The sequence below is a fragment of the Mustelus asterias genome, chromosome 25, assembly GCF_964213995.1.
Source record: "Mustelus asterias chromosome 25, sMusAst1.hap1.1, whole genome shotgun sequence".
NCBI lineage: Eukaryota > Metazoa > Chordata > Chondrichthyes > Carcharhiniformes > Triakidae > Mustelus > Mustelus asterias.
This window is the reverse complement of record NC_135825.1, coordinates 17,795,523-18,081,445: the sequence shown is the minus strand read 5'-3', so window position 1 is coordinate 18,081,445 and position 285,923 is coordinate 17,795,523. Positions and strand designations below refer to the sequence as shown.

Here is a 285,923-nt window from a genome sequence, read left to right as displayed (position 1 = left end):
GGCAACCTTTAGAGATCTGTGGATATGGACCCCAAGATCTCTCTGTTCCTCCACAGTCTTCAGAACCCTACCTTTGACCCTGTAATCCACATTTAAATTAGTCCTACCAAAATGAATCACCTCACATTTATCAGGGTTAAACTCCATTTGCCATTTTTCAGCCCAGCTTTGCATCCTATCTATGTCTCTTTGCAGCCTACAACAGCCCTCCACCTCATCCAATCTTGGTGTCATCAGCAAATTTACTGATCCACCCTTCAGCCCCCTCCTCTAAGTCATTAATAAAAATCACAAAGAGCAGAGGACCAAGCACTGATCCCTGTGGCACTCCGCTAGCAACCTGCCTCCAGTCCGAAAATTTTCCATCCATACACCACCCTCTGTCTTCGATCAGATAGCCAGTTACCTATCCAATCGGCCAACTTTCCCTCTATCCCACACCTCCTTACTTTCATCATAAGCTGACCATGGGGGACCTTATCAAACGCCTTCCTAAAATCCATGTATATGACATCAACTGCCCTACCTTCATCAACACACTTAGTTACCTCCTCAAAAAATTCAATCAAATTTGTGAGGCACGACTTGCCCTTCACGAATCCGTGCTGACTATCCTGGATTTATCCGCATCTTTCTAAATGGTCGTAAACCCCATCCCTAAGGACCTTTTCCATCAATTTACCAACCACCGAAGAAAGACTAACCAGTCTATAATTACCAGGGTCATTTCTATTCCCTTTCTTAAACAGAGGAACAACATTCGCCACTCTCCAGTCCTCTGGCACCATCCCCGTGGACAGTGAGGACCCAAAGATCAAAGCCAAAGGCTCTGCAATCTCATCCCTTGCCTCCCAAAGATTCCTAGGATATATTTCATCAGGCCCAAGGGACTTATCGACCTTCAGTTTATTTAAAACTGCCAGTACATCCTCCCTCCGAACATCTATTTCCTCCAGCCTATTAGCCTGTAACACCTTCTCTTCCTCAAAAACATGGCCCCTCTCCTTGGTGAACACTGAAGAAAAGTATTCATTCATCACCTCGCCTATCACTACTGACTCCATACACAAGTTCCCACTACTGTCCTTGACCGGCCCTAACCTCACCCTGGTCATTCTTTTATTCCTCACATAAGAGTAAAAAGCCTTGGGGTTTTCCTTGATCCGACCCGCCAAGGACTTCTCATGTCCCCTCGTAGCTCTCCTAAGCCCCTAGTCCATGATGTGGACTACCAAATAAACCTGTTGGACTTTAATCTGGTGTTGTTAAAACTCTTACTGTGACCTCCCCTATAGCCAGTGAGGATACAAAGATTTCTCTCAAGGCCCCAGCAATTTTCTCCCTTGCCTCTCTCAGTATTCTGGGGTATATCCTATCAGGCTCTGGGGACTTGTCTACCTTAATGTTTCCTCCTTTTTGATCTCAACATGACTCAAACTATCCACACATCCTTTCCCAGACTCATCATCCACCAAGTCCTTTTCTTGGTGAATACTGACGCAAAGTACTCATTTAATACCTCGCCCATTTCCTCTGGCTCCACGCATAGATTCCCTCCCTTGTCCTCGAGTGGGCCAACCCTCTCCCTGGCTACCATCTTGCTCTTTATATATGTATAAAAAGCCTTGGGATTTTCCTTAATCCTGCTGGTCAATGCTTTTTCGTGACCCCTTTTAGCCCTTCTTACTCCTTGCTTAAGTTTCTTTCTACTTTCCTTATATTCCACACTTACTTCATGTGTTCCCAGCCTCCTAGCATTGACAAATGCTTCCTTTTTCTCTTTGACTAGGCTCACAATATCTCTCGTTATCCAAGGTTCCCAAAACTTGCCATACTTATCCTTCATCCTTACAGGAATGTGCCAGTCCTGAATCCCTGTCAACTTATACTTGAAAGCCTCCCACTTGCCAGATGTTGATTTGCCCTCAAACATCTGCCCCAAATCTACATTCTTCAGTTCCTACCTAATATTGTTGTAACTAGCCTTCCCTCAATTTAGCAACTTAACTTGAGGACTACACTTACCTTTATCCATCAGTACCTTAAAGCTTACTGAATTGTGGTCACTGTTCCCGAACTGCTCCCCTACTGAAACATCGACCACCTGGCTGGGCTCATTCCCCAATACCAGGTCCAGTATGGCCCCTTCCCTAGTTGGACCATTTATATACTGTTTCAAGAGGCCCTCCTGGATACTCCTTACAAACTCTGCCCCGTCCACAACCCTAGCACTAAGAGAGTCTCAGTCAATATAGGGGAAGTTAAAATTTCCCACCACAACAACCCTGTTACACCTTGCCAAAATCTGCCTACATATCTGTTCCTCTATTTCCCACTGGCAGTTGGATGGTCTATAGTGAACCCCCAACATTGTGACTACACCCTTCCTGAACTCTACCCATATTGCCTCGCTGTATGAGCTCTCTGAGGGGTTCTCCCAGAGTACAGCTCTGATACTCTCTTTAACCAGTAGTGCAACTCTCCCATCCCTTTTACATCCTCCACTATCCCACCTGAAACATATGTATCCTGGAATGTTAAGCTGCCAATCCTGTCCTTCCCTTAACCAAGTCTCTGTAATGGAAACAACATCATAGTTCCTAGTACTAATCCAAGCTCTAAATTCATCTGCCTTACCTGTTACACTTCTCTCATTGAAACAAATGCACTTCAGTCCACCAGACCCTCTTTGATTAGCAACCCCACCCTGCCTGCTGTTTCTCTGAGTCTTACTGGCCCTACTCTCTGGTTCCCCTTCAGCTAATTCACCTTTGCTTTGGATCCCATCCCCTCCCAAACTAGTTTAAATCCTCCCGTGTGACACTAGCAAACGTCCCGGCCAGAATATTTATGCCCTTCCAGTTTAGATGCAACCCGTCCTTCTTGTACAGGTCCCATCTGTCCCGGAAGAGATCCCAATAGTCCAGATATCTGAAACCCTCCCTCCTACACCAGCTGTTTAACCACGTGTTGAGCTGCACCATTTTCCTATTCCTAGCCTCACTAGCACATGGCACAGGGAGTAATCCTGAGATTACAATCCTAGAGGTCCTGCTTTTTAACTTTCTACCTAACTCCCTAAACTACTGCTGCAGGACCTCATCACTCTTCCTACCTATGTCGTTAGCACCAATATGTACCACAACCTCTGGCTGTTCACCCTTCAGAATGCTTTCTGTCCATTCAGAGACATCCTGAACCCTGGCACCAGGGAGGCAACATACCATCCTGGAGTCTCTTTCACGTCTACAGAAATGCCTATCTGCACCCCTAACTATAGAGTCCCCTATAACTATTGCTCTAGTACTGTTTGTCCCCCCCTGCTTGACAACAGAGCCAGCCATGTTTCCACTGCTTTGGCTGCTGCTGCTGTTATCCCCTAATAGGCCATCTCCCCCAACAGTATCCAAAATGGTATACTTGTTAGAGAGGGGGATGACCAAAGGGGATTCCTACACTGACTGCCTACGAGGCAAGGTATCCCTTTGGGTGGTTCCAAAATCGTGCTGAGGGAAAAATCACCCTGCGTTGTAAGAGTATGGAAAAGAGAAATTAGATGTCATAAAACATTCAGATCTACTGCTCATTACAGGTTCAGTGATACAGACATGGACAATTCATAGACTAAATATTTAGAACTGTTTGATAACATACATATGGCCTATCATCTGAGGTGCAAATTAATAAATTAAGTGACAACTGTGCAATTGTCATTTAAATTGAAATGAGGTGCCTGAATATAAATATTTGCATGAGCAGTACAGGAAGTTGAGTAACCAAGCATGTAATTTCATGGGACCAACATCTGTTAATGTGATGAAATAAATATGTCCTAATCTGTGGAGGCAGCAGGATTGTGCCCTGCCCTGGTTACCATTACAACAGCGTCCCTATGTTGGGGCTACTCAGAATAAGATTACTCTGTTAACAGTTTGGCTTGACAATCGCAATAGGGAATTGCACAGTTCCTACGCAACAATAGCAGAATCGCACAGTATTTCAGCAACCACTAATAGAATTAAAATTGGAAGATAAAAGAAAATTACTGCTGGAATCTGAAACAAAAACAGAAAATGCTGGAACATCTCAGCAGGTCTGAGAGCAACTATGGAGAGAGAAGAGAGCCAATATTTTGAGTCTGGATGACCCTTCTGACGAAGCTGATGATCCAGCTCTGATGAAGGGTCATCCTGACTCAAAACGTTGGCTCTGCTCTCTCTACACAGTTGCTGTCAGACCTGCTGAGAATTACCAGATTTTCAGAGTAAAGTTGGTATTACCGGTTTTACAGGTAAATCTGCTGTGTTTCATGTCATTGATTTATGTCCCTTTTCCTTATGGCTGCACTGTGCATGCATGACCATGCATCAGCCAGAAGTCATTGGATCCAATCTGGTATGTCTGAACACATCTAAATTCCACTAAGCAATCAGCAGAGCTCCCTGTCATCGACTGGTAATTAAAGCATCCAGCTATGTTAAAAAACAAAATACTTCAGATTCTGGTGATGTTACGACACAGAGGTTAATCTGTGTCATAATCTGCTACAATTATTTGGGAAGGTGTTAGCTGTTCTTAATTAACATTAGAAGTTCATGAACATAAAGGCCTGATACTTGCTTTAAGTGAATAATTGACAAGGTATTTTATTTAGATAACCAGGAACTTTAACTAAACAAGTAATATTTGAATTAAAGGAAGTTTTCGACTGAAATGCTGTTCGAATAAAACAAGGACGGTTCAGTACCAAAACAGTAATAATCGAATCTTGGTCACTCTCAAAAAAGAACCAGGTCTGATAGTCTGACACAGCAGATTTATCTGGTGAACCTTCTCTGTACTCCCTCTATGTGCCACTTGAGAGTTCTGTTGATGACTCCTTTCATCACTTCATTGATGATTGAGAGTAGGCTGATGGGGCAGTAATTGGCCAGTTTAGATTTTTCCTGCTTCTTGTGCATAGGACTTACCTAGGCCATTTTTCACATTGCCAGTAGATGCCAGTGTTTTAGGTGTAAGAGAACAGCTTTGTTAGGCATGTGATCATTTCTGCGGCACAAGTCTTCAGTACCAATGCTGGAATATTGTCAGGGCCCCATAGCCTTTGCAATATTCAGTACCTTCAGTTATTTCTTGGTATTATGTGGCGTGAATTGAATTGGCTGAAGACTGGGGCCCTCTGGAGGAGGCTAAGATGAATATTGTGGACCCTCCTCCTTCACTCGGTTGTTTACCTGTCCACTTCCATCTTGACTGGTATGGCAGGTGCGCAGAGCTCAGAACTGATCAGTTGGTTATGGAGTCACTTATATCTGACTCTTGTTGCTTATGCATGTTGGTGATTGGAGATTTAAGGTTGAAGGTGGTAGTTGGGGTGTCAAGCAAGCGGGGCTGCATTTTCCTGGATGGTATACAGTTTCTGGAGTGTAGTTGGAGTTGAACTCTTCCAGACAGATGGAGAGTATTCCATCACATTTCTGATTTGTGCCTTATTGATGGTGGATGGGCTCGGCATGCAAGTTATCCAATGTTGTAGCTTCAACAGATGGACACCTAATTTTTAGGTATGCCTGGTATTGCTCCAGTACTTTTCATTGAACCATTATGAGTGCCAAGATCAATGGTCCATCTGACTTCATTCAGTATTGACTTGTTTTTAGTGGTTTGATGTAACTGGCTTGCTAGGCCATTTCAGAGGGCACTTAAAGCTCTGTAGGGTCTAATTTCTTCTTTATTAAGTGACCTTTATAATTAGCATTTTACAGAAAGCGAAATAAGGATTACTTGAGAGAGAGAAAGAGAGAAAGCAGCAAAAGCCAGCCAGCATTGTGCTGGTCAAAAAACTCAAAACATAGTCTGGATCGAACTAACTAAACACCATTCTGTGTCTACAATATAAATGAATACTTATCTTGTGTTATTAAAGAGCTGGGTACAAGCAGTCTTCAACTACACAAAAACACTTGGCAGCTGTGGCCATGAAAGCTTCTGTTTACCTTATGAGAAAGCCTGTTTACCTTACATTGTACTTTCAGAGAATGTAGCCAAGTTTCTAGGCTGGACTCAGAATTCCAAGCTGAGTTTGAAATGTGGCCAAATTAGCTTAAAGCAGAATAAAATTAGTTATATTAGGCAAAAATACCTTAAGATGAAGCCTTTTAACCATAGTTGAATGCAACAGACTCGATCACATCACTATGGTCTGGAGTCACATGTAGACCAAGTAAAGGATGGCAGATTTCCTTCCCTAAAGGGTGGCACGGTGGCACAGTGGTTAACACTGCTGCCTCACAGCGCTAGGGACCCAAGTTCGATTCCCGGCATGGGTCACTGTCTGTGTGGAGTTTGCACATTTTCCCTGTATCTGCAAGAGTTTCCTCCGGATGCTCCGGTTTCCTCCCACAGTCCAAAGATGTGCGGGTTAGGTGGATTGGCCATGCTAAATTGCTCCTTAGTGTCAGGGGGACTAGCTAGGGTAAATGCATGGGATTATGGGGATAGGGCCTGGGTGGGATTGTGGTCAGTGTCGGCTCGATGGGCCAAATGGTCTCCTTCTGCACTGTAGGATTCCATTGTTCTAAGGGCATTAGTGAACCAGATGGGTTTTTATGACAATCGATGATTGTTTCATGGTCATTATTTAAATTTCAGATGTTTATTAAATTCAAATTTGACCATCTGCCATGGCAAGTTTCGAACCTGAGTCCCTGGATCACTGGTCCAGTGACAAACGTGCCACTACCTGTGGACTTGCTGTAAACATTTTTCATCACTATAGAAACATAGAAAACTACAGCACAAAACAGGCCCTTCGGCCCCACAAGTTGTGCCGAACATATCCCTACCTTTTAGGCCTACCTATAACCCTCCATCCTATTAAGTCCCATGTACTCATCCAGGAGTCTCTTAAAAGACCCTATTGAGTTTGCCTCCACCACCACTGATGGCAGCCGATTCCACTCGCCCACCACCCTCTGTGTGAAAAACTTCCCCCTAACATTTCCCCTGTATATACCCCCCAGCACCTTAAACCTGTGTCCTCTCATAGCAGCCATTTCCACCCTGGGAAAAAGCCTCTGAGAGTCCACCCGATCTATGCCTCGCAACATCTTATATACCTCTATTAGGTCTCCTCTCATCCTACGTCTCTCCAAGGAGAAAAGACCGAGCTCCCTCAGCCTATCCTCATAAGGCATGCCACTCAATCCAGGCAGCATCCTTGTAAATCGCGTCTGCACCCTTTCAATCTTTTCCACAATCTTCGTGTAATGAGGCAACCAGAACTGAGCACAGTACTCCAGGTGGAGTCTGACGAGGGTCTTATATAGCTGCATCATTTTCCCCGGACTCCTAAACTCAATCCCTCGATTGATAAAGGCCAGCACACCATACGCCTTCTTAACCACCTCCTCCACCTGCAGGGCCGATTTTAGAGTCCTATGGAGCCGGACCCCAAGGTCCTTCTGATCCTCCAGAGTACTAAGAGTCTTTCCCTTTATATTGTACTCCTTCATCCCATTTGACCTGCCAAAATGGACCACTACGCATTTATCTGGGTTGAAGTCCATCTGCCATGTCTCCACCCAGTCTTGCATCCTATCTATGTCCCTCTGTAACTTCTGACATCCCTCCAGACTATCCACAACCCCACTAACCTTCATGTCGTTGGCAAACTTACCAACCCATCCCTCCACTTCCTCATCCAGATCATTTATGAAAATGACATACAGCAAGGGTCCCAGAACAGATCCCTGGGGCACACCACTGGTGACCAACCTCCATTTAGAAAAAGACCCATCTATACCCACTCTCTGGCTCCTTTGGGCAAGCCAGTTCCGGATCCACAGGGCAGTAGCCCCTTGGATCCCATGCCCTCTCACTTTTTCCAGAAGCCTTGCATGGGGGACCTTATCAAACGCCTTGCTAAAATCCATATAAACCACATCTACCACTTTCCCTTCGTCAATGTGTTTAGTCACATTTTCGAAGAACTCCACCAGGCTCGTAAGGCACGATCTGCATTTGACAAAGCCATGCTGAGTATTCTTGAGCATACTAAACCTCTCCAAATGCTCATAAATCTTGTCCCTCAGGTTCTTCTCCATCAGCTTACCAACCACTGAGATTAGACTCACCGGTTGGTTCCTATTTTTACCTGTTTCTGATAAAAACTGCAATGTTAACTGTTTCTTTCTCCAGGGATGTTGCTTGACCTGTTGAGTTTTTCCAGCATTCTCTGGGCCCTATTTTACCATTTTAATTCTAAGTGCTGGTCGAACTTGAAACTGGGAATGTTTCAGATCTGACTTTTAAGACCCGTTCTCAGGCGCCCTAATATGCACTCTGCCTGAAAAAATGTCAGTGATTCCGAATCGCGCTGCAGAAACCTGTGGGCGGTGCTTATCACACCCGAAACACTGCAACTCTGATCGGAGCCTTCAACTGTGCATGCACAGTAAAAAAAATAGAAAAACACTTCCCTGCCACATCGCTCCCGGGCCAGATAATGCCTCCCCCCGGCCCTCACAGACATTGCCCCACCCCCACAACATTACTGTGCCCCTTATCACCCCACTCCCCCGCTACCCAGACCAATCACAGCCCCCCACCCCCTTCCACCCCACCGATCACACGCAGATTGGCAGTGGAACCCCCTCCCCCCACCCCACCGATCAGACACAGCATGGCAGCGGATCTCCCCATCCCCCCCACTGATTGAACACAGAGTGGCAACGGATCCCCCCCATCTCCCCCATCGAGCACACGCAGAGTGGCAGCAGACTGTGCCACCCTGCCGCCCGCACTGTGCAAACACCTGACCTGATAAAATAGTGATTCAGGCCCAGATTTTAACCTCCGGGCGTGCAGAGACAGGAGAATTCCAGGCCAAGTCAGAGAGATCTGACCTCCAGAGGAGGTTAGAAAGTCCTGATGATGGCTCCAGTAGGTAGGAACTGGGAGCCTCAGAAGTCACCTTCTGGGATACAGTATTAATTCAATCAGGAGCAGCTGTGTGAGCATGTGGAGCAATTCCCTGTAGCAGTGGGAGATTTTGCACTGCCAATGGAGGGGGCCAACAGCATCATCAGTCCCACATTGATGCAGGGGCTCAACCACCTGAACTCTGACCGTGAGAGATTAGCCAAGCTCATGGAGAGACACATGCAACAACACTCGGAGTTGATGCAAGAGCAGTGTCTTGACCGGGAAAGTCTCCCTCAGTAGCCTGGATCAGTCTGCTCAGAGTATGAGTGCCGCCATCCACAGAACAACCTTAATGGTGATGCCCTTAATGGGAGGGGTGCACTGTTGGCACAGTGGTTAGTGAATAGAATGACTGCTGTGCACCAAAGGTCAGCTCACCTGATGGCCAATCCTGCTGTGTAGATCTCTAAGGAGGGATAAGTTTCTGAGAGTTCCTCAGGAACCTCATCTTCTGCCACAATCCACCCCTCATCTGGTCCACATGTACTAGTGACATTGGCTGCTCATGTAGAGATGTAGTGGTTACAGTCTGAGGGAAGTCACCAGTGAGAGCTTGCATGATGAGGGCATCATGCACCTCATTGCCAGGTAGGTGATCAGGCTGCTTCCATCAACTCGGGGGCAACAAAGGAGGGGTGCACTTTGTAGGAGTGTGCATGAGTTCAGGAAGCCATATCACTTAGAGCGCTAATGGGTTCAATGTAGTTAGTGTTTTCATATTGTTTCAGTATATATATATATCACATTTGATCACTTGTTGGATATACTTCCATTTCTGTATGACTCGGTATGTTTGTATACAATGGAGAACTCAAAAGGGATGATAAAAATGTGAGGTCGCTTTTTAGCAGTAATATTGAGGGCAGCATGTTGAGTCACATCTCGATGTAGCTTCACCAGGAGCACTTATGTGGCTTGTTTGATGAACTAAATGAGAGCTTCTTCGTCTCCGTTGTATCACATAAGCCTCCAGAGGCCAAAGGCTCAGGCACTAAGATGCTCCTTGGATCTTTCAGTTTCCATCTACATGTGCATGCCTTTAAGGGAGACTCAGAAGGAGGTCTGAAGTTCAGGAGAAAGTGGCTGCAGCACACGCAGCTAGGAGAGGGAGGAGAAGAAGAGGGAGGATGACCAGTTTTTATCTTGTGGGGAGGACATACAGACCGAAGACACCGCTACATTACAGAAAACCGGAAAAGGCTCAGGTTGAGCAATGATGTTGTGATGGACATTTGTTACATAGTGGAGCAGCAATTGGAGCCATGATCCATCGACCCCCATGTCTTGCCAGTGACTGTGAAGATAATGGTCACACTGAAGGTCTATGCCTCAGGCTCTTTCCAGGGCTCCATTGGAGACCTGGCTGGTATTTCCCAGTCAGCAGCACACAGATACATTAAGGAATGGACTGATGCCCTATTTGCTCAGGTGGCGGATTATATTAGTTTTCCTGTGGATTTTGCATCTCGGGCCTAAAGATCAATAGATCTCACTACATGACCAGACGCTGATCACCAAGTGCATCTCAAGCATGAATGCTGGGTGCTGGACATTCATCTGGACTTTGGCCGTGGTGTGGGAAGTGTAGCTCGGTCAGCTGTGTAAGGTCCATCGGCCATGTGCTGTTACCGTTAGAGTAGCTGCATTGCCATTTCCATTGTCACAGGATGTGGTTTGTGTGGTTTGGAGAAGCCAGGACTGACACATTTGATGCCCCGTAATTAACACAGAATAGATATAGCAACATTTATTTCAACACGCAATTGTGGCACTGTTATCTAAACGCCATAAGCAAGATCTGCACAGATGATGCAAAATGCAGTTATGTTACTTTTTCATTCGTATCATTATCTGATTTGTGGGCATAGCTTTTTAATCATTGTGGAGGAAAGGCCATTCAGACCATCGAGTCTGAACTGATTCTCTGATAGAGCACCTTACTCAGGCCCTCTCCCCCAACCTATCCCTGTAACTCCACAGATTTCCCATGGCTAATCCATCTAACCTACGCATCTTGGGACATGAATGGGCAATTTAGCATGGCCAATCCACCTAATCCACCTAATGGCCCACACCAGAGAGCAATCTGACCTGCCTCACTACTCACCCCACACCAGCGAGCCATCTGACCCGCGTCTTTCCCTCACAACAGCGAGCCATCTGATCTACCTCCCTTCCCCCAACACAGAGAGCAACCTGACCCACCTCCCTCACCACCCCAACAGCAAGCCATCTGACCTGCCTCCCCCCCCCACACCAGAGGGCAACCTGACCCACCTCCCTCACCACCCCAACAGCAAGCCATCTGACCTGCCTCCCCCCCCCACACCAGAGGGCAATCTGACCCACCTCCCCCCCCTCCAACAGCGAGCCATCTGATCTACCTCCCTTCCCCCGACACAGAGAGCAACCTGACCCACCTCCCTCACCACCCCAACAGCAAGCCATCTGACCTGCCTCCCCCCCCCCCACACCAGAGGGCAATCTGACCCACCCCCCTCCCCTCCAACAGCGAGCCATCTGACCCACCTCCCTCCCCCCACATCAGAGAGCTGTCTGACCTGCCTCCCTCCCCTCCACCAGAGAGCGATCTGACCCACTTCCCTTCCCCCCACGCCAGAGCTGTCTGACCTGCCTCCCTCCCCCCCTGACGAAGGAGCAGCGCTCCGAAAGCTAATGGCATTTGCTACCAAATAAACCTGTTGGACTTTAACCTGGTGTTAAAACTCTTACTGTGTTTACCCCAGTCCAACGCCGGCATCTCCACATCATCCCTCCCCCCCCCACCAGAGAGCGATCTGACCTGCCTCCCTCCCCGCCACCAGAGAGCCATCTGACCCGCCTCTCCCCGCCCCCACCACCGATCTGGATCAGAGAGCCGCCGGAAGCTCTGAACCTACTTCCTCAGAAGCTGGAACCTGAATCGGACCTTTGCAGACCATGTCTGTTTCGCGCCGAATCTGGACGGCGAACGCGGAGACAAAGAGGGAAGTGTTGGTAAAGTTGGGTGTCCAGCCCATTAATTCAATTTAAATGCATTCAAATGCATTTAAATTGCTGTTTCGGGTGCGGTCCCGATCGTGGCCGTTTTCAGCCATTGGTAAAGGGGGAACGAGCGTGGAGGCGGTCGCGGATTGCACTACTCGCCTAATTCCCGACTTTAACAGGTTTTTGCCCCCAAAAACGGGCGCAACTTGATGGTAAAATCGGGCTCTCTGTTTATATTTCAGATTGCTAACATGTTTTAATTTTGTATTATTTACCGTTGCTGCTTTGCCCTGTGTAGGCTGTGATGAACCAGAGCCATTTGAAAACATCAGTAATGTTCGTCAAACGAAACATATACATGGGTCACAAAAGTTTCACTTCCTTCAGCTTTCAAATTCAAAGCTTTTCTGAGCTGAATCATCCCAGTGATTGCAAAATGCCCAGTCTTGTCTCTGATTCTTTTATTCTTTCTAGGGTACATGACATAGTTACATAAACAGGACAACTGACAGAAAAATGATTTGTTGTCTTTTAGAAAATTGTGGGTTTGGCTTTAAATAATAGTTCATTGATCTTGCACAACAATCAATTTAAATCCCAACATATGTCCAAGTCAGTTCAAAATGGCATGTCGCCCCTGCACTGCAAGAGTTTAAAAAGTTAAAGTTAAAGTTTATTTATTAGTCACAAATAAGGCTTACATTAACACTGCAATGAAGTTACTGTGAAATTTCCCCAGTTACCACACTCTGGCTCCTGTTCGGGTCAGTGCACATAACCAGCACGTCTTTCAGACTGTGGGGGGAAAGCGAGCACCTGGAGGAAACCCACGCAGACATGGGTAGAACATGAAAACTCCACACAGACAGTGACCCAGAGATGAAATAGAGATTCAGGCCCAGATTTTAACCCCTGGCTCGGGTTTGCAGAGACAGGAGAATTCCAGGCCGAGTCAGAGATATCTGTGCACCGTCCCCCTCAGAGGAGGTTGGAAAGTCCTGATGATGGCTCCAGTAGGTAGGAACCAGGAGCTCAGAAGTCACCTTCTGGGATACAGTATTAATTCAATCAGGAACAGCTGTGTGAGCATCTGGAGCAATTCCCTGTAGCAGTGGGAGATTTTGCACTGCCAATGGAGGAGTCCAACACCATCATCAGTCCCATGTTGTCGCAGGGGCTCAACCACCTGAACTCTGACCATGAGAGATTGGCCAAACTCATGGAGAGAAACATGCAACAACATTCGGAGTTGATGCAAGAGCAGTGTCTTGACCGGGGAAGTCTCCCTCAATAGCCTGGATCAGTCTGCTCAGAGTATGAGTGCTGACATCCACAGAATAACCTTACTGGTGATGCCCTTAATGGGAGGGGTGCACTGTTGGCGCAGTGGTTACTGGATAAAATGACTGCTGTGCACCAACAGCCAGCTCACCTGATGGCCACTCCTGGGCTGTGCTAGATCTCTAAGGAGGGATAAGTTTCTGAGAGTTCCTCAGGACCCTCATCTTCTGCCACCATCCACCCCTCATCTGGTCCACATGTATTAGTGACATCGGCTGCTCATGTAGACATGCAGTGGTCACAGTCTGAGGGAGGTCCCCAATGAGTGTTTGCATGATGAGGGTATCATGCTCCTCATTGCCAGGTAGGTGATAAGGTGCTTTCATCACCTCGGGGGCAACAAAGGAGGGGGTGTACTTTGTAGGAGTGTGCATGAGTTCAGGAAGCCATATCACTTAGAGCGCTAATGGGTTCAATATAGTTAGTGTTTTCATATTGTATTTCTTATAATGTATATATATGTATATACATATATACACACACATCACATTTGATCACTTGTTGGATGTACTTTCATTTCTGTATGACTCGGTAGGTTTGTATATGATGGAGATCTCAAAAGGGATGATAAAAATGTGAGGTTGCTTTTTAGCAGTAATATTGAGGGCAGCATGCTGAGTCACATCTCAATGTAGCTTCACCTGGAGCAGTGGTGTGGCTTGTTTGATGAAGCAGATGAGAGCTTCTTCCTCTCCGTTGTATCACATAAGCCTCCAGAGACCAAAGGCTCAGGCACTAAGATGCTCCTTGGATCTTTCGGTTTCCATCTACATGTGCATGCCTTTAAGGGAGTCTCAGAAGGAGGTCTGAAGTTCAGGAGAAAGTGGCTGCAGCACACGCAGCTAGGAGAGGGAGGAGAAGAAGAGGGAGGATGACCAGTTTTTATCTTGTGGGGAGGACGTACAGACCGAGGACACCGCTACATTATAGAAAACCAGAAAAGGCTCAGGTTGAGCAATGATGTTGTGATGGACATTTGTTACGTAGTGGAGCAGCAATTGGAGCCATGATCCATCGACCCCCATGCCTTGCCAGTGACTGTGAAGATAATGGTCACACTGAAGGTCTATGCCTCAGGCTCTTTCCAGGGCTCCACAGGAGACCTGACTGTTATTTCCCAGTCAGCAGCACACAGATACATTAAGAAATGGACTGATGCCCTATTTACTCAGTTGGGGGATTATATCAGTTCCCCTGTGGATTTTGCGTCTCAGGCCTAAAGATCCACAGATCTCACTACATGACCAGATGCTGATCACCAAGTGCATCTCAAGCATGAATGCTGGGTGCTGGACATTCATCTGGAGTTTGGCCGTGGTGTGGGAAGTGGAGCTTGGTCGGCTGTGTAAGGTCCATCGGCCATGTGCTGTCACCGTTACAGTAGCTGCATTGCCATTTCCATTGTCACAGGATGTCATTTGTATGGTTTGCAGAAGCCAGGACTGATAAATTTGATGCCCTGTAATTAACACAGAATAGATTTAACAACATTTATTTTACACGCTGTCGTGGCATTGTTATCTAAACACCATAAGCGAGATCTGCACGGATGATGCAAAATGCAGTCAATGTGATCGTGCATAGTATTTTACTTCTTCATTCGTATCATTATCTGCAAAGTGGGCATAGCTTTTTAATCATTGAATCCCTACAGTGCAAGAGAGGCCATATGGCCCATCGAGTCTGCACCAACTCTGTGATAGAGTACCTTACCCATGCCCTCTCCCCCAGCATATCCCTGTAACTTCGCACCTTTTCCATGGCTAATCCATCTAACCTACACAACTTGGGACACTAATGGGCAATTTAGCATGGCCAATCCACCTAATTTGCCTAATGGACAAGTTGGCAGCGTGGGTGCCTCACTCACTCACACGGCCAATGGACCTTACACAGTGTTAATGGCGTTCACCATTCATTCTGCGCAGAGTGGCTTTGGACTCCCCCTTCCCCTCCCCCAACCGACCACACGCAGAGTGGCAACAGACCCCCCCTGCCTCTTGCCGGCCCCCATACCCCTGATCACTGCTCCCACCGGAGAGCTTTCTGACCCGCCTCACTCCCCACCCAACCGGAAAGCCATCTGACTCGCCTACCTCCCGCCCCCCCCCCCCCCCCCCCCCCCACCAGAGAGCCATCTGACCCGCCTCTTCCCCCCCCCGCCGCCCCCACCACTGATCTGAGTCAGAGTGCCGCCGGAAGCTCGGAACTTACCTCCTCAGAAGCTGGAGCACCCGAATCGGACCTTTGCGGACCATGCCTGTTTAGCTCCGAATCTGGATGGGCAAATGCGGTGGTAAAGGGGGAAGTGCTGGTAAAGTTGGGCGTCCAGCCCATTAATTCAATTTAAATGCATTCAAATGCATTTAAATTGCCGTCGGCCCGTTTCGGGCGCGGTCCGATCGTGATCATTTTCAGCCAGTGGTAAAGGGGAACGAGCGCGGAGGCGGTCGTGGATTGCACTACTCCCTTCATGCCCAACTTTACCAAGTTTTCGCCCCCAAAAATGGACGCAACTTGATGTAAAATTGGGCCCTCTGTTTATATTTCAGATTGCTCGCATTGTTTTAATTTTGTATTATTTACCGTTGCTGCTTTGCCCTGTGTAGGCTGAGATGAACCAGAGCCATTTGAAAACATCAGTGATGTTCGTCAAGTGAAACATATACATGGGTCACAAAAGTTTCACTTCCTTCAGCTTTCAAATGATGAGCTTTTCTGAGCTGAATCATCCCAGTGATTGCAAAATGCCCGGGTTTGTCTTGTGATTCCTTTATTCTTTCTAAGGTACATGACTTAGTTACATAAACAAGACATCTGACAGAAAAATAATTTGTTGTTTTTTGGAGAATTGTGGGTTTGGCTAAAAATGATTGATCATTGGTCTGTTGCACAACAATCAATTTAAATCCCAACATTTGTCCAGGTCAGTTCAAAACAGTATGTCGTCCCTGCACTGCAAGAGTTTAAAAAGTTAAAGTTAAAGTTTATTTACTAGTCACAAATAAGGTTTACATTAACACTGCAATGAAGTTACTGTGAAATGTCCCCAGTCGCTACACTCTGGCGCCTGTTCGGGTCAATGCACCAAATCAGCACGTCTTTCAGACTGTGGGGGGAAAGCGGAGCACCTGGAGGAAACCCACGCAGACTTGGGCATAACATGAAAACTCCACACAGACAGTGACCCAAGCCAGGAATTGAACCGGGTCCCTGGCGCTGTGAGGCAGCAGTGCTGACACTGTGCCACTGTGCCACCCATGCCGTGCAAACACCTGACATGATGAATTAGAGATTCAGGCCCAGATTCTAACCCCCGGCTCGGGTGTGCAAAGACAGGAGAATTCCAGGCCGAGTCAGAGGTATCTATGTACAGTCCTCCTTAGAGGAGGTTGGAAAGTCCTGATCATGGCTCCAGTAGGTAGGAACTGGGAGCCTCAGAAGTCACCTTCTGGGACACAGTATTAATTCAATCAGGAGCAGCTGTGTGAGCATGTGGAGCAACTCCCTGTAGCAGTGGGAGATTTTACACTGCCAATGGAGGGGGCCAACACCATCATGAGTCCCACATTGTCGCAGGGGCTCAACCACCTGAACTCTGACCATGAGAGATTAGCCAAGCTCATGGAGAGACGCATGCAACAACACTCGGAGTTGATGCAAGAGCAGTGTCTTGACCGGGGAAGTCTCCCTCAATAGCCTGGATCAGTCTGCTCAGAGTACGAATGCCGACATCCACAGAACAACCTTAATGGTGATGCCCTTAATGGGAGGGGTGCACTGTTGGCACAGTGGTGACTGGATAGAATGACTGCTGTGCACCAACAGCCAGCTCACCTGATGGCCAATCCTGGGCTGTGCTAGATATCTAAGGAGGGATAGGTTTCTCAGAGTTCCTCAGGACCCTCATCTTCTGCCACCATCCACCCCTCATCTGGTCCACATGTATTAGTGACATCGGCTGCTCATGTAGACATACAGTGGTCACAGCCTGAGGGAGGTCCCCAGTGAGTGTTTGCATGATGAGGGTATCATGCTCCTCATTGCCAGGTAGGTGATCAGGCTGCTTTCATCACCTCGGAGGCAACAAAGGAGGGAATGCACTTTGTAGGAGTGTGCATGAGTACAGGAAGCCATATCACTTAGAGCGCCAATGGGTTCAATGTAGTTCGTGTTTTCATATTGTATTTCTATTTTTATTATATATATATATATTTAATATATATAGGTATATATATTTATACACACGCACACACACGTCACATTTGATCACTTGTTGGATATACTTGCATTTCTGTATGACTTGGTAGGTTTGTATACAATGGAGAACTCAAAGGGGATGATAAAAATGTGAGGTTGCTTTTTAGCAGTAATATTGAGGGCAGCATGCTGAGTCACATCTCGATGTAGCTTCACCAGGAGCAGTGATGTGTCTTGTTTGATGAAGCAGATGAGAGCTTCTTCCTCTCCGTTGTATCACATAAACCTCCAGAGGCCAAAGGCTCAGGCACTAAGATGCTCCTTGGATCTTTCAGTTTCCATCTACGTGTGCATGCCTTCAAGGGAGTCTCAGAAGGAGGTCTGAAGTTCAGGAGAAAATGGCTGCAGCACACGCAGCTAGGAGAGGGAGGAGAAGAAGAGGGAGGATGACCAGTTTTTATCCTGTGGGGAGGACGTACAGACCGAGGACACCACCACATTACAGAAAACTGGAAAAAACTCAGGTTGAGCTATGATGTTGTGATGGACATTTGTTACACAGTCCAGCAGCAATTGGAGCCATGATTCCTTGACCCCCCCATGCCTTGCCAGTGACTGTGAAGATAATGATCACACTGATGGTCTATGCCTCCGCCTCTTTCCAGGGCTCCACAGGAGAGCTGGCTGTTATTTCCCAGTCAGCAGCACACAGATACATTAAAAATGGACTGATGCCTTATTTGCTCAGGTGGGGGATTATATTAGTTTCCCTGTGGATTTTGCATCTCAGGCCTAAAGATCCATAGATCTCACTACATGACCAGATGCTGGTCACCAAGTACATCTCAAGCATGAATGCTGGGTGCTGGACTTTCATTTGGCCGTGGTGTGGGAAGTGGAGCTCGGTTGGCTGTTTAAAGTCCATCGGCCGTGGGCTGTCACCGTTATAGTAGCTGCATTGTCATTTCCATTGTCAGAGATGTGGTTTGTGTGGTTTGCAGAAGCCAGGACTGATACATTTGATGCCCCGTAATTAACACAGAATAGATTTAGCAACATTTATTTGACACGCTGTTGTGGCACTGTTATCTAAACACCATAAGTGAGATCTGCACAGATGATGCAAAATGCAGTTGTATGATTGTGCATCGGGTTTTACTTCTTCATTCGTATCACAATCTGCTTTGTGGGCATGGCTTTTTAACCATTAAATCCCTACAGTGCAGGAGAGGCCATTTGGCCCATCGAGTCTGCACCGACTCTCTGATGGCGTACCTTACCCAGGCCCTTTACCTCACTCTATCCCTGTAACTCCGCACATTTCTCATGGCTAATCCATCTAACCCACACATCTTGGGACACTAATGGGCAATTTAGCATGGTCAATCCATCTAATCCACATAATGGGCAAGTTGGCAGCATGGGTGCCTCACTTACACACACAGCCAATGGACCTTACACAGTGTTAGTGGAATTCACCATTCACTCTGCAATCGCACGCAGAGTGGCAGCGGATCCCCCATTCCCTCCCACCAACAAAACGCAGAGTTGCAGCAGACACCCCCTTCCTCTCGCCTGCCCTCCCCCCATCCCCTCCACCCTCACTGGAGAGCCATCTGACCCGCCTCCCTCCCCGCAACCAGAAAGCCATCTGACTCGCCTCCCTCCCCCCCACCAGAGAGCTATCTGACCCGCCTATCCCCTTTGACCTCCCACCGATCTGAGTCAGAGAGCCGCTGGAAACTTGGAACTTGCCTCCTCAGAAGTTGGAACGCCCGAATCGGACCTTTGCGGACTATGTCTGTTCAGCGCCGAATCTGGATGGACGAATGCAGTGATAATGGGGGGAAGTGTGGTAAAGTTGGGCGTCCAGCCATTAATACAATTGCTCCAGGTGCTCCGCTTTCCCCCCACAGCCTGAAAGACATGCTGGTTATGTGCAGCGACCCGAACAGGCTCCAGAGACTGGCGTCTAGGGAAATTTCACAGTAGCGCGGTCCCAATTGCGGCCATTTTCAGCCATTGGTAAAGGGGGAACGAGCGCGGAGGCGGTCGCAGATTGCACTACTCACCTCATGCCTGATTTTACCAAGTTTTTCCGCCCAAAAACGGACGCAAATTGATGGTAAAATCGGGCCCTATGTTTATATTTCAGATTGCTCGCATGTTTTAATTTTGTATTATTTACCGTTGCTGCTTTGCCCTGTGTAGGCTGTGATTAACCATAGCAATTTGAAAACATCAGTGATGTTAGTCAAATGAAACATATGCATGAGTCACAAAAGTTTCACTTCCTTCAGCTTTCAAATGATGGGCTTTCAAATCTGAGCAGAATCATCCCAGTGATTGCAAAATGCCCAGGCTTGTCTTGTGATTCTTTTTTTTTAGGGTACATGACTTAGTTACATAAACAGGACAACTGACAGAAAAATGATTAGTCATTTTTTAGAGAATTGTGGGTTTGGCTAAAAATGATAGATCATTGGTCTGTTGCACAACAATCAATTTAAATCCCAACATATGCCCAGGTCAGTTCAAAACAGTATGTCGCCCCTGCACTGCAAGAGTTTAAAAAGTTAAAGTTTATTTATTAGTCACAAATAAGGCTTACATTAACACTACAAAGAAGTTACTGTGAAATTTCCCTAGACGCCAGACTCTGGCGCCTGTTCGGGTCGCTGCACATAACCAGCATGTCTTTCAGGCTGTGGGGGGAAAGCGGAGCACCCGGAGCAAACTCATGCACACATGGGTAGAACGTGAAAACTCCACACAGACAGTAACCCAAGCTGGGAATCGAACCTGGGTCCCTGGCGCTGTGAAGCAGCAGTGCCCTCACTGTGCCACTGTGCCGCCCATGCCGTGCAAACACCTGACATGATGAAATAGAGATTCAAGCCCAGATTCTAACCCCCGACTTGGGTGTGCAAAGACAGGAGAATTCCAGGCCGAGTCAGAGATATCTATGCACAATCCCCCTCAGAGGAGGTTGGAAAGTCCTGATGATGGCTCCAGTAGGTAGGAACCGGGAGCCTCAGAAGTCACCTTCTGGGACACAGTATTAATTCAATCAGGAGCAGCTGTGTGAGCATGTGGAGCAACTCCCTGTAGCAGTGGGAGATTTTACACTGCCAATGGAGGAGGCCAACAGCATCATGAGTCCCACATTGTCACAGGGGCTCAACCACCTGAACTCTGACTATGAGAGATTGGCCAAGCTCATGGAGAGACACATGCAACAACACTCGGAGTTGATGCAAGAGCAGTGTCTTGACCGGGAAAGTCTCCCTCAATAGCCAGGATTAGTCTGCTCAGAGTATGAGTGCCTACATCCACAGAATAACCTTAATGCTGATGCCCTTAATGGGAGGGTTGCATTATTGGCACAGTGGTTCCTGGACAGAATGACTGCTGAGCACCAGCAGCCAGCTCACCTGATGGCCAATCCTGGGCTGTGCAGATCTCTAAGGAGGGATATGTTTGTGAGAGTTCCTGAGGACCCTCATCTTCTGCCACCATCCACTAGCAGAACCCTCATCTTGTCCACATGTACTAGTGACATCGGCTGCTCATGTAGAGATGCAGTGGTCACAGTCTGAGGGAGGTCCCCAGTGAGTGCTTTCAGGTAGATGATCAGGCTGCTTTCATCACCTCGGAGGCAACAAAGGTGGGGGTGTACTTTGTAGGAGTGTGCATGAGTACAGGAAGCCATATCACTTAGAGCGCTAATGGGTTCAATATAGTTAGTGTTTTCATATTGTATTTCTGTATATATATCTCGAAATTGGTGAAGGGGAACGGCCACAGAGGTGGTCGTGGATTGCACTACTCATCTCATGTCCGACTTTACCAGGTTTTCCCACCCATAGGTATGTATATACGCACACACATCACATTTGATAACTTGTTGGATATACTTTCATTTCTGTATGTGGTTTGTGTGGTTTGCAGGAGCGAGGACTGATACATTTGATGCCCCATAATTAACACAGAATAGATTTAGCAACATTTATTTGACAGGCTGTTGTGGCACTGTTATCTAAACACCATAAGCGAGATATGCACGGACGATGCAAAATGCAGGTGTATGATTGTGCATCGGGTTTTACTTCTTCATTCGTATCATTATCTGCTTTGTGGGCATGGAATCATTGAATCTCTACAGTGCAAGAGAGGCCATTTGGCCCATCGAGTCTGCACCGACTCTGTGATAGAGGACCTTACCCAGACCCTCTCTCCCGCCCTATCCCTGTAACCTCACACATTTCCCATGGCTAATCCATCTGATCTACACATCTTGGGACACTAACGGGCAATTTAGCATGGCCAATCCACCTAATCCATCTAGTGGTGAAGCTGGCAGCATGGATGCCTCACTCACAGTTAATGGCATTCATGTAAGGGGAGCTAGATGAATGGAGCTTATTGCCGTGTGTGATTGAAAGATGCTGATGACCATGTTTATGAAGGCAAGGGAAGCTGCAGTTTGAATGTATTCGGATCAAACTCATTGATGGTCAGAGATGTCTCTGATCGCGTGCACAGCATTCTAAAGTGGGAAGATGATCAGCCAGATGTTGTGGTACACATCGGTACAAATGACGTGGGAAGGAAGAGTGGGGAGGTCCTAAAGAGTGAGTACAAAGAGCTTGGAAGGAAGTTAAAAAGCAGGACCCCGAGGGTAGTAATCTCAGGATTGCTACCTGAGCCACATGCCAGTGAGAGCAGGAGTAGGATGCTTGGGCGGATGAACACGTGGCTGAGGAACTGGTGCAAGGGGCAGGGTTTCCAATTCTTGGATCATTGGGACCTCTTCTGGGGCAGGTGGGACCTGTACAAGAGAGACGGGTTACACCTAAACTACAAGGGGACCAATATACTTGCAAGGAGATTTGCTAGTGTTATTGGGGAGCATTTAAACTAGATTTGCAGGGGGATGGGAACCAGAGTGCCAGAGCAGATAGTGGAGCAGGGGTAAAAAGACAGGTTAGTTGAAGCAAAATCACAAATGGAAGGGTAGAGTGTGGTGGAAATAATCTTTTGAGGTGTGTCTATTTCAATGTCAGGAGTATTGTGAGGAAGGCAGATGAGCTGAAGGCGTGGATAGACACATGGAAATATGACATTATAGCCATTAGTGAAACTTGGCTACAGGAGGGGCAGGACTGGCAGCTCAATGTTCCAGGGTTCCAATGTTTCAGGCGGGATAGAGGCAGAGGGATAAAAGGTGGGGGGGTGGCATTGTTGGTCAGGGAAAATGTTACAGCGGTACTCAGGCAGGATAGATTAGGGAGCTTGTCTACTAGAGGCCCTATGGGTGGAGCTGAGGAACAGGAAAGGTATGACCACGTTAATGGGGTTGTATTATAGACCACCCAATAGTCAGCGAGAATTGGAGGAGCAAATCAGCGGAGAGATAGCTGACAACTGCAAGAAACACAAAGTTGTGATAGTAGGGGATTTTCCACATATAGATTGGGACTCGCATACTGTTGAAGGTTTAGATGGGGTAGAGTTTGTAAAATGTGTTCAGGAGAATTTCCTACATCAGTATATAGAGGTGCCAATTAGAGAGGATGTGATATTGGATCTCCTATTGGGAAATGAGTTAGGGCAGGTGATGGATGTGAGTGTGAGGGAACACTTTGGATCCAGTGATCATAATGCCATTAGTTTCAACTTGATCATGGATAAGGATAGATCTGGTCCTCGGGTTGAAGTTCTGAACTGGAAAAAGGCCAAATTTGATGAAATGAGAAGGGATCTGGGAAGTGTGGATTGGCACAGGCTGTTCTCTGGTAAGGATGTAAATGGAAAGTGGGAGGCCTTCAAAGGAGAAATTTTGAGAGTGCAGAGTTTGTATGTTCCTGTCAGGATTAAAGGCAAAGTAAATAGGAATAAGGAACCTTGGTTCTCGAGGGAGATTGTAACACTGATTAAGAGGAAGAGAGAGTTGTATGAAATGTACAGGCAGCAAGGAACAGATCAGATGCTCGAGGAGTATAAAAAGTGTAAGAAGCTACTTAAGAGGGAAATCAGGAGGGCTAAAAGAAGACATGAGGTTGCTTTGGCAGACAGAGTGAAGGAAAATCCAAAGAGCTTCTATAGGTATGTTAGGAGCAAAAGGATAGTGAGGGATAAAATTGGTCCTCTTGAAGACCAGAGTGGTAGACTGTGTATGGAACTAAAAGAGATGGGGGAGATACTAAATGGTTTTTTTGCATCCATATTTACTGAGGAAACGGGCATGGAGTCTACGGAAATAGGGCAAACAGGTAGGGAGGTCATGGAACCTTTACAGATTAAAGGGGAGGAGGTGCTCACTGTCTTGAGGCAAATCAGAGTGGATAAATCCCCAGGACCGGACAGGGTATTCCCATGGACCTTGAGGGAAGCTAGTGTTGAACTTGCAGGGGCCCTGGCAGACATATTTAAAATGTCAGTATTCACGGGGGAGGTGCCGGATGATTGGAGGGTGGTTCATGTTGTTCCGTTGTTTAAAAAAGGTTCCAAAAGAAATCCGGGAAATTATAGGCCAGTAAGTTTGACATCGGTGGTGGGCAAGTTATTGGAAGGTGTGATAAGGGATAGGATCTACAAATATTTGGATAGACAGGGACTTATTAGGGAGAGTCAACATGGCTTTGTGCATGGTAGGTCATGTTTGACCAACCTATTAGAGTTTTTCGAGGAGGTTACCAGGAAAGTGGATGAAGGGAAGGCGGTGGATGTTGTCTACCTAGATTTCAGCAAGGCCTTTGACAAGGTCCCTCATGGGAGGTTAGTGCGGAAGGTTCAGTCGCTAGGTATACATGGGGAGGTAGTAAATTGGATTAGACACTGGCTCAATGGAAGAAGCCAGAGAATGGTTGTGGAGGATTGCTTCTCTGAGTGGAGGCCTGTGACTAGTGGTGTGCCGCAGGGATCGGTGCTGGGTCCATTGTTGTTTGTCATCTATATCAATGATCTGGATGATAATGTGGTAAATTGCATCAGCAAGTTTGCTGATGGTACAAAGATTGGAGGTGTAGTGACAGTGAGGAAGGTTTTCAAAACTTGCAGAGGGATTTGCACCAACTAGAAAAATGGGCTGAAAAATGGCAAATGGAATTTAACGCAGACAAGTGTGAGATATTGCACATTGGAAGGACAAACCAAAGTAGAACGTACAGGGTAAATGGTAGGACTCTGAAGAGTGCAGTTGAACAGAGGGATCTGGGAATACAGGTACAGAATTCCCTAAAAGTGGCATCACAGGTAAAGAGTGCCTTTGGTACATTGGCCTTTATAAATCGGAGTATCAAGTATAAAAGTTGGAGTGTTATGGTAAGGTTATATAAGGCATTGGTGAAGCCGAATGTGGAGTATTGTGTACAGTTTTGGTCACCTAGTTACAGGAAGGATGTAAATAAGGTTGAAAGAGTGCAGAGAAGGTTCACAAGGATGTTGCCGGGACTTGAGAAGCTGAGTTACAGAGAGAGATTGAATTGGTTGGGACTTTATTCCCTGGAGCGTAGAAGATTGAGGGGAGATTTGATAGAGGTGTATAAGATTTTGATGGGTATAGATAGAGTGAATGCAAGCAGGCTTTTTCCGCTGAGGCTAGGGGAGAAAAAAACCAGAGGGCATTGGTTAAGGGTGAAAGGAGAAAAGTTTAAAGGGAATATTAGGGGGTCTTCTTCATGCAGAGAGTGGTGGGAGTGTGGAATGAGCTGCTGGATAAAGTGGGAAATGCGGGTCACTTTTAACATTTAAGAAAAACTTGGACAGGTTCATGGATGAGAGGGGTGTGGAGGGATATGGTCCAAGTGCAGGTCAGTGGACTGGGCAAAAAATGGTTTGGCACAGACAAGAAGGGCCAAAAGGCCTGTTTCTGAGCTGTAACTTTCTATGCTTCTATGATTCTATGATGTTGATTCATCCCCCTATGGGGGATGGGCAGTGCCCTGAGAGACTTTGAGTCTGCTCAAGGATCTTTCTGTGGAGGTGTGTCACAGAGACTGCCTGATCTTATGAAAATCTATTCTGAACAAAGACCAATCGGGGGAGGAAGACTTCCTCCATGGTACCAACTCCTGGATCTTGTCCATTCCTTCTTGCTGCTCTGTCATTGGCAGGCTCATCATCCGCATCTGTTTTGGATGGCCTAAATGTATATAGCTTCCTACATAGTTTCTATTTATGGGGGAAAGGGGGGAATCAGGATATTGAATTCGATGATCATCTATGATCAAAATGAATGGTGGAGCAGGCTCGAGGGGCTGGATGGCCTACTCCTCCTTCTAATTTCTATGTTTCCTCCTCCTCCTCCTCTACCACATTTCCTTCATCTCCAGAGGTTGAAGTTCTGCCCATGGCCTCACTGTCCACTTGTTATAGACCCCTCTGCTGTACAAAGTTTTGCAATATGCAGCACACAACAATTATTCTCAAAATCCTTGCTCGGGCAAGTTGGAAAGCTCGGCTTGGTCAATTGAGGCATCTGAATCCCACCTTTAAAATGCCAGTGACCTGCTTGATGGTGCTTTTAGTGACAAAATGGTTGCTTTTGCTGTTTTGCTCTGCCCCAAATTGTCGGTTCCTAAAGGCAGTCATTACCCAAATTCTTGTCCCTTGGAGCCATCTCTGAAACAGCGAGGCCGGCTGAGATAGATTGGGGAGCTGTGAATTCTTTAGTGTGAAGAAACTGTGGCAGCATGTTTCCTTTCCAGGGACACCTGGCCACGAATATAGCCATGGTAGAGGGGCAGACTGTCGGGTTGGATGACCCCCTCGATCACCCACTGCCTGGACCTGTGGATGGGATGCCTTGCTAGGTCCAGGAGCAGGTTCACAAGAAGGTCCTCCTGCTTCCCCGCCCCCCTCTGCACTGGGTGCCCGTAGATCAGGAGTGTGGGACTGAAGTGCAAGCAGAATAGTCTTAGATCATGCTGCATGATAGGAGACAAATGTTTGCCATTTTGGTTGGACTGCAATTAAATCACAGTGTGGTGACTGTGCAGCAAATCTATGAAGACACAATGCCAAGATAATGTTCAAGTAAAGAGATTGTAGCCCATAGCATGTCAATTTAGTGAGTGGGACAGAATGTCAAGATGATGAGCACCATGTTTGCTCAGCTGGAAAAGTCTAGTGAGCAAGGTATAGCCCAATTCGATCGTGACAGAGGAAGAGTTAAACAAAAAGAAAACAAAAACAAATTAATTAGGCCAGAGAAGACTGTGAACAATAGGCAAAAATAACGCTCATCCCAGACACAATGGGTGGCACGGTGGCACAGTGGTTAGAACTGCTACCTGGGACCTGGGTTCAATTCCCGGCTTGGGTCACTGTCCGTGTGGAGTTTGTACATTCTCCCTGTGTCTGTGTGGGTTTCCTCCCACAGTCTGAAAGACGTGCGAGTTAGATGCATTGGCCATGCTAAATTCTCCCTCAGTGTACCCAAATAGGTGCCGGAGCGTGGCAACAAGGGGATTTTCATAGTAACTCGTTGCAGTGTTAATGTAAGCCTACTTGTGACACTAATAAATAAACGATTAAAAAAGGAAGGTCAAAAGGATATTGTCAAATGTCCACAAAATGTATCAGTTTTAATTGGGATGCAGCTGATCTACAATCTAAATTCAAAATGTTTGAACAATATATAGAGCTATAGTTTCTTGATGTAACTGTATCTGAACCAGAAAAGCAAGCCATAAAAATCAGCTAATGATTGGGAACAAAGGTTTACACAGGATGAACACATCAGCATGAACAATAAAGTGAAAGAATCCAAAAAGATATGAACTACATTATTATCCCATGAGATGCAAAAGGTTGGATCTCATGGGATAAAGGGGAAGGTGGCTAGATGGGTGGAGAACTGGCTTGGTCACAGAAGACAGAGGGTGGTAGTGGAAGGGTCTTTTTCCGGCTGGATGCCTGTGACTAGTGGTGTTCCGCAGGGCTCTGTATTGGGACATCTGCTGTTTGTGATTTATATAAACGATCTGGAAGAAGGTGTAACTGGGGTGATCAGTAAGTTTGCGGACGACACGAAAATGGCTGGACTCGCAGATAGTGAGGAACATTGTCAGAGGCTGCAGAAGGATATAGATAGGCTGGAAATTTGGGCAAAGAAATGGCAGATGGAGTTCAATCCAGATAAATGCATTTTGGTAGAACTAACGTTGGGGGGAGCTATACGATAAATGGCAGAACCATAAAGGGTGTAGATACGCAGAGGGACCTGGGTGCGCAAGTCCACAGATCCTTGAAGGTGACGTCATATGGGATATGGCATGCTTGCCTTTATAGGACGGGGCACAGAGTATAAAAGTTGGGGTCTGATGTTGCAGTTGTATAGAACGTTGGTTCGGCTGCATTCGGAATACTGCGCTCAGTTCTGGTCGCCACACTACCAGAAGGACGTGGAGGCTTTAGAGAGAGTGCAGAGGAGGTTTACCAGGATGTTGCCTGGTATGGAAGGGCTTAGTTATGAGGAGAGATTGGGTAAACTGGGGTTGTTCTCACTGGAAAGACGGAGGATGAGGGGTGACCTAACAGAGGTGTATAAAATTATGAAAGGCATAGATAGGCTGAACGGTGGGGAGCTTTTTCCCAGGTCGGTGGTGATGTTCACGAGGGGTCATAGGTTCAAGGTGAGTTGGGGGGAGGTTTAACACGGATATCAGAAGGATGTTTTTTACACAGAGGGTGGTGGGGGCCTGGAATGCGCTGCCAGGCAAGGTGGTGGAGGCGGACACTCTGGAAACGTTTAAGACTTATCTAGATAGCCACATGAACGGAGTGGGAATGGAGGGATACAAAAGAATGGTCTAGTTTGGACCAGGGAGCGGCGTGGGCTTGGAGGGCCGAAGGGCCTGTTCCTGTGCTGTATTTTTCTTTGTTCTTTGTTCTTTGTACATTGGAAGACCAGTTCATTATTTTGTTAAATATCCATATTCATTGCACTACCAAGCAAGGTGGTTGAGGCAGACACGCTAGGATCATTTAAGACTTATCCAGATAGCCACATGAACAGACTGGGAATAGAGGGATACAATCGGATGGTCTCGTTAGGAACACATGATCAGTGCAGGCTTGGAGGGCCGAAGGGCCTGTTCCTGTGCTGTATTGTTCTTTGTTCTTTGACTAAAGTTCATGTTATTTCACCAACAGCTCACAGAAACCGTGGACCATTTTGTCAGCAGATGCAGACAGAAGTGTATGTACTGTGAGTTTTCAAACACAGAGTTAGCAGACAGAATTGTAGAGTTGGGAATCACATCCACTCCCAAGAAAGATCTGTTAGACAAACCAAAATTTCGAAGAGCTACTCAAGGATGGAAGAAAGTATGAAATGATCCTCGCAGGTTGGCAGAGCTTACAGGTTCTAAGTACAACCCCAATTGTTGACACACTTACTAGAACACCCAAGCCTAGCAAGACATGTGGAAGATGTGGCCTTTTGTGTGTATCAAGGAAATATGCATCTGTCCATCAATCCTGGAGCCATGTGATAGAAAGGGCCATTGGATGTGGCAGTGTGCCAGAGCAAAGGCTGATGTAGCTACAAAGGGGCGTGCATTAATCCAAACAGACCATACACAACATGTCAGCCAATGTAAATGACCATCCATTGTCCCATCAGAAACATATACATGAGATGATTGACAAAGAAGAAAGTGAGGATAATGTGCACAATGAGCGGTGAATACAAGGTTCACACTGTCAATCTCAAGAAAAACATTGATGCTATCATGACATCTGAAGATCCTTTGCCAAGGATCAACTTATCTGCCCTATGAAAGCTGATACGTACAGATTATTGGTCAAGATTGAGAGAGGAGTAAGTGCCAACATACTATCTCTGCGAATTCTAAAAGGTTGTGGCCGGAATCTTATCACTGTTCATGCCAGTGGGATTTTCCCTTCTCACTGCAGTGAACAGAGATTTGGCTGGCTGTCAAATTCTCCAACACCACTGCAGCGAATGCATGGTGTGACCGGCCAGTAAGATCATGCCCCAAAAGTACCCACAGACACAGAGGGTCTGGCAAAACCTACTGCTATGTAACACTGAGCATACAATGCTTGACCAATTCCATGCGAAGTTCCAAAGTCCTGGGGTGCAAGTACAATCAATCCTCCTAGGTGTCATATGTTCTACATTGTAGAGACTAAAGGCTCAGCAATGACATAACCTCTCATCAATGACAATACATGGAACGCAGCAGATAAACCTCATAAATAGTCATATCATCTGAGTCCATTGCCTAACATCAAAATATCCATCATGTTTCAATAAAATTAGCAGTTTCAAGAGAGCTGTAACAGTACACTTTCAGTTGAATGAACCTAAATGTAATGCTGTCCCAAAGACCTAATACTGGCCTTACTTCCTGGTTAACAATAGTTAGCATTGAACTGTCCTGTGTGCAGTGGAGAGTGGCTACACTTTCGGTACGGATGGTTTATCTGCCAGAAGCCACAAGGTCCACCTGGGTGTTGGGGTCTGGTGTTGCAGATGGGTCTGTCTAGTTCCCATAAAAAAGAGAGCAAAGAACAATTGCCCTTCAGCCCTCCAAGCCTGCACCGACCATTCTGCCCGACTTAACTAAAACCCTCTACCTTCCGGGGACCATATCCCTCTATTCCCGTCCTATTCTTGTATTTGTCAAGATGCCCCTTAAAAGTCACTACCGTATCCGCTTCCACTACCTCCCCCGGCAACAAGTTCCAGGCAAACATTCAGGTGGATAATACATTACACTTTGCTCCAGTGTTAATCTTTACTTTCAGTCCTGCGATGCTGCAAATCATGTTGAAGGTGCTGAAGATCTCACCCTTTTCGACAACAATGTTGAAACCCTCACAATAAAGTGTTGTTGGAGACTCTGTGGTTTCGCTGATTTAACTGAACTCCTGTTCATTCACCTTGCTGACGCTCCTACCCCTGGAGGACTGACCAGCTGCCATGTTACTGATGGCAGAGGAAGGTTGCTGTGGTTTTGATCCACAGAATTTAGTGACATGATTCCACTTCCCACATTTGTTGTATTGTTTACCAAAACAAAATAAGCTATCCTGTTCTGACGGTGATTATCACTGGAGTTGGACTCGGATGAGCTCTGAACTGTGAATACTTTTCTTTCCCACCTAAACTCTCTGCTGCTATTTTCTGATTGTTCATCTTTTTCTCATAGCAGCTGCTTATGGAGTAGATTGCTGTGCGCCCCATAGACTTTTCAATCCCTGACTAGCTCACCAGTGAGGGTTCCTATAATAACTCCAGGAGTCAGCTGTGAAGGAACTGTGCTTTTATTGCACAAATTAAAATAAACAATAACCACAAGTCTTTGGTGAACAAAACAGATCCCAACTGAGACTAAAAGATTAACGGACCCTCTCAGGGTCCTGCTTTATACAGGGCTCGATATGCGAGCTCCATCTGGTTGGTTAATTCCCAATCACTAGGAAGCTCGTATTCAATGAGCCCAATAGGAAGGTCAATTAATGATTCCCCATGCAACTCATAGGGGTTATCACAGTTCCAAATGTACACTTCTTTGCTAAGATTTTCAAAGTCACCGCATCAGATTGCATTGATTCATCTGCTCTTTGGCTTGTTGAATTAAATGCATGCCTGTTGGGAGTTACAATTTTTACCAGAAGACAAACACTCTCAAGCTTTTTTAGAATTATTTCAGGGTCCTCTTTCTCCTCCTCCATCTGGAAAACAAACAACTCAAATGTCTTGATGGTCACGGGGCCCTTTAAAGTTACTAAGGTGAAAAATTGTAACTTTTTAAACTTGTCAGATAATGCAGCATGTAGTAAATGTGTCACTCATTCTCGAACTTTTCCCAATTGTCTAAATGTTTTCATCAAAGATGTTCAAGTCAATGTGGCAAAGTCCTTGTGCCTTACTGACAATTCCTAACGCCACATGTAGATGTGTTGGGTTCCCAAAACACTAACAACAAAGACTTGTAACAAACACTAGTTTATTAATTAGCTGAGCAGCTACTTCATGTTTGTAGTCCACCTGCGCTTCCAGGGAGATCTTTCCGTGCTCTCGATGCATGACCCTTCCTATAGTCATGTCATCATGTCATCATTTGACCACTCTGTCTACTATAACATCTCTTAAATTTTCAAAAGTCTTATCTAATCCCAATGCACCAAACCTTTGATCCAGATACTTTTTTTTCCTTGCAAACTCGACATAAGTTTGATTAGATCTCTTTCTGATAGTCATATATTTCAACTGATATGCTTCAGGGCCAAGCTCAAAAGCACTTAAAATTGCTTTCTATCTGCTCTTAGTCTGCAGATTGTTCCTCTGATAAGTTTGCATGTACATTCATGGCTGTGTCTGACAAAACACTGTAATATTATAGTCCAAGCCTCTCTTGGCCAATTCAATTACATAGCCCTCTTTTCAACTAAGATGAAATATCTTTCAACCCCATTCGCTGTAAATTTAGACACTAGCCGTGGACTCTTAGTTAACTAAATTCCTCAAAGGAATCAACATCACCTTCTGCTGGTGGGGTTTTCGAGGTGGCCGGGTACTGTCAGAAATTTCAGACAATGAGGACTTATGAGGCCAATGTCTCAGTTTAAAGATGTAACCTTTATTTTGACCAGCGGCCTCTGGGAGAAATCATCAAAGGGTTGGGGCAGCTCCCAAGATGGGGCAGCTAGATCTCTCCAATGAACTCTAAAGTATACAATTCAAAATAGATCAATTATATATTTTCTTATCAATTATTCCTGCCTTTCATTAGCTTTACCTCAATCATTTTCAATATACATAAATCAACAATAATACCTGTCATATACTTTAGCCAATCACATCTTACCCTTTGTCATAATAGCATTTCATTAGTCCTTAGAATCCGGATGCTCTCCCCCCCCCCCCCCTCCCCCCCCTTTTGGCTAACTCAGCTTCTTCTACTGCCTAATAACCTCAGACACCAGCCACATTTAACTCAATGCTGGTAATTCTGTCAGTGTCTTAATGTCTAATGGTTTAAAAATCTTTACTAACCTAGTAGGATTTCTTCCCCTTACACCTTCTGAATTACTATCCCCAAGTACTTCCTTTATTTTAAGTTTAAGTTTAGACAGTACTTGCCATTTGGCTTCTTTTTCTCTCTGAAGCTCTCTGTCGCTTTTCCTATCCCATTCCTCAACAGCTAACTTCTCGCTCTGAAGTTCAAGTTCAAGCTTTACAATTTCTATCCTTTGTAATGTCTTATTTTTCTTTTCCTGCTCCACTTTTTCCTGTGCAATCTTTTTCATTTCTATTTTGTTCAATTATCCTTTGCCTTTTCTTTCTGCTTTTTATCTAATTCCAGTTCTTTCATTTCTCCCTCTTCTCCTTCCAATACAAGGATTTGCCTTTCTCCAACTCTTTCTATATCAAGATGCTTCATTTTCAGCTGAAGTCAATCTCCAACTCTGAGATATTAATTTTACGTGTCCTTTCCTCCAACTTTGAATATTTTTATCAAATCAGCCTTATGGAAGTGCTTGTTTATTTCCACCTGCACTTTCTCCGCTAACTCCCTCAACTTAATTTTAGTCAGAGATTGCAAATACTTCACAGTGACATTTTCCAGTCCCAGAAAAGTATTAGCCAATATCATTTTGTAGTCCAACCACTTTAAAATAGTGTCGGGGGACTAGTTAGGGTAAATGCATGGGGTTATTGGGATAGGGCCTGGGTGGGATTGTGGTCAGTGCAGACTCGATGGGTTGAATGGCCTCCTTCTGCACTGTAGGATTCTATGATTCTATGAAAATCCCCCAACACCAAACACCTGAATTCAGTGTTCATCTCATATTTGTATCCCTTATATTCACAAACTCCAAACCAATTTTAATGGAATTTTAATGATCCTAAAAGGAGTTCCCACAGCGGGTGTTAATTGCCGAGCAAACCAAATCCCAGAGGGAATCTGAGCTTACCTTTATTCTTTCTATTCTGAAAAACAAGTAGAAAACATACTAATCTCAGCAGCAAGGAGTCCAGTAACACTTTGGGGACATTAAACATTAAAAGGTTTATTAACAAGAAGAAAAGAAAACTTAAGCACACAAAATTACAGTTACTAATTAAAATTCAAACTGCACCTTCTCGAAGCCTAGAGCAGTTTCTTCCTCACACAGCCTATCTCTGAGCCCTCCTCACTAACATAAAAATATCTTTATCTCTCCTTTCATCTCAGATTCCATTGTTTTCACGTCTTTGAAACTAAAATCTTTCCAAATATGACATTTTCATGTTTCTATTCTGTCTCTGTTTTTGGGTTAATAAAAGGTAATATACCCTTGCCTGTTTACACATGGAATTTCTGTAAGATTCAAAGTGTTTCTAGTCACCTCTGACTTCCCTTTGATATTTAAACAAACTACAACGTATCTAAAAATGTAACTGTTAGATCCGATCTATTTACTTGCAGAGTATCTCAAAACCAACATAATATCTCACTGAAAATGCACAAACCTACCTTGTGTATAGTTCAAGTCTTAAACCTCCCAGACAATCTGTTTGTAGTGACCTTTCCCCAGCTTAATTAAATCATTTACATACACACAGACACAAAGGGGGCAATTTCACCAAAAGATTTCTAAGTGATGAACCGGGAGAGAATCGCATTGTTTTGGATGATCAAAAAATCGAATCTTACCTCACCCTGTGAAAAAAAATGCAATATCTGTTTCCTGCCAGCAGGGGGAGGGGCAGGGCCTAAGCTTGCTGAAAGCCGGTAGAATGTAGCAGAGGGTACCATTGCACATTCTCAGATCTCTGTTGTGTGCAATAGCACAGAACACAGAGATGTGTCTGTCACTGCCTCCCCCAGCTGCCATTGGCCTTCATGGCTACCATGGCTAATCACTTGCCCCGCTATTGCGGGGCTGCATGGCCAATCCCCTCCCCCCCACCACATGGACAAATCATCCACCCCCCCCACCCCACATGGACAGATCACCCACCTCTTGTAAGTTTTTTGGGCAACACCAATGCATATAAGGACTGTAAAATGCACATTGGCCATTTAAATGTAGAAGTGGCCATGTTTGGCTGCAGAAACTGGCTGTTTTTTTTCCCAGCAGGCTTAGCCCTGCCTGCCTCCAGTCGAATTCACAAACAGTCAGGGTCCAGACGGGCTGCTGATTAGATTAACTGAATCACAAAGGGAGCAGATGACGTCGCCAGACCAGACCTGCATCGAGATTGGAAGATCAATACCAGCCACAATGTGCCTGGATAAGATACAATAGATATGATAATGGGGCTATCCAGCAGTAAGGAGAAACCCATCTCCATGATGGGAAAGCAATCTGTAAGCCCCGGTAAAGTGATTAGGAACATCGATGGGCCATTCATACTGGACAAGGCAGTCTCAGCCATTTGTGATTTCAATAGACTGTGCTATCACTGAGGCTGATAGCGATCTAGGACCATTGTTCTTGCAATTGCCGGTGGGGGCGGAGCTCACAGGACTTTTGAAATCTGAACTTTAAAAAGTGTGGCTTCGCAGCCATTCTTTCTCTTTTTCTCTTCGGACCAGCGTGGCAACTCTCTCACCCTCCTGAACCACGTTGCAGACAGCAGTTTTCCAGCACACAGCCAGACCAGAAGGTCAAGGTCAGCTCAACTGAGTATTTCCTAGTAATTTGTGAAGTTCCCGAGGGTAACATAGCAGTGGAGGCTTTTGTGGGAATGGTGGGTGCATGAACCTTTCATAGTATAAGATATTGCTAACACTGTTTAAAGTTAGAATTTACGTTGTGCCCGTTTAGCTTTTGTCCCCATAGTCATAGTTAGAGTATAAGATACCTATATGTTGTTTTCTGGTGTTGATGAGGTTTAATTTTGGTGTTTAATAAAAGATATATGATTTGAACTCGATTGGAGCCCATCTTGCTCTTTCATTTTCTCATCAGCTATCTCTGGTCAGGTCACATTTTAATATCCCTCACCATAATTCCGGAGTCGAGAACCGAGGGTACTCTGGGCGATTCGAACCTGCCCACTCAGGAAAGGCTGCCAGGTAGTGGATAGGTAGCAGTTTCCTTTTCTCTCTTTCTTGGGAGCACTACTCTAGTGAAGTAAGCGCAAGGTGGCCGTTGTTCCATCGGCGAGAGAGAGAATCACTTGGGCATTGGTGGGGTTTGGGTAACGGAGAACCAAACCTAAAATAAGCCCACGAGTGGAGTTAAAAAGAGGCAGCCCGCTACACTCTCTTCCCAACCCCCCCCCCCCCGCGCCATCTGCATGGACCAATCGATCATCTATCCATACACTCCCCACCTGGCCAATCACCGGTTGCAGAGTGTGCAGCATTCCACCTCCCGCCGGATCATGGTTGCAGAGCGCGCAGTAATCCCCACTCCCGCCCCTGTATACGTGATTCTCACTGGTGAGGGCCTTCAACGGCAAGGCCACAGAGTCAGGTGAGCACGGACCATACCGTCCCAGGCTCACTTGTAATATTTAAATTCTATTTTAAATTGAATTTAAATATTACAATCAACCTTGTCAGACGCAAGGCTGATCTTGGCAGATATGCGGTGCCAATAAGATCACAAGTGGTGAGAATTCGGGCACAAACCCGATTTTCTGGCTCTCTTTTGATCTTACTGGCTCACTCCACCCGTCAGCTGGTGGGGCACAATGATAAAATTGCCCCCGTAACTTTCTTCACAGAATAACACAATATTCCCCAAAAATATTTTTTAGAATTTTCACAAGATGCATGTTACATTAACAGGCAGTATGCAACATCATAAATGGCAAATACTTTGAATACTTGAAGAACAACATACAATATAAATGGCAGTATTTCACCCTATAAGTAAACAAGCGGCACCTGTTGAAATAAAAGCAAAGTACTGCAGATTCTGGAAACCTGAAATAAAAACAGAAAATGCTGGATAAACGCAGCCAACCTAGCAGCATCTGTGGAGAGAGAAAGAGTTAATTTTTGAGTCCATTAACCCTTCTGCAGAAGTGGAAATATTAGATGAGACTCACAAACCAGCAATTGCCCTCCTCAGCGATGGTGAGCTAACAATGTAGAAATGGTTGGAATCTCAGGCAGCAGTAGACTCTGGCACTTTCCAATCTCTGATCTCTTCTTCAGTCACCGAGTCTCTCATTTGTGCTAATGCATGTCATCAACAAGGTGTCGGAATGGATCAAACAGCCAAGCATCATGGAATTTTTCAATTCATTTGCTTTTTATTGCTTTTATATATGATTGAGGAAATTTTGCACTTGGAACAATCACAGTTAATCACAACTTAATGATACACCATGCAATGCCCTGCCAAAGCCATATCGTAGCAAAGATTAACTTTCACAGCCAGACATTATTTATTCTTATCAAACTTCTAAGCATTTGTGCAGCCCAATCAAATCAAATTCCTATCCTCAAGAGAATACAAACCAAGATGATGCAACCTGTCTTCATAATTTAACTTGCAAAGACTTGGGGCCGGATTCTCCGACCTCACCCGCAGCTGGGATTCTCCGGTCTTGCTGTAGTGAATGGAGATTTGGATGAGCGCCAAATTCTCCGTCCTAGCTGGCATCAGCTGCAGGGTATGAACAGCTGAAGAACTCCAGCCTTGGTATCTCAATTATCAGGAAAGAACTGAATGCTGTCACCGACACCACTTTCAAGCAGCACTTACAGAACAATAGACTGCTTACTGACACTCAACTGAGTTCTGCCAGGGCCACTCAGCTCCTGACCTCATTACAGCCTTGGTCTAAGCATGGACAAAAGGACTGAATTCAAGACATGTGTTACACATGACTGCCCTGGACATAAATGCAGCATTTGACCACGTTTGGCATCAAGGACACCTGGCAATATTGAAGTAATTGGGAATTGGGGATAACTCTCGACTGGGTGGAGTCATGCCTAGTGCAAAGGAAGATGATTTTGGCTATTGGAGAGACAATCACCTCAGGAGCAGGGCAGTGTCCCCGGCCCAACCATCTTCAGCTGCTTCATCAATAATCTTTCCTGCATCATAAGGTCAGAGTGAGGATTTTTGCTGATGATTAGTCTTCGGTGCTATTTGTGACTCCTCCGATACTGAAGCAGTCCATGTCCAAATGCAACAAGACCTGGATAACATTTTATCTTGCACTGATAGTGGCAAGTAGGAATCACACTGCACAAGTACCAGACACTACCCATCTCCAAGAAAAGAGAATCTAATCTTTATCCCTTGACAATCAAAGGCATTCAATAGTTGAATCCTCCATCATCAATATCCTGGGGGTTCCTATTGACCAGAAACTTAACTGGGAAAGCCCTATAAATACTGTGGCCACAAGAGCAGTCAAAGGCTAAGAATCTTGAGGTGAGTAACTCACCTCCTGACTCCTCAAAGCTTATCCACCATCTACAAGGCAGAAGTCAGGAGTGTTGTGGAATATTTCCTACTAGCCTGGATGAGCACCATTCCAACAACACTCGAGACATTTGACATCCAGGAAAAAGCAGCCCACCTGATCAACACCCCACCCATACACTAAATGTTCACTCCCTCCAGCACTGGTGCACATTGACAGCAGTGTGTACCATCTACAAGATGAATTTCAGCAACTTAGCAAAGCTGCATCGATAGCACCTTCCAAACTCATGACCTCTATCACCTAGAAGGGCAAAGGCATCAGTAGCACAACCATCACAAGTTCCCTACAAGACACAAACCACCCTGTATAAAACTATCATTTTTCCTTCACCAGATCAAAATCGAAAAACACCTTTGTAACAGAACTGTCGTACCGACACCACATGTGGACTGTTACGGCTCTAGAAGGCGGCTCACCACTATTTTCTCAGGGCAATTAGGAACAGGCAATAAATGCTAGCCCAATCAATGGTGCTCAAATTCCATGAATGAGGTAAACAAAATGTTCTGGTGAAACTACGCCAGACTTCCTCTGGTACCTACCTGCTTGATTTACTTGAGTATTACCAATATTTTCATTTCAGATTGTCATCATTCACTGTCTCAGGTGGATTATCGTATTGTACATGATTTTTGTCATTTCTTTTTACAATCACACAGCAGCATGGTGACAGGTGGTTAGCACTGCTGCTTCACAGTGCCAGGGACCCAGGTTCGATTCCTGGCTTGGGTCACTGTCTGTACTGAGTCTGCACATTCTCCCCGTGTCTGCGTGGGTTTCCTCTGGGTGCTCCGGTTTCCTCTCACAGTCCAAAAGATATGTTGGTTCAGTGCACTGGCCATGCTAAATTCTTCCTCAATGTACCCGAACAGGCGCCAGAGTGTGGCACATAGGGAACTTTCACAGTAACTTCTTGCAGTGTTAATGCAAGTCTGCTTGTGACACTAATAAATGAACTAAACCTTAAAAAATATATAATACAAAAGAAGGTTTAAAATTTTTAAAAAGTCTTGCAATTTAGAAAGGAAGTAAACCTTGCCTTTGCACAGTTGCTCTCACAACCTCTGGACATCTACATGACGATACCACCAATGAAGTACTTTTGTGATGCAGTCATTGTTGCATAGTAGCAAACATGCTGATCCTGTTGATGGTTCTTATTCTGTTTGTCCCTACTCTGAAGACCAGGCTACTCTACATAAGTTGTTCACCTTTTGAATTGAAATAGCAAGGACTTTGAGATGCATCCCAGCTGGTGCTCCACTCCAGAGATCTAACCCCTCCATCCACTGGCTGTGGCAGTCACCAATGAGGGAATCTCTCCTCGCAGGATACCATCATCGTTATCATCTGCCTCCTCAACCTCACTGAGGGTCTATCTATGCAGCAGGGCCCAGTGATAAAGGCTGCTCCTGCATTGACACTGATGCAGCAGCCCCTGGAGGTTCCCCCAGTGGCACCTCTATGACGAGAATAACTCGTCATCTGCCTCTCAGTTCACAAACAGGCACAAATGAACAGGCTGCCTGCACCCCCATTCATGAGATTTCAAGAAGTATAAATGGGAGTAGGCCATTCAGTCCCTCACCATTTAACAAGATCATGGTTTGCCTGATTTTGGCCTTAGCTCCACTTTCCTGCCCACGCCTCTCCTTCCAGACATCCCCGAAGTTTGTAAATGACAATGAGGATGGCATGGGTGCCTTTTAAATGTGGCACCTGGATATGTGGGTCTCACCCTGCCCGCCCAACCCTGCAACATGTCAGGAAACCCCCAGCTGCATTATTAATGGTGCCAGGGCCATGAGATTTCCTGTCAGTCTCCACAGCAGGAAACACTTCCACCCCTGTCCCAACCATGTCTCGATGTGGAGATGCCGGCGTTGGACTGGGGTGAACACAGTAAGAAGTCTCACAACACCAGGTTAAAGTCCAACAGGTTTATTTGGTAGCAAATACCATAAGCTTTCGGAGCACTGCTCCTTCGTCAGATGGAGTGGAAATGTGCTCTCCGAAAGCTTATGGTATTTGCTACCAAATAAACCTGTTGGACTTTAACCTGGTGTTGTGAGACTTCTTACTGTGTCCAACCATGTCTCAGACAGGAGAACGCCATCCATTGGACAGAATTCTCCGGCCATCCATGCCTGCGGGATTCTCTGTCCTGCGATAGTGAACAGAGGTTTGGCTGAGTGCCAAATTCTCCATCCTCACTTGCAGAGGTGGCAGAGTGTGAACGGCCAGAGAATTCCAGCCACTGTACTTTGGAAAAGCACACCTTTGTAGCACATTGACAAGTGAATTAAATACGGGCAACAGACAACAAAGTAATGTTAAGGTTGCAATCAGATCAACCATGATCTTATTGAATTGTGGAGCAGGATTGATGGGCTGAATGGTTTGCTTCTGCTCCTATTCCTTATGGTCTTACAAACACCAGTCTCAGTTAACACTGATTCTCCCATAAATCTAGATAGCTTCTTCTTCAATGATGCTTACAATTGCGTGGATATGACCTCTGTTGTCTTCCTGCCTTTTGCTCCTCTCCTCTGCCTTCTTCATATCTGGTGCACTTCCTTCACTGCTGAGGAATTTGATCCTCATCATTACCACTTCAGCAATGATTGAATTGAATGGCGGAGCAGGCTCAATGGGCCAAATATCCTACCCTTGCTTCTATGTTCCCATATACTTCATCCCAAGTGTTCCTACTCATTTCTATCTCCGAGTAACTTAACCTCTTGACCAGCTGTTGTGTTCTTTGCCGTCAGCTTCTCTTTCAATAACTTGTGGACCCTGACCCCATTTTGGCCTCTCAATTCCTGGAGGGTCCCTCCATTGCACAAGCCTGCACAGACCGCTCTCCCATAACCTTTTGTTAAGACACAGGGCAAAAACTCCAAGGTGTTTTATGAAGTTAGCCTAGACCCTAAATTTTTACATTTGATGTCGGCATTGGTGAGCATAAGGTGTTTTACTCCAGGTATAATTCAAGTGACCCACTAGGAAGCTTTTATCAAACAATGTTTATTTAAGATCACAGTTAAAATATAACAAAAAGATTTAGTATAACTTTTACCAATTACAAGAATCAAATATAATATGGTATAAATCTTATCAGCCAGCTATCTATGATGTTCCAAGCCAAACAATCCCCACAAACATATGCCCCTTTCTAGGGTTGGCACAAAAAACAAGTATGCTCACATGATGCTGGATTTTGCAGCTTTTTAACACCTGCTGTGAATTGGTCCTTTGGCTGTTGAATTAAATCTCCAAGGCTTCCCAGTCCTGGAACTTTTTAAAACGCCTCTAGAGAGAGAGAGAGAGACCGAGACACTGCCTGCCTCCACCAGCTTCTTCCAGCAACTCACAAACAGCACAATTTCCAGCTCCAGAGTGAGAGGGAAACAAGAGACACTGCTTTCTGTCTCACATCCAAACAGTATCTGAAAAAAAAAAATTAAAAGTTTGGACTTTATTGTGAAAAATAACTGTTTCCAGGCAAATCCTGACCTGTCAAAGATCCTAAATCAACCTCCACTCAGCAATCCCCAAAAGATCATAAAACCCCAGGACATTGCATTAGGCCAAAATAAAATTAAACTTGATGTCGATTATATTGCTTCAGTAATAATTAGTGGGCACCAGTCACAGACAAAACGGTGCCAATAAAATGCTTGGACCTGTTTGAAAAACCTTCAGAGAAACATGATTAAAATACATTTCTTGAAGGCATAGCATCATCACACTTTCCACACCTGTGTACCAATGGTTGCATGTCCTTCTCAGCCCTGCACACTTTGATAGGCCCAATTAATGTTATGATGCAGCCAAGATTGGCTCCCTGCTGGCTTACAATCTCCTTGCGCCTGGACTGTTCAGGGTCCATCCACTCCCACCAAAATTTGTAACTAATTCCTGGTTGAACTGACAATAATTTACAAGATTACTTGGCCATGTAAACAAATCGGGAATTGATATGTCTGGTCCCACCTAGCCCCATCCTAATCAAAATCGCTGGCAGCATGAGCAGTAACGTCAAACCAGCGCACTGGCTGGCAGCATTCGTTTTCCAGCCTGCCCTCCTCCACACTCGCATCTTTCAGGGCCTCAAAATCCCACCCATTATCCCCAATTGCATGAGATCTAATTCTGTGCAGGAGCAGAGGCCCTAACAGCAGGGATAGGCCACTTGGCCTTTTCATAAGGTCATAAGATATTGGAGCCGAATTAGGCCATTCGGCCCATCGAGTCTGCTCCACCATTCGATCATGGCCGATATGTTCCTCATCCTTATTTCCTGCCTTCTCCCCATGAACCTTCAACCCATTACCAATTAAAAACCTGTCTAACTCCTCCTTACATTTACTCACTGTCCCAGCATCCACCACACTTTAGGGTAGCGAATTCCACAGATTCACAACCATTTGGGAGAAGTAGGTCACGATTCCTCCATCTGCCATTTTTCTGGTGGGTCCGGCCGGGAGACGTGCGTCTGCAACCTTGAATGTTGATTTGCTCATGCGCTGAGAACGTATGCGCATCTCCCAGAGCCGGTGAACAGTCACCGGCCAGATCACACTGGAAACCGGCAAGAAGGCAGGTAAGTCATTTAAATCTGTTTTTAATCTATTTTAAATATGTATATTTGTTAATTATTGGGACCTTTCAGGTCCCGATCGAATCTCCCACCCCTCCTGGAGTACTTCATTCCGGCGGGATTCAGACTCGTTCCCCATGTTCAGGGAGTTAGCGGGAGCCGCCGTCGGAATGAAGCATGCGCAGAGTTCCAGAACTGTTAAACTCGGGCAGGAATAGGCCTCCCTGAGTTTTTAATGAGATTCATGATTCGGACCTCTTCAGTGCACAGAGTGCGGAGATTCAGGTGAGAGGCTGAATTGTCAGAACTGGGGCAATCTAGAACAGTTTTTCCATCAATTTAGCACTTTTGGGAGAATCGCCCCGTAGTTTCTCCTTAACTCTATTTTAATTTTGCTACCCCTTATTCTAAGACTATGACCTCTCATCCTAGAATGCCCCATCTTGTACACCTAGAATCCCATAGAATCCCTGCAGTGCAGAAGGAGGCCATTCAGCCCACTGAGCCTGCACCGACCACAATCCCACCCAGGCCCTATTCCTATAACCCCACATATTTACCCTGCTAATCCCCCTGATACTAGGGACAATTTAGCCTGGCCAATCAACCGAACCCGCACGTCTTTGGACTGTGGGAGGAAACCGGAGCACCCGGAGGAAACCCATGCAGACACGAGGAGAATTTTCAAACTCCACACAGACAGTGACCCAAGGCCAGAATTGAACCCCGGTCCCTGGCGCTGTGAGGCAGCAATACTAACCAGTGTGCCACCATGCCGCCCCTAATTTGATCTCCACTCATTCTTCTAAATTCCAGAGAGTATAGGCCTAAACTGTTCAATCTCTCTTCATACGACAAACCCTCAATTCTGGAATCAATCTAGTGAACCTCCTCTGAACTGCCTCCAGTGCCACTATATCTTTCCTCAAATAAGGGGACCCAAAACTATGCCGGAAGGGCAGCGATGCAGGTTCATGGAGCTGGCCAGCAATCGGGAGGCCAGCAGTGCAGGGCTGCTGCAAATGCGCCGATCTCCACTCAGACAGATTGGCATATGAGCAGGCCTGCTCAGCGCTACGCTGCCGGCCTCTCAGGCGGGAATAGACCTTGATATATGTCACGTGAATCACGCTAGTACACTCTACATAGAGTGTGGGAGATCTGAAACTCCCGCTGGGAAAAAACTGTTTTTATGCAAATTCGACACTTCGAATTTTTTTGGGAGAATCCCAACCAATTAATTTGCTCATTTAAATCACATTTAATTTTTAAAAATCTTGTTATATGGACTTGGATATCCATAATTGCATTAACTATTAAACATTTTATTGACAATATTCAGTGGCAGTTGATCAGAGGACAACTTGATTTTGCACGAATGAAGGTTGTGTTTGATATAATGAATAGTGGAAGCTAGACACTGTGGAGCCACAATTAGCATGTGTGTGAGGCCTTATTAACTGAAGGTTAGCTGGACTTGGATGACATTTTAACCTCAAAACTATGCACAATACTCCAAGTGCGATGCCTGTTGGGCCTCCACTTCCATTCAACAACATCATGGATAATCTGATTGTGGTTTCAACTTCACGTTGCTGTCAGCCCCGCTCCCCTTGCCCCACCCATAACTCTCGGCACCCCTGTTTATCAAAAAACCTGTCCAACTCTGCCTTGAATAAAAATCAATTTCCCAGCGCCCGTTGCTTTCTGAGGAACAGAATTCTCCAAACTGACAACCTCCGAGAGAAATAACAATTCTGATTGAGGAGAATTTTTTTTTCTCTCAGAGGGTTGTTAGCCGATGTAATTTTCTGGTGTAACAACCTCTCGTGCAAAATCTTTACCGATACTTCCTGAAAATACACAGAACACTGCCTGTCGGCCCAAAACTGCATGGTACATCCCTCCAATCAACAGTCAGAGCATGTAATCAATGAACTGTTAATAGTTACTGAGGTTAAAATGTCATCCAAGTCCAGCTAACCTTCAGTTAATAAGGCCTCACACACATGCTAATTGTGGCTCCACAGTGTCTAGCTTCCACTATTCATTATATCAAACACAACCTTCATTCGTGCAAAATCAAGTTGTCCTCTGATCAACTGCCATTGAATATTGTCAATAAAATGTTTAATAGTTAATGCAATTATGGATATCCAAGTCCATATAACAAGATTTTTAAAAATTAAATGTGATTTAAAAGAGCAAATTAATTGGTTGGGATTCTCCCAAAATAATTCGAAGTGTCGAATTTGCATAAAAACAGTTTTTTTCCAGCGGGAGTTTCAAATCTCCCACACTCTATGTAGAGTGCACTAGCGTGATTCACGTGACATATATCAAGGTCTATTCCCGCCTGAGAGGCCGGCAGCGTAGCGCTGAGCAGGCCTGCTCATATGCCAATCTGTCTGAGTGGAGATCGGCGCATTTGCAGCAGCCCTGCACTGCTGGCCTCCCGTTTGCTGGCCAGCTCCATGAGCCTGCATCGCTGCCCTTCCGACATTCCACCCCCCCCCCCCCCCCCCCAGATTGCTAGCTCCCCTGGACATGTTTATGTTTAAGTTTATTTATTAGTGTCACAAGTAGGTTTACTTTAACACTGCAATGAAGTTACTGTGAAAATCCCACATTCCGGTGCCTGTTCGGGTACACTGAGGGAGAATTTAGCATGGCCAATGCACCTAACCAGCAAGTCTTTCGGACTGTGAGAGGAAACCGGAGCATCCGGAGTAAACCCACACGGACATGGGGAGAACATACAAACTCCGCACAGACAGTGACCCAAGCCGGGAATCGAACCCGGGTCCCTGGAGCTATGAGGCAGCAGTGCTAACCACTGTGTCACCAACCTGCCCTGTCCGGGCCAGCCCTAACACCCATCCCCCAGCAGTCTTGATCTCCCGATTCTTCCCCCCCTTCCCCGCCTGTCAGTCCAGATCTCCCGATCCCCCCCACCCCTCAATCCCTCCCCCTCTCTATTGCATCCCCGATCCCCCGGCATGCCGACGCCTCCCCCCTCCTCCCCCCCATCACCCCGATGGCTAGCTTTGATTGCTGGCCTCCCCGCCCTCTGTCACTGCCAAGCGCAGAGAGGCAGCCGTAGGCGGAGATGCGAGCGGGCCCAGAGGTTTCAGTCCCGGGCCTGCTAATAGGATTCAAATTATATTTAAATAGGCATTAGAATAATTTATACAGCTCTGCATTGGAAATCAGCGCGGAGCTGACCGGCGTTGGAAATCTAGCAGCCGGAGATGCACAGAGGCCAGTCGGGGAGCCCGCTATACGGCCTCCGCTTGTGTCTAGCTGCGCAGCGGGCTGGGAGAATCGCCCCCATCATATTTCAATGGAATAAGAGATGTTGTTTCATCAGTTTTATTTTTTTTAAAACTAGTGTGCAGGCCCAAGATATCCATCTCCAAGGCCACGTATATTCAACACGTTGCCACGTGGCAGCAAATCCTTCATTTTAATTTGCTTTGTCGGAGTTGGTCACACTGGGTGCATTCTTTGTATCACATGGAGGGACAAATCACTAATGAAGTAGTTCATTCCAGGTCAAAACATGCCAAGCAAAGAAGACTTTGCTGTCACGCACATATTCGCAGAATAGAAAGTGGTCGCATCCCCGAGGACATGTTATATGGGCAGCAAGGTAATCTGCTCTGGGGAGATCAGCATGGTGATCAAAATAGTACCATGGGAACTTTTGCATCAACTTAAGGGGTCAAACAGGGCCTCAGTTTAGTGTTTCAGCCAGAAACTGGCACCTCTGACAGTGCAGGATACTATCAGCACTGCACTGGAGTGACAGCATAGATGTTGTACCCAACTCTCTAGAGTTAGACTATGAAGCACGAACTGAACATCAGTTTAATCAATGAAAATGTCACCATTGTCAGAGCAAATGTGCAATAACCATCAAAGTACTGGCTCAAAAAATGTTGTAATTTGTGAAGGTCATGATTGAAATAGAAAACTAAAATAATTTATAGATCTGATTACCTTGTAAATTATAATACCTGCATTTCTGTAACCTCCCCAACAAGCCCCATCCCCCCAACACATAAGAGGAACCCCCCAATGGGGTGCCCCAGAGGGCCCACTGTGGCACAGCCCTCTGGCACTGCCACTCTGACATTGCTGGGGGCAGTGCAAAGGTGAAGTGCCAGGGCACTGCCCATCTTTTGGGGATATACTCAGCTTTATGTCCCTGGTGGGTTTCCCTCGACAAATTTCCATTTTGCAGTGGCTGTTGTAAACCTTGCCAATGTGACATCATGTTGGTGAGGGGGGATTTCCCTACCTGGGAGGAACATATGGCAGGGGAACCCTTTAAATTCATTTAAAGGGAATCTTGTTGCATGACCACGAGGGGTGGGTAAATTCCCAAAATGGAATGCCAACGCCAAGATCCTCCTTCCAGCAATCTCGCAGGGTTTTCCTCCGACCTCGTCGCCATTTTCACCCAGTGAAAGCCAGCTGAAGATCCTCCCCAGTTGTTAGGCGACTAACATCACCATCTGATTAAAACAATGCCAAATGGTATAATATCCAAAACCTCTTCTCATTCTCCTGGTATTTTTATATTCTGTTTATCAATTACACCTTTAATTTGCTTAAGTATACAACAATTTGATAAATATACAACTATCCTGATCTTAGGAATGAAGGGCTTGTCATATGAGGAGTGGTTGAGGAATCTGGGTCTATACTCAATGGAGTTTAGAAGGATGAGGGGGGATCTAATTGAAACTTACAGAATACTGAGAGGCCTAGATAGAGTGGACGTGGAGAGGATGTTTCCACTGGTGGGAGAGACTGGAACTAGAGGGCACAGACTCAGAGTGAAGGGACTGTGAAAATTAAAAAGTTCAGATTGAAGTTTCATAGTTTGGAAGTTAAATTGGGCGGAAGTTAAAGTGTTCAAATTAAAAACTCTTGCTTTCTCTGTATAGTAGTGGAACATTTTTATGAACTTACTGACTTTCAAAAGGAGTCAGTCTCTGCTATTTCTTCACAAGCCCCATAACGTTTCCCTTTTTCAGCCTTCACCAGAGGGTGAACAAGACCAGATTTTTTTCATAACAAATACGAAAGGCAAGACATGGGGTTATGCTATGCAAATGAAGGATTAGCAGAAGTCAATCTTTTATCGAAAGAGAAAGAGCGAAAGACTGGGATTTAATTGGCAAATATGTATGTCAATGAAAGATGTGAAAAATCTCTTGTTCCTGATTTGCTGTAATTGACTATAACTGCTGAGCTGTTTCTCTGTAACCTCAGAACTGCTCCGGTCATTCAATGTTGGCCATTTGAGGGTTCTCCTTGTGCACAAGTAACTAAAGACCTTGCATTGGATGCATGGTGTCCAGTGCTGTTTGTGTTAAGAGTTGACTGAGTGTGCCTTTGGATTGCTGTTACTCAAGAGAATGCTAACAGGATGTTCCTTTAGAACTGAGATGAGGAGGAATTTCTTCAGCCCAAGAGTGGTGGATCTGTGGAACTCATTGCCACAGAGGGCTGTGGAAGCCAGGTCATTAAGTGTCTTTAAGACAGAGATAGATAGGTTCTTGATCAATAAAGGGGATCAGGGGTTACAGGGAGAAGGCAAGAGATTGGGGATGAGAATCATGTCAGCCATGATTGAATGGCAGGGCAGACCCGATGGGCCGAATGGCCTAATTCTGCTCCTATATCTTATGGTCTTATGGTCTAATTCTGCATAAAAATCAACTGCAAAGCATTCAGGGATATGGAATGATAAGCTGGGGAAGGACATAAAGAGCAGCGAGTGAAGACTTAGGGGAAGATATGAGTTTTGGAAGAGTATCTTCAAATGAAAGAAAGAAAATGCAAATGAACTGTTTTCGATCGAAGCAACCATATATAAATGAACAGAAGGAAAGACCAAAAAATATCATGTTGCACTGGTGGCCCCGAGACTCAGACCCACCAACATTGACCTTGATTCTGTTAACTGTCCGATTTTGTTGTAACCTTTAAAGGGCGGACATTGGGAGGGTTGTGTGACCTAATCAGACAATGGGGAACGAGCATGGGTACCTTGGTGCAGAGTGCAGGCTTTTGCAGCCAGAACTGAGCATAGAGCTAGAAGTGTTAGTATCATGAAAGCACTCTGCATATTTGCTTGTAAATAAAGCACTGACTGGTGGTCGCCAATCCTTGTAATTACTACAAATTTAATCTGCTGATTAAAGCCTTTGTTCTCAATTGGGATTAACCTCCCAAATCACGGACAGCATAAAGGAGATCCGAATGGCTCCCAAGTTTTAACAGAGGTAACGGTCAAATAAATGGAGGGGGACATCTTACCAAACAAATTCTAAATGCCGAATGAGCATGTAAACAGGAGAATTTCAGATTCGTTTTTCATCGAGAGTAAAATTCAAATCTTATGATGGGAAAAAGTGAGGCAGAGTATGGTACTCGCTAGTACGGGGAGTGGACGGCGTCTATTCATGCCAGGAAGCCAGCTACTGACTGCTAGAGGGGGATATTCCACATGAAGCCTAATCTCCCAATGAACTGCATCAAGAGTACACAGTGCACTGGTAGATTGTCACTCGCTCACTCCCCTGGACATCGTACCCCCAACCACCCAATTGTAGCCCCCCTGATCACCGCCCTTGAGCGTGGCCCCCCTCTGGCTGATCACCATTCCCATTCAAGCCCCGGCCGATTGCCATCCCTGTCTAACCCCTCGGCCAATTGGCACCCCTGTTTACACCTCCTTCCCCACTCCCCCCCCGCCCCGCCCCCCCAACAGTCAATCACTGCCCCCGCGATTTCTGGTGCAGAGTGCACAGTCCACACACGCTACCTTCTCTTCAGCCCTACTCCTTCCCTTAGGCACCACCCCCTCCCCTTCGGTCCCACCCCTTTGCACTGCCCAGTGCCAGGGTGTCAGTGGGGACTGCCAGGCTGTCAGTCTGGCACTGCCAGGGTCCCAGGCTGGCTGGCACTGGCTGGCACTATCCCCAACCACCTGGGAGATTTCAATGGTCTCTGGTCACACTGACGAGGCCATCACATCAAGTCTCTGTTGGTGGGGGACCATCTGTGATCCTTGCTGGTGAGAACCTCTACTGACAAGGCTGTTAAGACAAGTTAGCCTGGACAATAGTGTCCTGCGCTCACCAATAATATTAAAATTAACTTAAAAATATTTCAATCAGCCTTGCACCCTTACGCCGATTAACAGAGCTGGTAATATTGCGAGAGGCGAGAAATCGTGTGCGAACTTGGTTTTTTGGTCTATCTCGCGATATTACTGGTTCGCCACGCCGATCGCTCGGTGTGATGAGCTGGTAAGATGGCCCCCATAATGCATGAATCCCTTCAAGCCTGTGCCAGAGAACATAGTAAATTAATAAAGAGCAGAATCTTCTGTGGCGTGCAACTTTTCTTTCCTGACACATGGGAGAACAACTTGCTCTCAATTTGCAAATGCAGTCCCAGAAAGTGAATGTACTAAAAATGGGCACAAGTATCCAGCTACTGAGCAACAACTTTAATAAAACTCGCCTGCCCCCCAACACCCACACTGCCTCACCACCTCCCTCTACCCCCAATGACCTCACTCCAGACAGATGATTCAACAGTGGATCGGATTATGACACAATACAAACTGTTACATGGTAATTGGAATCTAAACTGACAATATACCCAAAATCTTTTTGCCAGTATAGGAGGAAAGGGAAACCGTAAGTACCAGAAAGCTTGATGGAAAAGTCCAATGTTAAAAGCACAAAATTGCCAATATTGTTCTAATGCGTAGATAGACCAACTCCCCACAAAAGTTTGAATTTTTACTAACTGCTGTACTTTATGGTCAGTTTTAGCCACCTGAACACATTGCGCTGACCTATATGGCAATGCAGCTAAGCTGGCAAACAACTTCGCTCGAGAATAGAATCTGCAGTGCAGAAGGAGGTGATTTGGCCTGTCGAGTCTGCATCAACCCTCCGACAGAGTATCTTACCCAGGCCCTATCCCTGTAACTTATGTATTTACCCTGCTAATCCCCCGAAACTGCACATCTTTGGACACTAGGGGCAATTTAGCATGGCCAATCTACCTAACCCGCACATCTTTGGAGTATGGGAAGAAACCAGAGCATCCGAGGAAACCCATGCAGACACAGGGAGAACATGCAGACTCCACACAGGCAATTACCCAAGCCTGTGTGGCCACGTTGTTGCTGGGGGGATAAATAATGACCAAAACATAGGTGGGAGAACTTTGCCACTATTATTCAAAATAGTGTCATTGGATCTCATCTTCCAACTGAAAGGTCACTTGGGGCCTCAGTTTAATGTCTTAACTGAAAGTTGGCATTTTCAACAATGCAGTACTCCCTCAGTACTTTCCTGAGACATCATTCTGTCTAGTATGTGTTCAATTGTCTAGGGTTAGACTTGAACCCACAACATTCTGACAAAGAGGCAAATCTGACCCTTAGAGTTTGTTACCATTGGTCACACTACAACAGATCCAATGTTAACATTGGTTACATTTCATTTACCATAAGACCATAAGACATAGGAGCAGAATTAGGCCATTCGGCCCATTGAATCTGCTCCACCATTCAATCATGGCTGATATTTTTCTCATCCTCATTCTCTTGCCTTTTCCCCATAACACCTGATCCCCTTATTAATCAAGAACCTTTCTATCTCTTTAAGACAGAGATAGAAATGTCTCAATGACCTGGCCTCCACAGTCTTCTGCAGCAAAGAGTTCCAAAGATTCACCACTCTTGGCTGAAGAAATTCCTCCTCATCTCTGTTTTAAAGGATTGTCCCTTTAGCCTGAGGTTGTGCCCTCTGGTTCTAGTTTTTCCAACTAGTTGAAACATCCTCTCCACATCCACTCTATCCAGGCCTCGCAGTATCCCGTAAGTTTCAATAAGATACCCCCTCATCCTTCTAAACTCCAACAAGTACAGACCCAGAGTCCTCAACCGTTCCTCATACAACAAGCTCTTCATTCCAGGGATCATTCTTGTGAATCTCCTCTGGACCCTTTCCAAGGCTAGCACACCCTTCCTTGGATATGGGGCCCAAAACTGTTCACAATACTCCAAATGGGGTCTGACCAGATCCTTATACAGCCTCAGAAGTACATCCCTGCTTTTGTATTCCAGCCCTCGCGACATGAATGCTAACATTGCATTTGTCTTCCTAATTGCCAACTGAACCTGCAAGTTAACTCTAGGAGAATCTTGAACAGTGACTCCCAAATCCCTTTGTGTTTCTGATTTCCTAAGTATTTTCCCATTCAGAAAATAGTCTATGCCTCCATTCCTCCTTCCAAAGTGCATAACCTCACACTTTTCCACATTGTATTCTATCTGCCACTTCTTTGCCCACTCTCCTAGCCTGTCCAATACTACCTGTCTGTCTACATATCTGTGTATCATCTGAAAACTTAGCAACAGTACCTTCAGTTCCTTCGTCCAAATCATTAATGTATATTGTGAAAAGTTGTGGTCCCAGCACTGACCCCTGAGACACACCACTAGTCACCGGCTGCCATCCTGAAAAAGATCCTTTTATCCCCACTCTCTGCCTTCTGCCAGTCAGCCAATCCTCTATCCATGCCAGGATCTTACCCTTAATGCCATGGGCACTTAACTTTTTTAGCAGTCTCCTATTTACCTCAACTTAATCCAGGAACAGTGGGTTGGATTTTATCAAGCCATTATAAGGAGGGGCTGGGAGGCAGGGGATGGGGGTGCCATATAATGCTAGAGGAAGGTGGGAGCTTTCCTCATGGCATTCGGCCTGTGGCAGGGAAGGTGGAGGTTGATCCTTCTGCCCAGAGGCCTCATGTGTCACTTAAGTTGTCACATCATGCCACCACTGGCATTCTCCTCTAGGTCCAAGGAGGGGACTTCGGTGCAAGGTTATCTTTGTTGTAATCTATCTTTAAGGAATAGCAGCATGACATGACTAGGGGGCAAGTGTGTCATACAATGTTGTTTTGGTTTCATTTTTGCCTGCGAGCAGAGCAGAGCACAGCTCTGATGTCTTCAAATTTCCTAACAATGTACATTTGTTCCCATATGCCTAGTCTTAATAAATGAACCCAAAATGTATTTATGCCAGTAATTATGTGATTGGTGCCTTTATATCATTATAACAATACATGGGCGAATTCTCTGGCCATACACGCTGGCAGGATTTTCCAGTTCCGCCGGTAGCATACCCTTGCCCTTGGGTTTCCTGCCGATGTGTGGTGATGTCAATGAGAATTCCCATTGACAGCGGTGGGACCAGAGAATCGAGCCACTAGCAAACAATGCACCACCTCCCACTGGCAGGAAACACATGGCTGGGAAGACAGAGAATCTTGCCTACTGTGTTCACTGGTGGTCACATGAGATGAGCTGAGGAGCAGTGAACACAGGTTTCACACTGTCAATATTCTGGAAAACATAGATGCCAGCTCATTGTACATAGTATTTGCAAAGATTTGAATTATCTGCTCCAAGAATGCCTGTAATTACTCATCATTGGCCAAGACTGATGAAGGGGCAAGTGCCGACATGCTACTCCTGCGAATCCTAAAGAACACCTATCCACAGACATGGAAGGCCATGGAGAAACCTACTGCTGTATAACTCTCAGGGTATAACGGTTCACTCAGTCCCATGTGAAGTTCCAATGTCTTGGAGTGGAAGTTCAGTCAATCCTCCTGGATGTCAAAGATGTTCTGCATCATGGAGACTGAAGGCCTTACAGTTGCTGATCCATTGGCATGCTGTAGGCTCACATGCATAACAATCCATTCAATTAGTCAGACATCACAAGGCAGATCAACTCAGAATATATTCCTATTATCTGAATTCAGGACATAAGTATTGCAATGTTCAGAATGTAGCCAAATTGGCAGTTTCAAAGTGGTTGCAAGTTTGTGCTCGCAGGAGAATGCAAGCCTGTCAATTGATCTGGTACATTTTGTACCATGCAAATATTATAGTTACAAGTAGAAATGGCGAAATATTCTACCCTAAAGAAACTGTGAAAAACATTCACTGAAGGATGGCCTGATTCAATTCAGCATGTTCATGAATACATGAGGTCATTTTGGCCTTATCAGGGTGAGTGAGCTTGGCAGCTCCTGGGGAGCCATTTTTAAAGATAGACAGGGCATCATACCGGAGTCTTCTGCACATTATATTCTTGAACAACTTCATCACTCACACATGGGCAAAATTAAGATGAGAAAACTTGCAAGAGAAACAACCTACTGGCCGGACCTGACTAATGGCATTGAGGTTATTATCAAAAAGTGTGCAGCATGTTAGGAGCATTTGACATGTCAGCACAAAGCACAGTTGTTTCCATATGATGTTCCTCCCCATCCTTGATCCAAAATCACATCCGGCCCCTTTCATGTCCATGGCACTGATTATTGTCATTGACTACTTTTTCCTACTATTTGGAGTCTACTATTTGCCTGGTATGGAGAGTCTTAGCTATGAGGAGAGATTGGGTAGACTGGGGTTGTTCTCCTTGGAAAGACGGAGAATGAGGGGAGATCTAATAGAGGTATACAAGATTATGAAGGGTATAGATAGGGTGAACAGTGGGAAGCTTTTTCCCAGGTCGGAGGTGACGATCACGAGGGGTCACGGGCTCAAGCTGAGAGGGGCGAAGTATAACTCAGACATCAGAGGGACGTTTTTTACACAGAGGGTGGTGGGGGCCTGGAATGCGCTGCCAAGTAGGGTGGTGGAGGCAGGCACGCTGACATCGTTTAAGACTTACCTGGATAGTCACATGAGCAGCCTGGGAATGGAGGGATACAAACGATTGGTCTAGTTGGACCAAGGAGCGGCACAGGCTTGGAGGGCCGAAGGGCCTGTTTCCTGTGCTGTACTGTTCTTTGTTCTTGTTCTTCAAATAATGACTTATTTGACAATTGCACAATATGTCGACACAACTTCCACAAACACTCTGAGTCATATTTTCAGTTTATTTGTTGCGCCTAGAGAAAACATTCTAGAGAGATAATCGTCTGCAATTTATTGGCGAGCTATTTCAGGATATATGTGAGAAGTGGGATTCTTGCTGCCCCAACAAATCCAGCCCAATGTGTACAGGGAGTGCTCAGTGAAATTTGCCACCTCTTTCAGGCAGGCTGAAACCTGGGAGCAGAACAATGGTAACACGACTACTGGCTGGGAAGTTGACCATAGTTGTGAATTTTTAGCATTAGGACCCTTCCAGGCTGGAGTGGGCAACATATCTAACATCTTCCAGTTGTTGTCCATTGCTGTGTAAGGGAGGTGATGACTCAATTTAAGCAGGAGAGGGAAGTGCATAGTGTGCTCTCTGACGAGAGTAAAGTAGGTGGGGTGTGCATGCAGCGTTGCTCGAATAATGAGCTCCCCCATTGTGACGGATGCTATTGACTGCAGAATGCGACTTTGCAGATGATCCATCTAAAGGCACAGATGTACCACAAATGTAAAGATTCCACTCTCTAAATATACAGTTGGTGTGTGATTATGCTCAGTACACCATGCAGGCGAACACCTGGTATCCTGATAGAAGTTAGGATGCCTTTATTCTGCATCACTGCTCAAGCTACCAGACTAAACCAGAGGGTTGGTGCTGAGCAATAAGATCTATCTGCTGCCAACCTCGCCAATGACTCTGGTGTGGAGCAAAACCACAGCTGACCAGCACATGTAAAATCAGTGCTTTTGGGCAGACCACTGGGATCCTCAACAAACATGTACTGCAGGGATTCTATGATTCTGTCAAAGCACTTGGACATTGACTGGCTCCAGCTTAGGTTGCAATGACCTGAAGCCATGAGATCCTGGATCATGAGCTTCATGAGCTGCCGGGGGAGGTAGTGGAAGCGGATACGATAGTGACTTTTAAGGGGCATCTTGACAAGTACATGAATGAGATGGGAATAGAGGGATATGGTCCCCGGAAGGGTAGGGGGTTTTAGTTAAGTTGGGCAGCATGGTCGGTGCAGGCTTGGAGGGCTGAAGGGCCTGTTCCTGTGCTGTAATTTTCTTTGTTCTTTGTTCATGACTGTCACGGCAAGTCTACCTTTGGAGTTAGTCACAATTCCCGCCAGGAAAGAATGAGCACCCAGCTCTGTGCCAAGCTGATGCTAGACTCTCCCATGTTCCTCAATATCGATTGCAGTCCCTGACTGACCAATGCACCAAACATTCCATTGTGCATTCCCAATTATCTGTTACTGGGCACTGTAGTCCAAAACTGAGTCTTCTACAGTGAACTCATGGGTGACCTTGCCCACTAGGCACCTGTATGCCCCCTTTTACCATGCCCCGGTTGCAGACCACCCGTGCCTCGTCACTCAGCAAATGCAGATTCTGCTCAGCATCGAGCAAAACTCAGCACAGGGGTGACACGGTGGCATAGTGCATAGTATTGCTGCCGCACAGCACCAGGAACCAGGGTTCGATTTCCGGCTTGGGTCACTGTCTGTGTGGAGTTTGCACATTCTCCCCGCATCTGCATGGGATTCCTATGGGTGCTCCAATTTCTTCCCACAGTACGAAAGACCTGATGGTTAGGTGCATTGGCCATGCTAAATTCTCCCTCAGAGTACCTGAACAGGTGCCGCAGTGTGGCGGCTAGGGGATTTTCACAGTAACTTCATTGCAGTGTTAACGTAAGCCTACTTGTGACACTAATAGAAAATAAACTACTGCATATTTAAAGTTGCTTTGCATTTAGACTTACGTATGACACAGAATAATTCTAAAAACAAGCTATTTCAGTGACATTGATTTAAGAGTTTCGTTGCAAGTGACTTACTAACCTGTGGTATATTCAACAGGATTGTAACAGTTGGACTACAAAGACAAAACTGAATGGAAAACCAGTGATTGAACGGCTTCAAAGCTCGAGGATGGGGAAGACATTTCTCTTGACTGGTTAGTATTGGATATTTGTGTTCTTTATTTCATTTCAGACTAACTAACTAGAAACATAGGCCAGAATTTTACCACCTTGCCCGCCCCAGAGTCGGGGCGGGTGAGGCTCACAGAACGACATTCTCCATTGGCCTTGGGCGGGCGAGGCAGTAAAATTCCGGCAATAGAAACTAGAAGCAAGAGTAGGCCATTCGGCCCTTCGAGCCTGCTTCGTCATTCATCTTGATCATGGCTGATCATCGAATTCAATATCCTGATCCACCCTTTCTCCCATATCCCTTGATTCCTTTAGCCCCAAGAGTTTTATCTAACTTTTTCCTGAAATTAGACAACGTTTTGGCCTCAAATACATTCTGTCACTGTAATTTCCACACATTCACCACCTTCTGGGCGAAGACATTTCTCCTCACCTCAGTTCTAAAAGGTTTACCACTTATCCTCAAACTATGGCAAAGGTAACCAAATGACTGGGTAGTAGTTTTCATTAGATGGCTACCCATTCCTCCTCACCTCTGTCTGTTCATTTGGGTGTTGTTCACACAGTGCCCTGCGATTGTTTACACCCACAGTAACAGGCAGACGATAAGAACAGTTCAACATCTCATTGAAAGTATGTATCCATTGTGTGGGATTTTCTGGCCTTTCATGCTGGTCGCACTGAAGTGACCCACCCAGATGTGTTTCTCAGCGAGGGGTGGGCAATTCATATTGAACGTCACACACTTGGGCGGAAGCGGAAGATCCTGATGGTGCTTAATGGTGATCCCCCTGGATCACATCATAGGAGGTGGAGGAGGGTTGGAGGTGAAATCCCAGCCATTGTCTGTGTGAACATTATCCCTGTGACTGCCCCATTTGTGCTGGGAGTGGGTGGACTTTCTCAATGCCAGCACACACCTCATGATTCAAATTGATCACAGATTATTACCATCTATGCAACGTCCTCAAGAACTGGAGTCAATTTACCTTAAAAAACATCAACATCAAAGATTTGGTCTTTGGGTGGGGCGTCATGGTGGCGCTGTGAGGCACTGCTGCTTGTGCGGAGTTTACACATTCTCCCCATGTCTGTGTGGGTTTCCTCTGGGTGCTCTGGTTTCCTCCCACACTCCAAAGATGTGTGGGTTAGGTAGATTGGCCATGCTAAAAATTGTCCCTTAATGTCAGGGGTACTAGCTTGGGTAAATGCATGGGGATATGTGGATCGGGCCTGGGTGGGATTGTGGTCAGAGCAGACTTGATGGGTCATATGTAAGTCTAAATGCAAAGCAACTTTAAACATGCAGTAACTTCTTCTGCACTGTACGGATTCTATGATTCTATGATTTAGAAAGTAGATTTAACAGCATAGCGATTAATTTACAACACTGATGTCAGAATACACCTTTTCACCACTAAATTATAATACTAGTTTAGTTTGCAATGGATTCTTTACCACAAATGTTCTGCAGATATGTAATACAATTCTTTCTAATTTGATGCGAAGAAAAAATGTGTATTTATTTTTATTTCAGTGAGTTTGGTCATCTTACTGCACATTTCATTGGGTAAGTCATTGTATGTTTATAATTTATATGTGGTGGGACATTTCATTGTCCCAGGGAATGGTAATGGTTAGATGCCTTGATTATCAATCCAATTGAATGTGAGTTCAAATCCTACCCTGGCAGTTTCAGAAGCTGAGTTTGCTTTAAATATTCAAGTTCATGAAAGTCAGGAGAGAGAGAGAGACTGTGGCTAGCTGAATCAATGGGTGGAATTTTCCCTGAATTGCATGAATTCTGCCAGCAGGGGTGAAAATCACTGTGGGAAGCACGGTGGCACAATGGTTAGTACCGTGCCCTCATTGCCAGGGACCCGGGTTCAATTCCAGCCACGGGTCACTTTCTGTGTGGAGTTTGTATGTTCTCCCGTGTCAGCGTGGATTTCATCCAGGTGTTCTGGTTTCCTCCCACACTCCAAAGATGTGCAGGATAGATAGATTAGCTAAGCTAAATTGCCCCTGAGGGTCAGAGGGATGAGCAGAGTAAATACGTGGGGTTATGGGGATAGGGCCTGGGTGGGATTTCTGTTGCTGCAGACTCAATGGGCTGAATGGCCTCCTTCTGCACTGTAGGGATTCGATGCTTCCCACCAGCCATGAAAGTGGTTTTTCGCGTCATATCATCCGCTTCCCATGTCATTAATTATGCAGACATGGGAAACATGCTAGCAAGCAGCCTCTGACTGCCCGGAGTGCCATTATCTCAGTGTTTCCTTACTCTAGGCACCACATGGAACGTGCAGCTGCGTGTTCACCTTTCACTGTTTGCAGCCCAGGACTGCGCCTTTGAGGAAATAGCCCCAAAAGGGAAGAAGAGTGCTGCCCCAAGAGTACCACTCCCAAATTTAATGAGGCCTCACTTGACCACCTGCTGGACCCCATGGTGATCCGCTGCAATGAACGCTGCTTAGAAGAATTCAACCACCCAGCTCAGAAAGAGGATAAATGGTCTCATCCATTCCGCCAGGGCAAGTCAATCATCTCATTACTCTCAACTCACAAGGCCATTACGCAACCACAAGGACCTCACTCACTGCCATCTCGATGGACGCCACTACTCACTCTCTCACACACATCCTTGCATCTCCATTTGACCTCATCTCCTCAGCTCATCTCATCCTCATTCTGTCTATGACTCCCTTAACTCCCCATACATGCCAGGTATCTGTGGTGCCATGCGCATTTCTTACACCTTCTCCATTGGTCTTTACGCAGGACAAGATCGTCCACAATAAAATGGGGAGGTCCCAGGCAAAGGATGGTGTGCTGGGCATCCAGGGGCTGAGTGAGTTTGAAAGCAGAGCCATTGTACCGGCCGGAGGTGTTGCTGATAGCTTCTGCTGTGATGGTGAAGTCGGCGGCAAGCAGATCCTGCATCAGATCCTGCATTCGATCATCTGAAGTTAATGAAAGATACCCTGGGCCAACACCCAGGTGACTCCGGGATTGTTCAGCCAACGCAACCTAACCCACCTCCCATCACCTCCAGCTCTGCAGGCTGAATGGGGTGTACCTGGCCCACAGCATGACACCCAAGGCAGGCTTGGGCCATCCAGATGTCAGCAATCCAGTGGATATCCACCAAGGTAATCACAACCAACAGGCTGCCTCCACCTCCACTGTGGATGTTGAGACGCACAAAGACATAATGGCAGGATTAGGAAAAGTAAGAAACATTAGGTGCACTACTGTGCACAAGTGTCCACAAGATGTATAGAATGTACATAACTGTAAATATAATTTGGCCCGTTCCACATCTCCTCTTGTGTTTATCTCTTTTTTATCACGAGCTGTGTTGCAGTCAGTCAGGTGACACATCATTGTCCCTGCCCCACATATTGTGATCATGGACATTTGTTTGTCTAGCCTGCTTACATGTCACCACAGTGTCTGGCTGTTTTTATATAATTTCCAAGATCAGTGCTGTTGCGCATGTCATGTTACCTGTGCCTATGGAAGGCGCATCAATCATACACTTTTCACAGCTGTTTCCATTCAATGTTGGTTGCGTGACATAGAAGCAGAGGTGTTCTCCCAGGATGCATGATTGATGGGCAAAGGTGTTGTACAGAAGGACAGAAATGATAGTGCTTGGAGAAAGGTGATATATCATGGAATCCACATACCCTGCCATCTATCAGGGCTTCCATGCTGTGACCCCATACAGTAAGGGACTGTGCGCTCCTCTCAGACAGTCGCACTTGTTGCTTTATGACTGTGCATCTAATAACCTGAACATTAAGTGCGGGCATTTTGCCATCTTATGTCTCATTAGTCTAACTGGTGTTCGTGCACTTTAACCTACTGAGTGTCTCCAACCATGCAGTTGCCTGGATTGTGGCCACACAGCTCTTGTTTCAATGTACTGATGCAATGCTGTGCATCCCCTCACCCCACCATTGTCTGCACTCACAATTGCTAGCTCTAAATGTATAATACAGATTATCATCATGACTGAAATGATGCAGAGAAACATGAAGGATCAATGGTCAAGAGCTTCAAGTTTCTAGGTGTCCAGATCACCAACAAACTGTCCTGGTCCCTTCATGCTGACACGATAGTTAAGAAAACCCACCAATGCTTCTACTTTCTCCGGAGGCTAAGAAAATTTGGCATGTCCACTACGACTCTCACCAACATTTACAGATGCACCATAGAAAGCATTCTTTCTGGTTGTATCACAGCTTGGTATGGCTCCTGCTCTGCCCAAGACTGCAAAAAGCTACAAAGAGTCATGAACAAAGCCCAGTCCATCATTCAAAACAGTTCCCATCCATTGACTCTGTCAACACTTCCTACTGTCTTAGAAAAGCATCCAGCATAATCAAGGACCCCACACACCCCGGACTTCCTCCCTTCCACCTTCTTCCATTGGGAAAAAGATATAAAAATCTGAGGACATGTACCAACTGACCCAAGAACAGCTTCTTCCCTGCTGCCAGCAGATTTTTGAATGGACCTACCTTATGTTAAGTTGATCTTTCTCTGAGCCCTAGCTATGATTGTCACACCTCATTCTGCACCCTCTCCTTCCCTTCTCTATGCATGATACGCTTTGTCTGTATAGCGCTCAAGAAACAATACTTTTCATTGTATACTAATACATGTGACAATAATAAATCAAATCAAATCACTAAACTTTGAGATTGGACTCTGTCTTCCTTGTTACATTGTCCTGTTGATAGACTCAAGGTACTGATAGCATCAGTCCCGCCAGGCCTTGGATGACAACATGCCCTCCATGTTGCCCTCTGTCATCCCAGTGATAAAGCATGCTCCCAAGGCTTCATCAATGTTCAAAGGATAACATCAAGGAGGGCCTGATGTAGAACTACAGACTCTCATTTTGAAGTGCGCATTTGAAAAGATAGGAGTTGCAAAGCTCCTGCTCATGTTGGTCCTTCATGTAGGTCATTTGTTCAAGAGGAAGCTCACTCTATCTCACCCTCCTCCTTCTGAAATCTGGTGGCGATGAGGCACTCCCATGCACCTTTCTCACCTGACCTGCGTTATGGCCTTTTCATTTACCGCATCGAATTCCGCAAACTCATTGCTGTCATGCACTTTGATGTCCTCCTCATCGAGGAGATGAGCAGCTCCTCCATCTCATCTTTTGGCAAGATAGCTCCTCTTTGCACCGCCAGGTGATGTAATGCACAGCAAGCCATGATGATCTGGATGATCTGTGGTTTGTGGTGCACTACATCAGACTACATCTAGGCATCAGAATTTCATCTTCAGTATCCTTATGTTGTGCTCCACCAATGTCTGGTTAGTGCCATAAGTCTCATTGTATCTTCTCTATACAGGAGTCTACGGTTGCCATTTGGGCATCATTAACCACGTGCTTTGCAGGGACCCTATGCCCCCAAGGACCAAGCCCTGGACACTTTGTAGTCCCTCAAAGATCTCTGGGATCTACGATCTTCTCAAGATACATGAGCGGGGGACACTTCCTTGAAATCTGGTGTAAACCTGCAGGATTTGCTTGTTATGGTTGCAGACCAGCTGTACATTGCATGATTGGAAGCCTTTATGTTTTATATATTTTAGTGCCTGCTACCAGGGACCTCTCATAGCCATGTGAGTGCAGTCGATGGCACCCTGCACCTGTGGAAACTCAGAAATCTCTGTGAGAGCCAGTGCCCGGGTGTCCTGGCATGCTTGATCTTTATTGAAGATTGAAATTATTGAGATTATTGTTTCTCCACTTTCATTGTCTAAGGAATCATGGTTTACTTTAGCTACTCTCTTCCTTTTTATTTACTTGTAGCATCACTAACTGTTTGTTTTTATTTTTTTTTGGTTTACCCTCATAATCTATCTTCTCCCTCTTCACTAATTTAATTTTCTCACTTTACAATTTTTTTAGTCATCCTTCGCTAGTTTCTAAAAGCTTCTCGATTTTCTGGCTAACCATTAATATTCAGAACAACTTTTCTTCCAATTTGATACCATTGTTATCTTCCTTTGATCGCCATGGATGGTTGATCTTTCTCACAGAGTCTTTTTTTTCCCACCAGAATATATCTTTGTTGAGAATAATGAAATATCTTCTTAAGTGTCTGCCACTACTTTTCTACCATTGTAATTTCTAATCAATTTTCCCAGTCCAAATTAGCCAATTCTGTCCTCATGCCTTAGTAATTGATTTTATTTAAGTTTAAGACACTAGCATCAGATTTGAAACTCCTACCCTCAAACTGAAAGTGAAATTCTATATATGATCATTCTTCCATTGGCGATCCTTCATTATGAAATTGTTAATTAATCATGTGTCAATACACATTATGCATTTAGGCGGCACGGTGGCACAATGGTTAGCACTGCTGCCTCACAGCGTCAGGGACCCAGGTTCAATTCCAGCCTCGGGTCACTGTTTGGGTGGGGTTTATTTATTCTTCCTGTGTCTGTGTGCGTTTCCTCCGGGTGCTCCAGTTTCCTCCTACTGTCCAAAGATGTGCAGGTTAAGTAGATTGACCATGCTAAATTGCCCCTAGAGTAAGGGGGATTAGCAGAGGGTAAATGAGGGTGATGGGGAATAGGACCTGGGTGGGATTGTGATCGGTACAGACTCAATGAGCCAAATGGCCTCCTTCTGTACTATAGGGATTCTATGATTCTATGATTTCCAAATCTATAATAACCTGTTTGCATGTTGGCTCCGGAACATATTGTTCTAACAAACTGTTCCAAATCGACTCAATGATCTCATCCTCAAGGCTATTTTTTCCAAACCGATTAATCAAATCTATATGATGATTATACTCGCTCATAATTTTTGCTTGATTTTTCTTACAACCTCCCAACATTTCTTAATTTCTCTGATTCAAACATTGTTCTGCACTGGACTTAATGGTAGTGTGCGAATAGACCATTCCTATTGGTGACTGTTCCCTTGATATTACTACAGGACAGCACAGTGACATAGTGTTAGCACTGCAACCTCACAATGCCAGGGACCAGGGTTCAATTCCTGGCTTGTATTACTACTTGTGTGGATTCTGCATATTCTTCCCATGTCTGCGTGGGTTTCCTCCAGTTGCTCTGGTTTCCTCCCACTGTCTGAAAGACATTCTGGTTAGGTGCATTGGCCACGCTAAATTCTCCCTCAGAGTACCCGAACAGACGATGGAATGTGGCGACAAGGGGATTTTCACAGTAACTTCATTGCAACGTTAATGTAGCCTACTTGTGACACTGATAAATAAGCTTTAAACTTTAGCTCCACCCAAATGAATTCTTTGGGCCCGATTTTACCATTTTGATTCTGAGTGCTGGGCGGACTTGAATCTGGGAGTGTTTCAGATTCGACTTTTAGACCCGTTCTTAGGTGCCCCCAGATGCAGACCCGTTCTCAGGTGCCCCCAGATTCAGAATCAGTGATTCTGAATTGTGCTGTGGAAGCCTGTAGGCGGGGTTTATCGCGCCCAAAACCCTGCGGCTCCGATCGGCACCTCCAAATGTGCATGCTCACCAAAAAAAATGATTGAATGCTGATCCCCTATCACATCAAGCCCAGGCCGGATAATGCCTTCCCCAGCCCCCACAGATATTGCCCCATCCCCCACAAAATTACTGACCTCCTTACTCCCCAGCCCCCGCCGCCACCCAGACCGATCGCGGCCCCCTCTCCCCCTTCCCCGCAACAATCTCAGGCAGAGTGGCAGTGGACCCCCCTTCCCCCTCACTCATCTCAGGCAGAGAGACCCATCCTTCCCCTCCACCCCTCAGATATCAGGCAGGATGATCCGCCTCACCCCCACCTTGGACCCTCCTGCACAAGTACCTCCGGACTCTGATGGCTGTGTGATACCTCCCTCTCTCTCCCCTGTCCCCAATCATTGAAGCACTGATCCACCACCCGCCCTCCCTCCCCATCAGCACATCTGCAAGTGCTCACTTGCCTTCTCCTCAATGTTAACAAGCAAACTGCTTGTAACTTGCTGGAATGTTCTGCCAAACTGCCTGCAGTTGATCTGCCCTAACGAGGGGCAGCTCCATTAAAAACTCGAGAATCGACTGGCAGGCAGGCATTCCTGCACAAAATGTGTGCACAACCACCCCCCCCAATTCTCTGAGGGTGACCTGGGAGGTTGCTGGATGCAGCAGAGGTGAGGCAGGACACCCTCTTCCCCCCAGGAGGACGTAGATCAAGGCGGGGTGCTGATGGAAATGTGGCCTGGGAGGAAGTCGTCCCCTCGGTCAGTGCCAGGGCACTGGCCCTCCGAACCACAAAGCAGTGCCGGAGAAAAACTCAATGACCTCATCCGTGCAGCAGAGGTGAGTGCTGAGCCCCATTTTACATCTTCCCCCATATCCCCCCCCAGATCCTCCCATCCCCAGCACCCTGCATTTCCAGCTCCTGACCCTGAAGCACCTCCTTCCTTTCCCCCTAATGAGCCCCACTGTGCTTGCCCTCAAAGGGCCACCACCTGATACTCTACAGGAGTCACGCCACCATTTCATTCATGGCTCCTTCTGTCTCCACAGGAGAAGACCGAGCACAGCACCCATGAGAGGGCGAAGACAGGGGGTGGTGAACCAGACCTCCAGGTCCTCACCCACACTGAGGAACGGGCCTTGGAGCTCTCCAGAGAAGGGGAGATTCGGGCTGTCAGCAACCAGCATGGTAGCGCTGCCATCAAGACGTGAACACCTGTCATTCCTCCACTCACTTTGAGGCAACTTCTCGGAGGCATGAGTTTCGGGTGCGAGGGGCAAAGTTTAAAGGAGATGGACGAGGCAAAGAGTGTGCCTGGAACTTGCTGCCAGGAGAGGTTATGGATGCAGATACAATAGCGACCTTTAAGGGGCATCTCTACAGCTATGTGCATGAGATGGGAATAGAGGCATATGGTCCCCGGAAGGGTAGGGGGTGACAAATCAGATGGGCAGCCTGGTTGCTACAGGCTTGAAGGGCCTAAGGGTGTGTTCCTATGGTGTAATTTTCTTGGTTCTTTGTTCTATGTTCAATGGAGAAATGTGAATCATGTGTTTGACATCCCAGTTTTCTCTCCCTCCCTTGCATTTAACCTTGTGTCCTGTGTTGCTGGGGCAGATCTGAAAGCCCAGGTCCCAGCTACAGCTCCCGCCCATCCTGGTCCAGACAGCTCGGATGAGTCCTTGGAGGGTGCGGGTGAAGGGACCTCTGAGGGTGGCACCGTTTTGGCGTCAGCTGCCACCTCACAACTCACCATCCCAGATACTGACACATCGGTGGGTCCAGTTAGTGGTGAGACTTCTGGGTCACTCTCGAGTGAGCACGACACATCTGATAATGTACATCAGGTGGAGGAGGGACCATCCGACGCCTCTGGCATGCAGGGGCCTGCCAGAGGCGAGGACTCAGTTGGCCCCAGGCTACATGCTGGTCTTCTGAGATCACTTCTCCCTCAACTGCTAGAGATGCAGCAACAGAGCCAGGGAATGCAGGATGGTCTGACGGCCACATTGGAGTCTGAAAGCTATCAGGTGGGCCAGCTATTGTCTGTCTTGTGTGCTTCCCATGCCAACACTGCAAGGTTGGCGTCTGCAATGGAAAGCCCGGGGCAGAGATCCTCACCATCAGCGGCAGACTCCAAGCCTGAGTCACAGCAGGCGACAGCAGAGTCCCAGAGATCCATGGCCGATTCACAGCGGGCCACAGCTGAGGGACTGAACAGGCTTCTCGAGATTCTGCGACCCATGGCTGAGAGGCTTGAGAGCTTGCAGGAGACCCAGCGGGACAGCGCTGTGACACACCAGGCTATGGCAGCAACTCTTGAGAACGTGGCCCAGTCGCAGAGAGTCATGGCTCAGGGTTTGCAGAGCATGGCCAAGTCTCAGAGGGCACTTGCTGCGGCTATTGAGAAGTGGCCCCCAATTCAAGTGGCCATCGCAGAGGGCTCAGCCACCATGGGTAGGACGCTGGTGATCTTCCAGGACTGGCAGTGCCAGGTAACGCTGGAGCTTCTGGAGGTCACTGCAGAAGCACTACTGTCCCATGGAGTGATCCAAGGGCCCACAGGAACCCCAAGGGAGGAGAAATGGCTCGAGCCCATGCTAGGGCCTTCCAGCCAGGAGACTTTAGCTGTGGCTACACCTTCGGACTCCCCCCATTCCTGATACCGGGGCATCTCAGGGGCAGCAGGATGAAGAAGGTGTCATTGAAACATCCCAGATACTGGGAAGCGGGCCAGGGCCCTCAAGGTCCAGGGCCTCCAGAGGAAGCCCGCCATGCGCAAGACAGGAACCAGGCGAGGTAGGCAGCTGGCCCCCTCCAGCTCCAATGTATGTTCTGGGGAGTCACTGAGATGTAGTGGTAGGCCACGTAAGGTTAGGAAGTTGTAGTTGCACTGAGATGGCACGGGTGATGCACTAGTTAGAAAGATATTTAAGCACCTTCACATTTCCTATTCACACATTTTTATGCTAGAATGTCTTATTTAGGCACCTTTATTGAAAATATATGTTTTTTCGCCACCCACCTGTGACTAATTTGTCTTGATTATGAATCTTATTCCACTGATGATCGCCGGAGGGATGCTTCATGTTGATGTCGGTTGAGGAGGCCCCTCAATGCTGTGTTACTGAGAAAAGGAAACCATTAGTTCCCAGATCCCACGAGCGATTCCCTCCTGTCCCCCACCCCACCCGCCCCAGGGCCCTGTATGGGTGTCTCAGATCCCTTATCCACTATACAGATGTGGGCCCAGGTGCCAGCATGCATGCGAAGCTCAGGTAGGAGTCAGACTAGTTTTTACCAGGGCATCATCATAATGGTACTTAGCGAGTTGTCATCACCCTCCTACCTGCCTAAAAACTCACTAACACAGAGTACCCAGGCCACACTGGTGTGACAATGTGCAGGACATAGAAGGCATTTGGTGGGGGGGAGAGGGGATGGGGGATGGAACCTACAGACATAAACCCCTAGCGAGTGAACCATCTGGTTATCAGGGCCTCCCTTGCCGCCCACACATGCCTCATTTGGGCTGCCAGCCCTCGAACGCCTGGTTGGTGTTCCTCAGCATGCTCTTCCTCCTCCTCCTCTTCCTCCTCCTCCTGCTAGTCATCCTCCCCAGCAACGGCCGGCTAATCAGCCTCCACGTCCTCCTCCTCTCCGTGGAGCCAGATTGTGCAAGACACAGCACATGACCACTATGCGGGAACAGATCACTGGGTCGTATTGGAGGGCCCCGCCAGATCGGTCCAGGCACCGCAATTGCATCTTGAGGAGTCTAATGCACCTCTCCACTATCACGCAGGTGGCTACATGAACCTCATTATTGCGGGTCTCTGCCTCAGACACAGGCCACCGCACAAGCATCATCAGCCATGTCCGAAGCGGGTAGCCCATATCACCCAGAAGCCAACCTCACTGCCTGGGTTCCTCCTGGAATGCCTCCGGGATGTCTGAGCTCCTGACAACGAAGCTGTCATGCACGCTGCCTGGATGTCAGGCACAGACATGCACGATGGTCATATTATGGTCGCACACTAACTGAACATTAAGGGAGTGGAACCCTTCCTACTAACAAATCTTGGTGGATTCTGTAAGGGGGCCTTGAGGCCGAAGTGTGTGTAGTCAATCTGCCCTCTGCACATTAGGCATTCCCGCAATGGCTGCGAACCCTGCTGCGCCTGGTCCAGGTTGAATTTAATAACTGGCCAGCCCGGGCATACAGGGCTTCAGTGACCTGCCTCACACAGATGTGCACAGCAGATTGGGAGATGCCACAGGCAGCTTCGCTCAGGGTCTGGAAAGAACCTGTCGTGTAGATGATTAGAGCGGCCATTATTTGACAACCACCGAGAGTGGGTGCTCCCCACTCCTGAAGGCGCCAGGTCCTGGAACAAGTTGCACAGGTGTTGCACGGTCTCCTTTCCAAGTTGGAGACCTCAGCGGCACACGGTGTCCGATATCTCCTTGAAGGACACTCGTGCATGGAACTACCAGTGTCTCTGCTCCGTCCTTCTCCTACGCCCTCCCCTCTGGGTAAATGGCAGCCAATTCTTGCCTCTGGTAGTCATCTCCCTCTGGTCCTGGAAGTGGTAAGGCCCGGGCCTCCTGTGCCCACAATTCTTCCTCCTGATCCTCTTTCTCAGTTCCAGCAGCAACCAAAAGGACAGCTAGATCTCGGTTGCATAGCAAAAGCCATGTTGTCACTTTGAAGGGGAGGAAGTGGGGGGGAGGGCGGGATGCAGGGGAGATGGAGAGGAACACATGTAGAGGTTATGGAACATTGCTTGTCCCTAGCACATCAACAGTGACTGTCCATACTCCCCAAATTCCCCCAGCCACATGCTCCCCACAATCACAGCCGCCCCAATTCCCCCAGCCACATACTCTCCACAATCACAGCCGCCCCTCCCAATTCCCCCAGCCACATGTTCCCCACAATCACAGCTCCTTGCAAAGTTGAGAGGTTGCAGCAGTGCAATTTACAAGAGCTTTGTGCACATCCTTCAGCTGGAAGTGCGCTGAGTGCACTATGACCCAGCAGCACCGCAAGACCTGAGGTCAGTGCTAAGACCCGGGTCCGTGCTGCAAGTTGGACATTGGAGACCCTGCAGAGCAACAGCCCCCATACACTCACAGAGCCCCCACTGAGACAGAAAATGGCCACAACAACAGGATACCTGTGAGTAGCAGAGAGCCATTGGACGCATTGCACTTACCCTCATTGATGGAGCACCCGAATTGGACTTCTATTGAGCATGTCTGATTCGCGCCGATTCCCGATTGGCGAACGTGGTGGTAAAAGGGGAAGTGCTGGTAAAGTTGGGCGTCTAGCCCATTAATTCAATTTAAATGCATTAAAATGCATTTAAATTGCCGTCGCGCCTGTTTCGGGCACGGACCCGATCACAGCCATTTTAGGCACTTGGTAAAGGGGGAACGGATCGTGCTACTCGCCTGACGCCCGACTTTACCAAGTTTTCGCGCCCAAAAACAGGTGCAACTTCATGGTAAAATCGGGCCCTTTATCTCCCAAGCCATCATCAAATTAGGAAATAAATGTCCAGGGAAATCTAAGGATTTTCTTTCACATCTTGAAGAATGTTCACAGTTTTCCCATTTCTGTCTGTTGTTCAGATTTCTCGAAACAGCTTGGGTAGGTGGGGAAGGGGGTGGGGTGGGGTGGGGGTGGTGGGGGGCGCAATGGAGGATGGAGGGAGTTCAGTTCAAATGCGAATGTGCAAATTAATATTTGAAAATTGTGGGAGATGTGAACCCAGACACCTTTTAATGCACCATGAGCAGTAAAGGCAAATCATTTACTTTGAAGTTAAATGTAGATTTTCCCCATGAAAAGCAGGAAATATTTACTCTCACCAGGGCTGAGGATTCAACACCATTCATTAAGTGCTTTCAGTTTTGCCAACTTATTGTCTTTAATATTTGGAATAACTGCAAAATCTTCTTCACTCTTCAGTCTTCACCTACAATCTGGTGTGTTACTACACAAACTGGGCTCAGTACAGAGTAGAAGGTGGTAAATTCCTCCCGGAAAATGTTGACCCCTGCCTGTGCACCCACCTGATTTATGCCTTTGCCAATATGACAAACAATGAGATCAACACCTATGAATGGAATGATGAAGTTATGTATGAGAGATTCAACAATCTGAAAAATAAGTAAGTCATATCACTCCCTCCCTCCCACATCCAGATCCATTTACAATTATTCTCATATTAATTTATTTAGAATGTACTCTTAATAAAGTGATCCGTGATGTATTTGCGTCATGTTTCTTGTGAGGGGACTGTTATATAGCTCAGCTCTGATTACATGCTGTTTGCCTACAACCGGCAGCACACAGGCTGAGCATGCAGAAGAATAATTGCTCCTGATTTCTGGGATGTTTGCTTTATTCTGCAGTTTTGTTATTTTTTGGGTTGTCCCCTGGGGTTTCAGAGTAGGGTTTAATTAGGTTGACAGACATGTGCATGTCATGTGCTGATGGAAGGAGCTAAGCTTATTGAGAGAAAGACAGGCAGTTGCTGTTTGAATTCAAAAGGAGTAGCAGCTCTTTCTCTCTCTCTCTTTCTCTGGAAATTGAAGTCTCAGATTTGCTGGAAAATAGGTATCTATCTCCAGAGGTCTGCAAAAGGCAAGAGTTGTTTACTCCCTCTCTCTCTCTCTGTCTGTGGAGTTCTGTTGTTTGAGGATAGGTCTCTCTCTGGAGTTCTGCTGTTTGAAGACAGATCTTTCTGAGAGTCAGAAGACTCTCTGTATGTCCAGAGGTGTTAAAAGGCTGGAAGACTAGCACCCAACATAAGCTTTTGTGTTCTTGCTAACTGACTCTGAAGAGGAGTTTACGCCTATGAGGAATATTGCTTAAATTGGAACTAATAGATAGTTAGCAGTTAACATTTCAACTGGCAAAAGTTCTGCTGGTTCTTTTTTTTATAGTTAAATTGTATTGCTAAATAAAGTTTGTTTTAATAAAAGCTTCCTCGTGGATCAAAAGAATCACACCTGGAGTGAAAGCCTTATGCTCATACTAATACCAAAAACAAAAGTAGTTGGCGTCTGGGCTAACTTCATAATATACCTTGGAGTTTCTGATCTGGTCCCTAACTCTGTATATCGGTCAAGAAAGTAAATTTAAATGCAAAATTGAAAATCATGCTCTCTTTCCTTTTTCTTAACAGAAATAGTAATCTGAAAACAATTTTAGCCCTTGGAAGTTGGGCATTTGGTACCAGGAGGTAAAATTTATAAGATGTTTATTTTCAAAAAATAGTATAAGTCCCAACGGTCAGTGCCAGCAATTGTGAAATATCAATGTTATCTGTTATCATATAGTAAAATTAACCTAGCAATTTTCAATTGTTGAAACAGGACAATAGTAACAGATAATTAGATAATTAGATTAGGGAACTCCATTCTTCCTGTTAGAAACATAAAACCATAGAAACATAGAAGGTAGGAACAGGAGAAGGCCACTTGACCCTTCGAGCCTGTTCTGTCATTCCTTACGATCATGGCTGATTGTCCAACTCTATAGCCTAATCCATTACCTTTGATCCCATTCACTCCAAGTGCTATATCCAGCCACCTCTTGAATACATTCAATGTTTTGATATCAACTACTTCCTGTGGTAATCAATTCCACAGGCTCACCACTCTTTGGGCGAAGAAATGTCTCCTCATCTCCGTCCTAAATGGTCTACCCTGAATCCTCAGACTGTGACCCCTGGTTCTGGATTCCCCCACCATCAGGAACATCCTCCCTGCATCTAGATTTCTAATTTAGTTACAGACAAATGTAGCTTATCCAGTCAGACAGACAACTCAAAGAAAGATGTCATTCTTAAATTGACTTTTTTCATCACTATCTGCCTGAAGTGAAAAATTAAATCTCTGATGGGGCATTATGAAACGTTACAAAATATTCATATATATGAGCGATCCAACCATCTGAAAAATAGATAAATCATATCACTCCCTCTGTACCAAATGAGATTCAAATTTCAGAACCCATTTTACCATTATTCTGGGAGAGGGAAAATTATCAGATCAATACAACAGTCTGTTAATAGATCTTTAAAGTTAAAGTTTATTGATTAGTCACAAGTAGGCTTGCATCAACACTGCAATGAAGTTACTATGAAAACCCCCTAGTCGCCGCACTCCAGCATCTGTTCGGGCACACTGAGGGAGAATTAAGCATGGCCAATGCATCTAACCAGCACGTCTTTCAGACTGTGGGAGGAAACCGGAGCACCTGGAGGAAACCCATGTAGACACGGGGAGAACGTGCAGACTCCACACAGACAGTGACCCAAGCCAGGAATCAAACCCAGGCCCTGGCACTGTGAGGCAGCAGTGCTAACTACTGTGCCACCGTGCTGCCCAACCTGTGTTGGGTAACCAACATAGACTTTCAGAAGTTGGCATCATACCCTGAGAAAGTGGTCAGTATCTTCACAGTGTTGCACATCAGAAAAAACTGTTCTAAGATGTGAGCAATGAATGTATCTTTGCCTGTTTTTGCTGCATAATGTTCCTCTGCACACGTATGATATTTACAGAACATGTACTGATCTGAAAATGTGCAAATACTGACTTCAATGTTACACTGAAGGGGGAATAGCAGGAGTGAAGTGTCCTCTATGTAAGAACTTGTATTTATGCAGCACCTTTCACGACATCAGGACCTCCCAAAATATTTCGCGGCCCTGTAGGTGACAGGGCTGCAAGAGATGCCAAGGGAACCTTTTCGGCTGGTCTAGTTGCATCAGGTGCAGTCAGGCAATTAATTGGGCAGCGACAGACCAGATCAACAGCAAGGAAGGGGAAAGTTGTGGGTGGGGTGGGGGAGAGGAAGCGGGGGGAGGGGGTGGAAGTCTAAACAATTTGGTGCCAGCAGCTGACTGTTGCTCGACGATGCAACTAGGAAGGGGATGGCTGCTATCGGCAATACAAACACCCAGGCCGGAAATGAATGATGGTGTTGGGTGGGGGGGAGGTGGTGCGCAGGATGGGAGTTAGGGAAGATAGGCCAGCAGCAAGGACAGTGGAGATGTCTTTTAGTGACCACTACCTCTGCCGCCACACCAGTACACACCCCCCCCCCACTCAATTTTCTTGATGCTGTGTGCCGTGATCAGGCACTGAGTATCTTTCAAAGAGGGAGACCCTCCAAGATCCCACAAGGAACCCCGACAGTGTTTGTTTTTTGGGCTTTCTGTATCGCAAGTCCATTGTGTGACTTCCAGTGGCATTGGGAGGAGACCCTTGAGTGGGCATTAATTCATCAATTGTTCATCTCAGCAGCCACTATATTACTTCCCATTGAAAAGCTTGTGATTAATCTTGGTTCCAACCTGTAACCCAGAAATGTAACCCAAAACGGGAGTGTAAAATAAATCTCAGATACCGATTTACCATTGAACAACATCACCTCTGTAAATTTCTTTTTTAGTTCATTCATGGGACATGGACATTACTGGCTGGGCCAGCATTTGTTGCCCATCCCTAGTGCCCCTGAGTGGCTTGCTTGGCCATTTCAGAGGACAGTTGAGAGTCAACCACATGTGCTCTGGAGTCACATGTAGGCCAGACCAAGTAAGGACAGCAGATTTCCTTCCCCTAAAGGACATGAGTGAACCAGATAGGTTCTTATGACAATCAACAATGGTCTCATGGTCATCAGTAGATTCTGAATCCCAGATATTTTTCATTGAATTCATATTCCACCATCTGCCGTGGCGGGATTTGAACCCAGGTCCCCAGAACATTCACTAATTTGCTGGATTAATAGTCTAGCGATAATACCACTAGGCAGTCGCCTCCCCATCTTTAAGTAGAAAATTATTTGGAAGAATGCTTGAAGCAATAACAAATATCAGAACACAGGGTCACTGTTCCTCTTGGGAAGCTTCAACACAATCCTATTGAATTTCTCTGTGTTTCTTTGTGAAACTTTTCAGCCTATTAATTAAAAAAAATAAGTTCAGTATGGACATGTTAAGTGTTCAAAGAAACAATACTGTTCAGAAATAAATACTCCATTGGTTCTCTGAAGGAGAATTATGAATTTATTGCTTCTTTTATTTCCAATCTGTTCCTGCACTTAGATTTACCGACATGGTCTCTACAGCAGAAACGCGAAGTATATTCGTCAATTCTAGCATCACATTTCTGCGCAGTCATAAATTTGATGGTTTAGACCTGGATTGGGAGTATCCGGGATCTCGAGATAGTCCAGCTGAAGATAAACATCGTTTCACACTCTTGATCAAGGTGAAAGATCCTCAATGTTGGTGGGTAGATTACAGAAAAGCTGCTTTGCGTCTAGTTCAGCAATAAAATATTTTACATCTTACTCCTCTCAGTCAAGATTTTAGTTCCAATAAAAGCAGTGCAAACTGTGGTGGCACAAAACATATCATAGAATCAAATTCCTCCACTGCAGGAGGGGCCATTCGGCCCATCAACCCTGCACCAACTCCCTGACAGATTATCTTACCCAGGCCCTCTTCCCTGTCCAAGCATGTAACTCCACACATTTACTACGGCTAATTCCCCTGACCAACACATCTTGGGACACCAAGAGGCAATTCAGCATGGCCAAATCACCTAACCGTGCACATCTTTGGACTGTGAGTAAACCAGAGCACTCAAAGGAAACCCACACAGACATGGGGAGAATGTACAACTCCACACAGACAATCACCCAAGGACGGACTTGAACCCAGGTTCCTGGCACTGTGAGGCAGCAGTGCTAATCACTGTGCCACCGTGCCGACCTGTCAATGAGTTTCTTAAAGCCAACAGGACATTCCCAATATCAGGGAAAGCCGCGGCTTCATGTAAATGATGGAAAGACCAGTACAGAAAATAGAAAATGACCCTAGCATATTTGGTTTCACCAGGATGGCAGAGTGGTATGCGCAGGTCCAGATTTTGTAGTCACCAGCCCCCCCCACCCCCAACTCTCCCTCCGCCCCCCCACAACTGCCTGGAAGTTCTTGCCCAAAGCTGACAGGCTCTTGGCTGATCCGTTAAACGTTCCATCCCATGCATGACGATTTCAGCTGTGGAACGGACCAGACAATCCTGGCCAGTTTTATAAGAGATAAGGCATACATATATATCTAATGACAGCAGTTTAAGAAGGGCAGTGTGCCCATGGTTAGTTCACAGGAGCTATGACTACAATGATTATGTTGTGAAGCATACTTATCATTGGTAAAAATCAAAATGTGCTCATCCTTTGTAGGACTTGAAGGATGGATTTGAAGCAGAGGCAGAGTCTTCTGGGAGGAGCAGACTCTTACTTACAGCTGCAGTTGCTGCTGGTAAACCCAGAATCGATGCTGGCTATGAGATAGCCAATATTTCACTGTAAGTACAACCTCGAAACAGAGCGAAACTTAATAGCCTCTTGGAAGGTTTTAAATTAAAATTATAAACAGACTAATTCAAGGAGCTTATTTATTTAAAAAAGGGGCGGCACGGTGGCAGAGTGGTTAGCACTGCTGCCTCACAACACCAGAGACTCAGGTTCGATTCCCAGCTTGGGTCACTGTCTGTGTGGAGTTTGCACATTCTCCCCGTGTCTGCGTGGGTTTCCTCCGGCTGCTCCGATTTCCTCCCACAGTCCAAAAATGTGCAGGTTAGGTGGATTGGCCACGCTAAATTGCCCCTTAGTGTCTGGGGGATTAGCTAGGTAAATGAATGGGGTTATGGGGATAGAGCCTGGGTGGGATTGTGGTCGGTGTAGACTCGATGGGCCAAATGGCTTCCTTCTTCTCTGTAGCGATTCAATAATTCTATGATTTGGAGTATTGCATGTAGTTCTGGCCATCACTCTACCAGAAGGATGTGGAAGCTTTGAAGAGACTGCAAAGAAGGTTCACCAGGATGTTGCCTGGTCTCGAGGGTGTTGACTATGAGGAGAGGTTGAATAAACTAGGATTGTTTTCACTGAAAAGAAAGAGACTGAGGGGAGACCTGATAGAAGTGTACAAAATTATGAGAGGCATAGACAGGGTAGATAGTCAGAGACATTTTACTAGGGTAGAAATATCAATTACAAAGAGGTTCAAGGTGAGAGTGGAAAGTTTTAGAGAGATGTGTGGGGGAAGCTTTTAAGATGTGGAGATGCCGGCGTTGGACTGGGGTAAGCACAGTAAGAAGTCTCACAACACCAGGTTAAAGTCCAACAGGTTTATTTGGTAGCAAATACCAAGTATTTGCTACTAAATAAACCTGTTGGACTTTAACCGGAAGCTTTTAACACAGAGTGGTGGGTGCCTGGAGCGTCCTGCCAGAGGAGGTGGTGGAAGCAGGCACGTTAACAACATTTAAGAGGCATATGGATGTGTATTTGAATAGGCAGAGAATAGAGGGATATGGACCAAGTAAGGACAGAAGGTTTTTTTTATAGTTTAGCTAGGGCATCATGATTGGCACGAGCTTGGAGGGCTGAGGGACCTGTTCCTGTGCTGTACTTTTCTTTGTTCTTTGTTCTTGAGTCTTATTAGTCTCGTGAGTAACAGTGACATGTTTTGAACAATATGTGGGGTAGAAATCTTCATCCGCCCCTAATCATAGCATAAACAGCCTTGTTAAGGCACTTCCCCTTTCAATGCACCTCACCTTATGCCAATGTTCAAGTAAGTTATCTGTTCCAATGATATTTCAAGCTCAGCTAACAACAGGACATACACATCAAAATTAAATTTAACACATTAGACATAACACAACATTCTGCCTATTACATGGAATAATATTGATTAATTATAGTTTGGATCTTTTTTATTCTTTCTGCACAGTTCCCCAATTTCACAGAGCTGTGTTACAGCTTTAACTGCTGGGCAGTTTTCCAGAGTTTCCCTGTATTAAGCAGCTTACAGGAACATGAAGCCATTTGACGTTTTCCAGTGGCTGTGTGATACTGGGCCAGATTTCTGTGCGTCTTCTTGACTCCACAAACTTTTAAGAATGTCCGCCAGACTTAAGTGTGAAAACCCTATTCCCATTTCCAACAGATCTATTTTTTTCCAGTAGGGATGAGGGTACAATGTGAATCATACTGGAGTGAAGCCTAGGCCTAGTCGTTTGAAATTAGTGCTGAATTTAAACAGACTCCATATTGATTGCTCCAAGTTTTGTAACCCACTGTCACAAATTGATGAATTATACATAAATGTTCTTGAAGGGTGGTTTAAGTGTCATTGTCTTGAAGCTTCTTAAATCTCCTGCTCGCTAAGTTAGAAAAAAAACAGGATTAAGCTGTCAATGAGAATTAAAAGCGGAACTGCCTGCTGGAGTGATTTGATTGACAAGTTATCTGATATAGGCAGAGAAAAATTATCATATACTCATACAATTCCAATAGAGTTCTTTCCTGACATTCTGCAAGAGTTAGTATAACATCATTGTGAATGCTTGGTTGAGTTTCAAAGCTACCATTATTTTACAATGATGTTCTGAGTTCACAGTTTGATTGACAGGTTCTTCTTTAGTTCTTTGCCTGCAAGCAGCTCCAACCTACATTGCCTTGGTCTCCACCACAGGAAGGGCAGAAGTAATCCCAGAGTCCACCACAGTCAGCAAGAGGATTGAACCCCTTGCTGTTGTCATTAATCAGATTCACACCAGCCCCAAGTCAACTGAGGCAACTGGCTCTCCAAGGAGTATGAGTTGCTGTAGCAACTTAAACTTTTATATGCATGTTTAATCTTGGTGCTAGGAATAGTGATGTTAGAGGTGATTGACAGTTTAAAGAAGATATTAAAGGATTAGTTGTCTTTGATGTGGGATCTTTGAACGGGTTTCATATATGTATTTTTTCAAAAATCAAGCATGTCCGAGTGAGAGCTATATTAGATTGTTAGAAGTTTATATGTTTTAATTGGTATTAATGAGCCATGGACACAATTGTCCAGGCTCTCTTACCTCAGTCCCTTTGTTGGTTGAGGCACCTGCACAATAGTGCCCCTAGAGCTCAGAAAAGAAAATGGGGACCTACATAGGGCAGTCAGCATAACATCAGAAATGGGCAAAATGCTAAATCTGATTATTTGGGGTGTGGTAACTGAGCACATAGAAAATCATAATCTGATGAAGCTGAGTTAACACAGATTAATGAAAGAGAAATCACACTTGACAAATCTCTTCACATTTGGATTTTAAAAAAAGTATCAAGTAAGGTGCCAGACAAGAGGTTATTGGACAAACTTAGGAATCAAGGCCCTCACCTCTAGATGCTGCTGGGTGTGTGTCCCAGAGTCCTCCTCTCACACTCTCCTCTATGAACTGCTGACTCTCTGTCCCAGGGTCCTCCTCTCAAACTTGTCTCTAGGTACTACTGACTGCCAGTCCCAGGCACCTCTTCTCACATTCATTTCTCACAGGAAATACCTTCACTGGGAATGACACGAAGGAAAGACATACCTGCCTTAAAGGGAGTGCCATAAAGATTCACCAGATTAGTTCCTGGAAGGTGGATATAGTCCTGTGGTGAGAGATTGTGTAGACTAGGCCTTAATTCCCTTGAGCTTTGAAGAGCAAGAGGTTATTGCACAGAAATATACAACTTCTTCAGGGGCTTGAGAGGGTAAAAGTTAACAAAATGACTCCCTAGTTGGGGAATCTAAACATGCAGTCAATTTCTTAATAAAAGAGGCCTTTTAGAACTGAAATAATGGGCCGTTTCCTCATTCAATTGGCTACCCATGCTCAGTTATGTAGTATATTCAAGGGAAGGGTGGACAGCAAAACGATGATTAGCATAATCAACTATAGAATCACATAATCCATAGAATCCCTACAGTGCAGATGGAGACCATTCAGCCCATTGAGTCTGCACCGACAACTTTCCCGCCCTATCCCCGTAGCCTCACGCATTTATCATGGCTAATCTACCCAACCATCTTGGGCAGTCAGGGTCAATTTAGCATGGCCAATCCACCTAACCTGCATAGCTTTGGACTGTGGGAGGAAACCGGAACACTCGGAGGAAATCCACACAGACATGGGGGAAACGTGCAATCTCCACGCAGGCAGTCACCCAAGGCTAGAACCGAACTCAGGTCCCTGGCAGTGTGAGGCAGAGTTGCTAACCACTGTGCCACTTTGCTTGTCACTATGAAACGGAACTTTTGAATTGTAATGCTACATACAATAACTTTATTTCACAGGTACCTGGACTTGATCTGTCTGATGACATATGATTTTCATGGAACCTGGGAGAAAGTCACTGGACACAATAGCCCTCTGTATCGGAGTTCTCTTGACCATGACATTTTGATGTATTATAATGTTGTAAGTATATCGATATAATGTATTACTGTTTCCATCATTGCCGTCAAAACTTGCCAATGTTTTTTATAATGAAACATTTCTACTTTGTAAAACCTGGATAAATATATCGAGCTAAATTATCCTGCCAGGACTATGCTGCAAAATACTGGAGAGACAATGGAGCCCCAGCAGAGAAACTACTGGTTGGATTTCCAACATATGGACGTGGCTTCACTCTTAGCAGCAGCGAAACAGATCTTGGTGCTCCAGTGTCCGGAGCAGCCCATGCTGGCCCATACACCTGGTCACCTGGATTCTTGTCCTACTATGAGGTATGTATGCTGAGAAGTGTTAATACTTTATTAAATATTAAAATAAACTTTAAATGGTTTAAAATGGAAAGTGATCAGGATTAAGTTGTCAAAAAAAATGCTCAGAATTTCCTTGGTGATCCCCTGCTGCCCTCATCCTCACCACCTGCTGCCACCCCTACCCCAACTTCAGTACAATAGAACATAGAACTGTACAACACAGGAACAGGCCCCTTGGCCCATAATATTGTGCCAAACATGGCGTCAAATTAAACTAATCCCTTCTGCCTGCCCTTCGTCCACATCTCTCTATTCCTTGCATATTCACGTGCTTGCCTAAAAGCCCCTTAAATGCCCTTTTCATATCTGTCCCCCCTACTAGCCCTGGCGGTGCGTTCCAGACACCGACCAAGCTCTGTAAAAAAACTTGCCCCTCACATCTCCTTTGAACTTTCCCCCTCTTACCTTAAGTGCATGTCCCCTAGTATTAGACATTTCAACCCTAAGAAAAAGATTCTGACTGTCAACGCTAGTATATGCCTCTCATAATGTTGTAGACTTCTATCAGGTCTTCCCTCAGCCTCCGTTGCTACAGAGAAAACAACCCTAGTTTGTCCAGCCTCTCCTTATAGCTCATACCCTCTAATCCAGGCAGCATCCTGGTAAACCTCTTCTCCACCCTCTCCAAAGCCTCCACATCCTTTCTGTAACGTGGCGACCAGAATTGAACGCAATGCACTAAGTGCGGCCTAACAAAGTGTTACAAAATGGCAATATGACATCCTGACTCTGACCAATAAAGACAAGCATGCCACACACCTTCTTTATACCCTCTCTACTTGTGTGGTCACTTTCAGGGAGCCAAGGACTTGAACCCCAAGATCCCTCCGTACATCAATGCTTTTCAGGGTCCTGCCATTAACTGTATACTTACACTGGACACTTGATCTCCCAAAGTACATTCTAGCGAAATGGCATAATTAACCAATAATGCTTTTCCTCCAGAATATTTCTGTGTCTTCCACCAAAACTGGTTGGAGATCAAAATAAATTTTGGAGAAGTTCCAGTTTTATATCACATCTTCCAACAGTTCACAGAGATATCACAGTCTGCTGTGCAGGTAGAATGAACAATCACAGCAGTCATTTATCACACAGCAAGATCCCACAAGAATTGTGCATGTCTGCATGATGTTTATTACAAATGGAGAAAAAATGTACTACACTGAGCTACGATCATTCAAAATTTTATATTATCTGCCTTTAAGAAGAATATGCTGAGATGATAAATCCCCCATCCCTTTGTGATAGAGAACAAAGAACAAAGAAAACTACAGCGCAGGAACAGGCTCTTCAGCCCTCCAAGCCTGTGCCGATCATGATGCCTGCCTAAACTAAAACCGTATGCACTTACGGAGTCCGTATCCTTCCATTCCCATCCTATTCATGTATTTGTCTAGTTGCCTCTTAAATGCCGCTATCGTACCTGCTCCCACCACTTCCCCAGGACCTCACTATTAGCATTAAAATGTTTTGGTAACAGATTACTTTAAGGGGATTATTCTTTTCTGGTAAAATATCAACATTCTTTTCCGCTTTGGATAAATATCTTTGATTAATTAACAATGCGAGTTGACCAAATACTGAGTATAAGCAGCAATAAAATGATGGAAAACAGCATTAAGTTTTCTGGCATGTTAACAATACTTTTTAATTTTGATTGACAGCTCTGTTCATTTTTGAAAACTGCTACAAAAGGAATAATTCAAGACCAGCAGGCACCTTACGCAGTTTCGGGTGACCAATGGTTTGGATATGATGATCAGCAGAGTTTTGTGAATAAAGTATGTGCGAAAAATATATCTCCATAATTTCACACATATTCCATAAGTATCCAATTTATGGTTCAATAAAACACTGCTGCCTCACAGCGCCAGGGACCCGGGTTTGATTCTTGGCTTGTGTTACTGTCTGTGTGGAGTCTGCACATTCTCCTCGTGTCTGTGTGGGTTTCCTCCGGGTACTCCGGTTTCCTCCCACAGTCTGAAAGACATGCTGGTTAGGTGCATTGACCCAAACAGGCATCGGAGTGTGGCGACTAGCAGAATTTCACAGTAACTTCATTGCAGTGTTAATGTAAACTTTACTTGCGACTAATAAATAAATTTAACAATAAGAGCTGAGAGCTAATGGGCCTCCAAGACATAATGTTGGGACTTCTTGTGCAATCATCAGCTTAGAAACCTGGTTAAGAAATATTACAAGCAAAATACTGCAGGTGCTGGAAATCTGAAACCAAAACAGAAAATGTTGGAAAAGCTCAGTAGCATCTGTGGAGAGACAGAACCAATCATTAACATTTTGAGTCTGTATGCCCCTTCTTCAGAGTTAAAGAGAAGGAAAAATGTGATGGATTTTAAACTGTTGGAGACGGGGTGGAGTAGGTGGAGCCAGGTAGAAGGTCAGTGAGAGGTGTGAGCTAGGTGATTAGGGCACAAGAGAAAGAAGTGTTAATTGCAGTGTTCAGACCGAGAGAGGGTGCTGATTGTAGCATAAAGATAAGATCGCAGAATGTTAGTCATAGAATTCCTAAGTCTGCACCGACTTTCTGACAGAGATCTTAACCAGCTCCTCTTCCCCGCCCCATCCCCATAACTCTGGACACTTACCATGGCTAATCCATCTAACCTACACACCTTTGGATTGTGGGAGGAAACCGGAGCACTCAGAGGAATCCCATGCAGAAACGGGAAGAATGTGCAAACTCCACACAGTCACCCAAGGCTGGAGAATCAAACCTGGGTCTCTGGCACTGAGAGGCAGCAGCCTGGACATACTCTCTTCCACTTTATTCTGTCGCGAAAAAGATACAAAAGTCTGAGATCATGTCCCAACTGATTGACAAACAGTTTGTTTCCTTTTGCCATCAGACTAATCAGACAATATATCATGCTGATCTTTCTCCATACCATAGCTGTAACTGCAATACTATATCCTGCATCCTCTCCTTCCTCCTCCCCTATGAACTCTGTGAATGGTATGTTTTGTCTGTATGGCGTGCAAGAAACAATACTTTTCACTGTATCCCAATTCTTGTGACAATGATAAATCAAATGAAAACAAATCAGTGCTAGCCATAATAGGAGAATAAAGGTCAATGAAAGCAAAACTAAAGAACAAGTGACAGATGGCCCTGTGTGGGAGTTCGGTTTTTGGATTCAAAAAGAGTGTCAAGTTAGAGGAGAAAGTTCATATTTTAAAGCTGTTCAACTCAATGTTGAGTTGAAAAGGAGGTATTGATCCTCTAGTTTGCATTGGGCATTATTGGGACATTGCAGCAGGCCAAGGGCTCACGCCTTGGCAAGAGAGCAAGATGTTTTTTTTGCTCCACCCCTCTCTAAAAGCTTTAAATCCATCACTTTTCTCCCTTTCATTATCTCTGAAGAAGAGTCACACAGACCTGAAACTTTAACTTTATTTCTCTCTCCACAGATGCTGCCAGACTTGCTGAGCTTATCCAGGAAATGTTCCATTGTTATTTAAGTAATTTGCTCACTCATTGTATTATATAATTTAAGTATTGGAAAATAATAGCATGGGTAATATTCCAAAGTAATAGTGGAAAAAATGTCTGGTGAGGAGTTAGTGGCAGTACTCTGGATGTTGTTTAATGCTGATGGTTTTGAACAGAAGACCCACCGACATTATTCCCTAAAGGAACAATAAACATGGTGATGTAGTAGAAGCTGACTTCAAGCTATTATATGAATCTTGACAGAAAACAGCATGGTGTAATCTAATTTTGTTGCAATGTTCATTGAAAAACATGTGATAAAATTGGGGGTGCTGGGAGGAATACTCCTCTTCTCGTTGCTTTCCTGACCATAACATCCCCAAAGTGCCACTGTGTCTATCTGACCTGAATCTGGACTGAGCAGAAAGGCATCTAATTTCATTAGATTCAATCACCTTATCGCCTGACCTCTCACACCTTCCTGTCTGAGAGGGACCACATGTGAGGGCAAGTTTTTACAAGTGTCCAACACGGTAGCACAGTGGTTAGCACTGCTGCTTCACAGCTCCAGGGACCTGGGTTCGATTCCCGGCTTGGGTCACTGTCTGTGTGGAGTTTGCACATTCTCCTCGTGTCTGCGTGGGTTTCCTCCGGGTGCTCCGGTTTCCTCCCACAGTCCAAAGATGTGTGAATTAGGTTGATTGGCCATGCTAAAATTGCCCTTAGTGTCCTGGGATGCATAGATTAGAGGGATTAGTAGGTAAATATGTAGGGATATGGGGGTAGGGCCTGGGTGGGATTGTGGTCGGTGCAGACTCGATGGGCCGAATGGCCTCTTTCTGTGCTGTAGGGTTTTTAAGTTCTAAGTAAACTGTCATAATTTCCAAGGAAATCTGAAGTAGGAGGCACTGATCAACTTCTCCCAACTCATTACCATGGCACTGCAAAGCTGGCTATTTTTGTTTCTTTTCCCCAGGCACGTCCCAGAAATCACAACACAAAACAATTTTTTTTAAATGCATTGTATCGGTCTCCTTCCTATTTGCCTCTCCTGCATTCTTGGGAATTGAGTATTCAGAGACGAGGAGAGTAACATTGCAGTCAAGGCACCTAACAGAATATGTCAATTTTATTCACCAAATTTTAATTGCATTTTTGTATCTTTTTGTCTGTAGGCTCAGTGGCTGAAGGAAAACAACTTTGGAGGTGCAATGGTGTGGTCTTTGGATCTGGATGATTTCAATGGATCTCAATGTGGTCAAGGAATTTACCCTTTGATCAGTACATTGAAGACGCAGCTTAACATTAGTAATTCTGGTAAAGTATTTTACATAACCCAACTAAAAGTGAAGAACTTCCTATCAGTGTCATGTTTGTCCTCCTTGAAGGCAGCAGTAATAGTACCAGAGGACTGGAAATTTGAAAATGCACCATCTTTATTTAAAATAGGATGTAGGATAGGCCCAGCAATGACAATCAAGGCTGTTTAAACTTCGTGATAGCTTTAGCAATGGTAATCCAGCACAAGATTTTTAGGATAAATGTGGATTAATTAAGGAAAGCCAACTTGGATTTGCTTAGCTAACTAATATTCAACAATACTATTCAACCCCAGCAACAGCCGGGGTTTTTTTTATTCATTTGTGGGACATGGGCATCGCTGGCTGGCCAGCATTGCCCATTCCCAGTTGCCCTTGTTCAGAGGGCAGTTGAGAGTCAACCACATTACTGTGGCTCTGGGGTCACATGTAGGCCAGACCAGGTAAGGACATGATCGAACCAGATGGGTTTTTTCAACAATCAACAATTTTGTGGTCATCAATAGATTTTTAATTCCAGATATTTTTTATTGAATTCAAATTCTACCAGTTGCTGTAGTGGGATTCGAACCCGGGTCCCAGAACATTAGCTAAGATTCTGGATTAACAGTCTAGCGATAATACCGCTCGGCCTTTGCTTTCCCCTCGTTGGTTGATGAGTCTGAAGTGATTAACGTGTACACGGACTTCCAAAAGATGTTTGATAAAGGTCCATCAGACAGGCTTGTTATCAAAGTCAAAGCCAGTGGGGTAAAAGGCCGGAAAATCCCGCCTGAGGTTAACAGACCTCCCCATTGTCCGCCCCTCACCCGTTCTGATCCCCGTGGCAGGCGGGGCAGTAACTTGGACAGGAATGGATGGACAGGTAGCAGATATATCATATTGCAAAAGCGCATGGAATGCTATATTTTGGAGGAAGAAAGAAGTGGTTAATTAGGTTAATGAGATACTGGGCTTTATAACTAGACTCAAGCGCAGGAATTTTACTGCCCTACCTGCCACGGGCGAGGGGCAGACAATGGGAAGGTCTGTTGACCTCAGGCGGGATTTTCCAGCCTTGGATTGAGCGAAGCCATAAAATCCCACCCAGTGAATACAACAGCAAGGAAGTTACTGTGACCTTTTATAAAACACTATTTTGGCCTCAACTGGAGTGTTGTGTCAAATTCTAAGCACCACACGTTAGGAAGGGTGTGAAGGCGTCAGAGAGGGTACAGAAAAGATTTATAAGAACTGTTCCAATGACGATGGATTTCAGTTAGAGGGGGAGGTTGGAGAAGATGGGGCTGTTTCCCTTATAGAAGAGAGGTTGAGAGGAGACTTGATAGAATTGTAGAATCCCTACAATGCAGTGGGAGGCCATTCAGCCCTTCAGGAATGCAGTGACTCTCCATCAAAGCTTCCCATTCAGGCTTTATCCCCGTAACCCCGGTTATTTACATTGTTAAGCCCCCTAAACTACACATTCTGGGACTTTTAGGGGCAATTCAGCATTGCAAATTCACCAATCCTGCCCATCTTTGGACTTTGGGAGGAAACCGGAGCAACCGGAGGAAACCCACACAGACACGGGGAGAATAGCACATAGACAGTTGCCCAAGGCAGGAATTGAACCCGTGTACCTGGAATTGTGCCGCAGGTTCAAAATAGAGGGTCTGAATAGAGTAGGTTAGGAAATCTGTTCCCAATAGTCAACAACCAGCGGACACTGACTTAAGCTGGTGAAGAATTGAAAGGAAGGTTGCAGAGTCCTTTGTCCTAGCAGATAAGTAGACTCTGGTTGGTCAGCCTGGGTTATGAAACGTGGGTGGCCTTTTTATATTTCTCTTTCATTTTGGTCTGTGCAGCCCATGGAGGGGACATTAGCATCTCTTCAGAGGTAATGAGACGTGAGTTTCTTTGATACTGTCAGGTAGCTCACTTTGTTCAGAGGTCTCAGGCAGACATAGATTCAGCCATTTTGATATGTTTGTCCAATTTTGATATTTTAGAGATATAAGTGAGCATGGCTGGAATTTTACCGTCAGGCCCACCAGTGGAGTGGGCGAAGGGTGGACAATGGGAAGATCCATTGACCTCGGGTGGGATTTTACAGTTTCAGATTGAATGTGGCCGTAAAATACATTCTATGAGAAATATACAGGGTGAGGTTTTAGTTCCTTCACATCTGCTTCTCAAATTGCAGTTAAGCTTTCTCTGTCATACAATAAATGGTAATGTAAAACCCTTTTATAAAATTAAATTGCACTTTTGACTTCCAGTGAGAACATTATAATATCACGAACCCTTATCTAATTATTCCCTATCCCATTGCCCAGGTCCTGCCTGAAGTCTGCACTTAGTCCTGGCTGCTCATGTGCAAGGCGAATAGTATTATTGTAGACAGATAAATGTTACACAAATAATGGCAACGTCAAGATCTCTAAATATATAGAGATTTGCAATTACAAATTATGTTTCAATTATCTTGAGAGAAGGAATGAGTAGGTCAAATGAAAAATCAAATTCTCATTTTGGTTTTCAAATTCCTTCCATAGCCTCAAACCATATGCCCTCTTCAATCTCCTTCAGATCTGTGTACTAACTTACATACTCCACATTTATATTCTTCATGTGTCCTCTTGACTCTCCTTCAGACCTGTGTACTAACTTATATACTTCACACTTCCAGCTTCATTCTCTGTTTTATTCCTTACTCCAATTGTCCTGATCGTACACTCTGAAACTTTGTTCTTTATATTTTTGTCATCTTTGTTTCCATATAGATCCTCCTTGAACCATTGCTCCTAGGCTTCAGTCACGTCCACTCATATTATTCCCCTTATCATTTCCTTCTTCATATCGTTCTCTTTGCTTTCAAGGGTGGTATGCAAGTGTGAGTGGCTGCAAAGAAGAATGTCCTGATATGAAGACTAAGTTTGCATTCTCACTTTTTATACTCACTTGTCCTAATGTCACAATGTAGTTGAATGTGTGTAAGTGGCTGTGTGCGTGTGTGCGTGTTTGCGGGTGCATGTATATGTGCGTGCACATGTGTGTGCATGTGTGTGTTTGTGTTTGTGGGTGGACGTAATGTGTGTGTGTGTTTGTAGGTATGTGAAGGGGTGGTTGTGTCAGTGTGTTTGTGGGTGCATGTATCTGTGTGGGTGTGTGTGTGGGTGCATGTGTGTGTATGTGTTTGTGGATGTACATATGTGTGTGGGTGCATGTGTGAGTGTCAAGGTGTGTATGTAGGTGTGTGGGTGTGTATGTGGAGGTGAGGGTGTGTGCATGTGGTTGTGTGTGTGTGGGTACGTGAGTGCATGTGTATGTGGTTGTGTGCATGTGGGTGTACTGATGTGAGTGTGTATGTGTGTGTATGGATCTATATGTGTGTATGTGGGGATGTGGATATGTGTACATGGGTGTATGAATGTCGGTGTGTGTATGTGTGTGTGTGTGTATGTAAGTTGGTGTGGACGGGAAGGTCTGGGTGGATGAGTGGAGGTGGTGGCGATTAAGTCTGACGAGAGAATAAAAATCTTCATCAAAGTAATAAATTACAATACTGTTCATATTTTGTTTTACAGGGTGCAGCACATGATCAGATAAAGGATCACATTACAACCATTATTCTCAACTCCTTAGACCACAGCTATGATATCTGATACCAATATAACTGAGAAGTGCTGTGGCAAGTCTAATCAGCTACATGTCAAACCAAGTGATCATCATAAACATTACCATTGTGGTGATGGGCACACATAACATTTGATTTGTCCTAATAATTAGATCTTTAATGAAAATTGTTGTTGTTGCAGTTGGCCTTAATTAATGTAATGATAATGAATACATTTGATTGTGGCATGTTGCATCTAAATATGAATGAAAAATTAAAGCATGTATAATGTACATAAATTTGATAATGTGTTAGTCTATCAAGCAATAAGGCAGGGTTGTGCCAAAGGTAACCGCAGATGTACATTTGTATCATTGAATTGATTGTTATAATGTATATCTGTTCAGAAGAAAGATGTATTGTGACTAAAAAAGAGATAGCAAAGAATCATGCAGAAACAGAATAGTTTGACTATTTGTCAGTGGAAACAGATACAATGGCATCAAGGAATTGCATGAATTTGAAAACAGCCTCTGAACACAGTAAACAATGATCCTGTTTGGTCATTTCAAGTTGCCTTTTAATATTCCAAACACTTTACAGGAGCGTCATTGCGCAAAATTTGACACTGTACCACATACAGAGGTGTTAGATCAGATGGCCAGATGTTTGACATGTTGGGGTTCTGATAGAAGGTGACAGGCTTGAAACCGTGGGCGGAAATCTCCCATCCCACCTACGGTGGGTTTTGTGGTGGGTGAGAGCAGGAAATCTGGCAACTAGATTAAGTTCAGATACCTGGCGGCTTAAACAGAGTGCAGTTCTCCCAGTGATGAGTTAATGGCAGCTCGGTTTCCCATTGCCTGGTGGCATGAAGGTCATGTGCATCTCATGAATGCTCATTAAAAAAGTAGCTTGCCACAACCTGCTCACATCTTTCAATCGGCCTCAGACCTGGGTGAAAGTAAATGGCGTGAACAAGGCAGACCTCAGTTCAGTGCTGGCTTCAAGGGGAGTGTAACATGCATAGCCCACCTGCCATAGCACAGTGCCCCTCTTGTTGCTCTGAGCGTCCCAGTGTTAGGGCTGAATGGCTGGTGTCCTCCTGCCCTTCGCTGATGTTGTCTGTGAGGCAAGACATAAGTGTTAATCTCAAAGTTAGACTGAGTGGAAGGATGGTTAAACTCTGACATTCCAAAGTACAAAATCACAATACCCATCCAATGTGTTTCAATAAGTGTCAGTTATTTACAGTGATTGCACATGCATGAACCAAAAGTGACATCAACATTTTTAAACTTTTGTCACCCTATCACTGGGCTATGGTGCTTCCCTGACAGAGGTAAAGGTGGCCTGCGGACTGCTATGTCTGATGTCTGTGATCTTCTTGGCAGACTTCATCAGGTGGCTCAAGGCCTGGAGGGCTCCAGCCTGATGAGTGCCTCCCATTCAGCAGCAGAAGCATCCTCTGCAGCCTGTGCTGCAGGAGTTGGCGCGGGCGCCATTAAAGGGGATTGAAGCGGTTGCACTCCCATAGGACATCCTGAGAGGAAGCCCCGGCCTGACTATTGCAGGAGATGGTGCAGCTGGAGGGAGGTCAAGGTGCTTCATCCCATGTCTCCTACAAGCTGATGGTGCCCAGCGGGATGTGCAGCCATGGAGTGCAGGGCTGAGTGCAAATCCGGCAGGGCCTGCTGAACCAAAGTTTCCATGGTGGTCACCAACTTTCCCATGGTGACCTCGAGGCACATCAGACTGAATGTGAATGCACTCTTCCATCATTCATTCTAGTTTGCTGAATGACTCTTGAATCTTTGCCTTATGTTCCGGCATCATCTGCCATTATATCCACAGCACTGAGCAGGCAGCTACATCCAGGGACTCATCATCTGACTGGGAATGAGCCCTCTGAGTGCTGGAAACTCTGGCTGTGCCTGCCTCCGACTGCTGTGGGGATGTGTCCGTGAGGTGTTCTCCAGAAAGTGACCTCAGATCTAACCTAGAGAAATACCCCCACAAGATTTGTGTCTCAACACTGGTGCAGGGTGCAGGTGAGCACTGTGACAGACAATTGGAAACCACCTCTTTCATGTACGTGTTCCCGTGGTTCGGAGTGCTGCTCAGCTGCCAGGAGGGCCTCGAGTTTAAGTTGATGAGCATTAGCTGCATCACAATACATGTGACTGATTGGGGTTGTCAGGATTTGATGAAGTGATGGAACTGTGATCCATGCTATGTTGTTGAGAGGGGCTGATCTCCCCTTCTCCACAGAACGACCCCTGTCCTCCCCAGCACGGTCGGCTACAGCTTCCTGAAATTCCATGAGGGCAATGATCTTGGCCAGCCCGCCCAGTCTGGGCCCACTCGCGCTGGTGGTGTGCCAACCTGGCCTGTATGAAGACAAAACAGGGGATGTGATCAGAGGGAAGAAACAGAGGTTGGGTTAAATGCATGTCTCCTGTGTGTGTGTGTGTGCACGTGTGTGTGTGTGTGCATGTGTGTGTGTGCGTGTGTGTGTACATGTGTGTGCATATGTGCGTGTGTGCATGTGTGTGTATGTGCATGTTTGCATGGGTGGGTGTGTGTGTGTGTGTGTGTGTGTGTGTGTGTGTGTGTGTGTGTGGTGAGCTTTCCCCAGAAGTGGCAGAGGTTGGAGTGTGAGCAACATGATAAATGGGATGGTGGTAATTTGAAAGTGTCCATGAAAGACTGAGTGTCGATAGATATCTCCCATCAATGGGTGTGTGAGATCTGTTAAGAAAGTAGATGTCTGAGTACATGGTGCCAGAATGCGAGTTTGACACTGGAGGAAGCTGAGAGAGGACTTACCTGGCAAAGTGGATGAGATCATTAATTCTCTTCCTCGACTGCTTGGCGCTTCTGGAGCAGTTGCCAGCCACGCTGATCTTCTGGGCAACAGCCTCCCAGGCCGGAGAAGTGAGGTTACTGAGCTTCTTAGAGCTATCCTTGGGGTAGAGAAGATGCCTCTGTGCTCAGGCTCCTTGGATAAAGGCCTGAAGGACCTGGTGGCTGAATCAGGGTGCCACTTTCCTCTTGGCACTGCTCACCTTGTTCTTCTGGGTTCCAAACATCCTTCACAGTTTCGTGAAGACAGATGAACTGGAGGAAATGAGATGTAAGTTTTGGACTGGTGTTTAAATATGGCACCTGAAACTTTGAACCCGCTAACCGTTAGCAGGTGGATATATCAGTTCCCGACATGCCAGGTGATTTGTCCTGATATGGGCCTGTGCGTAATTAATGAGGTTCCAGGTGCTGAATAGGGCGTGAGTTCCTGCCATTCTGGGCAGCAGAAAGAGCACCACCAGAACCTGCACTTAGTTTCAAAAATGGAAAATTCTGGCAGTGCAGCGGGCCGGGAGACATCAGGGGAGGCTGTTTAGCGGGCTTCCCGCTAGGCGCCACGGCCTCTGCGCATCTCCAGCCACCGGATTTCCGGCATCATCAATTCCACACTGGAAATCGCCGCGGAGCTGATCTCCATATTTAAATCTTCATTTTAGCATCATTAGCGGGCCCGGGATTGATAGTAGAAAATAAAATGCATTGATTAGAGTCACAGAGGTCTACAGCACAGAAAAAGGTCCTTTTGCCCATCGAGTCTGCATCAGACAAAGACAAGCCATCCAACCAATTCTAATCCCATTTTCCAGCATTTGGTCCATAGCCTTGTATGCCTGGGCATCGCAAATGCATTTTCAAATACATCTTAAATGTTACAAAGGTCTCTGCCTCCTCCACCCTTTCGCAGTGAATTCTGGACTCTCACTATACTCTGGGTGAAAAAGTTTTTCTTCACATCCTCTCTAAACCTTCTGCCCTTTACCTTAATTTTTTTTTTGCCTGGTCATTGATCCCTCCACCAAGGGAAAAGTTTCTTCCTGTCTACTCTCTCTATGCCCCTGGTAACCTTATACATTTCAAACATGGCCCCCCTCAGCCTCCTCTGCTCCAAGGAAAACAACCCCAGTCTATCCAATCTCTCTTCATAACTAAAACTCTCCAGCCCAGGCAACATCCTAGTAAATTTGCTCTGCACCCTTTCCAGTGTTATCACACCTTCCCTATAATGTGGATCCCAGAATTGCACACAATACTCCAGCTATGGCCTAACCAACGTGCTATTTAGTTCCTTCATAACCTCCCTGCTCTTAAACTCTATGGGCGGGATTTTCTGGCCGTGCTCACCCTGAAACCGGAAAATCCTGGCTCGAGGTCAACCGACCTTTCCATGATCACCTGCTACGATTCTCATGGTGGCTGGAACAGGAAAATTTGCCTCCATGCCTCGCTTAATAATGCAAGTATACCATATGCTTTCTTAACCATCTTATCCACCTGTCCTGCTACCTTAAGGGACCGGTGTACATACACGCCAAGGTCCCTCTGATCCTTGCTGCTTCCCAGAGTCCTGCTCTTTATCATTTATTCTCTTGTCTTGTTTGTCCTGTCCAAGTGCATCACCTCAAACTTATCTGGATTGAATTCCATTTGCCAGTGATCAGCCCATCTGACCAGCCTGTCTATATCCTCTTGTAATCTAAGGCTATCCTCCTCACTATTTACCACCCTACCAATTTTCATATCATCCGCAACTTTACTGATCAACCCTCCAACAATCAAGTCCAAATCATTTATATAAACTACAAACAGCAAGGGCCCAACAGTGATCCCTGTGAGACCCGAACTCCCACCCACCTGATGAAGGGACAGCCTGTTCCGAAAGCTAGTGGCTTTTGCTACCAAATAAACCTGTTGGACTTTAACTTGGTGTTGTTAGACTCCTTACTGTGTTGACCCGACTTGACACAGTCTTCCAGAGTGAAAAACACCCCTTGACCATCACCCTCTGCTTCCTGCTACTCAGTCAATTCTGGATCCAATTTGCCAAATTTCCGTGGATCCCATGGGCTCTTGCTTTGTTATCAGTCTCTCATGTGGAACCTTGTTAAAAGCCGTGTTGAAGTCCAAGAAGATTGCGTCAAATGCATTGCCCTCATTTACACACCTGGTCACCTCTTTGAAAAATTCAATCAAGTTGGTCAGACATGACCTCCCCTTAACAAAACCATGCTGACTGTTCTTGATTAATACCTGCCACTCCAAATGCAGATTAATTCTGTTTCTCAGAATTGCTTCCGATACTTTCCCCACCACTGAAGTTAGACTGAGTGGCCTATAGTTTCATGATTTATCCCTTCCTCAGGTAAGGGCAATACTTTCTGGTTTGAAGTTAATACTTGGTAATCTTTGCACAGATGTTGTAAGTAGTAACAAAGCAGTGAGTAGGAGGAGACTAAAATGTGAAGAAAAGATTGTAGTTATTTGAAATATTAAAGACAATAAGATGACAAAACTAAAATGAGAAACAAATGATGGACTTTTCTGAACCCTTGGGCCTGAGGGGAAAAAAACATTTGATGGGATTTCTAAGAGGATTTTTACTTTTGATCACAGGGAAACTTTTACATTTCTCTTCAAAGTAAATTGTTTGTCTTCAGCGTTCCTGCCAGAGAGTTGAGCACAATGAAGATAATTTGGATTTGCATCTCTCTAAATTTTTCCTCAATTAATAGTAATTTGCATGTTTTAATTTGGGTTGAAGACAAATAATTCACCCCAACCATGTTTAGAGAAACCTGAACAACAATCAGGAACAGGCGCAGCTGTTAACATCTCGCAGGAGGGGAGGTGGAAATCCCAGGAAAGTCAATATATTTTCCTAAAGGTAGGGGAGTCTAAAACTAGAGGGCGTAGGTTTAAGGTGAGAGGGGAGAGATACAAAAGGGTCCATAAGGGCATTTTTTTCACACAGTGGGTGGTGAGTGTCTGAAACAAGCTGCCAGAGGTGGTAGTAGAGGCGGGTACAATTTTGTCTTGTAAAAAGCGTTTAGGCAGTTACATGGGTAAGATGGGTATAGAGGCATATGGACCAAATGTGGGCAATTGGGACTAGCTTAGGGGCTTAAAAAAAAAGGGTGCCATGGACAAGTTGGGCCGAAGGGCCTGTTTGCTGTAAACCTCTATGACTCCATGGGCCCTATTTTACCATTTGGAGTCGAAGGGCCGGATCCAGGCGTAATAGAGATCCGAGCCCGGAATCCTCTTTGCAGCGCGCCCATGCACTTTTTGCCGGCTCCAGTCCAATCTGCGCAGTGGGCGGAGCTTAGCGCTGCCGGAACGACCGGAGCTCTGAACTGCGCATGCGCAGTTCGAAAAAAAATCTGAAGCAGCGCGCCCGGGCGCGAAAGAAAAAAACAGCAGAGAGAGCAGAGAGTGGGGGGAGAGGATGGACTTGGGAGAATCTTGCAAACTGAAAATAATGTAGCATTTTCTTTGTGCTGCCTAATTATCTATGGGAAAGGTAATTAAACTACAGTGTCCAAGTGAGCAATTAGTGACCTGCATAATACATTTGTGATCTGTAACTGGATTGTTGATGTCCCTGTAGCCGTGAGCCAGGTGCTCAAATGTTCAGAGTCGTGTGGTGAACTTGGAAGAACTATCCCCGTGGTGGAACTTGATTGGAAATAAGATTCAAGGAGATTACTAAATCTGGGAAATCAACCATAGTGAAAAGAAGTTTGTATTGGCCCAATTTTACCAAAACTTCGCGCCCGAATCGAGCCCGAATCGAGCAGATTGCGGTTTTACCGACATCCAATTCGGGCGCGGGTCCGGCCTGCGCCCAAATCGGGCGGCCCGGCGATTTAAATGCATTAGCATGCATTTAAATCGACTTAATGAACCGCGCACCCAACCCCACCGCCAAATCCCACTTTACCGTCTTCTGGCCCGTTCCGGATCCACGCTTTTAGCGACCTGCAGAATAAAAGTCCGAAGCGTATTTCTATTCTGCAGGGGAACCTCCGAAGCCCATCCTCCTTGACCATTCTTCGCGGACTCCCCTCCCCCCCCCCGCCCCCACTAACCACCCTGGCAGCAACCCCCCGGATCAGACCCTCCTGGGAAGCAGGCCCCCGGGCAGACCTCCCCCCCCACCCCCGGGATCGGACACCCCTGGGAGGCAGGCCCCCCCCTGGCAGACCCCCCCCCCCACCCCCCTCAGGATCGGACACCCTTGGGATGCAGGCCCCCCCGGCACACCCCCCCTCCCACCCCGGGATCGGACACCCCTGGGAGGCAGGGCCCCCCCCCCCCCCCCCCCCCCCCGGCAGAGCACACCGCCAACCTACCTCGATCGCTGGCCTTCCTCCACCATCCTTCCATTAGCAAGATAAGCTGTATGTTCCTCAGTGATGTTTAGCAGCCGTTCCAGTTCGGTTTGGGTTTCACTTCGAACATACTGTTCTGGAGACTGTGATTTCCAGTAGACCCACCTTTCTTGCCAATCTGGCCCCACCGTATCACAAATTACAGATGCAGCATCTCGAAGATGGGTTTGCAAGGTTTCTTCCAGGAAATGGATAGCTGCATCCCACTGCTGTTTGTCAGATGTGGAACGATCTTCTAAAGCATTGTGCTGGATGACTCGCAAACTGTCTTCAGCCTGCTCATCCCATCTGTGATGTTTTATACTTTTATCTTTAACAGCATGTTTTAGTTTGTCAAAGATATCATCATGGTCCTTCCCTTTGTGCTCTGACATAAATCGAGCAAATTCATCCTCCAAGGTTCCCCAAGCAACCTCTACTGCTTTGTGAAGCAACTGTTTGTCAGTCCACTGCTGGAGCTTGATGTCCACTATGGTATTGAATGTGCCTGAATTCACAGACTGGGCAGCAGGAAGGTAAATATTCTCTATCACATGTGTAGAGACTCTTTCCCACAGTTTCCTTTGTAGAATCTCTTCCCAGTGTTTTGGAGTAACCTGACCTAAGCTGATCACTTCATCCAGAATTCCATTCTTTGCCTTCTCGTACAGTTCATTCCTGTCGAGTTCCTTTAGCCGAGGATAGTTGTTCTTCCATTCAGTTTCAAAGTTGAAGCGAGTAGCTTTAAATGCATCGCCCTGTTGTTCCACAGACTCGCGCACCATCTTCCAGAAACAGTCTGAAACTGCTAGGTTCAAGTTCTTAGTTGTCACTTGATGTGCTTTCAGCATCCCTGTCTTCAACAATTTTGAATTCAGAAAGAACTCTCCTTCATAATCTTTTATGGAATCAATACCTTCATTGGTGTTGCCTCTACCGGTAACAACTGCAAAGTAACCCAAAGTCTTCACTGGAAACAACTTGCCTTCCACAATCTGTTGAAACCGACTTGGACTGGCTAGGTTTTTCTCAGCTAGATCCACTTTGGTCAACACAAAGATGGTCCTTCTGCCTTGTGGGTCCATCTGGCTCATCAAGTCAGTTACAATACTGCGTACAGCAGCTACTGAACCATCTTGGATACAAAGAATAATGAATGGTACTGGTCGATCTTCCTGGTGTTATCAGTACTGTAACACCAGGAATGGCTGCCGACACCAAGGATATAATTTCTAGCATAAGCAAGGCTTACATGCAGAACCCTAATGTCATTATCCTTTGTATCCAAGATGGTTCAGTAGATGCTGTACGTAGTATTGTAACTGACTTGGTGAGCCAGATGGACCCACAAGGCAGAAGGACCATCTTTGTGTTGACCAAGTATTTCAAAATATATATCCCCATCCATATTTTGAAATATTTTCCCAAATTTTTGACTGTCAGGTTTTTAGTTCCTGCGATTATAATTTTGACAGTATCTTCCAAAGGGAATTCCTCTAATTCTGTGCAATGTTCAGATGAAAACAAGATGAAAGAAAGGATCCAAGGCTGCTCCAGAGGCAGATTAGCTGTACCCAATGTTGCCCATGCAAATCATATTCATAAGTAGTGGCACATCTGCCATGGAACGTGAGAGAAGAGTTGCCAATACAAACTTCTTTTCACTATGGTTGATTTCCCAGATTTAGTAATCTCCTTGAATCTTATTTCCAACCAAGTTCCACCACGGGGACAATTCTTCCAAGTTCACCACATGACTCTGAACATTTGAGCACCTGGCTCACGGCTACAGGGACATCAACAATCCAGTTACAGATCACAAATGTATTATGCAGGTCACTAATTGCTCACTAGGACACTGTAGTTTAATTACCTTTCCCATAGATAATTAGGCAGCACAAAGAAGATGCTACATTATTTTCAGTTTGCAAGATTCTCCCAAGTCCATCCTCCGCCCCACCCTCCCACCCCAACCAGAGATCCATCTGAGCCCGCCCCCCTCCTCCGGTGGACGCCAGCGGAAGGCCAGGAAGGTGCTGCAGGCTCTTGAAGGACTGCAGGTCGGAAGGATGGTGGAGGGAGACTAGCGATCGAGGTAGGTTGGGGGTGTGCTCTGCCGAGGGGGGCCTGCCTCTTAGGGGGGTCCGATCCCAGGGGGCGGGGGGGAGGTCTGCCGGGGGGGGGCCTGCTTCCCAGGGGAGTCTGATCCGGAGGGGGTGTCTGCCGATGTGGTTAGCGGGGGGCTCTGCGAAGGATGGTCGAGGAGGATGGACTTCGGAGGTTCCCTTGCAGAATAGAAATCCTGATTTTTATTCTGCAGGTCGCTTCCAGCGCGGATCCGGAACGGACCAGAAGACGGTAAAGTGGGATTTGGCGGTAGAGTTGGGCGCGTGGTTCATTAAGTCAATTCAACTGCATGCTAATGCATTTAAATCGTCAGGGCGCCCGATTTGGGCGCGGACCGAACCCGCGCCCGAATCGGGTGTCGGTAAAGCCGCGATCTGCTTGGATTCGGGTGCAGATCGCGTTAAAGGCCTGACGCCCGACTTTACCGTGATTTCACGCCTGAAAATGGGCACGCATTTTTGGTAAAATAGGGCCCGATGACTATAACTTATCACACAATTCCTTAATTCAAATTTGTGTTTTGCGGAATAGGGAATGTTCATTCTGGTGTATGATTGGCTGAGATTAATGTTGTCATTCTTGTGAAACTTTGAAAATTCCAGTCAGACTAAAGACAGTAACAGGGATCCTCCCAAAACATAACTAAGTGTCCAATGGGTGGCAAAATGGGAACATTTCCCACCCATTTTTTGGGCATACTTACCAGAATGAATCTCTGACACTCTGAACATTGCAGAGTGTCTCAGCATGATTCACTCTGGTAAGTAGGGGGCGGGGCCTATTCCCACCCTAGGGGCTGGCTGCATAGCGCTGAGCGGGCCACTGTGCATGTGCTGATCTGTCAGAGTGGAGTTTGGCGCATGCGCAGTGGCCCCCCCTATTGCTGGCCTCACAATTGCTGGCTTCCAATTGCTAGCCCTGCAACCCCTCTGATTGCCGGCCTTCCAGATCCCCCCAATCGCTGGCCTACTTGACTCCCCGCCCACAGGCCAGCCCTGATATCACCACCACCCGACACCCCCCACCCTGATGACCAAGGCTAAGTGCACTCCTCCCTCCTTCTCCCATGGATCCCGATTGGAGAGTGGCAGTGGGTCCCCCCACAATGATCGCCCTGCAAATAATCCCCACCCCCCCCAGTATGCCCTACCCCTCTAGTCCCACCCCTTTGGCACTGACCAGTGTTTGGTGGGCAGTGCCAAGGTGCCCAGTGGGCAGTGGCAGTTTTTCCCAGGGGCAATGCCAGGGTGCCAGCCTGGCACTGCCCAAGGGTGTCCACTACCCCTTGTGTCCGACCTCCCCGGGGGGGCCTAAATGTCCTCTGTCTCCACCAGTGGGGTCAGGACGCCTGTTCCCCATTTTTGGGGGCTATCGTAAACCCTGCTGGAGGAAGCCACTCTTGACAGGGTGGGAGAGGCTTGTGGGCCTGGAGCATACCATCCCAGGCCCGCTAATCATTGGAAATTTCCACATGATAACCGTATGAAAGGGCTAAAAGAAAGCGATTAGTCGTGAACATCACTAAAAACCTCCTTCTGGTGTTTCCCAGCCCGCTGCACTGCTCGAACACCCAGCGGGCCGTGAGATACCCAGCCAGTGAATCAGATTTCCTGAGACAGTCTTTAATTTGTTAATCACCAGAATCATCTTCATTGTTCATCTGCCTATTCCCTTTCAAATCGCCTCTCAGTATTTTGTTTTTAACTAAACTTAATTATTATTAATCTTTTCCTGTCATGTTATGACCTTATGATAGGCGGCACGGTGGCACAGTGGTTAGCACTGCTGCCTCACAGCGTCAAACACCCGGGTTCAATTCCCGTCTTGGGTCACTGTCTGTGCAGAAAACTTCACCTCAATGAAGAGAGCATTGGCTGAAATTTTAAAATGGTGCCAGATCCTCTGCTCCCAGCACCTGAGGCTGGGATTGTCCCCTTCCTGCCCACCTCCGAGATTCAATTGGACAGTGTCGAACCTCCCAGTGAAATCTATTTGATTCAGGTGAATCCTTTTCAGAATGAATCTGCGTTATATATGAGTTTAAATGTGAGAGAACTTAAGTTGACTTCAGCATTCGACTTCAAAGTGGAATTTCTGGCCCTTTTGATGCATTTCCATCTTCCTCCTCAGGTTTGGGAAGAGCAGACTTAATCTGGTACAGAGTTGTCTGCCCATGAGTAATTCTGTGGTTGCTATTCCCATAGTGGCATGTGGGGTTGTACTGTAGTCAAGTATCCACCGGGAGAGTTTAGTGTCTCTTGATGCTGCTGGTTGTTTTTTTAATCTGACTTTTAAAGTCTGGATCGCTCTTTCCGCGAGCCAGGATGGTACGGTGCCATCCTGATATGTCAAACCGCATTCGACTTCATGAACTGGGTGAACTCCTGGCTGGCAAAAGCTGGCCCATTGTCAAAAGCAACACCTCTGGGATGCCCTGTGTCGGAAATGAGGTGCAAAGCTTCTCTGCCATTATCGTCATGTTTGCAGAATTTACCCTATGTACGTCCAACCACGTTGAATGGGCATCCACTATGACCAAGAACATTGAGCCCATGAATGGGCCTGCATAATCTACATGCAGCCAAATCCATGGTCTGCCTGGCCATTCCCACGGGTGAAGGGGAGCTGCCGGTGGCAACCTTTGTCCTTGTTGGCATTCCTGGCACTGATCCACTAAGGCTGCTATGTCTGCAGCCATTCCGGGCCACCAAACATAGCTCTGGGCCAGCACCTTCATTTTGGACACTCCTGTATGGCTGTGATGTAATTCAGCGAGTTTGACTCAGCAACCCTGATTTGGGACGACCATTCATGCCCCCCATAGCAGTATTCCATGTTTGACTATGAGCTGCTCTCTCCTACTCCCATAAGGGTGGAATTGGGGTTGTACTGGCTTTTCTGCTTCCCCATCAGTACCAAGTGTTTCACTTTTGCAAGTACAGGGTCCATTTGTATCCAGAGGTGTATATTATGTGCGGCCACAGGAAGGGTATCCAGAAAGTTCATAGTCATTACTGTCGCTTTTAGTTTGGGCACCATCGGTGGATTGTCTGCTAAAAGTAGCCTACTCAAGGTATCTGCATTTGCTACTTGACTTCCCGGCCGATTCTCCAGCTAATAATTGTAAGCTGCCAATCGCAATGCTCATCGCTAGATCCGAGCTGATGCTATCGGTGGCATTGATTTGTCCTGTCTCAGTAGTCCCAGCAATGGCTGGTGATCGGTGACTGTCACAAATTTCCGCCCTTATAGATATTGGTGAAGTTTCTTCACTCGAAATATTATCATCAAACCTTCTTTTTCAATATGGGTGTACTTTCTTTCTGCTGTAGCCATGGTCCTGGAGGCATAAGCGATTGGCCGTTTCTCTCCATTGTGCCATTTATGTGCTAAAACTGCCTCAATGCCGTATGGAGACACATCACAGGGGAGCACAAAGTATTTTCTGGGGTCTTAATGTACTAGGACATTCGTCAGTGACAGCTGTTATCTTACTTTCTTAAAAGCAAGGTCTTGACAGGCCATTCCCAAGCTTGATCCTTCTTTAGCAGTTGATGTAGGAAAACCAAGATGCAGGCCTGGTTTGGTATAAATTTCCCGTAATACGTTACCAGTCCTAAAAATGACTGTAACTCATAGATTGAGGTGGGAGCTGGGGCATCTTTAATCACCTGCACCTGACCCTCCAAAGGATGTAGACCTGACTTATCCAGATAGGTCACTTGATGTACGAAGAAAATGCACTTCTCCCTCCTTAAGTGCACACTGGCTGTTGTAAACCATCTAAGGGCTACCTCGAGATTCTGTAGGTGTTCTGCCTTTGTTTTTCCTGTAATGAGAACATCGTCCAGGTAAATGGCCACCTGTGGTAAACATTATAATATGTTCTCCATTGTTCTTTGGAAAATTGCACAGGCTGACGAAACCCCAAAAGGTACATGGTATTGTTAGAGGCTCTTTAGTGTATTGATTGTGGCATATTCCTGTGAATCCTCATTCAGCTGCAGTTACAAATAAGCATGACTCCAAATACCAGAAACTGTTACAATGTCTTGCCGGGTGGGATTCTGCAGGGACTGTTGTCTGTCTGGTCTAAACTTGGTCCTGTTTTGGGAGAGTCCTGCAGGCAGACGTGGGTTTACTAGTTTTCGGATCCTTCCTGGGGGTGGCTTCCTGAGGGCGGGTCTTTCTCAGGATGGCAGCCAGTGACTAGTGGTGTGCCTCAGGTGTCAGTGCTGGGCCACAACTTTTCACAATATACATTAACAATTTGGAGGAAGAAACTGAAGGCATTTTTTCTAAGTTTGCAGATGATACAAAGATATGTAGAGGGACAGGTAGTATTGAGGAAGCAGGGGGGCTGCAGAAGGATTTGGACAGGTTAGGAGAGTGGGCAAAGAAGTGGCAGATGGAATACAATGTGGAAAAGTGTGAGGTTATGCAATTTGGAAGGAGGAATGGGGGCATAGACTATTTTCTAAATGGGAAACTGCTTATGAAATCAGATACACAAAGGGACTTGGGAATCATTGTTCAAGATTCTCTTAAGGTTAACGTGCAGGTTCAGTCAGCAGTTAGGAAGGCAAATGCAATGATAGCATTCATGTCGAGAGGGCTAGAATACAAGAGCAGGGATGTACTTCCGAGGCTGTATAAAGCTTTGGTCAGACCCCATTTGGAGTATTGTGAGCAATTTTGGACCCCATATCTAAGGATGGATGTGCTCCAGAGGAGGTTTACAAGAATGATCCCTGGAATGAAGAGCTTGTCGTAAGAGAAATGGTTGAGGATTTGGATTTGTACTCGTTGGAGTTTAGAAGGGAGGTCTTATTGAAACTTATAGGAAACTTTGAGGCCTGGATAGAGTGGACATGGAGAGGATGTTTCCACTAGTAGGAAAAACTTGAACCAGAGGGCACAACTTCAGGCTAAAGGGACGATCCTTTAAAACAGAGATGAGGAGGAATTTCTTCAGCCAGAGAGTGGTGAATCTGTGGAACTCTTGCCGTAGAAGGCTGTGGAGGCCAGGTCATTGAGTGTCTTGAAGACAGAGATTGATATGTTTTTGATTAATAAGGGGATCAGGGGTCGTGGGGAAAGGCAGGAGAGTGGGGATGAGAAAAATATCAGCCATAACTAATTTAATCCTTAAATTACTGAGTCTATGTGACCCCAGAACAAAAGAAGCCACTTTTCAGTTTTGGGAACCTCTCTCTGTATTTCTGAGGAGCTACTAACTGGGGATTGCACAACCCAAAATCAAAGAGGGCAGTACAACGTCCATGTTGTATTTGATGACAGAGGCATGCCAGCAAGATACAGAGGCTCTGTTAAGACAGAAGCCTGCTTGAAGCATTCCTTTCAACTCAATATGGCTGGGACATTTAGCAGCCTTTGAGACCCACCTGAGTTTCAAATGATAGGTACACATCCTTTGCAGGAAACCTGGTGGAGAGGTCCGGGGGGGAGGGTGGTGGGTGGGGGGGGGGGGGGCGGCGGGAGGTGCATGTAACCTAGGCCTCTGGCGTGTTGAATTAGTTCACATTGTCTTGCTGAGTTGAATGGTTCAGTGTGCTCTTTAACATCGGACTAGAACTGACAAAGATTGGAACCTTGCCAAGGATGAATATTTAGCCAATCTAGACAGCTTCTGTTGGAAGTTCTATGCCATCGCCTAGCAGACTGATTTATCTCTGTGTGCCTATCTTATCTTGTGAAGTCAACACCACCAGAAAAACAAATTCTATCACATCAGTTTTCAGCCCACTGACCCGGACGAAGAAATACCTCATTTCACTTTGGTCCTAGACTTGGAACACACGTGAACCAATATTTAGTTTTTCTATGATCTCTGTACTGCAAAAACTTTACTTTTCCTTTGTCATACCTGTTCTCTGTATGAGTGCAGAGGGGAAGTTGTGAACCCATCTTTGTATGTTTTGCATGTGGGCAGTAAACTGACCCTGAGAGTTTATGCTCCTGCAGGTCTTCGAGTTATGATTCAAAGCATTGGAAAGTCTTGTTCCTGATTCTCATTGACTTCAGTTTTGCTCAGACTCGTTAATGCCACACACAGTCATGTATGCTCAGTTTTGAGTTATGTCTGTCTGAAATCTGTCCTATGGTGGTAGTACTACACAACATAATGGAGGATTTCAGCAGCCGACTCAGTCAGTAGTTGTGCTACGGAGCCACTCTTGGTGATGGACAATCAAGTCCCCTACCCAGAGTACATTCTGTGTCTTTTCCACCCTCAGTCCTTGCTCCAAATGGTGTTCAACATGAAGAAGTACTGATTAATCAGCTGAAGGGGCCCAGTAGGTAGCGTATTTGTTTGCTTAGCACATCTTCACACCCATACTGTTTTTACTAGCTCTTGGGGAATAGTGGGGGAAGTGGTGGAAGGATTTCCAAGCTGATTATCAGCCCATTGAACTTGAATGTGCCTTCTGTGGCATTGGACTCAAACCCAGTGGTAGTGGTGCGAGCGTTGCATCACAAGGCTCCCATCCTGGTAGGTGATATAACCAGCAATTGTTTCCTGGTCCACTTTGGAGATTATGACATGAGGCTTTATGGGGTACAAACTTGATGGTAAGGATTCCTATGGCAACTCCCTCCTAACTGGTGTCTGTTCTTTTGGTGGATCAGGACATACCTAGGAATGGTGATGGTGATGTCTGGGACATTATCTGTAAGTTGGGATTCCGTAAGTATGACCACATCAGGTCTTTGCTTGACCAGTTAGCGACAACTTTCCCAAATTTGGCACTAGCCCCCCCGGATGTTCTAAGGAGGATGTTGCAGGATCGACAGGACTGGTTATCCTGTTATTGTTTGCAGTATCTGGGTGGTCTGTCCAGTTTCATTCCTTTTAGACAATGTAGCGGTTTGATATAACTGAGTGGCCATTTTAGAGTCAACCACATTGCTGTGAGCCTGTAGTTACATGTAGCACAGACCAGGTCACAATGGCTGATTTCCTTCCCTTGAGGGCAGGAGTGAATTAGATGGGTTTTTTTCCGACAATGGTCAATACTTTTGAAGTAAACATTAGACTAGTGTTTAGTTCCAGAAGAATGAATTAAATTTACCGGATACCATGATAAGAATTAAACCTGTGTTGCCAGAACATTCGACTGGTTCTCTGGATTTCTGGTCCATTGACGATATCACTACGCTACTCTCACTGCTTCATCCCCCACTGCCTCCTATTGAATATATTGACTGGGAGATTCCTCAGAATGGGCTGTTCTAAACAGGTTACGCTGCTCAATAGAGATACATCTCCACCTTCAGCAGCCTTCAAAAATTTCAATTTTTACGTGAAAAATAAATTTACTGTGATCCCAAAAGTAATAAAAAGATCCATAGAACATAGAACATAGAACAGTATAGCACAGAACAGGCCCTTCGGCCCACGATGTTGTGCCGAGCTTTATCTGAAACCAAGATCAAGCTATCCCACTCCCTATCATCCTGGTGTGCCCCATGTGCCAATCCAATAACCGCTTAAATGTTCCTAAAGTGTCTGACTCCACTATCACTGCAGGCAGTCCATTCCACACCCCAACCACTCTCTGCGTAAAGAACCTACCTCTGATATCCTTCCTATATCTCCCACCATGAACCCTATAGTTATGCCCCCTTGTAATAGCTCCATCCACCCGAGGAAATAGTCTTTGAACGTTCACTCCAGTCCGAAAATTTTCCATCCACCACCACCCTCTGTCTTCGATCAGATAGCCAATTACCTATCCAATCTGCCAACTTTCCCTTATCCCACACCTCCTCACTTTCATCATAAGCCGACCATGGGGGACCTTATCAAATGCCTTACTAAAATCCATGTATATGACATCAACTGCCCTACCTTCATCAACACACTTAGTTACCTCCTCAAAAAATTCTATCAAATTTGTGAGGCACGACTTGCCCTTCACGAATCCGTGCTGACTATCCCGGATTAATCCGCATCTTTCTAAATGGTCGTAAATCCCATCCCTAAGGACCTTTTCCATCAATTTACCAACCACCGAAGTAAGACTAACCGGTCTATAATTACCAGGGTCATTTCTATTCCCTTTCTTAAACAGAGGAACAACATTCGCCACTCTCCAGTCCTCTGGCACCACCCCCATGGACAGTGAGGACGCAAAGATCAAAGCCAAAGGCTCTGCTATCTCATCCCTTGCCTCCTAAAGAATCCTGGGATATATTTCATCAGGCCCAGGGGACTTATCGACCTTCAGTTTATTCAAAACTGCCAGTACATCCTCCCTCCGAACAACTATTTCCTCCAGCCTATTAGCCTGTAACACCTTCTCTTCCTCAAAAACATGGCCCCTCTCCTTGGTGTACACTGAAGAAAAGTATTCATTCAGCACCTCACCTATCTCTACTGACTCCATACACAAGTTCCCACTACTGTCCTTGACCAGCCCTAACCTCACCCTGGTCATTCTTTTATTCCTCACATAAGAGGGGCCATGGGGTTTTCCTTGATCCGACCCGCCAAGGACTTCTCATGTCCCCTCCTAGCTCTCCTAAGCCCCTTTTTCAGCTCATTCCTTGCTAACTTGTAACCCTCAATCGAGCCATCTGAACCTTGTTTCCTCATCCCTACATAACCTTCCCTCTTCCTTTTCACAAGAAATTCCACCTCTTTCGTGAACCATGGTTCTCTCACTCGGCCATTTCCTCCCTGCCTGACAGGGACATACCTATCAAGGACACCCAGTATTTGTTCCTTGAAAAAGTTCCACTTTTCATTAGTGCCTTTCCCTGACAGTTTCTGTTCCCATCTTATGCCCCCTAATTCTTGCCAAATCGCATCATAATTACCTCTCCCCCAATTATAAACCTTGCCCTGCAGTAAAATAATTGATTAAATCCAGTGCAGTAAAATAATTGATTAAATAGCTTGAAGCAGTGTATGGGCTTGTTGTTAGGTTTTCATTCAGGGTTTCATTCATCCATTTACAAGTTGCTTTTGAATCTTTACCATCTTTAAGATTCTGTAAACAGTTTCAAAGATGTTGGCCAGTTTTTCTGCATTTTTACCTGTTGCCACACAGCTCATGTGAAGTATTCAGGTAGCTCAAATTAACCAGATCCTCTAACAGTTTAAAAAATATCAACTTTAAGTCAGGAGTGACTTTGACAATGGGTCATCTGGACTTGAAATGTCAGCTCTTTTCTCTCCTTACAGATGCTGCCAGACCTGCTGAGATTTTCCAGCATTTTTTCTTTTGGTTTCAGATTCCAGCGTCCGCAGTAATTTGCTTTTATCCAATACTTCTGATGTTGGGTAATATCTACAGCCTAAATTACAAATAGTATATAACAATCTGTGTTCATGTGTGATTTTAGGAAATAATTGAATGGAACAGGGTGTGAGAGGGGTGGTGCTATACTGGCCCTTTCAAAAGTGCTGATAATTAATTGGATAATTTTCCACGTTAACAATACATTCAGATTTAAGCTATGAATTTGCATAACTTTGTGAACAAGTTGTTCTTCCAGAAAAAGAGAAATTCGAAAGCACAAATCATTCAGATCAGCTGCTCTTTGCAGGTTTGCTATGTCGGACTATTGAAGGGATTCATTGATTAAATAGTTAGTGATGTTTGGTGAGATACGTGTGACCCGTCAAGACAGCAGAGTTAAGGTTGTTTATCAAAATGCTGCAGCAGAGACTGATAAATATTTCCACTGCTTTATGATATTTACACACAAGACACAGAAGAATTCCCTCCCTAACGGCATTGTGGGTCAACCCACAGCACGTGCACTGCAGTGTTTCAAGAAGGCAGCTCACCACCACCTTCTCAAGGGCAACTAGTGATGGGCAATAAATGCTGGCCAGCCAGTGATGCCCATGTTCCACGAATGAAAAAAAGAAGAGTTCATTTGATATCAGCACGATTGACACTCAAGTTTCAGGAATGTACAATTGGACAAGAACAGTCTGAAGGAACATTTGCATGAAGATCACATAAAGTTGAATAACAAACTATGTGGTTTCATCAGACCAGTAACTGACCTGTTAAAATGTTAAAATACATATGTTAATGTTTTAGCAGAGTGCAGGTTCGAGTCCTGTCCAAACTGTTCCAGTAACAGAGCCCCTATGATGAAGCTCAGGACACATGTATGAACACAGGAAATAGAATCAGGCGTAGGCCACCAGACCCTTCAAGCCGGCCCCACCATTCAATACAATCAGGCTGATCTATGCAGCCTTCAATTTTTTTGGGGGGAGTGATTTTCCCAAACATATTACAAGTGTTGAATTTACGTGAAAACTGGAATGAATGTTTTTTCAGTGGGAGTTTAGAGAAGAATTTCCCACATTCCGAGCACTGCATTGTGCACCAGCTTGACTCACATTAGAAATCGGAGTGCATCGTTTAGGGGGAGATGTTCTAGCTTGGACTGTACCCTGGCACTGCCCGTGCCACTGCCCCTTGGCACTGCCCACCTGGCCAGCGTGTCGTAGTGGGACCTGGCCCATGGAGCCTTTTTTCCCAAGTTGCGAGCAATATGGCAGAGAAAGCCACTGTTGCAGCAATCTCATGGGATTAAGGGGGAGGTGGCTAGATGGGTGGAGAGCTGGCTTGGTCACAGAAGACAGAGGGTGGTAGTGGAAAGGTCTTTTTCCGGCTGGATGCCTGTGACTAGTGGTGTTCCGCAGGGCTCTGTATTGGGACCTCTGCTGTTTGTGATTTATATAAATGATCTGGAAGAAGGTGTAACTGGGGTGATCAGTAAGTTTGCGGACGACACAAAAATGGCTGGACTTGCAGATAGTGAGGAACATTGTCAGAGGCTACAGAAGGATATAGATAGGCTGGAAATTTGGGCAAAGAAATGGCAGATGGAGTTCAATCCAGATAAATGCATTTTGGTAGAACTAACGTAGGTGGGAGCTATACGATAAATGGCAGAACCATAAAGGGTGTAGATACACAGAGGGACCTGGGTGTGCAAGTCCACAGATCCTTGAAGGTGACGTCACAGGTGGAGAAGGTAGTGAATAAGGCATATGGCATGCTTGCCTTTATAGGACGGGGCATAGAGTATAAAAGTTGGGGTCTGATGTTGCAGTTGTATAGAACGTTGGTTCGGCCGCATTTGGAATACTGCGCCCAGTTCTGGCCGCCACACTACCAGAAGGATGTGGAGGCTTTAGAGAGAGTGCAGAGGAGGTTTACCAGGATGTTGCCTGGTGTGGAAGGGCTTAGTTATGAGGAGAGATTGGGTAAACTGGGGTTGTTCTCACTGGAAAGATGGAGGATGAGGGGTGACCTAATAGAGGTGTATAAAATTATGAAAGGCATAGATAGGGTGAACGGTGGGGAGCTTTTTCCCAGATCGGTGGTGACGTTCACAAGGGGTCATAGGTTCAAGGTGAGGGGGGGGAGGTTTAACACGGATATCAGAAGGACGTATTTTACACAGAGGGTGGTGGGGGCCTGGAATGCGCTGCCGGGCAAGGTGGTGGAACGACACACTGGGAACGTTTAAGACTTATCTAGATAGCCACATGAACGGAGTGGGAATGGAGGGATACAAAAGAATGGTCTAGTTTGGACCAGGGAGCGGCGTGGGCTTGGAGGGCCGAAGGGCCTGTTCCTGTGCTGTATTGTTCTTTGTTCTTGGTTTTTTGTAAGAGCTCCCCTTAATGCAGCACAAATGAAAAAGGATATGATTGAACACAGAAAGAAAGCTGGAATCAACTGAGCTTTGGTATCCATGTAACGAACTTTAATCAAGGATGAAATTAGAGGACCACCTGGGAGTGGGCTGAGAGTGGGGTTTGTCATTAAATCAGCCATGATGATGTTGGCATTGGGTGGTCTGTTTACCCTTGGGTCAGCCGATGCCCTTAAGTGGCCAACAAATGGCAATTTTAAAGTTACGTCTCCTGCATTGCTCGTTCACCTGGTGGTCCTGTTGCAGGATGAGGGTAAACCTTCCTATTGGGAAACTTGTGCCCAATGCAGCCACACACCCAATGTGTTATAGAGTCATAGAGGTTTACAGCATGGAAACAAGACTTTCAGTCCAACTTGTCCATGTCGCCCTTTTTCTTTTAAACTAATCCCAATTCCTCGCATTTGGCCCATATTCCTCTATACCCATCTTACCCATGTAACTGTCTAAACACTTTTTAAAAGACAAAATTGTACTTGTCTCTACTACTACCTCTGGCAGCTTGTTCCAGACACTCACCACCCTCTGTGTGGAAAAAGTGCCCCTCTGGACCCTTTTGTATCTCTCCCCTCTCATCTTAAACCTATGCCCTCTAGTTTTAGACTCCCCTACCTTTGAGAAAAGATATTGACTTTCTAGCTGATCTGTGCCCTTCATTATTTTACAGACCTCTATAAGATCATCCCTCAGCCTTCTATGCTCCAGAGAAAAAAGTCCCAGTTTATCCAGCCTCTCCTTATAACTCAAACCATCAAGTTCCGGTAGCATCCTCGTAAATCTTTTCTGCACTCTTTCTAGTTTAATAATATCCTTTCTATAATAGGGTGACCAAAATAGTACACAGTATTCCAAGTGTGGCCTTACCAATGTCTTGTACAACTTCAACAAGATGTCCCAACTCCTGGATTCAATGTTCTGACCAATGAAACCAAGCATGCTGAATGCCTTCTTCACCACTCTGTCTACCTGTGACTCCACTTTCAAGGAGCTATGAACATGTACCCCCAGATCTCTTTGTTCTGTAACTCTCCCCAATGCCCTACCGTTAACTGTTCTTGATGTCCACCCTCTCTATCACAGCTCTTTATCTCTTCAACACTGATGTTTCAGCCACGGATAATGGGGTCATCACCTCCCACTAAATTCCACTATCCATTTCCACAATGAAAATAAATGAGCTCAGTGATTTGTACTGCGGAATAATCAATTATTTGGAACACCAATACTGAATGAAAGGTTTAAACAGGTGGGGATTTTGTATTTTAATTGCCAGCAGATTCCCAGTAAAGGTGATTTTATTTTAAAGTCCCATCCTCTTGTTTGGGTAGAAAATAGGCAGAGTATTGTGTCTGTGTATTTATCTAAGCATGTACCTTTGATTTGATTTGATTTGATTTATTATTGTCACATGTTTTAGTATACACTGAAAAGTATTGTTTCTTGCGTGCTATTCAGACAAAGCATACCGTTCATAGAGAAGGAAAGGAGAGAGTGCAGAATATTGTGTTACAGTCATAGTTAGGGTGGAGAAAGTTCAACTTAGTGCGAGGTAGGTCCATTCCAAAGTCTGATGGCAGCAGGGCAGAAGCTGTTCTTGAGTCGGTTGGTACGTGACCTCAGACTTTTGAATCATTTTCCTGATGAATGAAGGTGGAAGAGAGTATGCCCAGGGTGTGTGGTGTCCTTCATTATGCTGGCTGCTTTTCTAGGCAGTGGGAAGTGTAGACAGTGTCAATGGGTGGGAGGCTGGTTTGAGAGATGGACTGGGCTTCGTTCATGACCCTTTGTAGTTTCTTGCGGTCTTGGACAGAGCAGGAATCATACCAAGCTGTGATACAACATGAAAAAATGCTTTCTATGGTGCATCTGAAAAAGTTGGTGAGAGTTTTAGCGGACATGGCAAAGTTCCTTAGTCTTCTGAGATAGTAGAGGCATTGGTGGGCTTTCTTAACAAAGTGGTGCCATGGGGGGACCAGGACAGGTTGTTGGTGATCTGGACACCTAAGAACATAAAGCTCTCAACCATTTCTATTTCGTCCCCATTGTTGTAGACAGGGACATATCCTCCACTATGCTTCCTGAAGCCAATGACAGTCTCTTTTATTTTGTTGAGTTTGAAGGAGGTGTTATTGTCATTGCACCAGTTCACCAGATTCTCTACCTCTTTCCTGTACTCTGTCTCATCATTGTTTGAGCTCTGACCCAATAGGTGTCATCAGCAAACTTGAAAACTGAGTTGGAGGGGAATTTGGCCATACAGTCATAGGTGTATAAGGAGAATAGTAAGGGGCTAAGGACACAGCCTTGTGGGGCACCAGTGTTGAGTGGAGGAGGTGTCGTTAGCTATCCTTACTGATTGCAGTTTATGGGTTAGGAAGCTCAGGATCCAGTCGCAGGGGGAGTAGCTGAGCCCCAGGCACGGAGTTTGGAGATGAGTTTCGCAGGAACTCAATAAATAGGAGTTTGACATAGGTGTCTTTGTTATCTAGGGGTTGCAGGGTTATCTGCAGGAAGATGGTATCTGCTGTAGACCTGTTGTGGTGGTAGGTGAACTGCAGTGGATACAGGCAATCTGGGAAGCCAGAATTGATTCGTGCCATGACTAACCTTTCGGCGCATTTCACAATGATGGATGTCAGAGCCACCGGACGATGGTCATTAAGGCATGCTGCCTGGCTTTTCTTCGGCACTGGGATAATGAAACCGACCATACACCGGGATGATGGTACCGGGATATCTGAAAGTTTCTGTGTGGGTGCAAATAAATAGTAGGCAAAAGGTAATTGTTTAATGTGGTCTGAGGCTGATTCTAAAATCATGCAGTGACCATGTTGAGATTCTATATTGATAACATTGCAATTGCTTCCATTAACAACCTGGTAAACTATTCTTTTAAGCACAATTCACAGCTACTTTTATTTAATCTTAAATGATTTTCCAAGTATGTAAGTTGTTGATTACAACAATTTGTCAATTTAAAAATACAGCTGTGGTTACTTATGAAGCAATCAGACATTACTATATTGAATTCTGGCAATACAACATCAAACTAGTTTCATTATCAAATTCATTTTCATTTTTCATTAATTTTGATGCAATATTTGCAATCCAACCTGTTGATTATTGTTCCATGACTTAACTGTCACAACAATCACAACTGATCTGATAATTCAACCCAGCAGGACAAGTCATAATGATGGTTTTCCCACGCGCACAATTGTAATATTTCTCAGTAGCATCTGGGAAAGGATATAAGCCACTAGGTTTGTCGTGGCACCAACGTCTTAATTCAACTTCCTTTGGTGTAGTTAGAAATGTTGACGGTTTACATCCTGTAAAACAAAACATGAGCAGCATTTTAATGGTTGGGATTCCATGAATGATTTTCATTTGCACGATGCTGGCTTGACCCGCATTTATTGCCCCTCCCTAATTGCCCTCGAGAAGGTGGTGATTGGTGAGTTGCCTTCTTGAACTGCTGCAGTGCCTGAAGAGTAGGTACACCAACCATGATGTTAGGGAGGGAGTTCCTGGATTTTAACCCAGCAACAGTGAAGGAACAGCGATATATTTCCAAATCAGCATGGTGAGTAACTTGGAAGTGAATATCCAGGTGGTGATTCCCCATGTATCTCCTGTTCTTGTCCTTCTAGCTGGTAGTGGTCATGGGTTTGGAATGTGCTGCCTGAAGGACCTAGGCAAGTTCCTGCAATGCATCTTGTAGGTGATACACGCAGTTGTCACTGTGCGTCGGTGGTGGAGGGAGTGAATATTTGTTGAAGGGCTGCCAATCAAGTGGGCTGCACTGGCCTGGATGGTATAGAGATCTTGCATGTTGTTGGAGTTGCATTCATGCAGCCAAGTGCAGAGTATTCCATTGCACACCTGACTTGTGCTTTGTTGATGGTGGACAGGCTTTGGGGAGTCAGAAGATGGATTACTCACCACAGGATTCCTGGCCTCTGACCTGATCTTGTAGTCACAACGTTCATATGGTTATCCATTTCAGTTCCTGGTCAATGTTACCCCCCCACCCCGCAAAAGCCATTGATAGTGGGGGATTCACCATGTCAATTGAATGTCAAAGGGCGGTGGTCTTTGCCTAGAATTTGTGTGATGCGAGTGTTATTGCCACTTGTCAGCCCAAACCTGGATATTGTCCAGGTCTTGCTGCATATCAGCGCAAAATGCTCTTGAACTAGTGGATGCTGGAATCTGAAACAAAAACAGAAAATGCTGGAAAATCTCAGCAGGTCTGACAGCTTTCCGAAGAGTCACCTAGACTTGACTCATTATCTCTATTCTCTCTCCACAGATGCTGTCAGACCTGTTGTGATTTTCAAGCATTTTCTGTTTTTGCTCTAGAACTAGCTGTGCCCTTGGCAAAGTTTTTCCAATATAACCAGAGACGGGCATCCACCCAGCAATGTGAAAATCTTCTCTTTATGTGCTGTCCACAAAAAGTAGGACAAATCCAACCTGGCCAATTACTGCCATATCAGTCTACTCTCAAACATCAGGAAAGTGATGTAAAATGTCTTCAGTTGTGACATCAAATGGTTCTTACTCAGCAATAACCTGCTCACTGAGACTCAGTTTGGGTTCCTCAAGGGCGACTCAGCTCCTGATCTTGTTACACCCCGAGTCCAAACATGGATGAAAAAGTTAAATTCAAGAGGTGAGGTGAGAGTGCAGCATCAAGTGGTCTCAGTTAAATTGGAGTAAATAGGAGTCAGGAGGAAATCTCTCCACTGGTTGGTGTCAAACCAAATACAAAGGAACAAAGCCGAGTGTTAGTTCTTAAGGGGTAAATGACCGCCTAATTGATTCAAAGAGCGGAAAGCAGAGCTCTGCATTCTCCGAGGCTTTACTAACTCTACAAACATTACTAATGAGGAAGATTAAAGGATTCCTACCTGAGAGCAGGGTAAATGATAAAGTCTTCACGAAGAGACTCGCAGGAGAGAATGTAGTGCTGCCACTGGTTAGAATTTGCATGCAGGGTGAGTTTATTAAAGGGTCAGTAACACTTGGGTGCAATCCCAAGCAAAGGGTAGGCATTTTGCCTCCTGGCTGCTTGGAGAGTACGATCCCCAAAACGTTCAAGGGCAGTCCAAAAAGGTTGCAAAGGCTGGAGCAAACCAGTTGAATCCGGCAGGGAGCAGAAAACCAAGGAAGGTTTTGAGGCCCTGTAGGAAATGTGAGAGTTGAGGTGGTCAAGGAAGATCCAATTGAGCCACAAGAGGTCAGAACCAGGCTAACAGATTTTAGAGAGTTAGGATAGGATTCAAGGAAGCTAGAAAGGCTGAAACTAAGTCTGTAGTGTTAAAAAGATGTCTAACAGGGACCCACAGAGTTGAAACAAGATTAAGGGGCTGAACCAGAAGTCCTGAGTGACCTAGACATTTAAGGTTTAAATGGGGACCCGGAGAGATTCCCAAGAAGGTGACGAGACAGTGAGGGAAATGCCTCACTTCATTGAAGAGCCAGAGGAGAGTACAGAAAGAGCTAAGCTACAATCTGTGGGCAGTAGGATTACAAAAGACTCAACCTCCCATGTTTTTAGGTGTCTGGAGCACCAACAATCTGTCCTGGTCCCCCCCATACCAACACTACAGTAAAGAAAGCCTAACAACACTACTTTCTCAGAAGACTAAGGAAATTTGGCATGTCAGCTGGGACTCTCACCAACTTTTACAGATGCACCATAGAAAGCATTCTTTCTGGTGGCATCACAGCTTGGTATGGCTCATGCTCTGCCTAAGACGACAAGAAACTACAAAAGGATGTGAATGGAGCCCAATCCATCATGCAAACCAGCCTCCCATCCATTGACTCTGTCTGCACTTCCCGCTGCCTCGGCAAAGCAGCCAGCATAATTAAGGACCCATGCACCCTCAACATTCTCTCTTCCATCTTCTTCCGTTGGAAAATAATACAAAAGTCTGAGGTCACGTACCAACCAACTCAGAAACAGCTTCTTCCCTGTTGCCGTCAGACTTCTGAATGGACCTACCTTGCATTAAATTGGTCTTTCTCTATACCCTAGCTATGACTGTAACACGATAATTGCAATCTTTTGTTTCCTTCTCTATGAACGGTATGTTCTGTCTGTATAACATGCAAGAAACAATGATTTTCACTGTTTGTTAATGCATGTGACTATAATAAATCAAATCAAAAATCAAATTTTGCACAGGAGCAGATATCAAATCTTGAGGGAGGAGCTGGATTATTGAGTGGGAAATAATTGAACCAGGGCTGGTAATGTTACACAGCTCTCATTAAGAGACAAGCAATCAGCATTTATTTTGGAAAATACCTTTTTGTTATAACATTGTTGATAATAAAATCACAAAGTTTACAGTAATTTGGAAAGTAACAAAGGAGAGCTGGCTGGTGTCGAGGAGTTTTTTTTCCAGGATAAGTCAGATGCAAAGAGGTGCAGTACTGAGACATGACAGCTTCACCTTTGCTGGGAGTGTGTGGTTACAGGGTAAGGAGTTTATAGAGACAGTTTGTATTATAAATGTGGACATTAGAATTTAAGCTGAGAACATAGGCACAAGGAAGTGATGTTTTGTGCACAGGAAATACATATAGACTCAAGATTTGTTCAAATATTATAGACACCAGGATGCTGCAATAGGATGCAGTTCAAGTTGAGTTGGATCACATATAATAAATTACCAGGAGTAGTAATGCCAAGTGCGGTTTTCAATGTTTTGGTCAAAGGGTAAGTTCCATCATTGCACTGAGTTCCACTGGAATCATCGAGATCCAAGGCCCATAATGTGGCACCTCCAAACTTGTTCTCCTTCAGCCACTCAGCCTACAGGAAAAACATATGAAAATACAATTAAAAAGTATTAAATAAAGTCGGTCTTTTATTGAAAATTTAGTGCTTTTCTATCGAGATATTTTGGCTCGGACATTCCTCTGAGGATTATTCAGTTCCCAAACATGCAGAAGATGGAAAAGAAAGGAGACCCCTGGTAATTTCACACTGCTTTGAGGTTTTTAGTGCTTTTCCTGGGAAGACAGATAACAAAAGCAGCATTGTAACGCCACGGAAATGAGCAGGCCAGGTGAGTCACAATGCACGTTGGATGCATTGTGGTTAGGACAAGGAGGAGTGGAATATTTCCTCCGTCATTTCAAGATTTATTCTTGGATAATCCTTTTGTTTTTCAAAGATGATTGCACCCCAAGTTATATTGTATACTGCTGCTTTCCTAACAGAGAGCTTGAAAGAAGAATTTTCCCCCACATCACTGCATCTTCCATGTTTCCATCTATCACCCCATATGATATTCTATCTACAGCCTATTACAATAATCACCTGAAAAATCTAATTTGTATCCAATCCTAAATAGGGGATAGATTCATCACATGAAGATGAAATATTGAATAGGTCTATCACATCACATGGAACGTGGAATGGATCATACAACGTGAAATCAATGTGTATAACGACAAGACTTACCAACTCTTGGATGCCCCTTACTTGTATATGGGCCTGAACTTCCTCATTTTGGATTGCCACTATGTTCCCAATTCTTTAGTTGAAACATTTCCCAGTCTGTCTTGCCTGACCATTCGACTCAGACCAGACAACTCCAAGCAGTGCATCACGACCCCAGGGTTTAGCGGCCAAGTGCAGTTGAGTGGAACAGCAGGAGTATGCACACAATTTTTTATCTAGCTGCTGTAAAGCAGATATATTTAAATGCCCATTGTAGTTCAAAGATCCTTGACTTTCCAGGTCGAAGTTAAATATTTCAGGTAAGTGGATAAAATTTGAGGGAGTGGGGTGGCGGCGGGGGTGGAGGGATTAAAGGTGGGGGAGGTTTGGAAGTCGGTGGGGAGGATCAGAGGTTGGGTGATGGGATGTCGGGGGTGTTGCCATTTAGGGGTTGGAGGTCAAGGATCAAAGTTCGGAGTGTCAGAGACTGGGGTTTGGAAGTACATGGGGGTCAGATTTTGGACGATCGGAGTTCAGAGGGGTCGGAGTTTGGGGTTTCGGGATCTGGGAAGGTCAAAGGTCAAATGGTTGTGCATCATGGAAGGGCATCAGGTATTGTGATGGGTGTGTCAGGCCTTGGGCTGGGTCAGGCTTGGGTGTGAGGGTAGAGGGGAGAGTGTCCAACTGCAAAATACCAAAACATAAATGTTCCTGATTTTTGCTGTTGATTCAACAATTAATCCCCTTTTTATCCATATCTATTAGTATTGCAATTTTTGTTTGAATTTACTTTTCTTGCCATGATCAGCACAGATTGTCAGTTATCATTTAAATTCACCAAGTTACATAGAACGACAGAATCCCTGCAGTGCAGAAAGAAGCCATTTGGCCTGTCAAATCTGCACCAAATCACTGAAAGAGCATCCAACCCAGGCCCTCCCCTTCGCCCTAACCCCACAACACCATGCACTTACAATAGCTAATCCAAGTAACCTGGTGGCATAGTGGCACAGTGTTTAGCACTGCTGCCTCACAGCTACACGGACCCGGGTTCGATTCCCGGTTTGGGTCACTGTCTGTCTGGAGTCTGCATGTTCTCCCTGTGTATGCCTGGGTTTCCTCGGAGTACTTCGGTTTTCTCCCACAGTCTGAAAGACATACTGGTTAGATGCATTGGCCACACTGCCATGCTAAATTCTCCCTCAGTGTACCCAAACAGGCACTGGAGTGTGGCGACTAAGTGATTTTCACAGTAACTTCATTGCAGCGTTAATGTAGGCCCACTTGTGTTACTAATAAACAAACTTTAAACTTCAACCTACATATCTTAGGACACTAAAGTGCAAATTAGCATGACCAATCCACCTAACGTGCACATCTTTGGAGTGTGGGAGGAAACCCGAGCACTCGGAGGAATCCCCTGCAGAGAAAAGAGAATGTGCAAACTCCACACAGTTACCCAAGGCTGGAAGTGAAGCTGGTTCCCTGGCACTGTGAGGCAGCAGTACTAACCACATGTTTATATTCAGATCATGTTCAAAATATGTGATATGTGCAATGTGAGGAGAAATGCCAATTTAACATAATGTGAGACAAGATCCCATACAGAGTGAGATCTGTCAGAGTCAGACAATATTCAGGGTTGTGAGAGTTATCACTGGACAATCCCTTTTCCCAGACAAGACCAACATTCTTCAGCCTCTACTACAACCAAGGAATATGAGCATGGCTCTATTTTTTACTTAAATGATATAACACAATCCGTGTTGTTTTTGTCAGTGAACAGTATTACCATCCTCTAAACTGCTGATTAATAAAAGCTCCATTATTTGAACTTTATTCATGAACATATCTCATCATGACATTTATTAATCTCTAATGCTATTAATGAACTCTAAACTGAATAATTGAAGCAGATTTGTGAAATTCTGGAGGTAAACAGCCTACTTTGGTTTTGAAGCTTTCTGGATCATCATATCCAACCCATTGATCACCCTTGACTGCATAAGGAACCTTCTGGTCTTCAATCATTTGTTTGGTAGCATTCTTCAAAAATGTACAGACCTGTCAATCAAAAAACCATAAGTATTGCTAACATGTCAAACAAATAAGACCATAGACCTTCAGAAATAGGAATAGGAGTAGGACATTCAGTCCTTCAAGTCTGCTCTGTCATTTACTAAGATCACGGCTGATCTAACATTTGCTAAGTTCACTTTCCTGTCTTATCTCCATAACCCTTAATTCCCCTACTGATTGAAAACGTATCAATCTCAACCTTGAAAATGTTCAAGGACTCGACCTGCACAGCTTCCTGGGGTAAAGAATTCCAAAGATTCACCACTCTTTCAAAGAAAAAATTCTTCCTCACTTCCTGGGTTTCATGAACAAGGATCCCCAAGTTCCTTTGTTCTGTAGCTTTCTGCAGTCTCTCTCTATTTATATAATAATCCACCTTCTCACTCTTTCTTCCAAAATGAACAATCTTACAAATTTGCCATTTTTCTGCCCACACACTTAACTTGTTAATATCTCTCTGTAAACTATTTATATCCTCCTTACAACCTGCCTTCGCTCCCATCTTTGTATAATCTACAAATTAGGCCATAATACATTTGGTTCCTTAGTCCAAATCATTGATACATCTTATGAAGAGATACAGTCCCAGCACTGATCCCTGCGGCCCTCCACTGGTTATTTCCCTCCAACCTATGAAAGAGCTCCAACCTAAGAAAAGCAAGATTTGGATAAGTTGTGTGAGTGGGCAAATGATTATCAGATGTAGTATAATTTGGATAAATGTGAGGTTATCCACTGTAGTATCAAAAACAGGAAGGAAGTTCTGAATGGCCATAAATTAGGAGGGGGGAATTTGAGACTAGACCTAAGTGTCCTGATACATTAGTCACTGAAGGTAAGCATGCAGGTACAGCAGGCAGTAAAAAAGGCAAATGGTATGTTGGCCTTCATGGCGAGAGGATTCGAGTACAGGAATAGGGATGCCTTAATGCAAATATACAGGGCCTTGGTGAGACAACACCCAGAATTTTGTATGCATTTTTGGTCTCCTTATCTGAGGAAGGATGTTCTTGCTGTAGAAGGAGTGCAGAGAATGTTTAGCAGACTGGTTCCTGGCACGGCAGAACTGACATATGAAGAGAGATTGAGCCCGTTAGCATTATATTCACCGGAGTTCAAAAGAATGAGGAGGGAATCTCTTAGAAACAAAACAATTTCAAACAGAACTAGACAAGATGATACAAGAAAGACGTTCCCAATAGTGGGGGTGTCCAGAACCAGTGGTCACAGTCTGAAGATACAGGGTTGGCCGTTTAGGACACAGATGAGAAGATATTTCTTCACTCAGGAGAACAGCCTGTGGAATTCGTTTTGTTTTCAAAAGGCAGTTAGATATAGAATGGGGGGAGAGAGGAACAAAGGATATGGGGGGTAGTAGGATCAGGCTATTGAGTTGGATGATCAGCCATGATCGTAATGAATGGCGGAGCAGGCTCGAAGGGCAAAATGGCCTCCTTCTGCTCGTATTTTCTATGTTTCTGTGCTTCTATGACCCTTTTATCTCTATTCACTGTCATTTCATTTTGAATCCTGTTTGCCCATAGTTTCAATCCCATTTACATGCAGCATTTTATTCACAATTAATCAAATTTATTTTTAACTACAAAAGAAGAATTTTGAAGATTGAGAATCTTTCTCAGAAAAAATGCTTCTTCCAATTAACCATAGGAGACCCAGGAACAGATTACTGTAGTTTATTCATGCTTCAAGCATGGAGGGAACTACCCCAGAGAAACCTGTGGAGCAGCACCTTCCTCTCATACTGCTCTAACAGCTCTGACACAGCTCCCTAATACAGCAATCACGGAGAGCATTCTAATACAGCTCTCTGCTCCAAGTCACAGATACAGACTGCTATACAGTTAGTCAGTACACAGAACATTGTTTTACAAATTCCAATTTTGCTTATGTAGGTTCATTATTAAATCTTCACCCAAAAGCTTGTCTATAATCTTCCAGCTAGAATTTCCATTCTTCTAAAAAGTAAACAATCTCGCTGGTGAGTTCTGCTGATCTCAAGTTTTTGAGTTAAAGCATTTGACTGGCATGTGATTTTACACTAATGCAGGGATGTTAGATCTATTAATTCACTCTTATGGTATATGCACACAGATATAATATCAATTATCATTTGTGCTTTAGATTATGATAACACAAATGGAATGAGAGGAAGTGTCAAAATGTGACATTTGCTCTTTATTAATTGTGTGCAGATATAGAACATAGAACAGTACAGCACAGAACAGGCCCTTCGGCCCACGATGTTGTGCCGAGCTTTATCTGAAACCAAGATCAAGCTATCCCACTCCCTATCATCCTGGTGTGCTCCATGTGCCTATCCAATAACCGCTTAAATGTTCCTAAAGTGTCTGACTCCACTATCACTGCAGGCAGTCCATTCCACACCCCAACCACTCTCTGCGTAAAGAACCTACCTCTGATATCCTTCCTGTATCTCCTACCACAAACCCTATAGTTATGCCCCCTTGTAATAGCTCCATCCACCCGAGGAAATAGTCTTTGAATGTTTACTCTATCTATCCCCTTCATCATTTTACAAACCTCTATTAAGTCTCCCCTCAGCCTCCTCCGCTCCAGAGAGAACAGCCCTAGATCCCTCAACCTTTCCTCATAAGACCTACCCTCCAAACCAGGCAGCATCCTGGTAAATCTCCTCTGCACTCTTTCCAGCGCTTCCACATCTTTCTTATAGTGAGGTGACCAGAACTGCACACAATATTCCAAATGTGGTCTCACCAAGGTCCTGTACAGTTGCAGCATAACCCCACGGCTCTTAAACTCCAACCCCCTGTTAATAAAAGCTAACACACTATAGGCCTTCTTCACAGCTCTATCCACTTGAGTGGCAACCTTTAGAGATCTGTGGATATGGACCCCAAGGTCTCGCTGTTCCTCCACAGTCTTCAGAACCCTACCTTTGACCCTGTAATCCACATTTAAATTAGTCCTACCAAAATGAATCACCTCACATTTATCAGGGTTAAACTCCATTTGCCATTTTTCAGCCCAGCTTTGCATCCTATCTATGTCTCTTTGCAGCCTACAACAGCCCTCCACCTCATCCACTACTCCACCAATCTTGGTGTCATCAGCAAATTTACTGATCCACCCTTCAGCCCCCTCCTCTAAGTCATTAATAAAATCACAAAGAGCAGAGGACCAAGCACTGATCCCTGCGGCACTCCGCTAGCAACCTGCCTCCAATCCGAAAATTTTCCATCCACCACCACCCTCTGTCTTCAATCAGACAGCCAGTTATCTATCCAATCGGCCAACTTTCCCTCTATCCCACACCTCCTCACTTTCATCATAAGCCGACCATGGGGGACCTTATCAAATGCCTTACTAAAATCCATGTATATATGACATCAACTGCCCTACCTTCATCAACACACTTAGTTACCTCCTCAAAAAATTCTATCAAATTTGTGAGGCACGACTTGCCCTTCACGAATCCGTGCTGACTATCCCGGATTAATCCGCATCTTTCTAAATGGTCGTAAATCCTATCTCTAAGTATCTTTTCCATCAATTTACCAACCACCGAAGTAAGACTAACCGGTCTATAATTACCAGGGTCATTTCTATTCCCTTTCTTAAACAGAGGTACAACATTCGCCATTCTCCAGTCTTCTGGCACCATCCCTGTGGACAGCGAGGACCCAAAGATCAAAGCCAAAGGCTCTGCAATCTCATCCCTTGCCTCCCAAAGAATCCTAGGATACATTTCATCAGGCCCAGGGGACTTATCGACCTTCAGTTTATTCAAAACTGCCAGGACATCTTCCCTCCGAACATCTATTTCCTCCAGCCTATTAGCCTGTAACACCTTCTCTTCCTCAAAAACATGGCCCCTCTCCTTGGTGAACACTGAAGAAAAGTATTCATTCATCACCTCGCCTATCTCTACTGACTCCATACACATTTGGGCAAATTCCCTGCTCACCATGATTGTCTGTCATTTCATTTTGAAAAAAATTGTACTTTCTTTAGTTCATGGGTGTGGGTGTTGCTGGCTGGTACGGCATTCACTTATTGCCCATCTGTGAAGGGATTTAAGAATTTGCTGTGGATCCAGAACCACATGTAGGCCAAACCAGGTAAGGATGTCAGATTTCTTTCCATAAATGACATCAGTGAACCAGATGGGTTTTCACAACAATTGGCAATGGTTTCATGGTCAGCATTAGACTTTGGATTGTTTCATGATTTCTAATTTCACTATCCACCATGGTGGGATTCAAACCCAGCTCCCCAGAACATTACCCTGGACATCTGGATTACTAGTCCATTGATAATATGACTAGGCCACTATGTCATTGAGGATTTAAAAAATATTTTATTTAATTTTCACTGTATCGATAACCCTTCAGATATGTTTGGCTCTGTTTGTGACAATTTGAGCCCAGATGCTGTGGGTTTCATGTCAACTTCAGCACATAATGAAGTCTGAAACTTTTGATTTGCTGAGAGATTTCCATGGTGGTATAAGCTCCACCTGGCACAGTCGTTAGTACTTCTATCTCAAAGCGCTAGGGACCTGGGTTCGATTTCAGCCTTGGGTGAAGTGTCTGTGTGGAGCCTGCATGTTCTCCCTGAGTCTGCATGGGTTTCTTCCAGATGCTCCGGTTTTCCTACTACAGTCCAAAGATGTGCAGGTTAGGTGGGTTGACCATGCTAAATTGCCCCTTAGTATCAGGAAGATTAGCAGGGTAAATATGTCGGGTTACGGGGATAGGGCTTGGGTGGGATTGTTTTCAGTGCAGACTTGATGGGCTGAATGGCCTCCTTCTCCACTGTTGGGATTCTATGATTCTTTAATGAAATGTTAATTAAATTATTTTCTGCCTATTCAGCAAGTTACTGCTGTGTCTTAATTGACCCGACATTTCTATAAATAACATCACTAGAACTAATTACCTGGATGTCCATATTATTGATTCTTTTGGGGGATTTTGCTCTGTGCTAAATAACTGTTCACTGTATTTGAAATACATTATGATGTCTCTGAGAACTGTTACAAGATGCGACCTAAACCTGGAATTTGCTTGAAGGGTTTTCTGATTTTCAACCATAGTATTACTGGATAATTTACATAATTCCTGTGGGAAATGGTCAATTGTGTCATTTCAGTGGAGTTTCTATTGAAGTTACAGTGGGAGGTCAGAGAACTGTAACGATTATGATCTTTCAAAGGCTGATTGATGTAATCATGGTCTAATCAATCAGGATCGACTGCAAACAAAGTGGTTGATATATTGGGTGGATTTTATGGCCTCACTCGTCCTGAAACCGATAAATCCCGCCTGAGGCCAATGGACCTTCCCATGCTCTGCCTTTTGTCCGCTCTGATTCCCAAGGTGGGCGAGCCAGTAAAATTCCGGCCATTGAGTTTAATCAGAGTCTATGTGTATGGAATGAGGTGGGAAAGTGGAGTTGAGAATTATCAGATCAGATCGGTCATGATCTCATTGAATGGCAGAGCAGACCCGATAGGAGCAGAGGATGGCCATTCAGCCTATGTCTTATAGTCTAATATGGCACACCAGTTATATAGCAAAAAGATGGGTCGCCCTGTAAAGATTACCTTCATTTTTAATACCTTATTAGAATGCTTACCCAAATGTTGAGGTCTAAGTTTCAGAAGTCAGTCATTTGGCTCTAATTCCTTAACAAACTATTGAACCATGGGGATGTTCACTCGCGTGACTCCTCTCCTATTTCCCCAAACTGGTTAGAAATTTAATTAAACAAGTTTAAATGTGAAGTCTAATACAGTTTCGTCTGATGCTTCTTTGTTGTGAGAATCTACCAGTTGTTCTCCCACGAGTGCAGCTGCTTGTCTGACCCTGGGCCCCGTGCAGGGCTGAAAGAAGCTGCCATCACCTCAAAATTATCACCCGACTGACTGGTTTCTGGAGAAACAAAACGTTCTGCAGTTTCCAGGAAAATTAAACTCGCAACACTAACCCAGTCCTTTACCTGTCCCAACCTCATTATATACATATAAATATATATGCTATAGATTTAATATCTAATACTAACATAGATGTATAAACATATATTTATATATGCAATGCATCTATCCAATTTCCTACAGAACCAACAAGGTGATTCTTCCACAATATTTTATCCCTGATCACTTTCTATTTAAGATGAACTTGTGAGAATTTATCATGTGATAATCTAATAACATTTGCAGCATCATTACCTCCCTGTAAGCCATGAATCCACGTCTGCCGCTGTATGGACCAGGCTCACCACCTTTAGAAACTGGGGCACCAACACCTGTTTTGGAAGTTTTAAGGGTGTAGCTATTTCCATAGGTTGGAAATGTCACAAGTAGTTTCTCTGCTGGCGCACCTTTGTCTCTCCAGTATTTCAAAATATAATCCTGCAAGGTAATATAGCTTGATACATTAATTGAGGTTTTACAAACTCAAAATGTTTCCGATAATGTTTTGATAAAATTTCAAATAACAGTGAAAATTCATGAAATATGGATGTCAACAATAAGCAGACATACTTACGACATTAAAGTAAATGGTCTGGCCATGTTTGACAGAGCCCTTGTACAAGGGGCTGTTGTGTCCAGCGAATCGATTCCATACGCCATTAAAATGTAGTGTCATCACAGACATAAAGTCCAGATATCTGTCCAAACAGCACAAAATGAATCATTACAATTCAGACTTCTTCAATGGTAGAACATTGATTCCTGATCAATGTTGCACAGGCCACGTTTGATGTTGAAGTTTCTTTATTTCTCAGTGAAGCCACCAGATGGCAGTGTTAACTCTGTTGGAGATTCGTATCTCAGATGATGGGAAATGTCAAGCAACCTCATTCTCCCCTTTCACCCACCCCCCCACCTTCCTCCCACCCCCACCCCCTCAATGCTGCTTAATTCAGGGAAGCACCTGGAACCTTGCTGGCATTTATAGCTAAGACCAAGGTCCAGGAAATTGGGAAACTGGGCAATAACAATCATGATGTGGAGATGCCCGGTGTTGTTAAGCCTGGTGTTGTTACTACTCTTACTGTAATAACAATCAACCAGAACCAAAATTAAAGTAACAAATGTTGTTCCGTGTTGTAGACATAATGGGTGGGATCTCACTGCCTCGCTCAGGCGAGGGTGTGAGAAGGAGGAAAAATATACAGATGGGTACACATAAGATGGTGGGCTGGCATACAAACAGTCACCTGGGAAAGAGACATTAAACAGACACTGACTTTCAGTACAAACAGCCACCTGAGATTAAAACATAAAGGACAGACAGCTATCCAAAGTTAAACATGCAGGAATCAAGTCTTACAGGAAGCCAGCCAGGGCTTAAACATAAGGACAATAGGGATAGATAATGAGATTAACTACAGGTGGGATCGGGAATACATAATTGCAGGAAAACCAATTACTGTAAACTACTGTATGAATAGACCGAAACTAAAGTCATTGATAGTCACTGACGTAGGAAATGTATCCATTCATAGAACAATGCGATGTTAACATGCTTATGTCTGTATCTGCCTGTATTTGTCCATAATGATGTGTTGATGTGTTTAACGATCAATCACCTACTTGATTACAATGATGTGATAATGGCTAGATGTCCGGTCCATCCATTGTGTAAAGGGTATAAAGATAGACCGCTCCTATTGTCTCATTGAGAGAAGGTTTTGCTGCTTGTTAGTGCCTTTTCTCCACGAAGCTTCGCTAAATAAAACTGTATTGTTGAAACCTTCAAGCCTGACTCACAAGTGGCATTTTTCCCACAACAGTGTGGGTAAATTTTACTCATGTGTACCAGGAAGAGTAAGCAAAGAAGTTAAAATTTTAAGAGATACGGGAGCAAGTCAATCTTTGATGAAAAGAGATGAGGAGTTATTTAGTTTGGAAGGAGTATTGCCAGAAAATGTAGTAATATGTGGAATTCAGGATGAGAAGAGTAGTGTTCCATTATATAAGGTGAGTTTGGAGAATCCAGTGAAGAGTGGTGAAGTGGTAGCAGGAATAATAGAGAAATTATCTTGTCCAGGAATGCAGTTTATCTTGGGTAACGATATAGCTGGACCACAGATGGGAGTAATGCCTATTGTGATTGAAAAGCCAGCAGAATTCAAACAACTGAGTTGTTGAAGGTGCCATATCCTGGAACTTTTCCTGATTGTGTAGTAACAAGGTTGCAAGGTGTCACAGGTTAAGACAAGAGGAGAAATCAAAGAGTGAAGCTAAGAACGTTGAAGTTCGATTATCAGAAACAATTTTTGATCAGATGGTTGGAAAAGACCAAGAACAGGTGGAGGATTGGAATGGATATTTTTAGTTCAGGAAAGTTGGCTGAGTTACAAAAGAAAAATATAGAAATAAAACAGTTGTATCAGAAAGCATACACAGAAGAGGATTCTGAGTGTATACCAGAATGTTATTACCTTAAAAATGATATCTTAATGAGGAAATGGAGAACTTAACATATTCAGGTGGATGAAAAGTGAGCAGAAGTTCATCAAGTGGCATTGCTGGTAGGGTATAGAAAGGAGGTGTTGCGAGTAGCACATGAGGTACCGGTAGGAGGTCATTTGGGGGTAACGAAAACACAAGCTAAACTACAAAAACATTTTTATTGGCCTGGACTGCACAAAGATGTGGTTAAATTTTGCCAGTCATATCACACATGTCAGGTTATAGGGAAACTTCAAGCAGTGATAAATACCCATTCCAGCATTTTACAGTGTCTTAATTGATTGCATAGGACCCCTTCCTAAAACAGAAAGTGGGAATCAATATCTATTGACAATAATGGATGTGCCCACTAGGTTTCCAGAGGTCATTCCATTCAGTAATATCATAGCTAAAAGAATTGTAGAGGAGTTACTTCCATTTTTTATTAGATATGGATTACCCACAGAAATACAATCAAATCAAGTATCATATTTTACAACAAAGTTATTCAAGGAGGTTAGGAATAAAACAATTTAAATCAACTGCATACCATTCTGAATTGCAGGACGCGTTAGAGCGGTGACATCAAACTTTAAAGACAATGTTGAGATTACCTGGAGGATTGGGATAAATGAATTCCATTTGTACTCTTTGCAATTAGGGATGCATCTAATGAGTCAACCAAATTCGGTCCATTTGAATTGATTATTGGTTATGAAGTAAGGGGACTACTTAAATTGATTAAGGAGAAATTGGTGAGTCAGCATTCTGAGACTACATTATTGGACTGTGTGTCAATAATGGTTGAATAGAGCAGGTGAATTGGCTAAATAACATTTAAAATTGGCACAGCACGCGATGTAACAGGAAGCAGATAAGGAATCAAAAGTTTGTAGCTTTGCTAATGGGGATAAAGTCTTAGTATTGCTATTAGTGGTAGGTGAACCTTTAAAAGCAAGTTTAGTGGGCCTCATCAAATTGAAAGGAAATTGAGTGAGGTGAACTATTTGATAAGGACGCCAGATGGAAGGAAAACCCTCACAGAGTGTGTCATGTGAATATGCTTAAAAGGTATTTTGATAGGGAAGGAGAGCAGAAGAAGGATGTTTTAGTGGTTATAACTCAGAGTGAAGAACTGAATCCAGATGATTCTGAATTTGACATTCCTGAAATTAAACTGGATAATGATGTTACTGAAAATTGGGATAAATTATTGAGTTCCTTTCCAGAAGAAAATCGAATTGATCTGGAAGAGTTATTAAAATCACATGGACAAATATGTGGGAATATACTGGGAAGTACTAAAATAATTGGGAGTGAGATGGTCGTAGAAAATGCTGTTCCAATTAAACAACATCCTTACAAATATGACCTTTGCATTTTGGCACAGGTTCCGATGGAAAAGCTGATGTTTCAATAGACATTGGACCACTGGAAAATGAGGTTGGAGAAGTAATAATAGGAAGCAAAGAAATGGCAGAGGAACCTAATAGCTATTTTGCATCAGTCTTCATGGTGGAAGACACCAGTGGGATACCAGAGCTCCAGGAGAATCAAGGGGCACAGGTGAGCGTAATGGCCATCACTAAGGAAAAGGTTCCGTGGGAACTGAAAGGTCCGAAGGTGGATCAATCACTGGACTGGATGGACAATGCCCCAGGGTTCTAAAAGAGATAAGCTGAGGAAATTGTGGAGGCATTGGTGGTGATCTTTCAGGAATCACTGGAGGCAGGCAGGTTCCCAGAGGATTGGAAAGTAGCTAATGTAACAATGCTGTTTAACAAGGGAGGGAGGCAGCAGACAAGAATTTATAGGCCTGTTAGCCTGACTTCGGTCATTGGCAAGATTTTAGAGGCCATTATTAATGATGAGATGCGGAGTACTTGGAAGTGGATGATAAAATAGGAATGAGTCAGCACGGCTTCGTAAAGGGGAGGTCATGTCTGATAAATCTGTTAGAGTTCTTTGAAGAGGTAATAAGGAAGTTAGATAAAGGAGAACTAGTGGATGTGATTTATTTAGATTTCCAAAAGGCCTTTGACAAGGTGCCGCATAGGAGACTGTTAAATAAGTTAAGAGCCCATGGTGTTAATGGTAAGATCCTGGCATGGATAGAGGATTGGCTGACTGGCAGTAGGCAGGGAGTGGGGATTAAGGGGTCTTTTTCAGGATGGCAGCCAGTGACTAGTGGTGTGCCCCAGGGGTCGGTGTTGGGACCACAACTTTTCATAATATACATCAACGATTTGGAAGAAGGAACTGAAGGCACTGTTGCTAAGTTTGCAAATGATACAAAGATATGTAGAGGGGTAGGTAGTATTGAGGAAGCAGGGAGGCTGCAGAAGGACTTGGACAGGCTAGGAGAGTGGGCAAAGAATTGGCAGATGGAATACAATGTGGAAAATTGTGGAGTTATGCACTTTGGAAGAGGAATGGAGACATAGACTATTTTCTAAATGAGAAAATGCTTAGGAAATCAGAAACAAAAAGGGACTTAGGAGTCCTTGTTCAAGATTCTCTTCAGGTTAACTTGCAAGTTCAGTCGGCAATTGGGAAGGCAAATGCAATGTTAGTATTCATGTCGAGAGGGCTAAAATACAAGAGCAGGGATGCACTTCTGAAGCTGTGTAAGGCTCTGGTCAGACCTCATTTGGAGTATTGTGAGCAGTTTTAGGCCCCATATCTAAGGAAGGATGTGCTGGCCTTGGAAAAGGTCCACAGGAGGTTCACAAGAATGATCCCTGGAATGGAGTGCTTGTCGAATGAGGAACGGTTGAGGACTCTGGGTCTGTACTCATTGGGGTTTAGAAGCATGAGGGGCGGATCTTATTGAAACTTACAGAATACTGTGAGGCCCGGATAGAGTGGACATGAAGAGAATGTTTCCACTAGTAGGAAAAGCTAGAACCAGAGGGCACAACCTCAGACTAAAGGGACAATCCTTTAAAACAGAAATGAGGAGGAATTTTTTCAGCCATAGAATGGTGAATCTGTGAATCTCTTTGCCGCAGAAGGCTGTGGAGGCCAGGCCATCGAGTGTCTTGAAGACAGTGATAGATAGGTTCTTGATTAATAAGGGGATGAGGGTTATGGGGAAAGGCAGGAGAATGGGGATGAGAAAAATATCAGCCATGATTGAATGGCGGAGCAGACACGATGGGCTGAATGGCCTAATTCTGCTCCTATGTTGTATGGTCTTATGATCTTATGGTTTGCTCAGTCTGAGATGCAACGGCCGAAAATCTCAATCAATCTTACAAAACTGGTGGAGGTGGAGAAGGAGAACCAGTTGCTGGACAATAACGTGAATAAATAATCCATTCAGTCTGCACATACGTGGGTATCCAGTGAAACTGTACTCTACACAGTGGTATTCGAGTGAGTTACGGTTGTTTTCACAGCAGCGTAACTGCCAGAGTGATCTCTGGAACCATGGTAAAAATAAATTCTGACACTAAAACAGACAATCTCCTGTGTGTCTTTACCAGTGAGCGTGCAAAAAGTGATGGTGCAGATCAAGGGCAAACAAAGGAGTCAAATTGCTTGGCAGAGGAAGGGCTAAGGCCAATGAACAAGAAAGGGGACAGAGATAAAATTACCTTTCATAATGGCCCTGACTACATACATTTAACATGTTATCCTTCTGAGCTTGCCTAGTTCTCTGAGGACATTGCCAGAGCTAAGTTATCATTGTGGTGGAAAAAGTGAGCTTGAACTTGGAATCAAAGCAGAATTAAGGACTGAAGGAGAATATTGGAGAGGAAGCCGCATCTCATGACTGTGATAAAAGACGGAAGACAAGAATTGAAATGGATTATGTTAATGTTAAATTTGCATATTTTGATTTTGTAAAATGCATATATATTTATTGTAGAGTACGAGTAGTGTGAAACTGAACGGGTTTGAAACATTAAACCATCTTTGAATGTTGATGGTTCATTTTTTTCTAAAGGGGAGACGTTAGTGGAAATTTAAGAAATGTTTTTTTAATCATGTTCTCTGCAGTCGTAAGCAGAACTTTTCAGTTTTCTTTTCTCTTTGTTGCCGGGCCGTCTACTAGAAGTTTTTTTATTGCTACTTTAATGGCTTGAATGGGGTTTTGTTTATTTTTACTCTGGGATCTTTTATGACCTTGCTTTGTCAGGGGGGAGACTGGTTGACAAGTCAAAGTCAGGTGGTTTTTCCGCAAAGAAACATCAGTTTTAGTATAGAATAGGGTGGACATATGTTCGAAAATAGTGTTTCTCTCCCTCTGGTATTATAGGGTCTGATTGTCAGCTGAAAGTAAGGTTCCTGGCCTTGCTGGAGTGCAAAATCTGCTGCTGGTGGTTGACGTGCTGAAAGTCCCTCTCTCCCTGGTATTCAGGGAAGCTGTTCTGACTTTAAACTGCTCTGGGTGTATCCAGAGGGCTGCGAGAAGTTACAAGACTGAAACATCAGGGTTTCAGTTCTCCAATCAAAGGACGGCAGATGTTTTGACTGCAAATTTGCCTGTGTGTGCCTCAAGAGAATTGCAGCATTCAACCAAAGGACTAATTTCCAGTATCTCGTGAGCATTAGTCTTTGCTGCGATAAACCTGTGGCAAAAGTTTTGTTTATGGGATTTGTTTCATTGGGACAGTGTTTAGCTGATAAGATTGATATTACATCATGATTGTTTTTATCTTGTTTGTAATTGGTAAAAGGTATTTCTAATTTTCTTTCCGTACACATTAGCTGTATTCTTAAATAAACTTTGTTTGATAAAAGCTCCCTAATGGGTCATTTGAATCATACCTGAAGTGAAATATCTCTTGTTCACCCTAGCCAAATGCAAAGTGCAAAACTGATGATCCAGGTGAACTTCATTAAACACTTTGGAGTTTCTGACCTGAATTATAACATTGGTCAGTTTTCAGTAATGTACTGCATCAGACTAAATGATTCGGTATCAGCAAAAGTTTGTGCTCCAAGGAGAGTACTGTCCAGAAACCAAAGGTAATTTTAAGGGATTTATATTTGTACGGGTAAATATTAGAAATAAAGTATAGTGGGAGGTGGGTTTATTTTAATGTTGGTGTGCCTGGAAGGGACCTATAGTTAGATTCATGCTGGATAAAGGTGTTTTCATGTGTGGGGGTTAAGTTCTGACTGTGATTCTATTGTGCTTAGAGAGAGCTACGACATGAAGAATCAATCAGCCTGCAGAGGTATGCAGGTGTTGTTTAGGAACTTGGGCCTCTGGAAGATTTTAAAAAACCTTTCCTTTGTTCTTTGTTTTAAATGAAAGCTTGAGCAGTTGGAGACTAGGAGAGAGTGAGAAGAAAGCTTTCACAGCTCTGCAAACAGCAGTTAGTCGAGAAGGCTGGAGGGAGAACATCTCAGTATACTAGGACATCGGTGCATGCGCACTAACCCGTCTGCAGTCCAAGGCTGGCCTCACGAGTGGGATTAGGTCCTGCCCCCTCCCTACTGATGTAAATCCCCTAATGGACTCGATGACACATAGAGTATCATAAATTCATTCCATTACGCTTGCCCAGAAAGTGTATTCCCGCCCTTTGAGCACTTAGCTTTTTATTCAGCAAAATTGCGCCCACAATATTTTGGTCTCAACTGCTTTCTATGACAGTGAACTCCAACGGTTCACCACTCCTTGGGTGAAGAGATTTCTCCTCATCTCAGTCCTAAACAGTCTGCCCCATTCCCTCAGACTATGACCACTGGTTCTAGGCACCCACAACATCAAGGATATCTTTTCTACATCTACCCTGTCTAGTTTTGTCAGAATTATATAGATTTCTATGATTTGTATATTTTATAGATTTCTATTATTCTGAACTCCAGTGAACATATTCCTAACTGAATCAATCTCTCCTCACACTTCAGTCCTGCCATCCCAGGAATCAGTCTGGTAAGCCTTTGTTGCACTCTCTCTATAGCAAGAACATCTTCCTCCGATAAGGAGACCAAAAATACACGCAATATTCCAGGTGAGGTCTCATTAAGGCTCTGCAAAATTGCAGCAAGATGCCCTGCTCCTGCACTCGAATCATCTCACGATGAAGGCCAACATACCATTTGCCTTTTTACTGCCTGCTGTACCTGCATGCTTGCCTTCAGTGACTGGTGTAGGAGAACATCCAAGTCTCGTTGCACATTACCCTCTCCTAATTTATGGCCATTCAGGTAATAATCCGCTTTGCCGCTTTTGTTAAAAAATGTATAACCTCATATGCATCTAAGTTATACTGCATCAACCATGCATTTTACACTCACTCAGCTTGTCCAAATCACACTACCTACCAAACACAAGGTTCCGGGACTACATAACGAACTAGCCTACAACTGGCCTTTGTCTCGCTTCTTTTAAACAACAAAATAGCAGGAGGGGAGGAGATGTGATGGGCTTTGCACCATCTGCAACAACTGAATTCATGTCCCACCCTATGTACATAGTTATGCATTGATAGCCTGTTCAATCTGTATATTATAAAATGGTTTGTACACAGTTACTATTCACGCACACTGTTTCATCTCAGGACCACCCGTTGCTCCATCTTAAACAGGGAAGATGTTGGGAGACAGTGGTGTAGTGGTGTTGTCACTGGACTAGTATTCTGGAGACCCAGGTTCGAATCCCACCATGGCAAATGCTAAAATTTGAATTGATTAAAAATTTGGAATGATGAAAGTCTAATGATGACTATGGAGACATTGCCAATTGCTGTAAAAACCCATCTGGTTCACCAAGGTCCTTTAGGGAGGGAAATCTGACATCCTTACCTGGTCTGCCTACATGAGACTGCAGATCCACAGCAATGTGGTTGACCCTTAAGTTAGGGATGGGCAGCAAATGCTGAAAGAATAAAAAAGACCAAATGGGTCATGTAACGATACGGCTAGTAAAAAGGTCATGTAATGGTAGCCGTGGGAATTCTTACCAGAGTGTGGGCAGTGTGGTGGTCTGTAAGAGCTGCTCAGAGAACTGAATAAACTATTGTTTGTTATAAGTCCTTAGATGTCAGTCATTGAACCCAGCACTTCTGAAGTGACAGCTCAGTATTGACTGTAAATTCTGAACAGTATAGAAAAATGTATTAGCAGTTCAGAATAAAATACTTTCCTCTTAATTGGAAGGTGTTGGGTTTGAGTCTCAAACACTTTGCCAGCACATCACTTCAGTACTGAGGGAGTGTTGCAGTGTCAGGGGCCCTTCATTTAGATAAGTTCTTAAAACAAAGCCCTGTCTGATATTTCAGGTTAATGTAAAAAAAATCCCAGGGAGTGGATATAAAATTTAGTAAGAGAGTTCATGACAGGTTTGCTTACGATACTGTAAATGATACAGAATGGGAAATTTACCCAAAGATTGCAAACTTCAATCTTTTTCTCTGTTGTACTCACTGTGAAACCTCGGCTACCTCATATCCCGCATCGACAACAATTTTATTAGCAGCCACCGTGGCAGTAAGCAGGAGTCTGGCCTTCCCAGAAGTTTGTACCTCAGCTTTAAAGGCCTCCATAATTTCCTACAAAGGATGAGCAATTGTTAAAGATGATAAACATCCTTCAGAACTGTGGTGAACCATCGTTGGTTCCCACTGTGGGATTGTTCTAATGTTGTTGTTGGGTTGTTCTAATGTTGTTGTTGGGCTAGGGTGGGATTGATACACCTGTGGTTGTAACTGTTGTGGCACATCCCAGTCGGGCTCCGCCTCCTGGGAGAGGTATAAGACCCCCTGCTCGGGCGGGACCTCTTCAGTCTGGGATAGTGTGTTAAAGTTCTGATAGTTCCATTGTTAGTTAATAAAAGCCTTCTTTTACCGAAGCTTTGTGCGTCGTGTCCAATTGATGCGCATCAAGAACATAATCCATGCAGTCAAACTCCAACTGACAGCCTACGTTCATTCTGTCTCTCTTAAGGAACAATCATTGGATATGCATTGGTCTTATCATATCTGATACTGTGTACTTCGCTGAGATCCTGCTTAAACTAAATATGCTCAAGTCATTTTCAGTGCTTGACCAACAGTCATTTTCATGAAAGTGTGGCCGTTACTGGTATTGGAGATGCATTACTGGCTTCAGATCATCTCTAAATGTTTTTAGTAAATGTTACATTAAAGATGATACCCTTAGATCTTTTACCTTGATCAAGAGTGTAAAATGATGTTTGTCCTCTATTTTACTGCCACGATATCCAGGATACCTCCAGTCCAAGTCTAATCCATCAAATCCATGTTTCCGCAGAAAGGGAACTACAGCATCACTGAAATGTTTTCGACTTGTCTCTGTAGCTGCAATGATGGCAAATCTAATCATGGGAAGATTGAAATAGAAAGAAGTATCAAATCTATAGATCCCTTTTCAGAAATTAGGTCATTTTCTTTTCTGGCCAATACTGATTTTTTGAACACTTAATGAGCTTGTTCTAAACTTCACTGCAAAACAATTCAATGTCAGCATTTTATTAAACCGTCAAAGTATTACAAATGTCTTAAATCTCTGCACAAGAACTGTGCTGCTTTATTCTGACATGTTGGTCATTATTCTGAAATTTATTAACAATTTTTTACCAAAGTCTATTTAAAGATAAATCCTGACCTGAGATTTGTTTTGCATTGCTCTGTTGGGTTACATTTCTCGTTGAAATCCAGACTCTCTCACATATCTTATTTCTGAAAGGAATGTCCTGGCTTCTGACACAAAAGCAAACTATGGCTTCTGGGGTGCATTCTTGGACCGGAATTGTTTTTTTAAATGCATTTCTCAGACGGAATCTTCCTGTAGCATGTTGAATCGTAGCGGGTGGGTGGGGAGGTGGGGGTGGGGCGACTGGGGGGGGGGGGGGGGGTGGTGGTGGGCGGGGGGGACCATGAAAAGTCCGTTGACCTCGTGTGGGATTTTCCAGTCTTGGGGCGAGGGCGGCTAGAATATTCCACCCTGAATCTCTGATTGTGTAACCATTTGTGAATGTTGCAGAAGGGAGAAGGCAAATTGATGGTGAATTTTGGAGAAGAGGCTTTTTTGATACAAGATTTAAAATGGTCATTCATTAGACAGTGGCCAACAATTTAAAGTTAAATTCATACTGAAGTATTTTTATTAAATACTTTGCATTGTTTGCCTGACAAAACCATTTACATTTCTCATCATCTAATGTGAAATCTACTAAGAAGCCTGGAATTCCATAATTTTAAGTGTCTGTTGCCATCGTTCTTTTGCATAATTGAAAACGGCCTATTTTATTTTACCAAATAATCAGAGAAATGCTATCATTGATACTTGCAAACTCTTGAATCACTAAATTTGGGACATAAACCATTTTGGGAAATTCTAGATTTTACCTTTGGACTCCAACTGTCCAACCTCCATAACACAAAAGTGTTTTCAGATTCTTATTTCTGTTCAGAGAAATGATAGAAAACATCAACATCAGTATCAGAGTGAATAAGGGAGGAGCATTCAACATCAACATTTAATTTCTCTACCTATGTCAATGTTACGCATCAATTATGTCAATGATCATTGAAGGGTGGGGTATCTTCCATTGTAGATTATAAATTCAGTGGGAGTGGAAGTTAGAGTGATTTCCATTGGGATGGGGGTGCAGGGTAGGGGGGAGAGTAGGCAGACAGGACTGCTGGTCCTGTGCAAGTTCACATTGTTCAGCTCATTGCTTTTGCACATACGAAGACCGCAGCGAATCTCAGAGTGGGGGGAAGGAAGTCACCATCCCTGACCTTCCCTCATGCAGTCCAAGGTCCTGGTACTATATCTGAATGACACCAGGACAGCCATTCACTGTATATTCACTCACTTATGCAGTAAATGGCAGAACCCTTAAGAGTATTGATAGGCAAAGGAATCTGGGTGTACAGGTACATAGGTCACTGAAAGTGGCAATGCAGGTGGAGAAGGTAGTCAAGAAGCCATACAGCATGCTTGCCTTCAACGGCCGGGGCATTGAGTTTAAAAATTGGCAAGTCATGTTACAGCTTTATGGAACCTTAGTTAGGCCGTACTTGGAATATAGTGTTTAATTCTGGTCGCCACACTACCAAAAGGATGTGGAGGCTTTGGAGAGGGTACAGAAGAGATTTACCAGGATGTTGCCCTGGTATGGAGGGCACTAGCTATGAGGAGAGGTTGGAGAAACTTGGTTTGTTCTCACTGGAATGACGGAGGTTGAGGGGCGACCTAATAGAAGTCTACAAGATTATGAGAAGCATGGACAGAATGGATAGTCAGAAGCTTTTTCCCAGGGTGGAAGAGTCAATTACTAGGGGGAACAGATTTAAAAGAGATGTACGAGGCAGATTTTTACACAGAGGGTGGTGGGTGCCTGGAACTCGTTGCCAGGGGAAGTAGTGGAAGCGGATATGGTAGAGACTTTTAAGGGGCATCTTGACAAATACATGAATAGAATGGGATTAGAAAATGGGAATAGAGAGATATGATCCCGGAAGGGTAGGGGGTTTTAGTTAAGTCGGGTAGCATGGTTGGTGCAGGCTTGGAGGGCCGAAGGGCCTGTTCCTGCGCTGTAATATTCTTTGTTCTTTGCTCTTTGCTTTTTGAACGGTCCAGGGCGGTTGGACCGGAGGAACGGTCCAGGGAGGTCGGATCAGGGGAAAAGGTCCGGGGCGGTCAGACCGGCAGAAACTTGCTGTGTTGGCCAGTTTCTGTGGCAGGCAGGAGGATGATGATGACTTGCTACATGCCAATGTGATGATTCCCTGGTGCAAACTAGTCTTGAGCTCCACATGTACACTGGCAACTGTGTCCACATCTGAGTAGTGGGTAAGGGAGCACTAAACACCCATGCAGTGCCCCGTGGTAGGTGGGGTGGGTGAGGGAGCGAACCTCTCCTGGGTTCTGGGGATGCCATGACAGATGTTGTATTCATTGCCAAGGCATACCAACTGCTGTAGCCAGTGAATTGTTTGAGTGCCTTGTTTTTCACAATAGCAGTGTGCTGAGGGGCCTCCCCCATTGACATCAATGTGTAGAGTCCCTCCGGTGGCTGTCGGGGTAAGTACGTTCCTGTTAGAGACTATTCAGAGGCAAATTAGTCACAGGTGTGGGGTGAAATAATATTTACTGCTGGCAATAAAATTGCCTTCAAAATAAGTGCTAATATAAAAACATGTGAAAGTGAGGCTTTAAGGTGCTTAAGTATCCTATCAAACTAGTGTTGCTCTTCACCCATGCCATTTTAGTGCTGCAACAACTTCTTAACTTTACATGGCCTACCATGACTTCTCTGTGTCTCCCCAGGATGTACAATGGAGCTGGAGGTGGCCAGCTGCGTACCACACCTGTGGTCTGTGATGCCTTTGGCGATCGTCCTCTGGAGGGCCTGGGCTTTGAGAGCCCTGGCTGGCTTCCAGTTGTCAGGGATGTATCCATGACACCCTCTTCATCCCACTGCCCCTGAGATGTCCTGGCGTCAGGAAAGGGGGAGTCAGAAAGTGTAGCCACAGTCCCCTGGGTGGAATGGCCCGGCATGGTCTCAAGCCCTTCCTCCTCCCTCGGGGTTCCTGTGAGTCCAATCTGAGCTGCAGGCTGTCTGGCGAATTAAGCCCTACCCACTGTCTCTAGTGCCTTGAAATGATCTAGCCCACATTTTCAATCACTGAGTGCATAGGAATGGGTGTGGAAACTCTCCCAAAAGTGGTTCAGGAACTCTCCCATTTTCATGCTGCCTGGACACTTGGAAAAAATCTCATAAAATTCTGCCCACATTGTCAAAATGCTCACAGAATTTTCCAGTTTGAATTGTGCTACTGCCGACCTCCTGTCCAAATCCAGAAACACTGTTGGAGATTTTGGATGGTAAATTAAGACATTTATTAACAAAAGAAAAGAAAATATACACACACAAGATTACATTTATACAGTTAAAATTAGTCTTACAGAACATTTCCCTCAAAAGGATTTCTACTTGATTCTACTCACATGAAACATCCCTTGAGGCAACAGTTCCCATAAATACTTAATTTGTAAAAATTCCATTAACATTACCACAAATCTTTCTCTCTCTCACTGCACTATGGAGAATTCCACAAGTTTTAGAACAAAACCCTGCTTTCTGGAAACAACTGGCACCCTTTTGGATTGCTGAAGATGCTTCACCTTGCTGGCAATTGTCACCGTAATCAGAGCTGAAGAATAAAACTGTCCCGTCACAAAAAACACGACACAATTACATTTCTTAAATGCGCAGCATTGTCACATTGCAAAAGCTTGTCACGCTGTTGGCAAACTGATTTTTTGGATTCCCACCAAATTACGCTGTCACCCTCCAAATTTCCCACTGCAGGCAGGACCAGAAGATTCCGGACTTGTTGCAGAATTCTTTGAATATGTTCATGTGAGAATTATCGTAAATTGCAAAATAGATCAGAATTTTGTAACTAATGTAGTTCAGAGAGAATGCTATCACTTACTTCTTTTTCAAATCATTAAATCTCTTGTACATATCATCATCTTTCCAATCTGAGATGTCTTCTGTCGCGTTAGGATTTGAATAAATCAGGTGGGTGCACAGACAAGGGTCAATATTTTCTGGGTAGAACTTAATGCTTGGTATTCTTTGTTTAGACGTTTGTAAGTAGTAGCAAAGCAGTGAGTAGGAGGAAACTAAAGTGTGAAGAAAAGATTGTCGTTATATGAAACATTAAAGACAATAAGTTGACAAAACTGAAATAGGAAACACATGACAGACTTTCCTGAAAGATTCTATTCTCCAGGAACTGTGAACAATCATCATCAAAGGAGGGCCTGATTAAATTCAGCACGTCAATGAACACATGAGACCATGTTGGCCTTATTGGGATAAGTTAGGGATCTCAAGGGAACTCAATTTTAAAGGCAGATAATATGTCAAATTGGAATCTTCACAGCATGTTATTCTTCATCAATTTCATTATGCATACAAGTGCCTAGATTGGACAGCACATCAGGCACAACTGTCACACACACTCCAAGCTGACAAAACTGAAATAAAAAACACATGACGGACTTTCCTGAATCCTTGGGCCTGATGGGAATAAACATTTGTTGGTGTTTCTAAGGGGATTTTTATTTTTGATCGCTGGGAAGCTTTTACATTTCTCTTCAAAGTAAATTGTTTGTCTTCAGTGTTCCTGCCAGAGAGTTGAGCACAATGAACAGAAATTGGATTTACACCTCTCTAAATGTTTCCTCAATTAATATTAATTTGCATGTTTTAATTTGGTTGAAGACAAATATTTCACCCCAACCATGTTTAGAGATATCTGAACGACAGACAGGAAGAGAAGTTGTTAATACCTCGCAGGACGGGAGGTGGAAATCCCAGGAGCTGATAGCTGAGAAAATAATCATGTTTGGGAAGTGGAAAAGTCACCGGGCTGTATAAACCTGTCATTTTTATATAAGTCAACCTGATCCTCAAACCTTTTCACCAGATCACTCAATCTCCTCTCCCACTGCACACATTTAATTGTGACTTGAATCCAGATTTCCCTGGTCATTTATTTCACACTCACCAAGAGCTGCTGGCCACTCAAAGACTGGCAACTCTGGTGTTCCAAGACAACCACTGGAAGCAATGGCTGCTGCCAGCAATACACCCACCAGAAGCCTAGGATTGAGAGGCCAAGGCACCTGTGAGTGGCGCAGTGGTCAACGCTGCTACCTCAAAGTGCCAGGGACTCAGGTTCGATTCCGGCCTTGGGTTCGCCGTGGAGTTCGCATGTTCTCTCTGTGTCTGTGTGGGTTTTCTCTGGGTGGTCCAGTTTCCTCCCACAGTGCAAAGATGTGCAGATTAGATGGATTGGCCATTGGCACTCCAAGATCAGTAGGTTAAAGGGATTAGCAGCATAAAGGTGTGGGGCTATGGGGATAGGACAGAGTGTGGGCCCGTGTAAGACACTCTGTTGGAAAGTCGGTGCAGACTAGAAGGGCTAAATGTCCTCCTTCTGTACTGTAGGAATTCTATGAATGGGGATCGGTGTCATGAATAACATGGTGCTCATCCTGGCAGCTAAATTCGGTGGTAGTCATGATGTGGAGATGCCGGCGTTGGACTGGGGTAAACACAGTAAGAGTTTTAGCAACACCAGGTTAAAGTCCAACAGGTTTATTTGGTAGCAAATACCATTAGCTTTCGGAGCACTGCTCCTTCATCAGATGGAGTGGAAATCTGCTCTCAAACAGGGCACAGAGACACAAAATCAAGTTACAGAATACTGATTAGAATGCGAATCCCTACAACCAACCAGATCTTAAAGATACAGACAATGTGAGTGGAGGGAGCATTAAGCACAGGTTAAAGAGATGTGTATTGTGCTGGCTGTCCTGTCTGGAGGCAATACACATCTCTTTAACCTGTGCTTAATGCTCCCTCCACTCACATTGTCTGTATCTTTAAGATCTGGTTGGCTGTAGGGATTAGCATTCTAATCAGTATTCTGTAACTTGATGTTGTGTCTCTGTGCCCTGTTTGAGAGCAGATTTCCACTCCATCTGACGAAGGAGCAGCGCTTCGAAAGCTAATGGTATTTGCTACCAAATAAACCTGTTGGACTTTAACCTGGTGTTGTTAAAACTCTTACTGAGCTAAATTCGGTACAGGTACAATATGGTGAAGAATTTTTGATTGTGTCACATGGCACAAGAAGAGGTAGTGCTTCAGAAAAGCACGTGAAACCAGTTACATTGACACTCATTCCAGGTGCTCTAGAACAAGGAACATCCGATGGCTTTTGTTGGAATGTTAACAAAATTCCTCAGTTTGAATTGGGTTGCAGCTAATCCAGCGTTTCAGTTTAAATGTTTAAACAGCGAACAGCGCTATAGTTGCTTGGTGTGTTTAAACCAGATGAGCAAGCCATAAAAAATTGTCTTGCAATTGGGAATCAAAGTCCAAACATGATAAAGACATCAGGATTAACAGCAGAGGAGCTAAGGAGAAAAAGGTGCGTACTACATTGCAAGGCTGGTTCAGAATCAGATTAAACTTCCGTACTCATCCCATGGGGTTCATATCAGTTCAACATCAGCTTACAGACTCCATAGACACTTCATCTGCAGATGCTGAGACAAAGATATATACTGTGATTTTTCACACACACAGCTAGCAGACAGAATTGTTGAGTTGGTGATCACATTAGCTCCCCTGGAAGCATTCCAGAAAGATCTGCTAGAGAACATAAAAATACATAGCACCAAAGAGATACTCAAGAATGGACATAAATATAACATGATCCTCAAAGGTCAATGAAGTTTACAGGTCCTAAGTGCAACATCAATTGTTGACACACTCATTAGATCAACTTAAATCTAACAAGACATGTACACGATGTGGTCTTCTGCGTTCACTGAGGAAATGCCCAGGTTTCCCCGAATTCTGCAAAGCATGTGGCAAAAAGAGCCATTGGAAGTGGCAGTGCACTAGAACAATGGCTAACGGAGCTACAAAGAGTCATTCACTGAACATAACAAACTTTACACAATGGGTTCATTGTCAATGAGAATAACAATGGTGTATTCCGTATGAAACACAAGCATGAGGTGATTGACAAACCAGAACATGATGATGCTGTGCACAATGAGACAAAAAGCAGTGAATGTATTCCACACTATCAATCTTGTGGAAAATATAGATACTACAACATCATCTGAAGTGTTATCCAAGATTCGAATGGCCTGCCCTAAGAAAGTTAGTAACCACAAGTTATCAGCCGAGATTCACCCAGGGTAAGTGCCAACATGCTACCCTTCTGAATTTGAAAAGATATGCATCCACAGACATGAAAGACCAAGGTGAAACTTACTGCTGTGTAACTCTCAGAGTATAACGGCTCCGTTCTTCCAGGTGGAAGTTCTATCGTCTGACAGAGCAAGTACAACCAATCTTCCTGGGCATAACTGATGTTTCACACCATGGAAACTGAAGGTCCAGCAATCAGAGGACTACTGACCTGTTGTGCACTCACACTAGTAATGGAATGGAATTAGTCAGGCCTCATACAGTAAATCAACCTAAGAAATGCACCTGTCATCACAGTACACAAACCAAAATAAATGCCCAGAATGTTTTGGCAAAATGTGAAGTTTCAAGGGAGCTCCAACATTACACATGCTGGAGAATGCAAGTTCTACAATTGATCCAGTAATTTTTTTCCAACAGATGCAAGAAGCTACTGGAAAATGTGGTGAAAGATCCTGTTCTCCAGGAACTGTGAACAATCATCATCAAAGGATGGCCTGATTCAATTCAATGGACACATGAGCCCATTTTGGCCATATTGGGATGAGTTAGGTATCTCAAAGGAAGTCAATTTTAAAGGCAAACAATATATCAAATTGGAATCGTCACAGTATGTTATTCTTCAACAATTTCATTGTGCACACAAGTGCCTAGACCAGACAAAAATGCTCACAACAGACAATCTATTGGCTGGAGATTGTAAATTATATTGAAGTCATCATCAGGAGCTGTGAGGCATGTCAAGAGCATTTGCCAAGTCAGGACAAAGGACAACTAACTCTGCATAAAGTTCCTATCCATCCTTGGTCCAAAATAGCACCAAACTCTTCCATGTTCATGCCTCTGACTCCACCGTCATCATTGGCTATTTTACCAAGTATTCAATTACACAGCACATCAGGCACGACTATCACATACACTCTTCAAGTACATTTTACAGTTCACTGTTACAGTTACAGAGTGATCATTGTAGATAATGGTCTGCAAATTATTGGTAAGTCACTTCAGGATATGTGTGTGAAATGTTATATCAATCTTACTACTTCTTCTCCTCATTACCCTGGATCTAATGATTGAGCTAAATGAATAATTCACACAGTGGAATCCCGAATTCTCAAATGTAGACAGACCAGGGAAGATCTACACACATTGCAATGTTACACTTGAGAGTAACACCTTCAAATGCAACTATACCATCACTGGCAGAGCTCATGTTTGCTTACTCTTCCCTATTCTATTCTCAGAAACTAGAGAGCAAAACTAAAACGAATAGAGAAGATAACTAAAGTGTACAACAAATGAAGAAACAGACTTGCCAAGCTTGCAATCCAGGAACCCACGGAAGATACATGGCCACTAGCCAAGGGGACAAAGATTTTTCAGAACCACGGTCCTAAGAAGCCTTTACACATAATGGAGCAATTATGAGGACAAATCAGATCCATTCCACCTCCTCAATCAATGAACAGTCCATTGGATCAAGGACAAGGTTCCATATGTGACCTGGGACAACGTCCAAGAATGACAACCCCACAAATCACTGAGAATAATTAAAGAGACCTCCAGTCAAAGTTGCCATTGGTTTGGGTGAACTAGCAGATTACCTCTACATTTCAGAGACTCATAGATTCACCTGTTCTACATTCTCATGTAGTTCTAATTAAACATGAAATTGTTTTTGGAGATCGCTATACATCTCTGAAAGGGAGCAAGGTATCTTTCAAAAGAAAGGGGGATGTTAAAATGCCTTTAAGAAATAAGAGCATGACATCACTAGAAAGAAAGTGTGATCCAGTTTTAGTTTCACTTTTTAAGCAGAGCACAGTCAGACAACTCTGCTGCTGATGTGTCTGCATGATTTATATCCATAAAACATGGATGTGTATACCCATGTATATCTGTGGCTAATCTAAATAATTGAACGCAAAACATGTTTACCCAATCCCTTACATCTATTGGCGACTTTATATCATTAAAAAACAGGATTGCAGGGAGGTGACCAATCCCCGGTGGGGAGAAAGGGCAGGTGTGTGGCTCTCGGTAGGTCCCCATTTTTTCATTCCAGAACCTTAGATCAGGCACTGAATGCCTTTGAACAAGGGACTCCAAACCCACACCAGAAATTTGCACGCTACACCGACAGATTGTTTGCCATGTTCTTCATGAGGAGATGGAGATTCCACCCCCCCTCCCCCGCCCTTCCTCAATGCCGCTGGTTGACGAGCAACAGTGGTGGGATGAGGCCCTATGGGCATTAACAGCCCACTTGTGGCCTCAGTTAATATCAGGATGGGAAGGTTGTCCATGAGATTTTTTACCTTGGACTTAATAGTGCAGAAGCGGGAAGGCAGTGGGATCTCAACCCCACACCCCTCCAACCCATTAAATGGCACTCAACCTCCCAAACCACTTCCATATTTGCTGCTAGATTGGGGTATTAAATTCCACCCTACATTATCATAATTAGGACCAATGAAACTACCAATTTATATAAAATAGAAATGTACAATGACTTACCCAGTGATGCGTGCAGTAAGAAGACCAAACTCACTAAAATAAAAATAAACATTTTTATTTCACTTCACATTTGAGAAAACAATTCATTAAACTCCCAAGGAACTTCAGTGCTAAAGGATCCATTACAAACTAAACTAAATAAATAGTTTAATTTGATTATTCTCTGGTGTAAAAATACATTCTAACAACAGTGGCACAGATCAATTTCTATTCTAGTTTAATCAACTTCTCCCGCAGGAATCTAGCTGTCATTCATGCCAGGAGGATCTTATGGGTTTCCCGGTGGCAAGGAGTATATTCAAAAGGAAATCCTGTTGAAAACAGTGGGATCATAAGTGAGTGGAATGCTGTGTCCTGCCATTGCTAAACACACAACAGGAAGGGAAAAAATCTCACCCGATGCCTTTGACAATGATTTCATTTTTGGATAAATCAACTCCAGGGTGTGAACGTGATGGAGGTGAACAGTTTGTCAAAATCTCACCAATCTGGATATGAAAGAATAATTTCCTGAATAGGTGCTGGCATTGAGGAAACCCACCCAATCCCAGCACACAATGGGCAATCACACGGATGATGCCACATTCTGGATGAGATGTTAAACTGTTCCGTCGCCTGCCTGTTACTGTGGGTATAAACAATTCCAGGAGATTCTGTGAACAACACCCACATGAACAGGCAGAAGGTGAAAAACGAGCGACATTCTGATGAAATCAATCATCTGGTTATGCGGCCAAATTTACCACTTCAGATAGTCCAAAATGAAAATAATCCAAAACAAAATATCCAATACTGACCAGGCAAGAGAAGTGCCTTCCCCATCCTAGAGCTTTGAAGCTGTTCAGTCACTGGTTTTTCGTTCAATGGTGCCTTTGATAGTGTCTGTCTGCACAAGACTGAATAAAGAATCTGTAGAAGCAATAATTGAAAAGTAAGGAATTTGAAAAGAGACAATGGGTGGAATTTAATGGAGGCCACTGGTGTGGGACTTGGTGTGGGGAGAGCTGTGGAATTGTAAATGTCTAAATTCCCATGACACTGTGCTGCATCTATGAATGGGCTGGTCAAATCACGACTCACACATCATGTGCAGAGTGTGGCTCCTTCCTTGCTCTGTGAAACTTTTTAACTTGTGTATTGGAGATATGTTAACAGTTGGGCTCAGCCCCAACCTCAAGGAGAAGGGAAACAGAGAGCAGGCAGCCACAGAGAGAAGAGGGAGTGACGATATGGTGCCCGACTCATTGATCACAGCGAAAAACTGCACCGACCTCCTCAGGAGACAAACACAGGATACGGCAGACAGAGTACCCTTCGTCATCGTCCCTGGAGTGGTGAAGCCCCAACATCTTCTCCGGAGCCTTCAACATGTCATCGATGAAGACAAACATCTCGCCAAGGCCATCCCCACATCCCCACTACTTGCCTTCAAACAACCGCGCAACCTCAAACAGACAATTGTACACAGCAAACTACCCAGCCTTCAGGAGAATATGACCACAACACCACACAACCCTACCACAGCAACCTCTGCAAGATGTGCCGGATCATCAACACAGATGCCATCATCCCATGTGAGAATACCATCCACCAGGTACACAGCACATACTCTTGCGACTCAGCCAACATTGTCTACCTGATACGCTGCAGGAAAGGATGTCCCGAGGCATGGTACATTGGCAACACCATGCAGATGCTATAATAATGGATGAATGGACACTGCTCGACAATCACTAGGCAGGAGTGTTCCCTTCCTGTCGGGGAACACTTCAGCAGTCAAGGGCAAGCGTTCTCCAAGGTGGCCTTCAAGACACGCGACAATGCAGAATCGCCGAGCAGAAACTGATAGCCAAGTTCCGCACACGTGAGGAAGACCTCAACCGAGATCTTGGGTTCATGTCACACTATCTGTAACCCCCACAACTTGCCTGAGCTTGCAAAATCTCACTAACTGTTCTGGCTTGAAACAATTCACACCTCTTTAACCTGTACTTAATCCTCTCTCCACTCGCATTGTCGGCACCTGTAAAGACTTGATTACCTGTTAAGACTTGCATTCCAACCATTATCTTGTAATTGAGCTTGTGTTTATATATGTCCTGTTTGTGAACCCAACTTCCACTCACCTGAAGAAGGAGCAGCGCTCTGAAAGCTCGTGCTACCAAATAAATCTGTTGGACTTTAATCTGGTGTTGTGAGACTTGTTACTGTGCCTACCCTAGTCCAATGCTGGCATCTCCACATCAGAGTCATTACATTCAACATCATTTGAGTGAAAAAATTCCTTCACATCTCTGTCCTAAATGGTCTTCCCATTCTGAGACTGTCCCATGGTTCTGGAACCAAACCCCCCGACACCTGCCCCCAACTCCAGAGAAACATCTTTCCTGAGTTGTTTTTTAAGTCAGATCACATCACATTTTTCAAAGCTCTGAAAACTCAGTTTTTTTAAACTTTCCTCATGGGACAATCTTTCTATCCCATTAATTAGTTTGGTGAACCTTTGTTGCAATCTCTCTGTGGCAAGTATATCTTTCTCTAAATAAGGAGACCAAAACTACACAAAAATCTCACCAAGGCTCTATATAATTGCAGTAAATATTCCCATTGATTCCCATTGACTCCAGTTTTGCTCAGAGTCCATGATGCCATACTTGGTCAAATGTCGCTTTGATGTTAAGAGCAGTCACCCTCACCTCACCTCTGGAGTTCAGTTCTTTTGTTCATGTTTGTACCTGGATGTTAGTTTTCAGTCACTCATGAACATGTAGGGGTGTGAATGGGGCAGAGTTTGTAAGAAACATTCAGGAGGGCTTCCTGAAACAGTATGTAGATAGTCCAACTAGGGAAGGGGCCATACTGGACCTGGTACTGAGGAATGAGCCCGGCCAGGTGGTCGATGTTTCAGTAGGGGAGCAGTTTGGGAACAGCGACAACAATTCAGTAAGCTTTAAGATACTGATGGATAAAGATAAGTGTAGTCCTCAAGTTAAGGTGCTAAATTGGGGGAAGGCTAATTACAACAATATTAGGCAGGAACTGAAGAATGTAGATTGGGGGCAGATGTTTGAGGGCAAATCAACATCTGGCATGTGGGAGGCTTTTAAGTGTAAGTTGATAGTGTTTCAGGACTAGCACATTCTTGTAAGGATGAAGGATAAGTATGGCAAGTTTTGGGAACCTTGGATAACGAGAGATATTGTGAGCCTAGTCAAAGAGAAAAAGGAAGCATTTGTCAAAGCTAGGAGGCTGGGAACACACGAAGTAAGTGTGGAATACAAGGAAAATAGAAAAAACTTAAGCAAGGAGTAAGAAGGGCTAAAAGGGGTCATGAAAAAGCATTGGTCAGCTGGATTAAGGAAAATCCCAAGGCTTTTTATACAGACATAAAGAGCAAGAGGGTAGCCAGGGAGAGGGTTGGCTCATTCAAGGACGAGGGACGGAATCTATGCATGGAGCCAGAGGAAATGGGCGAGGTATTAAATGAGTACTTTGCGTCAGTATTCACCCAAGGAGAAGGACTTGGTGGATGATGAGTCTGGGAAAGGATGTGTGGATAGTTTGAATCATGTTGAGATCAAAAAGGAGGAGGTATTAGGGTTCTTGAGAAACAGTAAGGTAGATAAGTCCCCAGGGCCTGATGGGATATGCCCCAGAATACTGAGAGAGACAAGGGAGGAAATTGCCGGGGCCTTGAGAGAAATCTTTGTATCCTCACTGGCTATAGGGGAGGTTCCAGAGGATTGGAAAATAGCCAATGTTGTTCCTTTGTTTAAGAAGGATAACAAGAATAATCCAGGTAATTACAGGCCGGTGAGCCTTACATCAGTGGTAGGGAAATTATTGGAGAGGATTCTTCGAGACAGGATTTATTCCCACTTGAAAATAAGTGGACGCATTAGTGAGAGGCAACATGGCTTTGTGAAGGGGCGGTCGTGTCTCGCGAACTTGATCGAGTTTTTTGAGGAAGTGACGAAGATGATTGATGATGGTAGGGCAGTGGATGTTGTCTACATGGATTTCAGTGAGGCCTTTGACAAGATCCCTCGTGGCAGACTGGTGCAGAAAATGAAGTCGCATGGGATCAGAGGTGAGCTGGTAAGGTGGATACAAAACTGGCTCAGTCAAAGAAGACAGAGGGTAGCAGTGGAAGGGTGGGTTTCTGAATGGAGGGCTGTGATAAGTGGTGTTCCTCAGGGATCAGTGCTCGGACCTTTGCTGTTTGTAATATAAAAGATTTGGAGGAAAATGTAACTGGATTGATTAGTAAGTTTGCGGACGACACAAAGGTTGGTGGATTTGAGTAGTGGGTGCCTGGAACTCATTGCTGGAGGAGATTGTGGAAGTGGATACGGTAGTGACTTTTAAGGGGCATCTTGACAAGTACATGAATAGGATGGGAATAGAGGGATATGATCCCCAGAAGGGTAGGGGGTTGTAGTTAAGTTGGGCAACATGGTCGGTGCAAGCTTGGAGGGCCGAAGGGCCTGTTCCTGTGCTGTAATTTTCTTTGTTCTTTGTTCTTTTATGGCTCTGAGGGCCTTTGAAATTCAACATTTCCCAGCCTCTGATCATTTCAGAAATGCTCCGTATTTCATTTTTCATACCTAAGTGGATAACCACACATTTCTCCACATTGTATTCCATCTACAAAATTTCTACCCAATCACTTAGCCTTTCCGCATACCCTTGAATTGTATTTACATCTTCCTCACAACTCACACTTCCACTTAGTTTGTGTCATTTGAAAACTTGGAAAACATCAATATAGATTTTGAATAGCTGGAGCCCAAGCACTGATCGTTATGGTAACCCTCTAGTCACACCCTATCAACTTGAAAATGATCTATTTATTCCTACTCTCTGTTTTCTGTCTGTTAACCCATCCTCAATCTATGCCAGCATATTCCCTCAACTCCATGTGCTTTATTTTTGTTTAATCTCTTATGTAGAACCATATCAAATCTTTCTGAAAATCTGATATACACCAGTTCTCCCTTAACTATTCCGCTAGTTGTATCTTCAAGAAACTCCAACTGCTTTGAATGTTGCTAAACATAAATCCATGTTGATTCTGTTCAATGCTGCCATTACTTTTGAAGTGTCTAGTTACCACATCCTTTATTATAGGTTCAGGCATTTTCCCGACTGCTGATCTTAAGCTAACAGGTCTGTAATTATCCAATTTATCTTTCCCTCTTTTCTTAATACTTAGGTTGCATTTTCCACCTTCCAATCTACAGGAACCATTATAGAGTTCACAGAATTTTATGTGATGCATCCATTGCCCTCTTATCCAAATTCCAAACAGTATGTAGAAATCAATTAATGGATGTGATTTTGGCCGATTAACTAAGGGGACAGAGTTGAGTTGGGGTGGGCTGTTTTACCAATGCCAAACCTTTTGAAACTGCTGACCGTTATTCAGATAATTTTGCACATTTGAGGACATTCACAATTCAAGCTATGAATTTGCACAACTTTGTGATCAAGTTGTTCTCCCATACTCAAGAAAAAGAGAACTTAGACACCACAAAACATCCCAATCAGCTGTTCAGATACCTGGAGAGAGATTCACTGCTTAAATAGTGGTATTTGGTGAGATTCATGTGGCCCATTCTGACAGCAGAGCTACAAGAGTTGGATTGAGGTGTGGTTGGCGCTCAAATTACATGAATGTAACACAGGATACAAAGGGGGAATGTTTCCATCCTGCCCACCACGGGAATCAGAGCAGTGAGGGGTGGACCATTCAGAGGTCCATTAACCTTGGACGGGAGTTTCCAGTTTTGGGGAGAGCGCGCTCGGAAAATCCTTCCCAAAATATCTGTGCTGAACAAAAACAGAAAATGCTGGAAAATCCCAGCACGTCTGACAGTATTTGTGGAGAGAGAATAGCGATAACGTTTTGAGCCTGGATAACCCTTCAGATGCTGTCAGATGCTGTCAGACCTGCTGAAATTTTCCAGCTTTTTCTGTTTTGTTTCTGATTCCAGCATCTGCAGTGTTTTGCTTTTATATCTGTGGTGAATTTTTGTATGAGCATTATATAAAGTTCAATAACATAGGGTGCAATTACATCAAATCAAGAAGTTAAAAACATTAAAACAAATGTGCTAGTGTTTAAACAGAGTACAAGTTGGAGTCTTGCCCTAATCATCATTGTTACAGGCTTCCTATGGTGTCGCCATTAAGAATTATGTTACTTTGTCAATAGTTCGGCTTAGCAATTTCAATTTGAATAATAAAGTTTAAATGTAACACCAGCAGAATCAATCATACTCACAGTATTTAAGCAACAAGCAATAGAACTAAGGTCAATATCACCGGGAGTGAATCTCTGGACTGTAACACAGTGTGGCAAGTCTTGTTCAGATCAGTGGTATTGGGTTCTGTTCATTTATATCTTTTTGTCCATGTATGTTCTAAGACAGGGATCAGCCAGAATTCAGTGGCGTCAATCTGTCGAGTTTTATGCAATCATTATGTTACGTAGCCACTGCCCAGAATGAGTTGTAATCCAATGTTTGAATAATCCGAATATACATTGTTAATGGTTAACGAGATTAAGGCCAACCAAGTCCATCTAACCATTGTAAAGGTACACACACATTCCGATTGTGGCTCCACTCTGTCTAGCTTCAGCCAATCATTCATTATCTTGTCTCATTGTCACCCTCTGTTGTCTTGCTCCATCAGTCATTTTGCCAATTATTCACTCCTGCTTTCCACCCTATCTTCTTACCCTTTCTTCCCCTTTCTTCTTACCTTCCTTCTCTTCCCATCTTTCTCTGCCATTCAGTCCACAAGCATGAACACAAGCTTCTGCTGCTTGTCATTTCCATTCTCCACCTTGCTCCCACTCTGACCTTCCTGTCCTTGTCCTGCTGCAGTGTTCCAATGAAGATCAACACAAGTTCAACGAACAACAATTCATTTTTCGACTGGTCAATTTACAGTCTTCTGGATTTAACATTTTATTCAACAATTCTAGATGGCAATCTCTGTCCTGCTGTATCACAGTATCAATAATTAAAAATCCAGATAACAAAGGGTGCCGGGGATTTTGACCTGCATTATACCCTTTCTCCCAACATGAGTGTTTTCCTATTGGCTCTCAGCTACCTATTTTCTCAAAATGGAGTGAATAGATGCCAAAAAGACCGGTGGAGCAAGACAACAGAGGGTGACAATGGGACAAGGTGGTGATTGGTTGAAGCTAGACAGAGTGGAGACACAATCAGGATGTGTGTGTACCTTTACAATAGTTAGATGGACCTGGACGACCTAAATCTTGTTAACTGTTAACAATGTATATTTGGATGATTGAATATTTGATTACACCTCATTCTGGGCAGTGGTCATGATACATAATTACTCGGAAACATATTGTGATAACCTTACTGAGACCACACTTTTATTACCATTACCCACATAGTCAGAGTGCTGCTCAGTGGCTACAGAGTACAGTAAGAGTTTTAACAACACCAGGTTAAAGTCCAACAGGTTTATTTGGTAGCAAATGCCATTAGCTTTCGGAGCGCTGCTCCTTCGTCAGATGGAGTGGATATCTGCTCTCATCCACTCCATCTGACGAAGGAGCAGCGCTCCAAAAGCTAATGGCATTTGCTACCAAATAAACCTGTTGGACTTTAACCTGGTGTTGTTAAAACTCTTACTGTGTTTACCCCAGTCCAACGCCGGCATCTCCACATCATGACTACCATCTACAGAGTACAGGTCAGCCCTGAATTCTTTCGACAGCTGGTCTGAGTGGAGTCAGGTGCTTTTAACCCCCACACCCAAACCCCCCCCACCCCCCCACCCCCGCACTCCGCTGCTCTTTCCTTATTGGGTGGGCCTCCAAATTCAAATGTATTTGATAAAAGTGCATCATAACAAACTCTGCAGGAAATCTTGGATGAAAGAAGCAGCAGTGACATTGAAACAAAATTGACTTTGGTCACAGGAAGCAGAATGGCTGTTTATCATTCTGGGGAAAGTTTTTTGTGCGATGGGGTCAGTGTCAGGTCCTCCTGCTCATTTTGATATCTAGTACATGATGCCATAGTGCTTAATGCTGCTGCCTCACAGCGCCAGGAACTCGGGTTCAATTCCAGCTTCAGGTGCGGAGTTTGCATGTTCTCCTCGTATCTGCATGTGTTTCCTCCGGGTGCTCCGGTTTCCTCCCACACTCTAAAGATGTGTGGGTTAGGTGGATTGACCATGTGCTCAATTGCCCCTTAGTATCAGAGAAATTAGCAGGGTAATTAAGAGGGTTGGGGGGAAGATACAAGAATAGGGCCTGGGTGGGATTGATGTTGGTGCAGGCTCAATGGGCTAAATGGTCTCCTTCTGCACTATAGGGATTCTATGCTGCTCTTAGCTGCACGATTGCTTCTTGCTTTGTCTGTCCAAACAAGTCTGGAAACTTCACGTCAATGAAGAGAGGATTGGCTGTCATTTAAAAATGGTGCCAGATCCTCTGCTCCCAGCACTTGAGGCTGGGATTGTCCCCTTCCTGCCCACCTCTGAGATTCAATTGGACGGTGCCGAACCTCCTAATATCTTAAATCAATGAAATCTATTGAATTCAGGTGAATCCTTTTCAGAATGAATCTGCGTTATTCATGAGTTTAAATGTGAGGGAATTTAAGTTGATCTAAGCATTCAGCAATTTATGTCTGCAGTGCACTGCCCACCATTTTAATAGCTTGATCGACAAGTTCTGCTAATTCAATGGACATTTCTTTATTTTATGGAAATGAATATTAAACACAGATTGTGCCAATAGAGTAATGAAATTGAATTAATGTGTTTCCATTGCTTCATATAAATCTAACAGATAAAGAATTTCTAAACCAACATCTCATTTTCCTTAAGAGTGTACATCTGGAATTCTGCTGAGTGCTTCATTGGGAACAGTCACCAGCTTTCCTTCCCAGCTCTCATGCTAGCTGACATTAGAAATGGTTCTTTCCCCTCAAGTTCTGTCCCTTCCTTTTCAAAGCCAACATCATCATCCTTGATCTCTCTGTCTCTGCAAGCTACCAAACTTCCTTTCCTCCTCCATGTCCCTGTTTGTGTTGTCACCTCCCAAATCCATGTGCAACTTTCCCATTTGATTGTTTATTCCAGCACCTTCCAAATTTAAGCATGATTGTGAGGGTAAACGTGAAAAATTAAGTCAGCTGATCCAAGTACCAAGTGTCTCAGTTTGATCCTGGATCCACTGCAATTGTCCAATTCTCAGACACATCCCTATTTGTAAGGAGTGTGTGATGATTTGGCATGTGGGAGTCTTTTAAGGAGCAGTTGATAGGACTGCAGGACAGGCATGTGCCTGTAAAGAGGAAGGATAGGAAAGGTAGGATTCGGGAGCCGTGGATAACCAGTGAAATTGTGTGTCTAATCAAAAAGAAAAAAGAGGCATACATGAGGTCCAGGCAGCTAAAAACAGATGGAGCACTGGAGGAATACACAGAAAGTAGAAAAGAACTCAAACAGGGAGTTAGAAGGGCAAAAAGGGGTCACGAAATGTCCTTGGCAGACAGGATTAAGGAGAATCCTAAGGCATTTTATACATACGTTAGGAACAAGAGGGTTGTTAGGGAAAGAATCGGACCTCTCAGGGACAAAGGAGGAGAATTATGCTTAGAACCAAAGGAAGTAGGTGAGATCCTAAACAAATACTTTGCATCAATATTCACAAAGGAGAGGGACATGTTGGCTGGTAGTGTCTCAGAGAGATGTGTTGACCCGTTAGAAAAAATCTCAATTACAAGGGAGGAAGTGTTAGGTTTTTTAGGAAACATTAAGACAGACAAATCTCCAGGGCCAGATGGCATCTATCCTAGACTCCTCAGGGAGGCAAGAGATGAAATTGCTGGGCCTCCAACAGAAATCTTTGTCTATTCACTGGACACAGGTGAGGTCCCAGAGGATTGGAGGATAGCAAATGTGGTCCCATTATTTAAGAAGGGTAGCAAGGATAACCTGGGTAATTATAGGTCGGTGAGCTTGACGTCCGTGGTAGGGAAATTGTTGGAGAAGATTCTTAGAGATAGGATATATGCACATTTAGAACTGAATAATCTCATTAGCGATAGACAGCATGGTTTTGTACGAGGGAGGTCATGCCTCACAAATTTGGTTGAGTTTTTTGAGGAGGTGACAAAAACGATTGATGAGGGAAGGGCCGTGGATGTCGTCTATATGGATTTTAGTAAAGCATTTGACAAGGTCCCTCATGGCAGGCTGGTGCAAAAGGTTAAATCTCATGGGATAAAAGGTGAGCTAGCTAGGTGGGTGGAGAACTGGCTTTGCCATAGAAGACAGAGGGTAACAGTGAAGGGGTCTTTTTCCGGTTGGAGGTCTGTGACTAGCAGAGTTCTGTAGGGCTCTGTACTGGGACCTCTGCTGTCTGTGATATATATAAATGATTTGGAGGAAGATGTAGCTGGTGTGATCAGTAAGTTTGCGGACGACACAAAGATTGCTGGAGTTGCAGATAGTGATGAACATTGTCAGAGAATACAGCAGGATATAGATAGGCTGGAACATTGGGCGGAGAAATGGCAGGTGGAATTTAATCCAGATAAATGCGAAGTGATGCATTTTGGTAGATCTAATGTAAGGGGGAGCTATACAATAAATGGCAGAACCATCAGGAGTATAGACACACAGAGGGACCTGGGCGTACAAGTCCACAGATCCTTAAAGGTGGCAGCACAGGCGGAGAGGGTGGTCAAGAAGGCATATGGCATGCTTGCCTTTATTGGACGGGGCATAGAATATAAAAGTTGGCATATGATGTTGCCGCTGTATAGAACGTTGGTTAGGCCACATTTGGAATACTGCGTCCAGTTCTGGTCGCCACACTACCAGAAGGACGTTGAGGCTTTGGAGAGAGTACAGAAAAGGTTTACCAGGATGTTGCCTGGTATGGAGAGTCTTAGCTATGAGGAGAGATTGGGTAAACTGGGGTTGTTCTCCCTGGAAAGACGGAGGATGAGGGGCGACCTAATAGAGGTGTATAAAATTATGAAGGGCATAGATAGGGTGAACAGGGGAACCTTTTTCCGTGGTCGGAGGTGACAAACACAAGGGGTCACGGGTTCAAGGTGAGGGGGGCAAGGTTCAACACAGATGTCAGGGGGATGTATTTTACACAGAGGGTGGTGGGGGCCTGGAATGCACTGCCAAGCAAGGTGATTGAGGCGGACACGCTGGGATTTTTAAAGACTTATCTAGATAGCCACATGAACAGACTGGGAATAGAGGGATACAAACGAATGGTCTAGTTGGGCACATGAGCGGCGCAGGCTTGGAGGGCCGAAGGGCCTGTTCCTGTGTTGTACTGTTCTTCGTTCTTTGTTCTTTGAGTCATGTGATGAACTAGGCAAGGTTGTCATGGTCTTATTGCTATGCAAAAGTGGTGAGCAGTGCTTCAGTCATCCATTTATAGAACCGTAGAATCCAAAGTGCAGAAGGAGGCCATTCAGCCATCGAGTCTGCACCGACCACAATCCTACCCAGGCCCTATTCCCATAAACTCATGCATTTACCCTAGCTAGTCTGCTGACACTAAGGGGCAACTTAGCATGGCCAATCCACCTCACCTGCACATCTTTGGACCGTGGGAGGAAACCCACACAGACATGTGGAGAATGTGAAAACTCCACACAGACAGTGACCCAAGCCAGGAATCGAACCCAGGTCCCTGGTTCTGTGAGGCAGCAGTGCTAAAGACTGTACCACCATGCCGCCCAAAGAGCATTTAACACACGTATGGGCAGCACATTGTCTAATACTGCGGATGGTTCTATGTTAACCTAGCCAGGGGCAGATGGTTTGAGGGTGATGGTGACCACAGCTGTTATATGCAGCAATGCTGCTACTTTGTATTTTAGCGGTAGGAATTTATACCCTTCACATTTGCTCAATGGAGATACCTTTACATCTTCAGGAGTTTCAAAGATTTCCATTTTCATGAGAAAAAGAAACTTTACTGTGATCCATAATGCAACAATAATTATCCTGAAATCCAGTTTTGTGAAATTAATTATTCAATTGCCTTGAAGCACTGTGTTACTTGTTATCAGGCTTTAATGCAGGCTTTATTTTATCCAGAAACAAGATGCTTTGAGTCGTTGGATTTTTTAGGGTAGTGTCGACATATCTGAAGTAGTTATCTCTGCATTTCACTGTTGTCACACAGGTCATTGTGCTGTATTAAGGATGTTAAAATTCACCAGAAACTTTAACAACTTGCAACAATTCAATCTCAGTCAGCAGTGCTCGCTCTGCCCAAATGGAGTCGTATCATTACCTTTGTGACTTCGACATTTGGGTTTTCTTCAGTCTTTCACTCATTTACCGGCCGTTCATGCCACGCTCCCACGGCAGTGAGGTTGGAGAATTTGGCGGCCAGTCAAATCTCCGCTCACTGCGGCGCAATGGGAAAATTCTGCCAGAGATATTCCAGGCTCAACAGGACTGGTTTTCCTGTTGCTATTTGCAGTGCCTGGGTCGATATAGGTGGTCTGTCCACTTTCATTCCTTTCAGACATTGTAGTGGTTTGATACAACTGAGTGGTCATTTTAAAGTGAACCACATTGTTGTGGGCCTGGAGTTACATGTAGCGCAGACCAGGTCACAATGGCAGATTCCCTTCCCTTGAGGGCAGTCGTGAACCAGATGGTTTTTTCTGACAATGGTCAATGGTTTTGAAGTAAACATTAGACCAGTGTTTAACTCCAGAAGAATGAATTGAATTTACCAGATACCATAATAGGAATTGAACCTGTGTTGCCAGAACATTTGCCTGCCCCTGGATTTCTGGTCCACTGATGATGGCTAGCACTACTGCCTCACAGCGCCAGGGTACCAGGTTCAATTCCGACCTCGGATCACTGCACATCCTCTCCATGTCTGCGTGGGTTTCCTCCCACACTCCAAAGATGTGCCGGTTAGGTTGATTGGCCATGCTAAATTGCCCCTAATGTCAGGGGGTTTAGCAGGGTAAATGTGTATGCAACAATATGGGTTCATATGATTTCAGGAAATTATTGAATGGGACAGGGCATGAGAGGGGTGGTGCTATACTGGCCCTTTCAAAAATAGTGACTATTATTAGATCATTTTGCATATTTCCAGGACATTCACATTTAAGCCATGAATTTGCACAACTTTGTGAACAAGTTGTTCTCCCATGTTTCTGAAAAATGGAGGGTAGGACACCCAAAAAGTTCAAGGGCAGTCCAAAAAGGCTGCAAAGGCTGGAGCAAATCAGCTGAATCCAGCAGGAAACAGAAAGCCAAGAAAGGTTTCGAGGCCCTGCAGTGGGCCACAGAACATGTGAAAGTTGAGATGGTCAAGGAAGATCCAATTGAACCAAAAGATGCCAAAACCAGGCTAACAGATTTTGGAGAGTTAGGATAGGATTGAAGGAAGCTAGAAAGGCTGAAATTAGGTCTGTAGATTTCAAAAGATGTTGAACAGGGACCCACAGAGTTGAAACAAGATTAAAGGCTGAACCAGGAGTCTTGAGTGACGGACATTTAAGCGTTAAATGGGGACCCGGGAAGATTCCCAAACTGGTGAAGAGACAGTGAGTGAAATGCCTCGCTTCATTGAAGAGCCAGAGAAGAGTAGAAAAGGAGCTAAGCTACAATCTGTGGGCAGTAGGATTGCAAAAGACTCAATCTCCCACGTTTTTGCATAGGAGCAGATATCAAATCTTGAGGGAGGAGCTGGGTTATTGAGTGGGGGATAATTGAACCAGGGACTGGTAATATTACACAGCCCTCATTAAGAGACAAGCAATCAGCATTTATTTTGGAAAATACCTTTCTGTTATAACATTGTTGATAGTTAAATCACAAAGGTTACAATAATTTGGGAAGCAGAGGAGAGCTGGCTGGTGTCAAGGAGTTTTTTCTAGGATAAGTCAGATATGGAGATGTGCAGTCCTGAGACATGACAGCATCACCACTGCTGGGGGGGGGGGGGTGTGATTACAGAGTGAGGAGTTTATAGAGGTAGTTTGCATTATAAATGTGGACATTAGATTTTAAATGGAGAACATAGGCACAAGGCCACACCAGGAAGTAATGTTTTGTGTACAGGAAGTACATGTACAGGAAGTACAAGACTTGTTAAAATATTGTACTCTACAGCAATAGGATACAGTTGAAGCTTAGTTGGATTACACATAATAAATTATGGGAATAGTAATGCCAAGAGTGGCCTTCAATGTTTTGGTCAAAGGATAAGTTCCTTGATTGCAATGAATTCCACTGTAATCATCCTGAAACAAGGCCCACAATGTAGCACCTCCAAACTTGTTCTCCTTCAGCCACTTAACCTACAGGAATAACATATGAAAATACAAGTGTTAAATAAAATAGGGCTTTTACTGAAAATTTGGTGCTTTTCCATCAAAAAATTAAATGCCAGGTATTTTGGCTCAAACATTCCCCTGATGATTATTCAGTTCCCAAACATGCAGAAGATGGAAAAGAAAGGAGATCCCTGGTAATTTCACGCTGCTTTGGGATTTTTAGTGCTTCTCTTGGGAAAACAGATAACAAATGCAGCATTGTAATGCCATGGAAATGAATGGGTCAGGCAAGTCACAATGCACGTTGGATGCATTGTGGTCAGGACAAGGAGGAGTGAAATATTTCCTCCATCATTTCGAGATTTATTCTTGGATAATCCTTTTGTTTTTCAAAGATTATTGCACCCCAAGTTATATTGTACACTGCTGCTTTCCTAATAGAGAGCTTGAAAGAAGAATTTTCCCCCACTTCACTGCACCTTCCATATTTCCATCTATCACCCCATATGATATTCTATCTACAACCTATTACAATAATCATCTGAAAAATCTACTTTTGTATCCAATCCTAAATAGGGAATAGATTCATCACAGAAGATGAAATATTGAATAGGTCTATCACATCACATGGAGTATGGAATGGATCATACAACATGAAATGAATGTGTATAATGACAAGAGTTACCAATTCCTGGATGCCCCTTACTTGAACATGGGCCTGAACTTCCCCAGAGTGACAATCAGTTTTGGATTGCCACTCTGTGCCCAATTCTTCAGCTGAGACATTTCCCAGTCTGTCTTGCCTGACCATTCGACTCAGACTGGACAACTCCAAGCAGTGAATCATGATCCCAGGATTTAGCAGTAAAGTGCAGTTAAGTGAAACAGAAGGAGTATGCACCCATGTTTTTACCTAGCTGCTGTAAATCAGATATGCTTGTAGTTCCAAGGTTCTTGACATTCCAGGTAGAAGTTGGATGTCTAAGTTAAGTGGGTAAGAATTTGAGCAAGTGAGGGGGTGACAGCGGGGGGAATTGAAGGTGGGGAGGATTGGAAGTCGATGGAGCGATCAGAGATCAGGGGATGGGATGTTGACAGGGGACCAGATGTTGGGGGGATGGCATTTGTGGGTAGGAAGTCAAGGATCAGAGGTCAGAGTGTCAGAGTCTGGGGTTTGGAAGGAGATGGGGTCATACTTTGGATGATTAGAGGTCAGAGGGGTCGGAGTTTGGATTTCGGGTTTGGGGGGTCAGAGGTCACATGGTTGGGCATCAGAAAAGGGCATGAAGTATCGTGATGGGTGCATCAGTCCTTGGGTCGGGTCAGACCTGGGCGTGAGGGTAAAGGGGAGAGTGTCCAATTGCAAATCATAAATTTTTCTGATTTTTACTGTTGATGCTACAGTGAATCCCCTTTTTATCCATACCTATTAGTGTTGCAACATTAGTTTGAATTTACTTTTCTTGCCAGGATCAGTAAAGACTATCAGTTATAACTTAAATTCGCCAAGTTACATAGAACCACAGAACCCCTGCAGTGTAGAAAGAAGCCACTTGGCCCATCAAATTTGCGCCAACTCTCTGAAAGAACATCCAATTCAGGTCCTCCCCTTCACCCTATCCCCACAACACCATGCACATACCATGGCTAATCCAAGTAACTTGGTGGCACGGAGGCACAATGGTTAGCACTGCTGCCTTATAGCTCCAGGGACCTGGATTCGATTCCCGGTTTGGCTCACCATCTGTGCGGAGTCTGTATGTTCTCCCCATGTCTGCATGGGTTTCCTCCGGGTGCTCTGGTTTCCTCCCACAGTCTGAAAGACGTGCTGGTTGGCCATGCTATATTCTTCCTCAGTGTACCTGAACAGGCACCAGAGTATGGAGAGTAAGAGATTTTTACAATAACATCATTGCAGTGTTAGCATAAGCCTACTTATGATATGAATAAACTAACGTTAAATTTTAATCTACACATGTTAGGACACTAAAGTGCAAATTAGCATGGTGAATCCAACTAACCTGCATATCTTTGGAGTGTGGGAGGAAACCGGAGCAGCCGGAGGAAACCCACACAGACACAGAGAGAATGTGCAAACTCCACACAGTCACCCAAGGCTGGAAGTGAAGCAGGTTCCCTGGCACTATGAGGCAGCAGTGCGAACCGTATGTTTATATTCAGATCATGTTCAAAATATGTGATTACGTACAATGTGAGGAGAAAGGCCAACTTAACATAACATGAGACAAGATCCCATGCAGAGTGCGATCATAGCATCATAGAATCCTACAGTGCAGAAGGAGGCCATTCAGCTCATCGAGTCTGCACCGGCCACAATCCCACCCAGGCCCTATCCCCGAAACCCCATGCATTTACTCTAGTGCCCCAGACACGAAGGGGAAATTTAGCATGGCCGATCCACCTAACCCTCACATCTTTAGGCTGTGGGAAGCAACCGGAGCATTCAGAGGAAACCCACACAGGCACGGGTAGAACATGCAAACTTCACACAGAGAGTGACCCAAGCTGGGAATCAAACCCAACTCACAGGTGCTATTGAGTCATCAGTGCTAACTACTGTGCCACCCCATGGTGAGATCTGTCAGAGTCAGACAACATTCAGCGTTGTGGGAGTCATCACTGGACAATCCCTTTTCCCAGAGAAGACGAACATTCTTCAGCCTCTACTACAACCATGGAATATGAACATGGCTCTTGATTTTTTACTTAAATGATACAACACAATCCGTGTTGTTTTTGTCAGTGAACAGTATTACCATCCTCTAAGCTGAAGTTTCATTGGTTGAACTTTATTCATTAACTTATCTCATCGTGACTTTTGCCAATCTCTAATATTAATAATGAACTCTGAACTAAATAATTGAACGAAATGTGTGAAATTATGGATGTAAATAATATGCTCCTACTTTGGTTTTGACGCTCCCTGAATCATCATATCCAAGATGTGGAGATGCTGGCGTTGGACTGGGGTAAACACAGTAAGAGTTTTAACAACACCAGATTAAAGTCCAACAAGTTTATTTGGTAGCAAATACCATTAGCTTTCGGAGTGCTGCTCCTTCATCAGATGGAGTGGATATCTGCTCTCAAACAGGGCATACAGAGACACAAAATCAAGTTACAGAACAAAACAGCACAGGAACAGGCCCTTCGGCCTCCAAGCCTGCGCCACTCATGTGCCCACGAGACCATTCTTTTGTATCCCTCTATTCCCAGTCTGTTCATGTGGTTATCTACATAAGTCTTAAACGATCCCAGTGTGTCCGCCTCAATCACCTTGATTGGCAGTGCATTCCAGGCCCCCACCACACTCTGTGTAAAATACGTCCCCCTGATATCAGTGTTGAACCTTGCCCCCCTCACCTTGAACCCATGACCCCTTGTATTCGTCACCTCCGACCTGGGAAAAATCTTTCCACTGTTCACTCTATCTATGCCCTTCATAATTTTATACACCTCTATTAGGTAGCCCCTCATCCTCTGTCTTTCCAGGGAGAACAACCCCAGTTTACCTAATTTCTCCTCATAGCTAAGACCCTCCATACCAGGCAACATCCTGGTAAATACTGATTAGAATGCGAATCTCTGCAGCCAACCAGGTCTTAAAGATACAGACAATGTGAGTGGAGGGAGCATTAAGCACAGGTTAAAGAGATGTGTATTGTCTCCAGACAGGACAGCCAGTGAGATCCTGCAAGTCCAGGAGGCAAGCTGTGGGGGTTACTGATAGTGTGACTGATGCACCTCAATGAGCACCCGGAAACAAGGCTTTAGAACTGAAGGCTTTAATACATTAACAATGAAACTACTAACACAAATTCACCCGTTCAGACTGAAGGGGTCCTGCCGGAGCAGGGGGTCTTATACCCTGCCACCGGAGGCGGGACCCCACTGGAGTGTGCCATGATAACACTTAGGACGGGTAAACACCCTAACCCAACAACATAGTACAACCCCCATAACAACAACACCCTAGCCCAACAGTAACACAATAACAACCCCAGTGGTGAACCAACGATGGTTCACCACATTCACCCCTCCTTTAGGAACCAAAGGTGGCGGGGTGGATGAAAACAGACAATGACAAAAAAAATAACAGGATTCACAAGTCCAGACGGTCTGGAGGACCACACCGACGCTGCGATCTTCTCAACACCGGTTGCGAAACCGGAGCAGGTGCTTGCGGTGGCTCTCTCAAAGCAACATCTGGCTGTCCCCTCAAAGACTCCCGGGCCGGCCGGCCCTGATGAGGCGATGGTGTAGGGGATCCTGGAACGTTTGGTGGTGGTGGTGGTGGTGATGATGGTGGCGCCGATCTCCGAGTCTCAGGCAAGCTGTACATGGGAGTAAAAGTGTTATGCACTGGTCCCGGTGCTGACCGCGCCACGTCTGGGGAAGTAATGAGGAGTAGTGGATCTGTGACTGGGGGAATAGGAGCGACAGGAGTTGCTACGTCCCCTGCGGGCGCCAGGTCTCTAATGGAGACAGTGTCCTCTCGCCCGTCAGGATATGCCACATAGGCATACTGAGGGTTGGCGTGGAGGAGTTGGACCGGTTCGACCAAGGGGTCGGACTTGCGAGCCCTCACATGGCGCCGCAGAAGGACGGGTCCTGGGTACGTCAACCAGGCTGGCAATGAGGTCCCCGAGGACGACTTCCGAGGGAATGAGAACATCCTCTCGTGGGGAGTAGCATTGGTTGCCGTACACAGGAGGGAGCGGATAGAATGGAGCGCAGTTGGAAGGACCTCCTGCCACCGGGAGACTGGAAGGCCCTTGGATTTCAGTGCCAGTAGGACAGCCTTCCAGACTGTAGCATTCTCCCTTTCCACCTGTCCGTTACCCCTAGGGTTGTAGCTCGTGGTTCTACTAGAGGCAATCCCGAATGAGAGCAGGAATTGCCTCAAGTCGTTGCTCATGAACGACGAGCCCCTGTCGCTATGAATATAGCAGGGGTACCCGAACAGGGTAAAAAGCTCACTGAATGCCTTGATGACGGTGGCAGTCGACGTGTCCGCACAGGGGAAAACAAACGGAAACCGGGAAAATTTGTCTATTATGTTAAGAAAATAGACATTCCGATCCGTTGAGGGAAGGGGGCCCTTAAAATCTACACTCAGCCTCTCAAAAGGGCGAGTGGCCTTGACCAAATGTGCCCGGTCTGGTCGATAAAAGTGTGGTTTGCATTCTGCGCAAATCCGACAACTTCTAGTAACTGACCTGACCTCCTCCACCGAGTAGGGTAGGTTGCGGGCTTTTATGAAGTGGTAGAGTCTGGTGACTCCAGGATGACACAGATCATTGTGGAGAGCCTTCAAGCGGTCCTCCTGCATGATGGCGCATGTTCCGCGCGAGAGGGCATCCGAGGGCTCATTGAGCTTCCCTGGACGATACATAATATCGTAATTATAGGTGGAGAGCTCAATTCTCCACCGCAAGATCTTATCGTTCTTGATCTTGCCCCTCTGCGTGTTACTGAACATAAACGCCACGGATCGTTGATCCGTGATCAGGGTGAACCGCTTACCTGCCAGGTAATGGCGCCAGTGTCTGACTGCCTCCACAATGGCCTGAGCCTCCTTTTCCACCGCTGAGTGCCGAATCTCTGGGCCTTGAAGGGTGCGGGAAAAAAACGCGACGGGCCTGCCTGCCTGGTTTAGTGTGGCGGCTAGGGCGAAGTCCGATGCATCACTCTCCACCTGGAAAGGGATGGATTCATCCACCGCGTGCATCGTGGCTTTCGAGATGTCGCTTTTCAAAACCTTGAAGGCCAATTGGGCCTCCGGCGTAAGTGGGAAGGTCGTGGACTTAATGAGCGGACGAGCTTTGTCCGCGTAGTTGGGGACCCACTGTGCATAATACGAAAAGAACCCGAGGCATCTCCTCAGTGCTTTCGTGCTAGCGGGCAAGGGAAGTTCAGTGAGTGGGCGCATACGGTCTGGATCAGGGCCAATGACCCCGTTTTCCACCACGTATCCGAGGATGGCTAACCTACGCGTACGGAATACGCACTTCTCCCTGTTATAGGTCAGATTCAGGCGAGATGCAGTGCGTAGAAAGTGTTGGAGATTCGTGTCGTGGTCCTGCTGGTCATGGCCGCAGATGGTGACGTTATCCAGGTACGGGAAGGTAGCCCGCAACCCGTTCTGGTCCACCATTCGGTCCATAGCACGCTGGAAGACCGAGACCCCATTGGTGACACCAAATGGAACCCTGAGGAATTGGTATAGACGACCATCCGCCTCAAAAGCCGTATATTGTCGGTCCTCTGGGCGGATGGGGAGTTGATGGTAGGCGGACTTAAGGTCTATGGTAGAAAACACTCGGTACTGCGCAATCTGATTGACCATATCAGAAATGCGCGGGAGAGGATACGCATCCAGCTGCGTGTATCTATTAATGGTCTGACTATAGTCGATGACCATCCGAGGTTTGTTCCCGCTTTTGACTACCACGACCTGCGCTCTCCACGGACTAGCACTGGCCTGTATGATCCCTTCCTTGAGGAGCCGCTGAACCTCAGATCTAATAAAGATCCGGTCCTCAGCGCTGTAACGCCTACTTTTAGTAGCGATGGGCTTGCAGCCAGGTACCAGATTTTTAAAAAGGGATGGTGTCGTGATCTTCAGGGTGGATAGATTGCACGCGGGGCGCTTTGGGCAATTTGGAGGCTGCGGCTGGTTCCCTACTGCCAGTGAAGGGAGTGGCCCACCGTACTGTAGGATCACACTCTTCATGTGGACCATAAAGTCCGAGGAGAATTGGCGCGCAAAGGTGAGGTAGCACAAGGAGCCTGTATTGCTCGTAAACTGTGCCCTGTACCTCAAGAGTTACCATACATCGTCCTTGGATCGGTACAGACCGGGACTGTGATGCCATGGAAATTGTCTGCTTGGCAGGGAGAACCCGGAGTCCACACCTTTTAGCAGTTTCAGGGTGTATGAAACTTTCGGTGCTCCCACTGTCAAACAGACAATTCACAGTTCTGCCACTAACCTTTACCTCCATCATGGAATGTTCCAGTCTGTAATGCCTGGTCTGATCCAGAGAGATCGACGCCACCGTTGGCCCCTGGGCGTCACTGCATGCTGCCGATGTGGATGCTGAGGACCCCTGCTGGTCGCTCCTAGTCGTCGTGGACCATGATGGCCGCCCCCATGAATCGCATGTGGCCGAGGGCTCCAAGCGCAGCGACTCCTGGTGGTCTTCCTCCTCCTCTGTCTGCCACGATGGCGCCGTCCTGAGATCGCACGTGGTCGGACCTCGTGGGTACTGCAGCGCCGAAAGAGATGGTCTCCGTTCTGGAGGGTTACAAGCTGCACTGCCGTTTTTAGGTTTGGACCTGCAGACTTTGCCGTAGTGGCCTTTTTTACCGCACTGGCTGCAGATTGCCATTCTTGCCGGACACTGTTGCCGTGGATGCTTGGCCCCACCGCAAAAATAGCATCGCTGGCCACCTGGAGCTGCCGCCGTCGTCGAATCGATCTGGGAGCGCGGGTTCGCGGGGCGAGGAGGGAGCAGAGCTTGCTCCAACCACGCTGACTGCACGTGGTCCTCGGGGTACAGCGCCAAGCTCTTCGACGCCGCCTCCAACCTCACGGCCATCCCCATTGCCTGGGTCAAGTTGAGTTTCCCCTTTTCTAATAATTTAAGTCTGATGTACGAGGACCCTACCCCTGCTACGAACGCGTCTCGGGCGAGGTCTTGCATGTACTGCTCGGCGGAGACATCCTTACAGTCACAACCCCTGGCAAGCTGCAGGAGTTCATTGGCGTAGTCTTCTATGGTCTTGCCCGACTGCCGACGTCGTGTAGCGAGGAGATAACGAGCGTGAATCTCGTTGGGTGGCGTAATGTACCTATTCTTTAGGAGCTCGACGGCACCCTGGTAAGTGGAAGCTGCACGAATGGCTAGGTAAATCGTGTCGCTTACCCTTGCGTGGAGGACCTGGAGTCTATCACTGTCTGTAGTGATAGCTACCGAGGCTGCCAGGTAGTCCTCGAAGCACTTCCACCAATGTTCGAACGTGTTAGCTGCACCGACCGCACGTGGGTCCAGTGTCAGACGATCCGGTTTTAGGATCTGTTCCATATTCTCAGTTAATGTATTAAATTGATGCACCTCAATGAGCACCCGGAAACAAGGCTTTAGAACTGAAGGCTTTAATACATTAACAATGAAACTACTAACACAAATTCACCCGTTCAGACTGAAGGGGTCCTGCCGGAGCAGGGGGTCTTATACCCTGCCACCGGAGGCGGGACCCCACTGGAGTGTGCCATGATAACACTTAGGACGGGTAAACACCCTAACCCAACAACATAGTACAACCCCCATAACAACAACACCCTAGCCCAACAGTAACACAATAACAACCCCAGTGGTGAACCAACGATGGTTCACCACAGTGACATAAACCCAAGATCCCGGTTTAGGCCGTCCTCATGTGTGCAGAACTTGGCTATCAGTTTCTGCTCAGTGACTCTGCGCTGTCGTGTGTCGTGAAGGCTGCCTTGGAGAATGCTTACCCGAAGATCAGAGGCTGAATGCCCGTGACTGCTGAAGTGCTCCCCCACAGGAAGAGAACAGTCTTGCCTGGTGATTGTCGAGCGGTGTTCATTCATCCGTTGTCGTAGCGTCTGCATGGTTTCCCCAATGTACCATGCCTCGGGACATCCTTTCCTGCAGCGTATCAGGTAGACAACGTTGGCCGAGTTGCAAGAGTAGGTACCGTGTGCCTGGTAGATGGTGTGCTTAATGCATTTGCTACCAAATAAACCTGTTGGACTTTAACCTGGTGTTGTTAAAACTCTTACTGTGCTCATCATATCCAAGCCATTGATTACCCTTGACTGCATAAGGAATCTTCTGGTCTTCAATCATTTGCTTGGTAGCACTCTTCAAAAATGTACAGACCTGTCAATCGAAAAACAGTAAGTGCTGTTAACATGTCAGACAAATAAGTCCATAGGCCTTCAGAAATAGGAACAGAAGTAGGACATTCAGTCCTTCAAGCCTGCTCTGTCATCTACTAAGATTACGGCTGATCTAATACTCACTAAGTCCACTTTCCTGTCTTATCTCCATAACCTTTAATTGCCCAACTGATTGAAAACCTATTGATCTCAGCCATGAAAATGTTCAAGGACTCGACCTCCACAGCTTCCTGGGGTAAAGAATTCCAAAGATTCACCACTTTTTCAGAGAAGAAATTTTGCCTCAAGTCCATCTTAAATGAACACCCCCTTATTGTGTGACTATGTCCTCTGGTCTAACACTCACCCATGAGTGACAACATACACTCAATATTTGCCCCATCTAACCCTCCAAGAATCTTATATGTTTCAATCAAATAACCTCTCATTCTTCTGAACTCCAAGAAGTACAGACCCAATCTGTTTAATCTTTCCTCATGTGGCAGTCCCTCTATACCCAGGATCATCCGAGTAAACCTCCTCTGTACTGCCTCTCTTTTCTAAAATAGGAGACCAAAACTGTACACAGTATTCTAAATGTGGCCTCATGAGTATCTTGTATAGTTGCAGCAACACCTCTTTTCTTTTATATACTTGCCCCCTTGAAATAAAAAACAGCAATCCAGTTGCCTTTCCTATGACCTTCTACACCTGTATGCTCATTTCCTGTGTTCATGAACAAGGACCTCCGAGATCCTTTGTTCTGTAGCTTTCTGCAATCTCTCTTCATTTATATAATTCACCTTCTCATGCTTTCTTCCAAAATGAATAATCTTACATTTTCTCACATTAATTAAATTTGCCATTTTTCTTCCCACACACTTAAGTTGTTAATATCTCACTGTAAGCTATTTATATCTCCCTTGCAACTTGCCTTCCCTCCCACCTTTGTATCATTTACAAATTAGGCCATAGCACACTCTGTTCCTTAGTCCAAATCATGGATACATCTTCTGAAGAGATACAGTCCCAGCACTGATTCCTGTGGCACTCCACTAGTTATTTCCCTCCAACCTATGAAAGAGCTCCAACCTAAGAAATGTGTGATTTGGATAAGTTGAGTGAGTGGGCAGATGATTATCAGTTGCAGTATAATTTGGATAAGTGTGAGGTTATCCTCTTTAGTAGCAAATACTTGAAGGGAGAACTGAATGGCCATAAATTAGGAACGAGGAATGTGCAACGAGACCTGGGTGTCCTCGTACACCACTCACTGAAGATAAGCATGCAGGTACAGCAGGCAGTAAAAAAGGCTAATTGTATGTTGGCCTTCATAGCGAGAGGATTCGAGTACAAGAGCGGGAATGACTTGATGCAAATATACAGGGCCTTGGTGAGACCACACCTGAAATATTGTGTGCAGTTTTGGTCTCCTTATCTGAGGAAGGATATTCTTGATGTAGAGGGAATGCAGAGAATGTTTGCCAGAGTGGTTCCTAGCATGGCAGGAATGACATATCAGGAGAGATTGAGTCAGTTAGGATTGTATTCGCTGGAGTTCAGAAGAATGAGGGGGGAATCTCATAGAAACCTACAAAATTCTAACAGGACTAGACAAGGTAGATACAAGAAGGATATTTCTGAAGGTGGGGTGTCCTGAACTAGTGGTCACAGTCTGAGGATACAGGGTAGACCGTTTAGGACAGAGAGGAGAATAAATTTCTTCACCCAGTGGTCAGCCTATAGAATTCGCATTATTTTCAAGGAGCAGTTAGATATAGTACTTGGGGCGAAGGGGATCAAAGGATATGGGGGTATGGTAGAATTAGGCTTTTGAATTAGATGATCAGCCATGATTATGATTAATGGTGGAGCAGGCTCGAAGGGCCGAATGGCCCCTCCTGCCCGTATTTTTTATGTTTCTATGACTCTCTTATCACTACTCACCGTCATTTCATTTGAATCCTGTTTTCCTATAATCCTATTTACATTCAGCATTTAATCAAATTTTATTCACAATAAATAAAATGTATTTTTAACTACGAGAGAAGAATTTTGAAGAATGAGAATCTTTCTCAAAAGAAAAGGCCTCTTCCAATTAACCACACGAGACCCAGGAACAGGTTACAATAGTTTATTCATGATTCAAGCACGGAGGGAACTGCCTCAGAGAAACCTCTGGAGCAGCACCTTCTTCTGGTACTGCTCTAAAAGCTCTGACACAACTCTCTAATACAGCAATCACAGAGAGCATTCCAATACGGCTCTCTGCTCCAAGTCACAGATACAGACTGCTATACAGTTAGTCAGTACACAGAACATTGTTTTACAAATTCCAATCTCTTGGTTCATTGTTAAATCTTCACCCAAAAGCTTGTCTATAATTTTCCAGCTAGAATTTCTGTTCTTCTAAAAAGTAAACAATCTTGCTGGTGAGTTCTGCTGATCTCAAGATTTTGAGTTAAATCATTTGATTGGCCTGTGTTTTTACTCAAATGCACGGATGTTAGATTTATTGCCCCTTTTACTAACTCTATTAATTCCCTCTGACAATATATACACACAGAGAGATATAATATTAATTATTATCTGTGCTTTAGGCTTAGATTATGATAACGCAAATAGAATGAGAGGAAGTGCTGAAATGTGACATTTGCTCTTTATTTAATTGTATGCAGATATTTGGGCAAATTCCCTGCTCACCATGATGGTCTGTCATTTCATGTTGAAAAAATAGTACTTATTTTAGTTCATTCATTGGATGTAGGCGTTACTGGCTGGGCCAGCATTCATTTATTGACCATCTGTGATGGAATTTAAGAATTTACTGTGGATCTAGAGTCACATGTAGGCCACACCAGGTAAGGATGTCAGATTTCTTTCCCTAAAGGGCATTAGTGAACCTGATGGGTTTTTACAACAATCGGCAATGGTTTCATGGTCATCAGTAGACTTTCAATTCCTGGTTTGTTTGTTAAATTCAAACTTCACCATGTACCATGGTGGGATTTGAACCCAGCTCTGCAGAACATTACCCAGGGTGTCTGGATTTCTAGTCCAGTAATAATACCAGTAGGCCACTGTCATTGAGGATTTGAAAATATTTTACTGATTTTTCATTATATCAATAACCCTTCAGGTATGTTTGTCTCCATTAGTGACACTTTAAGTCCAGATGCTATGGTTTTCATGTCAACTTCAGCACATAATGAAGTCTGACACTTTTGATTTACTGAGAGATTTCCATGGTGTTATAAGCCTCAGCTAGCGTAGTGGTTTGCACTGCTGCCTCACAGCGCCAGGGACCCGGGTTCGATTCCAGCTTCAGGTGACTGTCTGTGCGGAGTATGCAGCTTTTCCCTGTGTCTGCGTGGGTTTCTTCTGGATGCTCCGGTTTCCTCCCACCATCCAAATATGTGCATGTTAGGTGGATTGACCATGTTAAATTGCCCCTTAATATCAGGGAGATTAGTAGGGTAAATATGTGGGGTTACGGGAATGGAGCCTGAGTGGGATTGTTTTCAGTGCAGGCTTGATGGGCTGAATGGCCTCCTTGTGTGCTGTCGGGATTCTATGATTCTTTAATGAAATGTTAATTAAATTATTTTCTGCCTATTCAGCAAGTTACTGCCATGTTTTTATTGACCCTAAATTTCTATGAACAACATCATTAGAACTAATTACCTGGATGTCCATATTATTGATTCTTTTGGGGGATTTTGCTCTGTGCTGAATAGCTGTTTACTGTACTTAAAACACTTTGTGATGTCTCTGAGAACTGTTACAAGATGCGACATAAACCTGGAATTTGCTTGAAGGATTTTCTGATTTTCAACCATAGTATTACTGGAAAACTTACATAATTCCTGTGGGAAATGGTCAATTGTGTCATTTCAGTGAAGTTTCTATTGAATAGTGGGAGGTCAGCGGACTGATCTTTCAAAGGCTGATTGACGTAATCATGATCTAATCAATCAGGATCGACTGCAAACAATGTGGTTGATATATTGGGTGGGATTTTACGGCCTCGCTCATCCTGAAACCGTTAAATCCTGCCCGAGGTCAATGGACTTTCCCATTCTCTGCCCTTTGCATGCTCCGATTCCCAAGGCGGGCAGGCCAGTAAAATTCCGGACTTTGAGTTTAATCAGAGTCTATGTGTTATGGGATAAGGTGGGAAAGTGGAGTTGAGAATTGTCACAATGGACTTGATGGGCTGAATAGCCATATTCTGCTCCTACGTCTTGTGGTCTAATATGACACACCAGTTATGCAGCAAAAAGATGGGTCATCCTGTAAAGATTTCCTTTATTTTTAAAGCCTTATTAGAATCCTTTCCCAAATGTTGAGGTTTAAATTTCTGAAGTCAGCCAGTTGCTCTAATTCCTTAAAAAAGCTATTGAACCATGGGGATATTCAGTCACATGACTCCTCTCCTATTTCCGTTAACTAATTAGTTTACTTATTTCAGCAAGAAATTTAATTAAACAAGCTTTAATGTGAAAGAGAGTGCAGAATGCACTGTTATAGTCATAGCTAGGGTGTAGAGAAAGATCAACTTAATGCAAGGTAAGTCCATTCAAAAGTCTGACAGCAGCAAGGAAGAAGCTGTTCTTGAGTCAGTTGGTACATGACCACAGACTTTTGTAGCTTTTTCCCGAAGGAAGAAGGTGGAAGAGAGAATGTCCGGGGTGTGTGGGGTCCGTAATTATGCTGGCTGGTTTGCCAAGGCAGCGGGCAGTGTAGACAGAGTCAACGGATGGGAGGCTGGTTTGCATGATAGATTGGGCTATATTCACGACCTTTGGTAGTTCCTTGCGGTCTTGGGCAGAGCAGGAGCCATACCAAGCTGTGATACAACCAGAAAGAATGCTTTCTATGGTGCATCTGTAAAAATTCTTGAGAGTTGTAGCTAACATGCCACATTTTTACCTGATGTTTATTTGTTGTAAAAATCTACCAGTTGTTCTCCCACGAGTGCAGCTGCTTGTCTGACCCTGGGCCCTGTGCAGGGCTGAAAGAAGCTGCCATCACCTCAAAATTATCACCCGACTGACTGGTTTCTGGAGAAACAAAACTTCTGCAGTTTCCAGGAAAATTTAACTCGCAACACTAACCCAATCCTTTACCTGTCCCAACCTCATTATACACATATAAATATAAAATAGATACTATAGATTTAATATCTAATACAAATATAGATGTATAAACAGATATTTATATATGCAATGCATCTATCTAATTTGCTATAGAACCAACAAGGTAATTCTACCGCTGTTTTTTCCCTGATCACTTTCCATTTAAGATCAACTTGTGAGAATTTATTATGTGATAATCTAATAACATTTGCAGCATCATTACATCCTTGTAAGCCATGAATCCACGTCTGCTGCTGTATGGACCAGGCTCACCACCTTTAGAAACTGGGGCACCAACACCTGTTTTGTTAGTTTTAAGGGAGTAGGTATTTCCATAGGTCAGAAATGTAACAAGTATTTTCTCTCCTGGCGTACCTTGGTCTCTCCAGTATTTCAAAATATAATCCTGCAAGGTAAAATACCTTGGTGCATTAATTGAGGTTTTACGAACTCAAAATGTTTCCTGGTAATGTTTTGGTAAAATTTTAAATACCAATGAAAAATCATGAAATATGGATTTCAACATTAACTTACGATGTTACGGTACATATTTTGGCCATCGTACAGGGGGCGGTTGTGTCCAGTGACTCGATGTATTCCAGTACTAAAATCTAATGTCATCACAGAGATAAAGTTCAGATACCTGTCAAAAAGCACAAAATGAATCAGTACAATTCAAAATTCTTTCGAATAATGAATTATATTTCATTGTCAGTTTCAAAATGCAAGTGGTTCCAATGGTGGAACATTGATTCCTGATCAATGTTGTTCAGGCCACATTTGATGTTGGAGTTTCTTTATTTCTCAGTGAAGCCACCAGATGGCAGTGTTCACTCCATTGGAGAATCGCATCTCAGATGATGGGAAATGTCAAGCGTCCTCATTCTCCCCTTTCACCCACACCCACCTCCCTCCCACTCTCATCCCCCCAATGCTGCTTAATTCAGGGAAGCACTGGGAATCTTGCCGGCATTTGTAGCTGAAACCAAGTTCCAGGAAATTGGGAAGCTGAGCAGTAAGAATCAAACAGAACCAAAATTAAAGTAACAAATGTTGTTCCGTGTTGCTGACAAAATGTGTTATTTGTGTGGGACTTCATTCAGGGATGATTCTCTAATGCTGCTCCTTGCCAGCTAGCTTGTATAATAGGAAGTATTATTAAAACAGTCTCTGTGCTTGAACCCTCGATAGTTTAATGGTGATCAGGGAGGAGGATTGAAAGGGGAAGAAGGTGATTTAAAATGGCTGCTTGGATCATGAATGGGCGTTATGTCACCATGTTCAAAGTTAACAATGTTGAAAACATTTAAGATTCTTAGAATCATAGAATCCCTGCAGTGCAGAGGGAGGCCATTCAGCCCATCCTGTCTGCAACAGAGCATTTAGCCTGCACATTTTGGGGCACTTAAGGAGCAATTAAGCATGGCCAATGCGTCTAACCTGCACATCTTTGACTGTGGGAGGAAATCAGAGCACCAGGAGGAAACATATGCGGACACGTGGAGAACATGCAAACTCCACATGGACAGTCACCCGAGGCCAGAATTGAACCTGTGAGGCAACAGTGCTAACTACTATGTCACCCCATCCTTCACAATTCTTTCACTTGAGTTTTGTACCCTCTAATTTTGTAGCCATTACTTTGCTGCTTGTGAAAGATACAGAAAGGAGAAGGTGAACTGATGGTGACATGGTGATTTCTACTACACTTATTGCAGATATTTGAATCAAAATTTTAAATAGTGACTATAGACTGAGTGATGAGCTGATGACCTGACTCCTTAAGTGGTCATGTGACGGAAGGACAAAAAGTGTAACGGATTGCCCAAGTGAATGCTACAGGAACTAGACCCATATGCAGCACCAGACCCCAATAGTAAGGTGGACATCATGGCTTATGGTGGACAAAAAATCTGCACAGATGGAGTGGCCACTCTCCACTGCATCAATGGCAAATTCAAGTATCTTATGGTTGACAAGAATGTAAGGCCATTACTAGGTCTCTGGGACAGCATCACACAGGTCTCATCCACCATAGTCCAGGGGTACATACTCTGCAACACCAGGCCCCAGAAATTATAAACTACAAAGAACTCTTCAACTGTGACATCATTGGTGTGAAGTTAGTGTACCTTTAAGAATTTTTAAAAACCATGTTCTCTGCAGTTGTAAGCAGACCTTTGTTTTCTCATTGTTGCCAGAACATCGACTGGAAGTCCTTTTATTGTTCCTTCAATAGCTTAAATGAGGTTTTTGTTCATGGGATCTTTTATGACCTTGCATTATGAGGGGAACAATTGATTGACAAGTCAAAGTCAGGTGGTTCCTCCACATAAAAAAATCTAAGGATTAATTTTTCAGTTTTAGTTTAGAAGAAGGTGGATATCAGATCAAAAGCAGTGTTTCTCTCTCTCGTATTACAGAGTCTGTTGTTAGCTGGAAGTAAGGTTCCTGGCCATCCTGGAGTAAATCTGCTACTGCTCATGGTTGGCTTGCCTAAGGCCTCTCTCTCCCTGGTGTTCAGGGAAGCTGTTCTGACTTCAAACTGCTCTGGGTGTATCCAGATGGCTGCTAGAATTTATAAGGCCGAGAAGTCAGGATTTCAATTCCCCAACCAAAGGACTGAAGCTGTTCTGACTCCAAGCGTGTCTGTGTGTGCCTCAAGAGAATTGCAGCATTCAACCAAAGGACTAAATTCCAGTATCACGTGAGCCTCAGTCTTTGCTTTGTTAAATCTGTGGCAAAGATTTATTTATGGGCTTTGTTTCATTGGAATGATGTTTTGCTGTTAAGGTTTATCCTAGATCATGATTTAGTTTCCTTGTTTGTAATTCGAAAAAGGTATTTCCATTTTTCTTTCCATGCATGTTAACTGTATTCTTAAATAAACCTTGTTTGATAAAAGCTCCCCTGTGTGTCATTTAAATCATGCCTGAAGTGAAATATCTCTTGTTTACCCTAGCCAAATTCAAAGTGCATAACTCATGATCCAGGCAAACTTCATAAAACACTATGGAGTTTCTGAATTATAACATTGGTCAGTTATCAGTAACACATCACTTTAGACAAGATGATTTGGTATCAGCAAAAGTTTGTGCTCCAAGAAGAGTACTGTTAGGAAATCAAAGGTAATTTTAAGTGATTTATTCTTTGGAGATTCTGAGCTGAATTATAATAAATGAGGGCACTTTTGCAGGATTAAAATTTATATTCCTTGATTTATTTAGGATAATTGAACTCAAAGACAGTGAGTGGTGAGCATATTTGTGTTGTATTCAGGTTTAAATAGGGAGTGCCTTGTGGAATAACGGTTCTTTCAGAAGCAAAGAAGTTCCTGGGTGTGGAAGAAGTCATGCAAGGTGGTTTACAAAAGGTGACCAAAACAAAGCTTTTGGAATTACCTGACAGTTGAAGGAAGGGGGTGATAATTGCGGTGATAGCTCAGCATTTAAAATTGTCAGAATCACAGTCAGAATCATTGGAAATGACTAGTATTCAATTACAAATGAAACAGCTTGAACAAGAAAAAGAATTAAAGCAGTTTGAATTCAAAATAAAGGAAAGAGAGAATAGCGAAAGCCAGAGAAAGGGACGGAAATGCAGCAGAGAAAGCAAAAGAAAGGGAGGTGATTGCCGCAGAAAAAAACAGAGAAAGGGAGGAACAAAAAGAAAAAGAAATAAGACTGCTTGAATTGTAGATCAAGGAAAAAGAGAAAGAAAGGATAGTCCTAGCAGAGCAAAAAGAAAGGGAAGGATAGCGCTACCAGAAGAAAAAGAAAAAGAGAGAATTTGAACTTTGGAAACTGACAATAAAAAAGTCAGATTAAATTGACAGAGGTAAAGGGAAAAGTACAGTTTGAATATAGTGATGAGGAAGATAAAAAGGAGCAAGAGCTTTATAGTCAAACGCTTGGTGGGGATCTATTTAAAAATGTCCAAGCATTGCCAAGGTTTGATGTAGAAGCCTTTTTCATTTCATCTGAGAAAGTGGCTAAACAAATGAAATGGCCACAGACCATGTGGGCATTATTGATTCAAATAAAATTGGTAGGTAGAGCTATTGAGGTGTTTGCATCACTATCAGAGGAGCTATCTAGGAAGTATCATGAAGTGAAAAAATCCACCTTAGGTGCAAATGAAATAGTGACAAAAGCCTACAGACAACGGTTTAGAAATTTAAGGAAAGAATCTAGCTAAACATACATAGAATTTGACAGGATAAAACAGAATAATTTTGATCGATGGATAAGGGCTTTGAAAATGGACCAGACTTTCTCTCTCTTAGAGAAATGATTAGCTTGGAGGAGTCTAAAAATTCACTTTCTGATGCAGCGAGAACTTATGTGGAAGGGCAGAGGGTTAAAACTGCAAGTTTAGCAGCAGAAATGGCAGATAGTTATGAAATAGTCCGTAAATCAAATTTGGTTTCCAACATCAGTTTCAGCCTATCAGGGATAGAAATTGGGGAAAAGAGAATTCCTCAGGTGGTAAAGGTAAAGGAGATCTTGTGGGAAATAATAAAGACAGTGTACCTCAGGTGAAAAAGGACATACAGGAGGGTGGAAGAGAAATTACATTGCCAAGTATGTGGGAATACACTGGGAAGTACTAAAATAATTGGGAGTGGGATATTTGTAGAAAGTTGTGTTCCAATTGAACAATATCCTTGCAAACATGACCTTTTCAATTTGGCACATGTTCCAATGGAAAAGCTGATGTTTGCTCGGTCTGAGATGCAGCAGCCGAAAGTCTCGATCAATCACACAAAACTGGTGGAGGCGGGGAAGGAGAATCAGTTGCTGGACAATAACATGAATAAAGAATCCATTCAGTCTGCACAAACGTGAAAAGCCAGTGAAATCGTACTCTACACAGCTGGTATTCGAGTGATTTACAGTGGTTTTCATAGCAGCGTAACTTCAACAGTCCTCTCTAGAACCATGGTGAAAATGCATTCTGACACTAAGATAGACAATCTCCTGGTAAAAAAAATCTTGAAGGTACACTCACATCTCACCTCCCCCTTAAGAAACAAAACGAACCATCAACATTCAAAGACCAGTGAGTGTGCAGATCAAAGGCAAAAAAAGGAGTCGAATTGCTTGGCAGAGGAGGAGTTGAGGCCAATGAACAAAAAAGGAGACAGAGATAAAATGACTTTTCATAATGGCCCTGACTACACACATGTAACGTGTTATCCTGCTAAGGACAGGCTCTCTAAGGACATTACCATAGCTGAGTTTTCATTGTGATGGAAAAAGTGAGCTTGAACATGGAATCAAAGCAGAATTAAGGACTGAAGGAGAATATTGGAGAGGAAACAGCATCTCACAAATGTGATAAAAGAAGGAATGTTTGATGGTGGAAGACAAGAACTGAAATGGACTATGTTACTGTTGTATTTGCATGTTTTGATTTTGTAAAATATATGTATATTCATTGTAGAGTATGAATAGTGTGAAACTAAAAAGGTTTAAAAAATTAAACCGTCTTTGAATGTTGATGGTTTGTTTTGTTTCTTAAGGGGGAGGTGTGATGTGAGTGTACCTTCAAGATTTTTTTTGAATCATGACCCCTGCAGTTTTAAAGTTTTCTTTTCTCATTGTTGCTGGGCCATCTACTAGAAGTCTTTTTATTGCTACTTCAATGGCTTGAAAGGGGGTTTGCTAATTTTTACTCTGGGATCTTTTATGGCCTTGCATTGTAAGGGGGAAGAATGATTAACAAGTCAATGTCAGGTGGTTCCTCCACAGGAAAAAAACTAAGAATTCATTTTCAGTTTTAGTATAGAAGAGGGTGGACATCAGATCCAAAGCAGTGTTTCTCTCTCTCTAGTACTATAGAGTCTGTTGTTAGCTGGAAGTAAGGTTTCTGGCCTTCCTGGAGTGGACATTCTGCTGCTACGGGTGGTTGGCCTGCCTAGAGTCTCTCTTTCCCTGGTGTTCAGGGAAGCCGTTCTGACTTCAAACTGTTCTGGGTGTGTCCAGAGGGCTGCTAGAAGTTACAAGACTGAGAAATTAGGGTTTCAATTCTCCAACCAAAGGACTGAAACTCTTCTGGTTCCAAGCTTGCCTGTGTGCGCCTCAAGAGAATTGCAGCACCAAAGGACTAAATTCCAGTATCTTGTGAGCACTAGTCTTTGCTGTGTTAAACCTGTGGCAAAGGTTTTGTTTATGGGAACTCTGTCATGGGAATTAGCTGTTAAGGTTGATACTATATCATATTTGTTTTATCTTGTTTGTAATTGGTATTGCTAATTAACTTTCCATGCATGTTAACTTTATTCTTAAATAAATTTTGTTTGATAAAAGCTCCCTAGTGGGTCATTTAAAACATATCTGAAGTGAAATATCTCTTGCTCACCCTAGCCAAATACAAAGTGCAAATCTGATGATCCAGGTGAACGTCATTAAACACTTTGGAGTTTCTGACCTGAATTATAACATTGGTCAGTTCTCAATAACGTACCACATCAGACTAGATGATTTGGTACCAGCAAAAGTTTGTGTTCCGAGGAGAGTACTGATAGGAAGCTAAAGGTAATTTTAAGGGATTTATATTTGTATAGGTAAAGATTAGAAATAAGGTATAGTGGTAGATGGGGTTATTTTAATGTTTATTTGCCTGGAAGGGACCAATAGTTAGATTCATACCGGATAAAGGTGTTTTTATGTGTGGGAGTTAAGTTCTGACTGTGAATCTATTGTGCTTAAAGAGAGCTACGGTGTGAAGAATCAATTGGCCTGCAGAGGTATGCTAGTGCTGCTTAGGAACTGGGGCCTTGGAAGGAAAAAAAATCTTTCCTTCGTTCTTAGTTTCAACTGAAAGCTAGAGCAGTTGGAGACAAAGAGAGAGCAAGAAGACAGCTCTCACAGCTTTGCGAACAGCAGTTATTCTAGAAGGCTAGAGGGAGAACATCTCTCTCAGCTTTGCTATAAGAAAAACATACAATGGAGTAATGGTTATCTAAAGAGCAGACAGTTAAGAAAACTAGAGAAATTAAAAGAAGTTTCCAAATAGCCTGGGTTAAAGGCACGAGAATAGAGAACTGTTCAGTAAGAACATAAGAACATAAGGAGTAGGCCATCTAGCCCCTCGAGCCTGCCCCGCCGTTCAATAAGATCATGGCTGATCTGATAGTGGTTTAGTTCCACTTACCCGCCCGCTCCCCATAACCCTTAATTCCCCTACTGATCAGAAATCTATCTACCTGTGACTTAAACATATTTAACGAGGTAGCCTCCACTGCTTCAATGGGCAGAGAATTCCAGAGATTCACTACCCTCTGAGAGAAGAAGTTCCTCCTCAACTCTGTTCTAAACTGACTCCCCCTTATTTTGAGGCTGTGTCCTCTAGTTCTTGTTTCCTTTCTAAGTGGAAAGAATCTCTCTGCCTCTACCCTGTCTAGCCCCTTCATTATCTTATATGTCTCTATAAGATCTCCCCTCAGCCTTCTAAACTCCAACGAGTACAGGCCCAATCTACTCAATCTCTCCTCATAAGCTAACCCCCTCATCTCCGGTATCAACCTGGTGAACCTTCTCTGTACTCCCTCCAAGGCCAATATATCCTTCCGCAAATAAGGGGACCAAAATTGCACACAGTACTTCAGTTGCGGCCTCACCAGTACCTTCTACAATTGCAGCAAGACCTCCCTGCTTTTATACTCCATCCCCTTTGCGATAAAGGCCAACATTCCATTTGCCTTCTTGATCACCTGCTGCACCTGCAAACTGAGTTTTTGCGATTCATGCACAAGGACCCCCAGGTCCCTCTGCACAGTAGCATGTTGTAATTTTTCACCATTTAAATAATAAGATCAGCTGTAGGCTATTTGGCCCTAAGAGTCTGCAAAACCATCCATTTTGATCATGGGTCATCATCCATCTCAACAGCCTGATCCTGCTTTTCACCCATTTTCTTTGATTCCCTTTGCTCCAAGAGCTATATCTAACTCAGAGACATAAGGCCCAATTTTACGATCAAGTTGCGTCCGTTTTCGGGCACATAAACTTGGTGAAGACAGGCATAAGGTGAGGAGCGCAATCCGCATCTGCCTCGGCGCCGGCTCCCCCTTTACCAAGGTCCAAAAATGGCCACGATCGGGACTGCGCCTAAAAGGTGCACGAAGGCCATTTAAATGTATTTGCATGAATTTAAATTGATTTAATGGGCTGCACGCCCAACTTTACTGGCACTTCCTCCTTTACCGCCATGTTCATCCATCCAGAATCAGTGCGAAACAGACATGCTACAGACATGGGGGGAGGTCCATTGCCACTCTGCCTGAGATCAATGGGCGGTAAGAAGGGTCCGCTGCCACTCTGCCTGAGATCAGTGGAGGGAAAGGGGGGTCTGCTGCCACTCTGCCTGAGATCAGTGGAGGGAAAGGGGGGTCTGCTGCCACTCTGCCTGAGATCAGTGGAGGGAAAGGGGGGTCTGCTGCCACTCTGCCTGTGATCAGTGGAGGGGGGGGAGGATGGTGGGTGGATCACTCTACCTGAGATCGGTGGGGGGAGGAAGGGGGTTCTGCTGCTACCCTTCCTGAGAGCGGTGGGAGGGAAGAGGGTTCCATTGCCACTCTGCCTCAGATCAGTGGAGGGGAAGAGGGGTCCGCTGCCACTCTGCCTGTGATCAGTGGAAGGGGAGGGAGGATGGTGGGTGGATCACTCTGCCTGTGATCGGTGAGGGGGGGAAGGGGGACCGGTCCGGAGCCTTCAACATATCATTGATGAAGACGAACATCTCGCCAAGGCCATCCCCACACCCCCACTTCTTGCCTTCAAACAACCGCACAACCTCAAACAGACCATTGTCCGCAGCAAACTACCCAGCCTTCAGGAGAACAGTGACCACGACACCACACAACCCTGCCACAGCAACCTCTACAAGATGTGCCGGATCATCGACACAGATGCCATCATCTCATGTGAGAACACCATCCACCAGGTACACGGTACATACTCTTGCAACTCGGCCAATGTTGTCTATCTGATACATTGCAGGAAAGGATGTCCCGAGGCATGGTACATTGGGGAAACCATGTAGACGCTACGACAACGGATGAATGAACACCGCTCGACAATCACCAGGCAAGACTGTTCTCTTCCTGTTGGGGAGCACTTCAGCGGTCACGGGCATTCGGCCTCTGATATTCGGGTAAGCGTTCTCCAAGGCGGCCTTCAGGACACACGACAGCGCAGAGTCGCTGAGCAGAAACTGATAGCCAAGTTCCGCACACATGAGGACGGCCTCAACCGGGATATTGGGTTCATGTCACACTATTTGTAATCCCCACAGCTTGCCTGGACCTGCAGAGTTTCACTGGCTGTCCTGTCTGGAGACAATACACATTTCTTTAGCCTGTCTTGATGCTCTCTCCACTCACATTGCTTGTATCTTAAAGACTTGATTAGCATAAGTATTCGCATTCCAACCATTATTCATGTAAATTGAGTTTGTGTCTTTATATGCCCTGTTTGTGAACAGAATTCCCACTCACCTGAAGAAGGGGCTTGGGGCTCCGAAAGCTTGTGTGGCTTTTGCTACCAAATAAACCTGTTGGACTTTAACCTGGTGTTGTTAAACTTTTTACTCTTCCTATGATCAGTGGAGGGAAACGGGGATCTGCTGCCACTCTGCCTGAGATCAGTGGAGGGGAAGGGGAACCCGTTGCCACTCTTCCTATGATCAGTTGAGAGAAAGGGGGATCTGCTGCCACTCTGGCTGTGATCAGTCGGGTGGAGGGGACGATGGTGGGTGGATGTCTCTGCCTGAAATCGGTGGGAGGGAAGGGGATTTCGCTGCCACTCTGCCTGAGTTCAGTGCGGGGGGCGGGCGTGGGGGGGGCGGGGGGGGGGGAGGTGTGGGAAGTTGCTGCTGGGTGGATCACTCTGCCTGAGATCGGTGGGGGGAAGGGGGGCGGGCTGCGATCGTTTTGGGTGGCAGGGGTGGGAAGATAAGGGCGTCAGGAATGTTGTGGGGGTGGGGCAATGTCTGTGGGGGCCAGGGGGCGGTATTATCTGGCCCGGGAGGGATGTGGCAGGAGAGCAGCATTCTATCATTTCTTTCTGTGAATGTGCAGTTGGAGGCGCCGATTGGAGCTTCAGTGTTTCGGGTGCGTTAAGATCTGCCCACAGGCTTCTGCAGCGCGCTTCGGAATCGCTCATATTTTTGCAGGCAGAGTGCGTATGAGGGCGCCTGAGAATGGGTCTAAAGGTTGGATCTGAAATGCTTCCAGTTTGAAGTCCGCCCAGCACTTCAAATCAAAATGGTAAAATTGGGCCCATAGAGTGATAGACGTTTACAGCATTGAAACAGGCCCTTCGGACCAACTTGCCCATTCCACCCAGTTTATACAATTGCCGTCCAGTTTTTACCATTCTTGAAAACATGCAGGGCGTGATTGTCCTGGCCCTTTGCGTGGGGGTGTGTGGGAAAATAGGATCCGTGACTGGCTGGATGCCCCTGTCCATTTGTTTGGATGTAATCAGCCTCACGCCGGGGAGCAGCATGCCTGCTGGAGGTACCAGCGGGGACTAGGCGTGATGGCCTTGCTGGTGGAACCAGAGTTGTTGAGGACATCTGGGAGTTTGGGGGCAGTTGATACCCCTTGGGGAATGCCAACCTGGAACAGTGGTCTGGACAACCCAGCACTGCCCATTGGTGCAATGCCAAATGGGCAGGGCCTCATGGGGTGGAGCCAGACGTGGGTTGTTTGGAGATAAGATGGCAGCTAAATTCTCCATGGGGGCTGGGGCTGTTGGTGAGGCTGGTGCTTGGAGGCCAACCATCTGAGATCAGGGTGGGGGAGGCAATTGGAAGGCCAGCAATCAGGAGGCTGGAAATGGAAAGGGAAGCGCTTGTTAACCGATCTCCCTGTATGCTGGGAAATGCATGCGCACTGGCCCCCTCTGTAGACTGATGCCAGCCACTCGAGTGGGATTAGGCCCCACCCCATCCCTATTGGCGTAAATCCCCTGATGGACTCTATGATGCACAGAGTGTCGTAAATTCATTCCATTCAGCTTGCCCCAAAAAACAGATGGGAAGAGCTCCCATATTCCTGCCTGTTGAGCACTTCTTTTTTTTGAAGAAAATCGTGCCCACAATATTTTGATCTCAACTGCTTTCTGTGACAGTGAACTCCACAAGCTCACTACTCCCTGGGTGAAGAGATTTCTCTTCATCTCAGTCCTAAACAGTCTACCCCATATCCTCAGACTGTGACCACTGGTCATGGACACCTACACCATTAGGAATATCCTTTCTACATCTACCATGTAGTCCTGTCAGAATTTTATAGATTTCTATGAGATTTTCCCCTCATTATTCTGAACTCCAGTGAACATATTCCTAACCGAATCAATCTCTCCTCACACTCCAGTCCTGCCATCCCAGGAACTAGTCTGGTAAGCCTTTGTTGCACTCCCTCTATAATAAGAACATCTTCCTCAGATAAGGAGACCAAAAATGCACATAATATTCCAGATGTGGTCTCATTAAGGTCCTGCAAAATTGCTGCCCTGCTCCTGTGCTCAAATCCTCTCACGATGAAGTCCAACATAGCATTTTTACTGTCTGCTCTACCTGCATGATTGCCTTCAGTGACTGGTGTAGGAGAACATCCAGGTCTCATTGCACATTACCCTCTCCTAATTTATGGCCATTCTTAGAGTAATCTGCCTTCCTGTTTTTGCTGCTAAAGTGGATAACCTCATAAGTATCCAAGTTATACTGCATCGGCCATGCATTTTTACACTCACTCAGCTTGTCCAAACCACACTGCATTCCAAAAATCGGGTTGCAGGACTACAGAATGAACTAGCCTACTACTGGCCTTTGTCTTGCTTCTTTCAAGCAACAAAAGGGCAGGAGGGGAGGAGATGTGATGGGCTATGCACCATCTACAACAACTAAATGCATGTTCCACCCGATATAAATAGTTATGCATTGATAGCCTGTTCAGTCTGTTTATTATGAAATGGTTGTACGCAGTTATTATTTGCGCACACTATTTCATCCCAGGACCACCCGTTGTCCCAACTTAAACAAGGAAGATGCTGGGAGGCAGTGGTGTAGTGGTATTGTAAATGGACTAGTAACTCAGAGACCCAGGTTCAAATTCCACCATGGCAAATGCTAAAATTTGAATTAAATAAAAATTTGGAATGAAAAAGATCAATGATGACCATAGTCAGAAGTCTCACAACATCAGTTTAAAGTCCAACAGGTTTATTTGGTATCATGAGCTTTCGAAGCGCTGCTCCTTCATCAGGTGAGTGGAGAGTTGGGTTCACAAACACGGAATATATAGACAGAGGGCCTGATTTTACCATTTTCATTTTAAGTGCCGAATCTGGGCATAATGCAGATCCGACTTAGAAATCTGCTTTCAGGTGCCCCCATATCCTCTCAGCCATCTCCAGTCCCATTCGTGCTGTGGGTGGGGCTTAGCACGGCCGAAACGATCGGAGCTCTGAACTGCGCATGCGCAGTTTGAAAAAAATTTGAAAAAGGGCGCCCGTGTCAGATCACTCCCGAGCCGCAGAAAGCAGAGAAAGCGGCCCCAGAGCGAACATTGGGAGCGAGGGTGCACACACACATCACTGTCCCCCTTATTCACCCCCCCACTACCCACACACATCACTGTCCCTCTTATCCACACCCCACTACCCACACACATCACTGTCCCCCTTATCCACCCCCCAACTACCCACACACATCACTATCCCCCTTATCCACCTCCCCACTACCCACACACATCACTGTCCCCCTTATCCACCCCCCCCCACTACCCAGACTGATCGCCACCCCTGCCCCCTCCCCTCCCCACCGATCACCCGCAGAGTGGCAGTGGACCCCCTTGCCCCCCCAGCGATCAATCTGCCCCCACCCCCCACCAGAGATCCATCCGTGCCCCCGCAGAGAATGGTCTCGCCTCACTCCCCTTCCCCTCCAGAGGAACATCTGACCTGCCTCCTCCTCCCTTCCCACCAGACAATGATCAGCCCTCCCCCCCACCACCAGACAATGATCAGCCCTCACCCCCCACCACCAGACAACGATCAGCCCTCCCTCCCACCACCAGACAACGATCAGCCCTCCCCCCCACCACCAGACAATGATCAACCCTCCCCCCCCACCATCAGACAATGGTCGGCCCTCTCGCCCCCCCCTCCCCCGCAGAGATACATCTGACCCGCCTCCTCCTCCTCCCCCCCTTCAACCAGACAACGATCTGGCCTCACTCCCCTCCTCCCCTCCCAACCAGAGAATGATCAGGCCCGCCTCCCTCCTCCCCCCACCACTGATCTGAGTCAGACAGCCGTTGGAAACATTGAATGCGCCCTTCAGAAGCTGGAGCTTCTGTTTCAGACTTTTATTTAACAGGTCCATTAAGGCGCGCTTCCGGATTGGCAAACGCGGTGGTAAAGGGGGAAATGCTGATAAAGTTGGGCGGGCAGTTCATTAATTCAATTTAAATGCATGCAAATGCATTTAAATCATCGTTGCGCCCGTTTTGGGCGCGAATCGAATCACCGCCATTCCCGGGTTTCGGTAAAGTGGCAATCTGCACAGATGCGGGTGCGGATCGCGATAATGGCCTCTCACCCGACTTTACCACATTTTCGCGCCCGAGGCAATGGTAAAATAGGGCCCAGAGACTCAATTTCAAGATAATGGTTGGAATGCGAGTCTTAACAGGTAATCAAGTCTTTAAAGGTACAGACAATGTGAGTGGAGAGGAGAATAATCACAGGTTAAAGAGGTGTGAATTGTCTCAAGCCAGGACACTTTGTAGGATTTTGCAAGCCCAGGCCAAATGGTGGGGAGTACACATAGTGTGAAATGAACCCAAGATCCCGGTTGAGGCCGTCCTCATGCATGCAGAACCTGGCTATCAGTTTCTGCTCTGCGACTCTGCGTTGTCACGTGTCTTGAAGGCACCTTGGAGAACGCTTACCCGAAGATCAGAGGCTGAATGCCCGTGACTGCTGAAGTGTTCCCCAACAGGAAAGGAACACTCCTGCCTGGTGATTGTCTCACGGTGTCCGTTAATCCGTTGTCGTAGCTTCTGCATGGTCTCGCCAATGTACCATGCCTCGGGCCATCCTTTCCTGCAGCGTATCAGGTAAACAACGTTGGCCGAGTCGCACCGTGTACCTGGTGCATGGTGTTCTCACATGTGATGGTAGCATCCATGTCGATGATCCAGCATGTCTTGCAGAGATTGCTGTGGCAGGGTTATGTAGTGTCGTGGTCACTGTTCTCCTGAAGACTGGATAGTTTGCTGCGAACAATGGTCTGTTTGAGGTTGCGCGGTTGTTTGAAGGCAAGTAATGGGGGTGTGGGGATGGCCTTGACAAGATGTTCGTCTTCATCGATAACATGTTGAAGGCTCCGGAGAAGATGTTGTAGTTTCTCCGCTCATGGGAAGTACAGGACGATGAAGAGTACTCTGTCGGTTGTGTCCCGTGTTTGGCTTCTGAGGAAGTCGGTGTGGTTTTTTGCTGTGGCATGTCGGAACTGTCGATCGATGAGTCAAATGCCATATCCCATTCTTACGAGGGCGTCTTTCAGCGTCTGTAGGTGTCTGTTGCATTCCTCCTCATCTGAGCAGATCCTGTATATACAGGGGGCATGTCTGTAGGGTTTGGCTTCTTTAACGTGTTTAAGGTGGAAGCTAGAGAAGTGGAGCATCGCGAGGTTATCCATGGGCTTGCGGTACAGTGAAGTGCTGAGGTGACCACCCTTGATGGAGATGCGTGTGTCTAAGAATGCAACCAATTCTGGAGAGAAGTCCCTGGTGAGTCTGATGATGGGATGGAACTTGTTGATGACATCATGTAGTTGTTTCAGTGATTCTTTGCCGTGATTCCAAAGGAAGAAAATGTCATTGATGTCTCTGGTGTATAACGTCAGTTGAAGATCTTGTGCAGTGAAGAGGTCTTGATCGAACTTGTGTAGGAAAATGTTGGCATTTTGAGGTGAGAATTTGGCCCGCATGGCTGTTCCGTGTGTCTGGTTGTCGAAGGTGAAGACGTTGTGGTCCAGGATGAAGCGGATGAATTGTAAAATTGCGTCTGGAGATTGGCGGTTGTTGGTGTTGAGTACTGAGGCTGTTGCAGCAATGCCATCATCATGGGGGATGCTGGTTAGAATGCCAAGATGTCCAGCGTGACAAAGAGTGTTCCTGGTTCAACTGCTCCATGGATGCTGAGTTTCTGTAAGAAGTCCAAAGTGTCGCGACAGAAGTTGGGAGTTCCTTATATGATGGGTTTCAGGATGCCCTCGATGTAGCCAGAAAGGTTCTCACACAGGGTCCCATTCCCTGATACAGTGGTATGGCCAGGTGTATTGGCCTTGTGTATCTTCGGGAGGCAGTAGAGATTTCCAAAGTGGGGAGTATGTGGGATGAGAGCATGTAGGGTGCTCTAGAGGTCTGGATCAAAGGTCTTGATCAGTCTGTTGAGTTGATGGGTATGTTCTTTGGTCAGATCTGTGGGTAACTGCCTGTAATGTTCCTCATTGTTCAGTTGTCCCAACACTTCTTTGCAGTAATCCATTCTGTTCAGTATGACGGTGGCCCCTCCTTTGTCTGCTGGTTTGATGACAATGTTGCGGTTGGTCTTGAGAGTGCCGATGGCATTACATTGTGCTTGGGTGACGTTTGGGGCTGTCTTTTGAGTGCAGCTGATGAACCTGGCATTAACGCATTTCCTGAGACTTGAGCATACATGTCAAGTCTAGGGCAGCGGCCTTTTGGAGGGGTCCAATTCGATTCTTTCCTCTTCGGTTGCTGCTCCGCAGATTTCTCTGTTGGCTGTTTCGGTTCATTGGCTGTCTCATTGGGATGGCTGTTGGCCTCTTGGGGTTTGTGGCAGAATCATTCACCTGATGATTTCCTCTGGGTCTGCCGCGAGACTGATGGGGTCCATTTTAGTGGTGGGGCAGAAACTGAGCCATCAGCTGAGAACTTAGATTTCGTCTGGTTGAAGTGTGTAGTCTGACAAGTTGACAATGGGCTTCCCTGCAGTGGTACTGTTTTCTACTGTGGAACCTGGGGAGGCTTGGTTGCTGCTGGCGGTGATGCCAAGTTTCTCAAATTTTCTGTTCTTGGTGTGCATGTAGGTGACGTAGTTCCATTGTCTCATCTGCTTGGCAGTGTCTCGCAGAAGGTCTACTGTGTGCTGAGTGCAAGTTGAGAATATGGACTCTATCTTGGTTTCTAGGTTGCGGGGTCTGCTGTAGAGCTGGTGTACGAGGTGGTTGAGGAGTGTGAGAGATGTGCAACAGCAAGACTTGCATTCCAACCGTTATCTTGCAATTGAGTCTCTGTCTATATATGCCGTGTTTGTGAACCCAACTCTCCACTCAATTGATGAAGGAGCAGTGCTCCGAAAGCTTGTGATAACAAATAAAACTGTTGGACTTTAACCTGGTGCTGTGAGACTTCTTACTGTGCCCACATCAGTCCAATGACGGCATCTCCACATAATGATGACCATGAAACTATTGTCAATTGCTGCAAAAACTCATCTGGTTCACTAATGTCCTTTAGGGAAGGACATCTGGTATCCTTACCTGGGCTGGCCTACATGGGACTCCAGATCCACAGCAGTGTGGTCGACTCTTAAGTTAGGGATGGGCAACAAATGCTGAAAGAATAAAATATATTGAGTGGGTCATGTAACGGTCATGTGATGGTAGTATGGGAGTTCTCACTGAAGTGAGGGCAGAGTGGAAGTCTATAAGAGCAAATGATTGTTTGTTATAAGTCCTTAGACGCCTGTCATTGAACTTCTGAAGTGACAATTAAGTATTGACTGTATTTTCTGAACAGCACAGAAAAGTGTATTAATAGTTCAGAATAAAATACCTTCCTCTTAGTTGGAAGGTGTTGGGTTTGAGCCTCAAACACTTTGCCAGCACATCACTTCAGTACTGAGGGAGTGTTGCAGTGTCAGGGGCCCTTCATTTAGATAAGTTCTTAAAACAAAGCCTTGTCTGACATTTCAGGTCAATATAAAAAATCCCAAGGAGAGGATATAAAGTTTGGTAGGAGAGTTCTTGACAGGTTTGCTTACGATACTATAAATGATACAGAATAGGAACTTTACCCAATGCTTGTAAATGTCAATCTTTTTCTCAGTTGTACTCACTGTGAAACCTCAGCTTTCTCATGTCCGACACGGTCATAATGTATATAAGCAGCCACCGCATCTGTGAGCAAGAGCCTGGCCTTCCCAGAAGTCTGTGCCTCAGCTTTAAAGGCCTCCATTATTTCCTACAAAGGATGAGTAATTGTTAAAGATGATAAACATCCTTCAGAACATAATCCATGCAGTCAAACTCCAACTGACGGTCTACGTTCATGGGCATTCTGTCTCTCTTATGAAACAATCATTGGATATGCATTGGGCTTATTGTATCTGATATTGTGTACTTCCCTGAGATCTTGCTTAAACTAAATATGTTCGAGTCATTTTCAGTGCTTGTCCAGTAGTCATTTTCATGAAAGCTTGGCCGCTACTGGTATTGGAGATGCATTATTGGCTTCAGATCACCTCTAAATGTTTTTAGTAGATGTTACATTAAAGATGATAGCCTTAGATCTTTTACCTTGGTTAAGAGTGTAAAAGGATATTTGTCCTTTCTTTTACTGCCCCGATATCCGGGATACATCTAGGTCAGGATCCCGCATCAAGTCCATGTTTCCGCAGAAAAGGAACTACAGCATCACTGAAATTTTTCCTCTGCAGCTGCAATGATGACAAATCTAATCATGGGAAGATTGAAATAGAAAAAAGCATCAAATCTATAGATCTCTTATCAGAAATTAGGTCTTTTTTTTCTGGCCTGTACTGATTCTTTAAACACTTAAGAAGATTGTTCTAAACTTCACTGCAAAACAATTCAATATCAGTATTTTGTTAAACCGACAAAGTATTATTCGTCTTAACTCTCTGCACAAGAACAGTGCTCCTTTATTCTGCCATGTTGTTCGTTATTTTGAAATTTATTAACTATTTTTTACCTAAGTTTATTTAAACATAAATCCTGATTTGAGATTTATTTTGCATTGCTCTGTTGGGTTACATTACTGGTTGAAATCCAGACTCACTCATATATCTCATTTCCAAAAGGAATGTCCTGGCTTCTGACACAAAAACAATCGCTTCTGGGGTGCATTCTTGGACCGGAATTGTTTTTTAAATGCATTTCTCAGACGGAATCGTCCTGTAGCATGTTGAATCGTAGCGGGCGGGCAGGGGGGGCGGATCATGCAAAGGTCTGTTGACGCCGGGTGGGATTTTCCGGTACTGGGGCGAACATGGCCAGAATATCCCACCCCGAATCTCTGATTGTGTAACCATTTGCGAATGTTGCAGAAGGGAGAAGGCAAATTGATGGTGATTTGTATAGAAGAGGCTTTTTTGACACAAGATTTAAAATGGTAATTAGACAGTGACCATGTTACCTAATGCATTGTGACAGTCTATTTTTATCATTTTATCAACCAAACATGGTTCCCAGTGGTCAAACATCCCGTCAGCAAGACCAAGTACAGGTATGACATGGAAAACACTCTGAGATTATGCTACATGGCATGAGACCACCCTTGACATTTTGAGAAGATCACAAGCGGGTCGCGCCTCAGAGAATGTTGTAAATGCAGTATCCTGACTGTGCAGAAAAGGTTTAATATTGCTCAGGTAAAGAGCTGGTAAGCAAAAGGAAACCTTGTGGTGAGTAGAACATTGCACCCTGAAGTTAGCACAGTGGCAAAAGTTGGGTGACAAGGCTATGGTCCAAATGGATCATGAGGGACAGAGAATGCAACAGCACAAAAAACAATAAAGAGAGGGAATAAAAATTGTGCTGGAGAAGGTTGCAATTACAATGATGCAGCTTTAGAAAAGCGGATTAAAGCGGCTACAGCAACACTGAGCCCAGGTACTATAGAAGAAGGAAAGCAAAAGAGATAGGGCGGAATTTTACGATCTCATTGCATCCATTTTGTGGCAGGAAAAAGTCATAAAAGTGGGTGTGATTTGACGAGCAGCCAATTGACCTTGCTGTTCTTTTCATTGCTGCTGGAGCTGAGGAGGAGGAGCAAGAGGATGAATTGTGGGCGCAGGAAACGCAGGCTTTACCAATTCCAGGAGTGGAGGGAGACGGCCCCCGGAGGCAGAATGTAGCCGCCATTTGACCCGAGGTGAGAGGGAGGGGAGCAGGAGAAGAAGGGAGCAGAGACACCAGCAGTTCCGCACACATGTGTCCTTTAAGCAACTGTCGGATATGTTGTGCCGCTGACAGCTCTGGCTCCGAAATGAAATATTGCCATTTTTTGCAGGACCTGGCACCTCAGGGCATGGGGGTGGTGGGGCGGGAGGGGGGTGGGGGGGAGCACCTACTACCTACTCCCGGTGGCTGTGAAAGTGTGGCCACCTTAAACTTTTACCCCCCCACCCCCCACCCCCGAGTCCTTCCAGGCCACCAGTGGAGACCTTTGTGGCATTTCACAATCATCTGTCCACAGTCATCCAGAATGTGAAGGATATTAAGGATGCCCTGTGTAGTAGGGCTCCCAGGGAGCTTGGGCTGCAGCAAGATAGGTAAGAATGGAAAGGGTTAAACAGGCAGCCTGGCTGTAATATCCAAACTCACTGCAGGTAGACACATGACAAATTACAAATAACCACCTCACAGACTGCACTAGACAGTCATACCCCAGGTGATATACCCTTTGGAGATTACAGCAACAATAAAGAATCAATACCACTTATCATGATCCCACAATGTCTAGAGAGGATGCATAGGATCCATTGTGCCTCCGGGAAACTAATCAACTATCGGGGAGATGGTGACAATTGACACACACTGTTGAAATTTGCATGCTAGAACGTACCTGCAGTGCTTTGATATTACAACAAGGTTGACAGGATATGTACACAAGAATGAGTAAAGATAAAAGCACACAAGATAATGGTGCAGCACAATGTGATAAAAACAGAATTTTAACAAGTTTAAAGTAACAAGATGATGATCTAATTGAAATCTTGTATGTAACACATTGTAATGCAAAAAAGTCTAAGAATATATAAGAATGCATGATTAGCAGAGTAGGTCAGAATCAAGCTTCCAGTATTCTCCCTCATGCATGTTGAATAAAGCCATTTTTGTTGAAGCTCTATACAGTCTCGGAGACTGTTCCTTCAATTCCTTCAACACCCTGTGTACCCGGGCTGATCTGGATTGGGTCCAGGTCCAATTAAATTTGACCTCGACCAGGCCAAGCAAGAAGCCTGGGCTTCAGGATTCACAGCCATTTTGGAGATGTCAAATTTGTAGGGGGCTATAGATGGTACCCACATCACCCTCAAGGCTCCAATGAAAAATCGAGGCAGATTCATGAACAGCAAAGGCTTCCATTCAATAAATGTGCAATTGGTGTGTGACCATCAGCTGAACAACATGCATATCTGTGCCAAAGATTTTCGGCAGAGTGCATGACAGTTTTATCATGAGGAGCTCCAATGTCCCGGAGGCTTTTGAGGAGGAACCCAGGGTGCAGGGATGGCTTGTGGGGGACATGGGGTACCTGCTTTGGACTTGGCTGATGGCACCTCTGTGGAGGCCTGAGGCTGAGGCGGAGATCCGATGTAACTGGCCAAAATGGCACCAGTTCAATAGTGGAGCAGTGCATAGGGATCCTCAAAATACGATTCCCAGACCGCTCTGGCGGGGCCTCCAATATAGCCCCCTGATATTGTCCCACATTGTGGTGGTATGTTGTGCCCTACACAATCTGATGCAGCAGCGAGGGGACCTTTTAGAGGAGGAGAACGTGGAGGCCGACCAGCTGGGCATCACTGGGGAGGAGGCCGCCTGGCAGGAGGAGGTAGAGGAGGAGGAAGAAGAGGAGGGGGGACGAAGGCGAGTAACACCATCCAGGCGCTAAAAGGCTGGTGGCAGCAAGGAACAGGCACGTGAGGGCAGCGAGAAAGGACCTGATCACCACACGCATTGGTCACTAGAGGCCTGTATTGCTGCATGTGGGTTCCATCTCCTCACCCCGTGCAGGCCTGTAATCTCCTGCAGCCTTGTAACACCAGAGTGGTGGGCCTGGGTACTCCGTGTTAGCGAGTTTCTGTGGCAGGCATTGTGATGGTGCCCTGGTGCAAACTAATCTGACTCTTACCTGAGCTCCGCATGCATGCTAGCACCTGGGTCCACCTCTGTGTGGTGGGTAAGGGAGCACTAAATATCCATGCAGCGCCCTGGATTGGGTGGGGTCGGTGAGGGAGGGAATCTCTCCTGGGTTCTGGGGATGCCATGGCAAATGTTGTAATCGCTGCCAATGCATGCCAATTGCTATAGCCAGTGAATTATCTGAGTGCCTTGTTTTTCACAGTAGCAGTGTGCTGAGGGGCCTCCCCCACTGATGTCAATGTGCAGGGTCTCTCTAGCAACCGTTGGGGCAAGTACATTCTTGTTAGAGTCTATTCAAAGACAAATTATTCACAGGTGTAGGGTGAAATAGCATTTATGGGTGCCAATAAAAGTGCCTTCAAAATAAGTGCTAATATAAAAACATGTGGAAGTGAGACTTTAAAGTGCCTAAATATTCTACCTAACTAGTGTTGCCCCTCACCCATGCCATCTTAGTGCTGCTACAACTTCTTAACTTGACATGGCCTACCACTACGTCTCAGTGTCTCCCCAGGATGTACATTGGAGGTGGAAATGGCCAGTTGTGCACCGTGCCCCATGGCCTGTGATGCCTTTGGCGATCGTCCTCTGAAGAGCTTGGACCTTGAGGGCCTGGCTGGCTTTCAGGTGTCAGGGACATATCCATGACACTCTCTTCATCCCGCTGCCCCTGGGATGCCCTGGTGTCAGGAAAGGGGGAGTCAGAATGTTTAGCCACAGCTGCAGCCTCTTGGGTGGAAGGCCCTGGCATGGATTCGAGCCTTTCCTCAGCCCTCGGGGTTCCTGTGGACCCCTGAGTCCCTCCATGGGACTTCTGCAGTGAGCTCCAAAAGCTCCAACAGAATGAGCCATGTAAAACCTGATGGCACGTTTCCTGGAGAGTATCGGGGATGGCCCTCAGAGGGCACGGGTTGTCTCACTCTTGTGGGGGGGGGGAAAGAGGGAGTTGCTCGGGTGTCAGGGGCTAAAAGCATACATGGTGCTGGGGGTGGGGAACCTGAGGCTCATTTAGGGGGAAGATGCTAGATGCAGTTAAACACTCACCCTTGCTGCCCGTATTAGGTCATTCAATTTCTGCTTTCTGATCCTCCTGGCCAGTGCCCTGGCACTAACACATGATGCCACCACCTCTCAGGTTGCATTTTCACCCCTTACCCTGGGACGGTGTCCTGCTGGGGGGAAGAGAATGTCCAGCCTTCCCTCCACCGTCTCCAGCAAGCTGGCAAGATTTGCACCTGAAAATCAGGGAACTGTCTTCCTGGAGGCCATTTCTTCTTGCACTGCCTGCCTGTCTGTCCAACTTTGGGGTTTTTAATGGAGCTTTCCCTTGTTAGGACAGATATGCTGCAGGAAGTTTGGGTGAATCATGTGCCCGTCAGTGCATCCAGCAAGTTTAATGCAGTTCGCCTTGTTATCATGGAGAGGAAGTCAAGTCAGCACTTGCAGGTGTGCTGATTGGACAGGGTGATGGGATTTGTGCCCCTGTGATGATCAGGGGCAGGGGAGAGAAAGGGCCATATCACTCATTAATCAGGGCGGGGTGTGTGATGATGGACTATGTACAAGGGGGTCCCAGGGGTATGGGGAAAGGGTTGGTAATTTTTGGGGGGTCCCCAATGGCTGTGATGGGGAGGGGGAGCCTGTACCTGGCGCGGGTGTGTTCTGTGAGGACAGCTGCTTTTTTTGTGCTTTGTCTGCGCATGTGCAGCTTGTGGCTCCGATCTGAGCTGCGGGCTGTCTGGCGAATTAACCCCCACCCACTGGCTCTAGTGGCTTGAAATGGTCTCGCCCATATTTTCAACACTGAGTGGGTGTGAAAAGGAACCCAAAAAAGAATCAGGAATTCTCCCATTTTCATACTCGCTGGACAATTAGAAAAAACCTCGTAAAATTCTGCCCATATTGTCAAAATGCTTCCAGAATTCTCCAGTTTGAATTGTGCTACAGTCAACCTACTGTCCAAATTCAGAAACACTGTTGGAGATTTTGGATGGTAAATTAAAACATTTATTCACAAAAGAAAAGAAAATGTACACACACAAGATTACATTTATACAGTTAAAATTAGTCTCACAGAACATTTCATTGAAAAGGATTTCTACTTGATTCTACTCACATGAAGCACTCCTTTAGGCAACAGTTCCCATAAATACTTAATTTGTAAACATTCCATTAACATTACCACAAGTCTTTCTCTCTCTCACTGCACTGTGGAGAATTCCACAAGTTTTAGAACAGAACCCTGCTTTCTGGAAACAACTGGCACCCTTTTGGGTTGCTGGAGACTGCTTCACTTTGCTGGAAATTGTCACCGTAGTCAGAACTGAAGAATAAAACTGTCCCGTCACAAGAAACACAACACAAATACATTTCTTAAATGCGTAGCTTCGTCACATTGCAAAAGCTTGCTACTCTGTTGGGAAGCTGATTTTTTGGACTCCCAACAAATTAAGTTCCCCATCCTCCAAATGTCCCACTGCAGGCAGGACCAGAAGCTTCCAGACATGTTGCAAAATTCTTTAAATATGTTAACGTGAGAGTAACCATAAATTGCAAAATGGATCAGAATTTTGAAACTAATGTAGTTCAGAGAGAATGATATCACTTACTTATTTTTCAAATCATTAAATCTCTTGTACATATCATAATCTTTCCAATCTGAGAGGTATCCCTTCACGAAAGGATCTGAATCAATCAGGTGGGTGCACAGGCAAGGGTCAATATTTTCTGGGTAGAAATGAATGCTTCGTAATTTTTGTTCAGACGTTCGTAAGTAGGACCAAAACATTGACTAGGAGGAGACGAAGATGTGATGAAAAGATTGTAGTTATTTGAAATATTAAAGACAATAAAGTGACAAAACTGAAATAAGAAACACATGACAGACACTCCTGAATCCTTGGGCCTGATGGGAATAAACATTTGCTGGGGTTTCTAAGGGGGTTTTTATTTTTGATCACAGGGAAACTTTTGCATTTCTCTTCAAAGTAAATTGTTTGTCTTCAGTGTTCCTGCCAGAGAGTTGTCCACAATGAAGGGAATTTGGATTTACATCTCTTTAAAGTTTTCCTCAATTAATATTAATTTGCATGTTTTAATTTGGGTTGAAAACCATGTTTAGAGAAACCTGAATGACAGACAGGAACAGGAGAAGTTGTTAACATCTCCAGGAGGGGAGGTAGAAATCCCAGGAGCTGACGGCTGAGAAAACAATCATGTTTGGGAAGTGGAAAAGTCACCGGGCTGTATAAACCTGTCACTTTTATATAAGTCAACCTGATCTTCAAACCTTCTCACCAAATCACTCAATTTCCTCTCCCACTGCACAAGTTTAATTGTGACTTGAATCCATTCACTGCGCACACTACAGTGGATTTCCCTGGTAATTTATTTCACACCCACCAAGAGCTGCTGGCCAGTCAGAGACCGGCAACTCTAATGTTCCAAGACAGCCACTGGGAGCAATGGTTGCTCCCAGCAATGCACCCACCAGAGGCCTAGGATTTATGAAGGACCCAAGGCACCTGTGAATGGCGCAGTAGTCAGCACTGCTGTCTCATGGTGCCAGGGACCCAGGTTTGATTCCGGCCTTGGGTGACTGTACGGAGTTTGTGCATTCTCCCCGTGTTTGCATGGGTTTCCTCTGGTGCTCTAGTTTCCTCCCACAGTCCAAAGATGTGCAGATTAGATGGATTGGCCATCAGTGTCCCAAGATTAGTAAATTAAAGGGATTAGCGGCGTAACGGTGTCGGGTTACGAGCATAGGATGGGGTGTGGGCCTGGGTAAGACACTCTGTTGGAGAGTCAGTGCAGATTCACTGGGTTGAATGTCCTCTTTCAGTACTGCAGGAATTCTATGAAAGGGGATCAGTGTCACAAACAACATGGTGCTCATCCTGGCAGCCAAATTTGATACAGGTACGACATGGTGAGGAGTCTTTGAATGTGTCACGTGGCACAAGGAGACGCTTCACATTCTGGTCAGATAGCAGCAGAGATGCTACATCAGTGAGTATTGAAGTCGCAGCATGGTGACTCCACGGAAAAGACTCAATACGGGGGATAGTGCTCATGTACAGAGCCAGAGAGCATACAGATGCCTCATGGTGAGTAGAACAGCTCGTTAAGAAGACCAGAGCACGGTTCATTCAATCGGGAAAGGCCAGGGTGTGAGCCAGATCGATTGCGAGTGAGGGAGAGTCAAACAAATAACTTTTTTTTCTTTCATTGTAGAACTCGGTTCAGAGAAATTTGTTAAAATCAGAGGTAGTGCTTCAGAAAAGCACGTGAAAGCAGTTACATTGACACTCATTCCAGGTGCTCTGGAACAAGGAAGGTCTGATGGCTTTTGTCAGAATGTTAACAAAATTCCTCAGTTTTAAATGGGATGCAGCTGACCCAGCATTTCAGTTTGTGTTTAAATAGGGGACAGCGCTATCGTTTCTTGGTGTGGTTAAACTCGATGAGCAAGCTATAAATATTTGTCTTGCAGTTGGGAATGAAAGTCCACAGATGATGAACACATCAGGATTAACAGCAGAAGAGCGAAGGAGCAAAAGGCGTGGACTACATTGCAAGACTGGTTCAGAATTAGGTTAAACATCTGTATTCACCTCATGGGGTTCATGACAATTCAACAACAGCTTACAGAATCCACAGTCACTTCATCAGCAGATGCTGAGACAAGGGTATGTACTGTGATTTTTCACACACGCAGCTAGCAGACAGAATTGTTGAGTTGGTGATCACATTAGCTCCCATGCAAGCATTCCAGAAAGATCTGCTGGAGAACCTAAAAATGCATAGCACCAAAGAGATACTCAAGAATGTTAATAAAAATAACATGATCTTCGAAGGTCAATTAAGATTAAGTGCAACATCAATTGTTGACACACTCACTACAGTCCTTAAATCTAGCAAGACTTGTACATGGAGTGGAACTTCATGGACACACAAGACATGTACATGGTGTGGTCTTCTGCATCCACTGAGGAATTGCCCAGGTTACCCCCAATTCTGCAAGGCAGGTGGCAAATAGGGCCATTGGCAGTGGCAGTGCACTAGAGTGATGGCTAATGTGACAAAAGTGAGGTAATGCATTTTGGAAGGGCCACTGCATGTCGGAATTATACAATAAATGATAGAACCCTTAGGAGTATTGACATGCAGAGAGATCTGGGCGTACATGTCCACCGATCACTGAAAGTGGCAACGCAGGTGGATAAGATAGTCAAGAAGGCATGCAGCATGCTTGCCTTCATTGGTCGCAGCATTCAGGATAGAAACTTGCAGGTCATGCTGCAGCTGTACAGAACCTTAGTTAGGCCTCATTTGGAATATTGTGTACAATTCTGGTTGCCACACTGTCAGAAGGATGTGGATGCTTTGGAGAGGGTACAGAAGAGGTTTACCAGGATGTTGCCTGGTCTGGAGGGTATTAGCCATGAGGAGAGGTTGGATAAACTCGGTTTGTTCTCACTGGAAGAATGGAGGTTGAGGGGTGACCTGACAGAGGTTCACAAGGTTATGAATGGCATGGACAGAGTGGATAGTCAGATGCTCTTTCCGAGGGTAGAAAAGTCAAGTACTAGGGGACATAGGTTTAAGGTGTGTGGGGAAAAGTTTATAGGAGATGTGCAAGGCAAGACAGAGGGTGGTGAATGTCTGGAACGCACTTCCCGGGGAGGTGGTAGGAGCAGATGCGATAGCAGCATTTAAGGGGCAACTAGATAAATACATGAATAGGATGGGAATGGAAGGATACGGACTTGTAAGTGCATACAGTTTTAGTTTAGGTAGGCATCATGATTGCTGCAAGCTTGGAGGGCCGAAGGGCCTGTTACTGTGCTGTACTTTTCTTTGTTTTTCTTTTGTTCTTTATATTTTTGTCAACTTGCCTTTTTGTAAGCAAGGTGGCAGTCCATACCAGACTTGAACCACTCGCTGTGTGAACAAGATTTTCCACAAATCACTTCTGCTTCTCTTATGAACTATGAAAAATTTGAAAATGATATTGGAGTCAACATCAAGAAGTGTGAGGCATGTCAAGAGCATTTGCCAAGCCAGCACAATGAACGACTGACTATGCATAAAGTTCCACCCACCCTTGGTTCAAAATAGCACCAAAGCCTTCCATGTCCATGGTTCTGACTTCACCGTCATCATCGACTATTTTATCAAGCACCCTACTACATGACAATTGCACAGCACATCAGGCACAACTGTCAACACACTCTTCAAGTACAATTTACAGTTTACTGCTACAATTACAGAGCAATCATTATGGATAATGGTCTGCAAATTATTGGTAAGTCATTTCAGGATATGTTGTGAAATGGAATATCAATCTTATTACCTCTTCTGTTCATTACCTTGGATTTAATGGCTGAGTTGAATGAATAATTCACACAGTGGAATCCCGAATTCTCAAATGTAGACAGACTAGGGAAGATCTACACACATTGCAATGCTACATCTGAGGGTAACACCTTTAAATGCAACTATACCAACACTGGCAGAGCTCACGTTTGCTTACTCTTCCCTGTTCTATTCTCTCAGAAGCTAGAGAGCAAAACTAAAATTAATAGAGAAGATATCCAATGGACATCATAAATGAAGAAACAGACTTGCTAAGCTTGCAATCCAGGATCCAACGAAAGGTACATGGCCACTAGCCAAGGCAGCAAGGATTTGTTCAGAGACATGGTCCTAAGAAGCCCTTACATTCAATGGAGCAATTGTGAGAGCAAATCAGATCCATTCCATCTCCTCAACAAATGAACAAGATTCCATATGTGACCTGGGACAACGTCCAAGAATGAGAACCCCACAGATCACTGAGAATAATTAAAGAGACCTCCAGACAAAGTTGCCATTGCAAGGTTTGGGTATACTTGTAGATTATTTCTACATTTTAGAGATTCACAGAGTGACCTGTTTGATGCGCGATTGATTCACACGGGAGGCTAGGACGTACGCGGGAATAAAGGCTTTTATTCACGACAAAATAGGAGCACACTACTTAACAATATTATCCCAGACTAAAGGCTACTAGGAAGTAGCAGTGACCTTTATACTCCTGTAAGAAGGCGGAGCCGAACGGAGTGTACCACATAAACAATAATAACAGGTGGAACACCCAAACCCTAACCCCAACAGTAACAAGAGTAACATATGTACAAGTACCCATAGTGGTAACCATCTATCGTTCACCACACTGTTCTACATACTTATGTAGTTCCAATTAAACATGAAATTGTATTGGAAATAGTTATACATCCCTGAAAGGGAGCGAAGTATCTTACAAAAGAAAGGGGAATGTTATAAAATGGCTTTAAGAAATAAGGACATGACATCACTAGCAAGAAAGTGTGCCATGTGATCCAGTTTTAGGCCCTTCAATGGGTATTAACTGCCCACTTGTGGCCTCAGTTAGTATCAGAATGGGAAGGTCGTCCATGAGACTTTGTAACTTGGACTTAATGGTGCACAAGGCAGTGGTATCTTGAACCCATGCCATCCAACCTATTAAATGTCCCCTAACATCCCAAACCACTTCCAACTTTGCTGCGAGATTGGGGTATTAAATTCCACCCTACATGACCATGAATAGGACCAGTGAAACTACCAATTTATATAAAATAGAAATGTACAATGACTTACCCAGTGATACTTGCAGTAAGAAGACCAAACTCACTAAAATAAAAATAAACATTTTTATTTCATATCACATTTGGAAAAACAATTGATTAAATTCCACAGAACTTCAATGCAAAAGATCCATTACAAACTAAACTAAATAAATATTTTAATTTGATTATTCTCTGGTGTAAAAGTACATTCTAACATCAGTGTCACAGGTCAATTTTTATTCTGGTTCATCAACTTCTCCCGCAGGAATCAAGCTGCCATTCATGCCGGGAGGATCTTATGGGTTTCTTGGTGCAAGGGATATATTAAAGGGAAATCCTGTTGACAACGGTGGGACCATAAGATCCCGCCACCAGTGAGCGGCACGCTGCCTCCTGCTGTCGCGAAACACGTCGCAGAAAGGGAGAAAATCTCACCCAACGTCTTTGACAATGATTTCATTTTCGGACAAATCAACTCCAGGGTGTGAACGTGATGGAGGTTAACAGTTTGTCAAAATCTAACCAAACTGGATATAAAGGAATAATTTCCTGAGTAGGTGCTGGCATTGAGGAAAACCACTCAGTCCCAGCACACTCTGGGCAATCACAGGATGATGCCCGCACAGACAGTGGTGCCACATTCTGGATGAGATGTTAAACTGTTCTATCATCTGCCTGTTACTGTGGGTGTAAACAATCCCAGGGCACGATGTGAACAACACCCACATGAACAGACAAAATGTGAGAAACGAGTGACCTTCTGATGAAATCAATCATCTGATTATGTGGCCATTTTTACCACTTCAGAAAGTCTGAAATGAAAATAATCCAACACAAAATATCCAATACTGACCAGTCAAGGGAAGTGCCTTCCCCATCCTAGAGCTTTGAAGCTGTTCAGTCACTGGTTTTCCATTCAGTGGTGCCTTTGATAGTGTCTGCACAAGACTGAATAAAGGACCTGTAGAAGAAATCATTGAAAAGTAAATTTGCAAAGAGATGATGGGTGGAATTTAATGGAGATCCCTGGAGTGGGACTTGGTGTGGGGAGAGCTGTGGAATTGACAGGACGACTCGAGTTGGAACACGACACCAGGAAAAGAGAAGTGGATCACACAGGTGGCAGGAGGGCATTGAGGCAGCAATGCCACATGGAAACAGTGAAAAGGTAATTTCACTCGTTAAGAAGCTCATTAACTGTAATTTACATACCTCTGATTGGAATTGACCGCAGCCTTTTCAATTGAATTTGTGGTGAAAGGGGATCCTGTACCTCCAGAAACACAACTATTCAAAGTTAGTGGGGAACAGACAAGCTGTCAGACTTTGAGTGGAAGGTCAGTCAAAGTGGAGCTGCCTTTCATTGGAGTGCAGACTTTCATCTGAAGCACAGAGAGGCTGAATGTTATTACAGAGGCGAGGCTCAAATCTGAGGATCTGAGGGACAGACGTCAAAGGAAAAGTTCAGCTTTGAAAAGCTGAGGGACAACTGCTGGACATTCCATCCGAGGGCAGCAGCCAACGAAGGGGAATCCAAATATGGAAATCATCTTCAATCATATTATGATCACTGCTGCCTTGGGGTCCGTAGCTGTGCCCCTCCAAATATTCTGTTATGTTCCTCAGAGAATGTCATATTCCCCTCTCATCTCCAATAGACTGCAGCATCTGGATTAATGAGGCGGGGATTTTTCCAGCAGTCCCGTGCTGCAGTGGCGAAAGTGACCCAGCATTGGCCAGTGGCAGGACCTTTCAGTCCCATCACTGTCAATGAGTTATTCCATCGTCCATTAACTCCACCATCAGGGAACGTATGGCAGAGGGTTCAGCGCTGGAATATCCCACCAGCGGGAACAGCTGGAAAATTTTGGCCATGGTTACAAAAGGCTGTTCTGAAACCACTGAACCAGAATTGAAAAAAATTAACACTATTAAGGAAAAAATCAATACCAATCAACATCAGATGTCTAAACTCCCAGGGCACCCTGCTGCATCTATGAACGGGATGGTCAAATCACGGCTCACACACTATGTGCAGAGAGTGGCTCCTTCCTTGCGCTGTGAAACATTTTAACTTGCATGTTAGAGATATGTTAACAGTTGGGTTCAGCCCCAACCTCACAGGAGGAGAGCAGGCAGCCACAGAGGGAAGAGGGAGTGAGGAGGATTTCAGATCAATATTCATCCTAGTGTTGTCATGAGATTTCTTTTCTAGTCTATCACTGGTCCTACATAGAGCTGCGTGCCCCTCAGTGCCCTTTTCTCCAGCTCCCTAATTCACCTTCTCACTGTTGACTCTCCAATTTGTGGTCTATTTCTGGAGAGCGAGGAAAAAGTTTAATACAGAACAGGTTTGTAAGAACCAACTGCTTTTGGAAGTAGGGGGAGGTGATCTTGAGTCTACTTCCGCCATCCCTGGGAATGTCAGCGAGGGCTCAAGATCAGGAACTCGCAGATATCGCTGGTGAGATCGCAATTATGGATCTTCTCCGCCGCTTGCCGGTGATGCCCATTGGCCCCAGGCAGGATTTTACGATCTCGCCTGAGTGAGGCTGTAAAATCCCGCCCAACGTTTCGAGTCTGGATGACCCTTTAAATGCTGTCAGACCTGCTGAGCTTTTCCAGCATTTTCTGTTTTCGTTTCTAATTCCAGCATCCACAGCACTTTGCTTTTATATCTGTGGTGGATTTTTGTATAAACATTATACATGGTTCAATAACATAGGGTGCAATTTCATCAAACCAAGAAGTTATCTATTAAAATAAATGTGCTCGTGTTCAAACAAAGTACAAGTGTAAGTCTTGCCCTAATCGTCATTGTAACAGACTTCCTATTCACCATTAAGAATTATGTTACTTTGTCAATGATTCAGTTTAGCAGTTTCAAATGTGAACAAGGTTTTAATGTAACATCAGCAGAATCAATCATACTCACAGTATTTAAACAACAAGCAATAGAACTAAGGTCAATATCACCGGGAGTGAATCTCTGGACTCTAACACAGTGTGGCAAGTCTTGTTCAGATCAGCGGTATTGGGTTCTGTTCATTTATATCATTTTTGTCCATGTATGTTCTAAGACCTGGATCAACCAAAACCCAGTAGCGCCAATCTGTCTAGTTTCATCCAATCATTATATTACGTGGTCACTGCACAAAATGAGTTGTCATCCAATGTTGGATCATCAAAATATACATTGTTAACGGTTAATGAGATTAAGGCCATCCAGGTCCACCTAATCATTGTAAAGGTACACACACATTCTGATTGTGGCTCCACCCTGTCTAGCTTCAGCCAATCATTATCTTGTCCTATTGTCACCCTCTGTTGTCTTGCTCCATCAGTCTTTTTGCCATTTATTCACTCCTGCTTTCCACTCCAGCACAGCCATTCCGTTTCTTTTTACATTTCTTCTCCTCCTATTTTCCTCTGCCTCTGTACTGCTTGAAACCGGTTACATCTCTAACCTCGACTACACATCTGCACACCTGACTTGGTGCAAGAACTCCGTTTTCCACCACCACAGTTGGCAGTGTCCTCAAATGTGTCCCATCTATTTCACACATTTCTGCTCCCACACCGTCCCCCCGCTCACAGAATCTGAAAAGGTTCTCCATGTATATTCAACTAACCTCCACATCTACCATTTCCGTCACCTGCAGTGTATTGTTCACATCAAACACAACTAACCTTCCCCTTTCAGCAGTCCAAAGGCACTGTTCCCTCTGACCAATCCTCAGTCATCCCCAGCACCTCCTCACTTTCTGAAACACCTTTCCAGGCAAACACAGGGGATACAATGTCTGCCTTTTTACCTCCTCCTTTCCCTCTGTCCAAGTCCCCAAACACTCCTTCCGAGTGAACCAGTGATTCCTTTGTACTATTTTTTAAGGATATTGTATTCACTGTTCACAAGGTGGTCTCCTCTACATGGGGAAAGACCAAATGCAGGCTGGGTAACCGCCTTGCCGAACTCTGCCATTCAGTCCACAAGCATGAGCCCAAACTTCCGCTGCTTATCATTTCCATTCTCTAACTTGCTCCCACTCTGACCTTCCTGTCCTTCTCCTGCTGCAGTGTTCCAATGAAGATCAACACAAGTTCAAAGAACAATAATTTATATTTCGACTGGTCAATTTATAGCCTTCTGGATTTAACATTTTATTCAACAATTTTAGATGGCAATCTCTGTCCTGCTGTATCACAGTATTGACAATTAAAAATTCAGATGACAAATGGGTGCCGTGGATGTTGACCTGCATCAAAACCTTTCTCCCAACATGAGTGTTTTTCCATTGGCTTTTTTGTTCAGTACCTCTTTGCTCGAAAAGGAGTGAATAAATGGCAAAAAGACTGATGGAGCAAGACAACAGAAGGTGACAGTGGGATAAGATAATGATTGGTTGAAGCTAGACAGAGTGGAGCCACAATCAGGATGTGTGTGTACCTTTACAATGGTTAGATGGACTTGGTTGGCCTTAATCTCGTTAACCATTAACAATGTATATTTGGATGATTCAACATTGGATTACAACTCATTCTGGGCAGTGGCTACGTAACATAATGATTGGATGAAACTCGACAGATTAACGCCACAGGATTCTGGCTGATCCAGGTCTTAGAACATACATGGACAAAATGGTATAAATGAACAGAACCCAATACTGCTGATCTAAACAAGACTGTGTTACAGTCCAGAGGCTCACTCCCGGTGATATTGACCCTGGTTCTATTGCTTGTTGCTTAAATACTGTGAGTATGACTGATTCTGCTGATGTTACATTAAAACCTTATTATTCACAATTGAAATTGCTAAGCCGAATCATTGACAAAGTAACACAATTCTTAATGGCGACACCATAGGAAGCCTGTTACAATGACGATTAGGGCAAGACTCAAACTTGTACTCTGTTTAAACACTCAACTTTCTCAGAAGACTAAGGAAATTTGGCATGTCAGCCATGACTCTCACCAACCTTTACAGATGCACCATAAATGGCATTATTTCTGGTTGTATCACAGCTTGGTATGGCTCCTGCTCTGCCCAAGACTGCAAGGAACTACAAAAGTTCATGAATATAGCCCAGACCATCACGTAAACCAGCCTCCCATCCATTGACTCTGTCTACATTTCCCGCTGCCTCGGCAAAGCAGCCAGCATAATTAAGGACCCCATGCACCCCGAATATTCTCTCTTCCACCTTATTCCGTCAGGAAAAAGATACAAATGCCTGAGGTCACGTACCAACCGACTCAAGAACAGCTTCTTCCCCGCTGCTGTCAGACTTTTAAATGGACTTACCTTGCATTAACTTGATCTTTCTCTACACCCGAGCTATGACTGTAACATTACATTCTGCACTCACTCGTTTCCTTCTCTATGAACGGTATGCTTTGTCTGTAGAGCGTGCAAGAAACAATACTTTTCTCTGTATGTTAATACATGTGACAATAATAAATCAAATAAAAATCAAATCCAAATTTATTTTAACGTTTTAGCAGCTATAATCGATAACTTCTTGGTTTGATGTAATTGTGCCCTATGTTATTGAATTTTATATAATGCTCATACAAAAATTCACCATAGATATAACAACAAAACACTGCGGATGCTGGAATCAGAAACAGAAACAGAAAATGCTGGAATATTTCAGCAGGACTGACAGCACCTGACAGCATCTGAAGGGTCATCCAGACTCGAAACGTTACCTCCATTCTCTCTCCACAGATACAGTCACACCTGCTGGGATTTTCCTGCATTTTCTGTTTTTGTTCAGCACAGATATTTTGGGAAGGATTTTCCAGCCGCGGTCACCCCAAAACCGTAAACTCCTGCCCAAGGTCAATGGACCTCTGAATGGTCCACCTCTCACCGCTACGATTCCCGTGGTGGACAGGAGGGAACAATTCCCTCCTTTATGTCCTGTGTTACACTCCTGTAATTTGAATGCCAACCACACTGTTCTCAATCTAACTCTTGTAGCTCTGCTGTCATGATGGGCCACATGAATCTCACCAAATGCCAATATTTAATCTTTAAATCTCCCTCCAGGTATCTGAACAGCTGATCGGAATGTTTTAGAGTCATAGATGTTTACAGCATGGAAACAGGCCCTTTAGCCCAACTTATCCATGTTACCCTTTTTTTTAAACCCTAAGCTAATCCCAATGACCCACATTTGGCCCATATCCCTCTATACCCATCTTACCTATGTAACTGTCTAAATGCTTTTTAAAAGACAAAATTGTACCCGCCTCTACTACTACCTCTGGTAGCTTGTTCCAGACACTCACCACCCTCTGTGTGAAAAACTTGTCCCTCTGGACCCTTTTGTATCTCTCCCCTCTCACCCTAAACCTATGCCCTCTAGATTTAGACTCCCCTACCTTTGGGGAAAGATAGTGACTATCTAGCTGATCTATGCCCCTCATTATTTTATAGAACTCTATAAGATCACTCCTCAGCCTTCTATGCTCCAGAGAAAAAAGTCCCAGTCTATCCAGCCTCTCCTTATAACTCAAACCATCAAGTTGGGCGGCATGGTAGCATAATGGTTAGCACTGCTGCTTCACAGCTCCAGGGACCTGGGTTCGATTCCCGGCTCGGGTCACTGTCTGTGCGGAGTTTGCACATTCTCCCCGTGTCTGCATGGGTTTCCTCCGGGTGCTCCGGTTTCCTCCCACAGTTCAAAGATGTGCAGGTTAGGTTGATTGGCCAAGCTAAATTGCCCCTTAGTGTCCCGGGATGTGTAGATTAGAGGGATTAGTGGGTAAATATGAGGATTAGAGGGATTAGCAGGTAAATATGTCGGGATACGGGGATAGGGCCCGGGTGGGATTGTTGTCGGTACAGACTCGATGGGCCGAATGGCCTCTTTCTGCACTGTAGGGTTTCTATGGTTTCCATGGTTTCTAAGTCCTGGTAGCATCCTAGTAAATCTTCTCTGCGCTCTTTCTAGTTTAATAATATCCTTTCTATAATAGGGTGACCAGAACTGTACACGGTATTCCAAGTGTGGCCTTACTAATGTCTTGTTACAACTTCAACAAGACATCCCAACTCCTGTATTCAATGTTCTAACCAATGAAACCAAGCACGCTGAATGCCTTCTTCACCAGTCTGTCCACCTGTGATTCCACTTTCAAGGAGCTATGAACATTTTGTGGTGTCTAAGTTCTATTTTTCTTGAATATGGGAGAACAACTTGATTATCATAGAAATCATAGAACCCCTACAGTGCAGAAGGAGGCCATTCGGCCCATCGAGTCTGCACCGACCACAATCCCACCCAGGCTCTACCCCCACATATTTACCCGCTAATCCCTCGAACCTATGCATCTCAGGGGCAATTTAAACCTGGCCAATCAACCTAACCCACACATCTTTGGACTGTGGGAGGAAACCGGAGCACCCGGAGGAAACCCACGCAAACACGAGGAGAATGTGCAAACTCCACACAGACAGTGACCCAAGCCGGGAATCGAACTCGGGACCCTGGAGCTGTGAAGCAGCAGTGCTAACCACTGTGCTACCGTGCCGCCCATAAAGTTGTGCAAATTCATAGTTTGAAATGTGAATGTCCTCAAATGTGCAAATTCATCCAAATAATGGTCAGCAGTTTCAAAAGGTTTGGCTTTGGTAAAACAGCCTACCCCAACTCAATTCTGTCCCCTTAATTAATTGGCCAAAATCACATCCATGAACTGATTTCTACATGCTGTTTGGAATTTAAGCTTTAGGTATGGTAGGAGAGCAATGGATGCATCAATTAAAATTCTGTGAACTCTATTATGGTTCCTAAAGCTTATTTATTACTCACACGTAGGCTTATATTCATACTACAATGAAGTTACTGTGAAAATCCCCTAGTCGCCACACTCCGGTGCCTGTTCAGGTACACTGAGGGACAATTTAACATGGCCAATTCACCTAACCTGCACATGTTTGGATTGTGGGAGGAAACCGGAGCACCCGATGGAAACCCACCCAGACAATGACCCAAGCCTGGAATCTAACCCAGGTCCCTGGCGCTGTGAGGCAGCAGTGCTAATCACTGTGCCACTGTGCCGCCCCATCCTAAAGACTGGAAAGTGGCAAATGAGAAAAGAGGGAAGGAGAAAATAGATAATTACAGACCTGTTAACATCAACAGTCGGGAAAATTTCTGAACCTATAATAAAGGATGTGGTAACTGGACAATTCAAAAGTAATGGCAGCATTGAACAGAGTCAACATGGATTTATGAATATGTTTCGCACATTCACTAAATATTTATCAAAGGAGTTTGAGTTTCTTGAAGCTACAACGAGCGGAATAGTTAAAGGGGAACTGGTAGATGTTGTATATAAGATTTTCAGAGAGTTTTGGTTGAGGTTCCACATAAAAGGTTAAACAAAATAGAGCACATGGGATTGGAGGGAATATGCTGGCATAGCTTGAGGACAGGTTAACAGACAGAAAACAGAGAATAGGAATAAATTGACCATTTTCAAGTTGATAGAGTGTGACTAGAGTGTTACCATAAGGATCAGTGCTTAGGCTCCGGCTTTGCAAAATCTATATCGATGTTTTCCAAATTTTCAGATGACACAAGCTTAGTGGAAGTGTGAGTTGTGAGGAAGATGCAAATACATATCAAGGAGATGTGACAAGGCTAAGTGATTGGGAAGAAATTTGGCAGATGGAATACAATGTGGAGAAATGTGAGGTTATCCACTTAGGTCTGAAAAAATAAAATACAGAGCATTTCTGAAATGATCAGAGGCTGGGAAATGTTGAACTTCAAAGGGCCTCAGTGTCCATGTTCATGAGTCACTGAAAATTAACATTCAGGTACAAACATCGGGACCAGGGGATTATGTGGGGGCCATGTGCAAGTGGGTCCGGTTGGTTGGGGGTGGGGGGGGGTGCAGGGGGTAAGAGAGTCAGTAATGTTGTGAGGGGCTCCAACATGTGTGTGGGGGGGGGGGGAGGGGGAGGCTGTATTCTGCCCAGGAGGGTTCTGCAAGAAGAACTGCTTTATTTTTTGCTTCTTCTGCGCATGTGCAGTTTGTGGCTCCGATTTAAGCTGCAGGACATCTCCAGTCCACTGCCTGTAATGGCCAGAGGCAGACTAATCCAAAGGTTCAGAGACAGGGGCATAAGATTGAGCATGAAAACTCGCCCATAAACGGATTAAAAACTGTCCCATTTTCAGACTCGCTGGACACTTAGAATAAACCTCATAAAATTCCACCCCTGATGTTGATTGGTATTGCTTTTTTCATTAATAGTGTTGATTTTTCCAGTGGCTTCAGAACAGCCTTTTGTAACCATGGCCAAAATTTTCCAGCTGTTCCCGTTGGTGGGATATTCCTGCCATGTTGAGAGTGACCCCCCTACCGTGAGTTTCCTGGTGGTGGAGTTTTTTTTAAATTCCAATTCAATCAAATCAAATCCAATTCAGAGTCTCAACAAGTTGAGACATTTCCGATCCAAGCTGACAAGACAGGGCCTCCACTCCTGTCTTGGACCTGATCTACATGAGCCAAGCTGATTGGAGTAGGTGCAGGTCCTCCTCCTCCAAGGCTTGATCTCATTTGCATCTTAGCCAAAAGGCCGAGATGTCGCTTTTAAAAATTGCTTCAAAGGAAGCTTAAATGTAACCTAATGACCTCAACAAAGCACAGCATCCTATCCATATCCACGCCTGGTGGTGGAGTTTTTTTAATACTTTTCCAATTCAATCAGATCAAGCCCAATTCAGGGTCTCAACAAGTTGAGACATTTCTGATCCAAGCTGACAAGACAGGGCCTCCACTCCTGTCTTGGGCCTGATCTACATGAGCCAAGCTGATTGGAGTAGGTGCAGACTTACCTCCTCCAAGGCTTGATCTTATTTGCATCTTAGCCAAAAGGCCGAGATGCCGCTTTTAAAAATTGCTTCATATGAAAATGACGCTTAAATGCAACCCAATGACCTCAACCAAGTGCAGCATCCGATCCATACTACATTTGATTTTAGCCAAAAGACCGAGAAGCGATTGGTGGAGTTTTTTAAAATACTTTTCCAATTCAATCAAATCAAGTCCAATTCAGAGTCTCAACAAGTTGAGACATTTCCGATCCAGGCTGACAAGACAGGGCATGCAATCCTCTACCCTGTCTTGGGCCTGATCTGCATGAGCCAAGCTGATTGGAGTAGGCGGAGAATTCCTCCCTCCAAGGCTTGATCTCATTTGCATCTTAGCCAAAAGGCCGAGATGCCGCTTTAAAAGAATTGCTTCATATGAAACATATGAAGCTTAAATGCAACCAAATGACCTCAACCAAGTGCAGCATCCGCATAACTACACTTGATCTTAGCCAAAAGGCCGAGAAGCGATTGGTGGAATTTTTAAAAAATACTTTTCCAATTCAATCAAATCAAGTCCAATTCAGAGTCTCAACAGGTTGAGACATTTCCGATCCAGGCTGGCAAGACAGGGCAAGTGACCATTTACCCTGTCCTGGGCCTGATCTACATGAGCCAAGCTGATTGGAGGAGGGAAAGCAATTCCTCCTCCAAGATGTGATCCCACCCGCATCCCAGCCAAAAGGCCGAGACACCGCCCCCAAAAATTGCCTCACATGAAACATATGAAGCCCAAATGCAACCCAATGACCTCAACGAAGCGCAGCATTTGCACAACCACACTCGATCCTAGCCAAAAGGCGGTTATCCCATTGTTCACTAACTCCTCCAACTCCATCCGCGAAGGAGTTGGAGGAGTTTTTTTTAAATACTTTTCCAATTCAATCAAATCAAATCCAATTCAGAGTCTCAACAAGTTGAGACATTTCAGATCCAGGCTGACAAGACAGGGCGAGCGACCAAACCACCCTGTCCTGGGCCTGATCTACATGAGCCAAGCTGATTGGAGAAGGGGGAGGTTCCTCCTCCAAGACTTGAGCTCATTTGCATCTTAGCCAAAAGGCCGAGATGCCGCTTTAAAAAAATTGCTTCATATGAAACATATGAAGCTTCGGTGTAACCTAATGACCTCAACCAAGTGCGGTCGACCATGGGCTGCCGACCATACTACACTTGATCTTAGCCAAAAGGCCGAGAAGCGAGTTGGAGGAGTTAGTGAATGATGGGATAACCCATTGACAGCGGTGGGACTGAAAGTTTCTGCCGCTGGCCAATGGTGGGTTGCTTTCGCCACACACCACAGGGCTACTGGGAAAATCACGCCTCATTAATCCAGATGTTGCAGCCTATGGGGGATGAGAGAGGAATATGACATTCTTTGAGGAATGTAACAGAATATTTGGAGGGGCACAGGTACGGCCCCCGAGACAGCAGCGACCATAATATGATTGAAGACAATTTCTATATTTGGATTCCGCTCTCTTCATTGGCTGCTGCCCTCGGATGGAATGTCCAGTAGTTGTTGCTTGGCTCTTCAATGCTGAACGTTTCCTTTACTGCTCTGTCCCTCAGAGCCTCAGAGTTGAGCCACTTCTCTGTAATAACATTCAGCCTCTCTGTGCTTCAAATGAAAGTCCGCACTCCAATGAAAGGCAGCTCCATGTTGATTGACCTTCCACTCAAAATCCGACAGCTTGTCTGTTCCCCACTAACTTTGAATAGTTGTGTTTCTGAAGGTACAGGATCCCCTTTCACCACAAATTCAATTGGAAAGGCTGTGGTCAATTCCAGTCAGAGGTATGTAAATTACAGTTAATGAGCTTCTTAATGAGTTAAATTACCTTCCTGCTGCTTCCATGTGGCACTGCTGCCTCACTGCCCTCCTGCCGCCTGTATGATCCACTTCTCTTTTCCTGGTGCCAGGGTCCACCTCAAATCATCCTGCACAATTCCACAGCTGCCCCCACACCAAGTCCCACTCCAGTGGCCTCCAATAAACTCCACCCATTGTCTCTTTCCAACTTCCTTACTTTTCAATGATTTCTTTTACTGATCCTTTATTCAGTCTCGTGCTGACACTATAAAAGACACCACTGAACGGAAAACCAGTGACTGGAAATCTAAAACGTTCTAGGATGGGGAAGGCACTTCTCTTGACTGGTCAGTATTGGATATTCTGTGTTGGATTATTTTCATTTCGGACTTCTGAAGTGGTAAATACAGCCACATAATCAGATGATTGATTTCATCAGAAGGCCACTCGTTTCTCACATTCTGTCTGTTCATGTAGGTGTTGTTCACATAGTGCCCTGGGATTGTTTACACCCACAGTACCAGGCAGACGATGGAACTGTTTACCATCTCATCCAGAATGTGGCACCATTGCCTGTGCGGGCATCATCCCTGTGATTGCCCAGTGTGTGCTGGGACTGGGTGGGTTTCTTCAATACCAGCACTTACTCAGGAAATTATTCTTTTATATCCAGTTTGGTTAGATTTTGACAAACTGTTAACCTCCATCACGTTCACACCCTGGAGTTGATTTATCCGAAAATGAAATAATTGTCAAAGACATCCGATGAGATTTTCTCCCTTTCTGCAGCATGTTTTGCGATAGCAGGAGACAGCGGGCCGCTCACATATGGTCCCACCATTGTCAACAGGGTTTCCATTTGAATATACCCCTTGCCACCGGGAAACCCATAAGATCCTCCCGGCATGAATGGCAGTTAGATTCCTGCAGGAAAAGTTGATAAACCAGAATAAAAAATTACCTGTGACACTCTTATTAGAATGTACTTTTACACCAGAGAATAATCAAATTAAAATATTTATTTAGCTTAGTTTGTAATGGATCCTTTAGCATTGAAATTCTGCGGAATTTAATCAATTGTTTTTCCAAATGTGATATGAAGTAAAAATATTTATTTTTATTTTAGTGAGTTTGGTCTTCTTACTGCAAGTATCTCTGGGTAAGTCATTGTACATTTCTATTTTATATAAATTCGTAGTTTCACTGGTCCTATTTATGCTTATGTAGGGTGGAATTTAATGCCCCGATCTCACAGCAAAGTTGGAAGTGGTTTGGGACATTGGGTTACATTTAATAGCTTGGATGGTGTGGGGTCGAGATACCACTGCCTTCTGCACCATTAAGTCCAAGCTACAAAGTCTTGTGGACGATCTTCCCATCCTGATACCAACTGAGGCCACAAGTGGGCTGTTAATACCCATTGAAGGGCCTCATCCCACCAGTGCTACTCATCAACCAGTGGCAGGGGAGGGAGTTTCCATCTCCACATGAGGAACTTGGCAAACAAACTGTCAGTGTAGCGTGCAAGTTTCTGGTGTGGGTTAGGAGTCCCTTGTCCAAAGGCATTTAGTGCCTGATCAAAGGTTCTAGCATTGAGAAATGGGGACCTACTGAGAGCCACGTACCTGCCCTTTCTCCCCACCGGGGATGGATCACCTCTCTCCAATCCCATTTTTTAATGATATAAAGTCACCAATACATGTAAGGGATTGGGTAAACATGTTGTGGGTTCACTTATTTAGATTAGTCACATGTGAGCAGATACACATGGATATAAAGCATGAAGACACATCAGCAGCAGAGCTGTCTGGATGTGCACTGCTTAAAAACAAAAGTGAAACTAAAACTGGGTCACATGGCACACTTTTTTTCTAGTGATGTCATGACCTTATTTCTTAAAAACCATTTTATAATATTCCCCTTTCTTTTTAAAGATACTTTGCTCCTTTTCAGCAATGTATTCTTATTGTTATTCTTATTGTCATTCTTATTGACAATGAACCAACCCATTGTGTAAAGTTTGTTGGGATCAGTTCATTACTCTTTGTAGCTCCATTAGCTAATGCTCTAGTGCACTGCCAATGGCCCTTTTTATTGCATATCTTTGCAAAATTGGGGGACACCTGGATAATTCCTCAGTGAATGCAGAAGACCACACCATGAACATGCTAGATTTAAGAGCACCTAATGAGTGTATCAAAAATTGATGTTGCACTTTGGACCTTCATTGATCTTCAAGGACCATGTTATATTTATGTCCATTCTTGAGTAGTTCTTTGGTGCTATGCATTTTTAGGTTCTCTAGCAGATCTTTCTGGAATGTTTCCTTGGGAGCTAATGTGATCACCAACTCAACAATTCTGTCTGCTAGCTGCGTGTGTGAAAAATCACAGTACATACCCTTGTCTCAACATCTGCTGATGAAGTCTCTGTGGATTCTGTAAGCTGTTGTTGAACTGACATTAAACCTATGGGATGAATACGGAAGTTTAATCTGATTCTGAACCAGCCTTGCAATGTAGTCAACACCTTTTTCTCCTTAGCTCCTCTGCTGTTAATTCTGATGCCTTCATCATGTGTGGACTTTCATTCCCAATTACAAGACAAATTTTTATGTCTCGCTCATCTGGTTTAAACACACCAAGAAACAATAGTGCTCTCCGCTGTTTAAACACTTAAACTGAAACGCTGGATCAGCTGCATCCCGATTCAAACTGAGGAATTTTGTTAACATTCTGACAAAAGCCATTGGACCTTCCTTGTTCTGTAGCATCTGGAATGAGTGTCAATGTAACTGCTTTCACATGCTTTTCTGAAGCACTACCTCTGATTTTCACAAATATCTCTGGCCTGACTTCTACGATGAGAGAGAAAAAAGTTATTTGTTTGACTCTCACTCATTTACTATCGATCTAGCTCACACCCTGGCCTTTTTTGATTGAATGAACCCTGTTCTGGTCTTCTCGACGAGCTGTTCCACTCACCATGAGGCATCGTATGCTCTCCGGCTCTGTACGTGAGCACAATCCCCTGTATTGAGTCTGTTCCATGGATTCACCATACTGCTGATGCAGCATCTCTTCTGCTTTCTGACCAGAATGCGAAGCTTCTTCTTATGCTATGTGACACAATCAAAGACTCTTCACCATGTCATGCCTGTACCAAATTTGGCTGCCAGGGTGAGCACCACATTGTTCGTGACATCGATGCCCATTCAGAGAATCCCTACAGTACCGAAGGAGGACATTTAGCCCAGCGAATATGCACCGACTCTCCAACAGAACTCTCCAACAGACTGTCTTGTCCAGGCCCATATCACACCCTATCCCTGTAAACCCACACCTTTATGCTGTTAATCCCTTTAACCTACTCATCTTGGAACATCAATGGCCAATCCATCTAATCTGCACATCTTTGGACTGTGGGAGAAAACCGGAGCATCCGGACAAAACCCATTCAGACACGTTAATGTATTCGAAGAATTCCGTAAACAAGTCCGGAATCTTCTGGTCCTGGTGGAAACTTGGAGGGTGGGGAATTTAATTTGATGGGAGTCCAAAGAATCAGTTTCCCAACAGAGTAACAAGCTTTTGCGACGTGACGAGAATGTGCATTTCGGAAATTTATTTGTGTCATGTTTCTTGTTACGGGGCAGTTTTATTCTTCAGCTCTGATTACGGTGACAATTGTAAGCATGGGAAAGATTATTAATTTTGATTTGCCAATAGCCTAGGATCAGGGGAGAACATGAAAGATTTTTAAGTTTTGTAGATGATTAAGTTCAGAAAGATGTTGGGGAGAACATGCAAACTCCACACAGATAGTCACCCAAGGCCAAAATTGAACCTGGGTCCCTGGCACTAAGACACAGCAGCGCTGACCACTGCGCCACTCACAGGTGCCTTGGGTCCTTCAACAATCCTAAGCCTCAGTTGGGTGCATTGCTGGCAGCAGCCATTGCTCCCAGTGGCTGTCTTGGAACACCAGAGTTGCCAGTCTCTGATTGGCCTGCAGCTCTTGATGGATGTGAGATAAAACCAGGGAAATCTACTGCAGTGTACGCATGAATGGATTCAAGTGACAATTAAATGTGTGCAGTGGGAGAGGAGATTGAGTGATCTGGTGAGAAGGTTTGAAGATTAGGTTGACTTATATAAAAGTTTATACAGACCGGGGACTTTTCCACTTCCCAAACATGATTGTTTTCTCAACCGTCAGCTCCTGGGATTTCCACCTCCCCTCCTGCGAGATGTTAACAGCTTCTCCTGGTCCTGTCTGTTGTTCAGGTTTCTCTAAGCATGGTTGGGGTGAAATATTTGTCTTCAACCCAAATTAAAGCAAATTAATAATAATTGAGGAAAAATTTTGAGAGATTTAAATCCAAATTCTCTTCATTGTGGACAACTCTCTGGCAGGAACACTGATGACAAACAATTTACTTTGAAGAGAAATGTAAAAGTTTCCCTGCGATCAAAAGTAAAAATCCCCGTAGAAACCCCAGCAAATGTTTATTCCCATCAGTCCCAAGGATTCAGGAGTGTCCGTCATGTGTTTCTTATTTCAGTTTTGTCACCTTATTGTCTTTAATATTTCAAATAACTACAAACTTTTCTTCAAATTTTAGTTTCCTCTTACGTACTGCTTTGCTACTATGTACAAAATTCTGTTCAAAGATTACAAAGCATTAAGTTCTACCCAGAAAATGTTGACCCTTGCCTGTGCACCCACCTGATTTATGCTGATCATGACTCAAAAGAAGATGTCTCAGAGTGGAAAGATGATGATTTGTACAAGAGATTTAATGATTTGAAAAAGAAGTAAGTGATATCTTTCTTGATTTGATTTGATTTGATTTATTATTGTCACATGTATTAACATACAGTGAAAAGTATTGTTTCTTGCGCGCTACACAGAAAAAACATACTGTTCATAAAGAAGGAAACGAGAGAGTGCAGAATGTAGTGTTGCAGTCAGAGCTAGGGTGTAGAGAAAGATCGACTTAATGCAAGGTAAGTCCATTCAAAAGTCTGACAGCAGCAGGGAAGAAGCTGTTCTTGAGTCAGTTGGTACGTGACCTAGAAATCATAGAAACCCTACAGTGCAGAAACAGGCCATTCGGCCCATCAAGTCTCCACCGATCACAATCCCACCCAGGCCCTACCCCCATATCCCTACACATATTACCCGCTAATCCCTCTAACCTACACATTTCAGGACACTAAGGGGCAATTTTTAGCATGGCCAATCAACCTAATCAGCACATCTTTGGACTGTGGGAGGAAACCGGAGCACCCGGAGGAAACCCACGCAGACACGAGGAGAATGTGCAAACTCCACACAGACAGTGACCCAAGCCGGGAATCGAACCCAGGTCCCTGGAGCTGTGAAGCAGCAGTGCTAACCACGGTGCTACAGTGCCGCCCTCAGACTCTTGTAGCTTTTTCCTGAAGGAAGAAGGTGGAAGAGAGAATGTCCGGATTGCGTGGGGTCCTTAATTATGCTGGCTGCTTTGCCGAGGCAGCGGGAAGTGTAGACAGAGTCAATAGATGGGAGGCTGGTTTGCATGATAGATTGGGCTACATTCACGTCTTTTGTAGTTCCTAGTGGCCTTGGGCAGAGCAAGAGCCATACTAAGCTGTGATACAACCAGAAACAATGCTTTCGATGGTGCATCTGTAAAAGTTGGTGAGAATCATAGCTGACATGCCAAATCTCCTTAGTCTCCTGCGAAAGTAGAGGCGTTGATGGGCTTTCTTAATTATAGTGTCAGCATGGGGGGACCAGGTTGTTGGTGATCTGGACTCCTAAAAACTTGAAACTCTCAACCCTTTCTACTCCATTCCCATCGATGTAGACAGGGGCATGTTCTCCTTTAAGCTTCTTGAAGTTGATGACAATCTCCTTCGTTTTGTTGACACTGAGGGAGAGATTATTGTTGCCGCATCAGTTCACCATTCACTCTGAACTACATTATTTACAAAATTCTGATCCATTTCATTATTTATGATTATTCTCACATTAACGTATTCAAACAAGTCTGGAATCCACCCCCCCCCCCGCAGACACCCCTCCCTCACCGCAACCACCCCCCCCCCCCTCCCCGACCCCCCCAACCCGGTTGAACACATCTCCCCCAAGCCCACCTGATCCCTGGCCTCTCTCCAGCCCCGACCTGCAGAGTGGTAGCGGGAACACCCATCCCCACTGATCACCCCCTAGGCTCCATCCCCATCAGGCTTCATCCGCTAAGCCCACCCCCAATAGGCCCTGCCCACTTGTCACTGCACCATGGCTGGTGGGCAGTGCCAAGGTGCCCCCTTGGCATGGGCACTTTGCCCCTTGGGCAGTACCAGAGGGCACAGGCTGGCACTGCCAGTGTGCCCATGGCCAGTGGGCACCATCCCTGCCGCCGCACCCCCTGGAGGGCCCCGATTGCCCCCCTTCACTCCAGCTGGTTCCCCAAAAGTGGGGAACTATAGTATTCCCCGCTGGAGTGAAAGACTCCTGGGGAGGTGGGAGATGCTAGCGGGCCTGGAGAATTCAGTCCCAGGCCCGCTAAAACATTTAAATAGTCTGTATAACTGATGTGGGAAGCCCAAGAATTGGCCGATGCGCGTTTCTCCCGGTCCACTGCGCTAACAATTGGGAGAAGCGACCCCCGGACATTTTTCTGGTTTTCCATTCATTTCATCTGAAACAATCTTCCGTCTCAAAGTGTTTGATTTTTCTCCCTTTCCTCAGACAGACCTCTCTCAAGAATACAGTTAATCTAATTTTGTTATGGGCGGGCTCCTATTACATTGATTATTTTTGGGTGGCAAAATAGGAATGGGCGCGCAAATGGGGATCATTCCTGTGAGTCACGTCACGCCCGATTTTATGACTTCTTCCCACCGCAAAATGGACACGATGAGGTCGTAAAATTCCGCCCTATCTCTTTTGCTTTCCTTCTTCTATAGTACCTGGGCTGAGTGTTGCTGTAGCAGCTTTAATCCACTTTTCTGAAGCTGCACCATTGTAATTGCAACCTTCTCTGGCCAAACATTTATTCCCTTTCTTTGTGCTGTTGGATTCTCTATCCCCACGATCCATTCGGACCATGGCCTTGTCACTCACCTTTCCCCACTATGCTAACTTCAGGATGCGATGTTCTACTAACCACAAGGTTTCATTTTACTTACCAGCTCTTTATCTGAGCAATATCGCTGCACGGTGATTTCAAACCTTTTCTGCACAGTCAGAATACTGCGTTTACAACATTCTCCGAGGCGTGACCCCCTTGTGATCTTCCTAAAATGTCAAGGGTGTTTTCATGCCATGTAGCATAATCTCAGCATGTTTACCATGTCATACCTGTACTTGGTCTTGCTGACGGGATGTTTGACCACCACTGGGAACCATGTTTGGTTGATAAAATGATACAAATACACCATCACAATGCATCAGGTAACATGTCATAGTTTCCTTTATTTAGATTAGGAACATGAGAACATTTATAAACAGGTAGAAAGCTTGAAGTCATCAGTGGCAGCGATGTGTGTGTGTGTATGTGTGTGTGTGTGCTCTGCTCAGGAGCAAATGTGAAGCCAAGACTGGATCATATGTCACACTTCCTCCCCAGTGATGTCATGGCGATAACCCTTAAAGGCATAGTACACCAGACTCCGTCACCTACTCTGGTGGTGCACAGCGGATTGCTCATTCATGCACTCATGGGCAGTTCTCATGTGGGCCTCACTGGCACAAGCCTCTGCTGCACCCTCCACCTAGGCAACTTTGAACAGACAGCAGACCTCCTGCTGCCATCCCTAGGAAGCATCACTTCCCATCTTTCCTGCACGGCTTGAAGGAGAATCTGCAGTGAGGCTTTGCTGAATTGTGGGAAGCTACACATTGTTGGTTCTGGAATATGCTGGTTGATGCTGAATCTTGCACGGCAGCCAGACTGAAACTTCTAGCTTACAGTGAGTGAATAACTGTCCTGGTGTCATCCAAATTTAGTGCCAGGACCTTCGACCCCTTGAGGGAAGGTCAGGGCTGGTGACTCCCTGCCCGCTACCCTGAGATTCGCTGTGGTCCTCGTACATGCAAATGTTCTGAGCTGAACAATGTGAATTTGCACAGGATCAGCAGTCCTGTCCACCCACTCCCCCCACCACCCCCCCCCCATCCCAATGGAAATCACTCTAACTTCCACTCCCACCACTGAATTTATAATCTACAATGGAAGCTATCCCACCCCCCAATGATCATTGACATAATTGATGTGTAACATTGACATGGGTAGAGAAATTAAATGTTGATGTTGAATGCTCCTCCCTTATTCACTCTAATACTAACGCTCATGTTTTCTATCATTTCTCTGAACAGAAATAAGAATCTGAAAACACTTTTGGGTTACGGAGATTGGGCACGTGGAATCAAAAGGTAAAATTTGAATTTCCCAAAATGGTTTGTGTCCCAAATTTAGTGAGTCAAGAGTTTGTAAGTATCAATGTCAGCATTTCTCTGATTATTTGGCAAAGTAAAATAGGCCGTTTTCAATTTTGCAAAAGAACGATGGCAACAGACACTTAAATTATGGAATTCCAGGCTTCTTAATAGATTTCACGTTAAATGATGAGAAATGTAAATGGTTCTGTCAGACAGACAATTCAAAGTATTTAGTAAAAATACTTCAGTATGAATTTAACTTTAAATCGTTGGCCACTGTCCAATGAATGGCCATCTTAAATCTTTTTTCAAAAAAGTCATTTCTATAGAAATCACCATCAATTTGCCTTCTTATGGGTTCATGAAGGGTAGATCATGTTTAACTAATTTGGTGGAATTCTTTGAGAACATTACATGCGCGATGGACAATGGGGAACCTGTAGATGTGGTGTATCTGGATTTTCAGAAGGCATTTGACAAGGTGCCGCTCCAAAGACTGCTGCATAAGATAAAGGTGCACAGTGTTACGGGTAATGTATTAGCATGGATGGAGGATTTGGTTAACTAACAGAAAGCAAAGAGTAGGGGTAAATGGGTGTTTTTCTGGTTGGTGATCAATGACGGGTGTACCTCAGGGATCAGTGTTGGGACTGCAATTGTTTATGATTTACATAGATGATTTGGAGTTGGGGACCAAGTGAAGTGTGTCAAAATTTGCAGATGACACTGAGATGAGTGGCAGAGCAAAGTGTGCAGAGGATGCTGAAAGTCTGCAAAGGGACATAAATAGTCTAAGTGTATGGGCGAGGGTCTGGCAGATAGAGTACAATGTTGGTAAATGTGAGGTCATCCATTTTGATAGGAATAACAGCAAAATGGAGTATTATTTAAATGGTAAAAAATTGCAGCATTCTGCTGTGCAAAGGGACCTGGGTGTCATTGTGCAAGAATCACAAGGAGTTGGTTTGCAAGTGCAGCAGGTAATTAAGAAGGCAAATGGAATTTTGTCCTTCATTGCTAGAGGGATGGAGTTTAAAAACAGCAAGGTTATGTTGCAGCTGTATAGGGTGCTGGTGAGGCCACACCTGGGGTACTGTGTACAGTTTTGGTCTCCTTACTTGAGAAAGGATATACTGGCACTAGAGGGGGTGCAGAGGAGATTCACTAGGTTGATTTGAGAGGGTTGGCTTATGAGGAGAGACTGAATAGACTGGGGCTATACTAATTGGAATTCAGAAGAATGAGGGGAGATCTTATAAGATTATGAAGGGAATAGATAAGATAGAAGCAGGGAATTTGTTTCCACTGGGGGGGGGGGGGGGGTGAAACTAGAACTAGGGGGCATGGCCTCAAAATAAGGGGGAGCAGATTTAGGTCTGAGTTGAGGAGGAACTTCTTCACACAAAGGGTTGTGAATCTGTGGAATTCCCTGCCCAGTGAAGCAGTTGAGGCTACCTCATTGAATATTTTTAAGTCAAGGATAGATACATTTTTGAACAGCAAAGGAATTAAGGGTTATGGTGAGCGGGCGAGTAAGTGGAGCTGAGTCCACAAAAAGATCAGCCATGATCTTATTAAATGGCGGAGCAGGCTCGAGAGGCCAGATGGCCTACTCCTGCTCCTAGCTCTTATGTTCTTATGTTCTCCCTTCTGTAACATTCACAAATGGTTACATAATCAGAGATTAGGGGCGGGATATTTTGGTCGCGCTCGCCCCAAGACCAGAAAATCCCACCCGATGTCAATGGACATTTACTTGGTGATACCCTCTCTGTCCACCTGTTGCCAGCTACGATTCCTGTGGTGGGTACGATGGGAAAATTCCATCCTAGAAATGCATTTCAAAATCAATTCCATTCCAAGAGGGCACCCCAGAAGTCATTGTTGCTTTTGTGTCAGAAGTCAGGACATTCCTTTTGGAAATGTGAGTGAGCCTGGATTTCAACCAGAAATGGAACCCAACAGAGCAATGCAAAATAAAACTCAGGTAAGGATTTATCTTTAAATAAACTTAGGTAAAAATCTGTTAATGAATTTCAGAATAATGAACGATATGTCAGAATAAAGCAGCACTGTTCTTGTGCAGAGACTTAAGGTATTAATACTTTATCGGTTTAATGAAATGCTGACATTGAATTATTTTGCAGTGAAGTTTAGAATAAGCTCATTAAGAGTTCAAAAAATCAATACTGGCCAGAAAAGATTTTCCAAAAGGGCGATTTCTAGATTTGATACTTTCTCCATTTCAATCTTCTCATGATTAGATTTCACACCGTTGCAATTACACAGGAAAGTCGAAAAAAATTCATTGATTCAGTAGTTCTCTTTCTGCGGAAACATGGATTTGATGGTTTAGACCTGGATGGGAGATATCCTGGATATCAAGGCAGTACAAAAGAAGACAAACATCATCTTACACTCTTAATCAAGGTAAAAGATCGAAGGCTATCGTCTTTAATGTAACATCTGCTAAAAACATTCAGAGGTGATCTGAAGCCAATAATGCATCTCCAATACCAGTAACGGCCACACCTTCGTGAAAATGTTTGATTTGATTTTGATTAGATTTGATTTTTATTGTCACATGTGTTAACATACTGTGAAAAGTATTGTTTCTTGTGTGCTATAGAGACAAAGCATACCTTTCATAGAGAAGGAAACGAGAGAGTGCAGAATGTAGTGTTACAGTCATAGCTAGGCTGTAGAGAAAGATCAACTTAATGCAAGGTAAGTCCATTCAAAAGTCTGATAGCAGCAGGGAAGAAGCTGTTTTTGAGCCGGTTGGTACGTGACCTCAGACTTTTGTAGCTTTCTCCCGACAGAAAAAGGTGGAAGAGAACATGTCCAGGGTGCGTGGGGTCCTTAATTATGCTGGCTGCTTTGCCGAGGCAGCCGCAAGTGTAGACAGAGTCAATGGATGGGAGGCTGGTTTGCGTGATGGATTGGGCTACATTCACAACCTTTTGTAGTTCCTTGCAGTCTTGGGCAGAGCAGGAGCCATACCATGCTTTCCATGATGCATCTGTAAAAGTTGATGAGAGTTGTAGCGGACATGCCAAATTTCCTTAGTCTTCTCAGAAAGTAGAGGCTTTCTTAACTATAATGTCGGCATGGGGGGACCAGGACAGGTCGTTGGTGATCTGGACACCTGAAAACCTGAAGCTCTTGACCCTTTCTACTTCATCCTCGTTGATGTAGACAGGGGCATGTTCTCCTTTACGCTTCCTGAAATCGATGACAATCTCCTTCGTTTTGTTGACATTGAGGGAGAGATTATTGTTGCCGCACCAGTTCATCAGATTCTCTATCTCATTCCTGTACTCTGTCTCGTCATTGTTTGAGATCTAACCCACTACGGTGGTGTTGTCAGCAAACTTGAAAAGCAAATTGGAGGGGAATTTGGCCACACAGTCATAGGTGTATAAGGAATATAGTAGGGGGCTGAGAGCGCAGCCTTGTGGGGCACCGATGTTGAGGATGATCGTGGAGGAGGTGTTGTTGCCTGTCCTTACTGACTGTGATCTGTGAGTTAGGAAGTTCAGGATCCAATCACAGAGGGAGGTGCCGAGGCCCAGGCCCCCAAGTTTGGAGATGGGTTTCGTGGGAATAATGGTGTTGAAGGCTGAGCTGTAGTCAATAAATAAGAGTCTGACATAGGTGTCCTGCTGGACAAGCACTGAAAATGACTCGAGCATATTTAGTTTAAGCAAGATCTCAGGAAGGTATACAGTATCAGATATGATAAGCCCAATGCATATCCAATGAAAAGAGAGAGAGAGAGACAGAATGCCCATGAACATAGACCGTCGGTTGGAGATTTGACTGCGTGGATTATGTTCTGAAGGATATTTATCGTCAATAACAATTGCTCATCCTTGTAGGAAATGATGAAGGCCTTTAAAGCTGAGGCAAAGAGTTCTCGGAAGGCCAGACTCCTCCTTACCGTTCCAGTGGCTTCTAATAAAAGGGTTATTGATGTCGGATATGAGATATCTGAGCTTTCAAAGTGAGTACAACTGAGAAAAATATTGAAATTTACAACCTTTGGATAAAGTTCCCATTTTGTAGCCATGTCATCACATGACCCACTCAGTCTCTTTTATGCTTTGAACATTTGTTGTCCATCCCTAACTTAAGAGTCAACCACATTGCTGTGGATCTGGAGTCTCATGTAGGCCAGACCAGGTAAGGATGCCAGATTTCCCTCCCTAAAGGACATTAGTGAACCAAATGAGTTTTTACAGCCAATTGACAATTGTTTCATGATCATTATGGGAGGCATGGTGGTGCAATGGTTAGCACTGCTGCCTTACAGTGCCAGAGACCCGGGTTCAATTCCGGCCTCGGGTAATTGTCTGTGCGGAGTTTGCACGTTCTCCCTGTGTCCGCGTGAGTTTCCTCCGGGTGCTCCGGGGTTCCTCCCACTGGATTTGAAACTGGGTCTCTAGAACACTAGTCCAGTGACAATACCACTGTGCCACTGTCTCCCAACATCTTCCCTGTTTAAGTTGGCTCAACAGGTGGTCCTGGGATGAAACCGTGTGCATGAATAGTAACTGTGATATACAGATTGAATAGGCTATCAATGCATAACTATTTACATAGGGTGGGACATGAATTCAGCTGTTGCAGATGGTGTATAGCCCGTCACATCTCCTTCCCTCCTGCCATTTTGTTGTTTGAAAGAAGCAAGACAAAGGCCAGTTGTAGGCTAATTTGTTATGTAGTCCCGGAAACTTGTGAATGGAATGCAGTGTGGTTTGGACAAGCTGAGTGAGTGTAAAAATGCATGGCTGATGACGGTAACTTGGATACATATGAGGTTATCCACTTTTTTAGCAAAAGCAGGAAGGCAGATTACTATCTGAATGGTCATAAATTAGGAGAGGGTAATGTGCAATGAGACCTGGATGTCCTCCTACACCAGTCACTGAAGGCAAGCATGCAGGTAGAGCAGACAGTAAAAAAGGCAAATGGTATGTTGGCCTTCATCGTGAGAGGATTCAAGCGCAGGAGCAGGGCTGCAATTTTGCAGGGCCTTAATGAGACCACACATGGTGTATTATGTGCATTTTCGGTCTCCTTATCTGAGAAAGGATGTTCTTGCTATAGAGGGAGTGCAACAAAGGCTTACTCAACTGATTCCTGGGATGGCAGGGCTGAAGTGTGAGGAGATTGATTCGGTTAGGAATATGTTCACTGGAGTTCAGAATAATGAGGGGGAAATCTCATAGAAATCTATAAAATTCCAACAGGACTAAACAGGGTAGATGTAGAAAGGATATTCCTAATGGTGGGGTGTCCAGGACCAGTGGTCAGAGTCTGAGGAAATGGGGTAGACTGTTTAGGACTGAGATGAGGAGAAATCTCTTCGTCCTGGGAGTGGTGAGCTTGTGGAGTTCACTGCCACAGAAAGCAGTTGAGACCAAAATATGGTGGGCACGATTTTGCTAAAAAAATATTAAGTACTCAACAAACAGTAATATGGGCGTTTTCCCACCTGCTTTTTGGGCGAGCTGAATGGAATGAATTTACAACACTCTGTGCATCATAGAGCCCATCAGGGGATTTACGACAGTAGGGAGAGGGTATGGCTTAATCCCACTGAGAGGCCGGCACCGACTTGCAGAGATGGCCAGTGTGCATGCACTGATCTCCCAGTATACAAGTGCTTCCCCCCCTACCATTGTCAGCCTCTCGAATGTGGGCCTCCCGATTGCCCCATACTCTGAAGGCCAGCCTCTGAGCACCGGCCTCACCAGCAGCCCCCAACCCCCATATCGAGTTCCCTCATTCCCTGCTGTCTTACCTCACTACAACTTTGGTCTGGCTTCACCCTATCTGGCCCTGCCCATCAGGCCCTCCCCACTTGGCACTGCCTGGTGCCTGATGGGCAGTGCCAGGGTGCCCAGTTGGGCACTGTCAATGTGCCAAGCTGGCACTCCTATGGGGAACACCTTGCCCTCAACCTCCCAAGGGGCCTCAATTCCTCTGGTCCTACCATCAAGGCCATCACGCCTAGTCCCCATTGATGGGGACCATGCTTGATCCCTGCTGGTGTGGGCATGCTGTTCCGCAGCGTGAGGCTGATTACATCCAAAACAATGGATGGGTCATCTCGCCAGTCATGAGTCCCATTTTCCCCCACCCCACTTAATTAAATGTCCCACCCCACTGCTCTACCCAAGCAGTGCAGCAGGCCAGAAAAATCACACCCTGCATGTTTTCAGTAATGGTAAAAACGGGGCGAAATGGACAAGTTAGGCAGAAGGCCTCTTTCCATGCTGTAAACCTCGATGACTCTATGGCCCAGATTTTACTAAAACTAAGAAGAAAGGAACGATTTTTTTTATCCTCCCAAGGCCCCAGTTCCTAAGCAGCTGACCGATTGATTCTTCATGCCGTAGCTCCCTCTAAGCACAATGGAATCTCAGTCGGAAATTAACCCCCAAGCATAAAAACACTTTTATTCGGCATGAATCTAACTATAGGTCCCTTCCAGGCACACCGACATTAAAATAAACTCACCTCCCACTCTACCTTATTTCTAATATTTATCCATACAAATATAAATCCCTTAAAATTACCTTTGGTTTCCTAACAGTACTCTTCTTGGAGCACAAACTTTCAGTGATACCAAATCATCTAGTTTGATTTGATATATTACTGATAACTGACCAATGTTATAATTGAGGTCGGAAGCTCCAAACTGTTTTATGAAAACAGCATGGAACAACATTTGTTACTTTAATTTTGTTTTGGTTTGATTCTTACTGCTCTGCTTCCCAATTTCCTGGACCTTGGTTTTAGCTATAAATGCCGGCAAGATTCCCAGTGCTTCCCTGAATTAAGCAGCGTTGAGGGGGAGGGGGTGGGGGGAGGGGTTGGGGGGGGGTGTTGGGGGGGTTGGGAGGGAGGTGGATGTGGATGAAAGGGGAGAATGAGGGCGCTTGACATTTCCCATCATCTCAGATGTGGTTCTCCAATGGAGTGAACACAGCCATCTGGTGGCTTCACTGAGAAATAAAGAAACTCCAACATCAAATGTGGCCTGTGTAATATTGATCAGGAATCAATGTTCCACCATGGGAACCACTTGCATTGTGAAACTGACAATGAAATATAATTCATTATTAGAAAGTATTCTGAATTTCAATTACTCATTTTGTGCTTTTTGGACAGGAATGTGGACTTTATCACTGTGGTTACTTTACATTTTAATGGTCCGTGGAATCAATTTACTGCACACAACAGCCCCTTGTACAAGGGCTCTGTCATACAGGGCCAAAATATTTACTTTAATGTCGTAAGTATGTCTGCTTAATGTTGACATCCATATTTCATGATTTTTATTTGAAATTTTACCAGAACAATATAGGAAAAACTTGCGTTCTTAAAACCTCAATTAATGCATCAAGGTATATTACCTTGCAGGATTATAGTTTGAAATACTGGAGAGACAAAGGTGCGCCAGCAGAGAAACTACTTGTGACATTTCCAACCTATGGAAATAGCTACATCCTTAAAACTTCCAAAACAGGTGTTGGTGCACCAGTTTCTAAAGGTGGTGATCCTGGTCCATACAGCGGCAGACGTGGATTCATGACTTACAAGGAGGTAATGATGCTGCAAATGTTATTAGATTATCACATAATAAATTCTCACAAGTTCATGTTAAATAGAAAGTGATCAGGGATAAAATATTGTGGAAGAATCACCTTGTTGGTTCTGTAGGAAATTGGATAGATGCATTGCATATATAAATATATGTTTATACATCTATGTTAGTATTAGGTATTAAATCTATAGCATATATATTTATATGTATGTAATGAGGTTGGGACAGGTAAAGGACTGGGTTAGTGTTGCGAGTTAAATTTTCCTGGAAACTGCAGAAGGTTTTGTTTCTCCAGAAACCAGTCAGTCGGGTGATAATTTTCAGGTGATGGCAGCTTCTTTCAGCCCTGTACGGGGCCCAGGGTCAGACAAGCAGCTGCACTCATGGGAGAATAACTGGTAGATTCTTACAACAAACAAACATCAGACAAAACTGTATTAGACTTCACATTTAAACTTGTTTAATTAAATTTCTAACCAGTTTGTGGAAGTAGGAGAGGAGTCACGTGAGTGAACATCCCCATGGTTCTAATAAGGTATTAAAAATGAAGGTAATCTTTACAGGGCGACCCATCTTTTTGCTATATAACCAGTGTGCCATATTAGACCATAAGAATAGGAGCAGAGGATGGCCATTCAGCCCATCGGGTCTGCTCTGCCATTCAATGAGATCATGACTGATCTGATCTGATAATTCTCAACTCCAGGTTCCCATCTCATTCCATACACATAGACTTCGATTAAACTCAATGGCCGGAATTTTACTGGCTCGCCCGCCATGGGAATCGGAGCGGGCGAGCAGCGGAGAATGGGAAGGTCCATTGACCTCGGGTAGGATTTATGGGTTTTGGGACGAGTGAGGCCATAAACTCCCACCCAATATATCAACCACTTTGTTTGCAGTCGGTCCTGATTGATTGGATCATGATTACGTCAATCAGCCTTTGAAAGATCATAATCACTACAGTTCTCTGACCTCCCACTGTAACTTCAATAGAAACTCCACTGAAATGAGACAATTGACCATTTCCCACAGGAATTATTGAACTTAGAACATAGAACATTACAGCGCAGTACAGGCCCTTCGGCCCTCGATGTTGCGCCGACCAGTGGAACCAATCTAAAGCCCCTCTAATCTACACTATTCTAATATCATCCATATGTTTATCCAATAACCATTTGAATGCTCTTAATGTTGACGAGTCCACTACTGCTGCAGGCAGGGCATTCCACGCCCTTACTACTCTCTGAGTAAAGACCCTACCTCTAACATCTGTCCTATATCTCTCACCCCTCAATTTAAAGCTATGTCCCCTCGTGCTAGCCAACACCATCCGAGGAAAAAGGCGCTCACTATCCACCCTATCTAATCCTCTGATCATCTTGTATGCCTCTATTAAGTCACCTCTTAACCTTCTTCTCTCTAACGAAAACAACTTCAAGCCCCTCAGCCTTTCCTCATACGATTTTCCCACCATACCAGGCAACATTCTGGTAAATCTCCTCCGCACCCTTTCCAACACTTCCACATCTTTCCTATAATACGGCGACCAGAACTGTACGCAATACTCCAAATGCGGCCGCACCAGAGCTTTGTACAGTTGCAGCATGACCTCCTGGCTCCGAAACTCAATCCCTCTACCAATAGAAGCTAACACACCGTACGCCTTCTTAACAACCCTATCAACCTGGGTGCCAACTTTCAGGGATCTATGCACATGGACACCCAGATCCCTCTGTTCATCCACACTACCAAGTATCTTACCATTAGCCCAGTACTCTGTATTCCTGTTACTTCTTCCAAAGTGAATCACCTCACACTTTTCCGCATTAAACTCCATTTGCCACCTCTCAGCCCAGCTCTGCAGCTTATCTATGTCCCTCTGTAACCTGCCACTTCCCTCCGCACTGTCTACAACTCCACCGACTTTAGTGTCATCTGCAAATTTACTAATCCATCCTTCCACGCCCTCATCCAGGTCATTAATAAAAATGACAAACAGCAGTGGCCCCAAAACAGATCCTTGCAGTACACCACTAGTAACTGAACTCCAGGATGAATATTCCCCACCAACCACCACCCTTTCTTTTCTTACAGCTAGCCAATTCCTGATCCAAACCACTAAATCACCCTCAATCCCATGTGTCCGTATTTTCTGCAAAAGCTTACCATGGGGAACCTTATCAAACGCTTTGCTGAAATCCATATACACCACATCAACCGCTTTACCCTCATCCACCTCTTTGGTCACCCTCTCAAAGAACTCAATAAGGTTTGTGAGGCACGACCTACCCTTCACAAAACCGTGCTGACTATCCCTAATCAAATTATTCCTTTCTAGGTGATTATAAATCCTATCTCTTATAATCCTTTCCAATACTTTGCCCACAACAGAAGTAAGGCTCACCGGTCTATAATTACCAGGGTTGTCCCTACTCCCCTTCTTGAACAAGGGGACAACATTTGCTATCCTCCAGTCTTCTGGCACTGTTCCTGTAGACAATAATGACACAAAGATCAAAGCCAAAGGCTCTGCAATCTCCTCTCTAGCCTCCCAGAGAATCCTAGGATAAATCCCATCCGGCCCAGGGGACTTATCTATTTTTACCCTTTCCAGAATTGCTAACACCTCCTCCTTATGAACATCAAGCCCATCCAGTCCAACAGCCTGCATCTCAGTACTCCCCTCGACAACACTGTCCCTCTCCAGTGTGAATACCGACGAAAAATATTCATTTAGTGCCTCTCCTATCTCTTCAGACTCCACGCACATCTTCCCGCTACTATCCTTGACTGGCCCTAATCTTACCCAAGTCATACTTTTACTCCTGACATACCTATAGAAAGCTTTAGGGTTTTCCTTGATCCTACCTGCCAAAGACTTCTCATGTCCCCTCCTGGCCCTTCTTAACTCTTTCTTTGGGTCCTTCCTGGCTAACTTGTAACTCTCAAGTGCCCTAACTGAGCCTTCACGTCTCATCTTAACATAAGTCTCCTTCTTCCTCTTCACAAGAGATTCATCCTCCTGAGTAAACCATGGTTCCCTCACACGTCTGCTTCCTCCCTGCCTGACAGGTACATATTTATCAAGGACGCGTAGTAGCTGTTCCTTGAACAAGTTCCACATTACAATTGTGCCCATCCCCTGCAGTTTCCTTCCCCCAACCTATGCCAGCTAAATCTCGCCTAATCGCATCATAATTTCCTTTCCCCCAGCTATAACTCTTGCCCTTTGGTATATACCTATCCTTTTCCATTGCTAAAGTAAACGTAATTGAATTGTGGTCACTGTCACCAAAGTGCTCACTTACCTCCAAATCTAACACCTGGCCTGGTTCATTACCCAGTACCAAATCCAATGTGGCCTCGCCTCTTGTTGGTCTATCTACATACTGCGTCAGGAAGCCTTCCTGCACACATTGGACAAAAATCGAGCCCTCTAAAGTACTCGAACTATAGCTTTTCCAGTCAATATTATGTAAATTGTCCAGTAATACTATGATTGAAAATCAGAAAACCCTTCAAGCAAATTCCAGGTTTAGGTCGCATCTTGTAACAGTTCTCAGAGACATCACAATGTGTTTCAAATACAGTGAACAGTTATTTAGCACAGAGCAAAATCCCCCAAAAGAATCAATAATATGGACATCCAGCTAATTAGTTCTAATGATGTTATTCATAGAAATGTCGGGTCAATTAAGACATAGCAGGAACTTGCTGAATAGGCAGAAAATAATTTAATTAACATTTCATTAAAGAATCATAGAATCCCAACAGTTCAGAAGGAGGCCATTCAGTCCATCAAGTTCTGCACTGAAAACAATCCCATCCAAGCCCTATCCCCGTAACCCCACGTATTTACCCTGCTAATCTCCCTGATACTAAGAGGCAATTTAGCATGGTCAATCCACCTAACCTGCACATCTTTGGACTGAAGTAGGAAAACCGGAGCAACTGGAAGAAACCCGCGCAGACACAGAGAGAACGTGCAAACACCACGCAGACAGTCACCCAAGGCTGGAATCGAACACAGGTCCCCGGCGCTGTGAGATAGAAGTACTAACTACTGTGCCAAGTGGAGCTTATAACACCATGGAAATCTCTCAGTAAATCAAAAGTGTCAGACTTCATTATGTGCTGAAGTTGACATGAAACCCACAGCATCTGGACTCACTAGGGTGCTCTTTAGACTCAGTTGCCTCCAAAGTAATTATGTTGCAATAGCAGAGCAAGTGGGAAATATGTAGGTCACTAACAGAGGCAAACATACCTGAAGGGTTGTCAATATAATGAAAAGTAAATTAAATATTTAAACATTTCTCAATGGCACACTGGCCTCGTGGTATTATCACTGGACTAGAAATCCAGAGACCCAGGGTAATGTTCTGGGGAGTTGAGTTCAAATCCCAACATGGTAGAAAGTGAAATTCAAATTTAACAAAGAAACGAAAGTCTACTGAAGACCATGAAACCATTACTGATTGTTTTTTTTTAGAAACCCTACAGTGCAGAAGGAGGCCATTCGGCCCATCGAGTCTGCACCGACCACAATCTCACCCAGGCCCTACCCCCACATATTTACCCGCTAATCCCTCTAACGTATGCATCTCAGGACTCTAAGGGACAATTTTTAACCTGGCCAATCAACCTAACCCGCACATCTTTGGACTGTGGGAGGAAACCGGAGCACCCGGAGGAAACCCACGCAGACACGAGGAGAATGTGCAAACTCCACACAGACAGTGACCCGAGCCGGGAATCAAACCCGGGACCCTGGAGCTGTGAAGCAGCAGGGCTAACCACTGTGCTACCGTGCCACCCCACCATTGTAAAAATCCATCTGGTTCACTAATGCCCTTTAGGGAAAGAAATCTGACGTCCTTACCTGGTCTGGCCTACATGTGATGCTAGATACAAAGCAGATTCTTAAATTCCTTCACAGATGGGCAATAAATGAATGCTGGCCCAGCCAGTAATGCCTACATCCAATAAATGAACTAAAAAAATGTACTATCTTTTCAAAATGAAATGACGGACCATCATGGTGAGCAGGGAATTTGCACAAATATCTGCTTATAATTAAATAAAGAGCAAATGTCACATTTCAGCACTTTCTCTCATTCCATTTGTGTTATTATAATCTAAACCTAAAGCACGGGTGATTGTTAATATTATATCTCTGTGCGTATATACAGTAAGAGTAAATTAATGGATTGAGTAAACGGAGCAATAGATCTAACATCCCTGCATTAGTGTAAAATCACATGCCAGTCAAATGCTTTAACTCAAAAACTTTAGATCAGCAGAACTCACCAGCGAGATTGTTTACTTTTTAGAAGAACAGAAATTCTAGCTGGAAGATTATAGACAAGCTTTTGGGTAAAAATTTAATAATGAACCTACATAGGCGAGATTGGAATTTTAAAACAATGTTCTGTGTACTGACTAACTGTATAACAATCTCTATCTGTGACTTGGAGCAGAGAACCATATTAGAATGCTCTCTATGAATGCTGTATTAGAGAGTTGTGTCGGAGCTGTTAGAGCAGTATGAGAGGAAGCTGTTGCTCCAGAGGTTCCTCTGGAGTAGTTCCTTTCTTGCTTGAATCATGAATAAACTACAGTTCCTGGGTCTCCGATGGTTAATTGGCAGAACACAGTAAGAGTTTTAACAACACCAGGTTAAAGTCCAACAGGTTTATTTGGTAGTAAATGCCATTAGCTTTCGGTACTCTGCTCCTTCATCAGATGGAGTGGATATCTGCTCTCAAACAGGGCATACAGAGATACAAAATCAAGTTACAGAATACTGATCAGAATGCGAATCTTTACAGCTAATCAGGTCTTAAAGATACAGAAAATGTGAGTGGAGGGAGCATTAGGTACAGGTTAAAGAAATGTGTATTGTCTCCAGACAGGACAGCCAGTGAGATTCTGCAAGTCCAGGAGACAAGCTGTGGGGGTTACCAATAGTGTGACATGAACCCAAGATCCCGGTTTAGGCCGTCCTCATGTGTGCGGAATTTGGCTATCAGCTACTGCTCAGCGACTCTGCGCTGTCGTGTGTTGTGAAGGCCGCGTTCGAGAACGCTTACCCGAAGATCAGAGGCTGAATGCCCGTGACCGCTGAAGTGCTCCCCCACAGGAAGAGAACAGTCTTGCCTGGTGATTGTCGAGTGGTGTTCATTCATCCGTTGTCGTAGCGTCTGCATGGTTTCCCCAATGTACCATGCCTCGGGACATCCTTTCCTGCAGCGTATCAGGTAGACAACGTTGGCCGAGTTGCAAAAGTAGGTACCGTGTACCTGGTAGATGGTGCTCTCACGTGAGATGATGGCATCTGTGTCGATGATCCAGCACATCTTGCAGAGGTTGCTGTGGCAGGGTTGTGTGGTGTTGTGGTCACTGTTCTCCTGAAGGCTGGGTAGTTTGCTGCGGACAATGGTCTGTTTGAGGTTGTGCGGTTGTTTGAAGGCAAGAAGTGGGGGTGTGGGGATGGCCTTGGCGAGATGTTCGTCTTCATCAATGACATGTTGAAGGCTCTGGAGCAGATGCCGTAGCTTCTCCGCTCTGGGGAAGTACTGGACAATAAAGGGTACTCTGTCCACCGTGTCCCATGTTTGTCTTCTGAGGAGGTCGGTGCGGTTTTTCGCTGTGGCACGTCAGAACTGTCGATCGATGAGTCGAGCGCCATATCCTGTTCTTATGAGGGTATCTTTCAGCATCTGGAGGTGTCTGTTATGATCCTCCTCATCCGAGCAGATCTTGTGTACAGAGGGCTTGTCCGTTGGGGATGGCTTCTTTAACATGTTTAGGGTGGAAGCTGGAGAAGTGGAGCATCGTGAGGTTATCCGTGGGCTTGCGGTACAGTGAGGTGCTGAGGTGACCATCCTTAATGGAGATGCGTGTGTCCAAGAATGCAACCGATTTTGGAGAGTAGTCCATGGTGAGTCTGATGGTGGGATGGAACTTGTTGATGTCATCATATAGTTGTTTCAGTGATTGTTCACCATGAGTCCAAAGGAAGAAAATGTCATCGATATATCTAGTGTATAAGAACATAAGAAATAGGAGCAGGAGTAGGCCATCTCGCCCCTGGAGCCTGTCCCGCCATTGAATAAGATCATGGCTGATCTGAAGTAGATCAGTTCCACTTACCCGCCTGATCCCTATAACCCCTAATTCCCTTACCAATCAGGAATCCATCTATCCGTGATTTAAACATATTCAACGAGGTAGCCTCCACCACTTCAGTGGGCAGAGAATTCCAGAGATTCACCACCCTCTGAGAGAAGAAGTTCCTCCTCAACTCTGTCCTAAACTGACCCCTCTTTATTTTGAGGCTATGCCCTCTAGTTCTAGTTTCCTTTCGAAGTGGAAAGAATCTCTCCACCTCTACCCTATCCAGCCCCTTCATTATCTTATAGGTCTCTATAAGATCCCCCTTCAGCCTTCTAAATTCCAACGAATACAAACCCAATCTGCTCAGTCTCTCCTCATAATCAACACCCCTCATCTCTGGTATCAACCTGGTGAACCTTCTCTGCACTCCCTCCAAGGCCAATATATCCTTCCGCAAATAAGGGGGCCAATACTGCACACAGTATTCCAGCTGCGGCCTCACCAATGCCCTGTACAGATGCAGCAAGACATCTCTGCTTTTATATTCTATCCCCCTTGCAATATAGGCCAACATCCCATTTGCCTTCTTGATCACCTGTTGCACCTGCAGACTGGGTTTTTGCGACTCATGCACAAGGACCCCCAGGTCCCTCTGCACAGCAGCATGTTGTAATTTCTTTCCATTTAGATAATAATCCAATTTGTTATTATTTCTTCCAAAGTGAATAACCTCGCATTTGTTAACGTTATACTCCATCTGCCAGATCCTCGCCCACTCACTCAGCCTGACCAAATCTCTCTGCAGACCTTCTACGCCCTCCACACGATTCACTTTTCCACTTATCTTTGTGTCGTCTGCAAACTTTGTTACCCTATAGTCAGTCCCCTCCTCCAGTTCGTCTATATAAATGGTAAATATTTGAGGCCCCAGTACCAATCCCTGCGGCACGCCACTAATTACCATCTGCCAACCAGAAAAGCACTCATTTATTCCGACTCTCTGCTTCCTGTCGGATAGCCAATCCCCAATCCACGCTAACACCCTACCCCCAACTCCGTGTGACCCAATCTTCTTCAGCAACCTTTTGTGAGGCACCTTATCAAATGCCTTTTGGAAATCCAAAAACACCGCATCCACCGGTTCCCCTCCGTCAACCGCACTCGTCACATCTTCATAAAAATCCAGCAAGTTCGTCAAGCACAACTTTCCCCTCATGAATCCATGCTGCGTCTGCTTAATCGAACCATTCTTATCCAGATGGCCTGATATTTCTTCTTTAATGATGGATTCCAGCATTTTCCCAACTACAGACGTTAAGCTAACCAGCCTGTAGTTACCCGCCTTTTGTCTATTTCCTTTTTTAAACAGCGGCGTAACATTAGCCGTTTTCCAATCCGCCGGCACTACCCCAGAATCCAACGAATTTTGATAAATAACCACTAACGCATCCGCTATTACCTCTGACATTTCTTTCAGTACCCTGGGATGCATTCCATCCAGGCCCGGGGACTTGTCCACCTTCAGTCCCATTAGTCTACCAAGCACTGCCTCCCTGGTAACATTAATTGTATTGAGTACCTCTCCTCCTACCAACCCTCTATCGTTAATATTCGGTAAACTATTTGTGTCTTCCACAGTGAAGACCGACACAAAAAACCTACTTAAAGTTTCAGCCATTTCCTCATTTCCCACTCTTAAATCCCCCCTCTCATCCTCCAATGGTCCAACATTCATTCTTGCCACTCTATTCCTTTTTATATATTTGTAAAAGCTTTTACTATCATTTTTTATATTTAGAGCTAGCCTAGCTTCATAACCTATCTTTCCTTTCTTTATCGCTTTCTTAGTCATTCTTTGTTGTTTCTTAAAGTTTTCCCAATCTTCCGATTCTCCACTATTTTTGGCCACTCTGTGCGCATCGGTCTTTAATTTAATACTCTCCTTAACTTCCTTCGTTATCCACAGCTAGTTATCCCTTTTCTTATAAACCTTCTTTATCACCGGAATATATAGTTGCTCAGTACTGAAAAGGATCTCCTTAAAAATCCTCCACTGTTCCTCAGCTGTCCTACCTACCAGTCTGCTCTCTCAGTCCACCTTAGCCAATTCAGCCCTCATCCTCTCGTACTTCCCTCTGTTCAAACAGAGGACAGTGGTATGGGACCCTACTTTCTCCTCTTCCATTTGTATCAGAAATTCGACCATATTGTGATCACTTGACCCAAGAGGGTCCTTCACAAGAACATCCTTAATTCTACCTACCTTGTTACACATTACCAGATCTAAGATAACTCGTTCCCTCGTCGGTTCTGTAACATACTGTTCAAAGCATGCTAAGAATGCTTCCTCCATCCCACCCCTTCCAACTTGAGTCAGCCAATCAATATGCAAGTTGAAGTCCCCCATGATTATTGCCGTTCCGTTTGTGCACGGATCCATTATTTGCTTGTTTATAGCCCTCCCCACCTCAACATTATTATTTGGGGGCCTATAGACCATGCCTACTAGTGTCTTTCTCCCCCTACTATTCCTTATCTCTACCCATAACGATTCCACGATTTGTTCCTTAGAGCCTATGTCATCCCTCACTACTACCCTGATATTATCGTTTATTAACAGAGCTATCCCACCACCTTTTCCTTCCTGTCTATTCTTCCTAAATGCCTGATACCCCTGGATATTCATCTCTCAGTCCTGGTCTCCGTGCAGCCACGTTTCTGTAATTGGCTACTCGATCATACCCATTAGTGCTGATTTGCACCATCAACTCATTAATTTTGTTCCGAATGCTTCTTGCATTCAGGCAAAGTGTCTTTATTCCAGCTTTTATCTGGACCCGATTTGATGAAACGCTATCAACCTCTCCCTCGCCCTCTACTCCTTTAACTACTTGAATGCCCTCATTCACTTGCACTTGCTCCCTCTCTTCTACCATTGATTTCGTAATTCCTCTTACCTCTGCACCCTCCCCCCGATAAATTAGTTTAAAGCCCTATCTACACCCCTAGTGATATGATTCGCTCGGACTCTGGTCCCAGCACAGTTCAAACGGAGACCATCCCATCTATACAGGTCCCATCTGCCCAGATACTGGTGCCAATGCCCCATGAATTCAAACCCATTCCTCTCACACCAATCCTTGAGCCACGCATTCGTCTCCTTAATCCTATTAGCCCTGCGCCAATTTGCACGTGGCACAGGTAGTAATCCAGAGATTACCACCTTGTTGGTTCTGCTTTATAATTTGTTCCCCAGCTCTTCGTACTCCCTCTGTAGATCCTTAGTTCCTGTTTTGTCTATGTCATTAGCACCTACATGGACCACGACAACTGGATTTTCACCCTTCCACTCCAGATTCCTCTGCAGCCCAGATGATACATCCTGGACCCGAGCACCAGGCAGGCAACACAACCTACGGTATTGCTTCTCCTGGTCACAGAGAACAGTGTCTATGCCCTTAACTACACTATCCCCAATTACTACTACATTTCTCTTTGATTCCTCCGTTGCAGCAGCACCCTGCACCCTGGTACTGCTGACAGTTTGCTCGTCCTTCTCACAGTCATTTTTCCCATCTACACTGGTGGCAAGAACCACAAATCTGTTACAAAGATTTAAGGGCTGAGGTTCTTGGGACTTTACCTCCCGCAAACTACTTCCCTTCTTCCCCCCTCTGCCCGCCTTCTTCCCCCCACTGCCCGCCTCACCCGCAGCCACTCCCTGTTGTCCCTGACCCCCAGCTAAGTTAGTCAGTCTAAGGGGCGTGACTTTCTCTTTATACACATTATCCAGATAGCTCTCCCCTTCCCTGATAAGCCTCAGTGTCTGTAGCTCAGAGTCCAGTTCATCCATCTTGAGCTGGAGATCCTTCAGCAACCAGCACTTACTGCAGACATGGTCCCTGGGGTCCACCTTGGGGTCCACTTGCTCCCACATCATGCAGAAACAGCACATTACATATCCCTCCATACCAATTTACCTTGTATGAGTTGGTGTAATTTAAAAGTGAAACCCTACCCTGCCTCTGCCTGTCCTCGCCGAAGCCCTGTGAGCCAAAGCCAGTTCACACTCTACTCCCCACTCACTCCACTGCCCACTCCCGACGCTGCCTGCTGTGCAGAGTGACTTTTATACTAAAAAAACACAATCTCCCTGAATCCCCTGCGGCCTACTCCCACTTCCCTTAGTTTAAACCCTTGAAAAAAGCCCGCAAAAAAACGGATTAAATAAATAAATCACAGCACTTTACTCACCCTCAGCACTGCTGTATACCATAGCATCAGTTGAAGGTCCTGTGCGGTGAAGAAGTCTTGTTCGAACCTGTGCATGAAGATGTTGGCATACTGAGGTGTGAATTTGGTCCCCATGGCTGTTCTGTGTGTCTGGATGAAGAACTGGTTGTTGAAGGTGAAGACATTGTGATCCAGGATGAAGCAGATGAGTTGTAAAATTGCATCTGGAAACTGGCAGTTGTCGGCGTTGAGTATCGTGGGGGATGCTGGTGTAGAGTGCTGAGACATCCATTGTGACGAGGAGTGCTCCTGGTTCAACTGCTCCATGTGTGTTGAGTTTCTGTAGGAAGTCCGTAGTGTCGCGACAAAAGCTGGGGGTTCTTTGTACAATGGGTTTCAGGATGCCCTCGACATAGCCAGAGAGGTTCTCGCACAGGGTCCCATTGTCCGATATGATGGGACGGCCGGGTGTGTTTGCCTTGTGTATCTTCGGGAGGCAGTAGAGATCTCCAACGCGGGGAGTACGTGGATGAGAGCACGGAGGGTGCTCTGAAGGTCCGGAACAACGTTCTTGATCAGAGTGTTGAGTTGATGGGTGTGTTCTTTGGTTGGATCTGTGGGTAACTGTCTGTAGTGTTCCTCATTGTTCAGTTGTCGGTACATTTCTTTGCAGTAATCCGTTCTGTCCAGTATGACGATGGCCCCTCCTTTGTCTGCTGGTGTGATGACAATGTTGCGGTTGGTCTTGAGAGCGTGGATGGCGTTGCGGTGTGCTTGGGTGATGTTCGGGGCTGTCTTGTGAGTGCGGCTGATGAATTTGGTGTTGACGCACCTCCTGATGGCTTGGGCATACATGAGGATGGCAGGGCTGGAAGGGCTGAATGTCCTACTCCTGTTCCTATTTCTGGTGGTCTGTGGTCTTATTTGTCTGACATGTTAACAGTAATTCTTGTTTTTCAATTGACAGGTCTGTACATTTTTGAAGAATGCCACCACACAAATGATTGAAGACCAGAAGGTTCCTTACGCAGTCAACGGTAATCAGTGGGTTGGATATGACGATCTAGAAAGCTTCAAAGCCAAAGTAGGAGCTTTTTATTTACCGCCATAATTTCACAAATCTGCTCCAATTATTCAGTTTAGAGTTCATTAATAACATTAGAGATTAATAAATGTCATAGAACATAGAACATAGAACAGTACAGCACAGAACAGGCCCTTCGGCCCACGATGTTGTGCCGAGCTTGATGAGATACGTTCATGAATAAAGTTCAATCAATGGAGCTTTTATTAATCATCAGCTTAGAGGTAATACTGTTCACTGACAAAAACAACACGGTTTGTGTTGTATAATTTAAATAAAAAATAAAGAGCCATGCTCGTATTCCTTGGTTGTAGTAGAGGCTGAAGAATGTTGGTCTTGTCTGGGAAAAGGGATTGTCCAGTGATGACTCTCACAACCCTGAATGTTGTCTGACTGACAGATCTCACTCTGTATGGGATCTTGTCTCACGTTCTGTGATGCTAGCATTTCTCCTCACATTGTACATTGTACAATCACATATTTTGAACATGATCTGAATATAAACATGCGGTTCGCACTACTGCCTCACAGTGCCAGGGAACCAGCTTCACTTCCAGCCACTTGGGTGACTGTGTGGAGTTTGCACATTATCTCTGTGTCTGTGGGGGTTTCCTCCGAGTGCTCAGGTTTCCTTCCACACTCCAAAGATATGCAGGTTAGGTGGATTTGCCATGCTAATCTGCCTTTTTGTGTCCTAAAATGTGAAGGCTAAAGATAGTTTATATGTATCACAAGGAGTGTTACATTAACACTGCAATGAGGTTACTGTGAAAATCTCTTAGTTGCCACTCTCCAGTGCCTGTTCGGGTACACCGAGGAAGAATATAGCGTGGCCTATGCACCTAACCAGCACGTCTTTCGGAATGTGCGAGGAAACCAGAGCACCCGGAAGAAACCCATGCAGACATGGGGAGAACGTGCAGACTCCACACAGACAGTGAGCCAATCTGGGAATCAAACCCGGGTCCCTGGAGTTATGAGGCAGCAGTGCTAACCACTGTGCTGCCGTGCCACAGGTTAGTTGGACTGGCCATGGTAAGTGCATGGGGTTGTGGGGATAAGGGAGAGTGGAGGACCTGGATTGGATGCTCTTTCAGAGAGTTGGCACAGGTTTGATGGACCGAATATCTTCTTTTTGCACTGCAGGGATTCTGTGGTTCTATGTAACTTGGTGAATTTAAGTTATGATGCGCGATTAAATCACTCAGGAGGCTAGATTGTACCCGGGAAATAAAGGCTTTTATTAATAAAAGAATGGAGCATACTATATACAATACAATCCCAGACTAAAGGGTCACCAGGCAGTGCAGTGACCTTTATACTCCTCCAGGTAGGCGGAGCCAACTGGAGTGTACCACAGAACAATATCAACAGGTAGAACACCCCAACCCTAACCCCAAACAGTGACAACAGTAACATATCTACAAGTACCCATAGTGCTGACCATCTATGGTTCAGTACCCGCCTACCTGGAGGAGTATAAAGGTCACTCCAAAGATATGCAGGTTAGGTGGATTTGCCATGCATCTATGGTTCAGTACCCATAGTGGTCACCAGCTATGGTTCACCACATTCACCCCTCCTTTAAAACAAAGGCCGGCGGGGCAAAAAACAGAACGAACTGTCCATATATTCACAAGTTCAGTCGTATTGGAGGACCGCACCGTCTCTGCGACCTCCTCAACACTGGCGGTAGCGCCGGTTCTGGTGACCGTGATGACCCTCTCTCCAAGGCGGTGTCCAATGACTCCTCCAGTTCCCCACGGACAGGTGGACCACGAGGTGGCGACAATCTGCTGGACTCGAGCATGCCCCGAGGTGGCGACAATCTCCTGGACTCAGGCAAGCTGTACACGGGAGTAAGAGGATTAAGTGGTGGTCCCGATACTGCCCGCGCCGTGTCAGGAGGGGAGATAAAGGTCAAGGGGTCCCTAACCAGGGGTGTGGGAGCGACAGGGGTTTCCAAGTCCCCTGCAGGCGCCAGATCTCGAATAGAGACCGTGTCCTCTCGCCCGTCAGGATATGCCACATAGGCATATTGAGGGTTGGCGTGGAGGAGATGGACCTGTTCAACCAAAGGGTCGGACTTGCGGGTCCTAACATGCCGCCGCAGGAGGACAGGTCCTGAGTACATCAACCAAGACGGCAATGAGGTCCCAGAGAAAAACTTCCTCGGGAAGGAAAACATCCTCTCATGCGGAGTAGCGTTGGTTGCCGTATACAGGAGGGACCGGATGGAATGGAGCGCATCAGAAAGTACCTCTTGCCAACGGGAGACTGGAAGACCCTTAGACCTCAACGCCAGTAAGACAGCCTTCCAGACTGTAGCATTTTCTCTTTCAACCTGCCTGTTACCCCTGGGGCTGTAACTCGTAGTTCTACTTGAGGCAATCCCTTTTGAGAGCAGGTATTGCCTCAAGTCGTCACTCATAAATGACGAGCCCCTATCACTGTGGATATAGCTGGGGTAACCGAACAGGGTGAAAAGATCCCGTAATGCTTTGATAACCGTGGCAGCGGTCATGTCTGAACAGGGAATGGCAAAAGGGAATCGGGAGTACTCATCAATCATGTTGAGGAAGTACACGTTCCGATCTGTCAAAGGAAGGGGGTGCTTGAAGTCCACACTCAGTCTTTCAAAAAAGCGAGTGGCCTTAATGAGGTGTGCCCTGTCAGGTTGATAGAAGTGCGGGTTGCATTCAGCACATACCTGGCAGCTTCGGGTTATTGACCTGACATCATCCACTGAGTAGGGTAGATTCCGGGCCTTCACGAAATGGAAGAGCCGAGTAATCCCCGGATGGCAGAGATCATTGTGGAGGGCCTGTAACCGATCCTCCTGCACACTTGCACATGTTCCATGCGACAGGGCGTCTGAGGGCTCATTGAGCTTCCCCGGACGGTACATGATATCATAGTTGTAGGTGGAGAGTTCGATTCTCCACCTCAAGATTTTATCATTTTTGATCTTACCCCGTAACGTGTTGTTGAACATGAACGCCACGGACCGCTGGTCCGTGAGCAGGGTGAATCGTTTTCCCGCCAAGTAATGGCGCCAATGCCGGACGGCCTCCACAATGGCCTGAGCCTCTTTTTCCACCGCGGAGTGCCGAATTTCAGGGCTTTGGAGGGTGCGAGAGAAAAAGGCGACGGGCCTGCCTGCCTGGTTAAGTGTGGCGGCCAGGGCGAAATCAGATGCATCACTCTCCACCTGAAAGGGGATGGACTCATCAACAGCATGCATCGTGGCTTTCGCGATGTCAGCTTTTATCCCTTCAAAGGCTAAGCGAGCCTCTGCTGCTAGGGGAAAAGAGGTAGACTTTATGAGTGGACGGGCTTTGTCCGGATAATTGGGAACCCACTGTGCATAGTATGAAAAGAAACCTAAGCATCTTCTCAGTGCTTTGATGCTAGTGGGTAGGGGAAGTTCAAGGAGGGGACGCATACAGTCTGGATCAGGCCCAAGGACCCCGTTTTCCACCACGTATCCGAGAATTGCTAGGCGGCGCTTGCTAAATACACACTTCTCCCTGTTTAGGTCAGATTCAGGTGAGACGCAGTGTGTAAAAATCTAAGGAGATTGGAATCGTGGCCCTGCTGGTCATGGCCGCAGATAGTGACGTTGTCCAGGTATGGAAGGTAGCCCGCAGCCCGTTTTGGTCCACCATTCGGTCCATTGCACGCTGGAAGACCGAGACCCCATTCGTGACGCCAAAGGGAATCCTTAAAAAGTGGTAAAGACGACCATCCGCCTCAAAGGCCGTATATTTTTGGTCCTCTGGGCGAATGGGGAGCTGGTGGTAAGCTGACTTCAAGTCAATGGTGGAGAACACCCGGTACTGCGCAATCTGGTTGACCATGTCAGATATGCGTGGGAGAGGATACGCGTCCAGCTGCGTGTATCTATTAATGGTCTGACTATAGTCTCTGACCATCCGGGGTTTGTCTCCAGTTTTAACCACCACAACTTGCGCTCTCCATGTACTAGTGCTAGGTTGAATGATCCCTTCCCTGAGGAGCCGCTGAACTTCAGATCGAATAAAGATCCGATCCTCAGCGCTGTAACGCCTGCTCTTAGTTGCAATGGGCTTGCAGCCTGGCACGAGATTCTCAAATAAAGATGGTGGGGTGATTCTGAGTGTCGAGAAGCTACACGTGGAGCGCGCTGGGCAATTTGGAGGCTGCTGTTCTCCCACTGAAAGTGGAGGGAGTGGCCCATCGTACTGCAGGGTCACACTCCTCAGGTGGACCATAAAGTCTAGCCCCAGGAGTATCGGAGCGCAAAGGTGCGGTAACACGAGGAGCCTGAAGTTCTCATAAACTGTGCCCCGCACCGTTAGGTTGACCACGCAGCTCCCAAGCACGGTAACAGATCGGGACCTCGACGCCATCGAAATTGTCTGTCTGACAGTCCGTCCTAGGAGACCGCACCGTTTCACGGTGTCAGGGTGAATGAAACTCTCCGTGCTCCCGCTATCAAACAAACAATGAATTAGGCGTCCATTTACCTCTATGCCCATCATGAACTTGTCGAGTCTGTGAGGCTTGGCCTGGTCCAGGATGATTGACGCCACCGTTGGGTCTTGAGTGCAACTGCAGGCAGCTGAGATGGTTGATGATGATGACCCCTGCTGGTCGTCTGCGGTCGGTGCCGACCAAAATGGCTGCGCCCATGGATCGCACGTGGTCGGTGGCACTGAAAGTGGCGGCCCCTGCAGGTCGCACGTGTCTTGCGTCTTCGTCGTCAGGAATGGTGGCACTCTGGAATCGCACGTGGTGGAAGACCTCGAAGAAGCTGGAGACAAGGAGACAGGCTCTGGAGAATCACACGCCGCGCTGCTAAGGTTGGAGGGTGGTTTAACCCTGCATACTTTGGCATAGTGCCCTTTCTTCCCACACGCGGAGCAAAATACCGTTCTGGCTGGACATCGCTGCCGAGGATGTTTCGCCAATCCACAGAAATAGCACCGCAGGCCTCCTGGAGCTGCCGCTGTCATCAGGTCCGAGGTTGAAAGCACAATCGCGCAGTTTTTCGGAGCCGCTGGGTAGAGTTGGGTCGGTGGCTGTACTTGCCACAATGTTCCCACGTGGTCGGTGGGGTAAGTTTCTAGACTTCTGGAGGCCGTTTCCATCGTGTCAGCCAATTCCACCGTCTTAGCTAGGTTTAGGTTACCTTGCTCTAGCAGCCACAGGCGAATATATGATGAGCCGATTCCCGCCACGAACGCATCTCGGATCATGGCATTAGTATACTGGGCTGCCGACACTGGCTTGCAGTTGCAGGCTCTGGCTAGCTGCTGAAGTTCGCGCAGGTACTGTCCTGTCGTTTCGCCGGGCTGCCGTCGTCGAGTGGCTAGAAGGTGTCGAGCATGAATCTCGTTTGGCGGTTTGTTGTACAGTTTCTTAAGGAGTTCGATGGCCCCTTTGTAGTCTTGGGCATCGCGGATTGATGAGTATACAGTGTCGCTTACCCTTGCGTGGAGGACCCGCAGTCTATCGGCGTCGTTTTGAATGGCTGTTGAGGCATCGATGTAGTCTTGAAAACACTTCAACCAATGGTCGAAAGTGTTCGACTCTCCTGCTGCACGTGGATTTAAGGTAAGCCGATCAGGTTTCAACATTTGCTCCGTGGTTTTTGTTTACCAAAATTTGTTATTAATAAAATTGATGCGCGATTAAATCACTCGGGAGGCTAAATTGTACCCGGGAAATAAAGGCTTTTATTAATAACAATACTATATACAATACAATCCCAGACTAAAGGGTCACCAGGCAGTGCAGTGACCTTTATACTCCTCCAGGTAGGCGGGGACAACTGGAGTGTACCACAGAACAATATCAACAGGTAGAACACCCCAACCCTAACCCCAACAGTGACAACAGTAACATATGTACAAGTACCCATAGTGCTGACCATCTATGGTTCAGTACCCATAGTGGTAACCAGCTATGGTTCACCACAAGTTATAACTGATAATCTGTACTGATCATGGCAAGAAAAGTAAATTCAAACTAATGTTGTAATACTAATAGATAGGGATAAAAGGGGGTTCATTGTAGCATCAACAGTAAAAATCAGGAACATTTATGAGTTGGTAACTTGCAGCTGGACACTTTCCCCTCTAATCTCATACCCAGGCCTGATCCCACCCAAGGCCTGATGCCCGACCATATGACTTCTGATCCTGATCTCAAAACCCCAAACTCCGACACCTCTGACCTCCAATCATCCAGAATATGATCCCCATCTCCTTCCAGACCCCAATTTCTGACACTCTATTTGATCCCTGACCTCCAACCCCCAAACGCCAATCCCCTGACGTCTGATCCCCTGCAAACATCCCATCACCCAACCTCTGATCCCCTACTGACTTCCAAACCTCCCCACCTTCAGTGACCCATGTCATTGATGAAGACGAACATCTCGCCAAGGCCATCCCCACAGCCCCCTTCTTGACTTCAAACAACCGCGCAACCTCAAACAGACCATTGTCCGCAGCAAACTACCCAGCCTTCAGGAGAACAGTGACCACGACACCACACAACCGTGCCACAGCAACCTCTGCAAGACGTGCCGGATCATCGACACGGATCCCATCATCTCACGTGAGAACATCATCTACCAGGTACACGGTACCTACTCTTGCAACTTGGCCAACGTTGTCTACCTGATAAGCTGCAGGAAAGGATGTCCCGAGGCATGGTACATTGGGGAAACCATGTAGACACTACGACAACGAATGAATGAACACTGCTCGACAATCACCAGGCAAGACTGTTCTCTTCCTGTGGGGGAGCACTTCAGCAGTCACGGGCATTCAGCCTCTGATCTTCAGGTAAGCGTTCTCCAAGGCGGCCTTCACAACAGCGCAGAGTCACTGAGCAGAAACTGATAGCCAAGTTCCGCACACATGAGGACGGCCTAAACCGGGATGTTGGATTTATGTCACATTATCAGTAACCTCCACAGCTTGCCTCCTGGACTTGCGGGCTATCCTGTCTGGAGACAATACACATCTCTTTAACCTGTGCTCAATGCTCCCTCCACCCACATTGTCTGTATCTTTAAGATCTGGTTGGTTGTAGGGATTTGCATTCTAATCAGTACTCTGTAACTTGATTTTGTGTCTCTGTGCCCTGTTTGAGGACACATTTCCACTCCATCTGACGAAGGAGCAGCGCTCTGAAAGTAAAGGACATCCAAGAATTAGTAACTCTTGTCATTATACACATTCATTTCATGTTGTATGATCCATTCCACACCCCATGTGATGTGATAGACCTATTCCATATTTCATCTTCTGTGATGAATCTATTCTATATTTAGGATTGGATACAAAAGTAGATTTTTTGGATAATTATTGTAATAGGCTGCAGATAGAAAATCATATGGGGGGATACATGGAAAAATGGAAGTTGCAGTCAAGTGGGGAAAAACTCTTCTTTCAAGCTCTCTGTTAGGAAAGCAGCAGTGTACAATATAACTTGGGGTGCAATAATCTTTGGAAAACAAAAGGATTATCCAAGAATAAATCTCGAAATGATGGAGGAAATATTCCACTTCTCCTCGTCCTGACCAAAATGCATCCAACGTGCATTGTGACTCACCTGACCCGCTCATTTCCATGGTGTTACAATGCTGCATTTGTTATCCATCTTCCCAGGAAAAGCACTAAAAATCTCAAAGCAGCGTGGCGTTACTAGGGGTCTCCTTTCTTTTCCATCTTCTGCATGTTTGGGAACTGAATAATCCTCAGAGGAATGTCCGAGCCAAAATACCTGGCATTTAATTTTTCAATGGAAAAGCACTAAATTTTCAATAAAAGTCCTATTTTATTTCACACTTTAAATTGTATTTTCATATGTTATTCCTGAAGGCTGAGTGGCTGAAAGAGAACAAGTTTGGAGGTGCCACATTGTCGGCCTTGGATCAGGATGATTACAGTGGAACTCATTGCAATCAAGGAACTTATCCTTTGACCAAAACATTGAAGACCGCTCTTGGCATTACTACTCCTGGTAATTTATTATGTGTGATCCAACTAAGCTTGAACTGCATTCTATTGCTGTCCTGCATAACATTTTAACAAATCTTGTGTCTACATGTACTTCCTGTGCACAAAACATCACCTCCTGTTATCGCCTTGTGCCTACATTTTCTATTTAAATTCTAATGTCCACATTTATAATGCAAACTGCCTCTATAAACTCCTCACCCTGTAATCACACACTCCCAGCAGTGGTGATGTTGTTATGTCTCAGGACTGCACCTCTGCATATCTGAATTATCCTGGGAACAACTCCTCGACACCAGCCAGCTCGCCTTCCCAAATTACTGCAACCTTTGTGATTTTGCTATCAACAATGTTATAACAGAAAGGTATTTTCTAAAATTAACGTTGATTGCTTTTCTCTAAATGAAGACTGTTTAATGTTACCAGCCCTTGGTTCAATTATCCTCCACTCAATAACCCAGCTCCTCCCTATATCTGTTCCTGTGCAAAAACATGGGAGGTTGCGTCTTTTGTAATCCTACTGCCCACAGATTGTAGCTTCTCTACTCTTCTCTACTCTTCTCTGGCTCTTCAGTAAAGTGAGGCATTTCACTCACTGTCTCTCTTCACCTGTTTGGGAATGTCCCCGAACAGGAAGGGCTACCCTCATCTTGCAACAAGATCACTTGGTGAACTAGCGATGTGAGAGGCGTAACTTTAAAAATACCATTTGTTGGCCACTTAAGGGCATCAATTGACCCAAGGTTGAGCCGACCACCCATTACCAACACCACCATGGCCAGGATCTAATGGCAAACCCCATTCTCAGCCCAAGTGGTCCTCAAATTTCACCCTTGAATAAAGTTCATTACATGGATGCCAAAACTCAGTTGATTCTAGCTCCCTTTCTGTGTTCAGGAGTATCTTTATTTATTTGTGTTGCACTAAGGGGAGCTGAGACATCCTGTGTATGCTTAGCCCTTTTGACTTCAGTCTATGCAAAGACTTCATTTTAAGATATTTCTGCCTATGCAACTAACTCCGCTAAGCTTAAAAATTGACTGCTAACTTGATGACGTGGAATCAGAAGGCTAAAGGTTCGCTAAAAATTGACTGCATTCCTTCAGGGTAGACAATGCAGGCAAACAACAGTGGCTTCAAGGATTGTTTCTTTAAGATGGAGACAGACTGCAAAAAACATTTCCCATAATGAGATAATGGTTGAAATATAGTTTGGATTTTAGTGTGAATTTTTCAGACTGCTTTCGAGGTCTGTTCAATGTTCAATTCAGTAAAGAGGTTGGCAGTAGAAGCCAATCTCCAAGTTCGCTTTTTCTTTTCACTTTTGTCATGTTACTTTTAAGCTCTGTTCAATAAAAGAGAACCATTTTAAAACTCATATCAGTCCCCTGGTCTATTCAAATGAATGAATGGACCCAACAGGAGCTCTTGCTTCAACAGTGGCTTTCTCCGCCATATTGATCGCAAATTGGGGAAAAAAAATCCAAGGTCCCACTATGTCACGCTGGCTGGGTGAGCAGTTCCAGGGGGCAGTGCCATGGGCAGTGCCGGGGTATTGTCCAAGCAAGAACATCTGCCCCCTAAGCGAAACACTCATTTCAGTTCCTCTGACAGATCTGCCGGCCAGGAGAACACAGTGGATGACCAATTCTAATTCATGTCACCTTACACCAATGTGAATGGATAATGTAACAGCAGGGGAGGGGGATTATCAGGCATGGCATTGTAACGGGATTCTTGACGTTACGTCACTGACAGAGTGCAGAGACAATCAGCATGGTGGCACAGTGGTTAGCACTGATGCCTCACAGCACCAGGGACCTGGGTTCGGTCCCGGCCTCGGGTGACTGCCTGTGTGAAGTTTGCACATTCTCCCTGTGTCTGCGTGTGTTTCTTCCTCGTGCTCCAGTTTCTTCCCATGCTCCAAAGATGTGCATGTTGGGTTGATTGGCAATACGAAATTGTCCCTTAGTGTCCCAAGATGGATAGGTTAGGGCGGATTAGTGGGCTAAATATATGGGGTTGTGGGGATAGGGCCTGGGTGAGTCAGTGCAGACTTAATGGGCCAAATGTCCTCCTCTGCACTGTAGGGTTTCTATGATTCTGTTGTGGGAAAATCACCACTTGGAGTCAAACGTAGAGATTCAACACACAGTTTTATCAACAAAGCTTTGGGAGAAGCGCTGCTCTCCGCAGTGCACGCAGTCACCTTCTCAACTTTACAATGGTAGTTGAGCATCTTTTATACATTTTAGATAATGGACAGTACGGACATTAGCCGTTAGCACATCATTATACGTTGAGTAGACAAGTACGGACATCGACAGTTAGCACATCGTTATATATAGAGTAGAAACATTTATGCATTTATGTCCCCCATCAATGGCTGATCTCGTTATCAAAATTCATTGTTTTGGTCCTGCTTTTACCTCAAGTTAAGGTGCCTCAAGGTCTGATCTATTTCCTTCAGTAATTTAAACACTGACGGGTTTTAACTCGTTGTGCAATGCCTGTGCCCAAGTCAGTGCATCTTAATGTCTTTTCCCAGAATCACTCCAACAACTCCCCCTTTTGGTCAGGATTGTGATTTAATAATCCACAGACCAACAGCAGCAGCATCGTGGGTCCGGCAACCGATATGCTTGACCTGCAACCAACAGGTCGCGCGTTCACAGGTAGATGTCCATCTTCTCGCCCTTTCCTTTCTTGTCGTCCTCGGTGTTTTCGGGAGTTCCCATCAGGTGCTCTTTTTCAATGACCACACTAGCTCCTTGCACAATCCAAGTCATCATTACTTTACTGCAGACATGAAGACATCCGACAATTAGGCAACAGGCAATTATTATTGCAACGAGAATGATCAGTCCATGCATTAAATAGGATCCCCAGGATCTCCCCCTCTGGCCATTCGAGCCAGCTGCTCCCCTTCTTGGGTCCTTGTCTAAAGTCACCAAGCTGCTTTCTTATGTCATTAATGACTTGGGTGATGTTATAGGATTCATCTGTAACATGCGTTATACATTTGTCTCCTATTATTGTGCCTGTTGAGCAAACTGATAGTCTACGGCATAACGGGTCTGCTGTGCGTATAATCTTAATTCAGCCATTTCTTGGTTGACGGCCTCCAGTGCCTTTGATGTACTGTTTCCCAGGATGGTTAATCCACAGATAATATGGTTCCTATTCTTGGCACTAATTACTCCTGTTGCTCCCCCCCCCACCGAGACAGGACCCCAAGGAAACCGTAGCTGAGTGACGATCCCAGTGTGGTCAGGACTTCCCACTCGGCACAGAATTCCTTGCTGATGGCCCGGATATGCCCCTTTTGAGGGCATGGAACAGTGAGTGGTCCTATTGTTCCTACTGCAAAAAGGATCTGGAGGGTTGGTGTTGCCGTCGTGTGGGTGCCGTTGAAGAGGAACATAAATCCCTTCTTGGTCTTGGTAGTATTTAATGTCCTGGCTATTGAACAAAGAACAAGAACAAAGAACAATACAGCACAGGAACAGGCCCTTCGGCCCTCCAAGCCCGCGCCGCTCCCTGGTCCAAACTAGACCATTCTTTTGTATCCCTCCATTCCCACTCCGTTCATGTGGCTACCTAGATAAGTCTTAAACGTTCCCACTGTGTCCGCCTCCACCACTTTGCCCGGCAGCGCATTCCAGGCCCCCACCACCCTCTGTGTAAAATACATCCTTCTGTTATCCGTGTTAAACCTCCCCCCCTCACCTTGAACCGATGACCCCTCCTGAACGTCACCACCGACCTGGGGAAAAGCTTCCCACCATTCACCCTATCTATGCCTTTCATAATTTTATACACCTCTATTAGGTCACCCCTCATCCTCTGTCTTTCCTGTGAGAACAACCCCAGTTTACCCAATCTCTCCTCATAACTAAGCCCTTCCATACCAGGCAACATCCTGGTAAACCTCCTCTGCACTCTCTCTAAAGTCTCCACGCCCTTCTGGTAGTGTGGCGGCCAAAACTGGGCGCAGTATTCCAAATGCGGCCGAACCAACGTTCTAAACAACTGCAACATCAGACCCCAATTTTTATACTCTATGCCCCGTCCTATAAAGGCAAGCATGCCATATGCCTTATTCACTACCTCCTCCACCTGTGACGTCACCTTCAAGGATCTGTGGACTTGCACCCTTTATGGTTCTGCCATTATTGGAATCTGGTAGTCCCAGTCCGGGGGCTGATATCAGTTCTGTCTTTAATTTGTTTTAAGCCTCTTCTTGCTCAGGTCCCTATTCTATGGAGTTTAAAGCTGGCTTTCCTCCTTTAACTAGTCTTTGTATTGGCTCTGCCAATTTTGCGAATTCCGGGATAAAACTTCGGCTATAGTTAAGCAGTCCGAGCACCTTCCTGACTCCTCTTATGGTGACTGGCCACGGCATTTGTTGTACCGCCTTCTTTCGGTCTGTTGGCATTTCTTTAAGCCCTTGTGATATTAGGTGTCCGAGGTACAGGACTTGTGCTTTCCCGATTTGTGCATTTTTGGGGCTCACCTTTAACCCTGAGGTTTTCAGTTCATTCAACACTAGGTAGAGTGCTCCCTGATGTTCTGACTTAGATTCTGAAGCTATTAAGATATCATCCACGTATTGTAGAATTGTGCTACCCTCTGGTACTTCTACCGTGTTCAGGATGTCACTCATTACTCGATGGAAGATAGCGGGGCTATTGTGGAATCCCTGCGGTAGGCGAGTCCAAGTGTACTATTTTTCTCCCACTGTAAAAGCGAATTTGTCTTGGGATTCGGGATCCAAGGGTAGGGACCAGAATCCATTGGCTATATCCAATACGGTAAAGATTTTATGCTCCGGTGATAATCCATTCAGGATTGTCGCGGGGCTTGCTACAATGGGGTGCAATTTGGACGTGACTTTATTGAGGCCGGCGTAATCTATCGTGAGCCTGTAGCTTCCATCGGGTTTGCTCACCAGCCAGGTTGGGGAGTTAGTGGTACTCGTAGTTTCCCTCAGGATTCCTTTCTCCACTAGCCCTTTAACTATCTCTACTACAGCTGCCTCTGCTTCCGGTTTTATCGGGTATTGTCGGTGGGCCTTATGCTCCGGTCCGGGTACCTTTATCGGGTCAACTTTGGTTAGGCCAGTATCTAATTTCGTTTCAGCCCATACTCTGGGGACGGAGGTACAGATGGCTCCAAACCCTTCTGTTTCGAGTCGCCAATCTCTGATGGCGGCTGTGACTTGTAAGTTTTCCTATTCCAGCTTTCCGACCATCCCGTTTTGGCCAGATTAATTCTCCCTTCCCACAATCAATCAAAATCTCATACTCCTTCATTAAATAATGTCCCATTATTGTACCCTCATTATTTTTACATACATAGAATCTCATAGGTATATACAAATTATTTATTTCTACTGACGTGGTCTCACTCAGGTAGGCGGGTGTTTTGTTCCCTCCTATCCCCGTTAGATAAATCATCCTACTTGTAGTGGGTAAGGGAAGGTCGGTGACAGATATGGATGCTCCTGTGTCCACCAGCATCTCACATTGCCTGCCCCCTACTAGTGCAGACACATAAATCCCTCCCTCCTTCTGACCCTTATGAATGGGGGCTGCAGGCCGTCAGTCTTGCTGACCTCGGAGGTTCCTTAGTACCTCCGATTCTGCTGTGGTCATGGATCAGGGCGGGGGTCTCCCATGTTTGTCCCAACATATTGCTTCTGTGTGTCTATTGTTATTACAGTGCTTACAATGTCTCCCACTGTTTCCAAATTTATTTCCTTTCCTTGGGACCCAGCACTCCTTTGCAAAGTGCCCTTGTCGGCCACAATTGTGGCAGGTCAGTTTGGGCTTAGTTCCGCTCCCGCTACTGTAAGTGGCTACTCTTTCCTGTCTTATCCTTGTCTGAGATTTCTCCTCCCCGCCTCCAAGTACGCCACTAGCCCATTCCACTAGTTCATCATAATCCTGGGACATGATCACTCCCATTTTTAGGATGGTTTGGTGAGCGCTAGAGAGCCCATCCTTGAAAGCCTGGATGAAGGCTCGATCCCCGTGGCCTGGGTTTCCTTGCCCTGAGCATTCCTGGTATACTTGGAACAACCGTTCCCCGTATTCAGAAGCTCCTTTCCCCTTTTGTTTCTTGGTCGTTGTGATTCTGCTCCAATTAGTAGGAGTATTTCCTAAAACTCTCTGGACTTCTGTTTTAAACAGGGTGAAGGGTGCCTGTTGGGCATCTATTTCTGCTGTTAGGGTTACTGCGTGTGTTCAACGTCCCCCACTATAATCTTGTGCTGGGGGAATTTTTAACCTGCATATTTTAACCTGCATATTGATTGGTTGACTCAAGTCGAACGCAGTGGACTTGAGGAAGAGTTCTTAGAATGCTGTCGGGATAATTTCCTCGAACAGTATGTTACAGAACCTACGAGGGAGCAAGCTATCTTGGATCTGGTCCTGTGTAATGAGACAAGGAAAATTAATGATCTTCTTGTGAGGGATCCTCTTGGAATGAGTGATCACAATATGGTTGAATTTCTAATACAAATGGAGGGTGAGAAAGTAGGGTCCCAAACCAGTGTCCTCTGCTTGAACAGAGGAGAGTACAATAGGATGAGGGCAGAATTGGCTAATGTAGACTGGGAGCGCAGACTAGTTGGTAGGACAGCTGAGCAACAGTGGCAGATTTTTAAGGAGATTTTTCTCAGTACTCAGCAAAAATATATTCCTGTGATAAAGAAGGAATGTAAGAAAAGGGATAACCAGCCGTGGATAACTAAGGAAATAAAGGAGTGTATTAAATTAAAAATTGATGCGTACAGAGTGGCCAAAACTAGTGGGGAATTAGAAGATTGGGAAAGCTTTAAAAAACAACTAAGAACTACTAAGAAAGCGATAAAGAAAGGAAAGATAGATTATGAAACTAAACTAGCACAAAATATAAAAACTGATAGTAAAAGTTTTTACAAATATATAAAAAGGAAAAGAGTAGCTAAAGTAAATATTGGACCCTTAGAAGATAAGAAGGGGGATTTAATAATGGGAAACGAGGAAATGGCCGAGGCCTTAAACAAGTTTTTTGTGTCAGTCTTCACGGTAGAGGACACAACTAGCTTACCGAAAATTGACGGTCGTGGGACTGTAGGGGGTGAGGTCCTTAAAACGATTACTATTACTAAAGAGGTAGTGCTTGGTAGGCTAATGGGACTAAAGTTAGACAAGTCTCTGGGCCCGGATGGAATGCATCCCAGGGTACTGAAAGAAATGGCAGAAGTAATAGCAGATGCGTTGGTTGTAATTTATCAAAATTCGCTGGACTCTGGGGAAGTGCCGGCTTATTGGAAAACAGCTAATGTGACACCACTGTTTAAAAAAGGAGGTAGACAAAAGGCGGGTAACTATAGGCTGGTTAGCTTAACATCCGTAGTTGGGAAATTGCTGGAATCCATCATTAAAGAAGGAATAGCAGGACACCTGGACAAAAATGGTTCGATCAAGCAGACGTAGCATGGATTCATGAAGGGAAAGTCGTGTTTGACGAATTTACTGGATTTTTATGAAGATGTAACGAGTGCAGTTGACAGAGGGGAACCGGTGGATGTGGTGTTTTTGGATTTCCAGAAGGCGTTCGATAAGGTGCCTCACAAAAGGTTACTGCAGAAGATTAGGGTACACGGAGTTAAGGGTAAAGTGTTAGCATGGATTGAGGATTGGTGATCTAACAGGAAGCAGAGAGTTGGAATAAATGGGTGCTTTTCTGGTTGGCAGTTGGTGACTAGTGGCGTGCCGCAAGGATCGGTGCTGGGGCCTCAACTGTTTACCATATACATAGACGATCTGGAGGAGGGGATCGAGTGTAGGTAACAAAGTTTGCGGATGATACAAAGATGAGTGGGAAAGCGAATTGCGTGGAGGATGCAGAAAGTCTGCAGAGAGATTTGGATAGGCTCAGTGAGTGGGCAAGGATCTGGCAGATGGAGTATAACTTGACAAGTGTGAGGTTATCCACTTTGGAAGGAATAATCGTAAAATGGACTATTATTTAAATGGTGAAAAATTACAACATGCTACTGTGCAGAGGGACCTGGGGGTCCTTGTGCATGAATCGCAAAAATTCAGTTTGCAGGTGCAGCAGGTGATCAAGAAGGCAAATGGAATGTTGGCCTTTATCACGAAGGGGATGGAGTATAAAAGCAGGGAGGTCTTGCTGCAATTGTACAAGGTACTGGTGAGGCCGCAACTAGAGTACTGTGTGCAATTTTGGTCCCCTTATTTGCGGAAGGATGTATTGGCCTTGGAGGGAGTACAGAGAAGATTCACCAGGTTGATACTGGAGATGAGGGGGTTAGCTTATGAGGAGAGATTGAGTAGATTGGGTCTGTACTCATTGGAGTTTAGAAGGCTGAGGGGAGATCTTATAGAGACATATAAGATAATGAAGGGGCTGGACAGGATAGAGGCAGAGAGATTCTTTCCACTTAGAAAGGAAACAAGAACTAGAGGACACAACCTCAAAATAAGGAGGAGTCAGTTTAGGACAGAGTTGAGGAGGAACTTCTTCTCTCAGAGGGTAGTGAATCTCTGGAATTCTCTGCCCATTGAAGCAGTGGAGGCTACCTCGTTGAATATGTTTAAGTCACAGGTAGATAGATTTCTGATCAATAAGGGAATTAAGGGTTATGGTGAGCGGGCGGGTAAGTGGAACAAAACCACTATCAGATCAGCCATGATCTTATTGAACAGCGGGGCAGGCTCGAGGGGCTAGATGGCCTACTCCTGCTCCTATTTCTTGTGTTCTTATGTTCTTATGAATGGCGGGCCTTCCGGCTTCCTGCCTCCATTTATCCGCTGGACCTGCGGCCTGGCCCCAGTTGGTGTATGTCCCTTAGGTGCAGTTGGTGTCCTACCCAAACTGTATCTAATTCTTCCCAGAATTTCGTGTTTGCACTTCTAGGTTGTAGCTTACCCAGGGAGGCCATTATCTGTTGTCTTTCGCCTGGGGCGAATGGTTTGTAATTTGCTGGGGGCTGCGCATCCGTTCCCCCTTGGGTTACCCAAGTTGTGTTCTAGCACTTCCCCTTCCTCTGGAGGGGCGGTTGGTCCCTGTTGTATGGACTCATAAGGGGGCAGAGGAACAGTTTCCCCTCCCCATTGATTCTCCTTTAATACTCGATTCCTTTTCTCCAATTCCTTTACTCTGGATTCCAGTGTTTTAATCTTATCCTTATCCGCGCTCCACTTTTTAGTGGAGGCCCCTACTTGTTCAATTAGTCCCGCTAATTGATGTACTCATAATACCCCTGCCTTTTTTGTTTTGTCTCTCTTCTCGCCATCTACCCACTTTCTCTGTTGTTCTAAGGTCTGAGAAACAACCCAGCCATCCCTTTGCACCTTCTTAATTAGCGCGTGTCTGTCTGTCATCTATTTATCAATGAGAGAACCCGCAGGTCCCCACTTAGTTTCTCTATCTGCCATCTCGCAGACTTCACTACCCCCAGCCACGATTACTTCCTTAGCAATGTGTTTTCACCACCATTAGGGTTTCTATCTATACTCACTACCTCTGGCCATGATTACTTCCTTAGCAACGTGTTTTTCTCCACCGTTAGGTTTCTATTTATACTCACGGCCACGATTACTTCCTCAGCAACGTGTTTTCTCCACCGGAGTCCGGCTCTAGGTCAGAGTGATCAGCTCCTTTTCCACACCTTTTACAACATGACAGACAAGTACACAACTACACAAACTTTCATGCAAACAAGTGGCAAACTCTGCGTTTGTTCGCCACTACAGAATTTGATGTTAAATGACCTTTGCCACTTGTGCTTCACGATCCTAAGTGCCCTTGTGCCTCATCGCCCACTTCAGGGTCCTGACCTTCACGTGGGGGATTTCCCCTCTTAACAACCGGTCTAAGGCTGCGCGTTTGAGACAGGCACTCCCTTGTCCTTTAGTCGATCAGCACAAGTAACAGTCAATACTTATTTCTATACCATTAACAATCAATACTTATTTCTATACCATAAGTTCCCCTACTTTTTACCCATTTTAAAGTGCATTGTTGACTCAGTCTGACTCCCACAGATTCAATGATCTCTACCCCAGTTCGCCGATCGAGGCCAAACGATCCAATTCACCAGCAGTGAGATCCTGCTGACTATGCCAATTTGTTGTGGGAAAATCACCACTCGGAGTCAGACTTAGAGATTCAACACACAGTTTTATCGGACAAAACTTTGGGAGAAGCGCTGGGCTCTCCGCAGTGCATGCAGTCACCTTCTCAACTTTACAATGGTAGTTGAGCATCTTTTATAAATTTTAGATAATGGACAGTACGGACATTAGTCGTTAGCACATCATTATACGTTGAGTAGACAAGTACGGACATCGACAGTTAGCACATCGTTATACATAGAGTAGATACATTTATGCATTTATGTCCCCCATCAATGGCTGATCTCGTTATCAAAACTCATTGTTTTGGTCTTTTATCTCAAGTTTGGATGCCTCAAGGTCTGATCTATTTCCTTCAGTAATTTAAACACTAACGGGTTTTAACTCATTGTGCAATGTCTGTGCCCAAGTCAGTGCATCTTCATGTCTTTTCCCAGAGTCCATTTTGTGCCAGGTAACCATTCTGTGTCCTTTAATTTTGATTTCACTCCAACAATTCAATGACAATCATGTCACGCCTTTACATCAGTCTGAAACGTGATCTGGGCCTCTCGGGATCATCCGTTCCCGTTGCCCATCCCGTCCAACAGAAGTGGAAATGGAAAAACCCCTCCCTCTCCCTGGTATAAATTTATATACATATTTCCCACTTGCCCTGCTATTGCAACATAATTACTTTGGAGTCAATTGAGTCTAAAGAGAATGAAAATCTCTAATAAAATCATTAAAATACAGTTTATGTTTGTTTTGCAGGATGTGATTCATCTTTTAAACCAACAACAGAGGAAGTTGAAATGGTAATGTTTTGTCTGACCAAGCTGGCTGGACTATACCCTTTGCTAAACGATCAACATAAATTTATAAATTGTGCCGCTGGAGATGCTTACATTATGACTTGTCCTGGTAAACTGAAATTTAATAGCGATTGTCACTGTTGCAAGAACTAATTGCTGCAGCCATAATAAATTAGATTGCAAACATTGCTTCGAAATGAATAAAAAATTAAAGCACGCCGAAAAGAAAATAAATTTGATTTTGAGCTAGTTTGACATTGCATTGCCAAAATTCAATGCAGTAATGAATGATTGCTTCATAAGTAACCATGGCTGTATTTTTAATTGAATAAACTGCTTTATTATCTTTATTAGTGTTACAAATAGGCTTACATTAACACTGCAATGAAGTTATTTACTGTGAAAATCCCCCAGTTGCCAGACTCCGGCGCCTGTTTGGGTACTCTGAGGGAGAGTTTAGCTTGGCCAATGCGCCTAACCAGCACGTCTTTCAGACTGTGGGAGGAAACTGGAACACCCGGAGGAAACCCACACAGACACAGGGAGAATGTGCAGACTCCGCACAGACAGTGGCACAAGCCGGGAATTGAACCGGATCCCTGGCGTGGTGAGGCAACAGTGCTAACCACCATGCCATTCAAGTGCCACCAAATTGATTGTTAGATTCATTCACTTTCCTACCAGGAAAGATGATTTATGATTCAAATATGAATGGGAGAGAATTACACAAAGAATAGTTTGACTATTTTTTGACAGGTGAAACAGGTGGAATGATGTCAACAATGAGCATGATAACTGTGTAATTTTAGAATTAGCCTCTGCAAACATTAAACAATGACCTTGCTTGATTCACAAAAGCAGATGAGTTGTCACATATTCCTTCATTCTCTCCTTAGATTTCTCTTTCCCTTTTAAATCAAACAAATTACAAAATGTGAATGTAAGTAAAACGATCTTGGATTGAAAATTTTATGCATTTTTTGATTTGAAAGTTTTGCCTCCAATTTTGTTGCACACACATAGATGTAGGGTTGACTATTCCACAATACAAATTATTAATGTATTTTTTTTATTGTTGAAATGGGCAGTGGAATTTTACGTGGCGATGGTAACTCCACTTCCACAGTATAAAGGCTGGCTCCATCTGGCTGGGAATCCCCGAGCCGATTATAAAGCTCAATGAGCCGAATGAACTCATTCTGCTCCTATACCTTATCATCTTATGGAATCCCCAAGCCAATTATAGAGCTGTCAGCTTATTCGTTGATTCAGGGCATGGACTCAGCTGGGAGGCCTACCAGAGCTGATAGCTAATCAAATTGCTGGCAGCTTTCCAGCCTCAGCAGTGCCCCTGGGAGCAGTGGCCATGAGTAGAACTGCAGGCAGTCCACAAACACTGGAGTTGGACTGAAGTGAGGAGCTCCTAATCTCGCCAGTGAAGTTGACTCCTGAGTAAATCAGTGCCGATAAGATTTTGAGAGGCGGAGATCTGTTTTTCTACCTCTTGTGATATCTCACTGACTCGCCTAGCCAATAGGCCGGAGGAAGAGCCAATGAGATCGCATCCATTGTCTTGTGTTGATCTGGTTTCCGCCATCAGTTGGGAGTAAGTGACCTATGTAGGGAACCTGATTGACTCTGAATCTGCATTTAGCTGAATGAAGCTTCAGCTGTAAGGTCCTGATTCTATCAAGGTCGAGACAAAAACATGCATTGTGTTCTTGCATAGTACGACCCCAAACTAGGATATCATCGCCAATGATTTTGCAAGATTGGCCTGCAAATATCTGCTCCATGCACGCCTGGTAGCCCTCGTTGCCAGTGGAGATCCCACAGGGCATATGAAGAAAATGATAGCTGCCTACTGAAAACATGAATGTAGTGAGGTTCAGAGATTCTTCGTCTAACAGAATCTACATTTCGCATCCAGAATGCTGAAATCCTTGGCATTGGGCGTATCTGTTATCTCATGTTCCACTGTCTTCATAGGCTCATGAGATTTGAGCAGTGCCTTGTTCAAACGCACTGGGTCACTGCTTATCCTGAATGTGCCATCTTTCTTTACTGCAGCCACCCTTACTGAACCCATTATGTGGCCTCACCTATAAGAATTGTGAAACCCAGTGTCCTCATCCAATGCAGCTCATTAACTTCTTTCTGCTTCATGGCTATTGGTACTCTTCTTAGAGCACAGACTGTTGGTGGTACCAAGTCATCCAGTGTTATAATCCAGGTCAGAAACTCCAAGATATTTTATGACCAAAAGTTTTGCACATTGAATTTGGCTGGAGTAAGCGTAAGATATTTCACTCCAGATATGATTCGAATGACCCATTAGGGGGCTTTTATCAAACAAAGTTTATTTAGAAATACAGTTAACACATAGAAAGAAAATTAGCATTAACTTTTACCAATTACAAACAAGAAAAAAAACATGATATTGTATAAACCTTAACAACTAAATGCACTATTTCAACAGAACAAACGTCCTTACAAATATACACCCATCCCAGGTTTAGCACAGAACATAAGAATGCTCGTTTGGATTTGTAACTTTGCAAAACCTGCTGTCAATTAGTTCTTTGTTTAGAGAATTGAAACTTTGACTTCCCAGTCCTGTAACTTCCAGAAGACCTCTAGGTAGCGATAGAGCCTGTGTTGACCTCCAGCCAGCAAACCACCAATAGTAAAATGTTTACTCCAGGAAGGCAAGAAAACCTGCTTCCAGCTAGGCAACAAAATTTCAAATACCAGGGAGCGAGACAAGTGCACTGCCTCCAGCCTGGGGTCCAAGCATCTTCTAACTAGCCAGCAGCCAAAACTGAAAGTAAAAGATCTCTTGGGAGATTGAGCAAACACTGAAGCACCTGACCTGTCAATCAATCTTCCCATAACAATTCAAAAGGGATCGTAAACTCCTAGAGAGTGCATTAGGCCCAGATTAAAAGTAAACAAAAACCCATTGAATCATTTAAGCAGCAATAAAGGCCGGCAACAAGCACAAAAGGCCCCCTTAAAAGAACTGCAGAGAAACATGATTAAAATACATTTCTTAAAGACACAGTAGCATCACACCCGTCTCATGTTTCATCCAACTGTTGCTCACCAATGACGTCAAAGTTGAAGAAGTCTTCATATTCTATCATTTCTGGTGTTGTAATGCATGCACTTTTGTACCAAGTTGAATGAACCCGCTAGGCAATTGCCAAGAAGTGGGCACCTGGAAGATTTCATACCATTGCCAACATAACTAACTGTATCTCTGCATATCGACTTCAACAGCAAGAATACTCCACCTGAAATTGAACAGCTGCATGAAACAATTCCTCATTGAATTCTGGATTTGGACTTGGGAATTCACATGAACCAATATTCATTTTTTCTGGTCTTTGTATTGTGAATCTGCTTTTCTTTATTCCCCCATGCCCCTCCCTGCCACCATGGCTGTGTGTGTGTGTGTGTGTGTGTGCGTGCATGAGTGCATGTGTCCTGTGTGCATGTGTCCTGTGTGTATGTTCTCTGAGTGTGTATGCATGTGTGTGTGTCCTCGGTGTGTGTGTGTGTGTGTTGTGTGTGTGTCCTCTGTGTGTGTGAGTGTGTCCTCTGTGTGTGTGTGTGTGTGTTGTGTGTGTGCCCTCTGTGTGTGTGAGTGTGTCCTCTGTGTGTGTGAGTGTGGTATGTGCCTGTGTGTGTGGGTGGAATGGAACATTGCTAACCACCTTTCCCTGGGCTTTGAATGTGTAAAATAAAATACCCTTCTGAGTTAACTTCTGTAGTAGGGAAAATGCTTGAATTTATCATCAAGGAAGAAATTGCGAGACATCTGTATATAAATTGTCCCATTGGTAGGGCGTAGCATGCGTTCATGAAGGGCAGGTCATGTTTGACTAATTTGGTGGAATTCTTTGAGAACATTACATGCACAGTGTACAATGAGGAACATGTGGATGTGGCGTATCTGGATTTCCAGAAAGCATTTAACAAGGTGCCGCACCAAAGACTGCTGCATAAGATAAAGGTGCATGGTGTTACAGGTAATATATTAGCATGGATAGAGGATTGGTTAACTAACAGAAAGCAACGCGTGGGGGTAAATGGGTGTTTTTCTGGTTGGCGATCAGTGACTATTGGTGTGCCTCAGGGATCAGTATTGGGACCGCAATTGTTTATGATTTATATAGATGATTTGGAGTTGGGGACCAAGTGTAGTGTGTCAAAATTTGCAGATGACACGAAGATGAGTGGCAGAGCAAAGTGTGCAGAGGACGCTGAAAATCTGCAAAGGGATATAGATAATCTAAGTGAGTGGGCAAGGGTCTGGCAGATGGAGTACAATGTTGGTATATGTGAGGTCATCCATTTTGATAGGAATAATAGAAAAATGGAATATTATTTAAATGGTAAAAAATTGCAGCATTCTGCTGTGCAGAGGGACCTGGGTGTCCTTGTGCAAGAATTACAAGGAGTTGGTTTGCAAGTGCAGCAGGTAATTAAGAAGGCAAATGGAATTTTGTCCTACATTGCTAGAGGGATGGAGTTTAAAAACAGCGAGGTTATGTTGCAGCTGTATAAGGTGCTGGTGAGGCCACACCTGGGGTACTGTGTACAGTTTTAGTCTCTTTACTTGAGAAAGGATATACTGACACTGGAGGGTGTACAGAGGAGATTCACTTGGTTGATTCCGGAGTTGAGAGGGTTGGCTTATGAGGAGAGACTGAGTAGACTGGGGCTATACTGACTAGAATTCAGAAGAATGAGGGGAGATCTGATAGAAACATATAAGATTATGAAGGGAATAGATAAGATAGAAGCTGGGAAGTTGTTTGCACTGGCAGGTGAAACTGGAACTAAGGGACATGGCCTCAAAATAAGGTGGAGCAGTTTTAGGACTGAGTTGAGGAGGAACTTCTTCACACAAAGGGTTATGAATCTGTGGAATTCCTTGCCCAGTGAAGCAGTTGAGGCTACCTCACTGAATGCTTTTCAGGCAAGGATAGACAAATTCTTGAACAATAAAGAAATTAAGGGTTATGGTGAGTGGGCAGGTAAGTGAAGCTGAGTCCATGAGAAGATCAGCCATGATCTTATTGAATGGCAGAGCAGGCTCGAGGGGCCAGATGGCCTACTCCTACTCCTAGTTCTTATGTTCTTATGAGTTATTTCTAACTTAGAACATAGAACATAGAACATAGAACAGTACAGCACAGAACAGGCCCTTCAGCCCATGATGTTGTGCCGAGCTTTATCTGAAACCAAGATCAAGCTATCCCACTCCCTATCATCCTGGTGTGCTCCATGTGCCTATCCAATCACCGCTTAAATGTTCCTAAAGTGTCTGACTCCACTATCACTGCAGGCAGTCCATTCCACACCCCAACCACTCTCTGCGTAAAGAACCTACCTCTGATATCCTTCCTGTATCTCCCACCACGAACCCTATAGTTATGCAAACTTGAGTTTGCTGTGGATTTTAAGTAAAAACGGATCACAAAGAGCCCATGGGTTCATGAGTGCTGGACGTCTGGGGTTGTAATCTCAGGATTACTCCCTGTGCCACATGTCAGTGAGGCTAGAACTAGGAAGATAGTACAGCTCAACACATGGCTAAACAGCTGGTGCAGGAGGGAGGGTTCAGAAAACTGGACCATTGGGATCTCTTCCTGGACAGGTGGACCTGTACAAGAAGGATGGGTTGCATCTAAACTGGAAGGGCATAAATATTCTGGCTGAGAGGTTTGCTAGTGTCACACGGGAGGATTTAAACTAGTTTGGCAGTGGGGTGGGAACCAAAGCAAAGGTCAATTAACTGAAGGGGAACCAGAGAGTAGGGCCAGTAGGACTCAGAGGAAGAGCAGGCAGGGTTTGGTTGCTGATCAAAGAGGGTCTCGTGGACTGAAGTGCATTTATTTCAATGCAAGAAGTATAGAACATAGAACATAGAACATTACAGCACAGAACAGGCCCTTCGGCCCACGATGCTGTGCCGAGCTTTGTCTGAAACCCAGATCAAGCTATTTCCTCCCTATCATCCCGAAGTGCTCCATGTGCCTATCCAATAGCTTCTTAAATGTTCCTAAAGTTTCTGACTCCACTATCCCTGCAGGCAGTCCATTCCACACCCCAACCACTCTCTGAGTAAAAAACCTACCTCGGACATCCTTCCTATATCTCCCACCATGAACCCTATAGTTATGCCCCCTAGTTACCGCTCCATTCACCCAAGGAAATAGTCTTTGAACATTCATTCTATCTATCCCCCTCATCATATTATAAACCACTATCAAGTCTCCTCTCAACCTCCTCCGCTCCAAAGTGAAAAGCCCAAGTTCCCTCAACCTTTCCTCATAAGACCTACCGTCCAAACCAGGCAGCATCCTGGTAAATCTCCTTTGCACTCTTTCCAGTGTCCCCTCATCCTTCTTCTAGTGAGGTGGCCAGAACTACACGCAATATTCCAACTGTGGTCTCACCAAGGTCCTATACAGTTGCAGCATAACCCCACGGCTCTTAAACTCAAACCCCCTGTTAATGAACGTCGACACACTATTGGCCTTCTTCACGGCTCTATCCACTTGAGTGGCAACCTTCAGAGATCTGTGGATATGAACCTCAAGATCTCTCCGTTCCTCCACATTCTTCAGAACCCTACCTTTGACCCTGTAATCCACATTCAAATTTGTCCAACCAAAATGAACCACCTCGCATTTATCAGAGTTAAACTCCATTTGCCATTTTTCAGCCCAGCTCTGCATCCTATCTATATCTCTTTGCAGCCTACAACAGCCCTCCACCTCATCCAATTTTGGTGTCATCAGCAAATTTGCTGATCCACCCTTCAAGTCATTTATAAAAATTACAAATAGCAGAGGACCAAGCACTGATCCCTGTGGCACTCCACTGGAACTGGTTTCCAGTCTGAAAATTTTCCATCCCCCAGCACCCTCTGACTTATATTAGATAGCCACTTACCTATCCAATCGGCCAAACTTCCCTCTATCCCACACATCCTTACTTTCTTCATAAGCCGACTATGGGGGACTTTATCAAACGCCTTACTAAAATCCATGTATATGACATCAACTGCACTACCTTCATCAACACACTTAGTTACCTCCTCAAAAAATTCTATCAAATTTGTGAGGCAAGACTTGCCCTTCACGAATCCGTGCTGACTATCCTGGATTAAGCTGCATCTTTCTAAATGGTCGTAAATCCTATCCCTAAGGACCTTTTCCATCAACTTACCGACCACCGAAGTAAGACTAACTGGCCTATAATTACCAGGGTCATTTCTATTCCCTTTCTTAAACAGAGGAACAACATTCGCCACTCTTCAGTCCTCTGGCACCACCCTCGTGGACAGTGAGGACCCAAAGATCAATGCCAAAGGCTCTGCTATCTCATCCCTTGCCTCCCAAAGAATCCTAGGGTATATTTCATCAGGCCCAGGGGACTTATCAACCCTCAGTTTATTCAAAATCACTAGTACATCTTCCCTCTGAACATCTACTTCTTCCAGCCTATCAGCCTGTGACACCCTTTCTTCCTCAAAAACATGGCCCCTCTCCTTGGTGAACACCGAAGAAAAGTATTCATTCATCACCTCTCCTATCTCTACTGACTCCATGCACAAATTCCCACTGCCGTCCTTGACCGGCCCTAACCTCACCCTGGTCATTCTTTTATTCCTCGCATAAAAGTGAAAAGCCTTGGGGTTTTCCTTGATCCGACCCGCCAAGGACTTCTCATGCCCCCTCCTAGCTCTCCTAAGCCCCTTTTTCAGCTCATTTCTTGCTAACTTGCAACCCTCCATCGAGCCAACTGAACCTTGTTTTCTCAACCTTACATACGCGTCCTTCTTCCTCTTGATAAGACATTCAACCTCTTTTGTGAACCATGGTTCCCTCACTCGGCCATTTCCTCCCTGCCTGACAGGGACATACCTATTAAGGACACACAGTAATTGTTCCTTGAAAAAGTTCCACTTATCATTAGTGCCTTTCCCTGACAATTTCTGTTCCCAGCCTATGCTTCCTAATTCCTGCCTAATCGCTTCATAATTACCTCTCCCTCAATTGTAAACTATGCCCTGCCGTATGGCATATCCCTCTCCATTGCAATAATGAAAGACACCGAATTGTGGTCACTATCTCCAAAGTGCTCTCCCACAACCAAATCCAACACTTGGCCCGGTTCATTTCCCATTACCAAATCCAATGTGGCCCCACCTCTTGTCGGCTTATTCACATATTGTGTCAGGAAACCCTCCTACACACACTGCACAAAAACTGCCCCATCCGAACTATTCTACCTATAAAGGTTCCAATCAATATTCGGAAAGTTAAAGTCCCCCATGACAACTACCCTGTGACCTCCACACCTCCACACTATAGGGGGCCTATAGTAAACTCCTAACAACGTGACCGCTCCTTTCCTATTCCTAACCTCAGCCCATATTACCTCTGTAGGCAGATCCCCTACGAAATGCCTTTCTGCAGCCATTAAACCCTCCTTGATTAACAGTGCCACTCCTCCACCTCTTTTACCACCTACCCTACACTTACTGAAACATCTATACCCCGGAACTTCCAACAACCATTCCTGTCCTTGTTCTACCCATGTCTCCGTAATGGCCACAACATCGTAGTCCCACGTGCCAATCCACGCCCCAAGTTCACCTACCTTATTTCGGATGCTCCTTGCATTGAAGTAGACACACTTCAACCCACCTTATTGTCTGCTGGTACCCACCTTTGACCTTGATACCCTTCCCAGTACCTCACTACACTCACTGACCTTCGGACTACAACTCCTTTTCCCATCCCCCTGACAAATTAGTTTAAATGCCGCCCCCCACCCTCGTGAAGAGCCGTAGCAAATTTCCCTCCCAGGATATTGGTGCCCCTGTGGTTCAGGTGCAACCCGTCCTGTTGGTACAGGTCCCACCTTCCCTAGAAAGTGTTCCAATTATCCACATAGCTGAAACCCTCCCTCCTGCACCATCCCTGAATCCACGTGTTTAACTGCACTCTCTCCCTGTTCCTCAACTCGCTATCTCGTGGCACCGGCAACATACCAGAGATGACAACATGGTTTGTCCTGGCTCTCAGCTTCCACCCTAGTTCCCTGAATTCCTGTTTTAAATCCCCGTCCCTTCTCTTACCTATGTCTTTGGTGTCGATGTGCACCATGACTTGTGACTGTTCCCCCTCCCCCTTTAGAATCCTGAACTCACGGTCTGAGACGTCACGGACCCTGGCATCCGGGAGGCAACATACCATCTGTGAGTCTCTCTTGTTCTCACAGAACCTCCTATCTATCCCTCTAACAAACGAGTCCCCAATAACTATAGCTCTACCGCTCTCCCCCTTACCCTTCTGAGCCACAGGGACGGACTCTGGAGATCTGGTCACTGTGGCTTACCATTGGTAGGTCGTCCCCCTCAACTGTATCCAAAGCGGAATACTTGTTGCTAAGGGGAAGGACCACAGGTGATCTCCGCACCAACTGCTTCCTCCTAGCTCCTCTCACTGTCACCCATCTATTTTCATTCCCTGGAGTAACTATATCCCTGAAGCTTGTGTCTATGGTCTTCTCTGCCTCCCTAATGACCCTAAGCTCATCCAACTCCAGCTCCAGTTCCCTAACGTGGTCTTGGAGGAGCTGCAGATGGGTGCACTTCCCATAGGTGTAATGAGCAGGGACACTGACGGCGTCCCTCACCTCAAACATTCTGCAGGAGGAACATTGCACTGCCTTCACTTCCATCCCCTCCATATAACTTACTGCTACAAAGAAGAAAAAGAATTGCTCCAATGGAATGCTGAACTTTTTTTTTCCCCTTCCTCAGAATCCACTGGGAAAGAAATAAGATTCGAAATTGAAGGGTAACAGAATGAATTTAAACCTGTCCTGTCTCGCTCGTTTCCGCCTCAGCCCGAGGAGCCAAAGCCCTTACAGCTCTCACTCTGCTTCCTGCTCACTCCACTGCCTGCTAACGATGCTGCCCGTTGGATACAACGGCCTGCTTCTTAAACCTCCCGCACATTTAAAAAAAACTACACGCCTTCCCAGATTGCCCCGCGGGCGGCCTACTTCCACTTTTCTAAAACGAGCCTAAAGTTCTAAAAACCCGAACACTCGAAAACCAGCGAAAAAGTAAAATAATCACTGTCTTACCCTCTTTTGCTGTACTCGCAAAACGTTCCTCTCTCTCTTGCTCTGGTGGAACAAGAGTAGAACAGGTAAGGCAGTGATGCACGATTAAATCACTCGGGAGGCTAGATCGTACCAGGGAAATAAAGGCTTTTATTAGTAACAAGAATGGAGCATACTATATAACAATACAATCCCAGACTAAAGGGTCACCAGGCAGTGCAGTGACCTTTATACTCCTACAGGTAGGCGGAGCCATCCGGAGTGTACCACAGAACAATACCAACAGGTAGAACACCCCAACCCTAACCCCAACAGTGACAACAGTAACATATGTACAAGTGCCCATAGTGCTGACCATCTATGGTTCAGTACACATAGTGGTAACCATCTATGGTTCACCACATTCATCCCTCCTTTTAAACAAAGGCCGGTGGGGCAAAGAAAACAGTACGAACTGTCCATATATTCACAAGTTCAGTCGTATCGGAGGGCCACACCGTCTCTGCGACCTCCTCAACACTGGCGGTAGCGCCGGTTCTGGTGACCGTGATGACCCTCTCTCCAAGGCGGTGTCCAGTGACTCCTCCAGTTCCTCACGGACAGGTGGACCACGAGGTGGCGACAATCTGCTGGACTCGAGCATGCCCCGAGGTGGCGACAATCTCCTGGACTCAGGCAAGCTGTACACGGGAGTAAGAGATTAAGTGGTGGTCCCGATACTGCCCGCGCCGTGTCAGGAGGGGAGATAAAGGTCAAGGGGTCCTTAACCAGGGGTGCGGGAGCGACAGGGGTTTCCAAGTCCCCTGCAGGCGCCAGATCTCGAATAGAGAACGTGTCCTCTCGCCCGTCAGGATATGCCACAAAGGCATATTGAGGGTTGGCATGGAGGAGATGGACCTGTTCAACCAAAGGGTCGGACTTGCGGGTCCTAACATGCCGCCGCAGGAGGACAGGTCCTGAGTACATCAACCAAGACGGCAGTGAGGTCCCAGAGGAAGACTCCCTGGGGAAGGAAAACATCCGCTCATGTGGGGTAGCGTTGGTTGCCATACACAGGAGGGACCGGATTGAATGGAGCGCATCAGAAAGTACCTCTTGCCAACGGGAGACTGGAAGACCCTTAGACCTCAACGCCAGTAAGACAGCCTTCCAGACTGTAGCATTTTCTCTTTCAACCTGCCCATTACCCCTGGGGTTGTAACTCGTAGTTCTACTTGAGGCAATCCCTTTTGAGAGCAGGTATTGCCTCAAGTCGTCACTCATAAACGACGAGCCCCTATCACTGTGGATATAGGTCGGGTAACCAAACAGGGTGAAAAGATCCCGCAATGCTTTGATAACCGTGGCAGCGGTCATGTCTGAACAGGGAATGGCAAAAGGGAATCGGGAGTAATCGTCAATCATGTTGAGGAAGTACACATTCCGATCTGTCGAAGGAAGGGGGCCCTTGAAATCCACACTCAGTCTTTCAAAAGGGCGAGTGGCCTTAATGAGGTGTGCCCTGTCAGGTCGGTAGAAGTGCGGCTTGCATTCAGCACATACCTGGCAGCTTCGGGTTATTGACCTGACATCCTCTACTGAGTAGGGTAGATTCCGGGCCTTTACTAAATGGAAGAGCCGAGTGATCCCCGGATGGCAGAGATCATTGTGGAGGGCCTGTAACCGATCCTCCTGCACACTTGCACATGTTCCACGCGACAGGGCGTCTGAGGGCTCATTGAGCTTCCCCGGACGGTACATGATATCATAGTTGTAGGTGGAGAGTTCGATTCTCCACCTCAAGATTTTATCATTTTTGATCTTACCCCGTAACGTGTTGTTGAACATGAACGCCACGGACCGCTGGTCCGTGAGCAGGGTGAATCGTTTTCCAGCCAAGTAATGGCGCCAATGCAAGACGGCCTCCACAATGGCCTGAGCCTCTTTTTCCACCGTGGAGTGCCGAATTTCAGGGCCTTGGAGGGTGCGAGAGAAAAAGGCGACGGGCCTGCCCGCCTGGTTAAGTGTGGCGGCCAGGGCGAAATCAGATGCATCACTCTCCACCTGAAAGGGGATGGACTCATCGACAGCGTGCATCGTGGCTTTCGCGATGTCAGCTTTTATCCCTTCAAAGGCTAAGCGAGCCTCTGCTGCCAGGGGAAAAGAGGTCGACTTTATGAGCGGACGGGCTTTGTCCGCATAATTGGGAACCCACTGTGCGTAATACGAAAAGAAGCCTAAGCATCTTCTCAGTGCTTTGATGCTAGTGGGTAGGGGAAGTTCAAGGAGGGGATGCATACGGTCTGGATCAGGGCCAAGGACCCCGTTTTCCACCACGTATCCGAGAATTGCTAGGCGGCGCTTGCTAAAGACAAACTTCTCCCTGTTATAGGTCAGATTCAGGCGAGACGCAGTGCGTAAAAATTTTAGGAGATTGGCATCGTGGTCCTGCTGGTCATGACCGCAGATAGTGACGTTGTCCAGGTACGGGAAGGTAGCCCGTAGCCCGTTTTGGTCCACCATTCGGTCCATTGCACGCTGGAAGACCGAGACCCCATTCGTGACGCCAAAGGGGACCCTTAAGAAGTGGTAGAGACGACCATCCGCCTCAAAGGCCGTATATTTTTGGCCCTCTGGGCGAATGGGGAGCTGGTGGTAAGCTGACTTCAAGTCAATGGTGGAGAACACCCGGTACTGCGCAATCTGGTTAACCATGTCAGATATGCGTGGGAGAGGATACGCGTCCAGCTGCGTGTATCTATTAATGGTCTGACTATAGTCTCTGACCATCCGGGGTTTGTCTCCAGTTTTAACCACCACGACTTGCGCTCTCCATGGACTTGTGCGAGGTTGAATGATCCCTTCCCTGAGGAGCCGCTGAACCTCAGATCGAATAAAGATCCGATCCTCAGCGCTGTAACGCCTGCTCTTAGTTGTGATGGGCTTGCAGCCTGGCACGAGATTCTCAAATAAAGATGGCGGGGTGATTCTGAGTGTTGAGAGACTGCACGTGGAGCGCGCTGGGCAATTTGGAGGCTGCTGTTCTCCCACTGAAAGTGGAGGGAGTGGCCCATCGTACTGCAGGGTCACACTCCTCAGGTGGACCATAAAGTCTAGTCCCAGGAGTATCGGAGCACAAAGGTGCGGTAATACGAGGAGCCTGAAGTTCTCATAAACTGTGCCCCGCACCATTAGGTTGACCACGCAGCTCCCAAGAACGGTAACAGATTGGGACCTCGACGCCATAGAAATTGTCTGTCTGACAGTCTGTACTCGGAGACCGCACCGTTTCACGGTGTCAGGATGAATGAAACTCTCCCGTGCTCCCGCTGTCAAACAGACAATGTATTAGGCGTCCATTTACCTCTATGCCCATCATGGACTTGTCGAGTCTGTGAGGCTTGGCCTGGTCCAGGATGATTGACGCCACCGTTGAGTCTTGAGTGCAACTGCAGGCAGCTGAGATGGTTGACGATGATGACCCCTGCTGGTCGTCTGCGGTCGGTGCCGACCAAAATGGCTGCACCCATGGATCGCACGTGGTCGGTGGCGCTGAAAGTGGCGGCCCCTGCAGGTCGCACGTGTTTTGCGTCGTCGTCGTCAGGAATGGCGGCGCTCGTGAATCACACGTGGTGGAAGACCTCGATGAAGCCGGAGACAAGGAGACAGGTTCTGGAGAATCGTACGCCGTGCTGCTAAGCTTCGAGGGTGGTTTAGCTCTGCATAATTTGGCATAGTGCCCTTTCTTCCCACACGCGGAGCAAAATACCGTTCTGGCCGGACATCGCTGCCGAGGATGTTTCGCCAATCCACAGAAATAGCACCACCGTCGTCAGGTCCGAGGTTGAAAGCACAATCGCGCAGTTTTTCGGAGCTGCTGGGTAGAGTTGAGTCGGTGGCTGTACTTGCCACGATGTTCCCACGTGGTCGGTGGGGTAAGTTTCTAGACTTCTGGAGGCCGTTTCCATCGTGTCAGCCAATTCCACCGTCTTAGCTAGGTCTAGGTTACCTTGCTCTAGCAGCCGCAGGCGAATATAGGATGAGCCGATTCCCGCTACGAACGCATCTCGGATCAAGTCGTTAGTATACTGGGTAGCCGACACTGGCTTGCAATTGCAGGCTCTGGCTAGCTGCTGAAGTTCGCGCAGGTACTGTCCCGTCGTTTCACCGGGCTGCCACCGTCGAGTGGCTAGAAGGTGTCGAGCATGAATCTCGTTTGGCGGTTTGTTGTACAGTTTCTTAAGGAGTTCGATGGCCCCTTTGTAGTCTTGGGCATCGCGGATTGATGAGTATACAGTGTCGCTTACCCTTGCGTGGAGGACCCGCAGTCTATCGGCGTCATTTTGAATGGCTGTTGAGGCATCGATATAGTCTTGAAAACACTTCAACCAATGGTCGAAAGTGTTCGACGCTCCAGCTGCACGTGGATCTAAGGTAAGCCGATCGGGTTTTAACATTTGCTCCGTGGTTTTTTTTTTTAACCAAAATTTGTTACTAATAAAATTGATGCGCGATCAAATCACTCGGGAGGCTAGATCGTACCCGGGAAATAAAGGCTTTTATTAGTAACAAGAATGGAGCATACTATATAACAATACAATCCCAGACTAAAGGGTCACCAGGCAGTGCAGTGACCTTTATACTCCTACAGGTAGGGGGAGCCAACCGGAGTGTACCACAGAACAATACCAACAGGTAGAACACCCCAACCCTAACCCCAACAGTGACAACAGTAACATATGTACAAGTACCCATAGTGCTAACCATCTATGGTTCAGTACCCATAGTGGTAACCATCTATGGTTCACCACAGGCAGATGAACTTAGAGGTTGGAATAGTACTTGGAAATATGATGTTGCTGCTATTACAGAGACTTGGTTAAGGGAAGGACAGGATTGGCAGTTTAACTTTCCAGGATACAGATGTTTCAGGCGGGACAGAATGGGATGTAAAAGGGGTGGGGGAGTTGCACTACTGGTTAAGGAGAATATCACAGTTGTACTGCAGGAGGACACAGTAGTGACACAGAAGGGCTCATACAATGAGGCAATATGGGTAGAGCTCAGCTCAGGTCTCGAAAGAGTGTAGACACAATGTTGGGAGTTTACTATAGGCCATCCAACAGCCAGCGGAAGATAGAGGAACAGATATGTAGGCAGATTTTGGCAAGGTGTAAAAGTAACAGGGTTGCTATGGTGGGAGATTTTAACTTCCCCTATATTGACTAGGATTCACTTAATGCTAGGGGCATGGATGGGTCAGAGTTTGCAAGGAGCATCCAGGAGGGCTTCTTGATGTATATGTAGATAGTCCAACTGGGGAAGGGGCTGTACTGGACTTGATATTGGGGAATGAGCCCGGCCAGTTGGCCGATGTTTCAGGAGGGGAACAGTTCGGGAACAGTGACCACAACTCAGTAAGCTTTAAGATACTAATGAGTAAAGATAAGTGTAGTCCTCAAATGAAGGTGCTAAATTGGGGAAAGATAATTATAACAATATTAGGCTGGAACTGAAGAATGTAGATTGGGGGCAGATGTTTGAGGGCAAATTCACATCTGGCATGTGGGAGGCTTTCAAGTGTAAGTTGATAGGGATTCAGAACCAACACATTCCTATAAGGATGAAGGAGAAGTATGGTAAGTTTTGGGACCTTGGATAATGAGAGATATTGTGAGCCGAATCAAAGAGAAAAAGGAAGCATTTGTCAAAGCTAGGAGGCTGGAAACACACGAAGCAAGTGTGGAAAGTCGAAAGAAACTTAAGCAAGGAGTAAGGAGGGTTAAAAGAGGTAATGGAAAGTCATTGGCCAGCAGGATTAAGGAAAATCCCAAGGCTTTTTATACATATATAAAGAGCAAGATGGTAGCCAGGGAGAGGGTTGGCCCACTCAAGGACAGGAGAAGAAATCTATGCGTAGAGGCAGAGGAAATGGGTGAGGTATTAAATGAGTACTTTGCGTCAATATTCACCAAAGAGAAGACGTGGTGGGTGATGAGTCTGGGAAAGGATGTGTAGATAGTTTGAGACATGTTGAGATCAAAAAATGGGAGGGATTGGGATTCTTGAGGAACATTAAGGTAGACAAGACCCCAGGGCCTGATGGGATATACCCCAGAATGCTGAAATAAGCAAGGGAGGAAATTGCTGGGGCCTTGAGAGAAATCTTTGTATCATAGAAACATAGAAAGACTACAGCACAAAACAGGCCCTTCGGCCCCACAAGTTGTGCCGAACATATCCCTACCTTTTAGGCCTACCTATAACCCTCCATCCTATTAAGTCCCATGTACTCATCCAGGAGTCTCTTAAAAGACCCTATTGAGTTTGCCTCCACCACCACTGACGGCAGCCGATTCCACTCACCCACCACCCTCTGTGTGAAAAACATCCCCCTAACATTTCTCCTGTACCTACCCGCCAGCACCTTAAACCTGTGTCCTCTCATAGCAGTCATTTCCACCCTGGGAAAAAGCCTCTGAGAGTCCACCCAATCTATGCCTCTCAGCATCTTATATACCTCTATTAGGTCTCCTCTCATCCTACGTCTCTCCAAGGAGAAAAGACCGAGCTCCCTCAGCCTATCCTCATAAGGCATGCCACTCAATCCAGGCAACATCCTTGTAAATCGCCTCTGCACCCTTTCAATCTTTTCCACATCCTTCCTGTAATGAGGTGACCAGAACTGAGCACAGTACTCCAAGTGGGGTCTGACGAGGGTCTTATATAGCTGCATCATTATCCCCGGGGTCCTAAACTCAATCCCTCGATTTATAAAGGCCAGCACACCATATGCCTTCTTAACCACCCCTCCACCTGCGGGGCCGATTTTAGAGTCCTATGGACCCGGACCCCAAGGTCCTTCTGATCCTCTACTATACTAAGAGTCTTTCCCTTTATATTGTACTCCTTCATCCCATTTGACCTGCCAAAATGGACCACTACGCATTTATCTGGGTTGAAGTCCATCTGCCACTTCTCCACCCAGTCTTGCATCCTATCTATGTCCCTCTGTAACTTCTGACATCCCTCTAGACTATCCACAACCCCACCAACCTTCGTGTCGTCGGCAAACTTACCAACTCATCCCTGCACTTCCTCATCCAGGTCATTTATGAAAATGACAAACAGCAAGGGTCCCAGAACAGATCCCTGGGGCACACCGCTAGTGACCGACCTCCATTTAGAAAAAGATCCATCTATACACACTCTCTGCCTCCTTTGGGCAAGCCAGTTCTGGATCCACAGGGCAGCAGCCCCCTGGATCCCATGCCCTCTCACTTTTTCTAGAAGCCTTGCATGGGGGACCTTATCGAACGCCTTGCTAAATCCATATAAACCACATCTACCGCTTTCCCTTCGTCAATGTGTTTAGTCACATTTTCGAAGAACTCCACCAGGCTCGTAAGGCACGATCTGCCTTTGACAAAACCATGCTGAGTATTCTTGAACATACTAAACCTCTCTAAATGCTCATAAATCTTGTCCCTCAGGACCTTCTCCATCAGCTTACCAACCACTGATGTTAGATTCACCGGTCGGTAATTTCCTGGGCTATCCCTATTCCCCTTCTTGAAAATAGGAACCACATCCGCAATCCTCCAATCCTCCAGCACCTCTCCCATCTCCATCGACGATGCAAAGATCATCGCCAGAGGTTCTGCAATCTCTTCCCTCGCCTCCCACAGTAACCTGGGGTTCATCCCATCCGGACCCGGCGACTTATCTATCTTGATGCCATTCAAAGATTCCAGCACAACCTCTTTGTTAAAGTCCACATACTCAATCTTTTCAGTTCACTGCAAGCCCGCAGTACATCCAACCAGGTCCTTCTCCTCTGTGAAAACCAAGGCAAATACTCATTAACACCTCTGCCATTTCTATTGGTTCCGTACAGATTTTCCCGCCTTCACCTTTTATAGGCCCTATTCGTTTATGCCTCATCCTTTTACTCTTCACATATTTATAGAACGCCTTAGAGTTTTCCTTAATTCTACCTGCCAAGGCCTTCTCGTGACCCCTTCTGGCTCTCCTAATTTCCTTCTTTAGTCCCTTCCTACAAGCCATATACTCATCTAGATCCCTATCTTCGCCAAGCTCTCTGAACCTTTTGTACGCTTTCCTTTTCTTCTCGACTAGGTCCCGCACAGCTTTCGTGCACCACGGTTCCTTTCACCTACCAACTCCTCCCTGTCTGCTCGGAATGTTGCCCTGTAGAACTCTAGACAGACATTCCTTGAAAAACTGCCACCTCTCTTCAGTACATTTCCCCGAGAATACCTCCTTCCAATTTACTCCTCTAATTTGCTGCCTTATATCTACATATTTCCCCTTACTCCACATAAACGCTTTCCTAGCTTGCTTGATCCTCTCTTTTTCCAATGCAAGCATAAAGTAGATAGAGTTATGATCACTATCCCCAAGATGCTCTCCCACACTGACTACAGGGGAAGTCCCAGAGGATTGGAGAATAGCCAATGTTGTTTCTTTGTTTAAGAAGGGTAGCAAGAATAATCCAGGTAATTACAGGCCTGTGAGCCTGACATCAGTAGTAGGGAAATTTTTGGAGAGGATTCTTCGAGACAGGATTTACTGCCACTTGGAAATAAGTGGACGTATTAGGGAGAGTCAACATAGTTTTGTGAAGGGCAGATCGTGCCTCACTAACTTGATCGAGTTTTTCAAGGAAGTGATAAAGATGATCGATGAAGGTAGGGCAATGAATGTTGTCTACATGGACTTCAGTAAGGCCTTTGACAAGGTCCCTCATGGCAGACTGGTGCAGAAGGTAAAGTCGCATGGTATCAGAGGTGAGCTGGCAGGGTGGATACAAAACTGGCTCGGTCATAGAAGACAGTGTGTAGCAGTGGAAGGGTGCATTTCTGAATGGAGGGCTGTGACAAGTGGTGTTCCTCAGGGATCAGTGCTGGGGCCTTTGCTGTTTGTAATATATATAAATGATTTGGAGGAAAATATAACTGGTTTGATTAGTAAGTTTGTAGATGACACAAAGGTTGGTGGATTTGCGGATAGCGATGAGGACCATCAGAGGATACAGCAGGATAGAGATCGGTTGGAGACTTGGGTGGAGAGGTAGCAGATGGAGTTTAATCTGGACAAATGTGAGGTAATTCATTTTGGAAGGTCTAATACAGAGAAGAAATATGCAGTAAATGGCAGAACCCTTAAGAGTATTGATAGGCAGAGGGATCTGGGTATACAGGTACACAGGTCACTGAAAGTGGCAACACAGATGGAGAAGGCAGTCAAGAAGGCATACGGCATGCTTGCTTACATCGGCCGGGACACTGAGTTTAAAATTGGCAAGTCATGTTGCAGCTTTATAGAACCTTAGTTAGGCCGCACTTGGAATATAGTGTTCAATTCTGGTCGCCACACTACTAGAAGGATGTGGAGGCTTTGGAGCAGGTATAAAAAAGATTTACCAGGATGTTGCCTGATATGGAGGGCATTAGCTATGAGGAGAGGTTGGAGAAACTTGGTTTGTTCTCACTGGAACGACAGAGGTTGAGAGGCAACTTGATAGAAGTCTACAAGATTATGAGGGGCATGGACAGAGTGGATAGTCAGAAGCTTTGTCCCAGGGCAGAAGAGTCAATTACTAAGGGGCACAGGTTTAAGGTGCGAGAGGCAAGGTTTAAAGGAGATGTATGAGGCAAGTTTTTTACACAGAGGGTGATGGGTGCCTGAAACTCACTGCCAGGGGAAGTAGTGGAAGCAGATACGATAGTGACTTTTAAGGATCTTGAAAAATACATGAATAGGATGGGAATGGAGGGATATGGTCCCCAGAAGGGTAGGGGGTTTTAATTCAGCTGGGCAGCATGGCCGGTGCAGGCTTGGAGGGCCGAAGGGCCTGTTCCTGTGCTGTAATTTGCTTTTTTTTTTGTTCTTTGAGTGCATACTACCATTTAATCTTTAAAATCTATTTCAAAACACCTTCTGTTACGAACAGAGGAAATCAGTGCAGTTTCACTATTGCTGTCCTGACTATCACTGAGGTAATAAGTCAATTGTTGCTACGATAAAATCATGTACTTTATTACTCAACTTTATGGAACATTTGTGCAGAAACTCACCTCAGACAGTTACTTTCCTGTTACACATTCTTACAATTTGTGTTTTAATCACACTATTATCAATGAAATTCTCCTTCTCTACCTTGTGTATAAATATTATAAAGCAGTGGAAATATTTAGCAGTGCCGTCTCAGCTGCAGCATATTAATAAACTGTTTTAAGTCTGCTGCCTTAATGGGCCACATGTATCTCACCAAGTATTGCTGTTACAATTGGGCGAGGAGGAGATTGGTCACTTTAAAATCCTTTTTTCTAAATCAAATGTATTTATTTGTTAGTAAGGAGTCAATCATGTCAGGTTCTGTTGAGTCAAAGACAAGTTGATTCATTACTGTACCTGAGAAGAAACATAATAAAGACAGAATCACATACAGACCTCAGAAATAAGAAAGTAAGAAACCAATAAAACATTTAATAAATCTACAATCAAGACATTTGCTTTGTCATTGAGGCATAGATTATTGAATAATGTGGCTATCTGAGATTAGTTCCATTCCTGTATAAACCTGGATTTGGCTTTGTTTAGGGTGCACTTTGTTGAAGATCATTTTTTAGCTTGAGAGAGAGTGAAAAAGAGAGAGAGAAAAGGTGACATTACTACTTTTCTCTTCTGACAGTTTTTATATAAACGTGATGTTTCTGTTTCTTCTCCTTCTGTTTTTGCTGAGCAAAACCACTTTCTAAAACTCCTGCCTGTATATTCCGAGAAAGGAATTTGATTAGCAATTAGCATGTCTTTTTGTTATTTTTGCAGCCCAAGTCATCCCATTTTTAATCTTTCTATCACCAAAATGTTTGACACATTTCAAGAAAGATATCACAGGGGCTTTTCAGTATCCCATAAGTATCTGACTGGCTGTCAATTCACATTGTTTTGGTGGAATAAAACTTGATTAATGTCCAGTTCACAGTTGTTTCTCACTCTAATACTTCTGATGTTGGGTAATATCTACATTGCCAATGCCTTCCTTTTGAAAGATTCCTTTACAAAGTTGACCTTGACAGCCCATTTTTGTGAAATGCCATCCGATCAGAATGCAGTGCAATTTATATGAAAATTTCCAGACAAGTGGTCAATATTAAAGTATTTGACATCAGGTGACTTGTGGCAGCTTTTTTGAAGTGAATGTTCTTGTCTTTTTCTAAACTGATGTTCATTAAGTAATTCAATTTGTCATTGTTTAGCAGTGAAATGTAATTAATTTTAACTCAGCCACAGCTTCCTGCCATCATGACAGTACAAATTATTTAATCTATGAATCTCTCCAAGCCTCTACCACTGAAACATAACATACCTGTGGAGAGCATTTCTCTTCTTTCTTAAACATGGGACTTGTTCACAAAGTTGTGCAAATTCATGGCTTAAATGTGAATGTTCTAAAAATATGCAAAATGATCTAATAATTGCTACCATTTTTGAAAGGGCCAGTATAGCACCAACCCTCTCACACCCAGTCCCATTCAATAATTTCCTAAAATCACATGTGAACACAGATTGTTACATACTATTTGGAATTTAAACTGTAGATATTACCCAATATCAGAAGTATTGGAGTGTGAAACAACTGTGAATAAATGAAAAGATTGAAGGAAAACCCAAATGTTAAAATGCAGGAAAGTTGTTCATGAGTCAAAGTCACTCCTGGCTTAAAGTTTAATTTTTTTAAACTGTTAGAGGATCTGGTTAATTTGAGCCACCTGAATACTTCAGAAAGAGCTGTGTGGCAACAGGTAAAAATGCAGAAAAACTGGCTAACAACTTCAAAACTGTTTACAAAATCTTAAAGATGGTGACAACTCAAAAGCAACTTGTATCTGGATAAATGAAACCCTGAATAAAAACCTAATAACAAGGTCACACACTGCTTAAAGTACTTGAATAAATTATTTTACTGCATTGGATGTCAGTATCTTTTTATTATTTTTTGGATCACAGTGAAGCTGGAGCTGAGGAGGAGGAGCAGAAGGGTGAATAGTGGCCAGAAGCCTTACCACTCGAGATGCGGTTCAGGTGCCTGGACCGCTCTGGAGGGAGCCTCCAATATAGCCCTCTGATATCGTCCTGCATTGTGGTGCTATGCTGTGCCCTACACAAACTGGCGCAGCAGCGAGGAGACCTTCTTGAGGAGAAGGACGTGAAAGCTGATCGGCCGGGTGTCGCTGGAGAGGAGGCCACCCAGGAGGATGAAGAGGAGGAGGACGATGACAAGTAGCAACTTCACCCAGGCACTGAAGGCTGGCAGCAGCCAGAGTCAGGCATACGAGGGCGGTGAGGGAGGCCCTGATCAACACTCACTTTGAGAAATAGAAGGCTGTGTTGCCACACATGGGTTCCATTCCACAGATAATGGCGACAGACTGACAGTTTTTTTGGGGGGCCCCAATAAAGATGGCAGTCGTTAACCCGGGCCGAACACTGGACTTTGCGGCCCCGCTCGGCGCGAAACAAAAAGTCCATTTTTGGGAGTTGGGCTTGAACAGCATGTTTATCAAAACTCTTCACCCATGCGCCAGATCCACCATCCCCGTGTTCTGCAATTTTCCTTGTACCCTTTGTGGATTCTAATAAAAACCGTCTGTCTGTCGCCATTATCTGTGATGTGGAGATGCCGGCATTGGACTGGGGTAAACACAGTAAGAAGTCTTACAACACCAGGTTAAAGTCCAACATGTTTATTTGGTAGCAAAAGCCACTAGCTTTCGGAGCGCTGCTCCTTCATCAGCTAAGTGGGAGTTCTGTTCACAAACGACATATAAACACACAAACTCAATTTACAAAATAATGGTTGGAATGCGAGTCTTTACAGGTAATCAGGTCTTAAAGGTATAGACAATGTGAGTGGAGAAAGCGTTAATCATAGAAATCATAGAAACCCTACAGTACAGAAGAGGCCATTTGGCCCATCGAGTCTGCACCGACCACAATCCCACCCAGGCCCTACCCCCATATCCCTACACATTTTTCCCGCTAATCCCTCTAATCTACACATCCCAGGACACTAAGGGGCAATTTTAGCATGGCCAATCAACCTAACCCACACATCTTTGGAGGGAGGAAACCGGAGCACCCGGAGGAAACCCACGCAGACACGAGGAGAATGTGCAAACTCCACACAGACAGTGACCCAAGCCGGGAATCAAACCCAGGTCCCTGGAGCTGTGAAGCAGCAGTGCTAACCACTGTGCTACCGTGCCGCCCCAAAGCACAGGTTAGAGATGTGTATTCTCTCCAGACAGGACAGTTAGTGAGATTTTGCAAGCCCAGGCAAGTCGTGGGGATTACAGGTAGAGTCATAGAGTCATAGAGGTTTACAGCATGGAAACAGGCCAATTTGTCCATGCCGCCCTTTTTTTTTCAAACCCCTAAGCTTATCCCAATTGCCTGCATTTGGCCCATATCCCTCTATACCCATCGTACCCATGTAACTATCTAAATGCTTTTTAAAAGATAAAATTGTATCCGCCTCTACTACTACCTCTGGCAGCTTCCAGACACTCACCACCCTGTGTGCGAAAAACATTGCACCTCTGGACACTTTTGTATCTCGCCTCTCTCGCCTTAAACATATGCCCTCTAGTTTTAGACTCCCCTACCTTTGGGAAAAGATATTGAGTATCTAGCTGATCTATGCCCCTCATTATTTTATAGACCTCTATAAGGTCACCCCTCAGCCTCCTACGCTCCAGAGAAAAAAGTCCCAGTCTATTCAGCCTCTCCTTATAACTCAATCCATCAAGTCCCGGTAGCATCCCAGTAAATCATTTCTGCACTCTTTCTAGTTTAATAATATCCTTTCTATAATAGGGTGACCAGAATTGCACACAGTATTCCAAGTGTGGCCTTACCAATGTCTTGTACAACTTCAACAAGGTGTCCC

The 285,923-nt window shown here is 45.0% G+C and overlaps 5 protein-coding genes, 1 non-coding gene and 1 pseudogene across 6 annotated transcripts; 2 read left to right on the top strand and 5 right to left on the bottom strand.

Moving 5' to 3' along the window:
* Positions 1-56,436: 56,436 nt before the first annotated feature.
* Positions 56,437-88,134, top strand: LOC144479243 (acidic mammalian chitinase-like). Its single transcript, XM_078197912.1, has 11 exons — positions 56,437-56,502; positions 58,017-58,049; positions 69,967-70,168; positions 71,189-71,245; positions 74,120-74,285; positions 75,265-75,389; positions 79,193-79,316; positions 79,445-79,627; positions 81,334-81,450; positions 84,296-84,437; positions 88,009-88,134. Exons 1-11 carry the CDS (start codon positions 56,478-56,480, stop codon positions 88,020-88,022), a joined length of 1,188 nt encoding a protein of 395 aa, XP_078054038.1. The 5' UTR covers positions 56,437-56,477; the 3' UTR covers positions 88,023-88,134.
* A 1,932-nt stretch (positions 88,135-90,066) lies between these two features.
* On the bottom strand, positions 90,067-100,773 carry LOC144511725 (dynamin-like GTPase OPA1, mitochondrial). Its single transcript, XM_078241948.1, has 4 exons — positions 100,693-100,773; positions 95,255-96,447; positions 90,867-90,998; positions 90,067-90,427 (listed from the first exon to the last, which is right to left on the bottom strand). Exons 1-4 carry the CDS (start codon positions 100,771-100,773, stop codon positions 90,067-90,069), a joined length of 1,767 nt encoding a protein of 588 aa, XP_078098074.1.
* Positions 100,774-113,315: 12,542 nt separating this feature from the next.
* Positions 113,316-146,203, bottom strand: LOC144511723 (acidic mammalian chitinase-like). Its single transcript, XM_078241947.1, has 11 exons — positions 146,179-146,203; positions 145,382-145,414; positions 139,557-139,749; positions 136,455-136,511; positions 135,256-135,421; positions 134,512-134,636; positions 125,213-125,336; positions 124,894-125,076; positions 118,530-118,646; positions 115,808-115,949; positions 113,316-113,332 (listed from the first exon to the last, which is right to left on the bottom strand). The coding sequence occupies exons 1-11, from the start codon at positions 146,201-146,203 to the stop codon at positions 113,316-113,318; spliced, it is 1,182 nt and encodes a 393-aa protein (XP_078098073.1).
* Positions 146,204-159,745: 13,542 nt separating this feature from the next.
* Positions 159,746-191,487, bottom strand: LOC144511722 (acidic mammalian chitinase-like). The gene is made up of 6 exons (XM_078241946.1): positions 191,425-191,487; positions 190,965-191,089; positions 174,334-174,442; positions 174,023-174,205; positions 168,563-168,662; positions 159,746-159,750 (listed from the first exon to the last, which is right to left on the bottom strand). The coding sequence occupies exons 1-6, from the start codon at positions 191,485-191,487 to the stop codon at positions 159,746-159,748; spliced, it is 585 nt and encodes a 194-aa protein (XP_078098072.1).
* Positions 191,488-194,617: 3,130 nt separating this feature from the next.
* LOC144511721 (chitinase-3-like protein 1) lies at positions 194,618-252,232 on the top strand. The gene is made up of 12 exons (XM_078241945.1): positions 194,618-194,742; positions 196,353-196,450; positions 215,482-215,514; positions 218,980-219,172; positions 222,726-222,782; positions 225,053-225,218; positions 226,670-226,794; positions 229,971-230,094; positions 230,223-230,405; positions 242,729-242,845; positions 250,723-250,864; positions 252,204-252,232. The coding sequence occupies exons 1-12, from the start codon at positions 194,618-194,620 to the stop codon at positions 252,230-252,232; spliced, it is 1,392 nt and encodes a 463-aa protein (XP_078098071.1).
* LOC144479345 (U2 spliceosomal RNA) lies at positions 212,818-213,014 on the bottom strand. Its single transcript, XR_013495517.1, has one exon. It is a non-coding gene; the product is annotated as a U2 spliceosomal RNA (small nuclear RNA).
* On the bottom strand, positions 213,571-213,745 carry LOC144479336 (U2 spliceosomal RNA; annotated as a pseudogene).
* Positions 252,233-285,923: the final 33,691 nt, after the last annotated feature.

Coding starts and splice junctions, on each gene's coding strand:
- LOC144511725 (XM_078241948.1), bottom strand. CDS start 100,773: ATGGAGAGAAACGGCCAATCGCTTATGCCTCCAGGACCATGGCTACAG. Junction 96,448..100,692: donor CACCCATATTGAAAAAGAAG/GTTTGATGATAA, acceptor TGATAACACCAG/GAAGATCGACCAGTACCATT. Junction 90,999..95,254: donor GAGGAAGGCCAGCGATCGAG/GTAGGTTGGCGG, acceptor CCCCAAGGATAG/CTCTAAGAAGCTCAGTAACC.
- LOC144511722 (XM_078241946.1), bottom strand. CDS start 191,487: ATGTATCCCGGATATCGGGGCAGTAAAAGAAAGGACAAATATCCTTTT. Junction 174,443..190,964: donor GAGAAAGCTGAGGTTTCACA/GTGAGTACAACT, acceptor GCTTTTTGACAG/GTATCTGAACTTTATCTCTG. Junction 168,663..174,022: donor GATTCATGGCTTACAAGGAT/GTAATGATGCTG, acceptor TTCGATTGACAG/GTCTGTACATTTTTGAAGAG.
- LOC144511723 (XM_078241947.1), bottom strand. CDS start 146,203: ATGGGGAAGGCACTTCTCTTGCCTG. Junction 135,422..136,454: donor TGGACAGTTGGAGTCCAAAG/GTAAAATCTAGA, acceptor TCCCATGATTAG/ATTTGCCATCATTGCAGCTA. Junction 125,337..134,511: donor GAGGTAGCCGAGGTTTCACA/GTGAGTACAACA, acceptor CTGTTTGGACAG/ATATCTGGACTTTATGTCTG.
- LOC144479243 (XM_078197912.1), top strand. CDS start 56,478: ATGGGGAAGACATTTCTCTTGACTG. Junction 56,503..58,016: donor GAAGACATTTCTCTTGACTG/GTTAGTATTGGA, acceptor TTTTTATTTCAG/TGAGTTTGGTCATCTTACTG. Junction 74,286..75,264: donor GTTTCACACTCTTGATCAAG/GTGAAAGATCCT, acceptor CATCCTTTGTAG/GACTTGAAGGATGGATTTGA.
- LOC144511721 (XM_078241945.1), top strand. CDS start 194,618: ATGCAGCAGCGAGGGGACCTTTTAGAGGAGGAGAACGTGGAGGCCGAC. Junction 196,451..215,481: donor TATCATGGAGAGGAAGTCAA/GTCAGCACTTGC, acceptor TTTTTATTTTAG/TGAGTTTGGTCTTCTTACTG. Junction 230,095..230,222: donor AAAATATTTACTTTAATGTC/GTAAGTATGTCT, acceptor ATTACCTTGCAG/GATTATAGTTTGAAATACTG.